The sequence below is a fragment of the Micromys minutus genome (genome assembly GCF_963924665.1).
Source record: "Micromys minutus genome assembly, chromosome: 25".
NCBI lineage: Eukaryota > Metazoa > Chordata > Mammalia > Rodentia > Muridae > Micromys > Micromys minutus.
This window is the reverse complement of record NC_137960.1, coordinates 7,737,758-8,024,075: the sequence shown is the minus strand read 5'-3', so window position 1 is coordinate 8,024,075 and position 286,318 is coordinate 7,737,758. Positions and strand designations below refer to the sequence as shown.

General features: G+C 48.2%; 6 protein-coding genes and 1 pseudogene across 9 annotated transcripts; 4 read left to right on the top strand and 3 right to left on the bottom strand.

Annotated features, from left to right (window-relative positions):
• Positions 1-34,798: 34,798 nt before the first annotated feature.
• Positions 34,799-43,826, bottom strand: RRP1 (ribosomal RNA processing 1). The gene is made up of 13 exons (XM_080938454.1): positions 43,651-43,826; positions 42,783-42,865; positions 42,454-42,511; positions 40,683-40,768; positions 39,889-39,950; positions 38,210-38,339; positions 38,061-38,125; positions 37,660-37,937; positions 37,036-37,115; positions 36,212-36,309; positions 35,985-36,004; positions 35,498-35,614; positions 34,799-35,280 (listed from the first exon to the last, which is right to left on the bottom strand). Exons 1-13 carry the CDS (start codon positions 43,781-43,783, stop codon positions 35,096-35,098), a joined length of 1,395 nt encoding a protein of 464 aa, XP_080794580.1. The 5' UTR covers positions 43,784-43,826; the 3' UTR covers positions 34,799-35,095.
• Positions 43,827-52,283: 8,457 nt separating this feature from the next.
• Positions 52,284-54,002, top strand: CSTB (cystatin B). The gene is made up of 3 exons (XM_080938380.1): positions 52,284-52,439; positions 53,292-53,393; positions 53,672-54,002. Exons 1-3 carry the CDS (start codon positions 52,374-52,376, stop codon positions 53,798-53,800), a joined length of 297 nt encoding a protein of 98 aa, XP_080794506.1. The 5' UTR covers positions 52,284-52,373; the 3' UTR covers positions 53,801-54,002.
• Positions 54,003-61,046: 7,044 nt separating this feature from the next.
• Positions 61,047-87,281, bottom strand: LOC308436556 (pyridoxal kinase). Its single transcript, XM_080937520.1, has 11 exons — positions 87,136-87,281; positions 77,106-77,160; positions 75,137-75,241; positions 73,644-73,727; positions 72,539-72,585; positions 71,147-71,232; positions 69,432-69,477; positions 68,936-69,047; positions 68,043-68,179; positions 66,278-66,344; positions 61,047-66,073 (listed from the first exon to the last, which is right to left on the bottom strand). The coding sequence occupies exons 1-11, from the start codon at positions 87,220-87,222 to the stop codon at positions 65,961-65,963; spliced, it is 939 nt and encodes a 312-aa protein (XP_080793646.1). The 5' UTR covers positions 87,223-87,281; the 3' UTR covers positions 61,047-65,960.
• Positions 87,282-103,243: 15,962 nt separating this feature from the next.
• LOC308437315 (pyridoxal kinase-like) lies at positions 103,244-123,655 on the top strand (the record flags this gene model as incomplete). The annotated part of the gene is made up of 11 exons (XM_080938423.1): positions 103,244-103,370; positions 110,937-110,991; positions 112,874-112,978; positions 114,855-114,938; positions 115,998-116,044; positions 117,338-117,423; positions 119,098-119,143; positions 119,528-119,639; positions 120,340-120,476; positions 123,272-123,338; positions 123,543-123,655. Exons 1-11 carry the CDS (start codon positions 103,284-103,286, stop codon positions 123,653-123,655), a joined length of 939 nt encoding a protein of 312 aa, XP_080794549.1. The 5' UTR covers positions 103,244-103,283.
• Positions 123,656-131,680: 8,025 nt separating this feature from the next.
• LOC308436632 (L-lactate dehydrogenase A chain-like) lies at positions 131,681-132,607 on the top strand (annotated as a pseudogene). The gene has a single exon. The product of its transcript is annotated as an L-lactate dehydrogenase A chain-like (transcript).
• A 2,921-nt stretch (positions 132,608-135,528) lies between these two features.
• Positions 135,529-161,511, bottom strand: RRP1B (ribosomal RNA processing 1B; the record flags this gene model as incomplete). Its single annotated transcript, XM_080937872.1, has 16 exons — positions 135,529-137,687; positions 138,815-138,878; positions 139,785-139,925; positions 141,138-141,829; positions 142,426-142,554; positions 143,400-143,419; positions 144,755-144,852; positions 145,816-145,904; positions 146,757-146,923; positions 147,377-147,441; positions 148,478-148,607; positions 149,058-149,119; positions 149,870-149,955; positions 150,952-151,009; positions 152,534-152,616; positions 161,382-161,511. 16 exons carry the CDS (start codon positions 161,509-161,511, stop codon positions 137,494-137,496), a joined length of 2,208 nt encoding a protein of 735 aa, XP_080793998.1. The 3' UTR covers positions 135,529-137,493.
• A 217-nt stretch (positions 161,512-161,728) lies between these two features.
• HSF2BP (heat shock transcription factor 2 binding protein) lies at positions 161,729-242,044 on the top strand. Of its 3 annotated transcripts, none has more exons than XM_080938172.1 (10): positions 161,729-162,161; positions 162,645-162,686; positions 163,239-163,499; positions 164,554-164,704; positions 175,113-175,216; positions 184,112-184,261; positions 186,520-186,652; positions 190,948-191,065; positions 207,307-207,410; positions 241,315-242,044. In XM_080938172.1, the coding sequence occupies exons 3-10, from the start codon at positions 163,452-163,454 to the stop codon at positions 241,521-241,523; spliced, it is 1,017 nt and encodes a 338-aa protein (XP_080794298.1). In that variant the 5' UTR covers positions 161,729-162,161; positions 162,645-162,686; positions 163,239-163,451; the 3' UTR covers positions 241,524-242,044. The 3 variants fall into 3 exon arrangements, with proteins under 3 accessions (XP_080794298.1, XP_080794299.1, XP_080794300.1); XM_080938173.1 differs by having other exon boundaries at positions 162,512-162,686; XM_080938174.1 differs by lacking the exon at positions 162,645-162,686.
• The last annotated feature ends 44,274 nt before the right edge of the window (positions 242,045-286,318 follow it).

The following is a 286,318-nucleotide window of genomic DNA, read 5'->3' as shown; positions in this document are numbered from 1 at the left end:
TTCTTAGTAATCTAAACTCACAGACAAAAGTTCCCACAGGCACCTGCAGGTGTGCTGGCTTAGAGCCCCACCTGTAAATGCAGAAACCAGACACCCTCAGAAGGCCCAGGGTCACCCAGTGAAACTGCAAAACACCCCTTTAAAATATTCCCAATTCAAAACGCTTTCCGGAGTTTTGATGTGCTGGTTCTGCATGCCAGCCACATTAAGGACAGCTTAAGGACGACTCATTTAAAATTAAAACTCAACAGTTGGTTACAGAGCAACAGCCAGGTAGCAGGGTTAAGCCTGACCAATTTTCTGAGCAACTGGCGCGTGGGGGAGGGGTGTTCCTTGTTTTTTGTGGCTCACTCCCTCACCCCACATCCATGTGGCTACTTACCAGTCAGCCTGGCCCTGAACCCAACATGGCCATACCACAGGGGCTGGCTTCTCTTGGCCTAGCTAATACATGTATTGTTTTCCTGTTAGAAAAACAAAACAAAACAAAACAAAAAAACAAAAAAAAAAAACAGGTACCTGCCTCCAATGTCAACTAGGAAAAGAATTCTGGCCAGAGGGGCATCCAGTGACCATGTAAAAGTCTTCAGATCAGTAACAAAGTAACTTCAGGGGTTACAAGTTGGCACTAGGGCTCCTGCAGACCAAGGAAGCTCTGTTCTCTCTCAGGTGGCTCTAATTCTCAGAAAGAACTTTCTGGCAACCTGTTCCTTAGATTCATAAACTGAATGTCAGTATAGAGCCTGAGACCAAGTGGCAGAGGGCTGCCCCCTCTAACCCCAGAAGGGCCTCTCTGTTCCAAGGAGGCTTCACCACAAAATGACGTGTGTCTCAGTCTCCCCAAGTCAGGGACAGGACAGGCATTGGCCATGCATGCTCCTGGAGCTGCTTGGCAGGGACATTAGCCCCTCTGGCTGCCAGGTGACTACAGGCCAAGGCTCAGTGTCCCGACAGGAACAGTACATCTCGGGGGCCCTAGTTTGTTTTGCTGCAAAATGTGGCAGTTTGTGCCCTAAGGTTATCAAGACAGTCCCAGTCCCGGGCCTTAGGCAAATGGGTTTCTTTAAAGGTTTGGTTTTATGTTTTAATTATGTGTGTGTTTGGTACGAACTTGGGGATGTGTTGGCCCTCAGAGGCCAGAGGTACCGCATCGCCTGCGGCTGGAGTCACAGACGGTCGTGAGTCACCCTGTCTGAGGACTGGCACTAAGCAGGAATCCTCTGCAAGAGCAATATGCACCCCTAGCTGCTGTGCCATCCTCCCAGCCCCCAGAGGAGGTCTGCGAACTGTACACAAATGTCAACATTTACCCAGACCGAGAGCAACTGCAGGAGACCCACGGACACTAACCAAAAACATGGAGGTGTTAGATGGTTAGATGCCCATAATAGGAAAACAGGGTGATGAAGGCAACTTTTTTCCCAGGGAAGCTAATTATTGTAAACAGTACCTTCTGCGGAGGTAAAAACTGAAAACAGGGTTCTTCTTGGTACAGAGTGGAGCCCCAGGATATGCTGAGACATGGCTCTTAGGGATACCAGAACGGCAGGTCAGGGGTCTCTAGAGGAGTAGAACCTATAGATTGAATCTCTATAAATATGTAAAACATGTACTATTTATATATGGTATCTATTATATATACATATATAAACACGTACACACATGCACATATGCACATGTAGATTTGGTGCCGCTTATAGAAGTTTTGGCAAGTACTTGTCACTGGACTCAGAGGAAGAAGTGGGATCAGATGAGAATATCCACAATTGGGCTGGAGGGATGGTACAGTGGTTAGAGCACGGACTGCTCTTCCAGAGGTCCTGAGTTCAAATCCCAGCAACCACATGGTGGCTCACAACCATCTGTGATGGGATCTGATGCCCTCTTCTGGTGTGTCTGAAGACAGCAACAGTGGACTCATATACATGAAATAAATCTTTTTTTTAAAAAAAAAAGAAGATTCATATTTGGGCTAATGTAAGAGTCAGGTCACAGCCAAGGAAGGTGTGACTTCCCCTTTGTTTTGATAATCCTGATAAGCCCCTAGACCCCGTGACTCTGGGGACTGTGTTTATTGCTTTGTTTGAGTACTACCTGGTGTGATCTCTTTGATCTCTACCTTCCTCACTTTGTCTTTGATCTGAGAACTGACCTTATTCTTTGGTTGTACCTTGATGGGAGAAAGCGAGACCACTGCAGCCTCAGAACCAGCTGGAGTCATGCCACAATGCTAATTGTCTTTTTTTCTTTTTAATCCTCACTCCCGCCATGGAGAACCTAGGACTGACTGAGCTGGCCTGGGTCATGGGCTAGAAGAGAGGTTGAATCCTTATTAAAAGTAGGTTGCAAAACATGTATGCCTACAAACCATTACAACTCCCTTGGCTGAGAAATGTAACTGAGAGAAGCCAGACGACACATGCCTTTAATCACAGAACTGGGGAGGCAGAGAGGCAAGTGGATCTCTGTGAGTCAAAGGCAGCCTGGTCTACATAGTAAGTTCCAAGTCAACCAGAAGATACATAGTGGACCCTTTTCAGAAGCCAGGTAATGTATGCCTTTAATCCCAACAATTATGAGGCAGAGGCGACTGGACCTCTGTTGAGTTCAAGACCAATCTGAACTACATAGAGAATTTCATAGTGAGACTCGGTCTTTTAAAACAATAAACAGGGGGCTGGAGAGATGGCTCAGTGGTTAAGAGCTCTTCCAGAGGTCCTGAGTTCAAATCCCAGCAACCACATAGTGGCTCACAACCATCTGTGATGAGATCTGATGCCCTCTTCTGGTGTGTCTGAAGACAGCTATGGTGTACTCATATTCATAAAATAAATAAATACATCTTTAAAAAATAAACATTTACTTTTAGGGCTGGGGATATAACTCACCAATAGAGAATTTGCCTGCCATTTTTGAAATTCTTCATGCCTTCTCAGGCACACCCCCAGCTAAGGGGGAATGCTAGGCCTTTCAAAACTTCGTCCATATCTGGTTACTTCCTCTTGCCATCCAAATCTCAACTCCAGTGCTGGAGAGTTGCAAAATTAATCTGTTTATTTTCCCCTTTTTTCCTGGCACACACACTGCTGAAGTAAGAACGGGAGGGAAGGTGGTTCTGAAATGAGGAAGCCCTGTCTCTTGATCACTCAGGAGCCTCTGCTGGGGACCGGGCTCGCACCATCAGCCAGCAGTGTGGACCAGCCTGCATCACAGTTTCCGGTCTGATCAAAGTGGGACAGTAACCACTGCCTTAGTATTGCAATGGCTTCTAGGGTGACCAATCAAATTTGCACTGACCAGGAGCTTCCTCTGAAACCTGTTCCCCATCTACCAACCACCTCTATGTGAAGACTCTGCCAATATTTTCCCTTCTCCTAAGGAGCTGCCTGCTCAGCCCTCCCATCCCTCTCTTCTCTGTAAAATGAGGGGTTTTGTAACCACCCCTTTATTGCTCTGAGCTCTGTTCTCCACTCAAGTCCTAGCTGGGAGCCCTCTCTACTGGAACTACAGTACACCACCCCTAGGCAGCCCCAGAAGAGTCCGTTCATTCTCTGCTGTCTGTATGAACGCAGACACAGTAAATTGCAATCAGGTACCTCATGGACATCTCTGGGCAGTGCAACCCTGGGGCCACATTTCTTTTCTCGCTCATGGGCTGTCCATGCTTGAAGAGCTGCTATAAACATGTGTAGGTGTGACTGAACAAGTCAGTCACAGGCCCCGAGGCTGGAGACCAAGGAGCACAAGGCTGGTACCCACCTTCCAGTCTCTCCTCAGCTTACTCATATCCCCAATGTCCCCAGGGCCATTTATTTTTTTCTTTCTATTCATTTACCATGAGACGTAAGTGGTTGATTTCAGGGGGGTGGTCACTGAAAAGCAGGGTCTTTTAAATAAAGGAATGTTAAAATTCTAGTTAGTAAGAGCATCGGGCCGGCTTGAGCTTGTGTCTATACTGTGAGTTTATCTCTTTCAGTGTGAAGAACTCCTCAGGGAGTTGGCCTTCTTCAGCAGGAGACCTAATAGTGTTAGGAAAATCAACTTACATAGGAAATGGACTGGCCAGGCAGCTACCATCACGGTGGGCAGAGCTGCTGCAGAACTGGCAAAGCCATTATCACCATTAGCTCAGCAGCAGCACTGTCACCATCAATGCGTTTGAGCCAGGAGTGTAGTCCAAATGAGGGACTAACCCGCTACCTGGTCAGCCAGTGTAGGATGCTTCATGGTGATCTCAATGGCTTTGCTGGGGACAGAGGCTGTTGTGTTTTAAAGGTTTATTTAGTTATATGAGTAAGTACACTGTCGCTTTCTTCAGACACACCAGAAGAGGGCATCAGATCCCGTCTCAGATCGTTGTGAGCCGCCATATGGTTGCTGGGAATTGAACTCAGGACCTCTGAGCGGTCAGGGCTCTTAACTGCTGAGCCATCTCTCCAGCCCCTGTTGCATTTTATTTAAAATAAAGAAAGAGAGAGAGAGAGAGGGAGAGAGAGACGGGGATACGTTTGGTGGAGGTGTGGTATGGTGTGGGGGGTGCCTCTGCCAGCCCATGCTGGCCCATGCTGAGGCCTTTCTTCCCCCGAGCTACCAGTCACATAATATAGAATAGTTTATTCAGGACATGGGGAGGGTAATTGGGAGGGGTAGTAGAGGCAGAGAAAGGCAGTGTGTGTAGGAGAATAGAGGCAGGCCATGAACACTTCGACAGGGGAGGGGAATGAGGAGAAAAGGGACAGAGGGAAGAGGATAAGAGAAGAAGATAAAGAGAGAGAAGAGGAGGCAAGCAGCCCCTTTTAGAGTGAGTCTGGCACACCTGGCTGGTAACTGTGGGGTGAAGCCTAGACAAAATGCTAACGAAGGTCTCCAGCTCCACACAGGACAGCATCAGCCTTCAGCCACCAGAACAGAAGGTAAGGCATTTTCCTGTTGGAGGAGGAACTGGGAAAACTGTCCTACCTTGGCAAGTCAGAGTGAAGGAAGTGAGAAATTCTCTACTCCCCACCTATGCGGAAACAATGACCTGGCAGCCCATCATGCCTTGGCCTAAGAGACTTTTTTGAGTAAATAATTCTCAGGAGAATCACAAAATGTGCTGATAGCCATCTGACCCTCTAGAAAGTCCCAGTTAGGGTCCTGACGCATATGCTCACTAACCAATAGGTTTAAAGGTCAATATGCTTAGCCAATGAATTTAAATTATAACCTTGCTGATGTAACCTGTACCCCTAGAAAGTATAAAAACTGCTTGTAACAGCCTTTCAAGGTCGCCTCTCCTCTGGATATAGACCACCCCCCAGTGCACTGGACGAATAAACCTCTTGCTTTTGCGTCGATCGCTGATCTCTTGTCTCATTCATGGGAGCCTCAAATAGATAAGACTCAATTTGGGTCTTACAAGAGTAGGGCAGTCAACCCAATGATGTCTACAGTTTGGGCAGGGCCCTGGTGGCAGCCAGGCATGGTCAGCATGACCACAGTTGAAGTAAGCTCCAGGCAGAGTTCATTCCTTCCTGTCTCTTTGGAGTCAGCCTCTGTTGAGATTTGGGCGGAAGCAACTCCCCTCAGAAACAGAAGCTTAAAATGAAGCTGGCACAGGGAGGCAACCAGTTTGGGATCTGAACCTCATCTTCGAAGGGAAATGGGACAAAGGATGGAAACACAGAACAAGGGAGAGCAGGGTGGACTCTTGCATTGACCAATCATATTTTCACACAAGGGCTTAAGCAAGGAAGCTAATGTAGGTGACTGGGACTTATCTGGGCCACTTGACTTCAGGATCCTTGATTCAGCTTCTGCAGCCAGGTCCCGTCCTGGACTCTGACCTGGTGTTGAGAGAGAGATAAAGAAGGGAAGGAGTGGGCAAGCTTACACAGTCAAGTGAACCAAGAGAACAGGAATTCAGAATGAGTAGACAAGATGCACATCGCCAATTAAGTCGTGACCTTACTAGTGTGCTTTAGTTTAGATCATGGGATACAAACGCCTTTCTTCCTAACGTCCCTCACTGGCTGACAGGCAAACAGGAAACGTCTGAAGAAGCAGGATAGAAGTTGGTTCGGGGCCTGGGAACATGAACTCAGTCTTGATCCTGCCAGCAAGGTGGAATTCCTTCCTGAGGTGGCTGATCTCTACCTTCCTTAGATGGAAACTACCTCTGAACACCGTGGCGGCTGCTACCAAGAGCTGGTATCTTGTCTGTATAAATCTATAAGCCTTTTCCATAAGACACTTTAAATGCCATATTCAACAGATCTCTCTGAGGGGCTTGAGGGCTCTAATCCATTAAATATGCCTGTCTTCGAGCAAACTTTACTTATTCTTTGTTTCCTGCTTCAGGCTTAATCTGCACCACACATACAGGAGGCTAAAGCTTGTCCTATAACTGAATGTTCTACTTGACTGCAAGCAGAGTTCTGAGCACACCAAATAATTTGATTATTTATAAGATAACTGGCGCTGGAGAGATGGCTTCGTGGTTAAGAGCACTGACTGTTCTTCCAGAGGTCCTGAGTTCAAATCCCAACAACCACATGGTGGCTCACAACCATCTGTAATGGGATCTGATGCCCTCTTCTGTGTCTGAAGACAGCTACAGTGTACTCATACTCATATAAATAATAAATAAATATATAAATCTATAACTGCATGTTTTAATTATCCTTAATAGTTTATAAGCTAATAGCATTTTAAGATTATAATTTTAAATATGTACATTTTCCAGTTTTATTCTTGTTAAGTTTGAGCCTTAAAATTCTGACTTGAAGATTCTTTAACAACATAACTAAACTTTAAACCATAAATACAGTCCCCAGGGAGACTGAAGACCTTTCCTGATCCTTTCATAGTAGACCTTTATAGGCCATCACAGTTCATATACGACTCAGTTTATCCAAATAGCTAAAACTTCAGATTAGCAAAGATAAAGGGGCCAGACATACTGCTTTAAATCCATTTCCACTAGCCTGACTAAAAGTTGGGAATTCATAAACCTTATTTATCAAACATGTGTTGCTCCTTATCTAAAATTTTCTAGAAGCCTACTGTTGAGCACAGTTAGTAAAGATGTAAGCAGTTAGACACACAAAGGTGTAAGCAGACACACATTTCCAAGATTCTCTTAATCTGAGTTACCCTTCATCGCTTTAGGAATGTTCAGAACTTATTCACCAAGCGTATGTTGTTGCAAAGTTTCCCGTAAGCCTGGTTCATGGTTTTGTCTGTTATTTTAATCATTACACAGAAATCCATCCGAATTGGAAGTATCTTGGAGGTGCTGCTGATTCCTTCTTCGTCTAAAAGAGGAGATCAAATGAAAACAGGGCCGATAATGATAATAATGATAATTAATAATAATAATAATGATGATAAGTAGGACCAAAAAGTTTTATGGATGCTTAGTTGCTCTATAGCACACGTTTCCCTTAACCAAGATGGCCGTGAAGTTACATGGCATGCCCTCTCTTTAACCTTAGTAAAGATGGCAGCAAGCCATGTAGTTACTAGTTACCCTAAAGTGAGCACACACACCCCATTTTTTCCTTAAAAACATGTTTTCCTAAAAAAGAGTTGAATCATCCAAGTTACCTATAAGCACACTGTAGATTTTTAAACTGCCAACACTCTGTTACACATTTTAAGCTACTTTTTTTGTTGTTACAGATCTTACTAATTTAAAAACACACACACCCAATGATTTACAAATCCTGAGATAAGGAAAGCTTATGCAATATTTGTACAAATGTTATGATAAAGTTTGTGTTAGATTTCAGACAGGAAACAAGAGACTGAGGTGCATACTTACATGCCAAAGCTGACCTGGCCTCCATGTTCTCCCAGCATCCCTCAGTCCCTACTGAGCATACCCTGCCCTCTAGCCCAGGGGCTGGGCTGCCCTTCCCCCAGTGGCAACTTGATATATAATCTAGACATTTTTGTCTCCTCCTCTTCCTCTTCCTCCCTTTCTGTCTGTCTCTCTGTCTCTCTTTTCCCTCTCTGCACACACATACTCTTTCTCTCTTTCTCTTTCCCCTCCCTTCTCCCCCTTCCCATGATGACTTCCCTGAGCGTAGGCCTTGGGCTTTGGAGGCCAGTAAACTTGCCTGGACTGGAGCTCAGCTTCCCAATAAATCTGCATTTATATATTCTAATCTGGCTTGAATTGGCTCATTTTACCTAATATATATATATATGTGTGTGTGTGTGTGTATGTATGTATGTATAACTTGTCAGTTTATACTTTTGGAAAAGTTTTAGAGATACAAGAGAAGGGAGCTTTAAAAGAGTTGGATAAAATCAAGAAAAGGAGTCAACCAGCCTCCTCTGTGTAAACGCTGGGGTGGGGTGGGTAGTCTGGAATGACTGGAATAAAGAAGGGGCTTTTCCAGGGGTGGAGAGCAGAGAAAGTTTAGAAATAGATTCTGGGCTCACTTGCTTATAGCATGGCAAAAGTAACTGCAATCCGTGAGAATCTGGAAATGTGGTATGACATCATTGCCCACTGAGCTGAACTAAGTAAGACCGAGCTGTTTGCAGAGTTAGGACAAGGCCTAATGGAATCAGTGAGTCCCACAGGGAAGAGGTTAGAGAAGATGCTGAAGAGTATTCTGAATGGGCAGAGGCTGTGGTTAGAGACAGGAGCAAGCTGAGAGATGAACTAGCAGGGAAGAAGACATCCTTTAGAGGATCTGGGAGGAGGCTTAGGGACTCAAACAGGAGCTCCACCAAAGGGAAGATCCCAGTGTCTTAGAGGCCCAAGGGACGTGCCTGGTACACCTGCAGGACTTAAGGAGCAGACTCCAGCAACTGAAACAGAGAAGGTAGCTCCTGGCAAGGAGAGACAAGCGGTTAGCCATGGTTAGAGACAGAACAAGGTCCAGAAGTTAGCAAAGTGGGAGCCAGAGCAAGCAAAGAGGCGGCCAAAGGGCAGAGAAGGGGATGGTAAGAGAGACTATGAAATGTGTAACAGGTTCTTGCGATACCAGCACCTTGTTCTGATATGCTGATAAGCGTTATAGGTGGCCATATGGGCCTTCTGCCAAGGATAGGAAAATAAAGAACTCTTGGGCAGGTAGAACCCCAGCTGCACAAGTTCCTGAGGAGTTCTGGACTTTATGTAACCGCCAGAAATCCTCTGACAGTCCAGACTGGGCTCATTCCTGGATATTTGGAATGTCCTTTGAAGTGTGGGAAATTGGGAGTTTCCTATGAACTTGGATCTGGGCCACCATGGTGACCTTGTTTTAACAGTTCTGTAAAGGCTTTTAGTGTTCGTCCATAACCAGTAAAGGATGTAGACAGGGAAGTCCCTGTTATCCATTATCTAAACTAAGGCGTGTTAAGTTGTAAGGCGTTGCTTAGTTGCTTATCTCAATTGACTTCTGCTGCTTGCACGCTTTTTCCTCTCCTTCATTCCGTTATCATTCTAAATTCTGGACCAGAGTCCAGAAGGGACCTGGCTGTAAAAGCTGACCCAAGGACTCTGAAACCAGGTGACCAGAATAAGGCCCAGTCACCTCCAATACCTTCCTTGTTTAACCCCCTGTGTCAAAACATGATTGGTCAATGCACCAGCCCACCCCCACTGTGCTTCCACGAGCTTTGTGTTCACATCCTATAAAAATGGACAATTTTCCTTCCGGGACGAGGCTCATATCCCGAACTGGCCACCTCCCTGCGCACATGCAGGTAATAAAGCTTTTGTTTTCCGGCTTCTGTCTCTGCTGCGAGTTTAAAGAACCCAAGGACACGAGTCCTTTACGAGAGTCTAACAGGTGTCTTGTGCATCATAAATACGTGTCACAGAAGACAAAGATGGGGGAGGGGCGGAAAGGGATGATAGAAGCCGGCTGGCAGTAAACCCACTCCGGAGCCTCGAACTGCCCCAAGCAATGGAATCCCTCAGGAGAGATCCTCTCTTCCTTCAGCCACCACTAACCCCGCCCCCTGGGGAGGCAGCAAAGGTAATTGGAGCCCCGGAAGCAAAGAGAAGAGGAGAATGCCAACAACTACGGCTAACAAAGGGTTACCCCACCCCACCCAGGGAAATCCCTGTCTAAGGGAGAGAGAGTCCGGCTGCTCCAACCCAAGGAGTCAGGATTGCGGCAGACACCGGTTTTTATATTAGAACAGCAGCCGCTGTTTACTAGGCAGCCCTGAGGGAAGATGCGAAGGTGCCCCAGAGAAAGGTATCGGGAGACTCTCCTATACAGCTTGTTTGCTTTAACCCTCAGTAAACATTAAGAGGAGGAAGGGCCGCCCCCCAACTAATTATCTTCTCTAGAGAGGCTACGAGTTGAATGGGGGAGGGGGAGTGTTTCTGGGGCAGAAGCAAACCAAGACTGACTGCTAGTGTGTGTGCAGGAGGCCAGGGTGGGCCACCGTGCCCTTTCTTGTCTCTTCCTTCCTAGGCTCTGTATGTATTCTCTCGGCTTTGTGTGCAAAAAGGGCAGATTTCCTACACAGCCTCCCTCCCTGGTCTCTGGCTCTTCCCCCTGGCCTGTTGTTCGGACTCTGCAGAAATGGGGCTCTGAATCCCTGCCCCGCGGCCCTTCAGAGTTGGAGGAGCAAATGAGGTAGGCCTCCAACTCTGCCCCTGCCAAGGAGCCTGAGCACGCGACTCCCTCCTCATACCAGGGTCTCCTAGCACAGTGTGGCAAGAAGGTGGCAGGCTGGCTGCGGCAGAGGAAGGCCCTCCCTGAGGCCCAGCGGGGTGAAGTGAGCCTGCTGGGCGCCCCACAAAGCCAGGACTCTATAATTGAGCTCTCATTAATAACGCAGCAGGTGCTCTGCAGAGAGCGGCGCTTGCTCCCAGCAAGCGTTCATTTTAGAACCCAAGAGGTCACGGTCCAAAAGAAATCCCTAGCCACTCGCTGTGATGGAGATGGGGTTTGGATTCAAAGGATTCCACGGACCAAAGCCTACACAGCCACCGCCATTCCTTCTGCCTCCAGACACCAGATATATCTGAGCTTGACTGAATGCCTGCCTAGTTTCAACGGCTGCAGTCAGTGGAGCTCAGGCAGATGCTGACTTGTGTCCACCCAAGTACCGAGGCTTGTTCCTCATCCCAGGCCTCCAATCAATGAGCACTAAGCTGGCCCTAGAGCCAGAACCCTCGAAGCAAGGCTCAACTATGTCTGGGGACCTTGCACCTCAGAGAGTCTGTACCCCCAGGCTGGTCTGACAAGCAGAGGGACAGATCAGGGCCTGCACATTCATTCCCATTGTCCTGGTGTTGGTAAATGTCACCTGACCCATGGGTTAGGTGGAGTCCTGGGGTGCTCTCCAAGCACCCAGCATCCTTCTGTGCAGGGTCACAGTCAGCGGTCGTTGAGACAGTCAATGTCTCCCTTCACCAATACTAGGCTTCCTTTCATGTACGGTTTCAACAACAACTTTTGGACGGGTGTTACAACTTACTGTTGGGATTCTGTAAACCCCACCCCTCAGTTACCTAGCAACAGCCAGGTATACCCCACCCCTCAGTTACCTGGCAATAGCCAGGTATGCTCCACCCCAGTGACCTGACACTATAAAAGGGGCTGCTTGCCCCTTCTCTCTCTCTTGTTCTCTTACTCTCTCTCTTGCTCCCTTGTTTCCTCCCCCTTACCCCTCCTCTTCCCCTCCCCCCCCCACGTGCTCATGTCCGGCCTCTACTCCTCAATTCTTCTCTTCTCTCTCTCTGCCTCTACTACCCTCTTAACTCTCCCATGACCTAAATAAACTCCATTTAATCCCTTAGGGGGAAGGGATTCCCAACATAGATCCCCCAGAGGCATCTCCCTTGCCTTCAGGCCTTGCCGCACCTCCAGGAGCCATATTCCCCCACTCTCTTTATCCTTTTCCTAACATTGGTGCCGAAACCCGGGACGTCATCTCTTAAGAACACTTACTACAAATTGATAGGAAATTAAACGTATCGGGGGATGTTCCAAACCCCTGAGGACTATTTTGAGGCAGTTTAAAAATAATCTCATGGCTCTGCAATGCTAATGAGGGAATCCACACTGTTCTATGGGTTTTTATATCTGTGGGTGCCCACAATTAGAAGATGTAATCTCCAGGCAGCTGATAAAAGGGTGCCAGGCAGCCTCAGTCTCCCCATTGGTTCCCAGAGTGATTAAAAACTTGGAACTTTTTTTTTTTTTTTTTTGTTAACTCAGCAGATTCCTTGCCTTCCCCTTTCCCCCAATTCTGGGTCCTCTATGTTGGACAGGAAGCAATGGGAGTGCTCCTTAGATCTGTAATCTGTTGACACCAACCTGGGCAAGAATTTACATCCTAACCTGACCAAGACCAGCTCACTCAACCAACAGGTTCCCCAGGGCAGGAGCGAGGGTTAACAGAAAAAAAAAAAAAAAAAAGACAATTAGAAAAAATATAACACGACTCCAGACAGTTCTGGAGCAGAAGCAAACTTTTTATTTTTCAGTCTGCTTTTAAACCACTTTAGTTGTTGGAATTCTGTAAACCCCACCCCTCAGTTACCTAGAAACAGCCAGGAATGCTGGTCCCAGTGACCTGACACTATAAAGGGGGCTGCTTGTCCCCTCCTTTCTCTCTTGCTCTCTTGTGCCCTTGCCTCACTGCACCTCTACGGAGCATACCCCTCCCACTCTCTCATCTTTTTTCTAACATTAATTACATGCAGAAAGAGATCAGTTCTGAGTCAAGGCACAAGCAAGGTAATAAGCAAAAATCCTGTAAACATCTTTCTGGGGGGCTAAGAGACAAAAGGGACATCCAAGAGATTAAGGGACTGCCACACCTACATCTGCAGAGCCTGCCCTGAGTTTCAAATGTAAATGTTCTTAATCCAGGCCAGTTTCCTGACACCAGGATTAGAATCAGATTCCTGCCTTAAATTTATTGTCCTGGTGTGATCCAAGCCAAAGAACTCTGCACACTGACCCCCAGCTTCCAACTAACTCTATCTTCTGGACAGGTTTCCTAACCTTTCTGATTCATAGTGTCTAATGAAAGACCCCCACAGAGGGGAGACCCTCAGTCAAGTCTTGGGACGACCCCCCAGGAACTCACAACAGACCGTCCTTGCTGCAATTACATGAGATTTATTTTATTAACCAGTGCACTGGGGTAGAGACTCATATCCCACGCAGGAGTGGTTGGGAGATGGGGGTTTTAAAGGAACGGGGGGGGGGGGGGGAGTACGTCACTGGAGAATACCAAAAATAACAGTGAAGAATTGTAAGGGAAATACCTGGTTTCTCAAGATTGCCTATAAGGTAAAAATTACCAGTGAAGAATCGCGAGGGGAACATCCGGTTTCTCAAAATTGTTTATGATGTGTTATTTAACTTTTATGTTTTTATGGTCATTCAGTTTCTGAAACAGTCACTGAACCTGCTATCCTACATTTTTGGCTCTACTCTCTACCTACTAGGGGTTTTCTACTTTACCTGTTAGGGGGTCAGGATTTATCCCGGTCTTTCACTACTTCTTAGCAGTGTAGCTAGGTAGGGAATTGAGCACATGAAAGGCATATGCTTAGCCCCTGGTGTGCCCAAAACTCTCAGGATAACCACTGATGGTAGCCAAGCCTGAGTGGGGGTTAGCCTAGACTCTATCCACCACCTGTGTGGTCATTCAACCAGAAGCAGTCACAGTAAAAGGCAGACCCCATGCCAGCCTGCACTGGCTGGCCTCAGGTCAGCTCCACACACAAACTAGTGTTATCTTAAAGGAGAGAACTTTAGCTGAGAAGATACCTCCATAAAATCTGGCTGCAAGGCATTTTCTTGAGAGCTTGCCTGGAGGTTCTAGCAGGGGAACACAGCTACGTATATACTCTTGACTGAAGACTGGTCCTCCTCTATTCAGGGAAGGTCATCTCTTTGAGCTTGCAGCTTCAGGAAGGATGCACATGGAGTTACGAGGGAGGAAGGGGACACCTCCGAGACAGCCAGATCAGCCGAACCAACCATGGTGACCAATGGGGTGACAGATTTTGCAGCCAGATCACCCTCACATCTTAATTAGGGATGGATGTGGGAAGGCCCAGCCCATTGTGGGTGGTCCCATCCCTGGGCAGGTGGTCCAAGGCTCTAAGAAAGCAGGCTAAGCAAGCAACAAGCCAGTGGTCTTTGTATCAGCTCCTGCCTCCAGGTTCCTGCCCTGTTTAAGTTCCTGTCCTGACTTCATTCTAAGGTGATCAGCAATGTGGAAGTGTAAGCTGAATAAACCCTTTCCTTCCCACCTTGCTTTCGGCCATGGTGTTTTTGTAGCAACAATGGAAACCCTGACTAAGATGCAGCCAGACCACAAGACCATAGAGAGGTCAGGTACTACTGGCAAGCATGCAGGCAGGTGTAGAGGTGGGGAGCAGGGGAAGGGGAGATCAGGGAGGAGAGTGGACGTGGGGAACATGGGGGAGCAGGGTTGGGAAGTGGGGGTGCAGGGGGAGGTGGAAGAACAGAACAGGGAGCAGGGGGGAGGGGCTGTATAGATCAGGTGTGAAAGCCACTATGGTAAAAGATTCACTTTCAGAAACAAATAATAAACCCAGCCCTCCCCCACCCTGCTTCAATGAAAGTAGCTCGATAAAAACTGTCTACACTACCTGTAGAGCCAGAGCCAAGTAGGAAAAGCTCCGGCCATGGCTTAGCTGTGGTTTGGGTTGAAAGTCAAGGGTTCATGTTCTAGAAGCTGAGCTTCCTGTGTAGACATCAGTAAAGGGGGTGGATTCTTTAAGAGAGGGAACCTGGGTCCTTTTAGAGGGGGAACCTGGAGAGAGGTCACAGGGTCCCAGAGGCATGTCCCAGAAAGCACCCACACAGTTGTCAGTGCTAGGAGAGCTCTGTGGTTCTAGGAGAGCAACCTGTCTACCATCCAACGATGCAGCCACTACTTTTGGGCAAATAAAACTGTTCTCTATGCCAGGCATCCCAATAACGGTTACACAAAATGAGTACAGCAGCCTGTCATGTTCCCATGCCTGCAGACACTGTAATTGTCAGCATCTGGGGACAGTCTGTGCCTCTTTGTCTGGGCAGCTTCCTCTCCACTCACGGGGTGGCAGCCCCAGTCCATTCATGAGCCGTAGGGTCCTTTTGTCTATTGACCCCAGCACACAGTCTTCAACCCCCACCCAGAAGACAGCCCCATCTCCGGGTCGTCCCTGCCCTTATCCCAGCATCTACACACCAGCCTCACACTCACCACCGAGGTCCCAGTCCTCTCAGAGAACAGGAGAGGTACAAGTGGAGATTGTGCTGAGTCCTAAGGGCTACCAACAGTGCAGGCCAAGTGACCACTGAGCCCAGCAGGAGGGGACAGACAGTTGGTTTTGCAGTAGGTACCAGGCAGACCTGGTCCAGGGACCATACCTCTCCTTAAATGTCCTCACCTTTAATGAGGAGCCACAGCCCTGTCTGCTGCGTCAAATAAAGTAGTTGTGTACTTTGAAAGTCCGCAGGAGCAGGGAGTGCAGTCGACCTCGGGGTGGGGGTGGGGTACCTAATGGACACCTGGTGTGGTGCTCTTACTGCTTCTCCGAAGACCACTGGCCACAACCATCCTTGGCAGAGATGCTCCAGGGCAAAGGAGCACCTGGACTGGCTGAGTCACTGGGCAAGTTCTGGGAGAGCGCCTGCAGTTTAGCAGGGATGGGGCTATAGCAACCATTGATTGGGTTAAGCTACAAAACCCCGGGACCTACAGCTGATGCCCTGTCATGAAGGAATCAGTCAATAAACAGGCATAAAAACAAAGTTAAAAAAGAGAGAGCTAAAGCCTAGGAAAAGGTGTGTGCTGAGATCAGGAGTGCCAGGTGCAAAAGAGGGCATGACGGGGCCTAATCACCATGGGTGACATCTGTTGTGGTTTGAGTAGGCATGGCCCAGGAAGTGGCACTACTAGGAGGTATGGCTTAGTTGGAGTGGGTGTGTCACTGTGGGCATGGGTTTGAAGATCTTCATCCTAGCTGCCTGGAAGTCATTCTTCTCCTAGCAGCCTTCAGATGAAGATGTAGAACTCTCAGCTCCTCCTGCACCATGCCTGTCTGGATGCTGCCATGCTTCTGCCTTGATGATAATGGACTGAACCTCTGATCCTGGAAGCCAGACGTGTAGCAGTAGGTGATTAAATACTCAATTCACCCTGGCAGTGGGCAGTATGAGTTCCTCAATAGTTCCTTGTGAGTTCCTTGCTACCCAACCCAATGTTCTGAATTCCTGAATGAAAGACACACACACACACACACACACACACACACACACATACACACACACTTATATTTAATATGCCTTAATCATCAGCTCAATGGTTGGGCCACTCTCAAACATCCATGTGGCTAGCACACTCTCCCCTCCCACATTCCTGAGTTATTACTTACTAAAACCTATATTTCATTATGACTGCTTAGGACCCAGTGGGTGGGAGGGTGTTGGGGATGGGGTGATCTTTCCCGGCTCTTACATGTTTTGTGTGCTCTCCCTTTCTGCTCTTCTCAGCCCCGATCTTTCTGCTTTCCCAGCATGGCAATTCTAAATCCTTCTCTCTCTAGTCCTCTTGCCCACAACTCCTAAAGTCCCTCCTCTGTCTCCCAGCCCAGCCATTGGCTGCTGTCAACTTAATTTACCAATCAAAAACAACTGGGGACACGGACCCTCAGCGTCTTACATACAGATTCCCATGCAATTTTGGGAACACAAACAACGTAATGCAAGCATTAGACCAAATCCACAACAAGCCCCATTTAAATGTTGTCCTTGTAAGACTTGCATTGGTCATGGTGACTGTTCACAGCAGTAAAACCCTACCTAAGATGCCAACACAGCTGGCTTTGGAATCCTGGGGAACTTGAAGCCGGAAGCATGAGAGAGAAGCCAGCCATGGGGCCAGCTCACAGAACTGTCTGTCCACCCAGGCCCAGTTACCGTTGGAAGGGAAAGATGAGGTATGACAGGGATGGCCAAGGGCACAGGGTTTCTGTCTGTGGTGATGACACTGTTCACAAAATTGCTTCTTTGTCCAGGACAGGTGACCTGGGACTCCCTAGGGATACATCACAAACATAGATGATGGGGTGGCGTGCGACTCATGTCCAATCATGTATTATCACCTTAACATCAACCCACAGAAAGCACAAAAGGACGTCAGTTAAAATTATCAGTTGTGTTCATTGTAGTGAGACTAATATACACTTCCTTATAGTATAGCTTTCCGAATTTTATTTCATTAAAACAAAACAAACACCCCCCCAAGGCTGGCATCTCAGTTGTCTTGTAAAGTCAGTGCCTGGCATGCGGCCTTCTTATTCGGCACAGCTATGCGTGTGCCACAGGCGCAGGATAACTCTGCTCTCCGGTTACAGGATGATAACCAGCGCCCACCCGTAAGGTAAAAAGTGGCCGTTACCAATCCCGGCCCCAGCGTTCCCTACCCCCACCTTGTGATCACGCAGAGTACCAAGCTTTCAATGTGAAGGTGTGGGAGGACTGGAGGCCACACAAGAAGCCAAGACTCACAGAGAACAGCCCAGCTCCAGAGAGCAGAGTTTAAGCCCGGTACACCAACATACATTCTTACACCAACATACATTTTTTTCCCCTCCTGTTCTTTATTCATGGCATGAATAATACATGCAGGAACCCGTCATGTTTCTCACAAGCCACAGTTCTAGGGCCCTGAGGGGGTATTGCATTTATTATTCATTCATTCGTTCATTCATTCATTCATTCATTTATTCATTCATTCATTTTAGAGAGTGTGTGTGAACTCCACCTCCTCCTGCCTCTCTCCCTCCCCAGCACTAGGATTGCAGGCCTGGGTCACTATGGTCAGCTTGGGTGGGCTTTCCAGTCAGCCCAAAGTTTGGGGAAGGGGCACCTGCCCCCTGTTCTCTGGTTCCAGATGTGATGAGCAGGTGGAGGGGCTTGCAAGGTGCTGGCGCCCCCTATTGGTGGCTGCCTCTTCTGTAGATGGAGCCTCTGTTCCAAGATGGCTTTTTCTAACAAAGACAGATCCATTCATCCTTTCCACAAGGGTGAGAAGTCGGGCCTTCACCACAAAAGCTCCAGCTTCCCAAGAACCATGTACAGGAAGTTCACTTGCACCTCAAAAGGCTCCACCAGCTCATTCCCTGTGTCTTGAAGGATATGTGTGTACCAGAGTTGGGGATGCAGAGGAAGAGAAGGGAATTCAGGTGTCACCTGGCCACCGCCACTGTGAGTGTCAGCAATGTTCTATCCACCTGGGCCCTTACCCAGAATCCCCCAGAACAGTCCGGCTCCTCTGGCACCCCATGGCGGAAGCCCCCAACAAGGTTGATCAGAAACAATTGACCAAGAGGAGAGCCAAGGGAAGGGAGAAGGTTCCGGCTGTTGGAAAGGGGGTGGGCTGATCTAGGACCCCCACAGGCTGCTGACAACAGCATTTCCCAGGATTCCAGTGAGTTTATCTGGAACCAGCGGATCTTTGCCTCCAGTACTGTCTTTTTGTCCCACTCAGGCTGGTTTTTGTTTCTTCCCTCTGCTTCCCCTTCCTCCCTCCCTCCCTCCCTTCCTTCCTTCCACCTCCATTTCTATTGTTCTATTGTGTCTACTACTATCAGGAAGGAATAACGTATAGTCCAGGTTACTCAACAGCTCCACAGCCTGTCCTGGAGAGCCCAGTCTGGGATTGTCCACCCACCAGTGCCCACAAGCACATTTATCTCAAGTTGGGTTAAAGCTCCAAGTCCCACACCAAGAAGGCTCCCAAGCAGCTCATCCTCCACCAGCCAAATTGTTTTGCCAAATTTTGTATTTTTTGGGGGGTGGAGGGAGATTGGTTTTATTGTTTTTGAGTCATTGTCTTACTGTTGCTTTGGCTGCCCTGGAACTCACCGAGGTCTGCCTGCCCTGACTCCCAAGTATTGTGGGATTAAAGGTGGGCATCACCATGCCCAACCTCAATGTCAGCACTTCCGTTCCTTTTCAAGATTTATTTATTTATTTAATGTGAACACACTGTAGCTGTCTTCAGACACACCAGAAGAGGGCATCAGATCTGGTTACAGATGGTTGTGAACCATCATGTGGTTGCTGGGATTTAAACTCAGGACCTCTGGAAGAGCAGCCAGTGCTCTTAACCACTGAGCCATCTCTCCAGCTCCCATAATCATATTCTTTAACCAGAGAAAGGAAAAGCCTTGGGAGAGGGAGGCCTGGGTTTAAAGGCCTCTCTCTCTGCAAGAGGCATAAGGAAGTAAGATTGAGGGAATGGGTCCTATTTGGTCTCTCCAGGAACCTGCTAAGAGGACTGAGTCTTGCAGGTCTCTGGGAGAAAGGGGGAACCTCAGAAGAGAGAAGTAGGTAGTCTTCAATCAGATCTCAGAATTGTCCCCAGAGAAGGAAGCTTATTATTTTATTATTACATTTATTTATTTATTATCTCTCCCATCCCTGTCTCTCTCTCTCTGTGTGTGTGTGTGCGCGTACGTGCACGTGTGTGTCTTTAGGTCAAAGGATAACCTGCTGGAGTTGGTTCTCTCCTTCCATGTGGGTCCCAGTACTGAACTCTGGTTCTCAGTCTTGGCAGCATCTTAATCCCATCACTAGGAAGAGAAGCAGTTTAACAATTTGTCAGGCATCTGAGTAAATAGGACTATTCTTGTGGCTTGTGTCTTATCTACTCAAGTACCAAACACACACAATACCAAACGTTTTAACAAGGGAGGTGTTGACAAAATAGTCAGTTTGTTAGTTTTCTCTACTGCCAGTCAGTGGGCCAAGTTCTTAGAGATGATGGGGCCCTGCTGGGAAGAATAAATCCAATGCTGAGTATCTGTAAACCCTCGGGGGAACACAGCAGCTGCAGATGGCAGCTGGGGCCGAAACCTCTCTTAACATTTTGAAGAAGAGACTGTTAGGCCTTTGATAGAAAAGACAGAAGCTAGGTGTGGTGGTGTGCGCCTTTAATCCCAGCATTTGGGAAGCAGAGGCAGGTGGATCTCTGAGTTCTAGACCAGCCTGGTCTACAGAGTGAGTTCCAGGACAGCCAGGCCTGTCTTGGAAAAAAAGAAAAGCAAAGAAAGAACAGCATGTCTTAGTTATGGTTCCCAGCAGGGGTGTAAATGGCAGCCACACATGATCCTTCCTTCTCCAGAAAGCTCAGACAGGGAAGAAAGAGCAGAGGGACTCACAGACAGTCCTCACAAAACCTATGCATGCACCCTGGACAAGCTTGCTGCCAGCTGTGGCCACACCAGAGTGAGGGGGTTCCCAGGAGGAAGGATGTGACACTTGCCCTTACAGAGTGCAGTAAGCTGTCTCTCTCCTGCTGCCTTCTAATCCCCTGAAAGCAGCCCTGTCCAGGGTCTATCAGTTTCAAACATGAAGCAAGGTTTTCTGAAAAGGGACCAGTCAGGGGCTGGAGAGAGGGCTCGGCGGTTAAGAGCACTGGCTGCTCTTCCAGAGGACCTAGGTTCGTTTCCTAACAATTCACAAGATGGCTCAATTCCCAACACCCACAAGGTGGCTCACAACCATCCACAACTCAAGTTCCATGGGATCCAACACCATTTTCTGGCCTCTGCGGGCACCAGGCACACACATGGTAGTGAGCACACATGCAGGCAAAACACCCTTACTTGTAATAATAAAATAAAAAACGAAATTTTGAAGAAGATAGGAGAGGAAGAGAGGGAAGGGAGGGAGGAAAGAAGGAAAGAAAGAAAGAAAGAAAGAAAGGAAGAAAGAAAGAAAGAAAGAAAGAAGAGGAATTGGTTATGGCTTTGAGACCTTTGTGTCTCAACAATAGCCCTACATAAGGACCTTTAGCTTTCATGGATTGATCAGTCAACCACCACAAGCACCAGGGATAAGAAAGGCCAGAAAGGCAAAGGGAAAGTCCCCTTGTGGGCCTCCAAAATGCCCCACAGGAAACAGTGTCAGGCAGAGGACTACTGTAGGAGGTAAAACACTTTCCCAAGACACGTGAAGGAACTGCAACAGGTTCCCAGAGAGGGGACTGTGCTGTGGCTGCTCATGGGGTGGGTGTTCTTTCACAGCAGCTGAGGAGGGAGGTGTTTGATCTTTTCTGGGACTCCTGTGTGGGTTCCTGTTTGAAGGCGCAGGCAGGCCTCTCACTATCTTGCTGAGTAGTGTACTTTACACTGTAAGTTGTTTTCTTAGAGATTGGCCATTTGTATAATGGACCATGAGTCATTAACAGTCAGACTGCAGGTGTCTAAGGCACCATGTGGCCCTGAGGGTCAGATCCTCAGTAGCCTGACTTAAAGTCTGGGATTCTGGCTTTGGGTCTTGGTTCCCTTAAGCAGAATCTCTGACATCGGCCAGTAGACCAACCTCTGTCTGTTCTAAGTGTGTGTCAAAGGTCCATGACACTCAGCAGCTACTGGGATATTCACATCTTTCCGAGACCAAGGGGCTCAGCAAAGCTGGTTTACACTGCTCAGTCAGACCTGGAGTCAAGGTTGAGCGGGGATGTACCTTTCTCGGATGTACCAATCCCAGTTTCCCAGTCTGTCAGGCTCCTGTCCACACTGTGACTCTTGACTGCCTTTCTGTGGGCCACATCTGGCTGCAGAGAGGATCTACCCCAAGCTGTTCAAACCACCTCTGGCATAAACATCACGTCATATAGAAGTAATCGCCTACCTTCATCATTTCTTTCTATACAGCTCCATGGCTGTGATGTTTGTCTATCCTTGGCCCAGGGAGTGGCACTATGAAAAGATGCGGCCCTGTTGGAGTGTATGTGACTTTGTTGAAGTAGGTATGACTTTGTTGGAGTAGATGTGCCCCAGTGTGTCCCTAAGATTCTTACTGGCCCTTGTCAGCTCATCTGCTCTGGGCACATGTTCCTAGAAGCAATGTCAGACCACCTACAGCTGACAGTCCCCATGAGCTGTCCATAAGCAGGGCTGGCTCCCAAGGACACAGGTACCTAAGAGAAAGGGACAGAAACTCTTTTGTACCACCATCTCTGGTGCCCTGGCTGTTTGTTGTACCAGACTAATACAAGGCCACATGGTTACCATACAGCTCCTATACTGGCTGGTTTTGTGTCAACTTAACACAAGCTGGGGTTATCACAGAGAAAGGAGCCTCCCTTGAGGAAATGCCTCCATGAGATCCAGCTATAAGGCATATTTTCAACTAGTGATCAAGGGGGGAGGGCCCAGCACATTGTGGGTGGTGCCATCCCTGGGCTGGTAGACCTGGGTTCTATAAGAAAGCAAGCTGAGCAAGGCTGGGGAACAAGCCAGTAAGTAATTAAGTAACATCCCTCCATGGCCTCTGCCTCAGCTCCTGCTTCCTGACCTGCTTGAGTTCCAGTCCTGACTTCCTTTGGTGATGAACAGCAGTGTGGAAGTGTAAGCTGAATAAACCCTTTCCTCCCCAACTTGCTTCTTGGTCATGATGTTTTGTGCAGGAATAGAGACCCTGACTAAGACAGCTCCTTAGGACCAGATAAGACAGGCATGCACCAGGGCAGACCTGTAATCCCCTGCACGGACCCAAGAGTGGGTGCCTGTGGCCCGGAGGTGGAGAGGTTTCTGGGGCACAGACACTGTGTGCCTGGCTGGCTGGGGTGCTGCAGGGCTGGAGAAGGCTCCTCCTCTGCCTCCTGCCTGCATCCACTCAGCACTAATGAACTGGCTTTCCAGGTACTTGCTATTCCCTGCGCCTTCCCCGCTTCTTGCAGCTCCCAGTTCTGATCGCCCCATTATTTATAGTCAACTATTTCAGAGACACAAATCACTATTGGAACACAGCCTTCAAACTCCAGAAGAACACTGAAGACAATTAGCTGACCAGTTTGCTAATGAACTTCTCTCTGGACTTAGCAGTAACTCTGTCTCTCCCCCCCCCCCTTTTCTTTTTGTCAAGCAATGACTGTACTTTCCTGTTCTGAGAGGACTGCTCCAAAAATATAGCCTCCTTTAAATAAACCGAACAATTGCACTTCCCTGAGGGAAGGCACATCCTTCCTCCCCCTGATCTGCCTGTCACCCAGGAAAGCAAGACTGCTGCTTCACCAGCCTTAGAAAGCAAGCTTGGGTTTCCGGGGTGGCTCTGCATTTGCTGATGCCACAATGCCCCTCCCAATGTCCTCTCCAGGCCCAAGGCTGCCTCATCTGAATGAGCAGACAGAGAAAAGGAAGCAGGGGCGCTTTGCTCCCAGGGGCCTCGCGCCAGGGAGCTCTGTCCACATCCTAAATCCAAGTCCTCGGATGACCCACTGAGGAGGCAGGCCTAAGCAGGAGAACTGAGGCTCAGCTCTGGGCTCCACACACTGCCTGTCTGAAGGTGTCCTGCAGAATCTCAGAGCTGCATATAGATGTCCTACGGTCCCCTAGGCGAGGGGACACAAGGACACATGAGCTCTGAGCCACCTTTCATTTTATTAACAGTGACAATGGCCATCATTCAAGAGTTGTCCCTTAGAGATTCTTGCTGACAGTCCCTCAGCCCAGCATGCCAAGCAAAACTAACACCTAAATTGTGAAGACGTCAAAGGTTAAAAAAAAAAAAAAGTCATAATCCGGGGCATGGACTTCTCTCAACAGGTGAGAGCACTTGGCACAAAAGCAGGCACTTGGGCTGCATTCCTGGAACCTACATGGTGGAAGGAGAGAACCAACTTCTGAAAGCTATCTTCTGACTTCCACATGTGCACCCCTCCACATACATCAATTAAATAAATAAGATGTAAATTTAAAACTTTTTGGAGGGTCAGGCATGGAGGTCCACTCCTTTGGAGCCAATACTCAGGTGGCAGAGACAGGGAGATCTCTGTGCATCTGAGGCCCACCTGACATACATAGAAAGTTCCAGACCAGCCAGGGCTACACAGTGAGTCCTTGCCTAAACAAACAAACGAAAGAACAGAATTGTAATCTCAGCCGAGGGGAAGTAGAGAGGTGGATCCTTGGGAACTCTAGCCAGGAAGTCTAGATAGACTAAGAGAGAACTTGGAGAGCCAAGTAGAATATCTAAATACATACTACAAACTACATACATACATACATACATATATACATATACACATACATACATATATACATACATACATGCATACATACATACATACATACAAGGCAGATCCTGGTCTGGTGGTACACACCTTTCATTCAGCACTCAATGTTAGATGGATCTCCAAATCAAAGCCACCTTGGCATACACAGTGAGTTCTGGGCCAGGCAGGAAGATTTGGATGTCTCCAAAAAGCAAAAAGAAAAATCCAAGGGCTGGAGAGATGGCTCAGCAGTTAAGAGTACTGACTCCTGAGTTCAATTCCCAGTCACCACATGGTGGCTCACAACCATCTGTAATGGGATCTGATGCCCTCTGCCGGTGTGTCTGAGGACAACTACAGTGTACTCATATGGATAAAATAAATAAATAAATCTTAACAAAGTAGAAAATCCAAAATAAACAGAGCAGCCATAAATCCCTTAACGATGCCCCCCTGACCGTTGTTAGAGCTAACAGTTATCCCTTTGCTTAGATGAACATTGTTTTCTTGCTGCAGATGTCCAGAGCTGCCCCTTATTGCTTTTGAAAACGAATTGGGGATCAGCTCCCCACAATCATGCCTGGGACATCCTTTCTAGTGGTGAATAAGGGACTCCATACGACTTCTCCAGGCAACTAAGAAGCATTTCCTCTTCCAGTACCCCACAGCAGTACAGCCCCCTGGAGAAGATTATTCAACCTTCAAAGAGGAATGGAGTTTGACACATGTTAACATGGGCGAAACATGAAGACCTTGGGTTCAAGTAAAGAAGCCACCCAGGAGGTCCCAGTTCTATGAAATGTCCGGAAGAGGACAATCCACAGAGAGGGGAAGTAAGTCTGGTCTCGGGGGCTGTGGGGAGGGGGAATGGGTGTAGTTTTCCTTAGTGAGAAGGTCATGGTTATGCAATCTTGTAAATATGCTAACTGTCCTGGATCTCTGCTGACTGTCCACAGGGAAGGCGTGGACCAGAGCAGGCCCTTAGCTTGCCTCCGGGCAGGCTCTACATCTACAGCCTCACCTGCTGCAGCTGCATCGCAGAGTATGTCACCAGCTCACTACTTCTGTCTTGCGAGCTCTCCCTCCTTGTCACTCTCTCCTGTCACGGCCATCCTGCAGGGCAGCTACTACTGGTGAGTTCTGCATTGTGTGTCACCACAAGAAAACTGTTTGAGCACAAGTAGGTGCTGTTGCTCTAGACCACGCCTTCCTAGCAAGAAACCACTCCACACACTCAAGAGATTAAGAAAGAGAATAGCAGGGCTGGAGAGGTGGCTCAGTGGTTAGGAGTACTGACTGCTCTTCCAGAGGTCCTGAGTTCAAATCCCAGCAACGACATGGTGGCTCACAGCCGTCTGTAATGGGATCCGATGCCCTCTTCTGGTGTGTCTGAAGACAGCGACAGTGTACTCATATATAAAATAAATAAATCATAAAAAAATTAAAAACTGGATTCAATTCCTAGTCCCCACTTGGCAGCTCACAGCTGTCTGTAACTCCAGTTCCAGGGGATTCAGCACCCACAGACAGATAGACATGTACGTAAAACACTATTGAAAATAAAATATATTTAAAATCTTTAATTTTGGCACACATTTTTAATCAAACAAGCAAAAGCAAGCAAAAAAAACCCTTTGTAGCAAAAAAAAAGCTTATACTAAAAAATCTGTACATAGGAGATAATAAATATACAATGTATGTTATATTAAATATAATACATTATTATGTTTATATGATACAATTATATATATACTATTATAATGAATTGTTAAAATTATATAGTACAGTATATATTATATCCTAGCATTATAGGGCACACATTTTATAATAATATATAATAGTAATGACATTATTATGAAAGAAAAGAAAGTTCTTTTATAAAATATGGCATGTCTGAGTCTAGCCAATGCCTGAAGAGAAGTTGGTCTCAGAGGCTTCACTAAGTTATATATACCCGAGGTCTGTGCGCTCCACATATCTTTAAATCTCTTTAGGTCCCAGCTCCAAGTTACACTGGAAACTATTGCAAAGGGCACAGGCTTCCACACGCCCAGACACTTGAGTGAGCAGATGGGAGGTTTACACCGCAAAGGTATTGTCAGAATTGTTCCTTAAATACACCAGGGTGGTTCTTTCCAGCATCTGTTACCCTGGGTGATCTTGGCCTGGCAGAAGGATGCTTTTCCTGAGAAGAGCACCGGGGGCCTAGGGAGGAACAGCGGGTTAAGGAAGGTTGTAACCCTGCAGTGATCCCTAGAGCAATTCCCTGCTCTTTGGAGCATCTTCTTTGCTATGCAGATGCCCTGACAGCTGGCTGCAATTCAGGATTGTCTCCTTTTGTTATGGGAATGGAGCCTAATTGGAGGTCAGACTTGTGCATAATCACTAACAGAAACATTCCTGGCGACTCTAAACTTCAATTGAGTAAAGACTTTCCTTTCTCAAAGTTTCTAACAAGTCTGATTAGCACACCACCTTCCAGACATACAGAAGGCAGCCTCCTTTAGCTAGTTCTCTCTCTGCTTCTCTGTCTGTCTGTGTCTCTGTGTCTGTCTGTCTGCCTGTCTCTATCTCTGCCTCTACCTCTCTCTGTCTCTCTTTCTCTCTCTCCTTTTTTCCTTTTGAGATGGGGTTTCTCTGTGCAGCCCTGGCTAGCCTCCAGCTCAGAGATCTTCCTGCCTCTATCTTTTGAGTACTGGATTAAAGGTGTGTGCCTCCACCGCTCAGCTCCACATTAAAAAAAAAAAAAGATTTATTTATGTGAGCACACTGTCGCTCTCTTCAGACACACCAGAAGAGGGCATCAGATCCCATTACATATGATTGTGAGCCACCATGTGCTTGCTGGGAATTGAACTCAGGACTTCTGGAAGAGCAGTCAGTGCTCTTAACTGCTAAGCCATCAGCCCACTAGTAGTTTTTTTTTTTTTTTTTTTTTTTTTTTTTTTTTTATGGCATCAATTTTACTATAGGTTTCTCTGTTAACTACTGTCACTTCAGTGGTGGCTGTTCCCCCCCCCCCCCCCAGGCTAGTCCCCAGCTTGGCTCGATTGAAAGGTAGTGGAACCTTCTAGAGGAGGAACCTAGTGAGAAATCTTCAGGTGGCTGTAGGGACAGCTCTGAAAGGCACCATAGGGCCTTAGCAATGACTTTCTTTTGGCTTGTTTGTTTTTACAACCAAGACACCAAGATGACCAGATGATCATCTCCTCTCTATCACATACTCCTGTCAGAACGAGACTCATCCTCATCAGAGACCCCAGAGTGATGGAGCTAATTCACCATAACCTGCTTCTTTCTAAACTGTGAGAAAAACAAACAAAAAAAATATGTTCTCTGTACTGTAAATTCATTATCTTCCACACACGTTAAAGCAATAGATCGTGGATTCAGCGGGGTTAAAGTGAGCTACAGCGGGGATAACCCTTCCCACACACATGCACACATATACACAACCCACATCCGGGTTTTGTTTGGGGGTCTAGACCTGGTTTCATGTGTCTGAAGCGGCCTGAATTGCCGCACTGAGTCCGTGTCTGTCCTTAGTGCATTGGAAACCTGCTCGCTGCTGGATCAACAAGCGCCCCCTTCTGGGCTCAGGTGTATTTTTCTACTGTGGCTGTTGTCTCCATCGGGTTTCCAGGAATCAGATCCCATTACAGATGATAGCGAGCCATCCCGCTCATCGCGCTGCTGGGAATTGAACTCAGGACCTCCGGAAGAGTCATCGGTGCTCTTAACCACTGAGCCATCTCTCCAGCCCTCAGCCTGCTTTCTTTTTCTTTTTTTAAGATTTATTTATTTATTATATGTAAGTACAGTATAGCTGTCTTCAGACACACCAGAAGACGGCGTAAGATCTCATTACAGATGGTTGTGAGCTACCATGTGGTTGCTGGGATTTGAACTCAGGACCCCTGGAAGAACAGCCAGTGCTCTTAACCTCTGAGCCATCTCTCTGAGCAGGCTTTCTTATATCATGCAAGTCCACCTGCCCAGGGGTGGCAGCACCTACGGTAGGTATTCTGGACCTTCCCACACCCGTCATTAACCAAGAAAAATCCCTGCAGACCTGCCTGTATCGTTATGGGAGCATTGTCTCAATTAAGATTCCTTCTCCCCAGCTATGCCTAGATGGGTCAAGTTGACAACAACCCAACCAGACCAGTTCCTTCCCCCTCCTCTTGTTCTTTTTGCTTCCAGGTCATCAAAAGCTTCCCCCACGTGGCTTTTCTGTATGGCTCTGCCTGCTGTGGGTCCCTTCTCAAGATCTGGGGGCAGCCATGTTACCAGGGATAGCTGTCTCTTTCCCTAGAACTCTCTCCTTAATGAGAAAGAAAACCCCTATTAAGACAAGCTGGGGAGCTTTCCGGGCAGCGCCACGGAGCGTAAGGAGGTCCTGCTCCTTGGCGGGCATCGGAGGCAGGGGACTGGCCGACCTCGTCATGTCCTCGGACTCTTATAGGAAGGACTACCTACCCCAAAGGTGTGGAGCAGGGCTCCTTGGTGGCGCGCGTCCCTAGCCCGGTGCAACAGAACCTGTCCTTTTTGAAGGTGTTTGAACAAATGTTTTCCAAAAACTTGTCATGGAAAGTGATTGAAACAAGCTACCAGGGCTACATCTGCCAATAACAAGCACGCAGGTAGCTGCAGTGAATGTCCGAATTTGGGAGCTGTAATGTTTTAAAACCCTTCACGTTTTGGGTGCAGCACACGTTTTGGAATGTAAATTGAAGACTTAGTCAAGAAACTGGACAGAAGCAATTGGTGAAAATTAGAATTTAATTTGATGTTAATAAATGTAGATTTATGTTAAGTCAGTACATGATCTGACAGGGAGAGGAGGTAGAGGGAGGGAGAGGAAACGGAAGGGGAGGAGTCAGGGAGCAAAACGGAAGAGGAGGAGTCAGAGGAGGAGAAGGAGAGAAAGGAATGGGAACAGGAGGACGGTTAATGGCAGGTGATAAGGGATCTCCCAGGAGGGGAATAGAGAGTGTAGTGGTAAATCTGCCCAAAAGAGACGCACAGCTTGTTTTCCTAATTACTGAGTTGAGTTGTGTTTTCATTGAATGGGTTTGTTTGGGTTGAAGAGGATATTGCAACAAATATATGTTATGTAGAAATAAACAGTTAATTTTTAAAAACAACAAGCTGGGGAAGGAGAGTGCCTAAGTACAAAGCAGGGCCACCTGCAATCCATCCCCAGATCCACGGTGGGCAAACCTGACTCTGGAGGAATCATCCTCTGACCCCCACGGGAGTGCTAAGGCATGCCCATGCTCCCTCAGACACACTAATAATTCAGAAAAAAAATTTTAAGATGATCCTTATCGGCTAAGATCAAGTATAAAGATGACCGTTTGTTGGCGGGCACACAGCTGAGGGACTTAATGTACCCCACTTGGGAGACAGTGTAAGCTTCTTAGCACTGATTTCCTGGAGACTGAAATAGGTAACCAGGTTATGACTGGTGTGACATTGCCAGTGGGAACAGAAGAAGGGAGAAAGGTAGGTCTCGTAAGCATTCTCAGTATCTTATATTTAGGAAGGATTCCCACTTCCTGATATGTAGCCCTGCCTTGGTCCTGGGTCCCTGCCTGCACCCCACCTCTGGCGTATGCTACATCAAGGGTGCACTGTGAGAGAACAAGGCACGGTGTAGAAGAGACCCAAAGGCCAGTGGACTGATGTTTTCATTAGCTGGAACAAGGCAAGTATGAGGACAGGTTTTGTTTTTGAGACAGGGTTTCTCTTGTGTCCTGGAACTCACTTTGTAGACCAGGCTGTTGCAGTCTGCAACACCAGGCTACCAGACTGGCCTCACAGTCACAGAGATCCACCTGCCTCTGCCTCAAGTGTTGGGATTAAAGGCGTGCACCAGCCACGCCCACCAGCTGTCTTAGCTTTCTACAGTAAAGCAAACAGCCATCTATCTACACTCCTCCCCTGCAAGTGCTAGGCTTTCTGAACACACGTCCAGAGACCCATAGGGCATCAAAAGTATAAAAACCAGGCAGGTGTGGGGAGTAGTGGACAGACAGAAACACATGGGCTGGAAGAGTCATGTGGGTGGCACTGGCCCTCTGGGCACTATGTGCCCCTACGTGGGCCAGCAGGCTGAAATGACACAGTGAAAACCTGGATTTCCTGTCTTGAGTGCATCTAGTAGACCCAGAGACTCCTCTCTGACCCGGTGGGCTCCCAGAGGCCCCCAGGCATCGCTGGGAGTGGGCGGGGCTATGGGGCGGGGCTATGGGCTAGGTGCCTTCCAGTACATCCCTTTGTTGGGTCTGATCTACAGAAACCAATCAGAGGTCTCAGCTTTAGTGTAGAAATCCCAGCTGGGGATTCCTTTTTCTGTTCAAGGCAATAAAGCCTGGCTCTGTCGGATCACAGAGACCCTAAGGCAGAGGAGCTGATGCCCATTTTTACCGTTTAGGCTACTATTTGGTTGGGGGAAGGGATGTCCTTCCTACTCCCCTGTAGCAGGCGCTAGAGGTTACTTAAGCTTAATTCACGAAACAGTCGTTTCTTAGATTGATCCTAGGGAGAAGGTGGGGGTGGGGCAGGTGTGCCTCCAGTTTCCATCAAGTCAGAACTTGGCAAGATTTGGGAAAATTGTGACACAAACAAACAAAACCAACAACCACAAAGCCACTTGTCCATAGTCTGGTGAGAAGCAGAGGTGGGTCGGACACTGCCAACAGGACTGCAGGTCACGGATGCTCACTTCAGCGGTGGAGACGCGCTGCGTGGAAGGTGCTTTCCTGCCTCCCTGAAGCTTGTTCCCTTGGAAACCACAGCCAGCACTTAAACTGGAGATGCCTCCAGAGCCTTAACGGAGACCAGGCGGCCCCTAGTGGCAGATGCTGGAACTCCACCTGGGGACTTGAGAGAAGGCCAGGTGCCCATTGGCTTCCTCTCTATGCTGTCCCTCCCCCGAGGTACAGACCAAACCTCCCTGCCAACAAGGAGCTCCGCGGTGATTTCAGTTCGGGGGTGATTGGCAGGGCAATTAAAATATGGGTAGAGGGGAACGGCAGGCGGGTAGACGATAGGAGATACACACCAGATGTTAGTTCGGTAGAGAAGCAGATGAAAGGTACAAAGATGCACGAGTGATTGATAGATGGGTGGAGATGTCAGAGTGTATATGTGTGCAAGCTCACGGGCACAGGCTGCAGAGATGTCTGTAGTGTAACCTTCCCAGGGACGTGTCTGAGGACCGGTTGAGGGAAAAGATGTGCAAAGGGAAAGGGCGGGGTCATCTCCAGCCAGAACCTGCTGGCAGCTACGTCTGTCGGTCAGGAAGAAATGGCGGTGCTCCCTTCAGCAGGGTCCTGTGGTCCCCCCGGGGCAAGACACAGGTCACTGTACCCTGCCGTTTAACTCTGTGAGGAACTGGTAAGTGCTCCTCGACCCGTGAGCCACAGTCTGTCCCCCGCCACACAAGACTGCTGAGCATACAGCCTGCCTAGATTTCCCCCAAGTCAGAGGAAGGGACACTGAGGAGGGGGCTCTTTCTCGGGGTGATGAAGGGTTCTAAAATAGACTGCAGCTAGCTCTGTACCTGTGACCTGCCACCAAACTCGACACTTGTGGTGCTTGAAGAGAACACAAAGCAGGATGAGAATCACACTTCGGTTTACTTATGTATCCATTCTGAGGCAGGGTCTCTCTACACGGCTATGGCTGCCCTGGAACTAGATCAGGCTGGCCTCAGACTCAGAGATCTGCCTGCCTCTGAGATGTGTACCACCACTGCCTGGCCAGACTAATCTTTTTTTTCTTTAAAAATTTGTTTATTTATTTTATGTATATGAATACAATGTCGCTGTCTTCAGACACACCAGAAGAGGGCATCAGATCCCATTACAGATGGTTGTGAGCCACCATGTGGTTGCTGGGAATTGAACTCAGGACCTCTGGAAGAGCAGTCAGTGCTCTTAACCACTGAGCCATCTCTCCAGTGCCCAGACTAAGGATGTTTTTTTAAAAAGTCTGAACTTCTATAGTATTTGAATCTCTAAGATCATGGGACTTCTTAAGTTGGTAAATGTTTTATATTGTGATGCTGATATTAATGTGTGGCTTAGTAGTGATTTTTCTGTCAAGTTGACAGAGGCAGTTTTGCTGGCTTGTTTCTTGTCAACTTGACATAAGCTATAGTCATCTGAAGGGAGGGTGCCTCAACTGAGAAATGCCCGACAGACCAGACTCTACTTCCTGGTCATGCTGGAAGGCCCAGCCCATTGTGGGCGGTGCTACTCTGGGGCCGGTGGTCCTGGCATTATAAAAACCAGGCTGAGCAAGCCAGTAGGCAGCACTCCTGCATGGCCTGTGTCAGCCCCTGTCTCCAGGTTCCTACCCTGATGTCCTTCCTTCTGATTGCTTTTGGTTATGGTGTTCATCACAGCAACAGAAACCCTGAGGAAGCAGGGCTGCTCCTGGGTGAACGGCTCTGCATGGTGCTGGGGAACCAGGAACAGAACTGGTCAGAGCTCAGTTTGGTTAGAGCCTGTGGAAAGGAGTCAAACAGAGAGAAGGGGATTGTGAACAGGCTTGAGGACCAGGTTCCTGAGGTCTGGCTTCAGCAGAAGCATTCTCTCTGGGCACAGACTCACATAAGGCCCACATCAAAGCCAGGGGGCAGTTAAGAAAGCGTAGAAATAGATGTGATTGATATTTAATTCAGTAGGCTCTTAATAAAGCAGGCAGTCCTCTCCTGTGTGATGTGTGGGGCTGTCTGTTCTTGTCTTCTTGTTTCATCAGCTGGCCACCTTAAGAGAAAACCTTAAGGGCCCTAGGACCGCCTTCAGATCGGATCCAAGCCATAACATCCCAGCCGGGCTTTTGCCTGCTCTGTAGCCTTTGGACATCATCCCTATTGCCATCAAAGGTGCGTGTGCATTGTTTTGTTCACTGGCCTCGAACTCCAGATTCTCCTGCCTCCTCCTCCAAGTGCTGGGATTAAAAGCATGCACCATCACCACCATGTCTGAGAAATACTAAAAATAAATTACATGCAGTCCACCCCTCCAGACCTACGACAGGCTTCTAACTTGGGGGTTCAAATGCCTGTAGATGCAGGCTACTTGAAACCACTAGTTTCAGATGGAGCATGGTCTGCACTGAACTTGCATGTGCCTTCCCTCCGTGTCTTTATTTGCTTAACAGCATGGCCGTCACTGGTGTAACTTCTGCATTGTGCCAGGTATGAACACGCAGTGAATAGGAAGGTACGCTCCCGGGGGACGGGGGGTTCTGTGAAGACAGCATTTGGAGAGGGACTTTAGTGCTGGTGATGCTCAGTGTTTGTGGGGGGGTCCTGGGAGCCACCTCCCCGCATCTGTACCAAGGAACTCCTGCTCTCTCCTGTGTATTCATGTGTGTACAGGCTTGGGGAGGAGCCTGTTTGCTGATTGAGGTCATACATTCAGAGGCAGAGCCTCTCCTGGTCCATCACCTCCTTAGATTAACTGGATTGTCTAGAGAAGAACAAGGTAGAGCAGGCAAGCATCCGAAGGAACAGCCACACCAAACAGGGCAGGGCAGGGCAGGTTCCCACACTGCACTGAGGGCTCTGCTGGGTCACCTGGGTCACTCCCACAGCCTGGGGCTTTATGGAGCTGGCCAAGCCACACAAAGACTGACAGTTGAGGATCACACAGGGAGCAGGGACTATCATATGGAAGCCTACAACAGGTCCAGCGGACTAGCTGCAGAAGAGCCTGGTTGTCCTTCCAACAGCTGCCCTCCTGGGTGCCTCCCTCCCCAGCCCCTGAGCAGTAAAGACGCATGTGCACAATGTATGGTGTACATGTATAAGATTCCCTTATAGCCCAGGGCACACCAGGTGTAAATAATGCGGAACTGCTGGCAGCCGCCCAGTTCTGAGAATATCCTAAGAGCTCATGAACGAGACAAGTGGGTGGACGGTGTGCCCTGTGCCTGCTCAGAGCTGTTCACACAGGATTAAAGATGACCTCTTTCACAGACGATGCTGTCCTCCGGTGTGCGTGACACTGCCTGATCTCCATCAGTTAGGACCCAGTCAGTGACAGGGGACTTGGTCTGAAGTGAAGTGACTGCTAAAGAGACTGCAGACACAGAAGGGCTTCACGTGATGGCACTGGCTGCAGGCCTTCCCCAGGACACAGGGGTGGAACCCAGGGCCTCATTCAATAGCAAGAACTCTACTGCTGAACCAGACTTAAGAACCAGAGTCACCACCCCTGGTGATTGTCCTAAAGTGGAGCAGCTCTCTCTCAGGATGGTGAGCCACACTGCCCAAAGCTGTCTCTGGTGCACTTTGAAATGTGTTTCAGCCACCCCAACCTCCAGGAGCACACAGATCATTTTGGCACTGCACTTCCTCCCATGATCCCTTACGTGGCCTCCTGCAGCCCTGGCTGCCCCAGTGGTGACCCCCAGGGAGGGACACGCCCGTAGCAGCAGGGCCTGAGTCTGTTCTACTCAGAATAAGAGCCCAGCCAGGTCAGGCCCAGGGCACCTGCTGGAGTCTCAATAAATGCTGTGTACAGTGTCCCAAAGAGGTGGTGACAACATCCAGACCCTTCCGGTCATGGCCCTGTCACCTCAGTAACAGGAATCTCCTGGAAATCCTTAATAGTGCAAGTCTGAGATAGGAACACAGAGCACGAACCCACGCCTGCCTGGCAAGCTCTTCTGAAAGGGTTCTCAGATGCAAATAAACACAAAAGTGGCTCAAAACACACATCACCCAGGAAATGGTACCTACTACCACCCCCCACCCCGTCCATATATCTAAGAAGGGAAGAAGCAGCTATGTGCTGTAAGGATCGGCAGTTTATTTTGTGTGCAGCTCAGGGCGGAGGGGGTAGTGGCCACACAGTTACTTGGTTTTGTTTTCCTCACTGTGGGGGAGAGAAGCTTGGACAGGGGTTTTACTCTACGACCCAGGCTAGACTCAAGTCTCTAGATCTTGGCCAGGGTCAGACACAGCCGTAACTATTTACAAGTGAGACTGGAGTGTTCGGAGGGGATTTCTGATATGCAGGCTGTGGCTCTGAGCCAGGGACATTTCTGAAGGTAGGGACTAAACCAAGGGCCTGGGCCATGCACCTCACTTGGCACTCGGTGATGACGGTTCCCTCTTCGGTTGCTGGACCCCAGCCCCCTTGGCTCTAGCCCCAGACTTCCTCCTCTTGCCAGGAGGCCCTCTTTGGCCAGCCTTCTCATCCGTCCTGCTCCTCTTCCTCCCTGGGCTTGGGTCTGCATTTGCAGTAGAGGCTTCTGTCTCGCTTCCCCCTGTGGTGGACAACGTGAGGCTTGTGAACAAATTGCTGGGACAATACAGCGTATTTCAGTCACCTGACTCTAACGGCAATGGCAGCCCTGGGGACAGCACCAGCCACGGTGGGGTCCCCAGACCAGGTGCACTGTGGGCTTCTGTGTATAAAGGCAGGACCAGCAGGGGACAAGGGAGGTGAGGCAGCCGGCGGGTTAACCATCAGCAGGGTCCTACCTTCCTTATCTTGAGGCTGCACTTTGGGCAAGCGCTTCTTTTTCTTCTTCCGTTCCCGCCTCCCTTCCAGCAGCTTCTTATAGGCCTTCTCAGGGACATCATCCTCAGGGAAAGTGCCTGAGAAGCAGATGACAGTCAGGGTGCTGGGGAATGGATCGCCCCCATTCTGCCAGGCCTGCTTCCACACCAGACTCAATGTGCTTAGCAATGACCAAGACGCTGAGATCCATGTCCCGGTCCACAGACCCAGCTCAGGACCAGGGAAATACAGAGGTAGGCTAAGGGACATGCGTGACGCCACTGTCTATTCCAGCTGGGAGCACATGAGGCCACACGTGCGGTGGTGACCTCTGCACTGCAGGAGGTGCCTGGACACTGGTAAAAACCATCCTATGCACAATACACACACTGCGCCGTGAACACACATGTGCGCGTGTGCACATGCATGTGAATTGGGGGACCATCTTAGTGACCACCAGGTCCTCACCTCCAGCCAGGTACCGCAGCCTGCAAGAGAAGACAGACAACATGAGCAGACTGGTCCTCAACGGGTCCAGCTCAATGAGCCGCCCTCCAAACTTCTGACTTCCCCCTGGCTCAGGCCGCCCCACAGGACAACACACAGGAAAGGCAGTGGGGGCGGGGCTGGGTAGTAAACAAACAAGCTGACTGCCAAGAAGGAGGCAGCAGGGGCCAGGAGGCCTCCTGACTCACTTTTGGATCACTTTGTAGAGGCGCTTCCTGTTCTGAGAAGGGGTGCTCTGTCTGCTGGCGAGCGTGAACAGTCTGTTAGCAACTGCCCCATAGTCGAACTGTTTCATAAAGATGTGAGAAATATAAGACTCGGTCAGTGTCCACATGAATACCGAACACACAATCCCCCAGGCTGAGACACGTGGCCATCACAGGCATTCTCTGCTTGGCCACAGGAACAGAGCCACCCCACTCAGCAAAGCCTGCAGACAGACACTACAGCCCTGCAGGCACCACCCCAGCCCAAAGGAAGCAGCAACCTTCAGAAGGCAGCCTGCTCGCAAACTGGATTTCCTTTCCTTTTGCAGCAGGGTCTTACTATGTGGCTGGCCCAGAGCTCACCTCTGGAGCGCAGGGGTTAAAGTACCTCTAACGTAACTCCTGAATAGCCACAGCAGACAGGTAGGAAGAAACCAAATGAAAACAGCCCGGCACATTCTATTTAACCCAAAATAGCCAAACCCATTCCTGTGATGGGTTAGTATCGAACCTGTACTGACATCTGACCCGTCCAATCCGCCTGATCCATTTCCAGTTATGACCAAATGCAGACCACTAAGTCTGTGCCACTCTAATCAAGGCCAGCACCCCATAATATGGTCAGACCTTGGGGTGCAGGCCACCTGCTCAAAGCAAAAGGACCAGGAGTTGCCCAGTGGCCTGTTACCCGTTCTTCCCCGAAAGCCAGCCTCCACCAAGGCGGTCTGCACAGCCCCACTGCTGTCCCTCCTGACAGTGGGGCCGGGGGTAAAGGCTAATTTTGTAGCCCAGACATGGATGCCTACCTGGAGGACGGGGCCAGTGTTTTCCTCGTCATCCCACGCCTGCTCCTTGTGTGCCTCAGGGTCAGCCCTAGGCACAGTGCCTAAAAACAAATATGGAGCCTGAAGTCAAAGGACCAGGCCTAGTGATGGAGACCCCCAATACCAGCGCCAAGCCACTGAGGACCCTCTTGGTCATGTACTGACACAGGCTGGGGAGGGCACAAGCAGCTGGGCTCATGAGTGTGAGGAAAGGTATCCCAGGAGACACCTTGGGCAGCAAAGGCAGGTTCAGGCATCCCAGCTGTGGGTTAGGCCAGAAACCACTGGAGCCACACTCGGCTCAGCGCGGGACAGAGCTGAACTGTGCACTCAGAGCTCTGACAGCAGGTCGTCTTGGCGTGGAGCAGAGGTGAGAGAGGGCCTTGTTATGTTAGTTCTAGTGGCCTGGTTCTCCCTTGATAGCCCAGGCTGGCCCTGAGCATGAGCAATCCTCCTACCCCAGTCTCCCGAGTGCTAAGGTTATCGGTGTGTGCCCCCACAGCCCACTCAGCATAGCCTTTAGGTGAAGGGCTTCTGGACAACAAGTGCCGTGGGACACTGGCAAGGACAGAAGCTGCAGGATGGGAACAGGCCGGGGCTCCTCACCTGCAGGCACCTTCTTGGGCGGTGTGTCTTGCAGATCCTGCTCACCCTCTGAGGACTCGTCACTGTCACCATCACCACCATCATCATCATCACCATCATCATCACCACCATCATCACCATCATCACCACCATCATTATCATCACCATCGCCATCATCCGACACTTCGCCCTCTTCGTTCTGTGCGTCCAGTTCATTCATGATGTCTTCTATGGCGAAGGGAGCCTGTTCCACAATAGTCTCAAAGATGCTCTGAGTGATCTTATGCAGAACTAGGGAGCTGAGGGTGAAGCAGGGGCCAGAGCGCCCATTAGTATGGGCTCTCAGACACACTGCTACTCTCATAGCATGGAGGGGCAATGGCCACTGCAGCGTGAGGGGAAGGGCGCTGCCCATTACTTACTCTTTAGTGCGGGCCGCTATCTGGCAGAAGGGGTCGATGAACTTCAAATTCTGGTCTGCGGTAAGCTGTGTGGAAACCAAGAGATGGAGGTATGTTCAGTGCTGGACACGTGCACCATATGCCTGAGCCCTCACCCGAACCTGCCTCACCTCTGCAGCGCCCACTTTGGTCAGCTCCTCCAGAAAGATCTCTAGGAAGTGGCTCTTGACCCCAGTGGGGGCCTGGCTGTCGGGGCCCAGTATCTCGGTGGTCAGTAGCTCTAGAAGCTGCTCCATCTGACTGGAGAGAGAAGGAAAGAACAGTGGTGGTCATACGGTCGCAGGCCTGCGGCCCTGCGCCCTCCACATGGGTTCTGGCAGGAACACACATGTGCAGGCAGGTGCCGTCATCCAGGAACACACCTGACCTTTCGCAACCATATGCAAAGACCCAGGTGGCACTAGGGAGTCCTGCTGGCCCAGGTTTATGTGACATGTGTCAGGAGTCTGGCTCTTGGCCATAACTCTATGGCTGAATATACCAGAATATTCATAGACCTGTTGTGTCTTCAAGACACAAGTGGAAATACAGTCACTGGGATGCTCTGCTGGCCGATTCTCACCACTTGGCAAAGGTGTCAGGTAGAACAGACCAGAGCAAAGAGGAAGGTACACCAACAAGGGCTGGGGCCACAGGTGCCCCGACTGGCTCCCCAGGCCCTGCCATATGCCCCTTAGTTGGCAGCACGAGGAAGCTGTGCAGCTGTCACTCCCGGGCACACAGGTTACACTGTCTCGGAGCCCTGGACCGAGTACCTCAGCGCTCGGTGCACATGAGACTCCTAACCAGCCAACAGCGTAGTCTCCCCACCACCTGGAACTGTGACACGTGCTGTCTCAGGACCTCCTAGATGGCTCCAGCAAATGGGTACCAACCACAGAAAGGAAAAGTGACACTTTACCAGGCTCAGGGGCAAAGAAGCCAATGGCAGGATGAGGCATAAGACCAAGCGAGAGACCAGAGGTAGGTAAGCTTCAGAGGGTACTTCTGAATGTGGCAAACACCAAAGACACCTGAGCCAGGCTGTGCCACGTCACACAAGCAGGGAGGGACCAGGGCCCTTCAGGGTGCGCTCCAAAAACAGCACTGTTACCATGAGGAAGTTGTAACAGTAAAACAAACAACACTAAATTAAAAATGCCACCAGAAATTCTGTTTAAGTCTCTAGTGACCCACAACTGAGCCCCGAAATGTCTAACAGACACAGGTCTCAAAGTCCCCAACAGTGATTAAAAAAGAAGTTACTCAAAACCAGAGGCAAGAGAGCCCTGGCGCAGGACAGCTCAGACCACCACAGCCCAGCATGCGCTCATTCGGAGAGGAGGTGGGGGGTGTGGATCTAGCTTTCACAGCACCTAGGGGCTAGCTCTCTACCAGGGTGTCCCTAAGGGCAGGAATAGAAGAAGAACCCCAGGGGAGAGGAAGCTGTGGCCACAGAAGTCAAGGTCAGATAGGAACACAGGCCACCTGAGCACTTCGGTCAAAAGCAATGGCTACTGGTAAGCTGCCCACACCACACGCCTGTTAAAACCGAGGCCTTTGGTGGGACACAATTCTGCCCCACTAGAGCAAGGACTGGCATGGCCCAGTCTGGAGAAGACAGCATCATTTAACTATTATACTTGATAAATTATCTTAATTCAGCACCACCTGTGGTACCAGGCTATGCAGAAGCCACCTGCCTATGACAGGGAATCTCAAGAGGCCCTCAGGATGTCTGGGAAGAGCCAGAAGACACAGGGCCAGGACCTTAAGCTGCCTGTGACTCTGACTCTCAGGGTGGACCCACCTCTCTTCCCATCCTCGGAACTTCACAGCCTTCAGGGACTCATTTAGAACCATCCTCATGAGCTAGGACACAAAAGGACACTCACATTAGTAAGAGAACAAGTCAACAAATCAAGCAAGCTTCCCTGTGTCCCAGAAGCCTCCTAAAGGTAAGGCCTCTGTCTGTCCCAAGGGGTATGACGGGCAGAGTGCTGCAGACAGGAGGGACACATGGCCCTGTGCCCTCAGGACCCTGGGCCTGGAGATCGAAGCTCTGCACTTGGCTTCATGAGCAACAGGAAGCCAGGCTCCCCCCCAGGGAATGGGAACTACAAACTAGAGCTGACAAGAACGGGCAGGGAATGCCTGGGCTCTTCCCACAGGAGGCAGAGTTACTACAAAGCCAAGGCTGAAGCTGGGCCTCACTTCCCCTATAAAAGGTACACTTTAAAAATCTTTAAAAAATTTTTTTTTTCTTTTAAAAAAGGAAACGGGCCTTGTAAAGCAACACATGACACAGGAGGAGAAAGAAATCGGGCCACACTGCAGTCCAAGGGCAGAGTCCTCCATCAGAAGAGGATCTTCACAGATGGGGGACTAAAGTCCCTTTCTGCCATGGGACACTGGCAGTCAGAATGGCTTTCCTCCTGTAGGAGAGCTGAAGCCAGGCTCCCGCTTTGAACTCTTACAGGCCCTTAAGATGGGGACACTTCAAGCTCCAGCAGCACTGCATCCAAGTACATCTCAAACCGGCCCTGCTGATTCCTTCACCCCGGGGGCTCGTGGGTCACCTGCTCTGGTGCCACGATGTCTCACCATGTAGAACTTATCCAGACGCAGTCTGTCGATGCCCACCCACTCCCGGATCATGGTCTGCCAGAAGGCCTGCAGGAACAGGTACTCTAGGAGAGATCGAGGGAACACACATCAACACCAGAGCCATGGAGAGGGCGAGGGAGGGACGGCACACTCACACAACTCCTTCATTCATTCACAGGGCTAACAAGGGAGGGTTTCCAGGCTCCACAGGGGGGAAAACACAAAACAAGCTCGAATCAAGCTGATTCTCTGTCGTCTGAACAAATGCACAAAGCAAGTCCTGGGGAAAGGAATGACTACTGGGGACATATCCTCCCTAAGCCTCTTTGTCCTTGCCGTGGCTTGGACTAAGGCCCTCCTGACACCTAAGTAAGACCTTTAGCAAGGGACCTGGATAAGCAATGGCTGCTGGTAAGGCCCACACCACACACCTGTAAGCACACAGAGCTGTAAGCAGATGCCTGGTGTTTGCCTAGATCCATTAACCCTGCAGGTAACAGATGAGTCAGATATAAGATGCAGAGTCTGAACTGTGCACCCCAAAATCTTATAGAGAAGCTTTAAGCCCTTGGTACTTCAAAACGTACCTGAAGTAAACAGAGGGGCTGTGCTCAGGGTACTAAAGCAGGGCTGGAGGGTGGACCCATCGACTCAGAGTCAACCAGAGAAGGCACCATCCGTAAGGCATGGGAACCAGCCCTGGGAGGCATTGGTACCAAGTCACAGGATGGCGGCTCCTCTTCTCTACAGAATTCTATGCCAGCAAAGGGCTGCTGTTTGGATAGCTCAGCCACAGTGGCCTGGTTGCTAGGTTACTAAATGGCCACTTTAGCTTTGACTCAGCAAAGCGACTCCCCTGCCAGTCCTTAGAGTGCAGGAGATGTGATCCACTCTCTCTTTTACACACAGTTAAAAGAGAGATCCTGATGTCACGAGACACATCCGAGATGCTAGTGCCCAGGCAAGTTGAAGGCGGAAGATCCCAAGTTCGAGGCCAGCCTCAGCAACACAGGAAGAACCTGTCTCCAAAGGAACTCTTCCAAACTGAGGTGTGCACATGTCCCTCAAACTGCCAACTTCAGTCTACTATAGCTAAAGCCCAGCTCTCTGAGGACAGGAGCAGGCATGAGCATCCGGCTGGCTTCCCTGTCAGGACTGCCCTCAGAGTAGCTAGTGCAAAGAGGCCTCAGACATGCTATGCCCCAGGGCTAGGCTGGCCTGAGGCAGGGTCTGGACCTCAGGATGTTTAAAGACAGCTAAAGTGATTCCATCAGGAGGGCAGGATGAGGGATAGGGATGGGAAACAGAGAAGCTAGAAAACACACAAAGATGGCGGTTCTCAGCCTGAAGAGTCTCCACCCCTTTTGGAAGTCAAATGACCCTTTCACGGGGGTCACCTAGGACCATTGGGAAACACAGATATTTATATTACATTTTCTAACAGCAGCAGAATTACAGTTACGAAGCAGCGATGAAAACAACTTCATGGTTGGTGACATGAGGAGCTGTATTAGAGGGTATTAGCATCAGGAGGGTTGAGAGCTACTGCACTTAAGAGAGTGGGTGTCACGGCCACCAGCTAAACAGCATGGCACCATGACACTGGCTGTCATATGCTGTACCACTCTTTAGCCTCGCCACAAGCATCCACACAGCCGCCACCCTGCAGCTTGCATGAGGTTGGAGAACACACTGCTGCATCGGTCCCTCTGAATCTCAGCGACTCTGGTGTCCTCAGGGACAGACCTAGCTTCCGTGTGGTACTCACGTGCCTCTGTGGTCTGAAAAGCATGGACAAGCTGGGCAATGGTCCTTCCTAGTTCTTCCTGTGAGGGAGACAGGACGCACACCCTCAGGCCCTGAAGCACTGTGCTCGGAAGGCAGACACTACCAATGCCCTCTACTCCAAAGGACCCGCTGCCAGTTGGCCCTTTGTCTCCTTGCTGCAAGAGGCCTACTCTGCAGGAGCCATCAGATTTTCTCTATAAAGAGCCCTAGTCAGTGCTGGCCATGTTAAGGGGGCGGGGACAAACACATGCCCATCAGTGCCCCGCCCACTCCCGTTAGGGTTTTCCAGCTACCTTCCCAGGCCCTCACCTGCTGCAGGGGCTTGTCCTGCATCCACATGCAGTAAAAGAGACCTTTCCAAACTTTTATCAGCTCATCTGGAGTAAAACCACCTGCATCACAAGAGCAATGGTGAGACTCGGAGAACCCTGGAACCTACCTTTCCCAGCCAGGAAGCACACATGGCTGCCCGAATTACTGTAGGAATAATATCATTGGGCAGCCAGCCCCTCCCTCAAAACATTCTCCAACGGAACTGTCATACCTGTGTCTGTAGGCGCTCCCCCCCCACCCCCCAGTAGCTTTATGTACCAGCAGACTGGTATCAGTCCCACAGGGTTAAAACTCAGAACCACAACACTTTCTGGACCGGATGGTGGTCCATAGTTAATGCAGTGATTTAATTAAGCCAGCGTTAGACCAAGGAGCTGCAGCTATTCTATTACATTTCAAATATTAAACGATGAAATTTATTTATTCGGGCTAGCAAAGGGCATCGACGTCATTTAGTGAGGCGCATTCACCAAGATGGGGGTTCTCTGACTAGAGTGGAAAACTACGCGGTGACGTCTCCTAAAGCGTACAGCCATGGCGTCGGCCAAACCACTGCTCAGGGAATCTAGAATTTGCATTTGTGGAGGGATATCCAAGAGACGCAAGAGAGGCCGGGTCGCTCACTGAGGACTAGAAGCATAGAAACCGCTTAGCAAAATGCACGTCTTGGGAAAGGAATGTCGAAGACATTCCGTTAAGAACACAGGACATCGATAAGGGCCGGCGGAAGAGCACCGGCGAGCTGCACAGGATGGAAAGTGCGCAATCCGACAGGATCAGTCCGCAGGCGAAGGCCGGGTCCTGCGGGGCCCACGCGGCGAAGCTCGCCCTCCCGCCCGCGTACCTGTCGCTCGCTGCGACCTGGCCACGATGTACTTCCGCAGCTTCCGCAACGCGCGGTCCCGCGTCACCTGCTCGTTGCCGGCCAGGCGCTGGGCCAGCTGGATCTCCGGCGGGAGCGGCACTCCGGGAACCATGGTGAGAACCCTGGCACCACGCACTCTGGCGCTTCCCCTAGGGTGCTCGAGTGACTACACGCGTCGCGTCACGCCAGCGCGACACCACTGCAACGTCACACCGAGGCGACACAACACTGCTAAACGTCAAACGTTCTGAGGTGTTCGCTACCACCTCTCAGTGGCCGGGAAGGTGCAACTGCATCCCGCAGAGAGGATGGCGGCCTGGCGCAAGGCTGGGGCATTTCTGATTCTTGGGAAGGCCAAAGCATTGTCTCCCTTTACTGCATCAGGAGTGGCTGCATTACAGGGAGATCTTGGTTTGGTCCAGCTTGTCCTCAGCTGCACCACTCAACTATGGAGGGCTGCGTGGAGCTGTCCTTTGCTGAGCATCGTCAGCCATGTTAAGGGAGGAGAGGGTGTGAGACAAACCCTACACCTCTGAGAACTGGAAGATTTACCCAAAACACCTTACCCGAACCCTAATACCCAGTCCCCAGGGAAATCCACCCCGTCAAGCCTCTCTTCCTGGACAGAGAAAAGCTAGAAGGCTGTCACGATCCAGATTATGGGACAAGATGCAGGCCACCTATCCCAAACAGATAAGCACATACACTAGAGAAAGACAGTGACACAATGGGGAATATTTTCCATATAGCCTAATGTTAGATTACTATACAAAACAATTACAGATCCTGTTAGTGTGACCATGGTGTTTTCCCAAGGCTACCCACAGGTCTGATGACTTGCTGGGAAAATTCCCAAGACCAGGGGACATTTGGACTTAGTGTTACCATAACTTTCCCAGTTCACTGCCAGACCATAGGCACAGCTAAGCCCAGGATCAAAGTATCAGGTAAGGAAGGAGGGTGTATTTGAAAAGCTAGACGCTGGAAAAGATGGCGGGCCAGTTGTTCAGAATCTGAATTTACTGACTAACAAAAAAAATTGATAAGCTACACCAGTGTTATGGCCGCAATTTTTCAGGGCATCCCAGTTTCTTTGACTTAGGCAAGCTGTCTGAAACTACTAATATTAAATGTCAGACTATACTTACACATCACATAGTAAATAGATCTAATTATATATATATGTGTGTATGCCAAGTCCTGCTTGCCTTCGGTGCTGAAACTCCAACTAGGGGAGGTGAGGGAATACAGGATAGACACACAGAAAAGAGGACTCAGATGAGATATGAGCTCTCAGCTTGCTTATTACGTACCAGCCAGGGAGAGGAGGTCCTGGTCCTAAATGTCCAGTCTCTGATGTTTTCTAAGTTTACAGATGTCAAGAACAAAGATGGTAATTAGTCATTGTCTTGCTGTTGGTTCTCCTTTTTTTTTTTAAAAAAAAATTTATTTATTATGTATAAGAACACTATAGCTGTCTTCAGACACACCAGAAGAGGGCATCAGATCCCATTAGAGATGGTTGTGAGCCACCAAGTGCTTGCTGGGGTTTGAACTCAGGACCTCTGGAAGAGCAGTCAGTGCTCTTAACCGCTGAGCCATATCTCCAGCCCCCACTGTGTTGTCTTTAGCCTTAGGTTTCTGATCTCTCCATGTGGCATAGGTGGGGAACTTTTGATTACATTGTGATTCACTTCTGTCATTTCCCCAGAAGTAACTTTATCTGGCCTTACTCAAGAATCTTCCTTGCCACAGAGATCGTGAAAAGCACAAAAAAGGTTGGATAGCCCCAAATTTCCCTTGGCACACCTGCCCCTAAGCAAACTCAGAAACAACGGGGTTGGCAACAGAACAGATTACTGGCTTCCTCCCACAGGACATTGCCCCTGGAAAATAAAAACTTAATAACAAATTTAGTTTGCCTGCAACAACCTTTGATAATATATAAAAATGATATAAAATTAACATAAAAGAAATAGAAGAATTTGCAAATCATAAACCGACGGGCTCACATTAAGTTATGATGAGGTCTTTTAACTAAAAGACATAGAGAGGACAAATGAATAGAAGAGGCTAGCCCGCAGCCTGGGGGAGCTTTCTAACTTTTAAGCCAGGCTAACTCCCGAGCTGCACCTCAATCACTGTGCAGTGTTCAAGGCCTGGGAACCTGCCTAGACTGACTCAGATGTTTTTCTCTCTGTTTAATGGTTCACTTTCCAGAATGTCACGTTGTAAATGCTCAGGTAGTCTAAACTGATTTGGGTGTGATAATGCCTGTACCTGTAACATTTGTCCGGGGACAAAAGTGATGTGATCTACATTTCTTTTGAAATCTTAAGTTTGCCTCTTTTTTTTTTTTTTTTTTTTTTTTTTTTTATGTAGAATCTGTGTAGGTAAAGAAACATCCTGGGGCTGGAGAGATAGCTCAGTGGTTAAGAGCACTGACTGCTCTTCCAGATGTCCTGAGTTCAAATCCCAGCAATCACATGGTGGCACAACCATCTGTAATGAAATAGATGCCCTCTTCTAGTGTGTCTGAAGACAGCAACAGTGTACTCATATACAATCAATCAATAAATATTAAAAAAAAAAAAGAAACATCCTGGTGGCTAGTCAGTCAGACATATATGATTCACCAGCCATGGTCTCTGACTCATTCATTCAGTACTCTTCTACCTGCCCTCATCTCCTCTGCTGGGACCAGTTTGACTGCTGGGACTGGACCCCTGGCACTGCCCAGTACCAAGGGGCAGAAACAACAGAAAATAGGGGATGAGTAGTTGCAGAATAGGGAGCATCTGGACCAATCAGCCTGCTGTCTCTCATGCTGGGGTTGCACTAGGCTGACTGGCAAGGGACACCACAGAAAGCAGACAGTGACTTTATTGGGACCCCTCTATATGAGCCTTCTCTGAGGGGGCAGAGGGTTCACAAGATTGGGTAAGTCAAGGGAAGGAATGTGTACATTTGATTTTGTTTTTAATTTTTTTTCTTTGTGTGTGTATGTATACACAAACATGCATGGGTGTACTGTAGGTATGTGTGTTCACGAACATGTGGGGAGGCCCAAGGTAGATGTCCGGTGCCTTCCTCGGCTTGCTCTCCATCTTGCTCAATGAGGCAGGTTCTCTTAGTTCCCTCGGAACTTACCAGTGTAGTGAGTCTAGACAGCCGGTTGGTTCCACAGCTTCTTTAAATAGCCCACCATGTCTCTGTACCTTGTGAGAACCATGATGCTTACCCAGCATTTATGGGCATTTTAGAGATCTACACTCTGGTCCCCACACTTGGTGCAGAAAGCACTTCACTCTCTGAACCTTCTCTCTAGTCCCTGTCTGTTTTTAATTTTGACACCTGACCTCCTAGTGTAGCCCACGCTGGTGTTGATCTCAAGCTGCTCCTGACTCAGCTTCCCGAGTCTGGAGACAGAGAATGTGGGCCAGCAAGAAAGTTTTGTTTGTTTGGTTTTTAATTTTTGGAGAGAGGGTTTCTCTTTGAACTCAGGACCTCCGGAAGAGCAGCCAGTGCTCTGAACCGCTAAACCATCTCTGTAGTCCAGGGTTTCTCTTTGTAACTCTCCTGGCTGCCCTGGAACTATATTTGTAAAACAGGCTGGCCACAAACTCACAGAGATCCACCTGCCTCTGCCTCAGGAACCATCACACCTGGCCCAGTAAGAAGTTTTATGTGGCTGTGGCTATGAACTAGAGATGAGCAGAAGTTCTTTTTTAATCTTAGAAACATGGACGAAACCAGGAGGCGTGGACCATGGAGGAGTAGTTTGTTTCTCGGCTACAGCTGCTGACTGTTCCTGACAGACGAGGATTGCAGTGTGGCCTGTGTCTTCTGGATTTCCCCAGCAGACAGAGAGTTCTCTGTTCTTGCTGCCTTGTGGGTGCCCACACTTTCCGGGTAGGAGGCAGACACCTGTGGAAACAAACAGGCCAGCCTCAGAGAAAACAAGTGAGACTGTTTATCCAGGGCTCACTGTGTGAGGGAGTCAGTGTGTCATCGTGGGGGTAGAGACAGAGGCAGGCAGGCAAAGGCCTCGGGACTAGAACTGGCCCCAGAAGGCTGGATTCCTTACCTATTTTACTAGACAAAACCTTTACCAGTGAGTGGTACCCCAGGCTCTTTCATTCAGTTTCCATTCTGACCCAGGGTGTAAATTGCCCAGGCTAGCCGTGAACTCATTAATCCCTGTGGACTGGGTGAAACCGAACTCAATTAGCCATGCCTTTAGATTCTCCCGCCTTTAGATTCTCCCGCCTCAGCTTTCGGGGTAGCTGGGATTACAGGCCTTTTATTGCTGGCTCTGCTGCCACCGAAACGTGAAGCCCCTTTAGGTAGGGACCTCCTCTTGCTCACAGAGAGTAGGCCATTCTGGCACATACCTTTCATCTTAGCCCTCTGGGGGCAGAGAGAGGCAAGTGGATCTCCAGGCCAGGGTACTGGAGGAGAGAGGGAAAGAGACAGCTTCGGTGGCCAGCATGAGGGGCTCTGAAGGAGAGAGAGAGCACTTTGGGATCCACAGGAGTGTTGTTTGCTCTGGGTGACAGAGGTAAAGGAGGACACTTACCTACAAGTCTCCGCTGCCTCCGTAGGTAGAGGGGGAGCCCCTGGGACAATAATTGCCAGGATCTAGGGATTCGCTTCTTAATGTCTCAGAATTGCTCCTGTCTCTCCCGAAGACCTGTGACCCCGACATTCAGCCCTGTCTTCTTCCGACCTAGGGATGAATGTCTAGCCGCATGGGACGTGAGAGGATATTGCCACATACAGAAAGGTGACTTGTGGCTACAGAACTGTCAGCTACAGTCCCACACAGCAGGAAGCCACACCTGTGTGTCCTAAGTCCAACAGGTGACACCAGTGACTGGGAGTTAGAATGCTCCAGGTCCAAGGCCAAAAACCCTCTTGGGACATTTTCGCCTGTGTGGCAGCCACCATGTCACCTACCTCTGTGTGTGACTTGGTGTTCTTGTCCGGGCTCCAGAACTGCTTCACAAAGTTAACTATCAGAGCATTTATACGAAGCCAACTCCATTTACCTTTTCTCTCTCTTATGCCTTCCTCACAACCTCCCTAAATATATATGTACTTATATATATGCATATACATCTTATATATACACCATATATATCTGAGATAGAGCTAGAGAGATGGCTTAGTGGTTAAGAACCCTGACCGCTCTCCCAGAGGTCCTGAGTTCAATTCCCAGCAACCACATGGTGGCTCACAACCATCTGTAAGGGATCCAATGCCTTCTTCGGGTGTCTGAAGACAGCAACAGTGTTCTCATATGCATAAAATGAATAAATCTTAAAAAAGAGAGACAGCACAGTAGCAAAGGCAGCATCTGGCTCAGCTCCGCTGGACTGTGAAACAGCTTCATGGCTCATGACGTTTTCCACTAGTCATGGCCGTGACAAAGCATCAACAAACCCTTAACTGGGTTATACTTACATATAATGTATAATATAAACACTTACTCCTTTCCTTCCAAACAGAGAGTTACTGAGGTTGGAATTTAAGCTGCAGTCAATTCAGTCAGTTCTTTATTATTATATGTATGAGGGCATGTGTGAATGTGCACAGATGCACACACGGATACAAGCACATGGAAGCCAGAATTCAGGAATTATAAGAGCCAGCCATCCCACCTGTCTTGATTTTTCTTTAATGTGCATGGGCGCTTTGCCTGTGTCTTAGAGTTTTGTTGTTGTTTTCTGTGATGAGGCACCATGACCAAGGCAACTCTTATAAAACCACTTAACCGGGGCTGGGTTACAGTTTCAGAGGTTTAGTCCATTATCATCATTCCAGAAGCATGGTGGCTTGCAAGTAGACATGGTGCTGCAGAAGTCCAACTTCAAAATCCCAATAGTCCGTAAACAGTCTCAAGCTTGTTTAAAAATATGAAGTTCAGAGTCACTTTTGAGACCCATGTAATCGCTCAACTGTAAGCCCCTGTAAAAGTCAAAAGCAGGAAGCAGATGACATACTTCCAATACATAATAGCACAGGACACACATTGCCTTTCCAAAAGGGAGAAAGTGGAGCATAGTCAGGAAATCCTGGACAAAAGCAAGACCGAAAACCAGGTGTGCAAAGTCCAAACTCTGTATCTCCACAGATCTCAAATTCTTTCAGCTGTGTTGGCTGCAGCAGTCTCTCTCTTGGGCTGGCTCCACTCCCTGTTAGCAGCTTTCCTCAGCAGATATTCCAGGACTCGGGTACCTCCAACATCTTGGGGTCTCCAAGGCAATCCAGGCTTCACAGCTTTATATACTGGCCTCGAGGCCTCCATGCATGGACAGCCATGACACATGCCTGGCCTCAGCAGCTTCCCTTAGCCTCAGAGGGAGAGTACATAAACCCTTTTCTTCTATCCTTGATTCTACAGCCAGAACCATGTGACCGAAGCTGCCAAGTTCTGCTTGCGGAGGCTGGAACATGGCCCCCTTGTTCAGTGACATCTTCACTAGCTTTCTGTTTTTGATGGTTTTCTCCACTGCCTAAACTTGGAGGTCCTAAAACTTGATCTGTAGACAAGCTGGCTTCACACCTACAGCTGGGGTTAAAGGGGTGTACCACCCCACCTGGCTGTAAGTTTTCTTTTAATTTCCACCACACCTGACTGTAAGTTTTCTTTTAATTTCTTTTCACAGCTTGAAATCTTAGTTGGGTGGAATCTTGCCTTGAAGTCACCACTCCCTTTATCTAACATCTGGCTTTCCTTTCAACTGTTTAACTTCTGAAGAAAAAAACAACAACAACAACAAAAAAAACCAAAAACCAAAACAAACAAACAAACAACAACAAAAAAACCCCACCAGGATTTAGTTTCGTTCTGCTTCTTGGAGCCCCCTTTTCTTCTTGAACTGTGTATTTTGTATCTTTCCTTCCTCATATCTCTCCTTCTCATTATAGATTTTCATAAGAGTGAACTCTGACAACCACACGAGAGAGTCAATACTAGGCTGTTTGGAAATTTCCTCTGCCAACTCAACTAATTCAAAAGTCTTCAATCTAGCCTCAGGAAAACCCTTTTAGACAAGGGCAAAAAGCAACCAGCCACATTCTTAGCCAAAACATCGCAAGAACAGTCTCTAGGCCACATACAAACAGTCTTGTCCTCTGAAACCTCTTGGGCTAGACACCCCCAAAGTTCAAATCACCCTCATCACCACTGTCTTCCATATCCCTGCTGCAGTGGCCCTATGAACTGTTAAGTATTCGATTGCTTTTCTAATCCTAAATCCACATTCCTCCAAACAAAAGCATGGTCAGGCCAACCCTAGCAACACTCCAGTGTCTGGAACCAACTTGTCTTAGTTTGGCACCACCACAAGCCATGTATGTCTGGCCTGTTGGCATTTCATCTAGGCTCCGCCCCACAGTTACCCAGCAACAGCCAGGTATGCCTGGCTCAGTATAAAGGGGGCTGCTTGCCCCTTCCTCTCTCTCTTGCTCTCTCCTCTTGTTCCTGATCCCCCTCTCTCTTCATTCCCTTCCTCCCTCTCTCTCCATGTGGTCATGGCCAGTCTCTCCTCTCCTCTCCCCTCCTCCCCTCCCCTCCCCTCCCTCCCTCCCTCCCTCTCTCCCTCCCTCCCTCCCTCTCTCTCTCTCTCTCTCTCTCTCTCTCTCTTATGACCCCCACTTGGCGCTTTTAACTGGGTTCACACTTCCGTGGCAAGCACTTTACCATGAGCTACCTCTGCAGTCCCAAATTATTTTTATTTTTATTTTTTAAAGCCATGGTCTCAATGCATAGTCAGGCTAGCTTGCTGAGCCTCTCAGGCGCCAGGAGAGCAGGTGTTCACCATCACATCCCGCTATCAAATTCTGACTTGCAAATGGAAACATAGGTTTGAAAGTCACTTAGGCTAGAGTACCGACTGAGGGCATATCAGGAGTTCTCGTTCCCAGCCTGTGCAGGGCCAGAGAGAATGGACTTTCTGCCTTTCTGCCAGCTTTGTGCCTGGTGGTGGGGCTACCTAAGCCCCGCCTACCGCCCAGCAAGGCTAGTCCTACACCCATTTCATTCAGAAAGAATGGGATTCCCAAATGAGCTTTTATTTCATGGGGCTATCAGTCCACGTGAGGGAGGAGAGGACACGACGGGACAGATATGTGTGTTGGGGGAGTGGGGAGGAGAAACAGGGACCTAAGACTTCTAGGTCCTCATTCATCCGTTTTTGTACCCACTCCATGGAAGGAGGGATAGGGGACTCACCCAGCCCCCCACTTCATGTCTACAGGGCAAGAGGAAATTGAGATTGGCCAAGGCTGGACTTCGTGTCCCTCATGGAAAGACTAGGACTCCCTCTCACATCTCTGCATCCTGTGAGGACCGGGAGGTCCCTAAGCCTACAATATTCCTACAATCAGTTCACGACCATTGAGGGAGCAATCAGGACTTCAGCCTCCCAAGCTCTCTTAGTGACATTCAGGGAAGGGATCGTGAAGCATCCACCAAGCCTCACCCTCCGCCCACGCCCAGCCTGGGTCTCCTGACTCTGCCTGAAACCGAGGGTGGAGACAGTAAAGAGAGGGTGCGGCGCCCCGCCCCGTCGCTGTCACGTGCCACCAGTCCCGGGGGCGGAGCCAAGCCGGGTTTTTCTAGGGTCCAGGCACTCAGGTCTTCTAGTTGGCTCTCTCCTTAGGTTCTCTGTGCTACTCCGACCACTGCTGCCAAGATGATGTGTGGCGGGCCATCCGCCACAATGCCGGCCACGGCCGAGACGCAGGAGATCGCCAACAAGGTGAGGCTGGGCCCAGGTCAGGCCAGCAGGACCATGGCCTGCGGGGACCTGGAGGCCTCAGGGACCCGCCTGTTCAGACCGGCCCGCGTCCTGCAGCCGGTTTCAGGCGCGGCCGCAAGTATGACTGGGAGCTGGGGCTCTGGGCTTGGTTGGAGGATTCAGGGCCGGGAATAGGGCGAGTCTTCTGCCGCTTGTATGCAAGAGGACCACTCACCTCTTAGGAAACTCGCCCTGGGATACGTAGAGGGATCCGGTGGTCCCAGAGAATTCTGGAAGGCAGTGACAGAACTTACCCCATACCACCACCACTATCCCCCCTCACCCCCAAGAAGGACAGCCCTCCCTGTGGCTGTTAGCAGAGCAGAGATTCTGGACAAGCTAGGGAGGTTCAGGGTATCATCAAGAGAAGAAAAGTTTAGCATGTCCTTGGGTTCAGCTCCCAAGCCCAGGACCTTGTCCACTAAGCTGGGCTGCCCCAGCTCTGCTCTGACAGAAGTGGCCAAGGAAGAGCGAGTCAGCTCTATGAGACCCTGAAAAGGAGGAATTGGTACAAATGCACGGACCAGGCAAGGGAACCCTGGCTAAGTGCCACGTCAACACTCTGGGGGCAGAGACGGGCAAATCTCTGAGTTTGAAGCCAGCCTGGTCTGCATGGTTCCGTGCCAACCACGGCTACACAGTGAGACCCTGTCTCAAAATAGAGGCCGTGAAGCCTTTATCAGTGGGGCCAACAGCTTACCATGTCCCCCGTAATGAGGAACGCCGCTGTGGAAGGTTGGCAGGGGGGCTCAGAGAGAGGCCGAAAGGCACCTATGGATAAATCTGAGTCCTTCCTTCTCTCCTACCGTCCAGGTGAAGTCTCAGCTTGAAGAGCAAGCAAACCAGAAGTTCGATGTCTTTAAAGCAGTATCCTTCAAGAGACAGTTAGTGGCGGGCACCAACTTCTTCATCAAGGTGAGTACTTTATAGTAGTTTGGGGAGGACTGGGGACATAGCCTCAGAGTAGAACACAGTGTCCTGAAACTTCCCTCAGAGCACCCCTTAGGAGGACACGTACAGGCTCTGAGAGGATGAATTTGGGGTGCTGGGGTTCCCGGCTTTAAAGGAGGAGACAAACATTATCACTGGCTAGGTTGCCGGTGCCCTGTTCTCCCTCAGCTTTCTAAAGCTGGGTTAAGCCTGGGGCTGGAACCTCACCTTCCCCTCACAGGCCATCTCTCTCTTCCCTCCAGGTTGATGTTGGTGAAGATAAATATGTGCACTTGAGGGTGTTTGAAGCCCTCCCTCATGAGAACAAGCCTTTGACCTTGGCTTCTTACCAGACCAACAAGGAAAAACATGATGAGCTAACCTACTTCTGAGTCTGTGGCCCCTTCACCAAATACTTCACCTTCTGAATCTGTTTGGGACCACGAAGGAAATCCCTCTCTGTGACGGGGAGGATGGAGTTGAGCAGCTTCTTTTGTGATTCCCAAACTGCATTGTATTTTGTTTCTTTCCAAATAATTATTTTCAGAAAACTCTATATGATCTCTCTAAATATATATTTTTAGAGGCTATATATACAAACTGTCTCCTTAGTTTTGAAATTTTTTTCCCTTTGTTTAAAAATCACAGTCACATTAGGCGGTGGTGGCACATGCCTTTTATCCCAGGACGCAGGAGGTTGAGGCCTGCCTGGTCTATAGAGTTCCAGGACATCCAGGCTACACAGAGAAACCCTGTCTCAAAAAAAATCGAAACAGACAAATCACAGTTACGGTGTAGATATGCCAAGAAAAGGCAAGCGATGTGTTTATCTAACGTCTACATTTATTTACTGGTGTATGTGTTCATGAGTATATGCACGCATGCACGGTGCACATATGGAGGTCAGGACAACCTGCTGGAGGTGATTCTCTCCTTCCACCACGTTGCTCCCTGGGGTTGAACGCAGGTCATCGGGAATGAGGGCAAGCATCTTTTAGCCATTGAACCGTTTATAAACTGCTCCAGACTCCCAGCATCGCAAAAACAGTTATTCGTTATTGTATGGGCTTTTGGGGATCCCGCTTGAGGTTTAATGATAAAGACGTGGAGGCATCTGTATAGCGTAAGGCTGTTAACCTTTTGCTAGGCAGTTGGCTAACCATGCGGCTTAACCTTAACCCGACTTCCCTGCCGCTGGGTCCCCACCTCGTGGCTCTCTCTGCTTTACTTTCCAGCCTGGCTCCTATTCTGATGGGTCCTCTTTTTGTTCGGTAGTTCTCCCCAAGTTTCTTATTCATCTGAGCCAATCAGCAGCTGGGCCACGTTCCACGCTGTTGCCCATTGGCCAGACGGAGGGCCACGTGACTTCCAGGGGCAGCTTCTTCTGGGGCAGTTTTCTTTTGAGGCAGGTGAGGAAGCCACACTTACATACCCTGGTGCTGCCAGCACAGCAATGAACACTTGAGAATGCAGGGACACACCTCCGCAGCCAACTGATTCGTGTAGGAGTGGGTCATCCCGAACAATTCATAGCTGAAGTGATCCAGCTGGTAGCCTGTGACAGACCTGACCTGAGCTAGCCTGGGAAAGTCTTTCTGATCTAGGGCACGGGAGTTACCACGTTCGCTGAGTCACAGCACCTAGGTGGGAGAGTCAGGCCTTACCTGGCATCCACCCTTCTGTGTTGCTCAGCCCGGCTTCGGGCAAACGTTCCCACGGCTCGGTCTCCTATGATCAAAGGTTTTGAGTGTCAGCACCAGGCTGCAGGAACGCGTTCACGTGTTGACACAGTGCTGAGGTCTGTTGAACCGCAGTCACCTTCAAGCCACCTCGAGACTCCTCAGACAGACTTTTGAACCCCGGTGATAAGGCCTGTGAGGGGCCTCCGGCGAGCTCACAGAGCTGGGGAGGAGGTGGTGAGATGAATAGTTAGTGGGCTCACCCTCCTGTGCCACACAGGACCTCGAGAACAAACCTGCAACTCAGCGGTGGAATGCCTGCCGAACATCCGCCATGATTGGAACCCCAGCACCAAAGATAGCAGTGAAAACATGGGAAATGTCCGGGCCATGGTGGCAAGCTCGAGAGGCAGGGGCAGGTGGATCTCTGTAAGTTCGAGTCCAGCCTGGTCTAAGGGAGTTCCAATCCTGTCTCACAAAACAAAACAAAACAAAAACCACAAAAGCAGAACAAACATGCAAAGTAAAACCTGCTTTGCACCAGAGACCTGACATGCTAGAAGGCTCAGTGTACAAGGCAGCAGGTAAGGCTGCCCCTGAGGGTGTAAGAAGGGGCCAATGTGTCATCCAGAAGGAAAGGCGATGAATCAGCAGAAGTGGCTGGAAATCCCCTTCTCACTACAATGAACAACCAGAGTAAGCAGACGCTGTGTTTAGGAGTAGAAGTTGTGCAAACAGGATACACATAGCAAGGTTACTGTAGGACAGACAGAAGCTGTGATTGACAGGGGGCCTGGTATGACCAAATGTCTTCCTTTGTAAGAGTTACCATGGACAGGCTGGAGAGATGGCTCAGTGGTTTAAGAGCATTGACTGCTCTTCCAGAGGTCCTAAGTTCAATTCCCAGCAGCCACATGGTGGCTTATGATCATCTGTAATGGGATCAGATGCCCTCTTCTGGTGTGTCTGAAGACAGCTAGTGTGTGTGTGTGTGTGTGTGTGTGTGTGTGTGTGTAAAATAAATCTTTAAAACAAACAAACAAACAAAAAAAAAAAGGTCATGAGTCTCTTCACAGCAAGTGATTTCTACTGGAGAGCTGCTTGACTCGAGAGGGAAATGTATAGCGGGCTGATATCACCTCAGTCCATCTTGGAGCTCACAGCATGCTGGCCTGAGAAAACAAGGGAAGGACAACTGAGTTCTACGTCCTCTGACCTTGTGTGTGCCATGTTAGGACATCATGACCCGGAGACAGAATGTGATTGGGCAGTGTGGCTCACCTCGTGATAACCAGAATGCAGATGGAGGCAGGAAGGGACCTAGGAGGTCCAGTTAAATACTTCAAAGACAGCCCCAGTAATCCTTCCTCCAGCTAGGCCCCATCTGTGAACTCGTCTCTGGATTATTAACCCATTGAGGCACCATCATGTGCCAGGCACCTCAGAACGATGCTGTCAGACCAAGCCTCCAGCGTGAGAGCCTTTGGGGTGTTTTACACCTAAACCACAGCAGATAAATCGGTGGGTATGAATGAGACGTGGGGGCCCTGATGGAGAGGTGAAAGGATCCAAGCTCCCCTTGAGATCTGGGAGGGAGGTCACAGGAGCTGGGGGGACTCTCTGCTAACAGAATGAAGGCCTGAGCTGGGAGAGAACACTGAAGGAGGGAGCGCAGACACGGCTGGAAGACTTCAAAGGTTCCTTTGGAGCCATGTGGAGACATTCTGCTTGCAGGATCTGTGTGCCCAGAATACCTCAGAGCTGAGGGTTTGGAGGCCTAGCAAGCCACTGGTCAAAAGGCCCGAGCTCATGTGCCAGTAAGAACACTGGGTCCCCAGCCTCACTAGATGCTCATTCCGGAACAGTGTGCAGGCAACAAAGTCATACCTCACTAAGGACACTTGCAATGGGCTGTGACCCTTATAGGGCTGTGACCCTATAGACCCTTATAGGAATGCAGATGTTCTTAGGATTTTGATGGGCGTGCCTTGCCCAGTCTGGGCGAAGTGAACAAATGACTCTAGAGACAAACAAAGCCATTCATTGCTTGTGGCACCCTACCATAGGTGGGGCCTCTCCTTGTGCCTAACTAAGGTCAAGCCCTGCCCCAGAAGCTGGCATCTGCTTGACATCTCAAAACCACTCTCCCCTCCCCCCCGCCAAGAGAAATAATTGGTATGCTCCAGTACTGCGGAGGCTGGCAGCGTCACCATGCACTGATGCTAACGGTTTCGAGTCCATGCACCACACTGAAGTCCAGACGGGAAAGACTGAGTGAAGGGTGGAGTGAAACCACAGCACAGACAAGAACAGGCTGCTCCGAGCCGGCGCCTGTGTTGCAATGCAAGTTTGAGTGCTCACACTGCCTCAACACCAAGAACCCAACCTCTGGACAGATGTTCTTCGTGCTGCCCTGGTGGGTAGGGGATTGAGAAGGTACTAATTAGAGGGTTCTCGGGATCTCAGAGTCAAGCAGATTGGCACCCAGCTCTCAGGCATCCTGAAGTCTCATCTCTGAAGGCTAAAGGCTCTGCATCCCGTATCTCCATTCTAGCTGGGCAGAGTCGCCATGTACTTGGCTGGATGAAGTCTGTGAGAGCCCTAGCGGGACAGCCAGGAATGCTAACCCCGTGTCCATACCAGCCGGGAGAAGAGCCAGCTGTTGTCACCACACCCTCCTGCACTTCAGCCCACACAGGAAAGAGATGCTGTTAGGTGCCTCTGATTGGATGGCACGAGACACCTTCAGGCCGCTGATAATGATGTGTGCAATCATAATTGGATGCGTGTAGTGCAAGGGAAAAATTGCAGACCTGAGGGAAGAAATCGCTCCACTACCAGCATGTGCAGGAGTCCTAATGGGCTGCTTGGAGGTGGCATAACTGTCTGCCTGGATGACATCAGAGTCACTGGAGAAGCAGGAAAAAAAAAATGGGTTCTGTGAGCATGAGGCTGGGAGCCACCACGTAGAATGCTCCATGTTGGTTCTGATGGGAGGCGTATGGGGAACTCCTGGAGGGCTAGGAACAGAGACGGCGGTCAGCCTGTTACAGAGACATGCTCAGCAGCCAAGGTGGGTGCTAAGATCGGAAGCCGGGGAGGCTGTAGGACACAGGTAAGGCCAAGCTTTAAGAATAGTTCAATTCTGGCCGGAGAGATGGCTCATTGGTTAAGAGCACTGACTGCTCTTCCAGAGGTCCTGAGTTCAAATCCCAGCAACCACATGGTGGCTCACAACCATCTGTAATGGGATCTGATGCCCTCTTCTGGTGTGTCTGAAGACAGCTACAATGTACTTATATACAATAAATAAATCTTTAAAAAAAAAAAAAGTTCAGACACCAGGCAGTGGTAGTGCACGCCTTTAATCCCAGCACTATGGAGACAGCACCAAGTGGATTTCTGTGAGTTCAAGGCCAGCCTGGTCTATACAAATAGTTCCAGGACAGCCAGGGCTACACAGAGAAATGCTTTTTTTTTTAAAGAAAGAACATAGCTGGTTCCATGCCTGGGCATTGGCACCAAGCATATTGTCTAGCCCCCCCCCCCATGCCGTGGCTTAAGCATCAAAAACTAATCCTCTCACACTTTTGCTGCCTTAGGTAAGAACTCCAGGAGTGGGCAGGGCTGGTGGAGGAAGCTCTTTCCCTACGGATCATGTCTCCTGCCCTTGTTACCCACACATGGTGCTCCTGCTCCTGCTGTGGCTCTGGGCTGTCCTCCTCCAGTCTCCTGCCTCCACATCCCAACTTCTGTGTCTCCGAATTTCCCTTCTGCAAGGACACCAGTCATCGGTTGAACACTGCAAACTAATCTGACACGACCACTAACTCCCTATCAACCAACTCATTCTAAATGAGGGCAGGTGCACAGGCCTGTGGTGTCAAGATGGATACATCCTTTCAGGAACACACTGAACCCTGGGTCACTGTCACAATGAATACCAGGGTCTGAGGTGCTTCTGTCTGATGCTCTGTCCTGAGGCCTCACCCACCAGGCTCTGCTTGTGCCCACCACCACAGAAAGGCCATCCTGGGGTGTGGGGGCAGCTTATCCTTCTGTTTGATGTGACCAGTGGTGGCCCAGGAACTCCATCAGCTGCAGGCTCATCTATAGGGACCAAGTACAGTCCTCTGCTGTTGGCCTCAGCTGTGCCCCGGATACAGCCCAGATGTGTGGTACCCTCCTCAGTGAGGAGGCTGGAGGGAGACCTATCCTGGCTCAGGGACTACTCTATCCCTGAGGGGACCTTGTTTTGAAAGGAACCCATTGATCGAGTTCTTCAGGGGTGGGTGTGGCCGAGAGTTCCATGGATCTGGACTCAAGTGCACTAACCACAGGTCAGGGTCTTGTTAGGACACCAGACATGAGGTAGGGTCCCAGTCCAGCCTGTCCTAATTCTAACTGTGATGTTTGGAAAGACCTCATTACAAAAACAAACAAGCTAAAACCAGAAACAACCCCGAGGTTCAGGAGCACCATGGGGGGCAGACATCTATCTAGAGGTCACTTTGCTCTCCACTTGCGTCTTACAGCCATATCCCGACTTCACATTCTGAAGGGATCAACCACTGTGACGAGCTCTATGACAAGGGATCAGAGAGGTGGTGTCAGGACCCTCTGTCCTCTCCTGCCTCCCTGACTGGGACATGGCAGGGAGACATTCCATGTGTGGGTAAAGCCATGCCACAGGGTTGGTCGGCTTCTGGAGTGGGGCACTGTCACCGACTAACTTAGCCTGCTCCTGATAACTCCCTGAGGTAGTGTAGGTGGGGTTGCAGACAGACAAGATCCTGGAAGATTTTTTTGGAAAGGCACTGGCTAGGCATCTAGGCTTCTTGCCCTCACACTGAGCTGAAGGGTGCACAAAACTGCACACTTGCAGGGGCACACTTGAAAGTCAGGATTGGGCTCAGCAAGAGACGGAAGACATGAGGTGCAGAGAGGGAGATACACCCAGAGGGTGTAATGGCCAGATCTTGCTGGCTATCTCATGAGGCCTAGCAACCCACAAGTCCATTAGCTATGACGGGGGACCTCTTGTCTTACCTCCCTTCCCTGTACTGTCCTTGCATGAAAAACATGTCCCTCAGTACTGGCTGGACACGTAGACATTGGCTTACTGGTCCAGGTGCCAACTTGGAACTCCTGAGGGTAATGAGCTAAAAGCCAGCCTTCCTCTCCTCACTGGGGAAGACTGAGTTGGGGGAGATTAACTGTAAGCCTCAGGGGGAGGTTTGACTCAGATCTCAGGAAGAGATTGATGACCAAGTCAAGACTGAATCCTACACCACAGATTGGTGATTTCTGGTGCCTGACACATTCAGGAGCTGGTGCTGACATCCTGTTTGAGCACACCTGGCCTCCTGATATCTAAATAAACAGATGTCTCCTTACATGATAGGCAAGGCAGTACTCACCAGGTACCTGATGTCAGTTTATATCTGTTTTGTCTCTGCCAGTCTATAAATGGCCCTGCATCCCCTCTTTGGCTGAATGACCAAATGGGAACTCAGGGATCTCTTCTCCAGGACCCTTCCCTTGCCATCAGACCTTCTGCTGAACTGCTCCAATGCTCTGCTTCTAAGTTCATGGAGGTGACAGTCACTGCATGCCCAAGCTCCACATTCAGGGTTACTGTCAAAGGTCAAGGAGTCAGGTGGCACCAGAACTCAGAAGCAATTGAACTGCTGAATTTGAAGGCAATGGCTAGTCTTTAGATCCTTGCATGGAGCAGGTGAACACCCTCCATCTCTAAGTGCTCACGGTTGGAAACCTTGGGGTTAGCCCTAAAGCACCACAGTCCCCTAAGGAAGGAAAGTAAAGGCTGAGTGGCAGGCCACCCCACTTGAAACCAAGCACAATTTTCCTTTTAAGGGTTGTTTATAAAAAAACAGGCACTCGTTTTGGAGGAGCTGGCTGGGGATAAATTGACGCTAAGAACACTGCAGTGAAAATATTTATTTTGGGAGTCATAGAAGTCAACAGACTAGCACAGAACAAACACGGCTACACAGTGCTCATGTCCACAAACACACTGACAGGGGACAGTACACAGGGCTGGGGGACATGGGCCTAAGACCCCCTGAGCCCAGAGCTCGCCCCTCCTGCGCAGCAGGAACTGTGGGGCCAACTGTGCTTTGCTCTAAAGGCCAGGGGCCTCCACAGAGTGTGGTCTCTGGGAAGGACTAGCAGGGTCGGGCCAGCCCCACCATGCAGCCAGTCCTCCAATTGGTCCAGGATCCCAACGCATGGGTGAAAGTCTGACACGCTCTGTAACAGAAATGGGCAGCTACAAAGCTAAGAGCATTCGAGATGGCACCCATGTCTCGTCCTTCAAGAGCTTTGTTCATGAAGAATTCACCTCCATCCACAAAACACTGACATCACACATGCCCCACCCCCAGCATCCAGAAGATGGTCTTGGGTTTTGTGGGAATCACTCAGGCCTGAGTTTTGACTGACTTCACTTTGCCTTTCCTGCTCTGTGGGACACGAGGGAGAAGGATGTGCTAAGCCTCTGTGACCTCTACTGTGTCCTGCACCCCCCAGTACACACCCTTGTCACATAAAGCACGAACAAGGTCTTCTGTGACAGTGCAGCTCAGAGGCTTCCGGAACACCAGCCCAGGTCACACTAAGGTTGAAGACACCTCCATCTGCCTGCATGAGGGACAGGCTAGCCCTGCAAGGCAGGTACTGAGGTGCAGACATGGTTTCACCCAACATCTCAGCCTGCCTTCATGGGGCCTGCTGGCTCTCTAGGATGGGCAGTGAGGTATGGCCAAGGCTATACCCAGGGCCTTCTGGAAACTTCCAATCATGGAAGTCTGAGTGGCAGGCTCTCCTGTTTCCAGCCATGGGTAGCTTCAGGGCAGTGGCAGCCCTGGCTGGCCATTCAAGAGCTGACCAGGGCAGGGTGGGGTTCCCTCAGCATCAGGGAGACCTTTTCCACCTGGAATGTGTGTCCTGTTGCACAAAGACCAGAAACAGCCTGACAGTGAGCCAGGGGAAGGAATAAGGAGATGCTGGCACGGGGGAGCTCAGCCACAGGGAAGGAAGGTAATACATGGGGGATGGGGACTCTGGCTCTGAGGACATTCTCTGCCAGGCCCTTTAGTGGGGAATCATTAAATTGTGTTTGTTCCTCCAAAGTTAAAAAAAGAAAAAGCAATTTAGGCATAACCTTGTATGTGCATAAAGATGGTGTCTTCCTACACAGCATAGTGTGATTTTTAAAGCCCTAACAGACAGTTCTACACAGTAAAAGGCAACCAACCAAATCTCCTTCACATTGAACCTGACTTCCCAGAATGGCCCCTTGGGGTTGGGGCTCCTGTGGTCAGCACTATTTGTTATGTGGACAGGCGTGGCTTTCCAGGGCCTCTCAGTGTAGGTAGCTGGGTGGACGTCTGGAAGAAAGACTTCAGTTGGTAGCCACAAAAGGGGGCACTGGGCTGTGTCACACTCTGGAGGGCACACCAAAGCCTCGGTCTGTGCCTGTCCACTCAAACTCCAGTGTCCTCTCTGGTCCCGGTGGATACCCAGCCTCAAAAGAAAGGTTCATGGAAGGGCCAGTGCAAGCAGGTAGGCCCAGCCTCTGGTCACTGGGCATGTGAGAACTACCTAGGTATGGCTTGATACCCCAAGTGAAGATACAGCAAGGAAGCAAAGAGCTTAAAGAACAAATACATTCACTTCTTCTTTCCTTCACTCTACAATGTCAGGTCTGAAGTAACGGGCTGGGTACTGTGTCCAGGAGCTGCCCATAAACACAGTGAAGCCCTCAGCACTGCTCTGGCCAACCTACCTGCTTCCAGGGCCCCTGCCTGTCTTTCTCAACAAGGACAGGAGACAGCCTGACCTCCAACAGCCTGTGCTGGTCTCTTATCTCAGATGGTGGTGAGATTCACATTGGGAATGCAGCCTGTGGGGCACAGAGCCCACTTTTCAAATTCCCACGTTGGCACAGCTAAGCCAAGACTGCTCCCACTGAAAAATCAAGCAGCTTTTAAAAAGTGGGCTCTTAGGAGCTGGAGAGATGGCTCAGCAGCTAAGAGCACTGGCTGCTTTTCCAGAGGTCCTGAGTTCAATTCCCAGCAACCACATGCTGGCTCACAACCATCTGTCATGGGACCTGATGCCCTCTTCTGGTGTGTCTGAAGACAGTGACAATGTAGGCATATGCATAGAGTGAATAAGTCATAAAAAAGTGGGCTCACAAGTTAAAGAAAAGGACAGTGTCATTGTCACAATCACTAACATACTGCAAAAGTAAGATAGAGGCCCAGGATCATCTAACAGGAGCCAGCAGGGATTTAAGATACATATGTGGAAAGTCCTTCTTGGTACCCAGGAGGTTGAAGGAGATACTCTGAGACAGAATCAAAGTCCCCAAAGGGAGCGGGCAACACTGGTCTAATGCAGCTTCATTTCCAAACACATATTTTGTTACTAAACGTGGTAAGTGGGAGTAAAAGCCAACTCTGACCTGGACACTAGGGAGCCAGACCCTGTGCTCGATGGCAAGCGCGGCAGCAGACAGGTCAGGAAAGCCAGACTTCTGCCCAGGGCCTGTGCCCAGTAATCGTTTCCTTAGTCACATGCCTTGGCCACCCACAGCTTCTTCTTTTCCTGTCCTGTCAGCCCCAAAGCAGAAAGGACAAGAAAGACTACAATGTTCAGAGATACAGAAGACGTTCTCGGGGTTGGGGGCTGAGAGGGGGTGCACAGAAGTCATCCAGTTATGTTAGCAAGAAAGGGTCTCCTCCACCCCCATCAGCTCTGGGCTACAGCAAAAGGGGCTAAGCTTTTCCTGGCGTAGTACATATAAAAGTGCCTGAGTTCCGCTGTGGCAGCGGGTACTTCCTCATCTCTTTCATCACAAAGTCTGTCCTCAGCCCCACTCCTGCCTTTAACCTGTTATTTTTAAGTCTCTTCACTTTGAGACTAGGTCTTTCCTCATCCACCCCGACATCACTAAAAGAATGCACTTGCTGGCAGGTGAGCCCCAGGAACACCCCGGTCTCAGCTCTCTGCTACCCCGCACTGTTTCCCTAGTGGCTGGCAAGGTGGGGCTCTCTGCGAGGCAGTGATGGGCTTTTTATGTTGCCAAATGGGGAATGAGGCTGGTCCTCACTCTTACAACACAGCCTTTGCGTTCCTTTCTCTTGGGGCTCAGAGGTGTAACATTGGGACCAGACATGGACACAAGTCAGCATGTCCACACCAGAGAGCCAAGTGATTTTATCCTGGGGTACTGAGGGTCAAGGTAATTTTTTAAATTACATTGTGTTTGTGTGTGTGTGTGTGTGTGTGTGTGTTTGTGTGTGTGTGTCAGAGAGGGAGAAAAAGAGAGCAATGTATAAAACACAGTTCACAGCTTCCTCCAAAGCTGTAAAGGCTTATTATCAACAGTCAGCTTTGTCTGCTGATCCATTTTACCGTCAGTGACTAGAAATGTAAGGAGCTCAGAGCTCAGACTAGGGGCTGGTTCAGGTCCACGTGGAACAGCATCTCCTCTATCTGAGTCATGTTAATGACAGAATGGACATAGCACTTTGAGATTCATTCCCTCTAAGGGTGAGGCATAGGGTACCCTCCACCTTTTTTAGCCTCTCAGTTCTCAGGCTGTAGCTTCTCAGAAGATGCTGATCTCACGGACTGGGGTGCAGAGATGGGTGGGGGTACACTGATCATAGAAGTCATGATGGAAAACCCAAAAGCACAGCCGTGACTAGAAGAAGAGCCAGTAAATTTACCTCTGAGCAGTAGATACTGGAACATGTCACAGTGTTCTGCTGGGGTCTAAGAGGTGCCCCTGTACACACAATGCCAATATCCTCCGTAGAAGAGAAGAACTTCCACAAAGACAAAGAGTTCATTGACTTCACAGAAGGCCCTCTTGCCCCTCAGCTGGGCACAGGATACAGAAATGGGGGTGGTGAGAGAAATCAGAACTTAAGTATGCCACCAGGGGGCAGGTACCATTTCTGCATCTACTTCCCTGTCTGTGCAAACCCCTGTGCAGTACTGCACTGTCCCCAACAGCATGTGGCAGGCACAGTGCCGGATGACAGTCCTGCAGGGCTGGGTGAGTGACCACAAGAGCCAGTGAGGCAAATGTCCTGAACTCCCAAGCTGCCCTGCACTAAGCAGCTCAACCCTATGTTGGTCAGTTTCCTAGAATTTGCTCCCAAGTTGCAGGCGACATTTGCAGACGCCCAGGTGGCTTGCAGATGCCCTGGAATGTTCTGCTTCCTTAAAAGGCCCCTGTCACAGTGACCACATGCTTGTGAGCCTATGTAGCCAAGCATGGGGATATGAAAGCTTCCCCACCCAGCCCAACAGCTGCAGAAGTCTGACATTCTGGTCACTCAAAGAGCAGCAGAGACACAGAAACTAAAGCAGGAACCAGGGAAAGACCAGATGGCAATGGAGACAACTGGCAGAATTCTTCGGATGCCAACGGTTGAGACCTGACCCGGTTTTAAAGACAGTGTCTACACAGGCAGACTATACACAACCAAGGATTGTGTATGCACAGGGGCAATGGCGGCCAGTGGCCCACAGGAGGTCCAAAGGCTCGTCTCCTCCACCCTCCTTCCACATACCTATGAGTCAGCATGAGGCAGTCAGAGCCTTTGGGGAAGGGGCCACGGTTCTGAATCACATTTCTACGGCGGCTTTGTCATTTTTAAGAAAACATAGAGAGATGGCACATTTTCCGGAAGGACACTGGCTGAGACCCGACTCTCAGGAGGAACACAATGTCAAGTTTCAGTCATGGCTCTAAGGCAGACGTTACAGCTTTTCACAGGGATGAAGACGGTCACCACAGCTCGGTGTGTGTCAGGGCGAGTGTGCTTGCTCCTCACAACACCGTGGCCTGCACCACGATCTCGGGGTCCTCGATGTCCTTTTTGCTCTGGACCATTCTCAGCTCCAGCTGAGCCGGGCTGGGCTTCTGTCCTTCTCCTGCTTCGGCTGAAGAACACAGGGAAGATCAGAGCAGGCAGGATGGAAACTGAGACACCCTTCCTCCTCCCACAGGGTCTCCTGCTTCCGGGACTCCACACTGCCCCCTGCTGCCTCACTTCTGACATGCAGGAGGCAGCAGAGTCTGCCCCACCCTCCTGCCCACCTCCAGACAGAGACCACCTCCCAGGAAGGCAGAGCACAGGCAGGTACCTTTTGCACACCGGATGGTTCTCTGCAGCACGTGCTGCATGGCAGACACTGTTTTCTCACAGGCCACCTGGGGAGAGGACAGACACTGAGCCGTGGCCTCCTCCTACCTGCTGAGCATGTCTGTACAGAGGGCATCCTCAAGTACCAGCTCCTCCAGTCACCAGGGAGCTGGCCTCACTGTCCCTCACACCCACAGTGGACACGGCTGGACCCCACTGATCTGACTGCAGGATAGCCCCCCACAGATATGCTTCTGCATCCGTCTGTATCTGGAGGGTCCCCCATAGCACATGCTAGAGGATAGGCCTTCTGCCTGGGGTGCTATTGGAGGGGTGACAGCTTCCACAGGTGGGGCCTGGTGCAAGATTTTTGCTTCCTGGATCCCACTATGATGAACACCTACAGGTCTCAAGCAACAAGGCCAGCTCACCACGGACAGATACCTCTGAAACCGTGAGTGGAAAGAAAACTTTCCTCTTTGTAAAGGATCTCAGGTATTTTGTTACAGTAGTGAAGAGAGAGCTAAGCAGATGCTGCTTGTTAATTAATTGCTTCCCTGTGGACTGAGATGCATCATTCGAATGGGTATCACTGACCTTGGGACTTTGTCAATATTGGGCACACCTGAAACACAGCAGTTGCTTAACTACAATTCCTGGGATTAATTCGTTTTGAAGACTCTAAGGAAACAGTTCTGGCCCACACTGAGTTCAAGGCCAAAGACCTGGGGAACTCTGCCAGAACCCACACACTCCCCAATTCCCGGACATAGATTGGAAGAACCAGGGCTTGTCTTGGGAGCCCCACAGTGAGGCTCCACAGGGTGAGAGCTGCCAAACCTCTGCTGCTCTGTACAAAGGAACCCCCACTGCTGCCAAGTAGACAGGGCAAGTCGGGCTTGGCCTACACCTGAAGGAGGCAAGAGGTGAAGGGCCATTACAGGGAAAATGGGGTGAGCATTCTAGACTTCAGTTCAGAGTTTTCAAAGGACTTGACACCTGAGGGTCTGTCTCCCTCCCCATCATAAAGCCAAGGGGTCAGAGATGAGGTCAGAGCTGGGAAGGAAGGATGGTGGGCCAGACCAGGGACTGACTTCCAGGTCCCCACATCTAACTGCCTCCTCCAGGTGACATCTGATCGTCTCCCCTTCCTCCAGTCTAAAGGAAGGCAGCTCTCACCCCGATTTGCAACCATGTTCCTCACAGTAAGGGACATCAAGGCTGTGGGTAGCCATCTGCTGGATGGGACAGTCTATACTAGGGGTAGGGGTTTTCCAAATTTGAGGTCCTTTTTCTTCTTGTATTTGCTGTTATGTAGGAACCCAGGCCTTGTGTGTCCTGGGTAAGTGCTCCATTGAGCCATTAACCCGTCCCTTGGGACTCTGCATTTATCATCACTGGAGGAGGACATGCTGGCTGCAAGCTGTTGTGGAGTAAGGGAAAGACCTGCTATTTAGACATTATGCAACTTTCTGCTCACAGACCGGAACATCCCACGTAGCACAGCCTTAAAAAAATTTCTCTGTCCCATCTAAAACAAATACAAATGCATTTGGCACTAGAACCCAGCCAACCATAATCCCCAGGAAACCACTCCGTCCCTCTTCCAGAGGCTTCTGAGCCAATGGTGAGCTGTGTCCTCCCACAGACCCCTGGCTCAGGTCCAGGACAATAACCCGATCCCCTCACAGTTAGAACCATAGTACACTATCTCCCCACCAGGAGCGCAGAGAGATTTGTGGGGAGGAGCAACAGGTACAACTGACCTTGAGATTATCTGGGTGCTTGTGTGTCCAGGCCAGAAGCATGGCAGCAAAGAGGTCCCCGGTGCCCACAAAGACAGCGTCCACCTTGCGCATCTCCATCCGGATGCGCTGGGTCACTGTGGAGCCGTCAGGCTTCCCTGGGGGCGGACATGAGCCAGGTCACTGGGTCTGAGACTTCTCAGTCAGGGGTCACTTCTATAGTAAGAACCTGTCATCCCAAGTTGTTCCCACTTCTCTGAAGTGACAGGAAGGTCAGCACTGCTTGTCCTTCAGATGTCACATACAGGTGGTGTGGCATCATTCTGTAGCTCTGGGACTCCTGTGGACTGTCATAACCAACCCCCACTGCCTCCACTGTCCCAAAGGAGAATGAAACACGGAACCCCTAGAGGATGAAGTCAGCATGGTACCACACACTCTGTGTCACAAACTGCCTGGACACACTGTTTGTGTGTGTCTACATGCATGTGTGTGGCACACGAGCATTCAGATACACATCCCTACACCCTTACCCATACAGAATGCTCACTGGAGCCAATGGGAGTAAACTCGAGGTTCCTGTCAGTCTGTGGCTCAGCTCCATGCACAATTAACTAAAGTCCTGTTTGTATGGGAAGTCACCACAGCCCAGCAGATGTGAGAACTTGCCAGTTCAAGCACTGCATGGATCTGAGCATCCAATGGATGGGGGTGGCTGACTCTGCTCGTGTCCCCAATACCTCACCTGGCTCCAGAGGCCTGTCCTGAGCCTGCCTTCTGTCTGACTCTCCCTTGCTGACCAAGCAGAATCTTCTCCCTATTGTGCCCCGAGCATCCCCTGACGTCTGAATGCCATGGGCTACATAAAGCAATGGGCCCGGGAGCCTGCGAGAGCAGGTGGGACAGACACTTACTCATCCTCTGGCTGCCCAGAGCGATCAGGTAGTCACTGCCCTGTGGGGAGGGCAGGTCGGAGCTGGTGATGACCACAGTGTCAGGACCCATACAGTGCAGCAAGTCCATCACCTGCCAGCAGCAAGAAGAGTGTTACCACATCCACACACTGTGGCTCTTCCTGACAGTCAAGCTTCCCAAGGGGACAGGGCCACAGGCCCTGGGAGGCCACTGCCAGCAGCCAGGCATGACCAGAAAACTTGATGGGCTTCTAGAAAACTTCAAACATTGACTGTTCCTGCATTTTGGACTTTCAGGCTCAGGAGCTGTGAGCGGACACTTTGCTATGGCAGCCGCAGGTCAGACAGGGACACGCGGTGGACTGGGTACTGCGCTGACAGAGGCATCACCTCTGACAAGGGCATGGTGCACTTGTATCCTCTGGTGCTCATCCCTTCCTGAAGACGTGTCTGTCTCCTTCCCTGTCAATAGGGATGTGTGAGAAGCTCTCCTTACCTCGAATGCTTCTTCCTGGCTGTGGATTTTTCTGCCACTCAGCAACCTGGAAGTCAGACGCAGGGAGTGAGCCAGACCCTACAGTTCAGACATCCTGACATCTGACCTACATCACCACAGAGAGCCATCAGAGCATCTACTGGCCATAAGGTCCAGGTGACGCAGGGACACTCTGGGAGAGGTTGGGAAGGTCAATTTTGTTATAAGCAGTGGTTCTCAACCTTCCTGATTATTTTTTTTAATATTTATTTATTTCATGTTCCTGAGTACACTGTCATGAGACACACCAGAAGATGGCATCAGATCTCATAGATGATTGTGAGCCATCATGTGGTTGCTGGGAATTGAACTCAGGACCTCTGGAAGAGCAGCCAGTGCTCTTAACCACTGAGCCATCTCTCCAACCCCAACCGCCCTAACTGTTACCACCTATGTTAGTACAATTCCTCATGTGATGATTCCTGTGTTAGTCAGGGTTTCTATTCCTGCACTAAACATCATGACATCCTGACCAAGAAGCAAGCTGGGGAGGAAAGGGTTTCTTCAGCTCACACTCCCACATTGTGGTTCATCACCATCAGGATTGGAGCCCAAGCAGGTCAGGAAGCAAGAGCTGATACAGAGGCCATGGAGGGTGCTGTTTACTGTCTTACTACCCCTGGCTTGCTCAGCTTGCTTTTTTTTTTATAGAACCCAGGACTACCAGCCCAGGTATTGGCACCACCCACAATAAACCCTTCCACTCTTGATCACTAGTTGAGAAAATGCCTTGCAGTTGGATCTCATGGAGGCATTTCCTCATGAGACTCTCCTTTCTCTGTGATAACTCCACTTTGTGTCAAGTTGACACAAAACCAGCCACTACAGAGGGAGAATCCTAATGTAAATATCTGATAGGAGCTCCCAAGGGGTCCTGACCCACAGGTTGAGAACCAATAATTACAAGAACAATCGTATACACGGTAAGATTCTAAACTGTATTCCTATAGATAACAACCCTGAGAAACAGCCACCTACAACACCCAGTGATCCCCCCACCACAGCATCAACCGGGCAAGCAATTTATTGACACTCTAAGGGGCTCCACTGACCAACACTCACAACCCATCTGCCTTGACCTGCAGACAGCACATGGCCCTCAAAGAGATGCCATCCCTTAGTTGGGAGGGCTAGGGCCCTCTGCTGTTCAGTCTAACAACACCCACCGGTGGGTGCACACAGGGCTTGCAGGACCCTGCTCACAGGGCAGAGAGGCCTGCACCCTGACAGTCTGGGTAACTGGCAGTTTTTGTGGGAGCTGGCTTTTTACCTAATCGGGGCCATGTGATCTAAGCTCTGAGAGATTCATGCCCTGCAGCTCCCCTTGAGTATCCCCAGCTACATCAGCCCTCAGCTAGACATGTATAACCTCCTCTTCCTCTCCTCAGAGCATCTCACCAGCAGGGAAACCCTGTGGGCCAATAGGATCATGGACCGAGAACCATGGGGAAAAGTGCTTGTCATTCCCAGGAGGCAATGGGAACCACTGCAGGGATACGGTCCAGGTTTACAGGCAAGGGTGACATGATCAGTCTAGTGCAGGTCAGGCTGTTTAAGGGCCACCTACAGGCCTGAGGGGACAGATATGGGGGCTGCCAGGGCACACGTGAAGACAGGCCCAGGACTCTGCAGGGCGCCCTGGGGCATCTGGTTTTTCTGGCCATGTGGTTACTTACTCAGCCTCAAACTGGTTGGGAGTGATGATGTCTGCCACGGGCACCACTTTCTCCCTGTACACGGGCAGGAGGTCCTGGGGGACATACTGCAGAGCACAGGAGACAAAGAAGGAGCCTCACTCACACGGAAGGAGCCCAGCGAAGGAACAATCCCCAAACAACACCTTGACGGGAGACCTGGCATTGTCACCATGAGGAAATACAACAGAGGACCCGCAGACCCTTGTCAGAGGTGACTGGGATGGAAAAGGGTGTCACCAAGGAAGAGAAGGATCTGGAGCAGGAGGGAAGGCCTCAGCTAACCAGAACAAAGAAGGAAGAAAGGGAGGTAGGGGGCTAAACACAGGACTCACAGGATGACTGAGCCAACACCAGGCCCTCTGGCCCTGTCAACTGAGTCCTGAGGTATCTCATCTCCACAGAAGACATGTCTGTGAGCCAATCCAGACATCACCTCACTGTTGATTTAAGTTATCCATGAAGAATTCCACAGAACAGTCCCTCTCTCTCCCAACCCCATATGGGTTCTGGCTCTGTAGCCCAGGCTGGCCTAGAACTCACAGCAGTCCTGTTTCCTTCCAAGTCCTGGGATGACAGGTGTGATTTACCAAGGCCAGAATAGAACTATCTTTATCTTATGTTTTTCTTGTTACTGCCATGCTGGGAATAGAACCAGGGCCTCATGCCTATCTGCAACCCTGGTCTATCACTCCAAGGTTGTTGTTAAAGATTAGGATTCGGGCTGGCCTCGAACTTGCACTCTTCCTGTATCAACCCCCAAGTAACTAGGAATACAGATGCCCATGCTCTGGTTACTGGCATCCAATTCCTACATGACACAGATGTAACTGTTTGCTCCCATGATGCTTTGCAGCACTAGTGTGTGCTCCAGTAATCCAATTCTGCCCTCCCATTTAACTTAGAGGCCCAAGGTCCTACCCAGATGGACACCCACTGACTGGCACACACTGCAAATGGGCTAAAGATAGAGGTGACCACCTGCACAGGGCACCCCTTGACTCGCAACGGACCATGGAATCAAGAGTTCTTACATAACTGTTTGGGTGCTGGCGCAGCTCAGTGACAGAGTGTGTGGCTAGTACACAGCAGCCATGGGCTTGACCCTGAAGATGTCTTTTCTGGACACAGGAGTGCTATACTGCAGCTTAGAGTCTCCATCAAGTTGGGAAAACCATCTATAACGGGAGAAACTCGTAGGACGTTCGCTTCAGTGTCCACACCAGGAGGTTTATTACACAGCTCCTCCGCTGCTGACATTTCTGTGGCTGCCACGGATCACACGGATCACACATGGAGGCATAGACAGTGCACACATCCCTGTGTGGGGGAGGGGACCCTCACTGGGTTCAAAGCAGATGACAGTCCACTCACCATGGAGCCTTCCCCGTTCCACTTGTCACCCATCACAGGGTCACACACTGCGGGGACAGAACAGAGGGTCAGTAGCCGCTGTGGCTTCCAAGGACAGGTATTCATACTGTCTGCTTTTTCTTTTCTGTTGTTGTTTGGGACAGGGTCTCAGTGTGTAGCCCAGGAGAGCTTTGGACCCACAACCTCCCTGCCCCAGCCTCCCGTGGAACTGAGAATGCAGCCATGAGCACACCATGCCAGCCCCACATCCAACTTCACTCCTAACAGAGAGACAGGTTTCCATAGTGACTGCCCTGTTTCACACTCACATCAGCAAGGCCGGGCTCAGGGCTCCCCACATCCTCACCAACACTTCTACCACCGAGCCACATCCCTAGTTCCTCCGTCTTTAGGCAAACATACAGTGCACATGTTTGCCCAAGAACAATGTGTTCTCTAGAACCTTGCCTGTCCTTTCTGCCAAGACAATTAGGCCCTTGGGATAATTTCACATTTAATTGTCCATTGTTCACCCTTTTGTCTCAGGAACATTTAAGCTCAGGTCACCTGGACTGGCATTGTCCCCTCCCCCTGGCCTGCCTGAGCCTCACTGTATTGTCCCAGGTTCAAGCACATCCCTTTGGGCCACAGTCCAACTGCAGGAACAGAGCAATGGGCAATCAGCCTTCAGGGGCAGGCCCGCTGTGCACACCGGGAGGCTGGTACTCAGGATCCAGCCTTGGACTGGGAGCCAGGTGACTGTCTCTGCTCCATGTGGCACAAGGGCCCAGAGTTGCCTGGTAGCCAGGGTAGTGCTTCCTAGACTATGCAGACAAACTAGATATATGTCCCCACCTTGTCACCACCTCTTAAACACTTTAACCTGCCTGGGGTATCAACCCAACCTACACCCCCTCAAACATCAGACTTCTCACAGCTTGGGCACCCCAGGCTTCCTCCATAATTAACCCCTCCCCTCTCATGTCTCCATGGGAAACCCTAGGCTCACCCTGACACGCCTCATGAGTCAATAACTAATAGGCAAGGGCTCAGCATGGAGAGGTGACCAGAAGACAGGAGGCAGTGTGTCCCTTCCCTAATAGGAGCAGCATAACCGGGCACTCACCGTACACAAGCTGTGAGTTCCGTTGCTTCAGTTCCTGCACCATGTCCACCACCATGGCCAGGAAGGACTTGTCCCTCGTGTAACCTTGGGAGGAAAAAATACAGGCTTATCCGCTCAAATAAGGGCACAAGGGCCATCTCCTGTCACAAGTGCCATCAAATCAAGCATGCATGTGTGTAGTGACAGGGCAGATGCTGTTACGAAGGACTACAGTGTGTTCCCAAAGATCTGTACTTATAGACAGGAAGGAAGATCCCATAGATACATAAGGTTTGATGAAAGAACAGATAACTGACAAGTAACTGAACTTTAAGACATGTTATTCCCGCCTGGAGAGATGGCTCAGTGGTTAAGAGCACTGACTGTTCTTCCAGAGGTCCTGAGTTCAATTCCCAGCAACCACATGGTGGCTTACAACCATCTGTAATAGGATCTGATGCCCCCTTCTGCTGTGTCTGAAGACAACTACAGTTTAACATATATAGTGTACTCATATAAATAAAATTTTTAAAAAAGGCACATCATTTCATATTTATTATATGTGTATGTGCCTGATTGTATGTCTGTGCATGTGTGGGCATAAACCCTCAGAAGTCAGCATGATGGTTTATGGTGTCAAAACTCCTGTATCTGAGGTTAAACATGGTTTCGAGCTTCCATGTGTGTGCTAGTAAATGACCTTGGGTCCTCTGCAACTGTGGTAAGTCTTCTTAACCCATGGAGTCATCTTTCTAGCTCCTGTTTTTATTGTGAGGCTGGAGATGACCCAGGGGTTAAGAGCTGTTTTGCTACAAGTTCTAAATTCAATTCCCAGCACCTCATACGACAGATCCCAAGTGCTTATTAACTCTAGACTTATCATACCCAATGTATCTTCTTGGGTGCACAATCACCTGTACATATAATATATACAAATATGTATACGAACATAAAGAGATGGAGGCAGGTCTCACTCCAAAGCTCTGGCTCATCTAGAACACTTCGTACACCAGGCTGCTGCCCTTAATCTCAGAGTACCACTTGCTAGAGTGTTGGCAATTTTAGGTGTGTTTCACTACATCCAGACGAGACTTGGCACTTGTAATGATTTACGGGAGGCTAAGTTTGCAGCTGCTGTGATGGCTTACAGAGTGGGGGTGGGGTGGAGGATACCAGCTGTCAAGTTTAACAAAAGACCTCCACACCCGTGATGTGGGTGCTGTGTGAATTTGTGTAAACTTGGATGCACACATGTGCACGAATATCAAATAGATAAAGTACGTAATAAATACAACAAGAAACCTAACAGATAACCTCTGGGTAGTAGTATTTTACCCTCAACCCAGGGTTAGGGGTGGTGACAGAACAAGTACCTTTGAAGGCTCTGGTGATTAGACACCCCAAGACCCTCTGGGAAAGATGCAAAAACCAGGAAAGAACCCAGCGACTGGAATTTAGGCCTGTCCCTGTCACCGCAGGTTGAGGACCCTTCCCCGGGATCTGGGGACACTCACCAGTGAGCACATAGTCATACTTGTTGACATTGTTCGCCTTGAGACCCTCATACAGCACATGCAGTTCCTGGGATGTCAGCACCTGGCCCTTCCAATGTGCATAGCCTGCAGGAAGAAAACACACTAAGTGGGGATGGGGGAGGCCAGCCTTCCCTGGTGACCATCTCAGCTGATGACAGCCACGCCCCCTCCTTGAAGAGACCCAGTGAGATGGTCTTCTGAGGGCTGGCCTTAAACCCAGACTGGATGCTCTGGGCTGAGTGTCTCAGTGATATGCCATCACCCAAAGCAACCCTGTCCCCAACTGGGGGCTGAGCACTGGTCTCCACCCTCCCAAGTCTGGTTCCTTTCAAATCAGTCCAGGGCAGGAGAGACTCAGTGCCCCATAAGATGAGCCATGGATAGGAACACATAGGCACATAGCTGTTTACTTCTCTATTCAACAGGGCATCTCAGGACGGCCCACCCAATCCCTACCCCTGATCCAGTCTGGGTCCCAGTCTCCTGTATGTGTTTCTTAGTCACCAAAACCAAGCTGCTAGGTCACTGTCATCTGACACCCTGGCAGATAAGGATTCACCCTGTCCTCTCCCACTCATTCTCTCTCCACAAATTAAATTCCTGCCAAAAAAGCCATGGGTCAAATCCTAGCAAGAGACAAGCATGAACAAGAAATGGGGCTGGCCCAGACATACGACCTGCCCTGCTGCCGGACATGGCCAGGACCCCGGGCCTCTGGGACCCTTTCTGAGATACAGGACACCTGGGCACCCACTATATAGAAAGAGATGCCAGGTGGAGCCAACCACTGACACCCTGAATCTCACCAATGTAACTGTCCATTCAGCATCTCAGGCCTCCCAGGTACACACACAGCCCCTCTAAGGGACCCAGGTGTTTCCAGTGCCTATGGAGCACCAGCTGGAGCACAGATCACTGTGATCCCCCACAGCATGGCAGTGATCCCACCCAGATGATGGTTATCCCACATGGCATGCTCCTCAGAAGTAAACTCAACCCTACTGTTCAACATCCACCCATCTCATGTGAACACATAAGAACTCGTGCTCAAAGCAGCAGTAGAGCCAATGGGGGCCATGCAGTTCACTGGAGGCCCTGGGCCATCTGGGACGTCAAATGCATGGGCACCGGTACCGAGCAGCCACCCACCATGGAGACCCACTGTCAGCTCCTATCTGAGGCTCCTATCTTCCCTCCCTGTTTAAAACCCATTACACACAGAAGTGTGTTAAGTCCTCTGAGCTTTTACATCCTGCTGGTGAAAAGCTGGACTGCTCTGGGACACACTGAGCTCCCAGAGTCCCCTTTGTGTTCAGAACATGTCGGGACAGGCACCATTAAACCCGAATGACTTTGTTCTCCTGCCAGCAGAGAACAAGGAGAGCTACACTCACCATGGACTCCAGAGGTCACAGGTCAGGGCTGTGGGAGGCACACACTTGCCCCCAACAATTCAAGCGGCTCCCAAGGACAGTTCCCTTTAGCAGTAAGCAGTGCTGTCCTTGGGTCCCCAGAATAAGACACACACACACACACACACACACTCTTCCCCTGGTGCTGGTGGTAAGTCTAGAGCCACATGGGACTCTCTTATGCACAAGGTTTTGCCATAGTAAAAAACCACACAAGCATGCAGGCACCAGCTCACTACAGGAGGACACAGGGACACTCAGTGGGACTTACCTGTTCAGCTCCCCTACCACGGCAGAAGCCATGGCTGCCAGCTTAGCAGAAGAGGAAACTGAGGCAGAGAGGTGTTTTTATTTTTGTCCCACCTGGCAGCTCCAGAATACTGGGCACACAAATCAGCATGGTGTGAGGGTACGCTCTGTACAGAGTGGCCCTTCTGGGATCCATGCCCCTCTCCTCAAGGAACAACAACTATTCCTCCAAGCCCAGGTTCGATGTCATGATCAGATCTGACAAGATGACCACCTTGAAATCCTACCTGTGTGGTTTGAAAACTGCACAGAGTTCACAGCATCAACCTCAAATCCCAAAACCTGCAGGACAAACAGAAGAGTGTGACAGTGCCTGTCTGTGACCCCTAGAACCCAGAGCAGGGGTCCCCTCCGTACCTTGAGTCCCAACTTGAGGAGGTAATAGAGGAGACCAGCCAGGCAGTAGAGACCCCTGGGCAGGAGAGCCTCAGGGTGGGAACAGAAGGCCCTGACTATGCCAGCCATGTTTGCATTTCAGGGCCACACAAGCCTGAATATGTGTCATTAGTTCAGTTACTCAGGAAAATTGCCCAAAAGGTCAGAGTGGAGAAATCTCTCCCCCTTGATTGCATGCACTGAAGAATTCATGGAGCATCCTCAGAGGGCTCACTGGTGATCTAAGAAATCGCCGGCAAACACCTGCCTGTCCTTGTCACTTTCCAAACCCACCCCTGAGTGTGTAAGACACAGACCCAGCTGGGTAGGACAACTTAACCATCCTCTACCACACCAGCCAGCATAGTCTTCTTCCTTCCTTGTCAACCAGAAGGACTGAGGTCCCCAAGTACAACCCCATTTATTGAGTAGCTTGCTGCTCTGAATGGCCTCATAGCTCTTATGGGAGTCATCCTGATGGGACAAATGGGTCTCCTGAGACAGACACTCTGGGCAGAGACTGAGGCTCCATGTGGTCAATTGCTCATCCTCAGAACACAAAGCAGCTCACTAAACCAAACTGATGTTGTGGACCTCAGAGTGTACCTAAAGCTATCAGTGAGTGTAAAAGTCTTTATTTTAAAGGAAGAGGTCAGGCTAGTGTGCTTTATACAGTCAATAAAATGCTCTCCATGTAAGCAAGAGGACCGGAATTCAATCTCTACGGCACACATTAAGAAGTTTAGTTTGTGGTCCATTGTGCCACAGGCTCTTCATCCGAACCTTTTGGAGCCCAGGGAAGGCAGATCTCTGAGTTCAAAGCCAGCCTGGTCTACCAGGAAAATTCCAGGATAGCCAGACATACCCTGTCTTGAAAAACAAAAACAAAACAAGCAAGCCTAATGTGGCAGTGCTGGTCCACAATTCCAGTTCTGTGACAGGTTCCTGGGCTCTGTACTCAGCCAGCCTAGCCTAATTTGTGAATCTCTGGCCAGTCAGACACTTTGTCTCAAACAAGGAGGGGACTTGGGAGAGATTTCCACAAGTTAGGGACACTTGCTGTACAATCACGAGGACCAGAGTTTTGGTGTGAGCACCCTGTCTAAGAAGCCAGATGCTCTATAACACACTTGTAACCAACCCCCGCTTCTGGGGAAGGGGGGGTTGATCCAGGGTTGCTGCTCCCCAGACTGGCTTAGAAGACATGTGCCCCAGGTTTAGGAAGACCCTGCCTCACAGGAACAAGTGGAGTGTGAGAGAGGAGACTGCGGGAGACTCCTCTGGATTCTGTGAGCTCACACAGCTGAGTGAGTGTGTGTACACACTCAGACCTGGCTACAAATTCAGACACCAGAAAGAAAACCAAACCTTTTAAGGGTAATCAGCTGGAGAATGGCACTCAGAGTTGGCTCTGAGGCCTCCCCATGCACACAGGCAACCACTCAAATAAGGACCCTTTCTCTGCAGATTAAAATGAAAGGGATAAAGGATTCTGTCTAGATGCCCAGACAAACCAGAAGCCACTCACAGACATGTCCTGTGTGACACAGTTCCAGAGAGTTTTCTCGTGTTACCTCTTCTACTCTGCCTCCTCAGACTTAGCAGCTTTTAGGGTGATCTCCTCTTCTTGCTCAAGCCCCCACCCCTACATACCATCCCCCACTCATCAGGTGGCCAAGAGAGTTCCATTACTCTAGGCCACCATCTGCCAAAACAAATCTCACCCAATATCCACTCAACCAATGCTAGGCCTGGGTAGAGGTAGACCCTGAAGACAACCTCAAGGGAACACACCACATAATATAGATGCCACCAATAAAAGAGCCAGAAAGAGGGGCTACTAGGGTGTGGAAACCAGGAGCCCAGGATGAGCAGGAATTTGTTCAGTGGCTGTGGCTGGTGAACAGAGACAGAACCTACCAGAGTCTACAGCGACAGAGGTGAAGAGTATGAAAGCCTTGTAAGACCTTTGCCAGAACTTCAATGTAAACAGAGAGCTGAGGACTCCCCCGACCAGGACTCCAGGACACCTGAACAAAGGGTCCTGTGAACCTGACCCACAGCCAGCAGAGGGGAAAGATGGCAGTGACCACGGATTGGCAGGAATCAGGACTCTTCACAGCACACCTTTAAAACCCCAGACCTGGCGTTGGTGAGACGGCTCAGTGGTTAAGAACACTGGCTACTCTTCTAGAGGTCCCGAGTTCAATTCCCATCATCCCCACAGTGGCTCATAACCATCTAATGGGGATCTAATGCCCTCCTCTGGCAAATAAGTATACATACAGACAGAGCACCCCTATATTGAAACAAGACCACAAGGAAACACCCCATAATGTAGATGCGAATAATAGAAGGGCTAGCAAGAGGGAGTAAATACATTAAAAATGCGAAAACAAAAAAAAAAAAAAAAATTAAACCTGGGGATGGAGATGGCTCAGTGTTTAAAAAAAAGAGAGTCCAGGAGAGAGAGAGCGACAGATATGAGAGACAAAGCCTGGGCGGCACCAGGGGAATGACTGCCCTGGAGGGGAAAAGGATGGTGGGGTGCTGAGTACCAGCAACATGCCACACGGTTGGCGGTGTTTTGCTTTGTGCTAAACCACCACCGAGCTCAAGAGCTTATGGTTTGCATCCAGAAACTCATCTGAGAGTATCCGCAAGAGCAATTCGACGAAAATCAGCAGTGGTTTTAATCCAGAAATGTAAAAATGGCACTTGGCAGAATCACTCGCCTATTCCAGGCTTCTGTGCACCGATGTAGGTTCCAGCATCTCAAACCCCTTAAAATTCTAGTCAGCCTGTGATGGGCCTTCGATGGAAACTTTGATGACACGTCCTAGAAACCCTGCCAAACGAACTCGGTCCCTCTGCTTCTTCTGCCAGTGTTGATAATTAATCCTTCGGGGTGGGCACACAAATCTGAGAAAGAACTCGCTATTTCCTGCTTCTGAACAATGGCTCTGAGCCACCATGGTAGCATTTCCATTTCAAATATGCCTGTCAAAAGTGGTGTATTCATCAGTATTTCAGATGGTCTCAACGTTTCTGGACTCGGCCTCCCGAAGTGCATATACAAAGATCAGCCAGGAACCTGGCTTTTCAGGTGGGAACTCTTCCTGTCAGCTCAGATTCATCCTCTGGGAGGCTATGGCTGTGACTTCAGAGCTCACTCTTCCTGCAAAGTAGTGTGGCTCTTGGCTGAGTACTTCCAACAGGAAAGCAGGACTGAAGGGCTGAAGGCAGGTGCTTCTCCGCATTGGTCCACTGGTCAACTCTTCCCTAGAACTGGTCAACTCTTCTCTAGAAGAACTTGTGTGTCTGTGTGTGTGTGTGTGTGTGTAGTTGTTCTGAGACAGGATTTCTCTTTGTAGCCCAAGCTGGCTGGGAACTCAGAGATCACCTGCTTCGGCCGCTGGAGTGCTGGCCTCTTCAGCAATGCTTTCAAAACATGATGGGATTTTAGGAGATCTGGCTTCCCCATATCCCCATGGATTCTGATCCCATTCACGAGTCCACTACAGAAGGCATGAATGCCTCAGCAAAGATGTATACTAGAAAAAGCACCTATTATTACAAAGCTCCGTGGAGACCCAGCTCCAGCAGATGTAGAAGGTCTGGCTGACCACGTGAGAAGTGACCAATGCTGGAGGCACACTAGCACTGACAGACAACTGTGCTGACAACCACAGCAGGCTGAGCTGCTGTTCTCAGGGGGTCTGGCGGAAGGCAGGGTTTCCAGACCAGCTGATGGATGAGGTTGGGAAAACTGAACATCATTCAGTGGAGAAGCCCAGGCTGTCCCCTGGGGTAAAGCACCCCACCACAGCCTGTTGTACTTCCTCCCACTGTCGGGGCCACCAATGCCCCCAGAGGAGTACAAGAGGTACCCAGGAAAGTCAAAGTCAAAACATAACATGAGAAGCTTGCCTTTCCTGCTTCCTGCTGCCCATGGCTGCCAGATCGGACTCCTCCCCCTATCCCTCTTGCAACCCTCAGACTCCACCCCCGGCCGCCCCGCTCCCAACCACCCCATCCAGTTTCCAGCAGTGACTGTGTGCTGTACTGGGGTGGCTGTCATGGGCAGGTGCTGCACATCCCGGGGCCTCCTTGCCCGCCCCCGCTGCTGCATCACAGAGCCTCCACCAAGGAAGCTCAGGCAGCCTGAAGCCAGGCAGCCAGATGTGGTGCATTTAGAGCAACTGCTCAGCTAATCTCTCCCAAGGGAGGCAGAGCTGCTCAGCACAGCAGGAGCGGGTAAGCTCAGGAATATTCCAGTGTGGATCTCCCACAGGCATCTAGGGACAGAGAGGAGGAGGGCAGGCTGACCCTCAGGTGTTTCCAGCCCCAGTCCCAGGCTGATGCTTAAGCTTCTTTCACAGATGGGAATCAGCAAGCAGGCTGGGCCAGCATCTTGTGACTCTTGTCACCCTGAGCCACCTAACAGTCAAAAAGTCACACACTCCTTCCTGTCTACTGGTCTCTGACCAGCCTTCTCACTCAGCCACACCACACCCTCTGGTCTCCATGGTGAATTGCTACTACACAGCTAGCATCTCATACAGCATCTCCCCTCCTACCTGCTCACTCCAGGTCCTGCATCCACCCCCAGCCTGGCTCACAGCACTGGCTGCCAGGATTACAGTGCTAGACAGACATAGGCGGGGACGGTGTGCAGCTGCTGGGCTCTGCTTGTATTGTTGGACTGCACAGGGAAGCCGCAAGGGCAGTGTGCTGTGCTGAGCTCACTGAGATGGCCTTTGCCAGCATGTGATGCTGCTAGGTCACTCTGAGACTTGGTAACCCAAATATATGTTCTGGATGACTACTGAGAAACAAGCAGGTCAGGAGATGTCCACCACCTCGTCTCCTGGCTGGCCAGTTGTCATATCTGGCTCAGACAGCTCAGAATGGCTGGGCTTCCAGGGGCTGCCAAAACAGCATTCCTGATCCCAAATGAGTTGCTCAGTGTGGCCTTAGCTCACCCCTAGAGGCCACTGCCTCAGAGCCACTCCTGCTCTAGTCTAGGGTCACTTGACCATAGGGTGTTCTGCAGATGGCCCCCAGAAGGAGCTCCCCCTTCATGTCCCAGAGTGAGTAGAGGTAGTAGACCCCCACCCATGGGACCTCACAGCCACTCATAGCAACTGCCCTCAGGGTGGGCCATGCCTTGTCTGCCTCGGTGCTGTCCTCAGTCCAGCCACGCAAGGGCTTGCTTTACTACGACAACTAAGGTACGACAGGGGATCTCCAGCTGACTCCTCTGGCTCCTCCATCTCAGCCGCATGGCTCAGAAGACCAGTTATGTGCAGAGCTTGGGAACCTCAGTCCCCACTGTTCCCTTTCCTTTACAAAGGGACATGATGACATCACCCGATCCACAGCTTTTCTCTAGACCCTAAACATGGCCATTTTCAGATTGCTCTGAAGGCAGAATATAGTTTTCTCTGAAGGCAGATAGAAGAGAGAAATGATCCCCGCACATTAAAAAATGAGTTAGGGAAAAAAACAAGGGAGGGGGTGCTGAAGAGTTGGCTCAGTGGTTAAGAGCATTTGTTATTCTTGCAAAGGACCAGGGTTCGATTCCTGGCACCCACATGGAGTCTCAACACTTCCTTAGGCACAATGAAGCATGTGAGGAACAGATGTACGTGCAGACAAGGCAGAAAGCACACACAAAAATAAAGTTTAAAAAAAGAAAACATAATGGCAAATCATTGTGCCAGGAAGGCTCCAAAGGCACACACAGGATTCAGGAAACCCAAAGCACATACATATGTGCATTCCTATGTGTGCTCACATATATACACACATGTATACATGTATGCACACCCTTGAGATATTGAAGCTTCCCTCTTGCTTCTTTCAGGAGGAGGTAGGTTGGAGGTATAGCTGGGGTATTCACTCATCTATGAGAAACCCCAGCAGCGTTTAACAAAAGTATTGGGAAGCCGGACATGGTAACACACATCGTGAATTCCCACATAGGAAGTACATGGTCTGTGACTTTGAGGTCAGCCAGGCCTTGTGGTGAGACATTGTTTTAAAAGGACGGGAACAGAGGACTAGGGTAGAGCTCAGTGTACAAGCTTGCTAAAACCCCCAAACTCCTGGGCTCAGTCCTCAGAACCACAGAAAACTAGGAAGCAAACCTTGAAGTATTCCACTGGTAGCCACTTCCTGTGGCTCTGGTCACATGAAGCCCTTGGCCACTATACCCTGGCCTGGGGCCAGAAGCAGAAATGAAAACAGGGGCAAGGTTCTGCTGCCTCCTAAGAGGGGTTGGTTTCCCAGCTGCCTAGGGGAGACTGGAAGGGTGAGCCAGGGAGACTCTGCAGGGATCATGGGGAGCCAGGGCTGATGGTCCAGGAGTGTGTCGGTGACACATGGCAGAAGCTAGGGGGTGACACATGGCAGAAGCTAGGGGGAGCTCCCGAGCCACAGGCACAAGTCAGGCCCAGCAGCTTGGTGCAGGTCTGCAGGGGAGGCCCAGAAACTTCCCCAGACATTCCTCTGGTATGAAAGGACAGCCACCTGATGGTGAAACCTGTGGACACCTGGGTCAGTCCTAGGAAGCCTCCTCAGCCAGGAAGCCTTCTAGGATTACAAATGTCATGGTCCCAGCCAAGGCTGCATCCTCTCTTTCTAGCTCTGCATCCCCATATTCAGTGATGTGAATGAGAGCTGCACTCCTGCTTGTGCAGTAAGAATGCCCGCACCCCGCCTCCGCTGAGCACAGCTCCGGACCTGGGGGTGTTCCTGTTGAAACAGCTGCTCAAAGACTGGACAGTGCTGGCCCCAGGTCACCAGAGACTCTGCCAGTGCCAGCCCCATTGTGCTCACTGAGGCTCCCCATGTTGGAGTGTCCCCCTTCTCCATCTTATTGTGTCTCCCTATCCAGGGCTGCAGAGGTGTGGTGAGCAGCAAAGAGTTCACATGGGTCAGGACGGAGTCCCCAGGTCCTTAAGCACCTCTTAAGATGGAAGAGCCCCTTCCCCTGACCCTCATCTGCTGCAGAACTCCGGGACAGGTCCTGCACCTCTCATAGGTAGCACAATAGCGCTAACCCTAAATGCTAGGCTGCAGGTGAGCCAACCCTGAGGGCATGAGCAGAGACCATGTCTGCTGGGCAGTGGAGTGGACGAGGGAGACCCTGTGGTGGTAGGAATACATTCGGCCCCCACAGACTCATGTATTTCCATGATTGGCCCACAGGAAGTGGCATTTTTAGGAGGTGTGGACTTTTTGGAATAAGTGTGGCCTTGTTGGAGCAAATGTGTCATTGAGTAGGTGGGCTTTAACACCTCCTAGTGTCCAAGCTCCACCCAGTCAGAAGAGTGCCTCTTGCTGGCTGCCTGAGTAATAGTAAATTAATAAATATATATTTTTTAAAAAGATATAGAACTTTCAGCTTCTCCTCCAGTTCCATGTCTGCCTGCACACTGCCATGCTTCCCATGATAATGGACTGAACCTGAAACTGCAAGCCAGCCCCAACTAAATGTCTTCTATGGTTTGCTTAGGTCACGTCCCTTTTATAGCAATTAAACAGATGCCCTCCTCCTTGTCTTTTGCCATCTACGGCAGGCTGGTCCTAGGCTCATTTAAAGAACTGGCCCTGTCTCTCACAGGCTGTAAGACTCAGGCCAGTGGGCCCTGTCCCTTGCCTGGGCAGCACGGTAGAGCCAGCCCTGAAGGCATGAGAGGCCTCCTCCTAGGTGGCTGCTCAGTTGGGTGGGCCAGACAGGGCAGGGCGGAATCACTCACCTCAGTGGTGTGGGTATAGTGGGCTGACCAGCTCAGATAACTCTTAGATCCAGAACCAGGGCTTTGAATTGGCCCACCCCAGCATCTACCCCATTAATGAACTGCTGGAGTGTGTGAAGGACCTGGTCCCACAGACCAATACAAGGGATCTCTATGACACAGGACCAAAATGAGGAAATCTGAGGGGAGTCCCAGTGAGGTTCCAGTATTGATGGTGTGGCAGAAGCCAGAGGCCTTGTGCAAGACTGACTCATTGCAATAAACATTTCCAAGCAAAGTGTGGATATAAAGGTGTAATGTGGGACACATTACAGCTTGCACAATGGGATTCCCCACCTTTTTTTTTCACTGTTGGAGGGGAGGCTGAAAGGGTGGAGGTCAGGTACAAGGGGAGGGAGAAATGAGAGATTGGGGTGTATGATATGAAATTCACAAAGAGCCAATAAAAGGGAAGGACAGGGGGCTATAAAGAAAAGAGGGTAGTCTCCTCCCTTGAGCAGTTAGAACCCCATATCTTCACTCTGAATAAGGACTCTGAACCCTTGGACTGAGGACCAGGGGACCTGGGGACACTGTGCTAGATGAAGGAAGAGTACAGGAAGTGGAAGAGGCAAGCAACACAGGACACAGGGCCTCAGAGGCCTGCACACCTCTGCCTAAGCTGAGGGGACTTCCTGAAGCTCAGAGAGCAATGGCTAAGGGCTTGAACCAGCACACCGGTGCATTCTGGGTAGAACAAGAATGTGTACACTAGACCGAGTGGGTGAAGCATTGCTTATCGACCAATAGGGGCTCAAACACTCAGCCACTGCCCTTGCCTATGGACTTTCATCTCCTCTGCGGTACAATGACAATCATTAGCTCTATCTTGTCCGGCAAGCAAGCCTGATTCAGGACAGCCGTCGGCTGTGCTTAGATGCAGTCTGCCCACCTGTCTTCCTTCCTGGTCCTTCCTGCAGGTCCATGGTAACCAGCTGCCCCGCCCTAATGTCCTTTGGGGGGTGTGGTCAATGCAGCACCTGGATGTGAGCTGGAGGGAATGGGGACCTGCTACCTTGCTCAGTGACCAGCCAAAAAGGTGTATTGGCTGGCCAGGTCATGTCAATTTTCCTGCTGAACCGGCTAGGCAAGGAAGTGCCACCAGTCAGCCTGACATAGCCTCTGGCCCCCAATTCTTTAAGATTCTTTAAGATTGATTAATTTATTAATATAAGTACACTGTAGCTATCTTCAGACACACCAGCAGAGGGCATCAGATCTCAGTAAAATGATTGTGAGCCACCTTGTGGTTGCTGGGATTTGAACTCAGGACCTCTGGAAGAGCAGTGAGTGCTCTTAACTGTTGAGCCACCTCTCCAGCCCTCTGGCCCCCCCTCATTCTAATGCCCACTGCACCCTGGTTCCCTCCAAGGGCAACCAGTCACAAGCAGGAACCACCACCTGCCAGAAATGATCAGAGACAGCCTCATTTGTCACACACCTCACAGGGGAGAGGCTCTGGGACGACAACGCAACAGCCCTTCTAACAGGTTGCTTCCAAAGCCAAACTCAACAAACTGTGTTGTCTTAGGCATAGAAGGAAGCGCGCGGGAGGTGTAGGCCGGCTCAAGATCCATCTCAGCGGATGACAGCCCACTCCAAGAGTGGTCAGACCCAGGCCTTCTCCTTGGTCCAAGCACACAGAATAGGTAGAGAGGCAGAACCTGGATTTCAGCAAAGTGAGCAATCACTAGTCAATGTGTCTACCTAGAGGCTGTCCGCGCTCCCGCAGGGAAGGATCCTCCCAGCTCAGCATTTCAAAGCTTCGGGAAGCCCCCGCCCACTGCTGTCCAGGCAGCCGGAAGCAACAGGGACCCTCAGGGACTACCATGTGCGCCACAGCCGGGCAGGGGGCTTCGTGCCACTTGCAACACCCGGCTGTAAGCTCCCCAGGGCACTCCACACCCCCGGCCTGCATGCACCAGGATCTGTCCGCCGCGCGCTCAATGCGCGATGGGGGAACCCAAGGATGGCCGCAGGGGGCCAAGGTCATTCATGAATCCGAAAGGCCACGCAGCGAACCCGCAGACCCGCAAGAGAACAGCCCGGGAGGTTACATAAGCAGTGGATCGCCTACCTGCAGAGGGAACATGGCCGCTCTGTTGCCCACGTAGCCGCGGACAACATGGCTCTGGATGGAGAGCACCCGACATTCGCCCTCCATGCTGGGAAGACTGTAGTGGCTCGAGGTCCAGGTGGTGTCACGGGCTAGGGCTGCTCAGGCTGCTCTCTGTCTCCGCTCCGGGTGATTTAAGCACGCGCAGGCGCTGGGTTTGGTCGCGCTACCCGCCCCCTCTGACCTCAACCGGCCGGCTGCTAACCAGCGAGTCCCGCGAGGCGAGGGGCGGGCTGAAGGCGGGGCCGCGCGCAGGCCCCGCCCCCCGGGAAAAAGGGACCTGTGGAATCCAGCACGTGATCAGCTCTGTGCAGCAGCACGTGGGCGCGCACAGCCCCTTTGCAGACCTGCCTCCCTCTTCACACTCCCCAGCGCGGTTCTTTCCTTACAAACTGTTCCCCCTCCTTGGCCCGCGGCGCTGATCAACCCTGAAGACCCCTCTGAGATGAGACACGAGTCACTTCTCAAAATACAAGAGATCATCTCTAGGCTCAAGTCGGCTCAGAGCCACTCATGGGAACAGATCTGAAGGGGCCCTGATCCTCCCGAACAGGTGAAAAGAGGAAACATTAAAAGGAACGCTTGACTGCAATGAATTAAATGGAAGTACATTGTAGGACTCATTAATTGCTTGCTGATAGTAACACTGGATCTTTGGTATGTGCTAAACGTTTCTTGTAACTGAATTTTGCTTGCCTGGAACAAAGTTGCCAGCACATTTATGATCCCAGAATTTGTGTGTTTATTTGTGTGTGTGTGTGTGTGTGTGTGTGTGTGTGTGTGTGTGTGTAAAGACCTCTGGTGCTACTACTTAGGGAAGAGCCAGCCACTCACATTGAGCTTTTCTTTAACTTGTTTGAGACAGGGTCTCATGATGTCTTTCACCCCGCCCCAGAACTCCCGTTGTAAGCTAAAATGGCCTTGAACTCAGAAATCTACCTAACTTGAGTGCAGGGATTCAAGGTGTGTGCTCCCACACTGGATCTGCCTTGGATTTATTGTACGAATTCATTCATTAGTCGTTTATTTAGATATCCTCCCAGGAGCCTGAAGCTGTTTCTTAGGCTATCTAGGCGCCTTGTCTGCGGATCCCTAGGGACCCACCTGGTTCTAATCCCTCTGTGATGGGATTACAAATTCTCTCCTTTTGTTTGTTTAGGCAAGGACTCCCTGGCTGGTCTGGAACTTGCTATGTAGTCCTGGTTATCCTTAGACTCACAAGAGATCTACCACTCTGCTCTCCTTGAGTACTGGGACTACAGGGATATTTCACCATGCCTAGCCAAAAAAAAAAAAAAAAATTCTAATTTATATTTTTATCATTTAATGAATGTGTGTGGAGGGGGGTTGCACACATGCTACAGCGCACATTCAGAAGACAACTTGCAGGAGTTGGTTCACAGTGTAGGTTCCAGGAATCCAGCCCAAGTGCCTGCTTTTGTGCCAAGGACTTTCACCTGTTGAGTCAACTCTGCCCCGGGATATGAGATTTTTTGATCTTTGATGTCTTCATGATTCGGGTGTGTTTTTTTTTTTTTTTTTTTTGGGTTTGGCATGCTGGGCTGAGGGAAGGTCAGCAAGAATCTCTAAGGGACAACTCTTGAATGATGGCCATTGTCACTGTTAATAAAATTAAAGGTAGCTCAGAGCTCGTGTCCTTGTGTCTCCTCGCCTAGGGGACCGTAGGACATCTATATGCAGCTCTGAGATCCTGCAGGACACCTTCAGACAGGCAGTGTGTGGAGCCCAGAGCTGAGCCTCAGTTCTCCTGCTTAGGCCTGCCTCCTCAGTGGGTCATCCGAGGACTTGGATTTAGGATGTGGACAGAGCTCCCTGGCGCGAGGCCCCTGGGAGCAAAGCACCCCTGCTTCCTTTTCTCTGTCTGCTCATTCAGATGGAGCAGCCTCAGGCTTTTTCCCCACTCGATGTTGAGCCTTCTCTGGGGTGACAGGGACTGGGATGGGTCCAGACTGCAGTGGGACTCCAGGAGACGACACACCAAATAACCAGCATTTCCCCCTCAGCCCCAAAGTGATTCTTTTCAGCCAGGAAGTAGTCCCTGCTTTGCCTTAGCACATTCCCTGGTGAATGGGGTTGATTTGTGGCAGAATTTCCCCATATAACCTAAGCCGACTTCAAACTCAAATCCCTGCCTTGGCTTCCAACATTTGGTGACAATAATCACTGACTATGAAACCTAGACAGGACTTTTCCATGAATCTAACTGACATTATAGTCCCCTGGGTGGACTCTGGCAGCCCTGGAGTGGTCCAGTTCTAGGGGGTGCATATGACCTTTCTGTGGCAAGTGTCTTGCTGATGGGCTGCTTACCATGACAGCTCCAGCCTTCTCCTGGCTCTCTCGGGAAGCTAGCCCAGAAAAGGCCTTTATTTCAGCTCAAGGTAAGGCCTTTATTTCAGCTCAAGGTAAGGGACAGTATCAGAATGTGAATCCCAAGAGCTGGAGAGGCAGTTCGGAGCAACTCAAGTAACATACGTGGGCCAGCGTGTTTTCGAAGAACACACCAAGGCACCAAGGAGCCTGTCCTCACCCTGTCAGGGTATGGAGCCCAGAACTACAGGGACACAGCGTTTTGCCAGGGAAATGCTAATGATCCCCCCAAACACAGACAGGAGCCAATCTGATGCAACTCACAGCAGAGAGGGCCTTTATTCTATTTGAGCTGGCTCAGCCCCCACAACGCACCACCACCACCACGAAGGACAGTTTGGGTGGTGGGAGAGCCCCAAATGTCCATCAAGGCAAGGCTTTATAGTAAGCAGCAAGCAGGGAGGACACGTGGAAAGCTACTGTGGCCTTTAACACAGTTGGCTGGTGCTGGGAGTCATATCATAAACTTAATTTCTGCTTCCCTCTGCGTTGGTGGTTGATAGGCAGGGGGTGGGCTTGTAATCTGGGGGTACAGGTTTGTTGGGAACAACCTGGAGACACTGGTCTTTTTGAAAGCGTAACGTGGAAACAATGGTCTTGTCCGGGATTAGCCTAGAGACTGGAGCTAGGCTTCGGTTTTGGGCGGGGTGGGGGGAGGGCAACTTGGAAACTAATGCTAGGTACCAGCCTGTTAGATTACTTGAGTTCAAACTTAGGTCAGGTTCTCTAAAATGAAGTCTGAGTTTAAAAGATTTGGCATCTCAACAGCACATCCCAACAAAGCACCATTCCCACAGATGTCCTGCAACTTATCAAGAAAAAAAAAAAAACTGTCACCTGACTTCTCTCTGAAGCTGTGGGTATAACCTAGGACCTAAGACGGCAGGACAGCCTGAGATTGCATCCAGACTGGGGGTGGGGTGGGGGCGTTGCACAGCAAGTAGACAGAGCAATGCAGGGAAATTTGCTATTATCCATTCCCAACTACATGCTGTGTCTCTGTAAATGAAACTTGAGCCAAGCCAAAGTTTACTTTAAAAGCACAGCGCAGCTGAGTCTCTGGTCCCAGCACTAGGGAGGCTAAGCCTGCAGGCTTTCAAGTTCAGGCCAGCCCCAGCTACATCAGAAGAACAGTTTCAAAAATAAGCAAGCAAGCAAGGAAACAAACAAACAAAAACTCTCAAAGCTGCAGGAATGTCTTCCTGGACTAATTGGATGCCCAAGTAACTGGATGTGTTCTCTGAGCCCTCAGAAGTTGCCGGAAGCTATGCTGTGGCTTCTGTATTCACCAGAGAGTCCATGGGCCGGTGCAGGACACCTCTCAGGCAGGAGAACACCAGCTGCCACCCGGCTTCTGTGACATTTGACAGCTACAGACCCTCTTTGTAGAAGGTGAGGACAGAGGGCCTCATTGGGCTATCCTGGGGCAAACACATCTGGCCCCTGCCAAGTGCCCAGTGACAAGGACCAAGAGACACAGGAAAGACACTGAGGGTCTAGGGGCAGAGGCACACCAGGATGAAGGAGAACTCCAGCAGTGCCATAGGAGTTACAGTCTCCAGCCATTGCCCCTGCTGGCCCCTCCACTTTCCTGGCAGGCACTTTACTGGCTCACTCACTTAGAGTTTTAGACAGACGCTGTCCCAGAACTCACTATGTAGACCAGACTGGCCCCAAACTCATGGAGATCTGCTACCTCTGCCTCTCCAGGGCTGGGTTTAAAGGTGTGCACCGGCACATTTTCCCCTCTTATTGACAGGATCTCTCTGTGAAGCTCTGTTTACCTTGGCACTCACTATCTAGACCAGGCTGATCTTGAACTTGTGGCAATCCTCTTGTCTAGGCTTCCCCAGTCCTGGTATGACAGGCATGACCCACTTACCTAGTGGACACAATTTATAACAAAGAAACAAACAAAAAACTGGGTGCAGGGACATAGAATGTATCTCCTGAACCTGAGGCAAGAGGATCCTTGAGCTACAAACTCAAGACTACCCTGGGTATCACTGTAAGATTATCTTGAGATACAGTGGGGGAGGGGAGAAGAAAAAAGGAAACTGGCAAACTACGATAATTGAAATTTAGTCTGAAATACCAGTTACCATTTCAACATGTAACCTGTATAAAAAGTGGAAGCAAGGTACAGCAATGCTGCCACAGTCTCAGAAACACACATGTACTTACATGTCAGGCGTGTGTCGCAGGGAACCAGTCCACTCGTGGCTCACAGCCCTGATAAAGGCCAAGGCTGCTCTCTACACAATGGTGACAGGATATTGTCCAACAACGAGCTAGGGCAGGGACAGAGGGAAAGCTAAAGCAAGATGCAGAGAGGTAACAGGCATAAAGCCCCGGGGCAGCAGAGGACAGAGGGCTGGCCAGGAACAGCCCAGGATGGATTCTGTGGTGTCCTTTGGTGAACTATAGGGTCAAGGAAGACATGGGACTGTGCCCCAGCTGGAGGAACAGCTTTACCTCAGGCTCCAGGAAAACAGGGGAAGGGCTGCTGTGGTTGGTGGAGGAGGTGACAGGGAGTAGACAGAGGAAAGGTCACCACTGAAGTGTCCACCAGGCCACCACCTCATATTTCTATCCTGACAATGCCTGGGGTCGCTTGGGTGCTGGACATGTGACCTATGCCTGTAATCTCAGCACTCAGGATCTGAGGCAGGAGGATTGCCAAAAATTCCAGACTAGTCTAGACTACTGAGTGAGACCTGTCTCAGAAGAGAGAAAGAAAAGAGGAAAGAGGAGGGAGGTGGGGAGAAAGGATAAAGGGAGGGAGGGACCAAAGAGAGGAAGGAGAGAAGAGGAAAAGGAGACTTGCGAATAGACAGCTTTGACCTCCCCTCCTAGATGTCCTGAACCCCTGCTGTGGTGGATAACTCTCAACAGGGACTGGAGAGTCTTCTGAAACATGGAGCTGTTTCCATAGTAACGCCTCCAGAGAATCTCCACCAGTAAGTCAGTCTTTCTGGGCCACACAGAAGCCACTAGCACATAGGCAGCAGATAGGGATGCAGGTAACTGTAGGAAGGAAGGCTAAGGTCCTGGAGCCAGGCTGAGAGAGGAAAGCTGGCCTCACTCTGTCTAGAGGCTGTGGTGAGGGTCTGTCCCAGCAGTCAGCTCTACCCACTTCTCCACAGTGACAGGTTTCACTGAGGAAGCAGATCATGCTGTGTTCCCAACTTCAGCAGGAGGGAGGACCAAGCAGGTGCTGGACCACCTGAGTTTTGATGGACACAGCACTGGCATCCCTCCCAGGCTCAGAACACGCCTTTTGTTCTTGGGGCTCCCTGCCTTTCTGAACCCAGGCTAAAAATTGCTTCAGTTCTTCCTGGAGTTACTCATCGCCCGCTGACTAATGCTTCTGGGTCTGCCAATCTTTAAATCCTGTCAGTATTTCTCACCGTTGGGTCTCAGGAACAAAAGTTGAAAAGGTATTCAACCGGAAGTGACCAGATAGAAGTCCTGCTTTAAGCTGAACCTTCCAGAGGGAGAGCAGTATTGACTGCACCGCAGCACAGTGGCCGTGAAAACTTTGATCATGACTTTGGGAAGGCAATTGCTGGGTGGTACTCATCTGACTTCCCAGAATGCAACCTGCTCCCTAAGGCAGTTGCACAAGATGACTTTGTCTTAGATTATTATGTGCTGAGATCTGCTGAGAAACAAGCTGAAAAACAGGGCCTGAGATGGAGCAGGATCCAGGTGTGTTTGTGTGGTGGCTTTCTGGAGACATGATTGGCCAAATTCAAATTCATTGTCTCAACCCCCTGCCCTCTTCATCCTTTCCACTCTCCACCCCCTGTTCAAAGTACAATTGCTCTCTCTGCTTCCCAGTCACCCGTAAGCCAATCTGCCATGTCCAGTTTCTCACCAGGCTTTCATTGGTGAAACAGACACATAGGTGACTGCTCCAGTGTCCACGACACCTCAATAAGTTCATGTATCATATCGTTAATCCCAGTAAGTAGGAGGCAAAGGCAAGCAGAACTTTGTGGGTTCAAGGCCAGCCTGGTCTACCTAGTGAGTTCTAAGCCTTCTAGGGATACACAGAGACCCTGTCTCAAAGGGAGGAGGGGGAGGAAAAGGAAGAAGAGGAAGGAGAATTTAAGAATTTTCTGGTCATGCAAGCACATACCTATAATCCCAGCACTTATGATATGAGGCAGGAAAATCATCAATTGTAGATCAGGACTGGCTAGATAGGGGAGATTCTGACTCACACAATAAGGCCAGGAGGATGTTTCAGTGGGTAAAAATGCTTGCAGCCAACACTGATGACCTGAGTCCCCATGACCTACTTGGTGAAAGGAGAGCATTAACTCCCACAAATTGCCCTCTGACCTCTACGGCATCCCCACTTTAGCATCGAATTGAAGGCCTCCTTGACTAAGAACTCCTTCATTCCACCCCTGGCATCCCTCCAGGGCACTGTGACATTCAGAGTGACATTCAGAGCTTTTGTCCTGTCTCATTCTCATCCCTGTCTATGAGGAATCCTGCCCAGAACATGTTTTTGCCTTTATCCTGCCAAGGTCCTGTGCCCAGCAGCCTGTGGAACAGACCTCATGAGGGAGATGTTTCAGGGGGTCCAACTCAAGTATCAGAGAAAGGAAGGACATGCTGAGCAGAGAAGGAGGGAGAAGGGAGGAAGCTTCAGAAGCTGTGCAGGGCACAGCGTTAGTGATAGGACTGAATTGTCCCCTCCCCAGGACCTTCCTTCTGCATCCCTGAGTGGTTAGGAGGTGCCTGTGACCCAAGATGGATTTCCAAGTTCAAGAGCCAACTGAGTTTGGCACAGATGGTGTCAGGCCACCCCAGCTGCTGGGGCTCACATCAGTCCCCTGCAGTCCCAGTGAAGGGCGGGGCCTCCAGCAGGACAGTTTGGGCTTCCTTTAGCCTTTGCATCTTCTGCAGCAGCTTCCTACACATGTACATCTAAGAGCCCTTGCTTGGGGCTAGAATGAACCTGGAGGATCACCATTTCTACAGCCTTGAAATTTCTCTAAGATAGCTCCCTCCTCGTGGGTATTTTGATTTAATCTGATATGCAAGGTCCTGGAGTATAGGGGATAGGATTTCACTACATATTTTTTAATTAAAAAAAAGATTTATTTATTTTATGGATGTTAATACACTGCTCCTGTCTTCAGACACACCAAAAGAAGACATCAGTCCCATGACAGATGGTTATGAGCCACCATGTGGTTGCTGGGAATTGAACTCAGGATCTCTAGAAGAGCAGTCAGTGCTCTTAACCGCTGAGCCATCTCTCCAGCCCTATTTCATTACATTTTTTCTTTTTGCTTATTTAAGACATTGTTTCTCTGGACAGGCAGGCAGGCATACCAGGCAAATCTCCAGCTTGATGTGATCCTCCTGCCTCTGCCTCTTTCTCATTAGTACTAGGATTAGTCTTGCCCCATAAGGCCCAGCCAAAAGTTTGTTCGTATGTGGTGGTTATAGGAATTGAATTTAGGGCTCACACTTGCCATACATCCTGTTCTGCTTTTATTTTTTAAAGATTTGTTTGTTTTATTTATATGTGAATACACTGTAGTTGTCTTCAGACATTTCAGAAAACGGCCCCACATCCCATTACTGATGGCTGTGAGTCACCATGTGGTTGCTGGGAATTGAACTCAGGACCTCTGGAAGACCGGTCAGAGCTCCTAACCACTGAGCCATCTCTCCAGCCCACCTCTAATTTTTTGACATAGGATTTTGCCATTAGACCAAGCTGGTCTAGAAATCCCAGTGGTCTTTCTGCCTTTGTTTTGTAAATGTCAAAGACGTGTACCACCATGAACGTGTTCACGTCTTGGCTGCCTTGGATCTCATAGTAATCTAGTCTGTCTCTGCTTCTCTAGTGCTTGGATTACAAGAAGCATCGCCATGCCCTTTCTTAAGGAGAGTGTCATTAAGGATAAGTGTCACATCTGGCTGTGTGGCCAGGAACAGCTGCTCAGCTCTGGGCTATATCTCTGAATGAGGGGCCAAGCGAACAGAGATCTCGGAGGACAGAGGTCTGCAGATGGACCAGAGCCATCTCAGGTGGAATGTGTCCCATTATGGCCTGAATATCTCTCACTAGGGCGCACCATTGACACACACACACACACACACACACACAAACACACACACACACACACACACACAAAGCAAGGTGGGCTTCAAGACGGCTATGTTTGTGACTTGAATTATCAACCTCCAAGCGGAAGATCTGGAAGCCAAGTCTAGCATCCAGGAAGGGCTAGTCCAAAGAGCATTTAAGCTCCATGTGGTAGGTGTGTGCTATAAAATGCTTGCTCTCACGAAGAGGCCACCAGAGGATTGGGAGTTCAAAGCAGCCACTTCCCAGCCAAAGGAAACAAAGTCCACTCCACAGGGAGGGAGCTAGTGGCCTTGTGCCAAGGACCAGCCTCAGCTGGGAGAGGAGTTCTGAGAGAACAAGCATTTGAGAGCTTTGAAACAAAGGACCTAAAGTCAAATCGTGGGTCCAAGCTGGTGACCTATTGAGACAGCTGTCCAGATTGTGCTCCCTCCCTCCCTCCCTCCCTCTCTCTCTCCCTCCCTCCCTCCCTCTCTCTCTCTCCCTCCCTCCCTCCCTCTCTCTCTCTCCCTCCATCTCTCCTCCCATCTCCCCTCCTCCCCCTCCCCTCCCCTCTCCTCCTTCTCTTCCCTTCTTCCTCCTCCCCTCCCCCTCTCCCTGTCTCTCCCACTCTCTCTGTTCCCCCTGACCCCAACTCTGCTCAAGACAGTTCTCCAAGCAATTCTTTCTTGCTATTCTAAAAAAAAAAAAATTCTCTGATAGCTCACCTCGTGCAGATCATAAGCCCAGTCTTTTATTTTACACATCAATCCGGTCATTTATTCCTGGATTCCTTTTGATTATCCTACGACTCAGCATTCCATGACTCCAGACCCTTAATTCTTAGGAGAAAGCAAGCACACATTTTCTTTTTAATATTGAAAAAAAAGATTCAGAGATCTGTCTGCCTTTGTTATGCCTAGACTATAAATTAGCTGGGTGGAAATACCAGGCCTGAGTCTGGACCTAAAGTCCCCCTGCCCCAGGCTGACCTTAAACTCAGGAATCTGTCTGCTCTTTGTAAACAAAAACAAAAAACATAGGTGGGTGGGATCTCCTTCGATCACCACTACTCACTAATTCTCTTCATCTTCCTCCTTTAGTATCTCTCTGGTAAGTTGTCTTTTCTTTCCCTTTAGGTTCAAAGCCCCTCATAGAATTTATACTGCATCCTTATATTTTGCATAGTGGAGAAATTATGTATCATTTGAACTCATGTTTTCAGAGACTCTGTTTCCAAAAAGGAGGGTCGTGTGGAGGAAGAGGAGAATAGCAGCAGAGATCCATAAAGCAAAAGGAGTGGGTTTTGTGTTATTTATCATATCGTTTATTCTGCAGTCTGGCCTTGAATTTCCAATCCTCCTGCTTGAACTCTGGGGCGCTGGAATTATATGTGTGGAGCCCCCGCCCCCCACCGCCCTGGCTGAGAAGCCATTCCGAGCTGGCTGAGCTTATAGGGTTTGATGCCAATGTCCTGCATCACTGTGTACCAGCTATTGATGCTTACCAGTTGGAACGCCAGAGTGGAATGAGAAGTCACACACACACACACACACACACACACACACACACACACACACATGCACGCACGCACGCACGCACGCACACACGCACACCAGCAGCCTGGCCTCCTCTATCACACTCACGATGCACCAGCTGACCAGGGACTAGCAATGCACGGCTTGCTGGGTGGCTTAATGTATAGGGATGTTCCCTTCACACTTCTGGAGAACAGGGGTCTAAAATAACATGTTGGTCAGATCACTTTCTTCCTAAAGAATCTCTTGCAGCCTCTGTCCCTTGACTTGGAGGTCGAGAGAGAGAGAGAGAGAGAGAGAGAGAGAGAGAGAGAGAGAGAGTCAGTAGACTAGCTTGGCCTTGAATTCACAGAGATCCCCCTGCCTCTGCCTCTTGAACACTGGGATTAAAGGCGTGTTCTATCTCAACCAGGCTAAAACCTGGAATTAAAGGTATATACTACCATGCCAGCTCCCTATTCCTCACTCCTTTCACCTTTTAATTCAAGACAGGGGCTCCCTCGTGTGGCTCAAGATAACTTTACTCACTGTGTAGCCTAGGCTAGCCTTAAACTCAAGATTGCTCTTACCTCGGCCTCCTTGGTGCTGTGGTTACAGCACAGGTGAGCATAAGTGAGGTGGGCTAGAATAGGAAGATCTAAAGGAACATGGGGTGGGAAAAGAAACTCCTCATCTTGGAGTCCGAGAAGCAAGAATCCCAGCACCAGTGGCATTCACTGTGAAAGTTGCCAACACCAAGATAATAATATTCCTTGGGTAGAGAGAGACTTCATGTTAAATAGCAAGGGACCAGACCTACGTCCTGGCTATATATGACCATGGATGGGTAGAGTCCCATCCTTCCCCTGGACACTTTCTAGAAATCTGTCAAGTGAGACTTTTGGTTGTTGTTCACATCAGAGATACCCAAGCTTCCTGTACTGCCGAGATCCGGAGCTTTAACTTATCAGCTGTGATCTTGTCAGGTGCACCTAGGAACCCCCTGCCATCTCCTTCAGGTCTCTATAGCAACCTTTTGAAGATGCTAGCTTCAAAACCTACCACTATGGTACATGGGGTTATTGTAAAGATGGGAAGGCTAGAGATGCCCACATATGCTCTTGTCCATACTTGCCCCCGAATGTCTTTCTTAACTCTTTTTTTTTTTTTTAAATAGTGCAGAATAGAGTTTATTCAGGTCACGGGAGAGGAGTTAAGGTAGTAGAGTCAGAGAGAAGGGGAGAGAAGTAGAGGCCAGCTATGAGCATGTGGGGGGGGGGATGGGGAGAGGAGGGGCAAGGGGGAAGAGCAATAGAGAGTAAGAGAGAACAAGAGCAAGAGCTCTCTTAACTCTTAAACTTAAAATCTCTCCCTCCCTCTCTCCCCCTCCCTCTCCCTCCCTCACTCCCTCTCACTCTGTAACCTAGGCTGGCCATGAAGTCAGAGATTCCTCCTGCCTCTGCCTTCCAAGCGCTGGGATTAAAGGCGTGTTCTATCTCCACCAGGTTAAAAACCTCTTTGTAATAAATCACAACTCTCATCTTGAAATTCCTTTCTGCACAGAAACCCAAAGATTTAGTTTCGTGAGTTCGAGAGCTCTAGGAGATGAAGGGAATCCTTCAGACCACTGTGGGCTACAAGGGTAAGCTGCGACTCCGTCGCTGCTGCTTTTGACACCAGTCATACTGCAGTAGGGTCACCCCAAAGACCTCACTGAGGTTGGGCGCTGCAGTCCTGGAGGCTAGAACCTCAACAAGCGAGTTTTCAGAGGCAGGGGGTATGACAGGACAGAGTTTAGCCTGTGAGAGTCAGCTATGTGCAAGGTGTCCCCTGGGAAGCACGTGGTCCTGATCGGAGGGTAGACTTGCGCTCTCCCAGGGCAGTCAGTCCACAGGGCTCTTCTCTAAATGTGAGATGGCTTGTTTGGCAAGTTAGCACTGTGGGGAAGCCTTGCCTAACTCTAAGTGTGATGGTGTGAGGAGTTGACCCTTTGGGAGAAAGAAGATCAAATCAGAACTGATCTCCAAGAGTAGAAGTCATGTGGTAATTAACACCTGTATGGAAAAAAAAAAAAAAAAAAAAAAAAAGAGGAAGAGAGAGTTGTTTTTTTTTTCTTCTTCTGCTTGTTTGGTTAGCAGGAGAAGCAGCTCATGACACTTCTTTGGGGCCAGAGTTGTTTTATTTTTTTATTTTATTTTTTTTTAAGATTTATTTATTTATTTAATGTATGTGAGTACACTGTTGCTTTCTTCAGACACACCAGAAGAGGGCATCAGATCCCATTACAGATAGTTGTGAGCCACCATGTGGTTGCTGGGATTTGAACTCAGGACCTCTGGAAGAGCAGTCAGCGCTCTCAACCACTGAGCTATCTCTCCAGCCCCAGAGTTCTTTTTAAAGACTCTACCCAGAACAAGCTGGATCCTGAGCTTTCCTGAAGGGAAGAATTTGAAGATGAGTCCATTTAAAACAGAGTTGCTTTGGGCATGATAATGCCTTTAATGTCTGTCTTTGGCAAGCTGTTGAGTCCTTGTCTTCAAGCCAATCAAACCAAAGCAAAACAGTTAGGTTTATTAAGAAAAGGTTGTAATACTGACTTAATACTAGTATTAAGCTGGTCTCTCTGGAGTTAGGTGTACTAATAGCCCATGCCTTTAATCCTAGCACCTGGGAGGCAGAGACAAGTAGATCTCTGTCAGATCAAGGCTAGCCTGGTCTACAGAACAAATTGTAAGATAGCCAACACTCTCACTCTCTCCCTCCCTTCCCCCACCCCCACCTCTCTCTCTGACAGTAGTACATATGCCAAGGGAGGAGTAGGCTTCTCAGAGGGAGCATGGAGAACGGCATCATGGGATCATGTCTTGTGGACAAACATTAATGATAGGAGGAGTATCCATGTTTAAGAGATGAGAAAGAGGGCTGGAGAGATGGCTCAGTGGTTAAGAGCACTGACTGTTTTTCCAGAGGTCCTGAGCTCAATTCCCAGCAACCACATGGTGGCTCACAGCCATCTGTAATGGGATCTGATGCCCTCTTCTGGTGTGTCTGAAGACAGCTACATATAATGAATACATATACCAAATAAATCTTAAAAAGAAAGAAAAAGAAACAAAAAAGAGAATTCTAGAAATAGGTTTGGCTTTTCCAGGAGCAGGGTTTACTCCCCTTTTCTGTCCCTCTGTAGGATTTTTCAGATATGTTATGGGAGAAGCAGGAAATTCTACCAAGTTAGCATTCATTTCCGGAGGCCGTCCCCTTTGGCCAGCTTGGGTTTACTAGAATGTTCTGCTATAACACAGCTCTTTGAATGCCTCAGTCCTAGGCACTTCGAAGGTCATGGGTATACTGGGCCCTCAGCAGGAATGGATCTGCCAGCCAGCACTTTGATCTTGAACTCATGAGCCTTCAGAACAGGGAAAGGATTTCTGGCGGTTAAGATGCTCCATCAAGCCGCATTCTGTGATCGCAACCCCAGCTAGACACTTGTTGGAACTGCTGGTCAAACACAAGGCCAGAGCATCATTCATCCTATTGAAGAAGAATTGTAATGGTCCTTATGCTGATTCGGGGAACCTCCCAGGGGTTGGAACATCCTCTGGATGCTGTATCCTGGTGAAGGCCTTTAAAAATGCCAGAGCACAGATGCTGTGTCCAAATCCAAATGCATCTCCCTCCCATCCCTCCCTAGACCAGCCATGTATGCCTCTCCTCCCTCACAGATCAAACTTCCTAAATGGTTTCTTCATTGGGCACAGTAAGGTAATGGCTAGATCTCCATGACAAGTCAGCCTAGACTGCATAATGAGTTCTAATCAAGACAAGTCTACATGATGATTACAACAAACAAAGCCAAGAGGAGTTCAGGCTTTTACTTAGGTTCCAAAAATCTGCTCTCTGTTCCTCATGTTTGTATCAAAAGTTCTTTATTCACTTGGTTTAGGCACTGTCCTATTGCTGTGAGGAGACGCTGCAACAAAGGCAGCTCTTGTAAAGTAAAACATTTAACTGGGGCCTTGTTTATAGGTTTGGTGCATGATCATCATGGCAGGAAGCAGACAGGCATAGCACTGGAGTAGTTGGGAGCTTTGCATCCTGATCCACAGGCAACAGGAAGAGAGAGAGAGAGGGAGAGATAGAGGGAGGGAGGGAGGGGGAGGGAAAGAGAGAGAGAAAGGGTGGGGGGACTGGGCCTGGCACTGGCTTCATAACCTCATAGCCTACTCTTAATGACACACCTCTTCTAACAAAGCCACACCTTCTGATCCTTCCCAAACAGTTCTACAAACTAGTGACTAGGTATTCAGATATAGGAGCCTCTGGGGGCTATTCTCATTCAAATTACTCTCCACACCCCTATCTCGACTTTATTTCAGGTGAATCAAAAGATCTTGAAAGAGTGGACAGGTAGGAACTGGCAATTAGTCATTCCCGACATATGCTTGTAAAAATACCTTACTGGGTCATCAAAAAGAGAAGGTTTCCTTAAACCATTACTGATCATGGGATCCATGGCTGCCATATCTAGTGTTTCAGTGACTATTCTATTGTTGTGAAGAGACACCATGACCGAGGAAGCAAGCAAGCAAACAAACAAACAGGAAGCACCAGGGACTTGCTTACAATTTCAGAGGGTAGGTTCATGACCAGATGGCATGGAGAAGGGCAGCAGATAGGAATGGGGTTAAAGCAATAGCTGAAATCTTAACATCCTCATCTAAGGGCAGAGGGTGGTGAAACACTTGAAAATCATATAGGCTTATTTTTTAAAAAAGATTTATTTTATGTATGTGAGTACACTGTTGCTCTCCTTAGACACACCAGAGGAGGGCATTGGATCCCATTATAGATAGTTAATGGGCCACCATGTGATTGCTGGGAATTGAACTCAGGACCTCTGGAAGAGCAGTCCAGTGCTCTTAACCACTGAGCTATCTCTCTAGCCATTCTTTTCCTTATTTTTTCCCCATTCTTTTCCTTGTTTTTAAAATGGTACTGGTCTTTGGTGGCTCCTGACACATGTTCATGAAATGACTTTACTGGGGTAGTGCCAAGCTCTGGTGCCCTCCCCCACCTTCCAGGTCTTAGGTTTCCTGTAGCCCAGATTGTCTTCTGGGTTGTTGAGTAGCTGAGCATGACCTTAACCTTCTAATCCTCCTGCCTCTACCTCCCAAATTCTGGGATTATAGGTGAGCACTTCTTGTCACCTTTCCGGGCACTGAGATTAAAGCTAGGGCCTTGGTACTAACCCCACCAATTGACCCTCAGCATCACTTCCTCTTTCTGATCTGTTCCCTAAGCAGTGGGGTCCTTCCTTCCTCTTCAGAGCAGATCTGGTCCCCAGTACTCTCACCAAGATACTGCAAACTTTACATGCTGGCCTGTGCCACTAATCTGTGAACCTGGTGAACTTTCTCCAGGACAGAAAGGATTGTGGTGTGTGTGTCGCGGGGCGGGGTGGTGGTTCGTGAAAAGCCAGAGCAGCAACTTCAAGTCTGTTATATCCATGAGTAGCTCTGAGAAGGCGAACATGGGCCTGGAGATCGCTGGGATACTGAGAGTGACAGGTGGTTCAACTCCGGGCTCAGAGTTCAGACAGCCGGACACAGGGCTGACTGGGTCTGGGATTCAACGCAGGCCATGAGGCTGGAGGAGTCCACAGGAACTCTGAAGGTCTTATAGCGTTAGAGCTGGGTGGGGGGTTTTAGACAGCAGCTTTTAGGAGTGCCACCTAATGGGATCATCAGCGCCATAGGCCAATGGGTTGGAACAGCGTGGAATGAATTTAACCACACTGAGGAGTGTATCCCAGATGGCTTGGTGCTAACCCGGGTGTGCAGAGGGGATGGGTGCCCATGTGCTGCATCAGCACAGAGGAGAGGATAGGGGACAGTACCACAGAGCTCTTTTTCCCGGAGGGGCGTGGTCCGAGTAGGGCCACGCCTCCAGCTCGCCCCTAGCCGAGTTGGACTTGAGAATTTGTTCGCTGAGGTCCAAGGACTGCGCCTGCGCGGAGGGACCGGCGAGCGGATCCGGAGCCAGTGGCCTGGACAGCTGGAGCCCTTAACACCAACTGTGTCCCCAGCAACCACGACCAGCCCGGCATGGAGGGCGAATGTCGGGTGCTCTCTATTCAGAGCCACGTAGTTCGTGGCTACGTGGGCAACCGGGTGGCCATGTTCCCTCTGCAGGTACATGCTCCGCCACTTATATAACCCAGCCGGGCTGCTAGTAGTGTGCAGGGCTGCGGGTTCGCGGCGTGGCCTCCGGGACCGAAGACCTTGGTCCCCCTGCGGCCACCCTGGGGTTCCCATCGGGAGCTGCGCGCACTGCGGACAGAGCCTGGCGCAGGCGGGCTGGGGGCGTGGAGTAGTCTGGAAGCCTACAGTAGGGTAGTGCGTGTAGCAAGAAGATGGCCCCTGCCCGGCTGTGGCACACACGGTAGTACCTAAAAGTACCTGCTGCTTCCGGCTGCCTGGCCAGCAGTGTGGGCTGGGACAACCCAAGCGGTGAAACGAAATGCTGAGCTGGGAGGATCCTTCCCTGCGGTGGCACGGACAGCCCCTTGTTAGACACATTAGCAAGTGATTGCTCGCTGCCAGCTGAAATTCAGGTCCTGCTTCTGCCCACCCTATGAGCCTGGTCAGGGGGAGGCTGAGTAAAGTCGCAGACTGGTTGGTGCACAGGAGGCTGAGTCACACTTCGGGTCTGATCACTCCTGGGGGGTGGCCTGTCATCGCTGGGATGGGGCTGGAGCCGCAGCTGCACACCTCTGGCAGGCTTGCTTCTATTCCTAAGAGAGAACAGTTTTCTGAGTTTGGCTTTGGAAGCAACCTGTTAGAAGGTTTGTTGCCTGGTCGTCGTCCCAGAGCCTCTCGACTGTGAGGTGTGTGACAAACGAGGCTGTCTCTGATCATTTCTGGCAGGTGGTGGTTCCTGCTTGTGACTGGGTAGCCCTTGGAAAGAACCAGGGTGCCGTGGGAATTAGTATGAGGACCAGAGGCTATGTCAGGCTGACTGGCACTTCCTTGCCTGGCTAGTCCAGCAGGAAGATTGGGCTGGCCGGACCAGCCAGGTGGTAGCCTTCTGTAATGTACCCTCTTGTCTGGTCACTGAGCAAGGTAGCAGGTCCCCATTCCCTCCAGCTCACGTCCAGCCGCCGTATTAACCAACCCTCCCAAAGGACATTATGGCGGGGCAGCTGGTTACCATGGACCTGCAGGAAGGACCAGGAAGGAAGACAGGTGGGCAGACTTCATCTAAGCACAGCCGACGGCTGTCCTGAATCAGGCTTGCTTGCCGGACAAGATAGAGCTAATGATTGCCATTGTACCGCAGAGGAGATGAAAGTCCATAGGCAAGGGCAGTGGCTGAGTGTTTGAGCCCCTATTGGTCGATAAGCAATGCTTCACCCACTCGGTCTAGTGTACACATTCTTGTTCTACCCAGAATGCACCGGTGTGCTGGTTCAAGCCCTTAGCCATTGCTCTCTGAGCTTCAGGAAGTCCCCTCAGCTTAGGCAGAGGTGTGCAGGCCTCTGAGGCCCTGTGTCCTGTGTTGCTTGCCTCTTCCACTTCCTGTACTCTTCCTTCATCTAGCACAGTGTCCCCAGGTCCCCTGGTCCTCAGTCCAAGGGTTCAGAGTCCTTATTCAGGGTGAAGATATGGGGTTCTAACTGCTCAAGGGAGGAGACTACCCTCTTTTCTTTATAGCCCCCTGTCCTTCCCTTTTATTGGCTCTTTGTGAATTTCATATCATACACCCCAATCTCTCATCTCTCCCTCCCCTTGTACCCGCCTCCACCCTTTCAGCCTCCCCTCCAACAGTGAAAAAAAAGGGGGGGGGAAATCCCATTGTGCAAGCTGTAGTGTGTCCCACATTACACCCTTATATCCACACTTTGCTTGGAAATGTTTATTGCAATGAGTCAGTCTTGCACAAGGCCTCTGGCTTCTTCCACACCATCAATACTGGAACCTCACTGGGACTCCCCCCAGATTTCCTCATTTTGGTCCTGTGTCATAGAGATCCCTTGTATTGGTCTGTGGGACCAGCTCCTTCACATACTCCAGCAGTTCATTAATGGGGTAGATGCTGGGGTGGGCCAATTCAAATCCCTGGTTCTGGATCTAAGAGTTATCTGAGCTGGTCAGCCCACTATACCCACACCACTGAGGTGAGTGATTCCGCACTGCCCTGTCTGGCCCACCCAACTGAGCAGCCACCTAGGAGGAGGCCTCTCATGCCTTCAGGGCTGGCTCTACCGTGCTGCCCAGGCAAGGGACAGGGCCCACTGGCCTGAGTCTTACAGCCTGTGAGAGACAGGGCCAGTTCTTTAAATGAGCCTAGGACCAGCCTGCCGTGGATGGCAAAAGACAAGGAGGAGGGCATCTGTTTAATTGCTATAAAAGGGACGTGACCTAAGCAAACCATAGAAGACATTTAGTTGGGGCTGGCTTGCAGTTTCAGGTTCAGTCCATTATCATGGGAAGCATGGCAGTGTGCAGGCAGACATGGAACTGGAGGAGAAGCTGAAAGTTCTATATCTTTTTTAAAAAATACATTTATTAATTTACTATTATTCAGGCAGCCAGCAAGAGGCACTCTTCTGACTGGGTGGAGCTTGGACACTAGGAGGTGTTAAAGCCTACCTACTCAATGACACATTTGCTCCAACAAGGCCACACTTATTCCAAAAAGTCCACACCTCCTAAAAATGCCACTTCCTGTGGGCCAATCATGGAAATACATGAGTCTGTGGGGGCCGAATGTATTCCTACCACCACAGGGTCTCCCTCGTCCACTCCACTGCCCAGCAGACATGGTCTCTGCTCATGCCCTCAGGGTTGGCTCACCTGCAGCCTAGCATTTATTTTAGGGTTAGCACTATTGTGCTACCTATGAGAGGTGCAGGACCTGTCCCGGAGTTCTGCAGCAGATGAGGGTCAGGGGAAGGGGCTCTTCCATCTTAAGAGGTGCTTAAGGACCTGGGGACTCTGTCCTGACCCATGTGAAGTCTTTGCTGCTCACCACACCTCTGCAGCCCTGGATAGGGAGACACAATAAGATGGAGAAGGGGGACACTCCAACATGGAGAGCCTCAGTGAGCACAGTGGGGCTGGCACTGGCAGAGTCTCTGGTGACCTGGGACCAGCACTGTCCAGTCTTTGAGCAGCTGTTTCAAGAGGAACACCCCCAGGTCCGGAGCTGTGCTCAGCGGAGGCGGGGTGCGGGCATTCTTACTGCACAAGCAGGAGTGCAGCTCTCATTCACATCACTGAATATGGGGATGCAGAGCTAGAAAGAGAGGATGCAGCCTTGGGCTGGGACCATGACATCTGTAATCCTAGAAGGCTTCCTGGCTGAGGAGGCCTCCTGGGACTGACCCAAGTGTCCACAGGTTGCACCATCAGGTGGCTGTCCTTTCATACCAGAGGAATGTCTGGGGAAATTTCTGGGCCTCCCCTGCAGACCTGCACCAAGCTGGTGCCAGGACTTCTAGAGTCCCTCCTGCTGGGTCTGACTTGTGCCTGTGGCTCGGGAGCTCCCCCTAGCTTCTGCCATGTGTCACCCCCTAGCTTCTGCCATGTGACACACCCCTGGACCATCAGCCCTAGCTCCCCATGATCCCTGCATAGTCTCCCTGGCTCACCCTTCCAGTCTCCCCCAGGCAGCTGGGAAACCAACCCCTCTGAGGAGGCAGCAGAACCTTGCCCCTGTTTTCATTTCTGCTTCTGGCCCCAGGCCAGGGTATAGTGGCCAAGGGTTTCATGTGACCAGAGCCATAGGAGGTGGCTACCAGGTCGAATACTTCAAGGTTTGCAGGACAGAAAGAGGGTAAAGGGACAGTGCGGACAGTCTCTTGGTCTCCTGTCCTAACTCTTTCTCACTCTGGGAAGGACTTGGAACAGGGGATTCCCTGCTGTTTTGCTCAAGCCTGGGGAGGGCAGGGCAGGGCAGGGTGAAATCATTGCATCTTGTCTTCTCTCATCTACTGGGCACTACCTTGTCTTGCTTCCTAGTTTTCTGTAGTTCTGAGGACTGAACTTGGACAGTGTGTGTGTGTGTGTGTGTGTGTTGTTTTTGTTTTCCCCAGAGATGGGTTTCTCTGTGTAGCTGTCCAGGAACTAGCTCTGTAGACCAGGCTGCCCTGGATCTCAGAAGTTTGCCTGACTCTGCCTCCCAAGAGCTGGGATCAAAGGCGTGCATCACGCCAGGCTCTGTGTATTTTTCTACTGCTCTTCCTTTGAGCTTTGTCCCAAGCCCCTATATTCCGTTCTTTAAAACAAGGACTCACTATGTAGGCCTGGCTGGCATCAAATTCAAGACCATTCGCCTCTGCCTCCATTGCTCTGTGGGGGTCAAAGGGGATAAAGGATTAAAGACACCACTATTCCTGGCTTCCTTATATTATATTATATGTAATACATTAAATTTTGTTTTTGTTTTGGAACAAGGTTTCTCTGTGTAGCCCTGGCTATCTTGGAACCCACTCAGTAGACCAGGTTAGACTGGAAACTCACAGAGATCCACCTGCCTCTGCCTATCAAGGGCTGGGATTAAAGGCCTGAGCCACCACACCTGGCCCCAACAACCTTTTAAAATGGTGCTGGGATAGAACCTAGGGCCTTTCTAACACATACAGAGTAAATACCACACATCAGTGGTTCTTAAAATTCCTTACCCTGCAGTCCTTGAGTACAGTAAGTGGTTCATGTTGCAACAGCCCTAAACCGTCAAATTATTTCGTCGCTATTTCACAACTGTAATTTTGCTGCTGTTACAAATTATAATGTAAATGGCTGGTCTGTAGGATCTCTGATGTGTGACCCCCAGTGGGGTCGCGACCCACAGGTTGAGAACCCCTGCTCCACAGCCAAGCTCCACCTTCAACCCACTTCCCCCTGCAAGAGGCAAGAGAGAAGCATGAGTATCTAAAGGTGTGTGTGAGTGTGTGTGTGTGTGTGTGTGTGTGTGTACATGTACATGAGTATGTACTGTGGGTTTCCCGAGCCTCGTGTATACGCCTCCAGAGCCTTCTTGGCACAACGATTCATCAGCCCGTGTTGTATGTAGATGGAGGGCCTGTTTCTATACAATCTGCCTTCAGAGCAATCTGAAGACAGCCAAGTTTAAGGTCTACTGAAAGGCTGCAAACTTGGTGATGTCCAGATGCCTCATTGTATAGGGAAGGAAGGAGTGGGAACTAAGGGCCCCAAGCTCTGCTTATATATAGTTGTGGCTTCCAGTGTGCAGGGTCGAGTGATAGCCGAGTCCTGTGTCATCTCCTGGTGAGCGTCTGGAGTAGCTAACCTTGCATAGCTTCTCCAGATATGTGTGACCCATGAACTAGAAAGTGATTGTGACTTCCAAGGGCCATCGGTGCAGCAATGGACATTAAGTATTAACTTACCATGGGGGCTGGAGAGATGGTTCAGTGGTTAAAAGCACTGGTTGCTTTTCCAGAGGTCCTGAGTTCAATTCCCAGCAAGCATATGGTGGCCTGCAACCATCTATCATGAAATCTGGTGCCCCCTTCTGGCTTGCAGGCGTACATGCAGACAGAATGCTGTATTTATAATAAATTAACCTTGAGCCAAATGTGTGTGGCTTTGGAAGGATGACCTGGACCTCTAACAAATCAGAGATGTGTGCTCTGAGACAGAAAAGCAAGACCATAAAACCCTCCAAAAGGCACTGTAAGGAGACAGCCCTGTTTGGGGCTTGCAGAAAGCAGGCTGAACCTAGAAATGCACTTGTGGTTTAGATCTCTCTGAGAATGACATCTCCTCTTCCTTCTGTGAGTCTGCTGAGGGGTTTCTGTTATTCCACCCCACTGGCCATGAACTCCTTGATCACTTTCCTTCCTGCGGTCGGCTGGGCCCGTGCCTGTGAGTGTGTGCCTGTACGGTTGCGGGCATGCACTGTGTATGTGTGTAAGACCCTGGATTCAGATAAACCTGCTGTGTCTGGAAAGGGAAGACATGTTCACAGGGACCTGAGCTTCAGTGACATACGACCTACTGGAAACACCTGAGGGTCAGCCTGCCCTCCTCCTCTCTGTCCCTAGATGCCTGTGGGAGATCCACACTGGAATATTCCAGAGCTTACCCGCTCCTGCTGTGCTGAGCAGCTCTGCCTCCCTTGGGAGAGATTAGCTGAGCAGTTGCTCTAAATGCACCACATCTGGCTGCCTGGCTTCAGGCTGCCTGAGCTTCCTTGGTGGAGGCTCTGATGCAGCAGCAGGGGCGGGCAAGGAGGCCCCGGGATGTGCAGCACCTGCCCATGACAGCCACCCCAGTACAGCACACAGTCACTGCTGGAAACCGGATGGGGTGGTTGGGGGCGGGGCGGCCGGGGGTGGAGTCTGAGGGTTGCAAGAGGGATAGGGGGAGGAGTCCGATCTGGCAGCCATGGGCAGCAGGAAGCAGGAAAGGCAAGCTTCTCATGTTATGTTTTGACTTTGACTTTCCTGGGTACCTCTTGTACTCCTCTGGGGGCTTTAGTGGCCCCGACAGTGGGAGGAAGTATAACAGGCTGTGGTGGGGTGCTTTACCCCAGGGGACAGCCTGAGGCTTTTTCACAGATAATGGTGTCCATATTACCCCACACTGAGTCTCACTGATAGGCAGGTAAGGAAGCCCAGCCTCCAGCTGCCACAGTCGTCTGACCGGCAAACCACAGACACAGAGGCTCTAACTGGACACAGTGTTACCAGTTAGGGTAGGCAGACCAAGGAAACCCCGGAGTTCAGCACTGGAATTGTGGGAAATCATCAGAACACCTTATTGACTTGAATAATCCTCCCAGCTTGGCCTCTTCCTTTAAAATAAAAAGCGTTTCCACTCCGTGATAGCTTTAGGTAGACTTTAAAAAAATTATTTATTTTACATACTTAAGTTCACTGTATCTGTCTTCAGACACACCAAAAGAGAGAGGACACCAGATCCCATTACACATGGTTGTGAGCCACCGTGTGCTTGCTGAAAATTGAACTCAGGACCTCTGAAAGAGCAGTCAGTGCTCTTAACTGCTGAGCCATCTCTCCAGCCCCTTTAGGTAGACTCTGAGGTCCACAACTTCAGTTTGGTTTAGTGAGCTGCTTTGTGTGCTGAGGATGAGCAATTGACCACATGGAGCCTCAGTCTCTGCCCAGAGTGTCTGTCTCAGGAGACCCATTTGTCCCATCAGGATGACTCCCATAAGAGCTATGAGGCCATTCAGAGCAGCAAGCTACTCAATAAATGGGGTTGTACTTGGGGACCTCAGTCCTTCTGGTTGACAAGGAAGGAAGAAGACTATGCTGGCTGGCGTGGTAGAGGATGGTTAAGTTGTCCTACCCAGCTGGGTCTGTGTCTTACACACTCAGGGGTGAGTTTGGAAAGTGACAAGGACAGGCAGGTGTTTGCCGGCGATTTCTTAGATCACCAGTGAGCCCTCTGAGGATGCTCCATGAATTCTTCAGTGCATGCAAGCAAGGGGGAGAGATTTCTCCACTCTGACCTTTTGGGCAATTTTCCTGAGTAACTGAACTAATGACACATATTCAGGCTTGTGTGGCCCTGAAATGCAAACGTGGCTGGCATAGTCAGGGCCTTCTGTCCCACCCTGAGGCTCTCCTGCCCAGGGGTCTCTACCGCCTGGCTGGTCTCCTCTGTTACCTCCTCAAGTTGGGACTCAAGGTACGGAGGGGACCCCTGCTCTGGGTTCTAGGGGTCACAGACAGGCACTGTCACACTCTTCTGTTTGTCCTGCAGGTTTTGGGATTTGAGGTTGATGCTGTGAACTCTGTGCAGTTTTCAAACCACGCAGGTAGGATTTCAAGGTGGTCGTCATGTCAGATCTGATCATGACATCGAACCTGGGCCTGGGGGAATAGTTGTTGTTCCTTGAGGAGAGGGGCATGGATCCCAGAAGGGCCACTCTGTACAGAGCGTACCCTCACACCATGCTGATTTGTGTGCCCAGTATTCTGGAGCTGCCAGGTGGGACAAAAATAAAAACACCTCTCTGCCTCAGTTTCCTCTTCTGTTAAGCTGGCAGTCATGGCTTCTGCCGTGGTAGGGGAGCTGAACAGGTAAGTCCCACTGAGTGTCCCTGTGTCCTCCTGTAGTGAGCTGGTGCCTGCATGCTTGTGTGCTTTTCCACTATGGCAAAACCTTGTGCATAAGAGAGTCCCATGTGGCTCTAGACTTACCACCAGCACCAGGGGAAGAGTGTGTGTGTGTGTGTGTGTGTGTGTGTGTTTGTGTGTGTGTCTTGTTCTGGGGACACAAGGACAGCACTGCTTACTGCTAAAGGGAACTGTCCTTGGGAGCTGCTTGAATTGTTGGGGGCAAGTGTGTGCCTCCCACAGCCCTGACCTGTGGCCTCTGGAGTCCATGGTGAGTGTAGCTCTTCCTGTTCTCTGCTGGCAGGAGAACAAAGTCATTCGGGTTTAATGGTGCCTGTCCCGACATGTTCTGAACACAAAGGGGACTCTGGGAGCTCAGTGTGTCCCAGAGCAGTCCAGCTTTTCACCAGCAGGATGTAAAAGCTCAGAGGACTTAACACACTTCTGTGTGTAATGGGTTTTAAACAGGGAGGGAAGATAGGAGCCTCAGATAGGAGCTGACAGTGGGTCTCCATGGTGGGTGGCTGCTCGGTACCGGTGCCCATGCATTTGACGTCCCAGATGGCCCAGGGCCTCCAGTGAACTGCACAGCCCCCATTGGCTCTACTGCTGCTTTGAGCACGAGTTCTTATGTGTTCACATGAGATGGGTGGATGTTGAACACTAGGGTTGAGTTTACTTCTGAGGAGCATGCCATGTGGGATAACCATCATCTGGGTGGGATCACTGCCATGCTGTGGGGGATCACAGTGATCTGTGCTCCAGCTGGTGCTCCATAGGCACTGGAAACACCTGGGTCCCTAAGAGGGTCTGTGTGTGTACCTGGGAGGCCTGAGATGCTGAATGGACAGTTACATTGGTGAGATTCAGGGTGTCAGTGGTTGGCTCCACCTGGCATCTCTTTCTGTATAGTGGGTGCCCAGGTGTCCTGCATCTCAGAAAGGGTCCCAGAGGCCCGGGGTCCAGGCCATGTCCGGCAGCAGGGCAGATCGTGTGTCTGGGCCAGCCCCATTTCTTGTTCTTGCTTGTCTCTTGCTAGGATTTGACCCATGACTTTTTTGGCAGGGATTTAATTTGTGGAGAGAGAATGAGTGGGAGAGGACAGGGTGAGTCCTTATCTGCCAGGGTGTCAGGTGACAGTGACCTAGCAGCTTGGTTTTGGTGACTAAGAAACTCATACAGGAGACTGGGACCCAGACTGGATCGGGGGTAGGGATTGGGTGGCTGTCCTGAGATGCCCTGTTGAATAGAGAAGTAAACAGCTATGTGCCCACGTGTTCCTATCCATGGCCAGTCTCATGGGGCACTGAGTCTCTCCTGCCCTGGACTGATTTGATAGGAACCAGACTTGGGAGGGTGGAGACCAGTGCTCAGCCCCCAGTTGGGGACAGGGTTGCTTTGGGTGATGGCATATCACTGAGACACTCAGCCCAGAGCATCCAGTCTGGGTTTAAGGCCAGCCCTCAGAAGACCATCTCACTGGGTCTCTTCAAGGAGGGGGGGGTGGCTGTCATCAGCTGAGATGGTCACCAGGGAAGGCTGGCCTCCCCCACCCCCACTCAGTGTGTTTTCTTCCTGCAGGCTATGCACATTGGAAGGGCCAGGTGCTGACATCCCAGGAACTGCATGTGCTGTATGAGGGTCTCAAGGCGAACAATGTCAACAAGTATGACTATGTGCTCACTGGTGAGTGTCCCCAGATCCCGGGGAAGGGTTCTCAACCTGCGGTGACAGGGATAGGCCCAATTCACCTTTCTGGGCTCTTACCTGGTTCCTACCTTCTCTCTGGAAGGTAGTAATGTGACCTAGGTACCAACACATCTTAGCACCATCCTGGGAGAGAAGGGAGGGTGTTGGAATATTGTCAGGTAGATTGAGGGTGAAGTGCTTCTTCCTAGAGCATCTTCCTCTGTCAGGTTTCTGGTTGTATTTTCTATGTATTGAGTCTGTGTGTGTATGTGTGTGTGTGTGAGTGTATGTTAGTTAAGGTTTTACTGCTGTGAGAAGACACTATGACCAAGGCAACTCTTAGAAAGGATGACATTTAACTGGGGCTGGCTTATAGATTCAGAGGTTCAGTCCGTCAAGGAATCAAGGCAGGTACATGGCAGCATCCAGGCAGGCATGGTGCAGGAAGAGCTGAGAGTTCAGCCTCTTCTTCTGAAGTCAGCTAGGAGAAGACTCACTTCCACATGGTTAGGAGGAGGCTTGCAAAGCCCATATCCACAGTGACACACCCACTCCAACAAGGCCACACCTCCTCATATTGCCACTTTCTGGGCCAAGCATATTCAAACCACCACAGTGTGTGACCACATCCACACAACTGCACACACTGTTCCACAGCATGGGTATGGATGTTTCGGTACAACTTGTTGGTGTTAGTTCTTTTAATCGTGTGTGTCCCAGGGACTGGAATTAGGTGTTCAGACTTAACAGCAAGTGTCCTTCCAAAAGCATCCTTCTTCTGCTGGTTGCTCTTTAGTTTCCTGTATCAGGTTAAGAGTGCTATGTTTTGGCTGGGTCTGGTTTTAAATTTCTAAGATTCCAACCCTTAGACAAGTGAGGCTCTCTGAGGGCTAGCCTAGTCTACATAGTGAGTTCTAGATGAGCCAGAACTTCATAATGAGACACTGTCTCCATTACAAAAATAATTAAATAGAAGTTTATTCGTGTATATACATGTTTTGTGTGAATATGCATCTGTGTCATAAGGAGGGCATTGTATCCCCTGAGAATACGGTATAAACAGTCATGAGCTGCCATGTAAGCATTGGGAATTGAACTCAAGACCTCTGGAAGAGCAGCCAGGGCTCTTAACCGCTGAGCCAACTCTCTAGCCCCTAAATATAAAAGTTTTAGAGACAGAGGGGCTGGAGAGATGGCTCAGTGGTTCAGTGAGTCTGAAGACAGTTACAGAATATATATATGTATTAATACATATATATGTATTAAAAATACACAGATATAAAAAAATACAGATATATATTTATATCTTTTTAAAAAAAGTACTTACCACTCTTGCTGAGGTTCTTGTCAGTTCTCAGCACACACAGTTAAAAGAACTAACACCCAAAGTTGTACAATGATATCCACACCTATGCTGTGGCATGGTGTGTGCTGTTGTGTGTTGTGGTCACACTCTGTGGAAGTTTGAACACACATAATAGCTCAAAACCATGTTTAACTCCACCTTCAGGAGTTCTGACACCATCTCTTGACTTGGGAGGGCTCATGCCCACATGTGGTGCACAGACATACTCTCAAGCGCGTACACAGACACACAAAATAAATATTTTTTTTTTGCAATGACATGTCTTGAAAATTTGGGTACTTGTCAACTATCTATCCTCCCATCAAAATGCCTCATGTACTTTGGGACCTTCCTGTCTTCCGGTCCATGAGTACAGACCTTTGGGAGATTTCTGTTTTCCCTGACCACAGCATCTATGCTGGCCCCATGCTGATGCATACTGGATTTGTTGGTGCTTCTGATGGCAGATGGCCTGGTGGCCCTTTTGCCCTGTTTTGAGTGGATAAGCCTGTATTTTTTCCTCCCAAGGTTACACGAGGGACAAGTCCTTCCTGGCCATGGTGGTGGACATGGTGCAGGAACTGAAGCAACGGAACTCACAGCTTGTGTACGGTGAGTGCCCGGTTATGCTGCTCCTATTAGGGAAGGGACACGCTGCCTCCTGTCTTCTGGTCACCTCTCCATGCTGAGCCCTTACCTATTAGTTATTGACTCATGAGGCATGTCAGGGTGAGCCTAGGGTTTCCCATGGAGACATGAGAGGGGAGGGGTTAATTATGGAGGAAGCCTGGGGTGCCCAAGCTGTGAGAGGTCTGATGTTAGAGGGGGTGTAGGTTGGGTTGATACCCCAGGCAGGTTAAAGTGTTTAAGAGGTGGTGACAAGGTGGGGACATCATATCTAGTTTGTCTGCATAGTCTAGGAAGCACTACCCTGGCTACCAGGCAACTCTGGGCCCTTGTGCCACATGGAGCAGAGACAGTCACCTGGCTCCCAGTCCAAGGCTGGATCCTGAGTACGAGCCTCCCGGTGTGCACAGCGGGCCTGCCCCTGAAGGCCGATTGCCCATTGCTCTGTTCCTGCAGTTGGACTGTGGCCCAAAGGGATGTGCTTGAACCTGGGACAATACAGTGAGGCTCAGGCAGGCCAGGGGGAGGGGACAATTCCAGTCCAGGTGACCTGAGCTTAAACGTTCCTGAGACAAAAGGGTGAACAATGGACAATTAAATGTGAAATTATCCCAAGGGCCTAATTGTCTTGGCAGAAAGGACAGGCAAGGTTCTAGGGAACACATTGTTCTTGGGCAACCATGTGCACTGTATGTTTGCCTACAGACTGAGGAACTAGGGATGTGGCTCGGTGGTAGAAGTGTTGGTGAGGATGTGGGGAGCCCGGAGCCCGGCCATGCTGATGTGAATGTGAAATAGGGCAGTCACTATGGAAACCTGTCTCTCTGTTAGGAGTGAAGTTGGATGTGTGGCTGGCATAGTGTGTTCATGGCTGCGTTCTCAGTTCCACGGGAGGCTGGGGCAGGGAGGTTGTGGGTCCAAAGCTCTCCTGGGCTACACACTGAGACCCTGTCCCAAACAACAACAGAAAAGAAGAAGCAGACAGTATGCATACCTGTCCTTGGAAGCCACAGTGGCTACTGACCCTCTGTTCTGTCCCCGCAGTGTGTGACCCTGTGATGGGTGACAAGTGGAACGGGGAAGGCTCCATGGTGAGTGGACTGTCATCTGCTTTGAGCCCAGTGAGGGTCCCCTCCCCCACACAGGGATGTGTGCACTGTCTATGCCTCCATGCGTGACAGCCACAGACATGTCAGCAGCGGGGAAGCTGTGTAATAAACCTCCTGGTGTGGGCACTGAAGCGAACGTCCTACGAGTTTCTCCCGTTATAGATGGTTTTCCCAACTTGATGGAGACTCTAAGCTGCAGTATAGCACTTCTGTGTCCAGAAAAGACATCTTCAGGGTCAAGCCCATGGCTGCTGTGTACTAGCCACACACTCTGTCACTGAGATGCGCCAGCACCCAAACAGTTATGTAAGAACTCTTGATTCCATGGTCCGTTCCGAGTCAAGGGGTGCCCTGTGCAGGTGGTCACCTCTATCTTTAGCTCTTTTTGCAGTGTGTGCCAGTCAGTGGGTGTCCATCTGGGTAGGACCTTGGGCCTCTAAGTTAAATGGGAGGGCAGAATTGGAATACTGGACCACACACCAGTGCTGCAAAGCATCATGGGAGCAAACAGTTACATCTGTGTCATGTAGGAATTGGATGCCAGTAACCAGAGCGTGGGCATCTGTATTCCTAGTTACTTGGGGGTTGAGAAGGAAGAGTGCAAGTTTGAGGCCAGCCTGAATCCAAATCTTTAACAACAACCTTGGAGTGATAGACCAGGGTTGCAGATAGGCATGAGGCCCTGGTTCTATTCCCAGCATGGCAGTAATGAGAAAAACATAAGATAAAGATAGTTCTAATCTGGCCTTGGTAAATCACACCTGTCATCCCAGGACTTGGAAGGAAACAGGACTGCTGTGAGTTCTAGGCCAGCCTGGGCTACAGAGGCAGAACCCATATGGGGTTGGGGGAGAGAGGAACTGTTCTGTGGAATTCTTCATGGATAACTTAAATCAACAGTGAGGTGATGTCTGGGTTGGCTCACAGACATGTCTTCCGTGGAGATGAGACACCCCAGGACTCAGGTGACAGGGCCGGAGGGCCTGGTGTTGGCTCAGTCATCCTGTGCAGTCCTGTGTCTTAGCCCCCTACCTCCCTTTCTTCCTTCTTTGTTCTGGTGAGCTGAGGCCTTCTCTCCTGCTCCAGATCCTTCTCTTCCTTGGTGACACCCTTCTCCATCTCAGTCACCTCTGACACGGGTCTGCTGGTCCTCTGTTGTATTTCCTCATGGTGACAATGCCAGGTCTCCCGTCAAGGTGTGGGCTTGGGGATTGTTCCTTCGCTGGGCTCCTTCTGTGTGAGTGAGGCTCCTTCTTTGTCTCCTGTGCTCTGCAGTATGTCCCCCAGGACCTCCTGCCCGTGTACAGGGAGAAAGTGGTTCCCGTGGCAGACATCATCACTCCCAACCAGTTTGAGGCTGAGTAAGTAACCACATGGCCAGAAAAACCAGATGCCCCAGGGCGCCCTGCAGAGTCCCAGGCCTGTCTTCGTGTGTGCCCTGGCAGCCCCCACATCTGTCCCCTCAGGCCTCTAGGTGGCCCTTAAACAGCCTGACCTGCACTAGACTGATCATGTCACCCTTGCCTGTAAACCTGGACCGTATCCCTGCAGTGGTTCCCATTGCCTCCTGGGAATGACAAGCACTTTTTCCCTCTGGTTCTCGGTCCATGATCCTGTTGGCCCACAGGGTCTCCCTGCTGGTGAGATGCTCTGAGGAGAGGAAGAGGAGGTTATACATGTCTAGCTGAGGGCTGATGTAGCTGGGGATACTCAGGGGGAGCCACAGGGCGTGAATCTCTCAGAGCTTAGAGCACATGGCCCCGAATAGCTAAAGAGCCAGCTCCCACAAAAACTGCCAGTTACCCAGACTGTCAGGGTGCAGGCCTCTCTGCCCTATGAGCAGGGTTTTGCAAGCCCTGTGTGCACCCACCGGTGGGTGTTGTTAGACTGAACAGCAGAGGGCCCTAGCCCTCCCAACTAAGGGATGGCATCTCTTTGAGGGCCATGTGCTGTCTGCAGGTCAAGGCAGATGGGTTGTGAGTGTTGGTCAGTGGAGCCCCTTAGAGTGTCAAGAAATTGGTTGCCCGGTTGATGCTGTGGTGGGGGGGATCACTGGGTTTTGTAGGTGGCTGTTTCTCAGGGTTGTTATCTATAGGAATACAGTTTAGAATCTCACCATGTATGCGATTGTTCTTGTAATTATTGGTTCTCAACCTGTGGGTCAGGACCCCTTGGGAGCTCCTATCAGATATTTACATTAGGATTCTCCCTCTGTACTGGCTGGTTTTGTGTCAACTTGACACAAAGTGGAGTTATCACAGAGAAAGGAGAGTCTCTTGAGGAAATGCCTCCATGAGATCCAACTGCAAGGCATTTTCTCAACTAGTGATCAAGAGTGGAAGGGTTTATTGTGAGTGGTGCCATCCCTGGGCTGGTAGTCCTGGGTTCTAAAAAAAAAGCAAGCTGAGCAAGCCAGGGGTAGTAAGACAGTAAACAGCACCCTCCATGGCCTCTGTATCAGCTCTTGCTTCCTGACCTGCTTGGGCTCCAATCCTGATGGTGATGAACCACAATGTGGGAGTGTGAGCTGAAGAAACCCTTTCCTCCCCAGCTTGCTTCTTGGTCATGATGTCATGATGTTTAGTGCAGGAATGGAAACCCTGACTAACACAGGAATCATTACATGAGGAATTTTACTAACATAGGTGGTAACAATTAGGGAGGTTGGGGCTGGAGAGACAGCTCAGTGGTTAAGAGCACTGGCTGCTCTTCCAGAGGTCCTGAGTTCAATTCCCAGCAACCACATGCTGGCTCACAATCATCTATGAGATCTGATGCCCTCTTCTGGTGTGTCTGATGACAGTGTACTCACAAACATGAAATAAATAAATAACTCTTTATTAAAAAAATAATCAGGAAGGTCGAGAACCACTGCTTATAACAAAATTGACCTTCCCAACCTCTCCCAGAGTGTCCCTGCGTCACCTGGACCTTATGGCCAGTAGATGCTCTGATGTATCCCTGTGGTGATGTAGGTCAGATGTTAGGATGTCTGAACTGTAGGGTCTGGCTCACTCCCTGCGTCTGACTTCCAGGTTGCTGAGTGGCAGAAAAATCCACAGCCAGGAAGAAGCATTCGAGGTAAGGAGAGCTTCTCACACATCCCTATTGACAGGGAAGGAGACAGACACATCTTCAGGAAGGGATGAGCACCAGAGGGTACAAGTGCACCATGCCCTTGTCAGAGGTGATGCCTCTGTCAGCGCATTACCCAGTCCACCGCGTGTCCCTGTCTTACCTGCGGCTGCCATAGCAAAGTGTCCTCTCACAGCTCCTGAGCCTGAAAGTCCAAAATGCAGGAGCGGTCAATGTTTGAAGTTTTCTAGAAGCCCATCAAGTTTTCTGGTCATGCCTGGCTGCTGGCAGTGGCCTCCCATGGCCTGTGGCCCTGTCCCCTTGGGAAGCTTGACTATCAGGAAGAGCCACAGTGTGTGGATGTGGTAACACTCTTCTTGCTGCTGGCAGGTGATGGACTTGCTGCACTGTATGGGTCCTGACACTGTGGTCATCACCAGCTCCGACCTGCTCTCCCCACAGGGCAGTGACTACCTGATTGCTCTGGGCAGCCAGAGGATGAGTAAGTGTCTGTCCCACCTGCTCTCGCAGGCTCCCGGGCCCATTGCTTTATGTAGCCCATGGCATTCAGACGTCAGGGGATGCTCGGGGCACAATAGGGAGAAGATTCTGCTTGGTCACCAAGGGAGAGTCAGACAGAAGGCAGGCTCAGGACAGGCCTCTGGAGACAGGTGGGGTATTGGGGACACGAGCAGAGTCAGCCACCCCCATCCATTGGATGCTCAGATCCATGCAGTGCTTGAACTGGCAAGTTCTCACATCTGCTGGGCTGTGGTGACTTCCCATACAAACAGGACTTTAGTTAATTGTGCATGGAGCTGAGCCACAGACTGACAGGAACCTCAAGTTTACACCCATTGGCTCCAGTGAGCATTATGTATGGGTAAGGGTGTAGGGATGTATATCTGAATGCTCGATACACAGTGTGTCCAGGCAGTTTGTGACACAGAGTGTGTGGTACCATGCTGACTTCATCCTCTAGGGGTCCCGTGTTTCACTCTCCTTTGGGACAGTGGAGGCAGTGGGGGTTGGTTATGACAGTCCACAGAAGTCCCAGAGCTACAGAATGATGCCACACCACCTCTGTGTGACATCTGAAGGACAGGCAGTGGGGGCAACTTGGGCTGACAAGTTCTTACTATAGAAGTGACCCTTGACTGAGAAGTCTCAGACCCAGTGACCTGGCTCATGTCTGCCCCCAGGGAAGCCTGACGGCTCCACAGTGACCCAGCGCATCCGGATGGAGATGCGCAAGATAGACGCTGTCTTCGTGGGCACCGGGGACCTCTTTGCTGCCATGCTTCTGGCGTGGACACACAAGCACCCAGATAATCTCAAGGTCAGTTGTACCTGTTGCTCCTCTCCACAAATCCCTCTGCGCTCCTGGTGGGGAGATAGTGTACTATGGTTCTAACTGTGAGAGAGGGGAGCAGGTTTTAAGTGTCCTGGGCCTGAGTCAAGGGTCTGTGGAAGCTCACTAATGACCATGGGTCCAAGAGCCACTCTGCCTGTCTGTTCCACTCCTCCCATGTTTGGGTAGTAGTGACATTAGAAATAAGGGGCTTGGCTTTCAGATTAGGACCCACAGGAGCTGGGAAAGTAGCTCTTCTCAGTTGCATGCATGAGAGGTAGGTTTGACCCTCCCCAACCTAAAACATGCATGCAAGCCAGCAAGCATGAACCAAAGAGCTAGCATTTACACTAGAGTCAGCTAGGAATTCTGGGTGTGTGTGCCTTTCAGGCACTTCTTTGGTGATCCAGGAGCCATTTGGAATTCTCAGCCTATTCCAGGTTGTTTCCTGTCTATAGCCATTGTCAGACGAGTTGGACCCAGCCCCTGGGGGAATCAAGGCAGTATGCTGAAGATACAAGCCAAGATAAGCCCTTCCCCGCCAGACTTCTTTCTGGAGACGGGTCTTTCTGTAGTTGTCCGCATGTCCATCCCGCCTGCTTCATGCACCTGTGAGGAGATAGGGTGCTTTTGCTCTGATCTCCCTGGCAACGTGGGTCAGCTGGGTGGGTGCTCCACCAACTGAGCTCAGGTGGGAGTCAGGCTATGTTATGGGAGTCATTCTGGGGCTTTTCTTGTGCAGTGTGCAGTTCAGAGGTCGGTCCACAGAGGCAGTTTTTTAAGGTTGTGTGTGCCCTTGCATCTGGGATCTCCTGCCTATGAGCACAAAAGTTACATGGTGACCAAGCAGCAGGTCCTTTCCCTTCCTCCACCACAGCTCGAAGCCAGCATGTCCTCTTCCAGTGATGTCGAAGGCTGAGTCGCTAGGACTGGGCTCATGGCTCAGTGGAGCACTTACCTAGCACACACAAGGCCTGGGTTCCATCCCAGCCTTGTGCCACCCAATGCTTCCTTCTCCCCTTTGGTATGGCCTGGCCTTTGTGCGCTGGGCTGGAGGAAGGAAAGGTTAGACAGGGTGGTTGGGTTCAGGGTAGGGCCCTGGGTAACAGTGGGTGCTCAGGTAAAGAGTGAACACACACACACACACACACACACACACACACACACAGGGACGGCTTTGAAGAACTAGTTCAATTTATTGGGATGGAAGGAAGTATTTATGCATTTAAAGAGGTGGGCAGGGCAAGGTTTGTGTGGCCATGGACAATTGGCCAAGGCAGGGGTGTTGGAAGATATTCATCTGCATACACAGGGGCTAGGGATTTTAGGAAGAAACATTTATAAGGTTAAACAAGGAATGAGGCCAGATAACTGTGTGGGCAATAAATTGTTACTAGAGCTGCCAGAAGGGTAGCCACATTTATAGTGCCAGGTAAGGAGCTGGGAGGGAGCCAAAACCCACCTTCCTCCTATGAGGTATTAGGGATCAACATTCTCCTTGACCCTTCCCCCATGTATCCTGAGACTTTAAGGTCTCATAGCTTAGAAAACACAGAAAAGAAAAAACCGCAAACTTGGAACAACCCCTACCCCCAGTATAGACTGTCCCAATCCAGCAGATGGCTACCCACAGCCTTGATGTCCCTCACTGTGAGGAACATAGTTGCAAATTGGGATGAGAGCTGCCTTCCTTTAGACTGGAGGAAGGGGGGAGGATCAGATGTCATCTAGAGGAGGCAGTTAGATGTGGGGACCTGGAAGTCACTCCCTGGTCTGGCCCACCATCCTTCCTTCCCAGCTCTGACCTCATCTCTGACCCCTTGGCTTTATGATGGGGAGGGAGACAGACCCTCAGGTGTCAAGTCCTTTGAAAACTCTGAACTGAAGTCTAGAATGCTCACCCCTTTTTCCCTGTACTGGCCCTCCACCTCTTGCCTCCCTCAGGTGTAGGCCAAGCCCCACTTGCCCTGTCTACTTGGCAGCAGTGGGGGTTCCTTTGTACAGAGCAGCAGAGGTTTGGCAGCTCTCACCCTGTGGAGCCTCACTGTGGGGCTCCCAAGACAAGCCCTGGTTCTTCCAATCTATGTCCGGGAATTGGGGAGTGTCTGGGTTCTGGCAGAGTCCCCCTGGCCTTTGGCCTTGAAGTCAGTGTAGGCCAGAACTGTTTCCTTAGAGTCTTCAAAACTAATTAATCCCAGGAATTGTAGTTAAGCAACTGCTGTGTTTCAGGTGTGCCCAATATTGACAAAGTCCCAAGGTCAGTGATACCCATTCGAATGATGCATCTCAGTCCACAGGGAAGCAATTAATTAACAAGCAGCATCTGCTTAGCTCTCTCTTCACTACTGTAACAAAATACCTGAGATCCTTTACAAAGAGGAAAGTTTTCTTTCCACTCACGGTTTCAGAGGTATCTGTCCGTGGTGAGCTGGCCTTGTTGCTTGAGACCTGTAGGTGTTCATCATGGTGGGATCCAGGAAGCAAAACTCTTGCACCAGGCCCCACCTGTGGAAGCTGTCACCCCTCCAATAGCACCCCAGGCAGAAGGCCTATCCTCTAGCATGTGCTATGGGGGACCCTCCAGATACAGACGGATGCAGAAGCATATCTGTGGGGGGCTATCCTGCAGTCAGATCAGTGGGGTCCAGCCGTGTCCACTGTGGGTGTGAGGGACGGTGAGGCCAGCTCCCTGGTGACTGGAGGAGCTGGTACTTGAGGATGCCTTCTGTACAGACATGCTCAGCAGGTAGGAGGCCCCGGCTCAGTGTCTGTCCTCTCCCCAGGTGGCCTGTGAGAAAACAGTGTCTGCCATGCAGCACGTGCTGCAGAGGACCATTCGGTGTGCAAAAGGTACCTGCCTGTGCTCTGCCTTCCTGGGAGGTGGTCTCTGTCTGGAGGTGGGCAGGAGGGTGGGGCAGACTCTGCCGCCTCCTGCGTGTCAGAAGTGAGGCAGCAGGGGGCAGTGTGGAGTCCCGGAAGCAGGAGACCCTGTGGGAGGAGGAAGGGTGTCTCAGCTTCCATCCTGCCTGCTCTGATCTTCCCTGTGTTCTGCAGCCGAAGCAGGAGAAGGACAGAAGCCCAGCCCGGCTCAGCTGGAGCTGAGAATGGTCCAGAGCAAAAAGGACATCGAGGACCCCGAGATCGTGGTGCAGGCCACGGTGTTGTGAGGAGCAAGCACACTGGCCCTGACACACACCGAGCTGTGGTGACCGTCTTCATCCCTGTGAAAAGCTGTAACGTCTGCCTTAGAGCCATGACTGAAACTTGACATTGTGTTCCTCCTGAGAGTCGGGTCTCAGCCAGTGTCCGTCCGGAAAATGTGCCATCTCTCTATGTTTTCTTAAAAATGACAAAGCCGCCGTAGAAATATGTGATTCAGAACCGTGGCCCCTTCCCCAAAGGCTCTGACTGCCTCATGCTGACTCATAGGTATGTGGAAGGAGGGTGGAGGAGACGAGCCTTTGGACCTCCTGTGGGCCACTGGCCGCCATTGCCCCTGTGCATACACAATCCTTGGTTGTGTATAGTCTGCCTGTGTAGACACTGTCTTTAAAACCGGGTCAGGTCTCAACCGTTGGCATCAGAAGAATTCTGCCAGTTGTCTCCATTGCCATCTGGTCTTTCCCTGGTTCCTGCTTTAGTTTCTGTGTCTCTGCTGCTCTTTGAGTGACCCAAATGTCAGACTTCTGCAGCTGTTGGGCTGGGTGGGGAAGCTTTCATATCCCCATGCTTGGCTACATAGGCTCACAAGCATGTGGTCACTGTGACAGGGGCCTTTTAAGGAAGCAGAACATTCCAGGGCATCTGCAAGCCGCCTGGGCGTCTGCAAGTGTCGCCTGCAATTTGGGAGCTAATTCTAGGAAACTGACCAACATAGGGTTGAGCTGCTTAGTTCAGGGCAGCTTGGGAGTTCAGGACATTTGCCTCACTGGCTCTTGTGGTCACTCACTCAGCCCTGCAGGACTGTCATCCGGCACTGTGCCTGCCACATGCTGTTGGGGACAGTGCAGTACTGCACAGGGGTTTGCACAGACAGGGAAGTAGATGCAGAAATGGTACCTGCCCCCTGGTGGCATACTTAAGTTCTGATTTCTCTTCCTCTCCACCACCCCCATTTCTGTATCCTGTGCCCAGCTGAGGGGCAAGAGGGCCTTCTGTGAAGTCAGTGAACTCTTTGTCTTTGTGGAAGTTCTCTTCTACGGAGGATATTGTCATTGTGTGTGCAGGGGCAGCTCTTAGACCTCAGCAGAACACTGTGACATGTTCCATTATCTACTGCTCTCGAGTGAATTTTCTGGCTCTACTTACCAGAGTTTGGGGTCTTTAGTCATGGCTGTGAGTGGGGCTCCGAATTCCTAACACACCTTGACATCTGTCAGCACCCACATTTTTTTTTTTTAATGCACCTTAGTTCTCTTTGGAGAAGCAGTGTAAGAAGGAATGGGAGGTTGCTTTGGAGCCCAGGGGATAAGGACCAGAGCATGTGACTAAGGAAACGATTACTGGGCACAGGCCCTGGGCAGAAGTCTGGCTTTCCTGACCTGTCTGCTGCCGCACTCGCCATCGAGCACAGGGTCTGGCTCCCTAGTGTCCAGGTCAGAGTTGGCTTTTACTCCCACTTACCACGTTTAGTAACAAAATATGTGTTTGGAAATGAAGCTGCATTAGACCAGTGTTGCCCGCTCCCTTTGGGGACTTTGATTCTGTCTCAGAGTGTCTCCTTCAACCTCCTGGGTACCAAGAAGGACTTCCCACATATGTATCTTAAATCCCTGCCGGCTCCTGTTAGATGATCCTGGGCCTCTATCTTACTTTTGCAGTATGTTAGTGATTGTGACAATGACACTGTCCTTTTCTTTAACTTGTGAGAGCCCACTTTTTTATGACTTATTCACTCTATGCATATGACTACACTGTCAGTGTCTTCAGACACACCAGAAGAGGGCATCAGATCCCATTACAGATGGTTGTGAGCCAGCATGTGGTTGCTGGGAATTGAACTCAGGACCTCTGGAAGAGCAGCCAGTGCTCTTAGCTGCTGAGCCATCTCTCCAGCTCCTAAGAGCCCACTTTTTAAAAGCTGCTTGATTTTTCAGTGGGAGCAGTCTTGGCTTAGCTGTGCCAACGTGGGAATTTGAAAAGTGGGCTCTGTGCCCCACAGGCTGCATTCCCAATGTGAATCTCACCACCATCTGAGATAAGAGACCAGCACAGGCTGTTGGAGGTCAGGCTGTCTCCTGTCCTTGTTGAGAAAGACAGGCAGGGGCCCTGGAAGCAGGTAGGTTGGCCAGAGCAGTGCTGAGGCCTTCACTGTGTTCATGGGCAGCTCCTGGACACAGTACCCAGCCCGTTACTTCAGACCTGACATTGTAGAGTGATGGAAAAAAGAAGTGAATGTATTTGGTCTCCAAGCTCTTTGCTTCCTTGCTTGCCCATTGGGGATCACTCATTTTGGGTAACAATCCATGCCGTAGTTCTCACATGCCCAGTGACCAGAGGCTGGGCCTGCCTGCTTGACCTGTCCCCTCCATGAGCCTTTCTTCTGGGGCAGGGTATTCACCTGGACCAGAGAGGACACTGGAGTTTGAGTGGTCAGACACAGACCCAGGCTTTGGTGTGCCCTTCAGAGTGTGCCACAGCCCAGTGCCCCCCTTTGTGGCTGCCAACTGGAATCTCTCTTCCAGACATCCACCCAGCTACCTGCACTAAGAGGCCCTGGAAAGCCACGCTGTCCATGGAACAGATGGTGCCGACCACAGGAGCCACCAGTGGATGTTAAGGAAGAGCATCCCCAACCCCAAGGGGCTGTTCTGGGAGGTTAGGTTCAGTGTGAGGTTAGAATAGAACTGTGGGCTCTGTAGGGGAAACAGCAAGCTAGGGAAAGCTTGAACCTGCTCCAGCTGGTCTGAATGTCACTCCAGACCCTCTGAATGACAAAGACGTGTCTTGGGGTGAAGGTGCAGTTGGACATGCATGTGCCAGTCTGTTGCTTTCCACACTTTGTGTGGCCGCTGTAGATGCCTGGCAGGTTCTAGTCTTGTGGAATCAGAGGTCTCTGCCTCCACCTCTGCACAGTCTCAGCATCCACCAGCAGGGGGTGCAGTGGAGCTGGAGCCATGTCAGAGGTTCAGGCAGATGCTGGTACCAGCAGATTAAACAGCAGTCATCCTGCTGGGAGATTTGGTTGGTTGGTTTTACTGTGTAAAACTGTCTGTTAGGACTCAGACTTGGCCTTGTGCAACACGTCACAGTAAGTGGGAGCTCAGTGTGTCCCCAGTTCTGCCTGACATCCCAGGAAGCCATTACTTGGTCAGGATGGCCAGAATTGAGAGTGTGTGACAATTGGTGCAGTTTGCCCTGTGTGTTTCCTTGTTGATTCTGGTTTATTCTTGTTGCAGACGTTTTCCATGCAATGATTAATTTCAAACGATGTGTTTGTTGTATGTCATTTTCCCATCCCTGAACCCTAGTGCATTTGAGCGGTATATAAAACTTTTATATTCATAAAAGTTTGTTTAGTTTGGGGGTTTTTTGCTTTTGTTTTTTGTTTTTCTCCTGATATGGAGATGCACACCTGCACTCTGGTACCATAAAGGCTGAGCCAGGAGGATAGAAACTCTAAAACTCACACTATGCTGTTTAGGAAGACTCCATCTTTATGCACATACAAGGTTATGCCTAAATTGCTTTTTCTTTTTTTAACTTTGGAGGAACAAACACAATTTAATGATTCCCCACTAATTGGCCTGGCAGAAAATGTCCTCAGAGCCAGAGTCCCCATCCCCCATGTATTACCTTCCTTCCCTGTGGCTGAGCTCCCCCATGCCAGCATCTCCTCATTCCTTCCCCTGGCTCACTGTCAGGCTGTTTCTGGTCTTTGTGCAACAGGACACACATTCCAGGTGGAAAAGGTCTCCCTGATGCTGAGGGAACCCCACCCTGCCCTGGTCAGCTCTTGAATGGCCAGCCAGGGCTGCCACTGCCCTGAAGCTACCCATGGCTGGAAACAGGAGAGCCTGCCACTCAGACTTCCATGATTGGAAGCTTCCAGAAGGCCCTGGGTATAGCCTTGGCCGTACCTCACTGCCCATCCTAGAGAGCCAGCAGGCCCCATGAAGGCAGGCTGAGATGTTGGGTGAAACCATGTCTGCACCTCAGTGCCTGCCTTGCAGGGCTAGCCTGTCCCTCATGCAGGCAGATGGAGGTGCCTTCAACCTTAGTGTGACCTGGGCTGGTGTTCTGGAAGCCTCTGAACTGCACTGTCACAGAAGACCTGGTTCGTGCTTTATGTGACAAGGGTGTGTACTGGGGGTGCAGGACACAGTAGAGGTCACAGAGGCTTAGCACATCCTTCTCCCTCGTGTCCCACGAGGAAAGGCAAAGTGAAGTCAGTCAAAACTCAGGCCTGAGTGATTCCCACAAAACCCAAGACCATCTTCTGGATGCTGGGGGTGGGGCATGTGTGATGTCAGTGTTTTGTGGATGGAGGTGAATTCTTCATGAACAAAGCTCTTGAAGGACGAGACATGGGTGCCATCTCGAATGCTCTTAGCTTTGTAGCTGCCCATTTCTGTTACAGAGCGTGTCAGACTTTCACCCATGCGTTGGGATCCTGGACCAATTGGAGGACGGGCTGCATGGTGGGGCTGGCCCGACCCTGCTAGTCCTTCCCAGAGACCACACTCTGTGGAGGCCCCTGGCCTTTAGAGCAAAGCACTGTTGGCCCCACAGTTCCTGCTGCACAGGAGGGGCGAGCTCTGGGCTCAGGGGGTCTCAGGCCCATGTCCCCCAGCCCTGTGTACTGTCCCCTGTCAGTGTGTTTGTGGACATGAGCACTGTGTAGCGTGTTTGTTCAGTGCTAGTCTGTTGACTTCTATGACTCCCACAAATAAATGTTTTCACTGCAGTCGTCTTAGTGTCAATTTCTCCCCAGTGTGCTCCGTGTGATTACTGCTCACAAAGGCTGTCAAGGAAAATGTGTGCTCTGTCCCCATTGTCATGGCCCAAGGGTCACCCTTCACTCTCTCAGTCTTCTCAGTCGGGGGATTGTCTGGTGCTTTAGGGCCAACCCTGAGGCTTCCAGGGGAATTCACTGGAGGTGGGCACTTAGAGACAGAGGATCTGCCTACCTGCTCCCTGCAAGGATCTGATGACCAGCCATTGGCTAAATATCCAACTAGTCAGTACCTAGTGGGTTCTGGTGCCACCTGGCTCCTTGACATTTGACAGTAACCTCGAGTGCTCAAGCTTGGGGGTACCATGACCCTAACTATTCCATGCCCTTAGATGTAAAACCTTAGAGTAGTTCATCAGTGTGTCTGAAGGCAAGGAGGGGTTCAGGCAGAAGAGATACCTGGATGCTCATTTGGTCATTCATCACCAGAGAGGATGTGGGGCTATGCTGGAGGCCGCCAGAGACAGAGCAGAGATATAACCTGTCCAGTGATGGCTGTACTGCTTTCTGTTAAAGGACACATCTGTTTATTAAAGCCAGGTGAATTCAAATGGGACATCAGGGTCACCTCCTTTTGAAGGTGCCAGGTACAAGAGATCACCACCTATTTTATATACAACACCGAAGCATGCTTGGCGTCTTCTTCCAGTTTCGCTGCTGTGAAGAGGCACCATGGCTGTGATGGTGTGAATATACTTGGCCCAGGAAGTGGTAGTATTTGGAGGTGTAGCTTTGTTGGAGGAAGTGTATCACTGTGGGAGTGGGCTTTAAGACCCTCATCCTTGTTGCCTGGAAGCCAGTCTTCTCCTGTTTACCTTTGGAACAAGATGTAGAACTCTCAGCTCCTCCTGCACCATGCCTGCCTGATGCTGCCATGCTCCTGCTTTGATGGTAATGGACTGAATCTCTAAGCCTGTAAGCCAGCCCCAATTAAATGTAGTCTTTATAAGAGTTTCCTTGGGGGCTGGGGAGATGTCTCTGCAGTTAAGAGCACTGACTGCTTGCCCTTCCAGAGGTCCTGAGTTCAATTCCCAGCTATGACACGATGGCTCACACCCATCTCTAATGGTATCTGATGCCCTCTTCTGGTGTGTCTGAAGCCAGCCACTGTGTACTCATATACATAAAATAAATCTTTTAAAAAAAGAAATCCTTGAAACTCTGTCATTGATTTAAATAGAAATTCCTGTCTTTGGAGCTCTGGGAGCCAGGAATCCCAAGGTGAACAGGCTCCTTGCTCAGTCTCTCTTTCTCCAAGATGGCATCTCTGTGGTCTTCACGTGGCTGTAGGACAAAGGTGGAAGCAGCTCTCTGGAACCTTTGATGCACCACTAGTTTCATTCACAAGTCGATAGTCCTCACTTCTTCATATGACTTCTGGACTTTAACTTTCAATGGGTGGATTTATTTATTTCGTGATTCCTGGGAGTCAATAAAACCAGCTCATCCCAGGAGACCAAATTCCTCAGAGGCTGGTCCAGCACTCACACTGTGTCAAATTGGTGGTCACCCCTGTGAACAGAAAACAGGGGAGCCATTTTAAGAGGTTATTTTATTCCATGCTGAAGGGATCGCTCAATCCACAAACTGTTTGAAAAGCACAAGAAGCTGAACATGGTGCTATGAAGTGGAAGCTTCTAGTTTCTTTGGTTGGAAAGTTAGGTCAAATGTTTTGCTGGGGCAAGCTGGTGAAAGGATGGGTGTCTTGCTAAAGCAGACACATGAAAGAATGTTTTCCTGAAGCAGACACAGAGGACATGTGAAAGGAAGGAGGAAGGAGTGTAAATGTGACCCCAAAGACAGTGGGAGACAAGCAGCGTGCATTGATTTGCTTTGCTCCACTCAACTATTCTTTGCTAACGACACACATGTATTGGTTCGCCTTACATAGCATTGTTGAGCTCAACCTGTGATAACTCTGACACTGAGAGAAGCTTGCTCAAGAGCTGCTCCTGAGGTTCCAGGGGAAGCTTGTCACTTCCATGGCTCTGCCTCAGGCCCGTTGGTGAGCCTTCCTGTTTCTTCAGGATTGAACTACAGCTGCTGGTTCATGTGTGGTGTCTGCCTGCCAAGAGGACTGTACTGTAGCTGCTAATTTGTATTTGGTGTTTGCTATTGGACTGAACTGCTGAAAAAGAAGATTGAGCTCACCTACAAAGAACGATTGCTGCACAGATCCACTTCCCACACATCCCAACAACTTTCCCCCATCTCTGCTGGGTGGTAGGCTAGAGGAGAGGTTGAACCTTTCATAAAAGGTAGGTTGCAAAAATTTTATGCCTGTAGTGGTACATACTTCTCATACTGATTGATTGATCAATATTGGTTTTTGAGATAGGGTATCTCTATGTGCCTCTGGTAGTCCTGGAAATCGCTCTGTAGATCAGGCTGGCCCCAAACTGAGAGACCCAACTGCCTCTCAAGTGCTGGGATTAAGTATGTGCATAGCACGTGCAGCCTATTTTTATTATTTTGAATTATGTGTCTGTGTAGATGTGTAGATGCCCAGGGAGATTAGAGTCTTGTTGTGCCCTGGAGCTGGCATTACAGGAGGTTGTAAGCAGCCCATCTGGTGGATGTTAGGAAACTAGAATCAGATCTTCTTCAGGCAAATGTGTGACTGAGCAGTTGCTCCTTGAGACAGGGTCTCATGTTGTAGTCCAGGCTGGTCTGGAAATCACTGTGTAGTCCAGGCTGGCTCCCAACTCTTCACAGTCCTCCTGTCTCTCCATCATTGCCCTGGCATGATAAGGTCTAAACAGGAATACATTGTGCTCTTGATGTGCTCTTGACAGTGCTCAATTTTCATTTTTTATAAAGATTTATATATTTATTATATATGACTACACTGTCACTGTCTTCAGACACACCAGAAGAGGGCATCAGATCTCATTACAGATGGTTGTGAGCCACCATGTGGTTGCTGGGAATTGAACTCAGGACCTCTGGAAGATCAGTCAGTGCTCTTAACCACTGAGCCATCTCTCCAGCCATCCCCACCCCCCCAACTTGCTTTTTTTTTCATGGTGTTTCATTGAAGCAGTAGAAGAAACCCTGACTAGGACAGTTGTATGTGTAGAAAGACTCTGTCTCAAAACCCAAAACCAACCAACCAAAGAAGTGAATAAACACAAGACACGGTGCTGGAGCCACTGTCACCGAGCCCAGGCCACACTGCTGCTGCTCGCCCATTACCCCCCATCGTGCACTAGTGGTCTCAAAAGATTCAAAGTCCAAGATGGCAGCCCTCAAGGACCAGATTGTGAATCTAGTTAAGGAAGAACAGGTCACCAGAACAAATCACAGTTGTTGTGGTTGGTGCTGTTGGCATGGCTTGTGCCATCAGTATCTTAATGAAAGGATTTGGCAGAAGAGCTTGCCCTTGTTGATGTCATGGAAGACAAGCTAAAGGGGGGATGATGGATCTCCAGCATGACAGCCTTTTCCTCAAAACACCAAAAATTGTCTCTAGTAAAGACTATAGTGTGACTGCAAACTCCAAGCTGGTCATTGTCGCAGCAGGGACCCATCAGCAAGAGGGAGAGAGCTGACTCAATTTGGTCCAGCAAAACATGAACATCTTCAAGTTCATCATTCCCTACATTGTGAAGTACAGTCCACAACGCAAGCTGCTTATTGACGAGTTATTGGAAGTGGTTGCAATCTGGATTCAGCTCGTTTCCATTACCTGATGGGAGAAAGACTAGGAATTTACCTGCTGAGCTGTCACGGGTGGGTCCTGGGAGAGCAGGGGGACTCCAGTGTGCCTGTGTGGAGTGGTGTGAACGCTGTCAGCATCTCCCTGAAGTCTCTGAACCCAGGACTGGACACTGATGTGGATAAGGAGCAGTGGAAGGAGGTTCACAGCAGGGGGTTGACAGTGCATAAGAGGTGATCACACTGAAAGGTTTCCCATGCTGGGCCATTGTCTCTCTATGGCAGACTTGGCCAAGAGCATAATGAAGAACCTTAGGCAGGTGCATCCCATTTCCACCATGATTAGGGTCTCTACAAAGTCAATGACATCTTCCTCCATGTCCCATGTATCCTTGGACAAAATGGAATCTCAGATGTTCTAAAGGTGACACTGATTTCTGAGGAAGAGGCCTGCCTGAAGAAGAGTACAGATACTCTCTGGGGAATCCAGAAGGAGCTGCAGTTCTAAAATCTTCCCAGTGTCCCAGCCCCTCACTGTCCAGGCTACAGCAGGGTTTTCATGGAGACCACACACTTCTCATCTGAGCTGTGGTTACTGCAGTGGTCTGGGGAAAATCTCAGTTCCCAAAGCTATACCCTGATGTTAAGTGGTACTTGTGTAGTGGTGATGATTTTCCTGCCTCATATCATGAATGCTGGGATTATCAGTGTGTGCTTACATGACCAGAAAATTCTTAAATTCTTCTCCCTTTTCTTCTTCTTCTTTTTTCTCCTCCTCCTCCGGGACAGGGTCTCACTGTGTATCCCTAGCAGGCTTAGAACTCACTAGGTAGACCAGGCTGGCCTTGAACCCACAAAGTTCTGCCTGCCTTTACCTTCTACTTATAGAGATATGACCAGCAATACATGAGCTTATTGAGGTGTCGTGGACACTGGAGCAGTCACCTATGTGTCTGTTTCACCAATGAAAGCCTGGTGAGAAACTGGACATGGCAGATTGGCTTACGGGTGACTGGGAAGCAGAGAGAGCAATTGTACTTTGAACAGGGGGTGGAGAGTGGAAAGGATGAAGAGGGCAGGGGGTTGAGACAATGAATTTGAATTTGGCCAATCATGTCTCCAGAAAGCCACCACACAAACACACCTGGATCCTGCTCCATCTCAGGCCCTGTTTTTCAGCTTGTTTCTCAGCAGATCTCAGCACATAATAATCTAAGACAAAGTCATCTTGAGCAACTGCCTTAGGGAGCAGGTTGCATTCTGGGAAGTCAGATGAGTACCACGCAGCAATTGCCTTCCCAAAGTCATGACCAAAGTTTTCACAGCCACTGTGCTGCGGTGCAGTCAATACTGCTCTCCCTCTGGAAGGTTCAGCTTAAAGCAGGACTTCTATCTGGTCACTTCCGGTTGAATACCTTTTCAACTTTTGTTCCTGAGACCCAACGGTGAGAAATACTGACAGGATTTAAAGATTGGCAGACCCAGAAGCATTAGTCAGCGGGCGATGAGTAACTCCAGGAAGAACTGAAGCAATTTTTAGCCTGGGTTCAGAAAGACAGGGAGCCCCAAGAACAAAAGGCGTGTTCTGAGCCTGGGAGGGATGCCAGTGCTGTGTCCATCAAAACTCAGGTGGTCCAGCACCTGCTCGGTCCTCCCTCCTGCTGGAGTTGGGAACACAGCATGATCTGCTTCCTCAGTGAAACCTGTCACTGTGGAGAAGTGGGTAGAGCTGACTGCTGGGACAGACCCTCACCACAGCCTCTAGACAGAGTGAGGCCAGCTTTCCTCTCTCAGCCTGGCTCCAGGACCTTAGGCTTCCTTCCTACAGTTACCTGCATCCCTATCTGCTGCCTATGTGCTAGTGGCTTCTGTGTGGCCCAGAAAGACTGACTTACTGGTGGAGATTCTCTGGAGGGGTTACTATGGAAACAGCTCCATGTTTCAGAAGACTCTCCAGTCCCTGTTGAGAGTTATCCACCACAGCAGGGGTTCAGGACATCTAGGAGGGGAGGTCAAAGCTGTCTATTCGCAAGTCTCCTTTTCCTCTTCTCTCCTTCCTCTCTTTGGTCCCTCCCTCCCTTTATCCTTTCTCCCCACCTCCCTCCTCTTTCCTCTTTTCTTTCTCTCTTCTGAGACAGGTCTCACTCAGTAGTCTAGACTAGTCTGGAATTTTTGGCAATCCTCCTGCCTCAGATCCTGAGTGCTGAGATTACAGGCATAGGTCACATGTCCAGCACCCAAGCGACCCCAGGCATTGTCAGGATAGAAATATGAGGTGGTGGCCTGGTGGACACTCCAGTGGTGACCTTTCCTCTGTCTACTCCCTGTCACCTCCTCCACCAACCACAGCAGCCCTTCCCGTTTTCCTGGAGCCTGAGGTAAAGCTGTTCCTCCAGCTGGGGCACAGTCCCATGTCTTCCTTGACCCTATAGTTCACCAAAGGACACCACAGAATCCATCCTGGGCTGTTCCTGGCCAGCCCTCTGTCCTCTGCTGCCCCGGGGCTTTATGCCTGTTACCTCTCTGCATCTTGCCTTAGCTTTCCCTCTGTCCCTGCCCTAGCTCGTTGTTGGACAATATCCTGTCACCATTGTGTAGAGAGCAGCCTTGGCCTTTATCAGGGCTGTGAGCCACGAGTGGACTGGTTCCCTGAGACACACGCCTGACATGTAAGTACATGTGTGTTTCTGAGACTGTGGCAGCATTGCTGTACCTTGCTTCCACTTTTTATACAGGTTACATGTTGAAATGCTAACTGTTTGGTATTTCAGACTAAATTTCAATTAATGTAGATTGCTAGTTTCCTTTTCCTTCTCCCCCACTGTACCTCAAGATAATCTTACAATGATGCCCAGATTAGTTTGAATTCCTAGGTTCAAATATCCTCCTCTGCCTTTGCTTCCTGAGGGTGAGAGATACAGGCGTACATCTCTGCAATTTGTTTTTTGTTTGGTTGTTATAAAATGTGTCCACTAGGCAAGTGGGTCGCTTCTGTCTTCCTAGGACTTGGGAATCTGACACAGCTGAGACTGGAGGGTTATTACAAGGTCAAGGTCAGCCTGGTCTACACAGTGCAAGGGTAATCAGAACTTCAGAGATTCTGTCCAAAGAGAAAATAATGTACCAATTTTGCATGAGTTTGGATCTTACATTTAGACCATGGCTTGATGCATGTTTTCTCCATGTGATGATGGGGGGCGGGGATTGTATTCCACTGCTTTAGACACAGTGGATGGCAGTATGCTGTCCCAGGACAGGATTAACCTCATGCCATGGCTGAGCAAGCCCTAGCTCTGAGGAAACAGGGACAGGTACCTGCTGTGTCCTGTTTCCAAAAAGGACGGATACCCGGATTTTGTAGACCCTGACATGACAGTAATTCCCAGAGAGGTCAATTTTTATACACAAAGACAACATCAAAGACCAATCCAAAGATAAAAACACATTTCTTTTAATTGGTCTTGGCTTTGATTTGTACCGACAAGCCCTGGAGACACCGATACAATTTGATTGTAAACAAACAGTACGGCAGCAGTTAGAGAAAACACAGACTGGATTCTCAGGCAGGCAACTTCTTCCCAATCCCCCACACGCTCCTTCCCGTGCTTTAGTTCAGAAAGGTGATACTGTGTCTCAGCACCAGCAAGGCTGAGAGGCAGGAGGACCACCACTGTGGCGCCAGTATGGGATAGGGTACATAATGAGATTTTTATTTTTTTAAAGGGAAAGAAAAAATTAAGTTTGAAACCAAATTGTGCATTACTGACCACATCTATACCAAGGATGGAGATAAGTCTTTTCCCAAACACTAACCCAGTCTCTGGCATTAAGATTTGCTTCTCTGGACTTGATAAAAATCTTTCCTGCTTGTCATGGTGGTACACACCCATGAACCCACTACTGAGGTCTCACCCTACGTCTGTCCCGGGAGCAATTTTGGTAGGTGTGCTTGAGGATACTCACGGTCTCTGGTGTGAGGTTGGTTCTGTCACTGCTATCTGGAACACTGTTCTACAGCACTGAGCAGTATGACCCACTTGGCTATATTAACCTATCTTTAAAACAGAGAAGACGGCTGGGCGCGTTGAAATTTTTTAAATAAGAAGCTAGGCATTTGCTGCCTTGACCCTAAACTTCCTACACTGGTCTTAGTTTTGAATGTAACTGTCAAACTCAGCACGCTGTAACCATGCAACAAGTTAAACTGCACATGACCTACTGAGACACTAGCAAAACATCATCTCCATTTCTATGGCCTAGTGATATACTTTATGACGGGGCAGGCAGAGGACAAAGTCACTTCATTCCTACCAGGAATGGCATTCAGGAGTCAGTTGGTTCAAGATTTGGAAGTGGACCCCTTGACTGTGTAGAGCGAAGCCAAAGCAGCTGCACGAACTCTGCAATCCCAGTGGTAGTGGGCTGCCGACCTCCACTGAGGAACAGCGGTGTGAAAAGTAGGGCTCCTGCACAGGGTGCAGAGTAACCTGGGGCATACCCTGAGCACAATAGGCAAACTGATAGGACTTAGCTGGAGATCCAGGGCCTTGGTCTTGCCCTGTCAAGCCTGCAGCTCCCGCTGTGTTCAATCCTGAGGCCTCTCCATTCCTCAGATCTAAGGGATCCTTAAACAAGAACAATTGATAGCCAGGCCTTGCTCTAAAAAAAAGGAGCCAGATCTGTTTCCATGAAGTCTGAGCGGCTCGCTGGGTTCTGCACTCAGAAGAGCTGTGTATCACATGTGGAGGCAGGTAAAAGGCATCCACTCCTTGGTGGCCAATGTCCTGGTCCAGTCACTGCTGGTGCAGTCAGGGAGGCCCTGTGCCTGAGGCCTGGGAAAACAATGTGCTAATGTGGGCAGCAGCCTGGGGGTGGGGGACTGGCCCTCCTGAAAAGACACTTTGGGCTTGCTATAGAGGTAGGAAGACAGGGACAGGAACATGCCAGGCAGAGGAGGAAAAGTGGCTTTTCCCCACCTCACACCTGTCCACCCTCCTGCTGGTCACCCGTAGAAAAGCTACACTATTGCTCAGTTTCAGGAGTCATTGCCAGGGGAAATAGCTAAACGCCCAGTCGGGCCTGAAGCTGACATGCTTTCACAGGGAGACAGACTGAGACTGCAGACACCCAGAAAGGCAATCTACTGTGGCAGGTGCAGCAATGGGCACCGAGGAGGGGCTCCATGTACCAACAGCACTTAGTCCTTCTGGCGAGGGTGTGCGTAGACTCAGACATAAACCATGGGCTGCAAACCTAGGAGAGGCCTGCAGTCCAGATTCAAAACATTTGTCCCATTCATAGATATTTGTAAAATAATTAAAAAGCCCACATTTAAAAGTTATAATTTATAGAATATCCAGTATAAAAGCAGTCTTCAAAAAGGGATTCTGGCTCTCAGAAGAAGTCCGCAGCCCTTGGCCTTCTTTTTGGTGCGGTTGCTGGTAGCTTCATGGTTGGTAGAGGAGTGCTGGCTGGGGAACTTGTGGGGGTCTTCAACACTCCGTGGAGGGGCCTCTGCTCAGGGTTAAAGGCCACTCTGGAGAGGCCTGTGGGGCTGACCAAGATACTCTTGTCTGTCTTCTTAAACTCTGTCCCAAAGGAAAGAAAAGGCTGTTTACTTTGTCTAGTTGGGTGTTATGTCGGTCCCTTCCAGGTATGCAGAGCTCATGGCTTACATTCCTCAGCCCCCAGAAATGCAGAAGACACCCAGATACAGTGAGGGGAGCAAGTTCTAGTTGGTGGGCCCTGGGGTTTGCTGTGGAATGTGTGTGAGCATGCGTGCATGCTCAGCAGTGACTGCAAGCTGCCTGAGACCCGTCTTCACCTCCAGCTCTATAGAGCGGGCCGTTTAGCTCAAGGTATTTGCTCTCCACTCCTTCCTGTACCCTCTGCTTTCTCTCCAAACCCACGTAAACAGAGATGCGTTTGCTCACACCCACTGTCCACACAAATAATGTCTTAAGTTTATGTTAAATTTAAAAACACTAGGGTGTGGTGGTACGTGCCATCAGCACTCAAGAAGGAGCAGGGGTGGTGAATCTCTGTGAGTTCCAGGCCAGGTACAGCCACACACTTACTCCTCAAAAACCAACCAACCAAAAAACAAAACTAATCACACCTTCTTGCAAGAGCCCTTCGGTTTCTTTGATCTAACAGTAACAGTGGCCCACTATTTAGTGGGTGGCGCAGCTACAGTAGAGGCAGCTAGAGGTAAGGAGCCAGGGTTTCTTAGCCTCTGAGACAGAACGAGAGAGCACCTGGACAAATGGCTTCTCACTACACTTTTTTCCTGGTGGCCTAAGAAGATCCCAAGAAGTCTCTCCCAACTTTTAATCTTAACGTTCAGGAGGCAGAGGCAGGTAGATCTCTGAGTTTGAGGCTAGCATGGTCTACATAGACAGCCCAGCCAGGGCTACATAGAAATTCCCTGTCTTCAAAAACAAACAACCCCTTCACAAACTCTGTATCCATCTATCCATCCATCCATCCATCCATCCACCCACCCACCCACCACCCATTCATCCATCCATCTTCTCTCCCTTCCTCATCAGATCTGTGAGGAAAGCAACCACAGCATTGCTTAACTGTCTGACAGGAAACAGACAGGAAAAGACAACGATGTCTGGCTGCTGGGGACCACTGAGCCAGCTCCAGCTCCAGCTCCAGCTCCAGCTGGCTGGTCCCAAGCAAGTTTTCTAGAAGGCCACCCACTCACCTGCAGTCATGTTTCTGTTCAAGCCAAAGGTGACTTTCTTGGAACTGGAGGGTGTTTTATTCAGCTGCAGAACAACAAAGGAGTAACCATGGTAACACAGGTACTCAGCCTCCTTGCCTGGGACTTCTCTGAAGAACTTACCCAGGGAAGGAAAGCCTTGCAGTATTTTTCCTGACCTGCACACACACGAAGGGCAGTGGGGCAGCATGCGGTAGCTGAAATGGACTGTATTGCCAGAACTCTGTGACCTTCACAAACTACTTTTATGCATGCACAGATTCCCCAAATTAGACACTCTGTATTCCCAGTGAAAAACAGTAAAGAAGGCTGAGATGTTCAGAACCCCAGATTTATCACCCCAAATTATAAAGATACATGTCAGTATCACCTTTTCGTCCCAGAATTCAAAGCATTATTTACTATTAGTGTAAATGGTGTGACACGGTGTGTGAGCTGCCAGAGGACAAATTTCTGAAGTCGTTTCTCTTCCTCTACCTTGCCGTCTGGGGATTAAACTCAGGTCCTCAGACCTGGGTGCTAAGTACTTTACCAGCCAAGCCATTTAGCAGGCCCAGAATTTCTAATCTGTTTGAAGCTGAACTTAGAGCTCACATACAATTGATTAAATTGGGCTTAAAATGGGATCTACTGCAATGGGCAATGGATATGAATTTGAAGTCTTTGTTGAAGATAGCACCCAAGGCTCGATATGCTAGGCAAATGCTCTACCGCTGGAACCCAGAGTACACCCCACAGTCTATCCTAGAAGCCAATTCATTTTGCACTGTAAGAGCTGGGGCTGAGCCCTCCCAGGACCTGAGCCTCTTTCCTGTGCTGTTATCTTACTCCGCCTGTGCACACAAGTGCAGGCTGTCAGAGGAGGAAGCTGGGCTCTGCCAGCCCCGAGCCCTGTCTTACCTGCACCCCAGATCTTAGCACACCTGTCTGCATGTCCCTGTGGAGGGCTCACCTGGAGAGCAGGACTTTGGGGACGAGTGGCAGAGCTGTTCTTGGCTTTCCTGAAGAACAGGGGCTTTGGTAAGAATCCGGTGTCAAACTTCACAAAGTCTTCCTCTATTTTCAGTGGCTTCTTTAGAGTCATGTTGCTTCCCTGTGAGAAGGATGAGAAGCTGAAGGGAGAATCCTATCACAGCATCTTGCCAGGCTCACACCAGGACAGCGTGGTGAGGAAGTGCTGAAGGCCGACCCACCCCACGCTCCTTAGCCCATGCCCACTGTTTCTTGTGTTAGCTTGTCAGGAACTCTGCTCAGTAGAGCACAGACCTCACTTCTGGCACCATGCCGGCAGAGATCACGGTCTTCTCAGCAGTAAAGCCCTTTTTTTCTTCTTCTAACTTTATGTTCTGAGACAGGGCCTGAAGTCTCAGTAATTCTTCCTTTCAAGGTCCATCTGCTACGTGAGAACTCATTTTTTCTATTTGTGATCAGACATTATGTGGGCTATAAGTCTGGTATGGAGGACAAGGCTGCTATGTGGCTCAGGCTCAGGGCTCCCCACATCTGTTGAAGCATGTCTTCTTCTGGCATGCCCCAAAGCGACCACAGCCCAGGAGCAGACAGCAGCAATCTCCCTAGACCCCAACTCATTAGCCATCATCCCACTTCCAAGGGCATGAGAGACAGATATGGAGGCTGAGCTGATGCCCAAGCCAGCCCAGTGCTCTGCTCTCCTTCAGCCTTCCTTACAGAGACTCACCTGGTCAGGGACAGACTTCAATGTCACAGGCACTGCCAAGCAGTGTGTGTTAGTAGAGCTGGTGTTGAACAAGGTCAGATGTCTCCCTGTAAAGCCAGAGAGTTGCTATCTCGGTGGCTTGGTGGGCCACAGCAATGAGCACCTGCTGTGGTGTGTTTGCTACCCGTGCAGCCTGGCAGAGGCAGTACACTTCCTAGACAGGCACAAGGCAAGAGCTTGGGTCCTTTACAGCTCTAAAAGTCCAGAGAAAGACAATCTTTCCATTAACCCAAATGTTATAACCCACAGGGGTTGGATGGGCAGTGGAGCAAGAGAGCAACTTTGGGGGCCCGACTGACATTTCTTAGCTCCATGTCTGTCCTTTCCTGTCCAAAGGGACATCAGGTGGGGAAGAGGTACTGACTTTAAACAGAGCAGCTGCACTTGGCCACTGAAATTGGAACCTGTCATTTGCTTACTGGTGAAAACGGTTATAAAGCAGTGCATTCTGACCATTGCTTCACTGAGGTGTGGCTATCCCTATGCCCTATCCCCAGTAAACAGCTGAGTCCTCTGAGCACAGCTATTCAAACCCAGAACCTGAGCTCTGGTGCCTTCCCATCTTACCAGAGCATGGATCTGCCCAGCGTTGGTCTCGAACACACCGTTTGACGTCTGCTTCATTTTTTTCTTCCTTTTTGAGACTGCTGTTTTTTGACTGGACAGATCATAGAGATCAAGGGTGCTGGATGCTATCTTCTTCTGTGACCTCTTGCACTGGGGCAGGGTGGTCTGGCCATCATTCCCCACCACTGAGCTTGTTGGGGTACCTTCCTTCTGTACACTTAGGTCACCACTGCTGACAGGGAGAGCTCCCAGTTTCCGTTTCTTTTTCCGGGCCTGGACACCTTCTGAGGAAGAAACGTGGGCAGCAGAGCTCTGAGGATGCCCACCGACAGGGTCATTCTTTGACATATCCTCCTGAGGTAAAGTGGTGGATTTCCAGATCTCTCTGTGGGCCTTTAGGTTCTTCTTTCTCTGCCGTTTCCTTTTATTGTGGATGGGCACGACGGGTGTGGGCTCGGAGCTGTTCTCCCCAATGCTGGACACAGCCTCTGCCGTAGGTGCAGTCACACATGCTTGTGATGCCTGCCTCTGGGCAGCGTCATGCTCACTGTCGGCACTCAGTACTACGGGCATGGCAACAGCATCCAGATCCTGAGTGTCAGACAGCAAGTGGCTCCTCTTCTTCTTTTTCCTTTTCCTCTTGTGAATGTGGCCTCCGCTGTCCTCTTCACCAGCAGGAGAGACTGTGCTTCCTACAGAAATGGAGATCAATGACCAGAGCCCTGCTGGTGACTACAGGCAGCCAGGGACTTGTTTTGTTTTAAGACAGGGTCTCATCTCAGCTCAGACTGGCCTAAAATCTGACATATAGCCAAGGCTGCTGTAGGTTCGAACCCTGACCCTGATGACCTCCTCTCACTGTTGATAGGAACACAGGTATCACAGCACACTCCTTCAGAGACAGGGCCTCACAGAGATGCTGAGGTCTGGACATCCCCACAGGTGGGCAGGGCAGATGGCTCCACAGGTAAAGTGCTTGTGGTCAGAGGACTTGAGTTTGGATCTACAGAACCCACACAAAAAGCTAAGTGTGGTGGCTGCACAGAAAGTACCAGAACCTAGAGAATCTGTGGGTGCAGTGCGGCTCAGAAGCAGATCACGAGGTTGAGGGAAACCTAGGCTACGTAAGACAGCTCTAACTCAAAGAACAAACCTCCCTTCTCTTAACCCAACCCAACCCAACCCAAACAAACTACAAAACACAAATGACCTTGAGGGCGCAAAGTTACCCGGATGTGAGCAAGAGGTGGCCTTCCTTCAGCCCTGAGACTTAGGCTTTGCAGCTTACCTTCCTCCCTTTCTAAAGCAGCTCTCTCTAAAAGCCTCTTTCTTTTCCTCTTGTGCCTTCTTTGACTGAGGGTCTGACCATTTTCTTCAGCAGAAATGTCCTCAGCAACACTGAGTTGAGCACCATTGCCTGTAGGTTCCAAAGGGACACCACACCAGTCAGCTTCTGAGACCTGCATCTGTGGTAGTGCAGCAGCCCAGTCCCTGGGCCCCCCACTGAGCCATCCAGCTACGACTCCTGAGCCTGACCTCAGCTCCATTCCTGCACTGCCGGCTACTCCTCCAACCTAACTCAAAGGCTCCTGACCAGAATATACACGGGGCAGTGACTGGTGGGATTCTCAGTCTAGTCAGCTTTATACTCCCTCTGGTTCTGTGCGACCATCCAGTCAGTGCACAACGAACAGGCGAGCTGGGTCACTGGCCCACTCAGGTTTAACCAAGCTCACATCGTGGGGACATGCATCCTAAGGGAAAATGAAAGGTCCTGAGATACCCAGATTTTAAAAGACTGTAGTCTTCCCAGCTAGCCCAGTCTTGCTGGCCTATACACTGTGTTTCATGCCTAGGGTCCACAGAGGCCAGATGAGGGCACTGACCGGATCTCCTGGATCTGGAGTTACACTCAGTTGTGAGCTACCATGTGGGTTCTGGAACTGACCCCAGGTCCTCTAGAAGATCAGTCAGTGCTCCCGACAATGGAGTCACCTCTTCTGCCTTCCCTTCCCCCATTAAAAACTTAACTGTAAGAAGCACCAATAAAAATTCAACACAAGTACTACCCACACACAGGTGGCACCGGATAGGTAGACAGAATGTGCATTTCCCAGGGTACTGGTTTAGGTGTGCCAAGTGAACCCAATGAGGGAGGTTACCCCACGGGTCACTTTCCTGAGACGGTTACGACCCCACGTCCCGGATCTGGCAGGGATGCCTTTGGTGGGGTACATACTAGGTAAAAACAACTCTTCTTACCTTCAGAGAGGTCCTGGAACCTGAAAAAGAAAAGAGCACACAGAAGTTCAGAGAGTTCACAGCTCAGGTTCTGAACATAAAGCAGGAATCTGGATACAGCGCTCACCCTTTCCTCATAGGGAGGCAAGGGAACAGCCCCACCCAGGGATACAGTGAGTCAGGAAGGAAGACCGCCTAGGACAGAGGCACCTTCCATTCCACCATCTCTGCAAGTGGCACACAATACCAAGAGTCCAATGTCTTTCTTGCTTGTTTCTGAAGGCAAACAGCTTAATACGCTGCTATGTTCTGGGAAGGTCTGTCCAGTAGGGTTCTCTTTATACAGCTTTATGCATCAGACTAAATAACCAAAGTTGAGGATATAAGGGATGTACATGGGGCTGGGGCAGGTTGTCAGGGCAGGCTAGTCAGCCCTAGCACCCACACAGGAGCCCCTGGCATGCCTTTAGCGGTCCAGCTATAAAACGAGAACTATGGATGCCATCTTCTAGGGTATTCTTTAAGAGCCATTTTTGGTGTGTCAGCATGTTTGCATGTGAGCGCATGTACATGTAGAGGTCAGAGGTTGATACCAAGTATCTTCCTTAGTCACTGGGTCTCCCATTTGAACTCAGAGCTTATCAATTTGGCTAGTCTAGCTAGCTTGCTCTGCCTCCCATCTGTCTCCCAACCTTGCTGCCTAGAATTGGGTGTTGGGATTAGATATGAGCCTCCACACTAACCCTCATGCTTTCTCACACTGTGGTAACCAGCTCCTTTCTAAAGGCATTCATAATATAAAGGATCAAGCTCAGACCAGTGCCTGCTAACCCAAACAGAGGATGTGACTAGACAGTTGTTATCCAAAGTCAGTCAGAACACACCAAGTGGCTTTCTGGCTAATCAATCACCCATATGTCACTGTGGTGTAAAGACACCAATGCTAACTACTGGACGATCTGACTCTCCTGCACAAGCCTGCTGGGAAGTGAGGGTGAGTATGACCAACTGAAGCTCCATCACCTCGGCATGTCAACGGTGACAGGAGAGGAGCACACTGGCACTATGGCTGTGCAGGACGAGCAGGGTTGCCTTTCCCCGGCTTCTGTTTGTGTGTTTGCTATGTGGCTATGAATAAAGTGATCAAGAAGGATCAAGAAGAAGAAGAAGGTGGGGGGCTGGAAAGATGGCTCAGATTCCAGAGGACAGGACTTTGGTTCCTGGTCCCTCACTGGCCACCTCCCAACTGCCTAGGACTCTAGTTCTGAAGCACTGCTAGAGCACCCGTACACAGACACACACACTCACACATTCAAGAGAAGATAAAGACACGTGGGAGAGCACCGTGTGGCCACAGGATCTTACTTGCTACTTACTTTCTGACTAGTCTGCAGAGTCGCTTCCTGTTGAAGGGAGGGGTACTCTTCAAGTTGGCTATTTCCAGGAGCCTATTGGCAACAGCCTTATAGTCAAACTACCAAGAAGAGACAGGAAACATGAGCAGTGGTGAGGCAGCCTGGCCTATCTAACACTCACCATCTAGGTGTTCTTGGGAGTAGTCTTCTCCAAACTGGGGTCTCATGCACAGAGCAAGCTGATGAGCTTTTTATGTTCACCCTGGGCATTCAATCTTAGACTCTGTAAGTATTTATTTTTGCAAAGCCCAATTGTGTATGCATGTGTATAGTGGCACGTGCCTTTAATGCCAGCAGTTAGGGAACAGAGGTAGGTGGATCTCTGTGAGTTCAATGCCAGCCTGGTTTTCATAGCAGTTCTAGAATAGCCAAGGCTACATAAAAGACCCAATAACCAACCAGCCAGCCAGCACTCAAACCTGGAAGCCTGGCATGGTGGTGCACAGCTGTATTTCTAGTATGTGGAGGGACAGGATTGTTAAGAGTCTCATTCCAGACTAGACTATATAGCAAGATCCTGCTTAAAACACCCCCCATCCCCCAAAAATCCCACCAGGACTGGTGCTGCATGAAGGAAAACAGACAGCACTGCTTAGAAAACGAGGCTCAGTGTTTTCTAAAACCCACCTCATTGTTTATTTTTGATAGGATCTTTCTGTATAGTCCAGGCTGGCCTGAACTCACGGAGACCTTCTACCTCTGTCTCCTGAGTGTTGGGAGTAAATGCGTGTGCCACCATGCCTGGCTTCTTTTTCTTCTTCAAAACAGGAGTTTACTAGATAGCCAGGCTATTCTTGAACTTGAGACCCTCCTATGTGCCGAGAGTCTATGTGTGCAACACCACGCCAGCCTAAAACCTTACTCCTTCAAATCTGCCTCCAGAATGGTGACATTCATCACAGAAGGGATTATAAAGGACTTTACATTTTAGGCCCTATGGCTTAATGAGCTCTGACCCTAATTCTCTAGCCAAGCCACCCCAGGTCAACCCACATTCTATAAAAAGCAAAAGCTGCCCCCACCTGGAGAGATAACCCTGAATCTTTCAAGGCTGCACAGACGACTCTTTCTCTGTTGCCCACGACTCCATCTCTGAGGCATTCCTTCAGCTCTGCCAAAACACACCCAAAGACAAACACACAGTCTTGACACTCAAGAATAGATGTGGCTCAGTTCCTCCGGGCTCTGGGTTCAATTCCTATTCCCAGGGAGAACTCTAGTGACTGTTGCCTGGGAGATTCTTGAAACTAGTCTCTCTAAAAATCCCCAGTCTTTATTTTATATGCAAAGCTTGAGGTTTTGTCCCCAGTACCAACCCCATCCTGAACAACCCCACCCCCACAACTCAAGACTGCTGGAAGGAAGCCACAGAAACAAGTGTATCCTGACTGCCCAGCAGCTCTCATAGGCACAGGCCAAACAAATGTCTAGGAGGGACAGAATCAATTACGCCCAGTGTGAGTGGTGTTGGGTTTCTCCCTGGGGACCAACAGTACACATGTGTCTCTTATATACCCTGCTTTATCTTTTGGAGGCTTATATTCAGTGAGATGCCAACAAAGTGCTTTATGAGGTCTTAGAAACCAGAAATAGAGGGGTTGACAGGCTTAATCAGGCGAGTACAAGGGGTCTGGGTTCAACCCTCAGAATCTACATAGAACATGCTGGGCATGGCAGTACAGGCTTCTAGGCTCAGCACTGGGAAGGCAGCGACAGGTGTGTCCCTGGGACTCACTGGCTACCAGTCTAGCCTAATTAGGCATCTTCCAGGGCAATGAGGAACCTCAACTCAAAATATGGGGTGGATGAAGGCAGAGGAATGACTCCCAGGACCTCCACATGAAAAGTACACATACATGAATGTGCGTACACACACAGACAAAACCGGTATACACAAACAAGCAAAACCCAGGCAGCCAACCAACCCGGCAGAAAGGAAAGAGTGTAAGAAGAAATCTCTCACCAGCCTTCTTCCCACCGACCACCTTTCTACAGGCCAACTCGTTTGCAAGGAGACCACTGCCATCCTCTTTGGTTTTCAGCTCTTCCACAGACTCTTCAGGTACAAAGGCAGACTGATCTACAATGACTTCAAAAACACCCCTTGCTACAGTCTGTACCAGCGTGTGGCTGAGGGCAGAAGCACATTGGAGAGAATGGGATTAAAACACTTGGCCTGGAGCCTGTGAAGACAGCAGCACAGTGGAGAGCAGCTCAGGTAAGTGTGTGCACGTGCATGTGCCTGCCTGAGGCTTGGTGTGTCCACCAACTGTTAGCAGGGACTCCGACACTCCTGAAACAGGTCTACTCAAGATTCAAGGAATCACCATGTACCACAGGACAGACAGAAAGCGGGAATCTGGTGTGAGAAGAGCATCCTGGATTGGCAGCCAAGCACCGTTGACAGGGGCCAGAACCTCTGCTTTCTTCCTTTTGTCTGAGCAGGATCTTGTGTAGCCTGGGCTGGGCTGGCTGTGAGCGGTGTTAGGAATGGGTGCTCCTAACCCTAGATTGCCAGGCACTATGAACCCCACCCTCGGGCACCAAGAAAACACTGAGAACACATGGGCCAGAGCCACTTACTCTTTAGTCTTGGCAGCAATTCTGCAGAATGGATCGATTAACTTGAGGTTCTGATCAGCTAAGAGCTGCAATTCAGACATAAAACAGAGGGAAAGTGAGGGAAGATAGCCCTTTCTCTTCTCTGACATGTTCTAGAAGTGGAAGCACCTGCCCCTCTCACAGGTCAGCCTCACACATGTCATCCAGGCAGTCCCAGACACACCGCAGAACTGCCCAAAGTTACTCTGGATTCCTGGGTGTCTTAGTGCAGTGACTTAAAGCAGGGCTATCTGCAGCACTCACACCTCTTCAGACAGCTGAGTGTGGCACCTGCCTAGAAGGCCCTAGCTCCAGAAGGCAAGGAAAATATAAATTCTATGTGGATTCCAACTCAGAGTATGAGACAAAGACATTCTTTAGGTTAAAACTTCATTCACTGATTCAGTGTAAGTGTACATGGTTGCCCAGTGTAAGTGTACATGGTTGCCCATCTCAAAAAAGATTTTCATTTGTAAGTTCTTTCACTTAATATATGTATAAAACGTTTACTACAGAATGTCACAGAATAGTAGAAATTGTTTCTATTCATAAACTGAGAAAAATCATCTGTATATAAAAGCGTGTCTTTTCTTTCCTGCCTTTTGTCTATATATCTGCACAGTGTTTTTCACTGCCTTTCCCACACAGCTTTAGGAGTACTCAATATATCCTGCTTTCCCCCCACAATGGACTCTGGAAATTGTTTTCAACTCTTTCTGCAGGGGGAGGAGGCAGGGTCTTGCTATGTGGTACAGGCTGCCCTGGAACATGAGATTTACCTGTTTTAGTGCTGAGATTATAAATGCATACCACCATGCCTGAACATGGGGCCTTGCATTCCTAACTCAAATGACTCTCCTTCATCAGCTACTCCAGCAGCTGTGTGTGGTTCAATCCTACCATATAGGTAAGACTTCTAGACATATATACAGTGTGCAATTCTGTCTACAAGTCCACTAGCTGTCTGGGACTGGTCCCAGGAGGGGAGAAGTCACAGAGATGCTGTTGTTTCTGACAGTACCCATAACAACCCTCAGGATGGTGGTCCCACCCCACTGCTGGCCAGGCGGCACTGCTCCTCACCTCTCTCCCTCCCACAGTGGAAAGCTCATCCAAGTACACATCAATCAAGTGGGACCTTACTCCATCGGGAGATTGACTCTCCGGACTCAGGATCTCTTTCGTCAGGATGTCCAAAAACAGTGTGATTTGGCTGAAGAACAGCAAAGAAACAAACTAACCACACAGTTGGTTTTTTAAAAGACATTATTGCCAATACCTCCCTCTTTTTGAAGGACAGACAAAAATATGTAGTTGACTGCTCATACTGTGTAACAGTCAACATGAGGTCCCAAGAGAACAAACAGTTCCTCTACCAGCTTCAAGTGACTGTTTCAGGTCCTCCACTGGATTTAAACCCCCTTGGGTCAGCATTCATTTGCTTCTCATAGCACTAAATATGCCAGGCATAGATGAGTCAATTCAAGTTTTTGATTACCTAAAATCCCAGAGGACCCTATTATTCTATAAAGATGTTGTGGGGAGCACTAAAGATCAGAATTAGGGTATCATGTCCATTAGGCAAGTGCTCTACCACTGAACCACCTAGCAACTCTGACATGCTTTTAATGTCCCTACATATCAACATAAACAGCTTACTAACCTTTCTTCCCAGGCATTCCGCTTGAGAACTTCAAAGGACTGCCTCAGGACCAGGCGGATCAGCTAAAGGTTGACATATTTTTATAATAAAAGTAAAAAAGTAGTGACCATATTAGCAGAACGAGGACCCCCAATTCTGGATCCCCAAAGTAAGACAACATCCTTAAATCTATGGATGGATTAACAACATTAAGCCAGACAGTGGTACGTGCCTGTACCCAAGATCCAGAAACCAGCCTGCAAAGCCCACAGACTCTCCTCCAGAAGACAAACAAAATCAATGTAAGGCATGTCAATGCTCCCCAGCCTCATTCCCAGCAGCTCAGGCAGGAACAGAGGCATCTTCAGGACATGCCTGTGATTCTTTCATCATTTTCTTGTTTGGATGGAAGCTAAGTCTGAAGATGGCCTTGCAGGGCAACTTTTGTCTGAGAACCTCATACCCATGTTCCTGGATGTGGACTACTTTCTTCCCAACAGCCTTTTTCTTAACTCTGTTTACAAATCTATAAAACCCCTTAGCAAGCTGGGCGGTGTGTGCTTGGGAGGCAGAGGCTTGGGATCTGAGTTTGAGGCCAACCTGATCTACAGAGTGAGTTCAGGACAGCCAGGCTACACAGAGAAACCCTGTCTTGAAACCCCACCCCCCAACTTCCAAGAAACCCTTTTATCAAACTAACTCGGTTTCAGAAAGGAAAGAAGAAATGCCCAGGTAAGTGCAGTAGAGCTGGGCTGCCCCCCAGCTTCCTGCTGGTCTCAGATAGAACATTCTGTGCGTAAACTCTTCGAGTTCGTGGAGAGGCACCACCTTACCATGTAGTACTTGTCCAGCCGCAGCTTGTCTATCCCCTGCCACTCTCGATTCATGGTCTGCCAGAAGGTCTGAATAAACAGGTGCTCTGCAGGGATAAGAGGTTCTCAGTGCCCCGCTGCTGCAGAAGCACACAGCAAGGAAGCATGGGAAACACAACTAGTTCTCTTTACATATCTTCCTCAAAAATTCTTGGACAGATAGAGTTTGGCCAATGGCTAAATATGCTCAACGATTTCCTTTACAGCTATATAAAGACATTACAACAGACGCCATCAGCATCTCAACTAGAACACTCCCAAAGCACTGTTCTTTATCCACTTCAAACCCACATTTCTATTAGAATTCCCTGAGGGCACCCAGCGGCCCTTTCTACCACACCTGCATCCAACCAACCCCAATCTGGCAATTCTGATGATGAGCATCCTCACGATTCACGTACAGATGCAGGTTCTTCTGATGCACGTGTTGTCTGGGTGAGACACAGCACACATCATTTAATCCACAGATCCCTTATTTACTGATTTTTGAACACTTCCTTTGAATGTAGGGTTTGGCTACTACCCAAGCTGGCCTCTCAAGCCTCCTGCTTCAGCCTTTTGAATGCTGGGATTACAGATATACACACCATGCCCAGCACAATTTATAAAGAAACACAAATCTTTACTATACAAAAAATTCAGTCTTACGCAGAATCTTAGGTGTTGTAAGTCAGCCAGAATTCAGAGAGTATCAAACAGACTGACTGCTCTCCAGCTTCAGAAATGTCCACCCTTTCTTTTAGGTAGAGAAGGGTTACCTTACACTTTACTACAGTTATTTACCACCAAGATAGCTCTAATCTTGGCCAGAGTGCACTGGCAAAGGCATCACAGCTTCTAAGTGTGAGAGCAACCTGAATTTAGAGACTTGAGGAGAGCTCATCAGTCTCTGAAATGTCATATGGTCTCTGCTCAACACTAGCAGAAGGCTCCCCTATCACTCATTCCCAGAAGACCTGAAGAAAAGCATTGACTAGGTTCCCCAGGTAAGCTATCAAACCTGCTACCAAGGAAGTCAGAGTCAGGAAAACAGCAGGACTTACGAGTCTCCGAGCTGTTTACAACGTGGATGAGTTGGGAAATAATGTTCGCTAGTTCCTCCTGCAAAGGTGGGTTGGGGAAAAACATTGGTTATTAGGTGGTCACACGGATGGGGGTGCTGTGGCCTGTATCCTTCTCCCTCTGTGATGGGAAAGCCTGAGCCTCTTGTATTTAGGTCTGTGGCTGACACTCCAGGTTTTATCAAATGTATAACTTTAAACTTCAATCGAGATAATACCCTATGTTTCTGGAAAAATGCTAAAACTGTGTTCAAGAAAGGGTGTCTGATAGGAGGTTCAATAATTCTGGGAAAATAATCTCACTGCCAACACCTCTTCTCCCCTTTTTTGGAGACAGGATTTTTCTACACAGCCGTAGTTGTCCTGGAACTCACTCTGAACACTAGGCTGGATTTGAACTCAGAGAAATCCGCCTGCCTTTGCCTTCCCAGCTCTGTGATTAAAGGTATGTGATACCGTGCCCCATTGCGTTTTTAAGATGTATACTAAACTGAATCTATCATGAGTACCAAATGCTGCGAAGCCAGAAGGCACAGAGCCACCTTGCTGGTGCTTGTGCAATGGGGTTTGCACTCCAGCCTCCTATTACACCTGGTCAGGGAGGACTGGAATGCCAATGGATTCCTCTAGGCTGTGCTTTGGGCAAATTGCCCCCAAGGAGCATGCCTGTGGCACAGCAGGCTCCATCCAGCAGAACTGAGCAGCAGAGCCTAGGAGGAGGCCTTCTGTTTTCCTGCTACCCGAAGACGGGTGCCCTTTCTGGCACTGATCCTGTCTCCTGTGCCCAGAGTTCCTTATTTGTCTTGAATGAACTCCAAGACTTGAAAACGATGTTCCTTTTTGTTGGTTCTCTTCCTCCACCAAAGCTGCTTGTTGCTACTTCTGAATATAATCTTACAATATTTTGCTCTGCTATCCCACTCAAAATATGTTCAGTAGAACCAACGCAGTGAACTGAGACAAGTCACTACACGTCTTGAGAAAAGTTGCAAGGCTTCATGAACAAGGTAAGTGCTACCCAGGAGGACCCTACACTGTGGTTTGTGCGTTGTGACCCTTACCCCCTTGCTACTGAGGTAGGTCTAGTTTCAGATATTAGAACAAAACTCTCTACAGTAGTACTGGTGGCAAGCTCAGTGGGCAGGGGACCTGTCTGTGAATTCTGGGAACCAGGGCATCTCATGGTGCTTTAGCCACAGGACCTGGCTGCTTGCTTTGTGTGAAAACTGAAACTCAGCAGGTCACTGACTGCTATGCTTCTGACCATGCATTACAGACAACAGAAAATAAAACAGAAGCGTTAAGACATCATGTAAAACCTACCATGGAAGCTATGAAATGGCGAGAGCAATGGGGGTCTATGACTTAGCGTGTCCGGTATGTCTGAAAGCACAGCCTAAGCGCCCGCCGCCCCTTCCTGAGGGAACAAGAGCTGAGACAATGGCTCCGTGAAGCATTTACTTCCATCTGTTTGGGGATGGCAGCAGATTGGCGGAACGGAAACGGTCAAGTCTCTTATCCATCGTGGCAAAGGTCCAGGACCATGGCGAGGGGACTGCGTTACCTGCAGAAGGGGCTCGTCCTGCACCCACATGCAGTAGAAGAGTCCTTTCCATATTTTTAGGAGTTCTTCCTGACTGAAACTTCCTGCAGGAGAAAACAGCACAAGCACCTTAGAGTCTACACTCTTCCCTTAATGTTTACAGTTGCTATACAAGTGGCAAACTGCATACATTCCCTTCCTCTACACACCTTTCCCTAAGCCTGAAGTACGTCTTATGCTAATGGCTAATGTTCCAAACAAGCCCGTGACGTACATGTGTTGTTTGTTATCAGCTGAGGGAAAGTGGCAATGGGGCAAGTCCTTATCTGTATGTGTGACACCAAAACTAACCCATGTCTGGTACACCAGTTGCCAAGTACACACAAGGCCTTAAACCAACAAGGGAAGACAGGAAGTTTCATCATCTTAATGAAGGAAAACTATAAATCTTATAAAAGATGTTAACAGCCTCCATTCAGAGTGTTCCTAGCAAACGGTAGAACCCCCCCTGGTCCACTCTCAAAGACAGACTGGGTCAGCCTGAGGATGGGTCTGCTGGAGTATCCAACCATGGGCAAAAGTCAACCATGCCCCATTTTTCTGATTGTACCAGACATCACTTCTTAGGCAGCTCTTAAGTTGGTTTCAGCCTGTTTTAAGTGCCATGTCCTGGAGGGGTCATTGCTCTGCCCAACCACTCGTTGCCAGGTTCATAGCTGGCAGCTCCTGGTGTCAGGAAGCAAAGATGACTGTGAATGATGAGGGTGGGGGACAAGGAACATTCTACACTCAGATATGCCACAGATCTCTATCTACATGACTGGGAAGCAACAGGAAGTCTTTTCAGTACCACACTGGGACAAACTAGATGAATATAAGTTTTTGGTTTTTTTTTTCCTGGTTTGTTTTCTTAACTTTGAGACAGGGTCTTGCTACTTACCTCAGACTGGCCTTGACACTTGAGATCCTCCTGTCTCTGTTCCACCTCACACGACTTAAGTACATATCTGAAACCAGTGAGCTATTAACTCTAAAAGATATTTTAAAAATGACAAGGAGCCCTTGCAATGGACTCATGCTTCTGTAGTGTACTCAGTGGAACCATTTTATTTTATGACTGATTTAAGAGCCACCTCCAGGCAGGGGAAACGGCACAGTAGGTGAGACCATCTGTTATGTGCAAGGACCTGACTGAATCTTCATCTCCACATAGAAGTGTGCCTGTGATTTCCTGTGGTCAACTTAGCCCTAGCACAAACACCAAACTTCAGGTTTAGTGAGAGAACTGCCTTAAGGGATTAGGGCAGAGGGATCACGGAAGCTACCCAACATCCTCTATGGCTTTTACAAGAGCATGCATATACACACACACCCTCCCAATATTCTCAAGAAGGTTTTTAAAGGAAGGTTTTTTTTTTTTCTTTCTCTTGTCAATATCTTTATAGTGTTGCAGTTTGATTCTTTTATGGGAGTTTTCTACTTAAATCAAAGTCAGTAAGTGTGGGAGCACATGCTTTTAATCCCAGTACAGATGCAGGCAGAGTTCCAGCAAAGGCTTCTTAGTTTTTTAGTCTCAAACAAACAATCCCAAACACCAGGGTAACAGAAGTCATAGTAGCGTTTGTAATCAAAGCACATTTTCTCAAGGAGCCATACACACAGCTGATGTGTGAGCCCACTTCTCCCTGATAATGTAAATATGGCACACACACCCTAGCACCTGTCCAAATGCAGTTACAACTTTTCTTGTCATGGTAACCTGCTCCTATTTAATCATGCTCCCATGATTGCACAGTCCCTGGAGAGCTGTGATTCTGGGAAAGAATTGGTGACCTCAGAAGTTACTTTAGATCACTTGGATCAGACCACACCAAACTATCAGTTGGAACTTATTACAAGAAAATCCATAACACAGACCAGTCTAAGTAATCGTGTAAAATCTGACCTGTACCTCTGAGTACTAGTTTATAGAAGACCTAAGGGGCAGAGAAACATATTAAATGAGACTAAGGGATGGCATTTTACAAGACAAATGACCCACATTCTGTAACAAATAAACAGAACCAGAACAGGGCGGGAGGGAGGGAGGGAGAGAGAGCGGAAGAGCTGGTAGAAATTAAGTCTGCACGTATAGCAGCCAAGGGAGTCCTCTCTGGATTGACATAAACACATAAAAGATGATGAGAAAACTCCAACAGATTGAATCATTTCATGACATCAAGACTTTGTGTGATTTTCCTGAGAGTCTTGCAATGTAGCCCAGGCTGGCCTCAAATTCTTTAATTTTTTTGCCTCCTCTTATGATGACAGGCACAGACCCCTGGGCCTGGCTGAGACCTTTTTTATGGTGTAAGGAGATGCTGTGGTTGTTAAGAGTCCTTACCTTTGGGGACTACATGCTGTGAGGTGAATGGAAGTGACACATCAGATGGCCAGTTAAGTGCTGGGAGCCACCAGACTTCATGCTCTTCATGGAAAGCTACGAGCATTTGTGAACCACAGCACAGAGGATTAAAGTTGTGGTTCCACATGAGGCCAGAGTTCCTGTCTTGTCTGCCAGCTGCACTGTTAATCCCTTCAGGGTAAGGCTGTAAGGGAGGTTGTGGGCTGAGGTTTGGAGAGGACTGTCAGCTTGAAGGCTCATGCTAAGTCAGAGGCAGGCAATTACCCTCCTCACACACCGTGCCATCCAGATTCTGCTGATGTCTGTGGCACACAAGCCTTTCCAGTCACACAGGGGGAGAGTAAAAGAATGGGGACTATGGAGTGGGGCAAAGAGAAACTGCAGTTCAAGTGTCACACAGGGGCATCTCCCTGCCTTTAAAATGTGTGGCACAGATGCTGGGTGGACTGTGACCGACTAAAGCCATCTTTGCTTCCTTCCAAGTATGTCTCGAACTCTCAACTCCACCCCAGGTCAAATACCTGCACAATGAATGCAGCTTGCGAAAAATCTGAAAAATTTCAAAGGTCATAGTCAATGTCTAATTTACTGACTTGTCCCCAGAGGGACACTGGGACCTACCTGTTATACTCCTGAAGACCATTACACACATCTCAGAACAGTATGACTACATGTGCTGGATGTGTTACCATAACGTATTCTCCAGTCCCCCTGCCATGTTGGAGATTGAAGCTATGGCCTCGCACATGCTCATTAACTGCTCCACCACTGAACTCTGTCCACAAACCTCCAGATGATTCTTGTAAGGGCATCAAATGGTTAGTGACAGTTCAGTGCATCCAGTATCTCTGGACTTCTCAGAGCTATCATAGGCTGTCCAGTGCATATTCCACAATGAAATATAGTCAGTCTCAACAGACTGACAGTGGGCCTGGGACAGCAGACAGACAAGGAAGCTCAGGACGGCACACCTTGTCTAATTTGTACTGAGGGTAACAGAGTCCTGTTGAAGCAAGCACCCAGCTCCATCACTGTATGCAGCACAGGGTTAACACCGAATCAAGAGCACACACAAGCATGAGACGCACTCTGTCAGAGCAAAGTGCTGTCTCACTGGCAAATGCCACTGCGATTCACTTACTTTCTTAACTACCCCCATTTATCCCAGTTTCTTTGGTGTGTGTATGTGTGTCTATATGTGCATATATATACACACACACACGAGGCACCAGCCACCTCCTTGTTTTTTTAAATTTTTATTTAGACATTCTTTTACAGGCTTCGAGAACATCAGGAAAGCTGGGCTGGTTGTCCGTGAGCCCCAGGGATCTTCGTGTCTTTGCCTCCCCGGTGCTGGGATTACAAGATTTCAAGTGTGTGCTACCACATTTGGCTTTTTCTTACTGTGGGTTCTGGGAACCAAGCTCAGGTCTGCGTGCTTGCAACTGGGTTATCTAGCCCTCATCTCAAAGCTTTTAAGCCATAAGTGGTAGTGACATATGATCTCTGTGAATTAGACACCAGGCTGGTCTACAAAGAGAATTTCAGGACAGCAACATCTCTCTCTATGTAGCTCTGGTAGTCCCTGAATTTGCTAGGTAGTCGAGACCAATCTTGAACTCAGAGATCCATCTGCTTCTGTCTCTGGAGAGCCACCAAGCTCAGCATAAGCAAGCACTTATTATTATGATTATGATGCAATCAGTGGCAAAAGCATATATGTGCCAGAAGTTTTAAAAGTAAAATTCTGATATAATTATTAGTAAATGTTTTGTTTATAAATCTAGTTTATAAATAAATAGATCTGTAGTTTCTCAGGTAAAAGGGGTGGTGACTAGAAAAAAATGTAAGAAGCCCCAGTTCGTTCAAGTTCCCCATTCTTAATAACTACTTCCAAAATATGTACAAAAACCCCGTTTTTACCTAAGAGTTTAGTTGGTAAAAATAGGAACTGATTTTTAAAGAACGTAAAGAGGTATGGAGAAACACTGAGTACCTGATCCCTTCTACTCACTGAGGTAAGCATCTGAAGCAGCTTTATTTGATAACTGCTTTCAAAGCTCTCTTTTCTTCTTGGTGATAACTTTCTGAGGCATTGGGAGTAAATACAGGGTCCTACGCATTTCAGGCAAACACTATCGCTAAGTTCCTCCTCTGCCCTTTATTCTGTGATGATCTTTCTGTGTAGCCCAGGCTGTCCCAGCCTCCCAAACTCTGGAATCACTGCTATGACTAACATACCTGTCCAGAAACAGCATTTTTTTTTTTTTTTTGAAAAGGTTTCAGCATGTATCTCTGTCTGGCCTGGAACTTACTATGTAGACCTGCCTCTGCTTCCTGAGTGCTGGGGTTGAAGGTGAGCGCCTGGTTGGGGATGAATTTTCCATCTTTATATAACCTAGTTTCTGACAGACAACAGTTTAGATTTAGCTATCCTGAAAAGAATGTCACAGACATAAAAGGTGTGACATACCACTGTGTTTTGAAATGACAACATCCAACAGCAACTCTCTCCATGAAATGAACACAGGAGCTGTTCTGGATGGGGACAGTGCATATTCCAGACAACTCCATAGTCAAAACACACACACCTCCCCCTTTATAACTGTCTGGTGGAGAACCCCCATGGCATCATCAGGAAAAGCACTTACTTCCACAACACCTACAGTGACTCAGCCACTACTAACCATAAATCCAGTCATCTTACGACATCAAAGGAGAGAACCGACTGACGTTTCCAGACGTGTGCTGTGGTATATATTCACACTCACACCCAAACTAATATTAATAAAAAAGAGGAAGCAATGACACAAACGAAATTGCCACAGGGTTGATTTTAAGATGCACTGAAGTGTTAAATGTCTAAGGCTGAGAACTGCTAAGACAGGCAGGGAGAGCCCGCTTGGTTCACTGCTGTACTTCCTATATCAAGAACAGTGCACACAATAGGACATGGTGCTTTGTGTTTGCTGCATTTATAAATGGCTGGACCAGGACTCATGAGACACCATGAATTAAAATGCAGTGACTGTTTCTTGTCAGCAAAGACCACAGAGGTATCTATTTATTCTGCTGACAGACATTAAGACAGTAAGTCAACAGTAAGTCTTCAGTGAGACTAAAATGTCAGATTTAGTCTTGTAAACCCAACAAGATGTAAGGTTGTGAATCAAACTGAGTTTGTCAAGGAGATGCAAGCATGTGATTCTATTATGACGGGGCCTAGCAGTGCCAGACACTTTGGTTTTCTTGTCCCATGGTTATTATTTTTAAATGCTCTCTTCTTTTTACGTTCTATGTGCATTGTGGGTTGCCTTCTTGGTATTTTGTCTGTATTAGTGTTGGGTTTCTTGAAACTGGCAGCTGAGAGCTGCCATGTGGTTGCTGGGAATTGAACCCTTGTCCTCTAGAAGAGCAGCTGGTGCTCCTAACTGCTGAGCCCCATTGTCCCATGATCATTTAAGATATTTACTCTGCAATTTTTATTTATCTGCATGGCACACATGTATAGGTTGGAAGTCAGTGTTATTTTCTTCACTAGCTCTCCAGCTAATTTTCTGGGATAGATTATCTTATCAATCTGGCTACATCAGGATTACACCTGGCCTTTATGGGCGAACACCTGAACTCAAGTCCTTACGGGCATGTGACAAGCATATTACTGATGGAGCCATTTTCCTAGTCTCTGCAGTTATTTTTCATTTATTTTATGCATACATCACTTGCATGTATGTACACCATGTGTGTCTGTGGTGACTGTAGAAGTTAGAAGAGGGTGTCAGATGTCCCAGTATGGATGGTTATGAGCCACTACACGGGTGCCAGAAATGGAATGCCGGTTCTCTGCACGAGCAAATGTTCCAACCTTCTGAGCAAACGCTCTAATCTCTCCAGTCCCTCTATAGCTTTTTTGTTTTGAAGACCTACGATATTCCACAAAGCAGCCATGAAGATGAACAGGGGAACAAGGTAAGTCATCAGGAAGGACCCTGGGGTACTGGTGTAAGCCAATGGCTTCAGGACCCAGTGTCTTGGGCCTGCTCTCCAAAGGGGTCTTAGAAGCATACTCTGGGGCTATCTCCGGTCCAAGTGTATTGTATCTGTTCGCTTTTGCCTCCTGAAGGCTCTCCCAAGGATCCATGCTTTCACCTATAGCTAAGAAGACAAACCTTACAGTGCTTGTGGGGTCCACAGCTGGGGACAAGGTCATTCATTTTCAGTATAGCTAGTAGAGACCAGTCCTGGCTCCAGAAAATCCTGCCTCAAAACAAATAGTGCTCCCTTCCCCCACGTGTCTAAGTACTACAAAAGGGAGTATTTTATAATGTTTCATAGTTGTAGAGGTAACAGGGAGGTGGGAGAGATGGTGAAGGAGGATTTCTCTCAGAAGTGACAGTGCCAGGGCAGCATAAGCCTGGATGCAAGGGGGGGGGGTGAGAAAAGTTATGTGGTGTGCTCAGCCTACAAGGGTTTAACTGACTCCTGAGGAATCAGAAGACCAGGTGAGGACACCATGTCTGACAGACTGTGGCCTTCAAGGGATTCAGTGCTAAGATGAGATTCGCTTTAGGAAAATGACCTGGGCTCTTTGTGGAGGTCAGATCAAAGAGGCACAATAGAAGCCTGAGACAAATGTCTTTAATCCCAGCACACAGGAGACAGAGGGAAGTGGATCTCTGAGAGTTTGAGGCTAGCCTGGTCTACAGTGTGAGTTCCAGGACAGCCAGGGCTGCACAGAGGAACATTGTCTCAAGAAAACAAAACAAAACAACAACAACAACAAGAAACAAACCACCACCACCACCAAGAAATAACCCAAGCAAACAGAAGGCACAACAGAGTCAAGGAAACAGATGGGACAGAAATCTAGGTAAAATAAAGGAGCCTCTGGTTAAGGCAGAGTAATTCAGGTTATTGATAAGGCAGGACAGAAGGACAAGGTTTGTGTGTGTGTGTGTGTGTGTGTGTGTGTAAGATGAAGAAAGAGTCCAGGGCAATGTGGTGAGAAAAATAGGGAAGAAAGAGGAGCTGAGGAGGAGCAGCAGGAAAGAACAGGTGTTTGGAGGGGGGAGTGGACATCATTGTTGGTACTAAGGCACTCAAAGGACAACCAGGTGGAGTACCAGGCTAGAAGCACTAATCTGAGCAGAAGATAGCAACGGTCCACCTGGGCCAGCAAGTTGGGTTTAGGGACTACCAGCACATGAATATAGGAAACTTGACAATATATAAACTGAATTTCTGGGGCAATCCTTAATGTTATTGGGGTGGGGGGTTGGGGATCAGGGTGGGAAGCACAGCTTCGAAGGTAGCTCAGTGGGTACTAAATAGCTTGGTAAGCCTTACTACCTGAGTCTGACCTCTGGATTCCATGGTGGAAACCGGTAACTTTTGGAACCTAACTTCCACACGAGTGCCCATAAGTACACAAATGCATACATCCACACACATCCACACTAATAATTAAGAAAAGAAAAATTTATTTTATGCCTTTATCAGACTTCTCAAAGTCTCTTCCTTTCTTGGAGACAAGGTCTTGCTTGTTCTGTAGCCCTGGCTGCCCTTAGCTTTCCAATGATGGAATTCATGGTATATGCTCTCACCTGGGGCAGGTTTCAATCAAAAACCATCTTAAAAAAGATTTAGTTTAGGTGCATGAGATTTGCCTGCTTCTATGTATGTGCACCGCGTGCATGCCCGGTGTTGGTAGAGATCAGAGGGGCGACTCCTTTCCAGGAAAGGAATGTGAGCTGCCATGTGGGTGGGTACTGGGGCTTGAATGGCTGAGCAATCTCTCCGGCCCCTCCAGACTTCAATTTTAAGCAGATTTAGCAACATGTAACTCAAACTTTAGCCAACTGGCTGCAACCTGAAACCTCCATAGTACGCTGCAGTCGAGACTTCACTTACTCAGGAGTTACGGAACATATTCTGGATCACTTAAAACTAATCCTTGCAATGCATTCCACGGCAGTTAAAAGCCAATCGGAAAAGCCAGCGATGTGGCCACACTGCCCCCAGGTTCAATTTTATCTCAACACGCCCTGCGCGCGCCAACTTACAGATTTCTCAGGGCACATTTAGCTCTTTCTTGCGTCTGCCTGGCTGGCTTCCTCCTGTCAAAAACCGCAACAGAGCACAGGAGGCTTCCTTTAGAGGACTTTCCCCTGCACTTTTCCACAGGACTGGTATACATTCCCGCATTCACACATGCTTCACTGCATTGCCTTGAGTTCTGCCACCAGAGTTCCTCTCCGGGCTCACTCTCTTAACGCACCCCAGCGCCTACAGACACTATTCAAGGAAGGAAACGAGAAATACAAACAAGCCTCAGCGAAATGGGCCAGTGGTGAGCTGGGACTCACTGCCAGGAGCTCCGCCGCGCAGCCCGTAGCAGCCGCACCCGCACCCGCGCCCACTGGTGCGACCCTCGCCGCCCACAGCGGCGCGGACCCAGGCCCGCACCTGTGTCGCTCTGCGTCCTCGCGCTGAGATACTGCCGCAGTTTCCTCACGGCACGGTCGCGGACGCCCTTTTCACTGGAGGCCAGCCGCTGTGCGAACTGGAGCTCGGTAGACTGCATGGCGGGAGCCATCGCACCCGCTTCAGCATCCCCGGGCCGCGCGCGTGCCGTTCGCCGCCGAGCGCTCTGGACTGCGCCTGCGCAGGGGCCGCGGCGCGCGGGTTGATGGCGTCACTTGAGCGCCGCTCGCCGCGAGCCCAAGGGGCCCGCGTGGCCTCTGTGCTAGTAGTTTCTGTAGCAGCGCTGCTTTTACTGCATCCTGTGGGTGGTCCAAATTCAGGGCGGTTAGTTGGGGTCAGATTTCCTCCTGCAGGACGCCTACGGCTAGTCCGATGTGGTTAGAGTCTAGCCACAGCTAACAAAGGTCTGTCAGGGAAGCGGCGGTCCTGCCATCTCCACCCGGTGTCTGTGGAACTCCTCGGCTTCCCTGGGCAGACTTGAGACCCAAAAGGAAGGCCGTCATCCAGGCAGCCCGAGGCTTACGACAGCGCTGGGACAGCACCCCACCCCCCGCGCGCCCCGTTTTCCCCAGGATAGTGCCTTGAGTCCTGATGCAGGCACTCAGCATTATAGGGGGAATGGCCCACCTCCCAATATCCTGTGACAAGTGCAGAGGTGGAGAGGAGACCCTTGCAGCATTGTAGGGCAGGTGCGGGATTTGGAGAGCAGAGAGAACAACCGACCCCTGCAGCATCACAAGCACTTAACAGAGGCGTGGTGTGGTGAGCAATCCGTTCTTGTAGAGTCCTATATAGAATAGATCTATGAGTGTGCAGTGGCAAGAGAGCAAGCCTCCCTGCTGCGTCTTGGGACAGGTGTAGGCTTGTTGAATGGGGAGTCAGCAAACCTGACCCAGACGTGTCTGCAGCAGGGATGTCCACTGTAGAAGGAAAAATTGAGGGTCTAACAGGGAGGGAACCTGGCTCTGTCTCTAAGTTCTGCATTCAAAACACACAGTTCTGAGCAGTGAATAGTGAGTATTGCTACAATGAAACTCCGTGACCAAAAAGCAAGCTGGGGAGGAAAGGGTTTTATTTGACTTGCATTTTCGTATTATTGTTCACCATGGAAGGAAGCCAGGACCAGACCTCAAACAGGGCCTTAAGCAAGACAGGAACCTGGAGGCAGGAGCTGATGCAGAGGCCTTGGAAGGGTGCTGCTTACCGCCTTGCTCTTTGCAGTTTGCTCAGCCTGCTTTCTTATAGGATCGAGGACCACCAGCCCAGGAATGGCCCTACCCACAACAGGTGGGGTCCTTCTCCATCAACCACTAGCTAAGAGAAGCCCTTACAGGCCTGCCTACAATCTGATTTTATGGAGACTTCTTAAAAATTGACGTTCCCTCCTTTAATGACTTTAGCTTGGGTCAAGTTGACATAAAACCAGAACAAGCAGGAACATATTAAACCAATAAAAGAGAAGTCTTTTAACAGCTGTGCTAACAAAACTCTAGGTCATCAAACATATGAGAATTATTAGATTAGTATATTCTTCTGAGCTTTAGTTAGTTAATTTTTCCCCCATGTAGCCCAAGCTAGATTTTCCCTTGCTATGTAGCAAGTTGGTCTTCAACTCCAGCTTCTACCACCCAAGTATTGGAATTACAGGCATGTACCACTACATCTAGGTTCAAACCTCAGTTACCTGGCCAAAATAACTCTTCTGTGTACGTGCAATAACACAGAACCACTTGGGGACAAGGGACAACGAGGTTTCTCAGTGAGTAGGTTTGGTTGTAGCATCTTCTCCCTAAACAGGAATAGACAGACTCTGTTTGACACTCAGCCCTTACTTTGCAGGTCACAAGTCTGAAACACACTGAGGTAGGAGAGCTGCAGTAGAATCCGGGTCTATCTCATCCCTGGATCCCGTGACCAGAGGCCAAGAGTAAAGCGCAAAGTTGCGATATTTGAACCTCGTGGCTTTCCGTACAGTGGGCATCTTCAGATTCCCGCGCTTTTTTGCGAGTGTTCGAGAGCTCTGCGCAGGCGCACGAAGCTGAGGCCACGGCTATGGCCACGACCGGGGGCGAGGGTTCCGGTAATGAGGAGGCCTGCCGGGTTAGTGGGTGCCCCACAAATGGGAACTGCTGATGTTTACTCCCCTCAGGGCGGGTCCAATGCCTGAGGAGATATCCCTGTAGCCCTGAGGGGGTCAGGCCGGGAGCTGTGCGAGGGTGGGCCAGGACCAGAACCACGAGGGGTGGTTTCAGATCATCTGCGGAGGCCTTCAAGTTAAAAAGTAGTAGCCTGGGTCATAGGCTGTTAGGCTTTGGGGAGTCAGAGCCTAGAACTCACTTATCTGTGTTCTGCCCCTTGTGTCTCTTCACAAGAGAGCCTGGTTGCCGCCTACTTCCGGTGGGACGCCATAGTATGGTAGCATGAATGTTAGGGGGTCGGCAGAGGTCAAATGCAGCCGCAGGGATTCCATCCTGGAGGGGTTCTGCTTGGGGTGCATTAACTTGTGGGCATTTTCTTTGGCTTTTAGGAATATTTGGTTTTTTCCCCTTAAGTATTTTCATTCTCTCCTCTGCTATATTCTTACTGAACCAGAACCTTGCTATGTTGCTCAAGTTGGCTTCCAACGCTTGGACACTAACTCATCCTCAGTCTCTTGAGAAGCTAGGACTATGGGTGTGGTTTGCCACCCTTGTCCCTGTCATCAAGGCTCTGTATATGAAGTCCATGTGTTCTCTCTCTCTCTCTCTCTCTCTCTCTCTCTCTCTCTCTCTCTCTCTCTCTCTCTCTCTCACACACACACACACACACACACACAAATACAAATTTATATTTATATATGGGTAACAGAAGGGACATTAGGTGCCACCGGTGGAGGAAGAGGCCCGTAACCCAGCACTAGGGAGGCAGAGGCAGGCACACTGCCTAGTCTACATAGTTCCAGAACATCCAGGGCTACACAGTGAGACCCTCCCTCTTAAAAAAGTGAACAAAAATCTCAACACACACACATACAAAGGTACATAATGGAAACACATTTGTGAGGCAATTATGAATGTAAGAGGCATGAAAGGAAAAGAAGCAAGCTGAAGTGGGATGCTAGTTCTAGTCATCTGAAGAGAAATACCACAATGCTAAGATCTACTTGTTCTTTTAGCACATGGAATCTAAAGAAGAATTTGTTAAAGTCAGAAAGAAGGACCTGGAACGGCTGACGACGGAAGTGATGCAAATACGGGACTTCTTGCCCAGAATACTAAATGGGGAGTTACTGGAAAGTTTCCAGAAATTAAAGATTGTAGAAAAAAGTGAGTCTCACCTCATGTATGCCACTTGTCTTTAGGTGGGCAGGGGAGTCAGCTTTCAATGTTGAGCTAACTCCAGGATTGCTAGGACTTGTCCATCCAGATGTTTGACATATGAGTAACACATCAAATACTAGTCCGGGACCTGTTAGATTTTTTTGGAAGGTGTTTGGAGCTTGCATCCGTACTTTCTCAATTGGGACTGGATTGTAATGAAATCAGCTTTTGGTGGGTAAGGCGAATTTCTCAAGTCACATTTGACTGCCATCCCTCGTAGTGTGACCCAAGTTATGTTTTGAGCTGTAAGTCCAAATAAGGAAGTATCTTATTTTTTCCCAGTAATTTATTTATTTATTGAATTTACATCCTGATCAAAACTCCTCTTCCACACCAGTGTGGTGTGTCCTGCCATCTTGAAGGTGTCGTCATCTACCCCTACCCCCTTCCCCACCAAGAAAGTATCTCGACTCAAGAATGTAGGTTTCTGAGGCAGACTTGATGGTGCATGCCTGTAATCTAGTGCTTAGGTGGTAGAGATATAAGGATCAGGAATTAAGGATCATTCTTACATACTGAGTTCAAGCCTAATCTGAGATTCTTGAAACAGGCAGTATAGTGATCTCCTTGGAAGTGGGGGACAACCAGGTTGCCTAAATAGTAATGGGATGAGAATATGGGTTTCTAGTTTGTGCATATGTACTTGGCCAGTTAGCCAGTCCTATTCAGTTAGAAGTTTGTGAAGCTTACAAGTGTCTGGAACTCCAGTTCCAGGGGATCCATTATCCTCATACAGACATGCCTACAGGCAAAATACCGATGCATGTGAACCTAAAAAACGAAGGGTGAGTGGTTATGGTTACATGGAAGCCTGTCCTATTCTGTCAGGAGTCTTCAGCTTTTAACTTACACCTTGTACTGGAAGGTGGACCCCCTACAGACTGGAATTGGCAGGGCATGGTCAAAGAAGGCCCTTTGAACAAAGAGAGAGGGTGGGAGGGGCATCGGCCTGCCCTCTGCCCTTGTTACTCTGGTGGTTGGGTTGCATTCTTTCACAAGTGTCTCGACCCCCCCACCCCCATGGTGGTCTTACTGGGCTTCAATAACATGCTCTCTAGAGAGGGCAGTCGCCATTTCCTGGCTATGTCACCATTCTTGGTGGGGGACTTACTCTTCCTGTTGCCAGTTATTGACTTCTTAACTGCTTCATTCTGATCTCATGCTCAGCTAGCAAGTTTTGAGAGCAATTAGTGCTTGTGCATTTATTTCCAGAAAAGGAAAATGCTGCCTGGTAACAGAGTGCATTACCCTGCTGGCTGATTGTTTCACTGTAAAGCCATGAACTGGTGGTCTGCAAAAGATGTCAGACTCTCATTCCTCAGGGATTAGATACCAGTCTCCTTCCCAAGGCAGTCTGGGGGGCCACACATGAATCTGGTAACTTGATAAAGTTAGACTAAGGAGCTGTTTACTTGAGGTTCGTGGCCTTCCCAGCCTGTGTGTCCCTTCCCCATTTATCTCTGTGATGTCCTCTTGGTCTCCTTTGCCTATTCACCTTTCTCAAGACCAGTGGCTCTCATCCTTCCTAACACTGCAACCCTTTAACACAGTTCCTCATGCTGTTGTGATCCCCAAACTTAAAATTATTTTGTTGCTACTAAATAACTATGATTTTGCTGATGTTATGAATCATAATGTAAATATCTTTGTTTTCCGAACATCTTAGGGGACCTCTGTGTAAGGGTCTTTTGACTTCCTAACCCTCAAGGGGTTGTGACCCACAGGTTGAAAACTGCTGTTCAAGAGCCTTTAGACAGTGCAGGTGCTTGAGGCCCAGCTTAGTCCTATTTCATTGTAGCCTCCCCAAGGCAGTCTCAGGCACACACGGAGTTTTAGTCATTTTCTTGATGCTAGTGCTGGATGCATCTGTATCTCCAGCATCTGCTTTACCCTGACTCTTACTTGGCATCTTTTCTCACTTGTTTCTTGATCATTCAGACTCTAAATGTCCATCCTAAGCTAATCAGGGAGAGATCTGTATCTGATTAGATCAGGTTTTTGTCGTATTGAAGTATGTATGCATGGCCATATATACCAGAGGAATGGGAGGTACCTCACTGGGCCTTGGAGTTGTGGGAATGAAACAGTGTTTTATGTTGTAAATGACTTGATTATATATCCTGGGATAACCTTGAATTCTCTGTGCAGCCCAGGCCTGCCTCAAACTGTAGATATTCAGTTAAGTCCTTATGCAATGTTTTGACAGCTCATAGCAAGGTGGAGCTTTGTGTAAAGAGGCAACTAGAGGCTGAGTGCAAAGTGGACCCAGGTCTTGTTTGCTTGTAAACAGTGAAGTTCAAATAAATGTAGAACAGTGTTTAGACACAACTTACCTGCACCTCTGAGGCTAATGGGAAGTCAGGCTGTGTCTGTGTGTCACCGTAACTCTTCAGGCCAGGTCAGGTTTTTCCTTCTGAATGTGGGAGCTTTCAAATAAGAAGTGAGCAGTCACTCCAAGAATGGGGCATTGTGACATGTTCCAGTTAATGAGAGACATAACATTTTCTGTTTACTTGGCAGCTGGCTCTATCTGTGCCTGCTGTTGTGGCCTGACAAATGGCAGGGCATATTTCTACTTAGTCAGCAAGATCATTTTTACTTTCTTCTGCTTGACTTGTACTGATTCCCTTGTGCTGCTTCTCACTGGCCTGCCTTGGTCTTCTCAGAGAACAGTCATAGAGCAGACACCTTGGAGCTATACGTCCAGCGAGCTTTGGAGATGCATTCTGACTTTATTAGCTGTCACCCTCTCTGCTGTTTTGGTGGGGTCCTTGTACTTACCTCCTCTAGGCAGTGTCTACTGTTCCCAGCCTGGTCATTTTTGTCTGTACTAGAGTTAAGCCATTACAATAGCTGCTCCTTGTCTGTAGGATAAAGACCAGCTAGCAAATGGCTGCTACACCAGGTCCTAACTAGACCTTACTGTGACAGAGAAGCCTTTGTACTGATGGGTAAGCCTTGCCCAGAGGAGCTCTGACTACCCAGACATGAGCTCTGTAGTAGGTATTAGGCATGCCTCTTGTCCTTTTCTTCCTGGGAGGTCTCTGTAAGCTTTCAACTTAGGCCTACCCTGACTACCTCCGCTTTTCTGGCCAAAGCAAGATTGAAGAGATGGCCTTCTACAGCACCCTTTATGTAGTTTTTGCTCTTGAATTCGTGTGTGTGTGTGTGTGTGTGTGTGTGTGTGTGTGTGTGTGTGTGTATGTATGTATGTCACAGGGTCTCACTTGGTAGCTCTGGCTGTCCTGGGAGTCTCTATGTAGATCAGGCTGGCCTTTCATTTACAGAGATCCACCTGCTTCTGCCTCTCAAGTGCCTGAGTGGATAAGTATCAGATAACATGCTGAACTTGATTCTGAGCTAGCATGAGACCTGCCTCTGTGAAGCTGGATAGGTAAGCAGTGTCATGTCTAAGCATCTTATTAAAGAATCAACACTGTTCTGTGGCCATACCATAGTACTTGGAGACCATCTGGGAATACTGGATACTGTAGGCTTTAAAATCAACACTGAGAAAAAGGCATACTTTTTAAAAAAAATATGATTTATATGTCTTGAGTATGTAGCCTGAATGCATGTATGTGTACCATGTTGTGTGCCATGCCTGAGGAAATTAGAAGAGGGTGTTGGATCGTCTGTTACTGGAGTCACCGACAGTTGTGAACTGGGAATTGAACCTAGGTCCTCTGAAAGAGCTACTCTCTATCCCCCGCAAAGCACCATTTATTTTAAGAAGGAAAAAGAAAGGCACGTGACCGTCACAAATGGAGTAAGGATCTTTTTTTTTTTTTTTTGGATTCATCGGATGGTTTTCCTGCCTGTGAAGGACTTGAGGACAGCAGAAGGGCAGTAAAGGTGGGATGCTCATGGAGGATGGGAGGGGTTTGGTTGCGATCAGAGGCGCTTGGAACCTCTAAATGTAATGACACTAAAATACTAGTCAAGTGGGATGTTTTGGGGGATGGTTTGAGTCTGAGTATTCAGATGAGTTAGAAGTGTTGGTGGGCTGGACAATATCCTCATGGCAAGTGCTAGGGCTCCACTGCACTCCCTCTGACTGGATGGGCAGGATCATGAGAAAACAGGATAGGTTCTGGTAGTAAAAGGAAGGAACAGCCTTGTAGGTCAGGATCAGACATGGAAATATGGAGGGCAGGACATTTGTGACATCTGTGTCCTGCATGCTAACCAGCATTTTATTGTGTTTTCTGGAACCATAAAACATTCATCTAAGAACATTAGAACACTTGCCTGGTTACACAGCAGGCCCCGAGTTAGATCCCTAAGACCTGTTACTTCTTCCCCAAGTCTCCAAGGATATGGCAAGTTTGAGATGACATAATCATTCTAAATGGTTTGTATGGTACCTGTATGGTAGGAATCTTGGAGGAAGTGTTTTCCAGCTGGGAAGCTTCTTGAGCTCCTAGTGTAATGGAGAGAGCATTCTGGCAGATTCACAGCCCAGCAGCTTCAGTTATGGCTCAGGCACTGTCACACAGTGAACTTGGGGTAGCCTTGACTTGAGGTTTACCAAGTCAGAAAGTGTATAAGTATAACATACTCTTCAGTGGTGAGCATGGGAGCAAGGGTTTGGTAAAGGAGGAGTCCTGCACTGTTGGGGATTGTGTTGAGGTCTCAGTTGAGACTGAGACAGGGAGAATGAGAGCACTGTGGGGCTTTCAGTTATCACCTAAGACCATCCATCTAAGAGGACAGACACGTCCACCAAACTCTCCTATAATTTTCTGTAATTTCAGTGAAGACTGTAAAGGATTAGCTGCTGGCAACAGAGCCAGCGTCGAAGGAGCAGAGCCTTAAGAAGTTAAGGAGCGTATTTGACAGTTCTAGCAGGGGGCACAGCTATTTATTATGTTCTTGACTGAAGAATGGTCTTCCTCAATCAGGGAAGGCTGTCCTCTTCAACTGGATATTTAGTTTGGAAGAGATGCACAAGGAATGGTGAGGAAGGAGATGCCTGTCTACCCATCCATAACTCTATGGAGGGTGGGGTGAAAAATCCAAATGCAAATTGTCCTCACATCCAAGAGACTTGTGGCTTGAAATGGGATAGAATGATGGGATTTTTAGATACTACTAGAACATCTTGGAGCTTGAGGATCTCAGTCCACAAGGGCCCTCTACTGGTTACTTGGAAGAATTTACAAGTACACCAGATGGTTGTAATCTTGGGGAACAATGGGGGGAGGGGTGGGAGAAAGTGCAGTGTAAGGGGAGGTGTGTCACTGATACCACCCAGCCATAAAAGGCCACCAGAATCCCAAGGGGTTTGGCTGGGGGAAGCCAAGACAGATTTATGAAGGAGTAGATTTAGGGGACAGTTAAAAGGCATCCTAGAATTAGTTTATTCAAGAGAGTAGGGACAGCATTTGGTATGGTAGGCAAATGGATTTCAGCTCAGCATATTGGAAAATGCAAGTTGTGCAGTGTACAGTATGCCTACTGTAGAGATGAACTGGCTAGACTAAAGCTGTGTTAAACGGGTAAATGTGTTGTATTCTGTGGGTCACTGGATTATTCTATGTACTGAGATACCGAACAGCTCCTCTGGAGTAGTGGCCCAGAGCTGGGCTTTTAGTTCTGGAGCCCTTGAGCTCCTGCAATGGTTTATTTCTGGGAAACTTGTAGGAGGCAGGATCATTCTGGAGGTGTCTGTTTGCTTTGGAAAACCATGTCAGTAGAAATGCCTTATGAAGGGCTGTCAGTCTGATGAAACCCTGGTAAGTTGCAGAAGGATCCGTCAAGTATTTCCCTGAAAAGATACCTTCAAGTATAGCCCCCAGGTCCTCTGAATAGGACTTTGGAAAAAGGTTTTCACAGGGATAAAATGAGGCCTGTTGGGCTCTAGTCCAGTATGACATTCTTGCCAGGAGACTTTTAACCACAGTGAGATCTGTGTGAAGATACAGGGAGGCCAGTAAGGGAAGAAAGTGTGCAGGTGATGGTAGGGTCTGCCAAGGCATTTCTTAATCCAGGGAATATTGTGCAGAAAGAGGCAAGGAACACGTCTACCTGTCAAGGTTTCACAGTGAGTCTGGCCCTGCTAACACCTGGACTTGGGTTTGGAAGTCTGCAGACCGTGAGACATGCATTCCCTGTGCTAGGAAGGGAATAGACCACCCATATCTCAGCTCAAAGTAAACATGGAGGGTGTTAGTGTTACACTCAGTTCTCTGAATCTTCCAGAGTGCTGGGAAGGAAAAGCTAATGGTTATTTAAAAGTATTTGTGTTTTCAAACAGTTGTGGTAAAATTTCACATTAATGGGAAACAACTGATGACATGTTATAGACTCGGGGGAAGAGAAACCACACCCCCAAGTGATCTGAACATTCTGATCTGCATTCCAGAAATCCTGCCTTTCACCCACAGCTCCTGTTCTCCTTTCCAAATAGGCTGAATGTGGAGATCTCATTCTTAGGATATTAACACCGTCAAAGCTACATCTGGTGTCATGCCATTGCCAGCTCCACAGGGAAGAGCTGTAGTAGGAGGGTGTTGTTGACTTTGAGCTCTGTCAGGACTACAGAGTAAATTTAAGTCCACCCTGGACAACCTTGCCTTAAAAATGAAGAAAGAGGGCTGTGGATACAGCTTAGTGATAGAGGGCTTGCCAAGCATTCTGGAGACCTTCGGTTCAATCCACAGTGCAATCAAAAAAAAAAAAAAAAACCAGTTACCACCATTACCAAAACCTATCAGATCTATCAGACTATGGGTGTAATACACCTATAATCTCAGCCCTGGGGTAGCTGGATTCTGGAAAATACAGTGAGACTGCTCTAACTTCCAAACAAAGCCAGAGCTATATAAAGATAGTTGTTTCAGAGCATTGCTGTTGACATTGTGCCATAAATGGCTTCTTTGCATTCCTAGTCTGTCTAGTGTGCTGCCCCCTATCCAGTTATGTTGCTAGAAATTTTCTTGTTTTGAGTGCCAAAAGCAGTGAAAGCAGCTAGGTTGGGTGACAGACACACTTTTCATGCAGAGTTTGTGTAAGATGTTTCCATTCTGTGTATCAGTCATTGCATTGTGTATATTATTTTTGCTTGTAGGTTTAAAACATTTGCAAAGGCAATATATTTCTGTTTTTAATGTATTGTTTTTATGACTGTTTAGAGATGCTGTGTAGATCAGGTTGGCCTGGAACTCAGAAATCTGCCTTCTGCCTCCTAAATGCTGGGATTAAAGACATGCACTACCACTCTTGGCCAAAGACAGTATATTCCCCCTGCCCCTCAACCTCCAGACAGTGTTTCTTTGTACAGTCCTGGCTGTCCTGGAACTTGATATGTAGACCCGGTTAGCCTTGGACTCAGAGATCAGCTTGCCTTTGCCTCTTGAGTGCTGGGATTAAAAGTATGCACCACCACCACCTGACTTAAAAACAGTATATTCTTAAGGGAGATCTGTTTTAACTAAAGCTGTATTTTTCTGTCCACTCAGGAAGGTGAAGAATGTATGAAGTGATACTCGTGTGAAAATATTTAGGTAGTGTCTACAACATTCCATACACTTTCCTAAGTACTTGGGTTGCTCAGAAATCAAAGCATGAGAATCTCCGTCCTGGTGGTGGTGGTAGGTTGCAAGCAATGGTCCCATCAGGCCACTAGGCGGTGGTCTGACACCACTGATGCAACTGGTGTAGGGATGGACATGGTCTCCGAGCAGTGTGGCCTGGAATTTTCTGAGGTTCCATACTGTGATAAGGGCCTTGCTGAGCCTGTTGCTGTGGCATGAAAACCCACAGTATGTTCGCATAAAGCTACACAGAGAGGAATTTACTATGATGAAAGCGTTGGGTGGTTAAAATTGGTTTCTATATATTTTTACATGACAAGATTTGTAGAGATTTAATTACCTCCTTCCTTTCTGCTGTGTTCAGGTAGCAAAGTTTAATAATAGAAGCAGACTTTAAGAGTTAATTGCCAAGAGAAAATACCAAAATTACTGATAGTTTTATTATTTAGTTTCTGTGTGGTTATGGGCTATGTATTTCATAGTTCACATATGCTTATAATGTACATATGTGTATGTGTAGGTGACATTCAACATGGTTACAAGTATTCAGCAGTGTTATTTTGAGGCATAAAGGTCCATTGCTCACTGGTTTCATGGGTGGTCAGGATTAGCGGGACAAAGGTATGACATACCTGAAAAGTCAGGGACGAGAGCTCTGACGTCGGGGACAATAAATAACCCAGCGTGGCTTGCATGCTTCTAGGAAATGTGAAGGGATCTTGCCAGGCAGTTTCATAATCTCCAACTTGTTGTTGACCTTTGGGTTCTAATCTTCCTTCTTGGACAGGGTCTCAAGGAAATGTAGACACTTTCCTTGTTCTTTCTCCAGAATGCTTGGGATGCCAAGTGGCTCTAGGCAGTCCCTGGGGTTTTTTTTGTGTATAAGTGTCCCTTTGCCTTTTCAGACCTTCAGAGCATAAAGCCTGCCCCTTCCCTTGCTGGAACTTAATTGATCATTAGCAGGAAAACCATTTCTCCTTGAAGTGGAGGGGTGTATGGTCTTCCATATGTTCTTAGAGGTACTCTTCCTTCCTTGGGTTCCATTACCCCTGTTTATACTCCTACATTGCTGTAGCTGAGCTCGCTCGTCCACCATGTGTTCCTTTTCTACTGCCAGTGATGAGAGCCAAGGCTGTTGACTTGAAGTATGATTCCCATTAAGCCTCATCTAGGAACCTTGTTAGAAATTTGATTTATTTGGGCTGGAGAGATGGCTCAGTGCTTAAAAGTACTTGCTGCCCTTGCAGAGGACTAGAATTCGGGTTCCAGCGCTGGTAACTCACAACTGTTTGTAACTCCAGACCCAGGGGGTCTGACACCCTTTCTTGGCTTCCATTGGCACTAGGTGTGAACATGGTTCAGATACAAAGATGCAGGCAAAACACTTATACAGTTAAAAGAAAGGATTTTTTTTCTTTTATCTGTGTGTATGAGTGCTTACATGTATGTTTGTGTACCATGTTCATGCTTGGTACGGAGGAGGCCGGAAGTGGGAGTCAGAGTTGCAGGCAGTTGTGAGCTGCCACATGGATTCTGGAAACAAAACTCTGCAAGAGCAGCCACTGTTCTTAACTACTGAGCCATCTTTCCAGACCACATATAAAAATCTTAAAAAAAGAAATGTACCTTCTCTTTACCCTCCCCAAGGAGCTATTGGCTGCTACTGGTTATAGGAGAAAGGGGAATGGCTCTCCTTAGTGGTGTAGTCACTGGTAAGTCACCCGTGCTCCATGTTCATGCAACAGGAAGTAAACTCAGAAGGTCATAAAAAATACCCAACTCCAACAGCAGCCACCAAGCCATGAGAGTAAGAGGAGGCTTCTTGGTAATAAGGAGATCATCAGGAGTGGGAGGGGCATGAGAGTGGGTAATGGCAGTGGAAATGAGCCAAATGTAGTAGATATGTCCACGAAAATGTTAATAGAAAAGAATTACCTTACAGAAGAGAATTAAGTTCTGAGGCCCACCTAAACCTGTGGAATCAAACTGTGCCAGGCCCAAATCCCCTGGGATCCTAGCATTTTAGGCTTTACTTAGCTACTGTCTCTTAGTACGTATTCTCAAATCTTGTATATATATATTGGCCAAAAAAAGTTTGATTTCTTAGCCTTGAGATCAGACTCTTAAAATGTTGAATTGAATATCCATTTTTTTTGAACACTGGTATTTCTGCAGTATGACCATTTTTAAAGTTGAATATGCTTCTTGTTGGTTTATTGATGTGGGTGTCTTTTGAGTTTTTTGTTGGCCATTTGACTCATAAGCTAAATGATGGTGGAGAGGAAGTGTTACGTCGTCACTACCCCCTCACTGTAGCGTGTTCTTGTCTTGATCTCTGTTGCTTCCCGCCCCCATTGACTACTACTGCGGTTGTTCCATTGAGTCAGTCTGCCAGTTGGTGGGACTGGCTCTGTGAGTCAGCTTCTGCTGGCACCAGCCACTCATGAGATGCCTTCTGCTTTTTATGGCACAGACACACGTTTGCGCCATGAGATAGTCAAGCTTCTCAGCTCTGCCTTCAGACTTTAAATAACTCACTTTCTTAAAGCCTTGAGTACCCGTCTGGCAGTAAATGAGGTCTTTAAATCACAAAGTAAGATACCAGGAGAATTTCTTTTAGGACTGGCGGCAGTTCAGTGCCACGTTGTATTTAGTGTGCATGGGATGGGGTTCACTCTCCAGCTTCTATTCCCACACCCTCCCCACAAAAAACAGCTTCTGGTAAAGCTTGAAAAATGGAAGGAACTTAAGACACAGGACTATAAGAACGTTGTATGTGGTCTGACATGTCTTAAGTATTTTTCTGTCTCTTCTAGACCTGGAAAGAAAAGAACAAGAATTAGAGCAGCTGCGATTGGACCGTGAACACTTCAAAGCCCGGCTAGAAACTGCACAGGCAGACAGTGGGAGGGAGAAGAAGGTAGGCTCTTGGGCAAGGCAACCCAACCAAGAATGGGTTAGGTCCAGATGCTGTTGCTTTGCTGCCTTTTGCTCCTGAGGAGCAACTTGCTCTATTAACCCTCAGGAGATTGTAGTTTCAAAGATGTGTATTTTGAGTAGGTTTGAAGGTAGGTGAACTGTTAATGGAGTTTATAACCATTTAATAGGTAGACCATTCGCTTCCTTTTAGTATACATATTTTTTGGTACGTTTAGAGTCTGTGGACACAAGAGAGTATCTGGTGTGAATATTTATGTATATTATACAGGCTAGGGTATGCTTCACTTTGTGTGGAGTTTAGAGGACAACTTGTGGGAGTTGTTTCTCCCCCCGCCCCCATGTGGGTTCTGGGTTTGTGGCAAGTAAGTACCTTTCCTTTATCCATTGAGCATCTCACCAGCCTCCTTTTAAATTTTGTATTTAAAAGGCTGCTTCCACTGAACATGATGATTCACACCTTTAATCCCAGGAGGCAGAGGCAGGTGGATCTATGTCTGTTTGAGTCCAGTCTGGTGTACGTAGTGAGTTTCATGGCATCCAGGGCCACATAGGGAGACCCTGTTTGAAACAAAACAAAACAAGCCTGCTTTATCATTCATGCTTATAACGTGGTAAGAATCTGGAAGCAAATAACTTACAATTGGTGATATATTAAGTTAGAAACATTTCTAATTAATTTGGTTATGACTTATTGATACTTGGGAAATAACAAATTATATTTTATTTTACTATTGAGAAACTATATTTTTCTTTATAAAATTATTTATATGTACAAGTATTTTGCTTGCATATATGTTTGTCCAGCATGTGTGGGACTGGTTTCCCCAGAGACCAGAAGAGGGTGTCCGATCCTCTGGAACTGAAGTTACAGATCACTGTGAGCTGCCATGTAGGTGCTGGAACTGAACCCAGGTCCTCTGAGAAAGCAGCAAGCCAATCTCTCCAGCCCCTATAATAATTTTTGAAAACATTTTTTATAATAGGATGGTATACATTAATTCATCTATAAAACTAGTTCTGTGCTTTCACTTGTAGAATTTTGGACTTGCAGATTTTTGTATTTTAAAATACTAAAGCAGTAATAGTGCTGAGCAATGACATTTATTTTATGTATGAGAATACACCATCACTCTTTCAGTCACACCAGAAGAGGGCATCAGATCCCATTACAGATGGTTGTGAGCCACCATGTGGTTGTTGGGAATTGAACTCAGGGCCTCTAGAAGAACAGTCAGTGCTCTAACCACTGAGCCATCTCTCCAGTCTCAGACTAAACATTTATGGCCTAGATTTTGATTAGTAGGCAAGAAGGAGTTGGTAGACATTTAAACAGAGCCTACTCTAACCCCAGCAGTTAGAAGGCAGGAGCAGACAGACCTCTGTGAGTTCAAGACCATCCTGGTCCATGTAGTGAGTTCCAGGACAGCCACAAACAGTGAGCCAGGTGACAATGAATTCTGTGAAATTGTGAGTCAAAATGAATTTCTCATTTTGATCTTTTTCTTCTGTGTATTTGTAACAGCAATAGAAATACTCTGCCTTACACAGAGTGTTAATGCTAGTATCAGAGCCATTGCTGTGACTCAACCTGGCCATGTGGTTTGCAAGCCTTTGGAGCTAGTTTGTAGGAGGAATTTGGAAAACTGGACATGTAAGCTAGAAAAATCTTAAAACACCATGAGTAGAGCTTAATAAGGGCTGTGGTGAGAGCTGGGAAAACTAGAAGCACGGAGCAGAGACCACTCAGGTTTCAGGTGGGACCAAGGATTCTATTGGGAAGTGTACTGTCTCATTCACTTCCATTATGACAGAGAATTTACCTATCTTGTGTCTGTGCTCTAAGACTTTGTAGGAGGCTGAGTTCAAAGGTAACTGAGTAATCTGAAAGAAGAATTTTATTTCTGAGTAAGTTTAAAATATTGCATAATTTCTCTCTCCCTTTTCTTATGCTTTTCATGACTCCAACCCCCGCTCCTCTCAAACTCATGACCTGCTCTTCTTTAATTATCATTGTTCTACAAACACACACACACACACACACACACACACAAGTATATAAATGAATAAATATATAAATGCAATTTTCTGAGTCTGTTTATTGTTGCTTGTATGTGTCTGGTTCTAGGACTGACCACTTGGCATAGATAGTCAGGGGCCTTGCCCCGGGGAGATTAACTCCCTCTCTCAGCAGCTGTAGGTTATCATAGTTCTTCATTTAGGAGTAGGCCCTATGAGCTGTCCTCATCCACATTAGCATGTCAGCTGATGTTGGAATTGCTCAGGTCTTTTTAAGGCAGCCATCTTGTAGACACTATGATGGTATAACTTTCCTGTTATATTTAGAAGGAACAATTTCACAGAGATTTTGTGGTTCTGTGGTCCTTACAATCTGACCAGTCCCTTGGACAAGGAGAATTAAAAAAAAAAAATCTGGTTTCTTGGTATGTTTAGATTTTTTAAAAATTATTTATTTATTTTATGTATGTGAGTACACTGTAGCCGTCTTCAGACACACCAGAAGAGGGCATCAGATTCCATTACATATTGTTGTGAGCCACCATGTGATTGCTGGGAATAGAACTCAGGGCGTCTGGAAGAGCAGTCAGTGCTTTTAACTGTTTAGCCATCTCTCCAGCCCCAGACAAGGAGAATTTAAGGTCATCTAGCATTCAGGCTCACACAGGGGCTTTGCTGCCCACATTTAGCCTGATTTACATTGAGCACAGAGTGAAAAAACAGGGTAGAAAAAATTTTTTTAAACTGGCTTTAAAAAAAAATCACACTTAAAATTGGGACCAATTAATGGATAATCATTAGAAATTAGCACCATTGTATGTACCAGGACAATAGAACTTGAGGGTGTCTTGAGGGTAGCTCAGTGATGGCAGAGAGCAGACTCACTCTGCAATCAAAAGTACAACCTGGTGTTAATCCCAGCACCCAGGAGGCAGAGACAGGAGGATTTCTGAGAGTTTGAGTGTATGCCTAAGATCAAACCTCGGTCCTTATGCATGTTAGGCAAGAACTGATCCACTCAGCTGTAGTACAGTCATACCCTACTTGGATCTTCCAACCTTCCTCAGTTACCCAGATTCTCATAGTCCAGCACAGGCTAAAACACTGAGCAGAAATTATGGATGGTCCTGGTGGAGGAAGTCAGAAGACCAGAATCACGATAGGCACACAGAGATGAAGACTATGCTCAGAAGTGTTGAGATGGGATCTGGACAAGAACATTCAATGAATTTGTCTTCCCTGGGATCTAGCTGTAGCTTAAGTTAGTGGCTGACCTTGCTGTTCTCTTGTCTGATGCTGTGTATGCAAGACAGATCATAGGCTTCTACCCAATTCCAAGGAGTGTTGTGTAGGCTGGATAATGTATGACAGAAGTAAGAATACTTGGAGGTAGCCCCTGGGAAAGCAGTAGGTATGAGATGGAGCAGAGACCCCAGGACGCTGAAAACACTACAAGTGTAGACTGCCTGCTAAGGAAAGCTCTGGACACTGAACACCTGGAAGAGCCATGTAGCTGCAGGGGTGTACTGTAGGGAATGGGCTCCCCCAGCCTTTTGGCACCCAGATAATATCACTGTACATCTTAGCCATGGAACTGTAGGCACTTACAGTTGCCCTGCTGATTCCCGGCTTGCTTTGGCCTCTGCGCTCCTTTCCTTGTGCCCTTTTGGAATGGAAGTCTTTATTCTGCTGTGTACTTGGGATATGCAAAACTTTCTTTTTGGCCTTCCATAGGCTCATAGGTGAGAGCTTGTCTTGAGTCTTAGAAAACTTTGTACTTGTCTTATTGAGCAGGGCTGGAACTATTGAGACATTGGGGGAATGAACTAAAGTACTTTAGGTATACATAGGGTGGTTCTGTTATGTGTTATTAATTATGGCCTTGTTGCTATCTTCAGGAATTAGATATGGTTTTAGGAGATGTGTTTGGGTGTCAGGTTGACAGTGTGCATTTGTGACATTTAATCTTGATTGTCAACTTGGACTGAGAAATGCCAAGGACATTTGTGGGATACATTTCTGCTGTGTTTGTGGAAGTATTTCTAGTGATGATTAAGTGGGGAACAGCTACCCTGAATCCTGTTTGTGTCATACAATGGTCTGAGAACCCAGAGAAAGCACGGAACTATTTTCTCTCTTTCTTTGCTTGTTGGTGTCTGTGAGTTGAGCAACTCTGCTCAGCTCTCCTGTCCTGACTATAGCTGTGGGACGGGTTGACTGTTGACTGAAGTTCTGAAACTGTGATGGAAAAGAAATATTTTGTCCATCTACATTGTTCTGTCAGGCATTTGTCAGAGATGAAAGACAGAAGCTCAATGCTGGAAGGCTTGTGGGCAGACACACTGTGAGCAGGCATATCCCACTGAAGTGGTGAATGAGGCCTTGGGTCTGATCTCTAGTACTGCATAGAATACACCTCACATTTGGAAGTTGGAGGCAGGAAGGTCAGAAATTTAAGATAATCCTCTGTTACATAGTGACTTTGAGATCTGCCTGTTTCAAAAACAAACAAAACAGAGCAGCAGTTGTGCCTGTGCCCCAGCACAGAGACCTTTTGCTATTGCCAGGACTCCCCCCTTGGCCAGCCTCTGCACTCCAAGAGCAGGTATTCAGTCCCAACTTTCTTCTTCCAGTGATCCAACTTAGTTGCTGCATTGAAGGAGAGAAAGCAACTTCATTACAGCTTCAGCAAAGCCCCTGCATTGAGTCTTCAGCCCCAGGGGCACAGGAATTGTCACTTGCACAGCACACTCACATTTTAGATTTTATACTTCTCTTACATACTAGATTCAGTCATTTCTATCTTTTCATAATGATTTTTTACCCATACTGAAGTACTTACTGGCAGGAATCTAATTCAGTCTCCTAGTTGCTGGATTCTTTCCTGGTTCCTCAGCTCTAAAATAAGCTTCCAGTCCTGCCTCATGATCCGTACAGGCCTGGGCAGGGACTGCAGACAGTGCTACAGAAAAGTCAGCTGCAGGAGACAAGCAACCTTATTATAGCCAGCTTGCCTATCCCTGTTCAACCAGTGAACTGTTCAACTGGAAATAGAAAAATAGTCAAAGCTAAAACATCCCTTTACTTCCAATAAGGTCAGCGTATCAGCATACTATGACAATAATAATACTTTCAGTGTTTGAGACCCTGGCTATTCCATCATTCAGCCTTGGTGCTTACTGAAAGGCAGCTGCAGTTCCTCCTCCTCTATTGTATTGTATTTTATTTTATTTTGAGATGGGGTCTTGCTATGGAGTTTGAGTTGCCTTCAACTCTATGTAGCTTAGGCTGGCATTGGACTTTTGGTCTTCCTATCTCAGCCAGCCTCCAGGTGCTGGAACGAAAGGCATTTACCAGCATGTTTGGCTCCATGCACTTTCGTCTCATGGCATGTACCTTTCCCATTAGCAAATCAGCCAGGATAGAGACTGTCAGTTTTGTGTTATTTTTACTTTCTATATTTTTAATTTATTAGGAAAGAGCTGCTATTTTTAGAATGCTAAAAAATAAGCTGTTGGAAACATTAATTCAGTGATTTAAGAAACTTTGAAAAATTTATTTTAAAATTTGTGTGTGTGTGTGTGTGTGTGTGTGTGTGTGTGTGTAGTATAGCTGTCCTGTTTAGAGATGAGCACTCTACAGTATTCTGTAGATTGACAGGTTGTAGGTGTCTGATTCAGTCGCTGTCTTTACAAAGAAGCTTCTTTGATGAGGGTTGAGAGATGGACTAATCTTTAGGTATAAAGATAAGAACTTAGGGGAAGGATGGTTACCCCCATTTCGTTTGAGCAATCATATACTAGTGGGTCTGTTTTGCCAGGCCAGTCATTACTGTAGCTTTAGGGGTCACGACTGAGTAAGACTAATGCTGTTTTTCTCCCACTGTAGCATCCACAGAACCCAACATTTCTTCCCTGTTTGATTATATTATTTGTCCTCTTTCATATATAGTTGTCCCTCAGTATCTGAGGGGAATCAGTTCCAGGACCTTTTGAGGATAATCCTAGGTGTTTAGACCCTTCTGTGAATAAGTTTAGTATTTGCATGCAACTTACACATATATGCCTTAATTTGGTTATTTGTGTTATCCAGTTCATTGTAAATGCTGTATAAATTGTTACTGTTTGGGCTGGGGAGCTGGCTTATTTGTTAATAATATGAGCACAAGGTACTGCATTCAGTTGGTGGCACCTACAAAAAAGTCTGGTGTTGTAGCTTCAGGCCTCTGTGGGCTGAATCAGTGGATCTGGAAACTGTAAGGTATATGTGACAGGCCTGATATATTTTGGATGCAGTTTTTCTCAGCCTGTGGACTTCCTCCTTTGCCCATTGACAGAATATTGCTATGTTCTGTTCTTTGACTCCCGAGTGCTAGGATTACGTGTATATTGCCATGCCTGGTTGGAGGGTGAAGTCTACCTTATTTTAAATAATGGATCAAGATCTTGTGATATATTTTAAAGTTCTGTACTTACAGTTTCATATAATGGGTTTATTGATTATGTAGCAACCAAACTGGAAAGAATAAATAGCAAGTAACAGATAACATCATCAAACATGACTGGGGTAGCCTGGTGGAGAGCAAACAAAGGTAATATCATCCAGTGGAGGCTTGCAGTGCTCAGGAGAAATGGACTGGGGCAGCAGCTGGAGCTACTGGCTGGGAGATTCACCATTTAGTTCCCTCTGCAGGCATATTAGACCGCGGATCAACAATAGTCATCTCTGTTGGAAAGGGTTCACCTTCTAGCTGTTCTCAAGGACATAATGTTTTTAATCCCACTAGCTACTTGCTGTTTTTCTTTGCCCCATTACAGAGCAGGGGAGAGAGGGCTGACCCAGGACAGGGCATTTCAGAGGACATTTAACATAAACATGTTGGAGTCTGAGACAAGTGGGGGGGGGGCTTTCCCAGTATGCCCTCAGTAAGCTTAAAAAGCCATGACACTTTACCGGTATGCTGCTGTGATGTGACACAGCCTAGAATTGCTGGGGAAGAGAGAGGCAGGCGTAGATCAGTTCATGTCTGTGGTCTTGATTGTCTTGATCTATGTGGGATGGAAGACCCACCCTGAATGTAAGTGCTACCATTTCATAGTCTGGATCCAGAACTGTGTAAGAGTGAAGAACTACCAGGCTCAGTGTATTTATTATCTCCGCCATTGACTGTGGGTGTGATGGAGGGAAGAAATGAGAACCAAGTGTGACAGTCTTTGTAAATATGCCGTGATAAGATCCATTACTCTGTCAGTGAAGTTACATATGTGTCCATGAATCCAGACTGCAGTATCATTAAGTCAGACATGGAAAACAGTTTTCGATTCTTAGGATTTTTATTATATATGTGTGGGTATTTTGCCTGTATGTATTTATGTGTACCACACGTGAGCCTAGTACTCATGGAGGCCAAAACAGGGTGTCAGAACCCCTGGAACTAGGGTTGTAGGCATAGTTAGTCACAATGTGGTTGCTGAGAATTGAACCTGTGACCTCTGGAAGAACAGTCAGTGCTTTTAACCACTGAGCCGTCTCTCCAGTCTCACCCTCAATTTTCTTGAAACTCTAGGTAAAAATCTCTTCTTATTATTTAAATTTTGACTTCTTTAAAATAAAAAAAAACCCTCAACCATTTTACTATCATTAAACTGTGGGTGAACTTATTCTAGTATAATTTAAATTGTGGTTGAACTAATTGCTTGATATAAATAAATTTACCTAGGTTTTTATAATTTTTGGTTTATTCCTCCCTCCATGGTGGTGCTGGGAGAACCCAGGGCTTCATGCATGATAGGCAGGTACTCTACAGCTGAGGATATGCCCATCCCTGTTCCTCTCTCAGGAAATGCTGTCTCCTTAAAGGGCATTTTAGTACCAGAGAAACACGATCCCTAGGAGGACGAGAACTCTTCAGGATGTACAGACATGAGGGTCACAAGGAGAATGGTTCTCTTTTTCCCTTGATGATCCTGTCAGAGTCTGGCCCAGCTGCAGGTGTTCTGAGGTGCTGCTGGAGGGAGGCCAGGAACCTTCCCTGGCCTCCATGATCTTGTTATCCATGTGCTATGCCTGAGCATGTGCGGGGCACCCACCTTCATAGCTCCCCTGCCTGGTCTTAAGTCTGGTGTTTGATTCTAATGTCATTTTACAGCCACACATACTTTTCATACTTCCCAGCACCTTTGATGACCCGCTTGTGAGGAGTTCCTCATGATGTTTGCCTAGAACAGTGTTCTCAAACTTCCTAATACTGCAACCCCTTAATAATAGTTTCTCAGTATTGTGGTGACCCACAGCCATAAATTTATTTTTGTTGTTATTTCATAACTATAACTTTGCTACTGTTATGACTCATAATGTAAATGTTCTGTTTTCTGATGGTCTTAGGTGACCCCTGTGAAAGAGTCAGTTGACCTCCACGGATTGTGACCTGCAGGTTGAGAACCATTGGCCTAGAAGGGGACTTCTTACAATTCTTTTTCTAAACTTGGTGTGGTGTCTGCCAGTTGAGTAATCTCTGGCTACAACAGGCCTCCTGATTAGAAATACTGTGCAGTGTGGGCTGTGTGTTAGGTCACTCCAGGGTCTGGCAGTGCTGCTGTGGGTGTGTTCTCACTTGGGACTCAGGCCACCTCTAGTTTTCTCTTTACTTGAATGGATGAAGTTATCCTCTGTAAGCTGCAAAACAGTCCTGTGTTCTTCTGTATGCTTGGAACTTAACTGTTGAGATGTGGATTATGACTCATAAGTTCTAGAATTCTGAATGCTCTCTAATAAATATCATTGGGAAAGAGAACATGTGATAGAGAGTTTTGAGATCGAATGCTAGTATCTGTTTTCTTGTTCTGTTTTGTGAATTTAGGAGAAGTTGGCTCTTCGACAGCAGCTGAATGAAGCAAAACAGCAGCTCCTCCAGCAGGCAGAGTACTGTACACAAATGGGAGCTGCTACCTGTACCCTCCTCTGGGGTGTTTCCAGCAGTGAGGAGGTTGTCAAAGCCATCCTAGGAGGAGTAAGTTGTCTAGCACTGTTGAATGTTCCTTGTGACTAGAAGAGGCAGCACGTCTGTCTTGACATTGACTGCCAAGTCCTGCCGTGCTGCAGATTTGTAAAGTTCATTCACCAGATGGTGGCCAGATGCCTGCTGTGTTCAATGTGTCACCTGGTGCTCTGGGGTTGTGTAAAATTAAGTACCATGTTCTGTGCCTGCACCCAAGAGGAGTTTTTGTATATTAACCATTTATTGTTAATGTTAAAGCATAAAAAGCTAACAGCATTCACAGTGCTCATATGTGTTTTACCTCCTGGGTAAGATAGAAATTAAACATGTATTAGTTGACGTATATATGTACATAGTATATAGTATTATATGTGTGTGTTAGGGCACTTCCAGTAAGGAGAGGAATTTGAAGTGGGCCTTTCTGACTAGATAGGAATCGAAGAAGTGGTAAGGACACTTTAAGAAGCAGTCAAAGCAAAGGTATAGAGTGGCCCACAGGGCACACACTTTAATCCCAGTGTCCAGGAAGCAGAGGTGGAGGATCTCTGAGTTTGAGACTAGCCTGGTCTATGTAGCAAGTCTAGGACAGCAGAGCTACATGGAGAAACTCTGTCTCAAAAATCCAAACAACAAAAAGAAAAAAGGTAGAAGTGAGAAGTATGTCTTCCTTTAGGATAGAGGGGAAGGACGTCACTTGAGCAAATAGAGGGCTCCTGTCCTGAAGCAGTAGGAAATAGGCTCACTGGGTATTGGAATGTCACTCAGTGAATAGAGGTAAGCAGATGCTGGCTTTGCCCTGAGAGTTCGAGGGCTACAGAGTCTTCAAGTGCTTTTGAACAAAGGAATGGTGAGACACGGTGCATATAGGAAACGAACATGAGGATGAGTGAGTGAGGGTTAGGGCTGAGGTGTGCAGCTCTCTGCAGGGCAGATGGGGAAGGAGGAGGCATGTGGGAGCTGTGAGAGAGACAGATGTGGTGTCAGGTACAGTGAGTGCTGAGGGAGGAAAGCACCTGCAGTAGGGCGAGTCTGACTCTGGGGGAAGAAATGGAAGTGGAGAGGAGGAAGCCAGAGATACATTAGTTACCACTTAGAGGACATGCACAGTGGTAGGTCTTAAGTGACCCCAAGGAAGGTCTTAAGTGTCCTTTGAAAGTTTGTTGAGTTGTATTAAAGTGTAATTTTCAGGGCTGCTTGAGACTTTGCCTTAAAAATAAAGATGTGGGCAGGAGAAATGGCTCAGTGATTAAGAGCACTGACTGCTCTTCCAGACATCCTGAGTTCAATTCCCAGCAACCACATGGTGGCTCACAACCATCTCTAATGGGATCTGATGCCCTCTTCTGGTGTGTCTGATGACAGCTATAGTGCACTCATATAAATAAATAAATATTTTTTAAAAAGATGATTTCCATGTTGTAATTTACTCACTAGACTTTAAACAGTTCTCTGGATTCTTAGAAAATTTCTAGAATTGGGAGACCATCCCCATCCTTAGAATATTCTGTCACTCAGGACACTCCTTTACACTATTCTCTAAGGTTTTATTTTCTGTTTTTACATTCTAAAATGTGCTCAGGTTCTAAGTAAATCTTGACAATTTTATACACTCATACACACATGTGTGCACAGTATGTCTCAGTCACATAACCCAGGTCCCTTCGATTTCCTATGTTCATTTTCTTTTTTATCTCTACCACACTAAGGCCATTAGTGTGGCCTGCATATGGCTGGGTGTAGGGCCATCCAGTAGAGCATGGGCCTGCCAGTGCCACAGTCCTGAAGAGCACTGGCTTCCCAGCAGCCCTCAGCTGTTAGTCCCTTCTCTGTGAAGCAGGGTGAGGCACGGCGCCTGTTAACCATCTTTCTGTGCTAGATTGTGGACTGGCTTACTTTGTGCTGGGAGTTCACAAGGGCAGTGTCCTGTCATATCCAGGGGACAGCATTTTGCACTCCTTCTATCCTCCAAGTCTGTCATTCTTTCCATTCAGTCTTCTGCCATGTTCCCCGAGCTTGGGTGTGTGGGGTTAATGCAGGTGTCTCCTTTAGGGCTGAACACCCAGAAGTCACTTATTCTGCTACTGTGGCCACGTATGAGTGTCAACATCGACTGCTTCCCTTCCTAGGAACGTTGAGTGATGGCACAGGCGTCTTTATGACTGCTTCTGTAGTTACCTCTGTCTCTCTGCTGTTGGCGTGCCTGTTCTGGTGTCACACAGGCTTCTGCGGAAAGATCTGACATTTCTATTTTTTTTTTTTTTAACTTTCAGGACAAAGCATTGACGTTTTTTAACATCACTGGTCAGACAATGGAGAGTTTTGTGAAGTCATTGGATGGGGACGTCAAGGAGGTTGATTCTGATGAAAATCAGTTTGTCTTTGCACTGGCTGGAATTGTAACAAGTAGGTAACCTTTCAGACACAGTGCTGTATGTCAGGTTTGGTAATTACAGGTGTGAGTGTGATTCTCTCTCTCTCTCTCTCTCTCTCTCTCTCTCTCTCTCTGTGTGTGTGTGTGTGTGTGTGTGTGTGTGTGTGTGTGTGTCTAAAGGATAGTGTTCACCCTGGAGTCTAACTCAGTTAGCTGGGAGAAGTGTCAGGTATATAATATGGGAAAGCACCCCAGGGCTTGTGGTCACTGTCACTTATTAACTGATCTAAAGGAAACACAGATTTGGTTGGTTGCTGTTTTTTGTTTTGCTGTCAAACTGATCTTTCAGTCTCATACACAGCATACACTCAGCCAGTTCCTTTTCATCTTTTTGAAGTTCTGAGAATTTTAATAAACCCATACTGCAGTGAACTTCCCAGCTAGTGAGAGGAACCTGTATCCTCCTTCCATAGTCAGCCTTACACAGCAGCTGTCCTGGCAGCTTGCTAAACATCTGATCTGCTTTGTTGGGATTGGCTTACATGGCCTTGAGCATGCTTGTCCCGTGTCTCTACCTGGAAATTCCAGTGTCTTTACTTAGGTGCTTCACAGCCAGCCTTAGCTCTCTGACGTATTCAAGAAAAGCTGTGATGTTTTATAATGTCCCTTTCCCTCCCTGGGGAAGAATGGAGCAGTTCCAGTTTCCCATATTCTAAGCAGAAACTGATATTAAATGTCTTCCGTGCACAGTCATTTTTCTAGTCTATGTCACTGTTCCATTGCTGTGAGGAGACACCATGACCAAAGCAACTCTTGTAAGAGAAAGCATGTAGCCGGGGCTGGCTGTGTATGTATATGTTTGGGTAAACTGATACTAGTAAAATTCTGTGACCTTTCAGATACCCTTACTGTTCACCCCACTTTCTTCTGTATTTATCTCCTCCTCTGTCCCTAATAACCCTGCCCCCCATTGTTCTGCAATAGCCTGGGTTCCTGCAGAGGAGGCTGCTCTGATAGGTGCTGATCTTTCAGAAGAGCCATGCATAGCATATTCCCACTTGGCATTGTCATGCTGTGCAGAGGGATGCCCATGTACTGTAGGATGTTTATGACGTTTCTACTACTATATTATGTGGGCATAGCAGACAAGCGCAACAAATGTCTGCAGATGTTGTGGAGTCCCTGGTGTATAGCTTGACTTTTCATACACACAGATAAAAAATGTTCTAGGGTTGGTTCCAAGAGGTAGCTGCTGAATGGTACTGTGAGATCACTGAAGGCTTGTTCGTTTCTGTATTCAATGGGTGGGACCATGATGTCTTTGCTATAACTCAGTCATGTGTCTTGCTTACTTGGAAAAATTGGCATTGGTCATGTGTAATGTTTATTTTCTTATATAGAACTCTCCTACTTGTCTAGCAGGGTTTTCTTGCTAACAGTCTTCAGTTAGTGGAGCTGACCTATACAATGAATTGGAGTATTTATTGGAAACTGTGTTTCTCTTTAGCTGGGTCAGTGAGAAAATCAGTCAGTATACAGTGAAGGATCAAATGTGAACTGTACACAGCAATGCTGCACAGGGCAGGGGCTGCATGCGTCTTAAATGGGTATGGGTATGTCAGTTTAAAACTTGGGAGAAATAACTTGGGATTTTGTTCGGTCCCGGTAGACATAACCTTCTGAGTGCAGATGAAGGCAGATCAGAATTTCATCTTTATGGATGAGACTCTGAAAATCTGAATGTGCTGTTCTCTGTTCTGTGAAGAGTTTGGCTTCAGGAAGGCTGCAGAAAGGGCTGTCTTGGGGTTAGTTTAGGTTTTTGTCTTAGTCACCATTCTATTGCTGTGAAGAGACAACATGACTAAGGCAAACTCTTAAAAAGGAAGTATTCAGAGGATTAGTTCACTGTCCTCTGACAGGGACCATGGCAACATGTATGGTGCAGGAGCCTAGCAGAGGCTACATTCAGATTCACAGGTAGGGGGTGGGAGATGGAAGAAAAGAGAGAAAGGGAGGGAGGGAGGAAGGAACAGAGGAAGGAAGGAAGGAGGAAAGGAAGGGAGGGTGGGGGAGGAAGAAAACGCAAAGAACTTGGGCCTGGTATGGGTTTTTGAAACCTCAAGGCCCATCCACCCTCAGTGATGCTTTCTCCAACAAGGCCACACCTTCTATCCTATTAATCCTTCTGAAATAGTGCCATTCCTCACGACTAAGCATTCAAATATATAAACCCAATGGGTTCATTCTTATTCACACCACCACAGTACTGCAATGAAATGCAGGATTATGATTTTGTTTTTGGGGACTCCATACCATCTACCATTAGGATTTTAAGTAAATAATGCTGGAAGAGCTGCAAGAGCAACAAGTACTCTTAAGTACCAAGCCATCTCTGCAGTACCCACTGTGTGTGTGTATAAATTCTTTATTATATGCATGTGTGCATTTATGTGCCACATAGTGTGTGAGGAGGTCAGAACAGCTGATGGAGTCAGTACTTAAGCAGATGAGATGCTCCACTGACCTGGATCCCTCCCTAGGATAGATTTGTTAGCCAAGGGAAGACCGGCTGCTGCTGCTCCGTCTCCTTCCATCTTGGCCCCCTTTGTTCACTTACCTTTATCATTTTGTACCATGCCTTCTTCTTAGTCCAGACTGAAGAAGACTTTACAGAGAGGTGCGTTGTGTACAGGGCTTACTGGCGAATCCTTGTAGCTATGTGCAGATACTGGTTGGCTGGCCAGTACTGGCTGTACCAGTCATTGGGGCCAGTGACTGGTCTGGTCTCCATGCTCTTTTGAAGAACCAGAGGTATGAAAAATGTGTTTACTGGTTACAGTCAGGCAGAACATTTAGGAGAGTGTTCAGATTCAGTTTTCATGCTCTCATATGATTTCCATTTCTTGCTATAGTTAAAAGTCATTAGTCAATTCTTAAAAGATTTCTCAATGCTTGATCTCCCAGTAAGACCAGGCATGAGCTCCATGCTCTTCCTGGAGCAGATAGTTATGGGCTGGTTTTCTGGGGCATGGTGCTGCAGACACCCAGGTCCCAGTGCTCCTTCCATGGTATTGGCATGACTTCTTGATGTGTAGTTGCTTTTAACCATGGTCAGGTTCTCACTCAGTACCACAGGAGCTCCACAAGCAGTCCCATGTTTCAGTGCTCACTGGGTACCTGTTCTCCTTGGATCTGTAATGATAGAGGCAGGGAGTATACTATCTGCTAAACAGAATTTTCCAGAATGTGAAGCACTGGTGATTTCTTAGGAAAAAAAAATTCTCAGTCACCTTCATCATTATCCCCATCCTCACCATCACCTTCATCATTATCACCTTCATCACTATCCCCATCCTCACCATCACCTTCATCACCATCCCCATCCCCATCCCCATCCTCACCATCACCTTCATCCCCATCCCCATCCTCACCATCACCTTCATCCCCATCCCCATCCTCACCATCACCTTCATCACTATCCCCATCCTCACCATCACCTTCATCACCATCCCCATCCTCACCATCACCTTCATCATTATCACCTTCATCACCATCCCCATCCCCATCCCCATCCTCACCATCACCTTCATCACCATCCCCATCCTCACCATCACCTTCATCACCATCCCCATCCTCACCATCACCTTCATCATTATCACCTTCATCACCATCCCCATCCTCACCATCACCTTCATCCCCATCCCCATCCTCACCATCACCTTCATCACCATCCCCATCCCCATCCTCACCATCACCTTCATCACCATCCCCATCCCCATCCTCACCATCACCTTCATCACCATCCCCATCCCCATCCTCACCATCACCTTCATCACCATCCCCATCCTCATCATCACCTTCATCATTATCATCTTCATCACTATTCCCATCTTCACCATCACCTTTATCACCATCCCCATCCTCACCATCACCTTCATCCCCATCCCCATCCCCATCCTCACCATCACCTTCATCACCATCCCCATCCTCACCATCACCTTCATCATTATCACCTTCATCACTATTCTCATCTTCACCATCACCTTCATCACCATCCTCACCATCACCTTCATCACCATCACCTTCATCACCATCCCCATCCTCACCATCACCTTCATCACCATCACCATCCTCACCATCACCTTCATCACCATCACCTTCATCACTATCAGCACCATGTGTGTGAGAGACGTGGGAGAAAGTGAAGGTTTGTTGTGTTGATGCCATGATGCCTGTGTGGAGGTTAGACGGGAGAGCTCCTCTCCATCTGCCGATGTGCGCTCTGGGCTGCACCTGCGATCTTGATGCTTCCCTTTGTCTTCTGCAGATGTTGCTGCTATTGCTTGTGGCCGTGAATTCTTGGTGAATTCCAGCCGGGTGCTCTTGGACACCATGTTGCAGCTGCTGGGGGACTTAAAGCCTGGCCAGTGCACCAAACTCAAAGTGTAAGTAGTTAACAGCTCAGTTTCTCATCACAGAGCTTAGAATATGCTGATGGAGCCTCTCTTTAAGTTGATCCAGCAATTCTAAAAAAACAGGAAGCAAGTTGATGAGGACTCAAGGAATGTGTTACATCTTTAGATGATATTTTACATAATTTTATTTCAGATAGAGCCAATGTGTAGGCTGGCCTTGAACTCATGTTCCTTCTGCTTTAGCCTGCTGGCTGTTGGGTTAAATAGTATGTAAAAAAAAAAACAAAAACAAAACAAAACAAAAAAACTACCCATAAATCAAGCAAAGGAACATTTACCCCTTAGAGTGATCAGTGGACCCTAAGTAGTTCAGGGCTGTGTTACTAGCAGCCTCTGAGCCTCAGAATGAGCTTCAGTCGGTGTTTGCCATGGCAGTTTCCTACCTAGGTACTAAACTTTGTAGCTACATTTTCTTAGTCACTGTAACAAATCAGGACAGACTTCCATTTAGTATGTCAGTGTTTAGGTCAGGATCTGAGTTGGCTTGAGCAGGTCTGCTGGGTTCTGGGTGTCTCATAAGGCCAAGATGAAGATGGTGCTCAGCTGGGTCCTTGGGGGAGACTCTGAAAGAATCTGCTTCCATTTTATTCTGTTGGCTGAGTAGCTGGCCAGTTGAATCTTGTCCAGGGCTGACTGCTCTTCCTCACGTGACCTCACTGTCTTGCCACATTGCTTCTTATAATCGGCATCTGTATTAGTTTCCTTTCTGGTTGCTGTGTGAGAAGTAGTTTAAAGAAGGAAGGCTTTGTTTATGCCCACACTTTAAGGTTGCAGTCAGCCCATTGTCCAGGGATGGCATTGTGGCAGGAGTGTGAGGCAGCTGGTCACATGGCTTCCATGGTCAGGAAACGGAGAATGATGACACTCGGCTGGACTTCTCCTTTTGAAAAGTATTTTTAACTCTTTATTTATGTGTGTGCACGTGTATGCTCCTCATGAGTTTGTATGCATGGTATAGCATGCAAGTGGACCTTAGAGAACAACTAACGGGTTTCAGTTCTCACTGCTATGTGGGCTCCAAGAGTTGAACACAGGCCAGTCAGCCTTGGTGGGAGATATTTACCTCTTATACTATCTCATCAGCCCATTATATTCTCTTCACTCACTCCAGGAACCCAGGCCATAGAATGGTACCACTTACATTCAGAGTGAGTCTTCTTTCCAAACCTTCTGGAAACATCTTCAGAGTTGTTTTTCCATGGTAATTCTTAATCCAGTTGTGCTGATAATGATCCATCACAGTGTGTATCACACTTTTTCGGTTGCTCCTAGCCAGAGAGGCAGCTCTGCTTTCTGTGGGCTCATGTGTTTAGATTAGGCATATTGGATAAACCCTTTTAATCAGCTCAGAGCCTGTTGATTAGTAGCTGTGATTGCATCTACTGAACTTCCTTTGCCATGTAATTTAACTTTATCAGAGTATGATGTATATATAGTTTTGGGGAGTAGGACAGGAATTTTTTTTTTTTTTTTTTTGGAGGGCAGTGCTAGGAATGGAACCTAGTGCTTTTCCTAGCAAACAGTTCCTGTGCTAACATATAGACCATGGCAGAAAACTTTGGGGGTTATTAGGATTCTTCTTGTGATACATTCTTCCAATTGTGTGCCTTATGCATTACAGGTTTCTCTTATTTAGTTCAGGAGCCCCTTAATGTCTGTGGCAAATACTTCCAGCATCTGTGCTATTTCGGCCTTGGTATCTCTTATGTTTTCCCATGAAGATGAGATTTTCTTTTTCTTTCTGTATGCTGAATAATTTTGGATGCATCCTGAGTATTTGGAATATTATGTCAGAAGCCTCATGTTTAGAATCTTTGAAAAATTCAATAGTTCATTTGGATTTGAGCCACAAGTCACAGTGTTGTTTCATTATCAGCTGCTCCATGTCTGTAATATTTCAGCCTGGTGTTTCCCAGGCCAGTGGAGCTGTCCCATGTGTCTTCTGGTACCACTCAAGGGCTGGTTAGAGGCCCAGAGATTTATGCTGTGTGTGGTGAGGTGAGACTGGGAAGTTAGAAGTATCTCTATGGGGTCACTTCCTGAACTGCTGACTCTCCATGATGCCTGTAGTGCTCTGGTGTTCCCCCAGAGCTCCACTCTATAGCCCCATCTAGCAAACTGAGGTTTGGTGTAGTCTAAAGTATTATTGTGGCTGCTGCTTAACTGCCTGTAGCTACCAAGGTCCTTCAAGGTGGGGAGACATTCTTTACTGCAGCATCTGAGTTGCCTGGGGCTCCTACTATTACTGTGGCTACCAGAGGAATCTCCCTTTCTTCTCCTTAAGACAGAAAGAGCCTTCTGTACCATCTGAGTGCAGGCCAATGGGAGCTGGTGATTTGGTACTTCATGCTCTGCTCCCATCTCCTCAGCTCATGTGCTGCTCACCCATCATGATCTCAGTAGCTGCTCTATGCATTGTATTCAGTGGAGGGAATATCCTCTGTAATACTCTGTGTGGACCACACTGCAGTCTGCACTTATGTGTTTATGTTGTCATGTCTGTGTGCATGAGCAATGCATGTTGTAATGTGACATGTAGTTTTCTTTGTAATAGTGTTAAAGCTTGACTGTGGATCTGATCTGTTTCTTTGGGACCTCAAAAACTGCAGAAGTCCTAATGTTGAGATCATCTTTCTCTGCTTGAGGGGACATCTAGGATATTTTTCATTTCTCTACATATACACTACTACAGTGAACACTTGGTAAATGTCTCCTTGTGGACCTGTATGTTAGTTCCTGTATGAGTTTCCTCAGAAGTAGGATTTTGAGAAGTTTCATCCATGCAGCTCTGTAAGATGCTGCCACTGTACTGTCTCCTGCACCCTTGTCAGCATTTTGTTATTCCTATAGAGAGTATATGTGTCATCAGTCAATTGGCCAGCCAGTCATCTACCTGAATCCCTCCCTTGACTTGGAATACCAGTGAGGTTGGTATGTTTTATGCATGTTCTTCCTATTAAGTCTTCTCTGTGAATCACCTGTCTGTATACTTCTCTGTTTCCTGCTATGCTCTTTCTACAGGTCTGTAGGTTCTAGGTGTTGATCTATTGCTTCCTTTTCTTCTGTGGTCTCTATAAGTGTTCATGGACCAGCCAATCTCTCCTTCATCTTCTCAGCAAGCTTTGTGTGAGTGCTGCTTCTTTGCCTCCATTCTTTGGTCTCTGTTCTTGTGGGTCTCAGTAAGCACATGTTGGTGGCGCAGTAATGGTGAAGGACTGGCTGTAGAGCCATCACATTGACTTCCATTCCCAGCAGTCTTCTAGGATTGTACACAGCCATCTATCTCCTCCACTAAGTCCCTTCACTGTTGACAGTAGCCTGTGTCCACTTAAATAGGGCTTTTGCTGTGCTGTGCTGAGTTTTTTTTTTTTTTTTTTTTTTTTTTTTTTTTTTTTTTTTTCCCAAATGCTTGTGATTTACTTCTCTCCTGGGACTTTTGTTCTTATCATTTTACCATCAAAGGATATTCAGAGTTGTGCCTCAGGCTGACAAATGGGTCCAGCCTTCTCCCAGCTGATTTTTAAGTGTAAAACTTTCTTTAAAAGCTGAGCATCCTAGGCTTGAAATATGGTTCAGTTGTATGGTGATTTGAATGAGAATGGCCCCTTGTGCTCGATTGTGTGACTTCAGTTAGTGGAACTTTTTGGGAAGGATTAGGAGGTGTGGCCTCATCTGATGAGATGTGTCACTAGGGGTGGGCTTTGAGATTTCAAAAGTCCACAACATTCTCTGGTAGCTTTCTCAGGTTTTTCTTTGCCTCAAGCTTATGGGTCAGATCACATTCTTCTATTCCATCCACTTGCAACTCACTTTAACTGTAGACCTGGATAAGAGCATTGGGCAGATATCATGTCACAACCTGAGTGCTATTCTGCTTTCACATTTCTTCCACCAAATAATTCCATTGCTTTTGAATCCAGCCTCTCTCAAGTTCTCAGGAGTGGCACAATGTGGCTAGAGTCTTTGACAAAATGTAACACGAGCAGCTTTGTTGTGTTATCTTTTTTTTGGGAGCTATGAACAAATGTCTGCTCACCCATACAGGGCACTGACAGCAGACCAAATTATCAACTATACCCAGGGTAGCTTAGTAAACCTAAATCTTTTGGGTTACTCACTGAAGCATTGATGAGTCAAAGGCAGCTGCATCTGACCCCAGTGTGGGTGATGACTCACAGGAACTGTGTGCCTTCAGTTCTCTGGACAACTTGGAGGCAGCTGGCTCATCCTCCAACAGTTGTCAGTGCTTATACAACCTTAGGGAGAGGCTTTCCTGGTTTCAGGAACTTCCCAAGAAATGTGTTTGTTACCTTCTGAGTTTTTCCTTCCCCTGCTGTCACGTGACGCTGGTATTTCCATTTGACCCATGATGCCTTGATGAAAGCAGGCAACCAAAACTCTTGCTTCATATTAGACATGTGAAATTCTTCAGCCTTTTAAAGGTGTTATCAGTTGACAAGCACGGGGGAGAAGAGCACACTGAACACACTAAGGCTGTGGCCTAGTTGGTAGAAGACCTACTAAGCACATAGGAGGCCTACCTTAACATTATACAAATTAGGCACAGAGGCCCTTGCCTGTACTTCACACTTGAGAAATAGAGGTGGGAAATCAGAACACAAGTTCAAAGTCACTGTCAGCTATATAGAGAGTTCAAGGCAGCATTGGCTACATGAGATTCTGTCTCAAAGCAAACAGATAACAAAAATAGCAGCCCTCACTATGACTATTCCAGACTTCCTGTCTTTTGCCAATAAGAGCTTCCATGAGAAGAATCTCATAGCAATCCACACATGCCTGAAAGACATGTCTTCCAGAGAGTGAGAAAGTGGTGCTGACTTGTTTGTTGGGCTCAGCTGGCTGAGGATGACTAGGGTCTAGAGTCTGCTTCTGTTTGTGGTACTGCTCCATCAGCAAGAACAACAGTGAACACCCTAGAGAAGATTGGCTGGTTTATTATCATGCTATAAAACAGAAGTTGGCAACTTACTGTAAAAGTGTTTGAGAGGTGTTTTGGGCTTGGTGTGTCACACCAGGGCTCTTGCTGTTACTCAGTCCTGCTCTTGTGACGACCTTCATAAAAGCAGCTGTGGGGCATAGTTTAAGTCAGAGGACTTGTGGTTGTATGTTTGTGATTTGAAGTAAAGGATTTTCTCTTCTGGAGACACTGGGTAGAGATTCCAGGAAAGTCTGTCTCAGGGCTGACTTCTCTAGGAGCACTACATTTGAGCAACCCTAAGGTTTACCACATAGTTTGTTAGAGTGCAATCCTTGTGAGACTGCTAATGAAACTCAGTTGACTTGCAGCCTGTTGGGAGGTTGGAGGACTGAGAATCCCTGCCCTCCTGATATTTTATGTCAACTTGACACAAGCTAGAATCATCTGGGAAGAGGGAACATCAATTGAAAAACTGGTTGAAAAACTCTTCACAAGTTGACTGTGGGCAAGCTTGTAGGGCGTTATTTTGATTGAGGATTGATGTGGGGAGGGCCCATCTCTGTGGGCAGTGCCACCCTTAGGCTGATGATCCTGAATACTATTGGAAGGCAGTCTAATCAAGCCAGAAAGAGCAAGCTAATAAAGCAGCACTCCTTAATAGCCTTGGCATCAACTGCTGTCTCCAGGTCCCTGCCTTCTTTGAGTTCCTGCCCTGACTTCCCTAACATAAGAGTTATAAATTAAAGCCATTTCCTCCTGAAGTTGCTTTTGGCTGTGATGTTTTATGGCAGCAATAGAAAATCTAACTAAGACACTGCTTTGGAAAGTGCTGCTGCCTTTTGTCTTTCTGAATCCTGGCATTGCTGTGGCTTTGAAATTTGTCATGGAAATATGGGGAAAAGGGTCACATGGTAAAGACAAACGCAAGAGCCTGCCTCTCTGGACTGGAGTCGTGGGGAAACCTAGCATCCAACAGAAAGCTGCAGTAGGTGTTGTCTGTGCATGTGCCATCATTTCCTTAATTAGTCCCTGTAAATAAACTGCATCACTGTTGCTGATTCTTTCTTGCTCCAGGCTGCTGTATATCCCAGCATGGTGGTGTTGCCTATTTCACCTTTACTTATAAACTTGTAGCCTTCACAGAATTTTTATATTAATTATTATATAAAAATTATGGCCATAGAGCATTTTGGAAGTTTTTCAAATTGTGCCCTAAGGAAGTACTTAGCTCTCCACACATTGACTGTCCCTGCTAGTTAAGTGGTTGATGGCTGGGCTGGAGAGATGGCTCAGTGGTTAAGAGCACTGCCTGCTCTTCCAGAGGTCCTGAGTTCAATTCCCAGCAACTACATGGTGGCTTACAACCATCTGTAATGGCATCTGATGCCCTCTTCTGGTCTGTCTGAAGACAGCTACAGTGTACAATACTTTTTTTTTAAAAAGTAGTTGATGATCTAATCTATTGGCCATTGCAGAATATGTGTTTTGGGCCTCTAAGCTCTGTTGCATTTTCCCGATGCTTGCCTTATCAGGGCCCTGGTTGTTCCTCATCCTCAGTTTACATCTCTCACACTGCTCGGTCCTCAGTGTCTGCCTCAGACACTCAGGCAGTTCTGACCAGCTGAGTACTCAGGAGCTCTGTCATGTGCACTATATGCTTCTACATTGGAGCCTCTTCCTCTGCTTCTTCCTCCTTTGCCTACAGTCTGGGAAATCTATGCTCTGTCTTCTATCTCATGCTGTGTGGGCTTGTGTGAAAGCTGTCCTTGTCTCAAGCAATACTCTCTCCTTGGAAGGGGGTGTTGCTTACAGATCCTCTTAAGGGGAAGAATTTCTAATTACTACAAGTGAGAGGGCTGTTGCCATGCAGTCTGGGCTGTCATCACTGCTGCTCAGTAAGTGTCAACTTCCCCTAAAACTGTGTGTGTTTCATTACTTTTACTTTAAAATCTTATGCTATCTATTCATTATTGTTCAGTTCTGTTATCTGATACTCCTGCAATGGCCCAAGTCGCAGGGACCCCCAAAGACCATGGAGAAGCCAATTCCAATGCAAACACATAAGGGTCTTTATTACAAGCTGGAGAACAAGGACTCTCACCGACACTGTCGCAGCAGGTCAGAAGTGAGAGCCTCGAGTCTAGGGGTGCAGAGTATTTATTGTGGTTACAACAAGCTTGGGGAATTTCCATACGGGTCAGCAAGTTAATATTTTAAAACCTGCATTTCTGGCATAATCTGCAGGAAGCAAACACAGGGGCAAAGCTACCTGACATGCAGGATGGCTAGGTTTTACATGTACCTTGACCCTGCCCTTATAGCCTGACTGACTGTTGTTAGGTGAGGGGGGTTGCCATAGAATGTTTGCTCAAGTGGACTTTGTGCTTTTCCTTTGGGAATTGGAGTGTAGCTCCTGGAGCTTCAAAAATGGAGTTGGTTGGGCTTTGCAACTCCTAGTTAGTTATTTGGCTTATTTTAATAGAGACATTCTTCATAGCTGGAAGGAGAAGGTTATTTTTTAAATTATGAGCATGTGAATATGTGCACTTAGTGTGGGTGGTGTCAGATCCCCTGGAGGACGTGTGGATGAGAATGGCCCCAAGTGGTGCTGGGAACTGAATTCCTCCTCTGGAGAGCAGCAAGTGCTCCTAATTGCTGTGTGATCTCTCCAGACTGCAGACATTGTTTTTTATTTTCTAAATATTGCTTGGAGTTTGAAAACTTACTTTAAAAAATAATTTTAAGTCAGTCTGAAGCAGGAGGATGAAAGTCCTGGGTATGGAGTCAGATCCTGTTTTAAAGCGATTAAAACCTGTTTTAAAATGAATTGCATGGTGAGTTAGAGAGTCTGTGTAATGCACTAGGCACTGCGAGAGCCTGATGCTGGGCACTGGCTGCTTTGCAGTTCTGTTGGTGAGCTTTTTAACACAGTATATATTTAAACATAGCATGCATGTGAAGGTCAGATACCAGAGGACAACTTTTTGTGCCTTTGTCTGTTGTGCCTTTATGCATCTTCCTGTGGTGTCTCTTTGAGGAGCAAGTCTAGATGCCTGCCACAGTAGAGTGATGGCTTCCTGAGGGTGTTTGGCACTAAGTAGTCCTCAGTGTTCCCTCTCTGTCAGTGTTTGCTTGATGTGTCTTCTGCTGTTCCTTTGCTTTAATCCTTTGTGTGAACTTTTGTTTTAGGTATGTTGTATGGTTGTGATGTAAACCCGTCTAGCAATCTGCCTTTTGGCAAGATAATCCTGTCTACTAACATTTCCAGCTATTGAAATCCTTGGCTTTATTCCTTTCGTTTTGTCTGGTTTTTATTTGGATTACTTGGTATTTTCCCCTCAATAGCTCTATCCCCCTTTCCTTTTTTTTTTTTTTTTTTTTTTTTTTGTTTCTTTACACTGGTCCTCAGATGCCTCTCTTCTCTGAGTTTACTTTCCTCCTTAGGATATTAAAAGTTGACCTCTACTCAGAACCAGCTTCTCTTTAGAGCATGCTTGGATATATTTGGTATTTACTTGAAAGTAATGACTACCTTTCTCTTCTGAACAGTAGAAGGACCTCAGGCTGATTTAGTTCTCGCCTCCCAGTCCACATGTGTTTGGAGACTGTCCCTGCTTTGTAGGACACGTATTAGTCACCATGTTAGACATCATTATTGCTGCCTTTCCCCACAGCGTTTCCTTCTCTGTTTGGATTTCTATACCGTGGTTCCCTTTCCCATTTCTTGCAGCTCAGAACTATCTTCTGAGGTCATTTTAGTTTTTCTTTTTTTTGAAGTTCTTCTTTCAGGTTTTTGTAGTTAAGGTTTGTTTTGACGACAATTCTCTTGAGATTTCTTTTGTATTATTTGCTGGAAATATTTTTGATAGGTTTTTAATTCTGAGGTTACACTGTTTTTTTTCAGTTCCCTTGAAAAGCACACATCACCTGCCCTCTGGCATCTATCTTAAAAAATAAAAAGAAACTTTGTGTGTAATGTGTGTGTACAGTGTATGTGCATGTTCATGTGTGTAGATATAGGCAAGCATTCTATAATACATATGTAGGGGCCTCAAGTGTTACTTTTGTTTTCTACCTTGTTTGAGACAGGTTATCTGTTTTTTCTTTCTGATGTGTGAAACTGACCCATACATTTAGAGGTTCTTTTGTGTCTGCTTCTCATCCCCCTGTAGGAATGACGACTACAGGTTTACTGTTGTATAGGGAGCCCAAAACAGACCAAAGTGCAGATACCATCAAAGTCCAGCTGGAAGAACCAGTGAATTTTATCAAGGGTGCTTACAGGAATATGGATTACTTATAGAGCAGAAATGACTCAAAGGCAATTGTATCACCAGAACCACTCCACCATGTGTGACAGGGCATTGCGCAGCCTGCATGCACTCAGCAGGAGGGAGAGCATTCTTTCCAGGTTGTTCGGTTGGGCTGAGCCTCTTCTAGGCAGTTCAGCCACTTTTTATTTCTTCTAGATAGTTTGGCAGTTCTTGTTCTTACAGGTTGTTGGGCTGGTTTCAGAGTTATCTTTGCAGCTTGGCTTGTCTGAGAGTGACTCTCAGCACTCTGAATGCTTATGTACTCTTGGGGAAGAAATGGGCCCAGTTTTGGGGACTTCCTGAAGCTCTTTTGAATTATTTGCTTCCTGTCTTAATAGGCTTCCCTGCAGGATAGTATTTTACCCAGTACTCCCCAAACATCTGTCTTTTCACCTCCTTGTAAACATCATGTTCTAGAATATCATATTGTCCCTTTCCCTTACATCATATGCCTTTTTAAAAGTTTATTTTATTTCAGAGAGATCTATTTGATTCTGCTCTGTTTCTTGATCTACATCCTATGTCTTAAGAAATTTCCCTCCAAGTTGGAAGGTAAACTTGGTAAAATGCTGCACAGAACTCATGTCCTACCATGTCCAGCTTTATGTGGAGTATAGAGGTTCAAACACACTTTGGCTTGTACAGAAAGTGGTTTGCCAACTGAGCCATCTCCTCAGCCCTAGCTTTTATCTTTGATGCTGAGAGTCCAGCTTTGGGATGTCTTTTGTAGATAGTGTCCTTTATTCTGACACATTGGAACTCTCTGGTTTTGGTATACTGTGCTTGGATTGTGATGCATATCTATATATGTTCCAATCTGAAGGCCATTTCCTCATTTCTTGAAAAGTCTTTTTGTTTTGTTTTGCTTTACTTTGTTTATGTTTTTCCTTTTCATGTGTCCAGGTTTTGGAATTAACTATTTGTTTATTATTAAGATGATTTTATTTTTTTACTTAAAAAGTTACGTGTCTGTGGTGGACACATACACGTGAGTACAGGTGTCTGTGGAGTTCAGAAGAGAGTATTAGATCCTTTGCAGCTATATGTGATGGTAAGCCATTTTATATGTGTTCTGGGAACTGAACCAGGTCCTCTGCAAGAGCAGCCACTGTACTTAACTGCTGAGCCTTCTCTCCAGTATTTATAGTTTAAAGTGTAAGTTTCTGGTTTCTTTGGAGACTCAGGTTATGATGATGTTTTGATAAGTAGATGTGTGAAAGGATGTTTGGCTATAGCAGACACAGGTGGAAGGATGGTTTGCTATAGTAAACATGTGAAAGGACACGTGATATTTAGAATAATACATAAATGTGATCCCACAAACAGTGGGAGCTCCAGCATTGGTTTGCTTTACTTGCTCTTTTTTGGTGAGGGTGCACATGTGTTGGTTTGCCTTTCATTGCATTGCTGAGCTTCATTCACTTGTGGTGACATCATAGAAACTCTCCAAGAACTTCTTGTGAGATTCCTGGGGCTTCTTGCCACTTTTGTGAACTCAGGCTGAGTCTTTGTGGTTTTTTCTGGATTGAACTGCCCCTGCTGATTTGTGTCTGGTGTCTGCCAAGTGGACTGGACTGCAGCTGCTAGTTTGTGTTTGGTGTTTGCTAGTGGACTGGACTTAGAACATCAAAGATTGGAATCACCCCAAAGAACTATTTCTAAACAGGTCCACTTCCCCTATATCCTAATAATCTTTCTTTTCTACTACCTCTGGTGGGTGATGGGCTAGAGGGAAGGTTGAACCCTTATTAAAGTAGGTTGTGAAAAATATATGCCTACAATAGTTTTTAGTTTTATAAGGTTTGCTAAGGAGATTTTTTTTCATTATATGTGTATGTACCTGTTTGTGTGTACTCATGTATGTGTAGGAAGCAGAAGTTGCTGTTGGCTATTTTCCTCAACTGCCCTTCATGGTTATATTTTTATATGAGGAGTTAGTATTGAGCTCAGGTTCTCATATTTGTATAGCAAGCACATAACTGACTGAGACATCCTGCTGATCTAGGTTTTACTTGTTTTGTTTTGCTTGGTGATTTATAATAGTACCCCTAGCTTCCTGGTCATGTTTTAGTTTCTCTTAGTTTATATGGATGTTAGTGGTGCACACATTTAATCGCAGCACTCAGGAAGCAGGGGCAGGCTGACCTCTTGTGAATTCAAAGTTAGCCTGGTCTGTTTCTAGTTCCAAGATACCGAGAACTACATAGTTAGATTCTGTCCTTTGCAAAACCAAGAAATAACAATTTTTTCCCTACCTAATCAAAATATCTGTTTTCTGTTCTGGGGTTAACTCTAATGCCTGAAAACTGTTTGGTTCTGGCTTTCCTACTGTTCTTATGTTGGCTGTGACTTGTTCAGTCTTGGTTTTTCATGCACTATTCAGTAGTCTGTGATACAAGCTAATATTTGTAAGGGCTGTATCTGTGCTTTTTGGAAGACCAGGTAGATCTTTAATATCTAGAAGACTGGGGAATTTCCCATTCTGGCTGACTGTATATTGTCATTGGTTTGTGAGCATTTAAGGCTTGCTGACAGTAGGAGTTCATGCCAGGCTTGAAAGTTTGTTCTTTTCTGCTTCTTAGCAGGATCTCTCACTCTGTCTATGTCTGTCTGGGGCTCTCTCTGTCTTTCCACATGAAGGCACTCTAATGGAAGCTCTCAGCTTCTGAAACCTGTCATGGTCTGTACTTGCTTCGCACTTTCTACTGGATCAAAGAGATGTCCCTTTAATTACTTGCAAGTTCACTGGCAAGTTTAAAATGAAGTCTTGTCATTAAAGAATTTGGGCAGAAAGAAATAGGGGTTGCAGCGTTCAAGTTCATATGGATGTAAATGTCCTGTGTCAAAATGTACATAAAGTTACAAAATAGGTCCCTTACCCAGGAAGGCCTTGGCATGCTAGGTAGTGCTCTGTTGCAGTAAATAAAAAAGTGGTAACCTTTTATCCCACTCTAGTGCCAGCACCGTTAGGGCCACATGGCACTGCAGGGTATCTTTATCTCTGCAGCTCCACACTGTCCCCAAGTACTCTCAGGCCCAGGCAGACTATGAGCAGTCCTCTCCTAGCTGTCTCCCTGCCAGCCAGGAATTTAGCTCATATTCTCCACAGCCCAGTAAAATCATGACTCAATAATCAATAATTTATCAATTTATATGTTAAATTCTCAATCCACACTATATCCACACAATAAGCTTACAATCATTTGACAAAGATGTAAACCACCCACCTAGATAAAACAAATTAACCCACAGAAAACCTTAGAAATAATAATGTCTACCTATCGCCAATTAAGACCACCAGGGTCTAGACCTCCTTTGTCTTCATTTTGATTCTCCCTCTGTACTGGCTGGTTTTGTGTGTCAACTTGACACAAGCTGGAGTTATTACAGAGAAAAAGGAGCCTCAGTTGAGGAAATGCCTCCATGAGATCCAGCTGTAAGGCATTTTCTCAACTAGTGATCAAGGGGGGAGGCCCAGCCCATTGTGAGTGGAGCCATCCCTGGCCCAGCCCATTATGGGTGGAGCCATCCCTGGCCCAGCCCATTGTGGGTGGTGCCATCCCTGGGCTGGTAGACCTGGGTTCTATAAGAAAGCAAGTGAGCAAGCCAGGGGAAGCAAGCCAGTAAGTGACATCCCTCCATGGCCTCTGCATCAGCTCCTGCTTCCTGACCTGCTTGAGTTCCAGTCCTCACTTCCTCTGGTGATGAACAGCAATGTGGAAGTGTAAGCTGAATAAACCCTTTCCTCCCCAGCTTGCTTCTTGGTCATGATGTTTGTGCAGGAATAGAAACCCTGACTAGGACACCCTCCTTCTCTCCCTTACCAAAACTTCGTCTGTGCCCTACTCTCTACTGTCCAATCCTATATTGCCTTTACCTAACTAGTCTCAGCCCACCTGCATATAGACATCAACCTACAGTACTCTACCACTGAATTACACTCCAGCTGTTATCTAGCTTTGTGTATGTTTGTATGGTATCTGTGTGGAATGTAAGCATGTACATGCCATAGTACACATGCCATGGGATAATCTCAGGTATCCAACCTCCCCTTCCATTTTTTGAGATGGGTCCCTGTTTACTACTGTGATTTCCTGGTTAGCTGGCTTACCTTCTGGGGATTCTTGTGCCTTCATTTCCCATCCTGCTGCAGGAGCACTGAGGTTATAGATATGCTCCACCACATTTACCTTTATGTAAGTTCTGGGGATTTGAACCAAGTTCCTGGTACTTGTATAAAAAGCACTTTTATCTAGGAAGCCATCTCAAACCTGTTGTCTGGCCTGTTTTATTGCTTAGCAATGTGAAGAATCTGGGAGTCTCCATATTATTTAGCACCCCCAGAAACTAAAGGGCCACAGTTTATAGCTTCTATGGACACTTGACTTGGCAGTTGTTCAGAACAGTGCGTGATATCCATTTTGCTAGGGCCATTGCCTTGTTGGTTGTTCAGAAGACGGGGTTGTGATATATTGGGATCTATGCCATCTGGCCTGGCCTGGCCTGGCCTGGTTGATGTCCCATGTCACATACTGTCTTAGTTACCTTTCTATTGTGTTAATAAAACACTATAACAAAGGCAACTTATAAAAGAAAGGGATTATTTGGGCCCATTGTTCCAGAGGGGTAAGGGTCCATCACTGCAGGGAACATGGAAACAGGCAAACAGGCAAGGTTATGGAGCCTCATCTGAGAGCTCACATCTTAATCCACAAACAGGAAGCAGAGAACACACCAGGTGTTCTTTGAAACCTTAAAGCCCACACCAGTAACATACTTTCTCCAGTAAGGCCATGATTCCTAATCTATCCCAAACAGTTTTATTCCATACTGGGGGCCATGTATTCAAACATGTGAGACTATGAGCTATTCTCATTCAAACAAGTACATTCCCCTCTCTGGCTCCCATAGGCCCATGGCCATATTATAATACAATAGGCATTTAGTCTAACTTCAAAAGTCCCTAAAAGTCTTAGTTGAACATTGTTTAAAAGTCCAAAGTTCAAAATCTCTACTGAGACTCAAGGCAGCCTCTTAACTGTAACCTTCTGTAAAATCAAAAAGCAAATTATATGCTCATAATAATTTACAGTGGCACAGAATATACATTACCATCCCAGAATGGAGGAATAGGGGCCTAGTTAGGAAATGCTGGACCAAAGGAAAACTGAAACCCGGCAGGGCATACTTCAAATCCTGTAGCGCTGTGTCAAATGTCAAAGAGCTTAGTTAGATGTTTCTTCCTGCCAGCTTTGCTGCCTATAACACACATCTTGTGCATGGGCTGGTTCCATTCTGTGTCTGCAGCTCTTCTTGGCAGATCCTCATGGCTCTGACATCTTCATATCTTGGGATCTCTGATGCAATCTAGACTTCACTTTTATAGTTTCACATGATAGCCTTTGAGGGCCTCCATGCAGGGAGTCTCCTGACACAGGCCTGACCTAAGCAGCAATCTGTAACCACAAAGGAAGATTTCATGATCCTTTACTGGTGTGTCCCTCATGACATCACATACATGACACTGCCAAGTTTGACTACCACCGTGGGGTGAACCTTGCTCCTCTAGAATCACCTTTGCAGTAGCTTTGATTTGTTATTGCTTTTTAGGAGGAGAAAATTCCTTAGGCCCTTTCCTTTCAGAAGTTAGAAGCTTATCTGAGTGGAGTTTTGCCCTAAGGACATCCCTCTCTTTATTCCAGTGTGATTCAGACTTCTTCATCTTCTCATCTCTTTCAACACAAGCTTTGGCTCCTACATTTTTCTCATTTTTCTTCAAACTATGCATTTTGTATTTTTCTTTGCCCTGCTTGGTTTTTTTTTTCATTGTAGATCTGCATAATTGATTACTAATAAGAAGACAGAGTCAGTAACAGGCTGCCTTGAAATCTCCTTTACTAAAGAAATTACCTTTTTAGTTGAGCTTCAGTCAGGTTCTTAGAATGAGAGCCACATTCTTGATCAAAGTAGCTAAGAATGGTCTCTAGCCTAGCTCCTGCTAGTGTTCCCCTCCAAAGCCTGGGCCTGACCTCCACGGTCTTTGTTGCACTCAGCATTGGCGTTCAGGTTCCTGCTAGGATGGCCCATTAAGCTCTGCTTACAATAGTCAACCATTTTTCTAGTCCAGAATTTCAAAGCCTTCCATATCCTCTGACCCACATGGTCAAGTCTGGCACGGCAGTCAGTCCACTCCAGTGTCACCCTCTGCCTTAGTTACTGTCTGTTGCTGTGATAAAACAGAATGACCAAGGCAGCTTATAAAAGGAGCTTGAGTTGTGGTCCCAGAGGGATGAGAGTCCATCACGATCAAGGTGGGGAACATGGCAGCAGGTAGGCAGCAGGTAGGCAGTGCATCCTCAGCTGAGAGCTACATCTCATCCCATAAACAGGAAGTAGATGGCACACTGGGAATGGCACAAGTCTTTTGAAACCACAAAGCCTACTCCCAGTGGGACACTTGCTCCAACAAAGCCATCCCTTTTAATTATTTCCAGATAGTTCTACCAACTGGGGACCAGATATTCAAACATGAACCTATGAACCATTCCCGTCCAGGTCACCATGTATTCTTTGGATAAAACCTGTGATTAGATTTTAGATGGTGTCATTGAACCTCAAGAACACAGTACACTTACTGAGGGCTGCCTGAATGCAAATGCTGGCTTGGCACTACAAGGGCTGAGACATTGGGTTGTGAGGTTTCCCATGAGACTCTGCCTGAGGTTCAATACACAGAGGGCGATGCCACAGTGCTACAGCTAAAGCTTCCCATTACAGCTTCCTGTAGATGAAAACCATTAATCATGTCTTCTTCCACTTTGTAAATGTTCTACCCAGATGTCATCATTGGACATATGAGATGTAAAAATGTCTAGGTCCTTTAGAGTAGGAGATAAATTCAAGGTGAAATACAATGTGGATAGCTCAGCATGTCAACACTGTATTCTTTTGCATTTCAGCCTAATGCTGATGTCCCTGTACAATGTGAGCATCAATTCAAAAGGCTTGAAATACATCAGTGAGAGTCCTGGATTTATCCCTTTGCTGTGGTGGCTTTTGAGTGGTAAGGAGTACTCTGATTTGTTCTGGTTTGGTCATATGCTCTGCCTCCATAGCTGGAGGAGCTATTGGTGTGTTAGAAAGCAGGAGTCATTGCCAGAATAACTTGGCAAGTTACAGTTTCTCTGTGTTGGGGTGGCTTCTAGGGATGGAAGAGGAATATTCTTTCAGAGTGGCAACATTCAGATCTGGGTTCTCTCAGACACTGGCTTATCAATGGCTGTCCCTGCTCCTCTCCCAAATCACTCCCCACTTTAGAAAGCCATTTGGTATGTCAGTACTTTATAGTGATTTTTCTTAAATATTGTTTTTAGTTCAGTTGTGATCTTTGACACAAAGATTATTTTATGAAACAGCACCAACATGCTCCTTGTCTGAAAGCAGAATAGTAGATAGTGGTAGACAGGGAAGGAGGAGCCCAGAAGTCTAGACAAAGTGAGACACAGACATTCGAAGTTCCATAGAGCTGTAAGTTCAGAGCTGTAAATAAATAAAACCTATCTTACTGCTTCCTTCTGGTTTCTCTTTACCTAAAGTATTGTTCCAATTTCACCATAATTGTAAAGCCTAAAAGTATACATATCATTCAAATATTCAAGTGACAAAAATGAATTTTTCATAACTCAAATTAATCTGCTTTTGAACTTTAGATACTCTTAATGTAAATATTTTCTTTTCTAATAGTTTTATTGAGATCCAATAACTGCATCTAAAGTGAGAAACTGATTATTTGCATATAAATATCTACCTATAAGACCATTACCATAGTCAAAGTCACAGGTATCACTGCACAAGACACTTTCCCCTCACTTCCACCTGCCTCTCACTTTCCAGAGAGCTGTTCACCTCTTTTCTACACTGTAGTTCAGTTTCTATGTTTTACAGTGATTGTATCTTACTAGTGCACTGCTTCCAGTTACACACTGCCCCATTATGCAGATGAACCTTTTTGGTTGTTTACAGCTTTGACATGGTTGCAAACACAGATGCTGGACGTCTCCTTGCATGAAGATGTGCTGGCATTTCTCTTGGGTATCTATCTGTCTCCTAGGCACAGAATGGCTGGGTCAGGTGGAAGATGCACATTCATGTTTTTTCACTGCCAACTGTTCTGCACGTCTCCAACAGAGAATACAGTATCAGCTGTTTGTCTTCATAGTTCTTGGTCTGCTTGTTCCATTTAGGTTTAGATATTCCAGTAGGGCTGCCTTGGTACCTCACTATATCATTATTACTAGTGGTGATTGGATGAAGAAATGGAATAAAAAAGCATATAACCACCCTTAGGTATGGTGGAGGAGAGGGTTTATTGTAGATATGAGGGAGAGCATAGTAGCTAGAGGCAGAGACATTGGAAGAGTCCAGAGTGAACAGGACCCTGAACCAGGCCATTGTGAGGAGAAGCAAGAGAGGAGAGTCAGGAGAGACCAAGAGGCCAACAGAAAGGAAAAAGGGTAAAAATAGGACCAATATAGCCAAAATGGCTGGATTATATAGTGAAGAGCAGCTTGGGGAAGGCAACTCAGCCCGGTCCTTGGGATGGAGAATATTAAAGTAGGGGATGCGTTATGCCAGCCAGATCCCTGTAACAGGAAGGGACTGAGGGATGCCGGGAAAACCTGGTGACCTGGGTCTGAGTTGATGTGTTGACTAAGGTATCTTAGCCATTTATCCTGGTTTGAGACCTAAGTGTTAGAAACCTTTGAATGTGCTTTGAATCAATCTTGATGGTGTCATCTTGAGTACATAAATCCTCCAGCTATCCTCTTTTCTCCAGGTTATTTTGGTTGTTTCCAAGTCCTCTGACATGGATTTGCCACTTAATAACTTGTTACTTAATACCAAAAAGAAACCTTTTTAGAAAGGATTGACTCAGTAGTTCATTTAGGGGAGAATCAAACGTTCGCGATAGTGAGGTCCAAGCCAAGGGCCCAGGTATGTGGGGGTGCTCTGTGTCTGTATGTCTAGGGACAGGGTGAATGGCTTCCTTGGCTTTTGGCTGCCTTTTGAGGCATATATAGAGTGAACACCCCCCCCTCCAGAACAGAAAGTGTTTTGAATGAAGGTATTTAACTCCACGGCACAGGTCAGGCACACTACTACCCATGTAAAGAGATGTGGCTTCTCTGAGTTTGGAGATCCCTGTGCTGAGATGCAGTTTATGTCATGTGCATAATCTGTGGCATTGGGTCTTGAACCAGCACAAATATGAATATTCTGGCTGTACTTACAAGGAAGAAGTTTTGTCTCAGGCAGGAGTATATCTTCTGTTAGCATCCTTTAAAATGTAGCGTGTAGCTTGACAACCTACTACTAGGGTGCATTCTAGGCCTTCCACACCTTGAGGGCTGGTTGAGTGGTGATAGTGGTGCTGGTGGTGGTGCTGGTGGTGGTGCTGGTGGTATTGTTGTTGTTGGTGGTGGTGGTGGTGGTACTGGTGCTAGTAGTGGTACTGGTGCTGGTACTGGTAGTAGTGGTGGTGGTGGTACTGGTGATGGTACTGGTAATGCACCTGGGGCTCCAGGCGTGCTCAGAAAGCTGCTTCCCCAGCACTGCCCTGAAGTGTAGAAAGCTGAGAACACATTTTATCATGAAGTGGGGGAAATAGGAGAGTGTTGGCTACCTGGAAAACTGATGCTGTGCTTGCTGCCTGTGTTCCTGCTTTCAGGACCTGACCTTCTGACCTCAGGCCAGGAAAGAATTTGAAGATTGGCTGCCTGTACTCTTCTGTCTGTAGGGAGATCCACTTTGTAAGATGTATTCAGTTTTGCTCAGAATCTCTAATATTTTTTTAAAGGTCTGAAGCCAGGATTTTGCTAACTCTCAGAAATCAGTTTCTGCTTCATCATATAACCCCTGTCATGGAGCTTGATGTTTTTAGAGAGAGAGCACAGCCTTAGACTCACTACATGGAGGTGGGAATCAAAGTTTACTTACTGATAAACTGATCTAATCTGTTGAATTCACTTCTCTGATCTGGACAGTGGGAATCCACCTCAGGGTCTTACATCTAATACAGTAACTGTTAGCTCTCCCTTTTACTTCTGATCTAAGGATCTTGTGCTTCAAGGGAAGCTCGCTTCCTTTTTCTTTGCTTGACCTAAGCCGTTGCTTCTGAGTTTTCAGACCCTGTGCTTCAGAGAACAGGACCAGTTGCTGCTGTGCCTATCTGGTAAGCCCATCTCATTCCTTCTAACCTTTGCTGGGTTTCATTTTCTTTCATTTGTTCATCTACATGGCTGCCTTTTTCCCAGGCTGGGTCCAGATTCTTCACATTCCTCTTAAGCCACAGAACTGGCACAGAGCTCTAGCACATAGCTGATGAGGACAATGTGTGTTGGGGTGGTGACCACATGTTATGCAACCGCTAATGCAGACTAGTGTTAGATCCCTCTGTGGCTGTGGTGCTGCATTCCCCGGATACACTGCTGATATGCGCATGTCATTCACGCCCCATCTTACATCTACTTGCTTCCTGAGTGATCTGAAGCATGGTGAGATCTACAGACCTATGTCTTCAGCTCAGATTTCCAGAGCTTTAGACTCGGAGCCAGCTCTGTTTGATGAATCCACAGGCACACCAAATAGACATTCGCATCCAATGTTTACACCAAACTTCCAGTCTTTTCCACACCAGCCCTTACCACATTCTACCCAGTCTCAGTGAGTCAAGTTTCCTTCTCAACGTATCAGCCTATTGATTTCTTTTTATCAGTCACACCAAGATCTACTCTGCTTGGGAGACTGATGACTGTGCTTTTGAAACATACCTAGGATTGGTGTAGCAGCTGCCACTTCCTCCCTGTTCTGAGCCACCAGCATCTCATGTGGCTAATACCTGCAGGTCTTGTGGTCCATCTTTCAGGCCTTGACTTGGGAGCCAGGAGTAGGAGGGAACAGATCACTGGCCAGCTTTTTTCCTTGAACCAAGAACTGAGAGAGAAAATTTTTGTTAAAAATGCTTCTTTGAACAATGAATTGTACTTAAATAATAAAGCTCAAGCAGGACAGAGATTAGCTGAGAACTGCTTGCTTTGCAGCCTAATTTTACTTCCAGCTTGTGTGTGCTGGGACTAGAGGTGTAAATGTCAGTATAACTGAACCTGTTTCTCACACTTGACCTTCAGATTTTGTGGCCCAGGGCTTAGAGGACACGAGATAAGCCCAAGTTTGAATCTTGGTAATGACCTAATAGAAAACTCCCAAAGGCACTTAGTGGAGATGTTCTCCTACCTCTGATCATTAGGAAAATGTGTTTCTGTGACCTGTGAGTGTAATGGAGGAAAGTCTCTTCAAGATTGAACAGCCAGGCTGATTTCTTGCTGAGTTGAAGGCTTACTTCCATCTGCCTGGCTGGATTCAGTGGTGTTAATTTGTACGTCGCTGTGACTGTGCCACTGTATCCACACAGTTGTTAGGTGTTCTCACACACTTGGGAAGATGTTTGGAGATGAGATTAGCTTTGCAGCTAGTAGACTGACCGGTGCAGTGAGCTCTGCCCAGTCAGTGGAGGCCTGATCAGGATGCAAAGGCTGTTTGAGCTGCGGTATGGTGCTCTCCTGCCTCCCTAGAAATGCTCGTGCTAGTCCTAAGTCTGACAGCTTCCGACCTGGAGCTGTGTGCTGTTTCTCCTGGGTCTCCATTTCCTGACTGATTTGGTACTCTGCAGTCTTTGTTGCTGTGTGCACCATTCTTTAGAGTTAATTTTGTTTACTCTCACTATTCTTTCACTAACCCAGCCACTCATCCATCCTCACATCTTTTTGGCTATATTTCTCTGGAGAATTATTGAGAAAACAAGTTTCCAGAATTTCTTACTTCAGTTAAGTCTTTAATGAATTCTTGAACTATCCTTTCAGGATTAAAATTTTTTTATTTTTTGAGATAATAATACAATTATGTAATTTCCTTCCTCTCTTTCTTTCATGTTACTCCCTCTCATTTGTCCCTTCTGCTCTCTTTCAAATTCAAGGCCTCTTTTTTAATAAATTAATTGTTGTTATACACATTTATATGTGCATATATATTCCTAAATACATAGTAAGTACAACCTGCTCAGTCCATACAAAGGTCCCTTGTTTTGGGGACTGACCATTTGGTTTTTGACCAGTTGGTCCACTCTTCCTGTAGGAGACTACTCCACTCTCATCGTTCCTCAGTGCTGGTAGGTCGTTCCTTCGTGGTGGTGAAGCCTCTTGGGCTTCCCCTGTCCACTTTGGCATGTCTACCATGTGTGTTGTTGTTCAGCTCATTTTTAAGCAATCTTGGTGAGACTTTATGGGTGTAGCTTCTGGCACTGCTATGAGACACACTCTCTAGTCCTCTGGCTCTTACAATCTCCAATATCCTCTTCTGACTTCTGCATACACTGCACACATGTGGTATACACACACACACACATGCGCACACGCACATGCACAAATATAAAAACAATTATTTTAAAAAGTAAATCACTTATTAATGCTTGAAGAAGGTGGATAAAAGGTAAAAGCCTTAAAAGAGATATGATGGACTGATAGTTGTCCCTTAGAACAATAGTGGGATTTCTTATTAGGAGAAAAACTAACTGCCAATTATGAGCTGTATGCTCTCTTTCTTGTGTTGGCTACCTTTCTGTTGTCCCAGAATGCCTGATGTCAATGACTTAAAGTGAAGGAGAGTTATCAAGTTCATAGTTTCAGAGTTTTTAGTTCTTCCTGACAGGGAGGGTTGGTAGAATAGCTCCCACAATGCAGACAGGAAGCAGGGAGAGGAAGGGACCAGGGTTTGGACATGTCTGTCAAAGACATGCTCACTGGGATCAGCTTGGTCCAGCTACACCCCAACTCTTAAAATTCTTGCTGTCCCTCCTCCTGCCCTACAAAAACCACCATTCTGGGAACACATAAGCCTGTGGAGATTCAGGTCATAACACCCACCAAATATCTTTCAAGAACATTTTAGACAAACAACCTTCAGCCTGTCTGCCATAGGCCATTAGGAGCAATGAGCAGTTCTAAGGGATGTGCTTTGGGATATGTATGGTCTTAGATGGAAGGTATGAGACACACGGGACAGGGGTCAGAGACAGTGTGGCAAGTGATATAGTACACAGTCTAAAGGAAAGTGTCAGAAATGACTCAGTGATGAGGGAGCTTTCAGCATTCCACAGGCAGTGACTGACAGATCAGTATTACCAAAACCAAGCAGGGATGTGAATAATTGGCCTGCTGAATACACAGAACACTGTGTCTAGATAGAGAATGTCTGTGTGTTTCCTGAGCACATGGTCATCCACCAGAATTGGTGAGTTTATTGACTGTACATCAGGGAAGTTCCACAGATGTTGGACAGCAGAGTCATATCTGGAGTGTCTTCTTAGTGTAAGTAGAATGAAGCTGGAAGTCAGTAAATGCCTCATGCAGACACAAAGTGAGAGGGGCAGTCATAATAGAATCCAGATGGTTTGGGATTAAATAAGAGTATTACATCAAAATGAATGAGCTAATTTAACACCGCCCCCCCCCCCGTGTGTGTGTACATGCATACAGTGACATGTCAGAGAAAAATCCTCAGGAATCAGTTTTTTCTTCCACGGGGGATGGAGCTTAGATTTTCAGGTCTATTCTGCAAGCACCTTTACCCTGACAGTTCAGTGAGCTGTATTAAAACTAGTACTTAGTAGAAGGCTTATGTGCATATATAAAAAAGAAGAAAGTACGAACTTATGGGGACGTGAGGAGGTGGTTCATTGGGCAAAGGTACTTGTCACCACACTGGAGGACCCACATGCTGACGATAGCCAACCTTGAGAGTTCTCTCATCTCCACACATGTGTTGTATTGTGTGCTCTTCCAATGAACAAATGAATACAGTAAGACTTTTGAAAAAGAACTTAAGAAACTGAAGCAAGTTGAAAGAAGCACAAAGAGAAAAGTAAAAGCAAAAGGGAACAGTCGGGCAGGCGGGCAGAATGCCACTGTAATGTGCATCTGTTGTGGGAAGAGGAGGGAATGGTTGAGCACCACAAGCAGAGGTGAAACTGGAGATGTGAGGGTGGAGAGGAACAGCCTGGTGGGAGTGGGCTGCCCTGCCTCCTGAGACTGCGGGGAAGTCCAGGCCTGTGCTGCCACTGAAACCACGTCATAGCTGGCCGCACTCCTTGCTGCTGCAGCACTGGGAAAGTGGACTCTGCAGCATGCCTGGGCAGCACAGTGGAGCTGGGCCTGGGGTCAGGGACACTGGTGAGCTGGCCTCAAGAGTGTGAGTTCAGGAGGCTGAGGTAGCATGGGTGAGGGAGAAATAACCTCTTCTTCCTCAACCCCTAGCCACCTTGTGGCTGTGAGCTGGCCTCAGGGTCATGAGAGCCAGAGAATTGTCCCTGTCCCTCACCTGCTGTAGCACTCAGGAGAGCAGGCACAACACCTCGCCTGGTCAGCAGTAGAGCTCTCCCTGGTGTTGTGGGACACAGGTAAACCCACCCTGAGGGCCTGACAGTTCGAGAGCTGGCCCTGCCCCTTGCCAACTGCAGCTTTGGGTGAGCTGCTTGGCAGTTTTGGAGAGCTTCCCCTGGTTGTGTAGGTAAGGGAGAGCTGGTACACTGATCAACTCAGCTTGTACCCAGGCCCAGATCCAAGGCTCTGACTTAACCCAACCCAGCATTTACTTCATTTATGAACTGCTCAGAGCTGCTCCTATGAATCCAGAGTCACAAGATCTCTGTGGCACAGGGCAACAACATCATTTCTGACAGGCATCCAGATGAGAATCCAGTATTGATGGTGCAGCAGAAGCCAGAGGCCTTGAAGCAGACAATGATTCATTACAATGAACATTTGCATGTAAAGCTGTGTGGACAGAGCACTGTGTGACACACTGTGACACACTACAGCTTCTATGTTGAGATTTTCTTATTTTAATTTTTAATTTTCTTTTGTGGGGGAGATTGCAAGGGTGGAGTGCAAATGAGAAGGTGTGGAGAGGTAAGTGGGATTGGGGTGCATGGTGTGAAATTCACAAAGAATAAGAAGATAAAACACAAGTAGGCCCAACACAGATCTGAGAGGAGTAGAAAGAATTAACACATTTAAACTTAATCAGTAGAGTATCCAGCCTAAAGAGTTGATCAAAATGAGACACAGAACATTATAATACATGTCCTCAAAGGAAAAAAAAAAAAAAAGGGAGTGGGGAACCCAGTCACAAAAGAACAGACATTATATGCAGTCTCTGATAATTGGATACTAGCCCCAGAAAGCTCTGAAGCTCACAGGCCATACAAAGCTCAAAACAAACAAACAAACAAACAGACAAACAAACAAAAAAAACCCAAACAAACAAAAAAAGCAAGAAACAAAAAGGGCCAAAAGTGAAAGCCTCAGTCCTTCTTAGAAAAATAAATAAATAAGTGTATAGCACCCTCTCAGAGTGTGGTGCACCTGGACCTTAAATCATTAATAAGTCAAGAGCTAAGACTATTGCTTTGTGGCAATTTTTGGTATTGAAAAATCATATGTTTAATCTATACACACCAAGAAAACTGACTGTTTCCATGTTACGTTCTGTTCTACATGTACTTTATGCTTATGGTAACTAGTAAGATTTCAATGCATACTATCAAACCTCTAAAAGAATTAAGTACTGACAAAAATATGTTCATATAGTTTTTTGCCAAAATGCTTTAAAAAATCTGTACATGTATTTCTCTTTTTAAAATAAAGTTGTAAGAAAAAAAAAAGATAACAGACACAGGGAACCCAGTGCCCAAAAATGTTAGCACAATAATGTCACAGTACTTTCCTAAAGAAGTAGGGGGAATGGATACATACAGAGGTGCCAGAAATACTGTATGTCCTTAGGGTGAAAGTTGAAAGCCATCTTAGTGGGAGGAAAAAAAAATTTTTTTAATTAAAAAATAAACAAGAAAGGGAGTGGGGTAGAAAAATTACTTGCTGGGCTGGAGAGTTGATTCAGAAGTTAGGAGCCCTGACTGCTCTTTCAGAGGACTCGCTTACAATTCCCAGCATTCATATGGTGGCTGATAACTATCAGTAAGTCCAGTTCCAGGGGATCTGATACCCAGTGATGATTAATACTATTAACTTGACAGGTTCTAGAATGGTCTAGAAGACAAAAACTGTGGGCATGACGCTGAGGGAGTTTTTAGACTGAGACTCAGAAGGAATTAGACTAAATGTACGCAGCATCCATCTTTCTTGTCTCCTAAGCTTGGAAATGCTGTGCCTGTTAGCCTCTTCTTCCCTGTAGTGAACTCTGTTCCCACAGACAGTGAGCCAGAGCAGTCCTGCCTCCCTCATGCCACTCATGACAGACAGTAGATCACAGTAAGAAAGTTAGTGAATTTGGAGCCAATAGCAGTCTTTCTTTTAAAGTGTGTGTGTATGATGTATGTGTGTGGTGGGGGCAGGGTAGGGTGAGTACCACAGTACATGTGGAAGTCAGAGGGCAATGGTAGGAATCAGTTCTCCTTTTGCCTTTCTCTGGGTTACAAGGATCAAACTCAGGTCTCCAGGCATGCCTGCTGAGCCATCCAGTTGCTTCTTCCCCTGTCTGTCTTAACAATCTCAGTATGAGACATTGCCTGGAGTCCTATTCACTGCCAGAAATGGTTTGTAGAGAAGGAGCTAAGTAGCAGCTTGGCCTTTGTGAGTTTCAAGGCTGCTAGCAACTAGACTACCACCTCCATCTGGAATATCTTTCTTGATCCTGAGGAAATCAGACCACCCATCATTCTCAGGGTTGCTCTGAAATGAAAGCATGTGGAATTAGAGGCAGATGAACTCAAAAAGTATGGCTGTCATCCTCAGCACACCCTACCACCCTCAGTCTTCCCTCACACAGTGCCTTCTCCCCACTCTGCCTTTCTGTGTTGCTACTTCTACTCAACTGTGTCCCCATGGCAGGGTTCCAGCATCATTATGGAGGTTACATCCAGACTACCGGGGCTCTATTTCTGTGTCTCTCTTACTCTCTAAGGCCTCTTCTAATGTACATTTTCTAGGCTCCATGATGAGGCAGCACCACTCATAGATTATTGCAGGAAGGCTTCTGCTCCTGTGGAACACTTCAGTACCCAGGAGCCACAGCTCCACCATGTACTCTACTATCAGCCAGGATCATGGAGGAGAGCACTCAAAGCATGTTTGGAGTGCAAGAAGCCTGTGGCCTGTGAGACTGTGGTTTTCTTAGGTCACCATTTGTATCTGGGCAGCCTTGGAGGGGCCCTGATGTGCAATCAAGCTGTGAATAATTTACTACACCTGACTAATCAGCATATATGAATGTGTTTAGCATAATTGCTATATTAGCATTCCATGGCAGATATTAGAAATAAGTATTTTTCTTAGCTTTAGTGGAATCAGGGCACCATTTATTTGTTTTTAGCTTTTTGGGCATATACTGTAATTTAAATTGGCATCTTTAATCTCCAAGTGGTTGGAGGTTTTCCAGCTAGCTTTCTCTTACTGATTTCTAATGTTGTGCCAGAGAACATTCTATGGATGATTCTAGTCCTTCTGAATTTGTCAAGACTTGTTTTATAGTTTAAAGCATGGCCCATTCTATAACTGTCCTGAGTATACTCAAATAGCGTATATACCCTCTGCTGCTGTTTGGTGGGAGTTTTGTAAATGTTAATGCTTCTTGTCAATTGATGATGGTTGTAGGGTTTTTGTATGTCCTGGCTGGTTTTCTCTCCACTTGCTCAGCTGATGATTGAGAGAGGAGTGTTGAAATCATTGGGCCATTATTTCTGTCTGCTCTGCCCTTTGCTTCTGATGTTCAGCAACAACTCCCTCCCTATTGTATCTCTTTGATAAGTTGACCCTGTTGCCATTTGTGAATGCCCTGATGGTAACTCTTGCTCTGAAGACTGCTTTGATGCTGGGCTTACTGTTGGACATCATTTCTGCTTTCCAACTCTACTTCCAGAGTGCCTTGCTTCTTAGCTACTTTTCTGTTGCTATGGCAAAACCCCATGACCATGACATCTTGTAAAAGAAGCAGTTAATTTTGGGGATCATAGTTCCAGAGTCTCAGAGTCCATGATCATCAGACAGGGAGCATGGAAGCGACAGGCAGGCAGGCACGGCACTGGAGGTTGGCTAAGAGCTCATCTCCTGATCTGTAAGTCAGAGGTGGGGAGAGTGAGAACAAGGGTGAAAGAGGGGGGCAGGGGGAGAGGGAAAAATGGTGTGGGCTTTTGAAACCTCAAAGCTGTAACATACCACTTTTAAAAGGTTATCTTAACACACTTACTTTAAAAAGGCCACATCTTCTAATCCTTCCCCAAAAGTTCTACCAACTGATGACTAAATATTTAAGTTAGTGAGCTTATTGGAGCCATTCTCATTTAACTCACCACACCGTATCTCTGTTTAAGGTGTCCCTCATTTTATAGTTGGGGCTTAAATATTTTTTTTTGGTCCTGGGGATTAACCCAGGGCCTATGTGTTAGGCAAGCACTGTTGCCGCTCACTGTATATCCTCACATCCTTAAATCATTTAAATATTTGAATCAGGGTCTCACTAAGTTGTCCAGGCTGCCCTTGAACTTGTGATCTCCCTGTCTCAGCCTTCTAAATACCTGGAATATAGACTGTATCAGTAGTCCTGGATTATATTCTGCCTTCCCCATCTTTTGTTCCTTACTTCACTAAATTCCTATTCTCTTCTGGATTAACTTAGTAGTAGTCAATAGCAGTGACTTAGTTAGGGTTCGTCTGCTGTGAACAGACTCCATGACCAAGGAAACTCTTATAAAAGGACATTTAGTTGGGGCTGGCTTACTGTCCTCTATCATGGTGGGGGCATGGCAGCATATAGACATGGTGCTGCAAAAGGAGCCAAGAGTTCTACATCTTGATCCCAAGGAAGTAGAAGGAGATTCTTTTCTGCAGGCAGCCAGGAGAGGGGCTCTCGTCCACACTGGGTGGAGCTTGAGCACTAGCAAATCCAAGTCCACCCCACAGAGGCACACTTCTAACAGTGCCACTTCCCATGGGCCAAACATTGAGACCATCACAAGTAGTAATTCTTTGTCTCTCCATTATTAGCTTATCAGCTTTAATTTTTTTCACTCTTGGGTGGCAGTTTAGGTAATAAAATCAGTCTGTTTAATGTATTCTAGCTACATTCTGATGCTGTTACACCCATATTACAGATGTGGACTTCTGTCCTTCTGCTGCTGTTATCAGCTGTCTTAGTTTCTTTCCCTGTTGCTGTGATACAGTACTCTTAAAAAAACAACTTAAAGGCAGAAGGTTCATGCTGTCTCAGTTGAAGGAGTTCATTATGGTAGAAAGTCGAAGCAGCAGGAGATTGCAGCAGCTCTTCCCAATTGCATCCACTGTCCAGAAGCAGGCAGCTATTGCTTGTCTGTTAGTGCTCAGACAGCTTCTCCACTTTACAAAGTCCAGGAACAGGAGCACAGTAGCCAGAAGTGTGCCAAAGACCTCTCCCCACAGAACCCATGCTGGTATTGACACCCTCTCCCCAGCATGACCCATCAAGCTGGGTGAAGCTGCAGGAGAACTTTCTTCTACTTATTTCCTACTAGGATGCTAATTTAGAGAACAGAAACACTGCCTCCCCTGCCTTGCCCACCCAGGAGGCTCCATTCTTGGTCCTTGTTCTTCTGCCCAAGCTTGTGTTTTACTGTGCCAGGCTGAATTCATTAGTAAAACCTACATCTAATGCAAAATGTGAAAATTACATGCTGCCTCCACTTTAATAGACGGCACACCATTCTGAGAGCTCTGTGCTCGTGGCTTCTGCCCACTTGAATGTGTCTTGCATGTACTGGAGTAGGGCTCAGGTTCTGCACTGCCTCAGAGTAGAGCCACCTGCCACAAGTGTCTGGAAGAACAGCCTTGTCCCTTTGCCTAGTTGGCTAAGCAGCGCCTCTTCTCCTGCCTTCCCTGTGATCTGCTAACTGCAGTATCACTTGGAAAGTGCAGATTTTGCAAGCAGGAAGTGAGGAATCTGTTGTTAGAGTGCAATTTAGGAGCAGACAGCACTGCTTGTGGAGTAAGTCAGGAGGCTACATTCCATCATAAGATGGTTTTAATTTATTCTAAAGTGTGAGGAATAGTGTTGTTTTGGGTTTGGGAAAGATAACACTAAAAATACGAAGTGGCTGGTGCTATGGTCCTACCAGCATGTCTCCTAAGCGTCTGAGTGCTGTGCTTTGTTATCTTCCCAAACCGTCACAGTCCGTGAAGCCTTTCCACATTCCCTGTTCTGAGTTTCTTGGGGAACGGCACTGTTGTGTTGCTGATCTGCTGTTTTCTGATACCTGTGCTGCTACCTTAGAAGTTGCTGGCTTTGTGAGAGAGCTTGTATTCTGAGTCACGTTTCCTTGGTCTCCCACATAATACACTGATAGAGCCTCCATTGCTTTACCAGTCTTGCTGTGGGCGGCTCTTGGCACGGTGGCACTTAGAGGGACCAGTTCCACCTATTACTGCAGTATTCTAAGTGAGCAAAACTGAGCTTTTCCCCTCTAGAGCTCATATTCAGGTAGGGAGATTTGACGGTAGACACACAGAAAACGTTTGTGGTACAGTGAGCAGATGAAGTGGAGTAGGCTAGAGATGACGTGTGAGGCTGCTCCTTTTGTGTCTGAGCAAAGAAAGAACCATGCAGAGAGCTAGGAGCTCATCAGTAGAATGCTAGGTGAGTAGTGGAGAGGACCTGAGTACGCGTGGGCATCTTAGGAGTAACTAGAGGCCAGTGTGGCTATAGGGTGTGTGTGTGTGTGTATGTGTGTGTGTGTGTGTGTGTGTGTGTGTGTGTGTGTGTGTGTGTGTGTGTGTGACTGGAGGGACTGATGGGGTCAAATTACCTGAGAAGACTCAGGCAATACTCTGAACAGAGAAGGCCTTAGTCATAGCTGGTTCTGACTACTGTATGGGAGCTAAGAGGAGTCACAGGGCCTAGTAGGGTGAGGGGGCCAGTGCAACCTACAGTAGGCAGTGGTTCTGGAGACAGAAAGGGGTTCAGTCAGGATGGTCTAGGGATTTCGTTTGCATGTCTGGGCCAGGGATAGTGCTGTTGTAAGGAGCAGGAATGAACCAAGGGTTCAGAAAAGTTCATTTAAGTCTAGGACATCTGCTAGCTATCTGAGAAGGCAGCACACATAGCTGGGTTTAGGGATGGAAGTCAGGAAGCAGCTGGTTTCAGAAGATGTACTGGGAAGGCTTGGGTGTCACTGTTACACAGAAAGAGCTCTGGCCAGGCTGCTCCATCCTCACTGTGGTTCTCTCATCAGCTCTCAACTGAGACAAGGCTTTTGTTACAGCTTGAATACAAGTTGTTCCCCACAAGCGTTTTCCTGAATTTTCAGTTTTCTTTAGGGATAAATAAAATTTCATTGTATATGTATATTTTACATTTTTATTTAAAAATGTTTATTGCATTTATTTATGAATGTACCTTTGTGCATGTACACATGCATTTGTGGAGCCTGAGGACAATTTATGTGAGTTGTTTCTTTCCTTTCATTCTGTGGGTCCCAGGTATTAAACTCGGGTCTTCAGGATTTGAGGGAAGTACTTTTACTCACTAAGTCCTCGTGCTGGCCTCATGTACACCACATTTTCATTATCCACTCATCAGTTGTTGGACACGGAGCTCATCCATTTGTTTTGCTATTGTGAGTAGAGTAGCAACAAAATGTATATAGAAGCATTGCTGTGGAAGAACACAGAGTCCTTTGTATATATGCCAGGAGTGGAGCCAGGTCAGATGGAAATTTTTTATTGGGGGGAGGGTGACTTCAACACTAGTTTCCATAATGGCTGTATCGGTTTATATTCCCAACAACAATAAATAAGGGCTCCTGTTTTTCACATTCTCCAGCATTTGCTGTCAATTTCTTGTTGATTAGTTTCGGTTGGATTGTGAGCATGGGTTTCCTTTGAATACAGTGTTCCCCTTCAGAGTGCAAGTTTCAGGTTGTTTGAACTGCCTGGTCTGATGCAAGAGCATCAAGTGCTCCTAACACTGAGCCATTCTCCCACCCCAGCAGCAGTCCTCTGTGTTCCTTCTCTCTAGACTAGCACATTCCTATTGGCATGTGAGGCCATCTGAGAGAAATGGAAGAAGACCTTGTGTGCTTAGGCAGAGCGTCTCTGTAGTGAGGGTGTGGCAGAGGAGGTTCTTCAACCGATATGCTGCTGGTGACAGTGGCGGCCAAGACAGTGCCATCCTTATCACATGGTTAAGCTTGTGTGTCTCAAAACATTAAGGTAGACACCAGTGTTTGGAGTCCTCATTGCTGTGGAGGCGTTTGTGTAAGAAGCTGGTAACATCTGGAGTCTCAGCACTGTGCCATAGTTGTCAGCGCCCTCCTGTCACTCCTGTTCTAGATCACTGGCTCATGTGCTCTGCCTCATGTTCTGCCCTCACACGCTCACATGCTTCAGACAGTGGAAATATCAACAGGGAGCCTGCCTATATGAGGAGGAAGCGCATTGAGACTCAGAGGTGTGCTTTCTCCAAGGACAATGGAGAAAATAGCCCTTAAATACAGGGGAAGGGATGACACACATTGAGGAACCAGAGGGAAAACACACAAGCACAAGTTACTTCATTCATTGATTGTTTGGGCTTTTGTAATAAAATTGCCTGTTTTGTTTTGTAATCCCTGAGTGTTACCATAGGAACATAAAGTATTTCCCCCTAAGGCTCATGTATTAAAGGCTTGGTTCCCAGCTGGTCTCACTATTTTGGGAACTTCTGGAAACTTTAGGAGGTAGGACATAAATGGAGGAGGTATCTCCTGGGCTGGGATCCTAGGGACTATATCTTGTTCTGTACACCCCCATTTCTCCTTAATTCAGGGACCTAAGAACCATGAGCTTACACTGCCTCACCACAGGCACAGAATCAACTATGAACTATGGGCTGAAATTGTGAACAAAAGTTCCTCCTTTAAGTAGTTTTTTCGAGCATTTTATTCACAGCTGCAGAAAAACGAAAGCTGGTTCTGGGGGTGGAACCTTTGCTGTGATAAGCATGACTTATGCTTCTTAGCCTTTGGAGCTATGTGCAAGAGGGAGGAGGGCTTTTAGAGACAAGGCTAGAGAGGCACCAGAAGGCTGCAAACAGAACTTAGAGCATTAGCATATCCACAGGGAGGCTGAGCTTCAGAGCTCTGTGCTCTGAGGCTTCCAAGGGGAATGAAAACTGCACCTGGGATTGGACCGGAGGCCATTTTTGCTCCTTGTGATATGAGACTTGTCTGAGTTTACAGATGCCAGGTTGTGGCAGGAGCTTCCCTTGCTGCTCTTTGCAAGATTGACAATGAGAATTAGGAGTAAAACAGCATTATGATTTATATATGCTCAGCCCAGGGAGTAAAACTATTAGGAAGTGTGGCCTTGTTGTAGGTGGTGTCACTGTGGGTGTGGCTTTAAGACCCTAATTCTAGCTGCCTGTAAGCCAGTCTTCTCCTAGCTGCCTTCAGATGAAGATGTAGAACTCTCAGCTCCTCCTGCACCATGCCTGTCTGGATGCTGCCATGTTCCTGCCTTGATGATAATGGACTAAATCTCTGAACGTGTAAGCCAGTCCCAATTATGTTGTCTTTTATAACACTTGCCTTGGTCATGGTGTCTCTTCACAGCAGTAAAACTCTAAGACAGAGAGACAGGAAAGATTTGAAAAGCATTTGGCCAGAGAAGCATATTTAAAGTTATAACCAAAGTAAGAGTGTTACAGAGATTATTGCCTTCAAAAAGTTCTGTTTCACAGGGACAGTAGGAATGATGACAGGGGCATCTCAGGAGTTGGCTTCATCCCAGTTGTGGCAGGCTCAAAGGCATTAAAGAGTGAATTCATTTGAGACTTTCTCCTTCCAGAAGACAGTGCCTCAGAGTCAGCCTTCTGGAGTCTCATCACCTAGGACAGTGTTTGCCGTCAGTGCTCCAGGCTCTGAGGCTGCTACAGCTGTAGATCACAGGGACATGGTCATTTACTGCTTAAGCCAGTGGCAGACCTTGATGTCATCCACCTGCTGCTGACCTTTCAGATACGCAGAATGCAAGAGCTATGGGCTCTAGGTATCCCTAGATTCACTGGAAACTGGGAGGCCAGGCAATATGTAGCGCAGGTGGAATCCTCACAGGAAGCTCATGAGAGGATAGGGTGAAGCCAAACATGAAATGGAGACTGGAGAAAGTTAGAGGTGCAGGGAGTGATACCGGTGTGAAGGAAAGCTGCTGGTCATGAAGTGAGCCGTCACTCAGCAGAGGCTATGTAGGCTATGAGTGATAGGGCCATAGGGATGTGGCTCCCCAAGATTTCTGAGGCTGACACCCATCATCACTTGCTCCAGTTGATAGACATGGAAGCTACAGGACTTAGCATTTTCTTCTCCTGATTTGAATCTTTGGTCAGTCCTTACTTTCTGTCCAGTCTTCCTCCTTATCTGGAATAGGAGTGTTCACTCAGTGCTATTACATTGTGGGAATGTGCTATGAGTTTGCTTTGAGTCCCAAAGGATGCTGAACTTCCTTCTGAACAGTATTAGAACTGTGAAGACCACAGTACTTCTTACAAATGGACTGAAGGTATTTTGTATTGTGATGAACATGAGGTTTTGGGTGCCAAGGGCAGAATCATAGCATGTGAAATGCCATTCTGAAGAGCTCAGACGTTAAAAGAACAGTACCTGGTTCAGTGGCAGCCTGTTTTGGGAGCTTCTGAACGCTTCAAGGGATGGGACCCAGCTGGAGGAAGTGGTCACTGAGAGTGTGTTCTCAGCAATGGTATTTTCTTCACTGCTTTTTTTTTTCTTTTTTTTTTAATCAACATTTATTTTTATGTATATGAGTACACTGTCACTGTCTTCAGACAGACCAGAAGAGGGCATCAGATCTCATTACAGATGGCTGTGAGCCACCATGTGGTTGCTGGGAATTGAACTCAGGACCTCTGGAAGCCAAGTCAGTGCTCTTAACCGCTGAGCCATCTCTCCAGCCCTCTTCACTGCTTTTTATCTACCGTGCACTGAGCAACTCCTGCCATGTGCTCTGGGAGCCGTGATGCTCTGCTTCACCAGCAGCCAGGGCTATGGACTGAACCCTCTGAGGCTGTGTGCAGTGAAATGCTTATTCTAAGTTATTTGCTCAGCAGTCTTTCCTAACTATGGAAACTAATTAACACAGAATAGTCTCACTTACAGTTTTCAAGAGCAGGTTAAAATGCCGCCACGGAGCAGATGAGAGCTTTAGTTACTTATAGGTTGGCCGACAGAAGGAAAGGGTGTGAGGGAACTTGGTAGGATGGAAGTGAGTGTCAGAACTTGGTCATCATCTCATTGTACACACCACTAATCTATGTTCAAGTGTGTTGACTCTCACCAGCTCCATCCAGTAAAGCTTTGCTCGCCTTTCCCTTCTCATTATAGCACACCTTTCTTTCTCTTGTTCAAGATTCCTTTTCTACCCAACACTTCATTCCTGTTTCATTGCTCAGATATATAGCAAACTTGCAAGACTAGTTTTATTAGTCAGGGCTCACTAGAGTGGCAGAGCTGGTTGCTTTGTGTGCGTGTGTGTTTTACTAAATTGGCTTACAAGCTGTGGTCTGGATAGTCTAACAATGCTTCATGATGGAGAGAAAGGCTAAGAATCTAGAAGTTTTCCCGTCCAAAAGACTGGATGTTGCTTTTCCAGTCCCAGGTGCTGCAGGAGCCATGGGTTACTGTACAGACATAACCAAGTCCAAGAACCACACCACACACAACCCGTCCCACAAATGGCACAGAAATGGCATCAAGAAACCCCGGTCACAAAGATACAAATCTCTTAAGGGGGTTGACTACAAGTTCCTGAGCATCATGCACTTTGCCAAGAAGCATAGAAAGAAAGGCATGAAGACAGGGGCCAACAGTGCAAAGGCAGTGAGTGCACACGCAAAGGCCATCAAGCCCAAGATGCCAAAGGGCTCCAGCTACAAACTCGTCCTTCTGGCTTTCATTGCCTACCCCAAGCTTGGGAAGAGGATTCGAAGTTACATGGCCAAGGGTCGTAGGCTCTACCAACCAAAGCCCAAGGTTCAAACCACAGGAGAGGCCAAAGATCTAGGTAAGGCCCAGGATCCTAAAGATGCCCAGGTCTCTGTGAAGGCTCCATAGAGAAGAGTCCACCAAAGTGAAGACAGACGGTCTGCTGTGACACACCCACCTACACACTATTTGTAGATGATCAATGTCCTATGCTGTTCTTACAAATAAACTTGAGAGAAGAAAAAAAAAAAGACTGGATGTCATTGCAGACCCAATCTGGTGCTGGAGTCTGGGAGGGTACCTGGACAGCTGCTGAGTCTACACTAGGCTCCTGAAGAAGTTGGATTTAATACCAGCTGCAACAACAGGGTAGATGAACTTGCCATCAAGAATGGGGGCAAGTAGACAAAAGCAATAGCTTCAATCTTCATGTCATTTTATATGGGCTCCCAGTAAAAGGTGTGGCCTGGATTTAGGGTGGTCTTCCCACTTCAAACAATCTGATCAAGAAAATCTCACAGGCATGTCTAGAAATTTGGGTTTTAGTTGATTTCAGATGTAGTCAAACTGACAACCAAGATTAGCTGTCACACTGGTGTCACACACTAGGGAGTTACAGTGGGCAGAGTCTGGAAGTTAGCCCTGGTGTAAGTTAGCCTGCTTGTTAACCCTTATTAGAGCATATTACCATTCCTCTATGTTCTTCCACTGGCATTTTCAAATTTATCCTTGTTATAACATGGGTCAGCACTTTATTCCTTTTTATGGCTCCATAATGTCTACAGTATGGGTGTCCAGCAAATATGCATTCGTCGTCTGATGGGTACTTGGGTCATTAGCTATGACCCATGCTGCTGGAGTGTGCCTACACAAGTCTGTGTTATCTAGTCATTTCCCTCACTTGAGCATGACTAGAGCTCCCCTTCATATTAAAAGACTGTTCCCGTGGAAACAGGTCTCTAGAACTGACAGTTCTCTTGTTCAGTGTGTGGGAAGTGCAGCATCACTTCCTCTGAGAAGCCCACTACTTAAGAGCCATTTTTCTCTTGTTCAGCATAGACTCCCAAGGTTTGGGTATATTCTTTAGCATACTTCATGTTTCAGTTGGGTTTCTGACATCCTGTCTTTGGCTTAATCAGGTACATGTTCTGTCAGCATTTCTCAGCTGTTTCCAGCCCTCCTAGTTTCCCTCACTTAGACTACAGTCATGTGAACATTTGTGTCTTACCAGTTCCCTTGGTGTCTTAACGCCATCTTTCTCTTGCTAGCTCACATTGCTTCATTCCATTTCCCTGTCCTTTCCTCCCTCATCTTTCATTTCTTTGTTTTCTGTACTTGTATGCACAGGTACACGTTGCCCTCATGCTGATGTGAACTAGCACAGGTAGCTTATGTGAGTTCTGGGGTCACACCGGAATGGCTGGGCCTGCCTGGCTAATACTCTACTCACTGTGCCCCATCCCTCTGGGCCTCATGGATTTTCTTCATCTCTCCCTTTAATTATCTCTCTCTCCCAACACCTTTGTCTCAGTTATTATATTTCCAGTTCTAGCCTTTTGTGTTACTCTCTATTTAGACCTTCTCTTTATTTGCTGAGATTATTTTTTTTTAAGACTTCACACCTTTGTTCATTGAGGAACTTGGATGGTGGCTGCTTTAAAACCATTATATTAGCTTGTCACTATATTGAAATATCTGAGACAGGCTAATTTGTAAAATTTAAAAATGCTTATTTGGTTTCTGGGTTTGAGGTTCAATGTCCTAGTAGCTCTATTCACATTCTGGTAAGGAACTCCTGAGCTGTATCATGTGGTAGAGAACTCAGGTCTGTGTGTGTCTTTATCTACTTTTATGAAGCTGTCAGGGCTCAGTCACTGATGATTGAATCAGTTCCCAAAGGCCTTACCTGAAAAAGCAATTAATACATTGTCTACACTTTAACACTGCTCACAACTCATGACTGGCATTTAGATTCCTACATGAGTTCTGGGAGGGAGCAAGGCCTCTAAAGGCAGAGGTCCTGTAGATCCTTGTGAGGCAGCCCTAGCATGTCCTCTCTGTTTGGTGACCCTTCATCATATTGCCTCACCTGCCTCTAAGTCCCAGATTTTTGTGACTGGGACTGAGTTCTGTCTACATGGTTTATGACAGTTTTCCTCCATGATCTTTCTCCCTCCAACTATTGTCACAGTGACTGGGCTCTTATGTTGTCATCATGAGGTTATTCCTGTTGGTTGTACCCTTGGCTGCATTTATCTCATGGCTTGTCTTATTTAGTCCTTTCTAGCATGCCTAGTGTAAGTGAGGGTCCAGTGGAACCACCAAAAAAAAAAAAAAAAAAAAAAAAGACTGACCACTTTACCTAGACCACTCCACAGGTAGAAGGAAAGGTTTACTGGGGAATCAAACTTTTAGGCTGTCTCAGAGTAGGGGGTAGAGCAGGAAAAAAAAAAAAAAAAAAAAAAAAAAGACTGGAAGAAGTCTTGCTAGTTTTAAGGAGACAGCTAGCAGTGGGGGAGGCATGTAAGCCAGAACAGCCTGGGCTTTAGAGAAAGGGGAGGTCTGATGTGGGTCAGAACAGCCTGGAAACTACCAAGGGACTTAATCTCTTACAGGTTTGTTTGAGTTAATCAGAGGCAGTTGGTTGCAGGGTGAGTAAGGGAAGTGATGGCTTTCCCAACAAACAGAAAGCAACTTTACAAGGGTTCTGAGGAATGTGGAGTTGAGGCTTTTGTTTGCCTACTAGCGATCCTTCTGTTGACCTGGTCAGAGTCCAGCCTGAGCTAAGGTCATTCAGGACAGTGTCAGCAGCACTGCCATTTTGTTTCTCCTGCAGTTTCTTGATATTTGTTTTGCAGTAGCTTTATCCACATAAAGGAGACTTTTTACTTACAGGGTAAATAACCTTAATGCTAAGTATTGCACATACAGTGGATGTTTTCAGTAACTTATAGATGCATTTACTTTACATCCCAATCATGGCCTCCCTCCCTCTTCTCCTCTAAGGTGTACCCTCACAATGCCCTCCCCCCATTACTCTCTTCCCTTCTTCTCAGAAGTACCATGGGCACTAGCCTGCCCTGGCACATCAAATCACAGCAGGACTAAGTGCATCCTCTCCTACTGAGGCCAGACAGGGTAACCCAGCTAGGGGAAAGGGATCCAAAGGCAGGCAACAGAGTCAGGGACAGGCCCCTTCTCCCACCCCATCTCCTCCATTTCCCCTCAGGGGACTCACATGAAGATCAAAATGCACATCTACAAATTTGGGGTAGGGGAGGTTAGGTGAGCCCATCCATGCTCCTTGGTTGGTGGTCTGTGAGCCCCCATGGGCCCAGGTCAGTTGACTCTGTAGGTCTTCCTGTGGTGTTCTTGACACTTGTGGCTCTCTCTGTCCTTCTGCTTCCTTCCCCCCACACTTTCACAAAACTCTCTGAGCTTGCCTGTGGGTCTCTCCATCAGTTGCTGAATGAAGCCTCTCAGAAGACAGTAAAAATGGCCATCTTACCAAAAGCAATCTACGGATTCAATGTAATTCCAGAACATCAGGTTTCCAACACAGTTCTTTACAGAGCTTGAAAGAGCAATTCTCAACTTCATATGGAAAAACAAAAACCCAGAATAACCAAAGCAATCCTATATTATAAAGAACTTCTAGAGGTATCACCATCCTTGATTTCAAGCTGCACTATAGAACAATAGTAATGAAAACCACATGGTATGGGGATAAAAACAAACAGGTTGATCAATGGAATCGAATTAAAGAGCCAGAAATAAGCTCAAGTATCTATAGATACTTAATTTTTGACAAACCAAAACATACAATGGAAAAAAAGAGCTTCTTCAACAAATGATGTCTGCATGTGGAAGAATGAAAATAGATTTATATTTATCACACTGCACAAATCTCAAATCCAAATGGATCAAAGGCCTCAACATAAAACTGAATATACTAAATCTAATGGAGAAAATGGAAAAGAGCCTTGAACACATTGGCACAGGAGACAACTTCCTGAACCAAACACCAATAACTCAGCCACTAAGATCAACAATTAAATGGGACCTCATAGAACTAAAAACGATTCAGTAAGACAAAGGACACCATCAATAGGACAAAATAGCAGCCTACAGAATGGGGAAAAGATCTTCACCAACCCTCCATCTGATAGAGGACTAATATCCAAAATATATAAAGAACTGAAGAAATTTAACACTAACAGAACAACTCAATTTAAAAACGGGGTACAGAGCTAAAGAGAATTCTCAACAGAGGAATCTCTAATGACCAAGAAGCACTTACAGTGGATATTTTAAGTATTGGAAAGACAGCTGAAGCCCTGCTGTCATGAAGCTTTCAGTCTGGTGGGAAAAGAAAAGGTCATTTTGTAGAAGTGGTGTCCATGTATACTTAATATGAACATCCCATGGTCCCTGACTTCTAGTGTTATTTAAAGAGGGTTTGGGAATTTTGCTGGAGAGGCCTAGCTAGCAGAAGTATGTCTGAAAGGCAATTCCTTGGGAGTGTCTTGTCCCTGGCCCTTTTCTCCTTTCTCTCCTTCCAATTCACGATGAGATTAAAAAGCCCTTTGATCACAATCTCCCATCAACATGATGCTCTGCCCAAACATAGAAAGCCATGCAACTGTGGCTGGGCTTTCCTAAACCACAAGTAAAAATGACTCTTTCTTCAATTGTTTCTGTTAGATACTTTGTCATAGAGAGGAGAAAAGCCCTATAATAAGTTTAGGGAATGGAAACAGATTGGCTGGTGAGTAAGTAGGTGATGTGAGATTTGATGCCTTTGTTTGTGTGTGTGTGTGTGTGTGTGTGTGTGTGTGTGTGTGTGTGTGTGTGTGTGTGTTTCCATCTCTGATTAAATCCATGTACTTTGAACCTTCTCTGTTAGAATATGCCATGCCCTACAGTCTGAAGGCCTGATCTGGGAAGGTCACTGTACTTGGAGACAGGGTCTTTCAGAGGTAATTAAGTTAATGAGTTCACTGTGGTAGTCCTCTATCCAAACTGACTATTGTCTTTATGAGAATAGCCATCAACACACAGAGAGGTGACCCTATGAGGACAGGGGAAGATGCTGGCTGCACGTTAAGGAAAGGCCTGAGGAGCAGCCAGCTGCTGGCACCTGACTCTCTGACTTCAGCCTCCAGGACTGTAATGAATAACTTTCTTTTGTTTACACCCCTTCTCTGTGGTGTTGCTGTGGCAGCCAGCGCTGCCCTGAGCATATTACTCAGCTGTGTAGATTCCCTGTGTGTCTGCATCTGTTTCCGATGCTTTGTCGCCATACCTCCGCCTCTTCTTTTTAAAGATGATTTTATTTTATCTCATAATTGATTTGTTTTATGTATATCTGTGTACCTCTGACACACAGTGTCTGCTCTAGAGGCCAGAAGAGGGCATCTGACTCTCTGGAACTGGAGCTGCACGTGGTTGTGAGCTGCCATGAGTGCCCTGAACTGAACTCAGGCCCTCTGCAAGGGCAGCAAGTGCTCTTAATGGCTGAGCCTCATCTCCAGCCACTTCTTTTTCTTCTTATGCCATGTAAAGTTTTAGTTAAACTGGGTTAACCAAGGTAACAGAACAATGCTCTTGACTGATGACCTTTATTTGAGACTAACAGAGGATTGCACTGGAAGCAGGTGTGTCCTCGTAAACTCCATCATATTAAAGAGCTTGAAGTAAGGAGACATTTTCGAAAGTAAAGTGAAGATTACGCAAGATCTTGTGAAACAATACTCCTTGGCTACAAGGATCAATAAAGTGACGACAATCCAAGGTTCTGCATGCTGCTGGCAGGCTCTCCTTGTAGAAGTACTTTCTGGATAAGGGTACAGTGACCTCAGTGCAAAACTAGTCCCTGAAGTCTATCATGAACCACCATGAGAACCCCCTCCTTCATACTACCCAACATTCTTTGATTAATTTGGTTTGGAATTGACAGCTCGGCACAGTCCTATATTTTGATTCTGACAGCTTTTGTAGGGGCCATGCTTGACTGGACTGTGGGAGTAGGTCTTCACACTGAGCTTCTCTGTCAATCCAGGTAGGATTTGAGCTGTGCCTAAAGTCAGGCTCTTGTTTTCTCTCCCCTGTCCTGGACTTCTTCCCGAGATGAGGTTTATGTCAGTTTTCTCAGCTGTAGACCCCTGTGTTACTGGTATTAGATTAGTGTGAAATAGAGTGTGGGAGAGGAGTAAAAATGTTATATCAAAAGGCAAAAACTTCATCTTAGTGGCATGTTTCTGTAACTGTCACCAATATTTCTCCTCTAGCTGAGTCAGGGCCACCCTTTCTTCAAGTGTGACCAGGCCCTGAAATATTTTTCTGAGGACCAGCTTTGCTGTGTAGGGCACCCAGGGCACACTATATGATAGGAGTCTACCTTCTGACCATGAGAACCTGGTGAGATGCCTAAGACAAACCCAGCCCTAAGACCATGACCCTCAGGAGGTTCCCAGGGCCCCAGTAGATTTCACTGACTTCAGATTTTACAGTGATGGTGCCTTTGTATTCCAGGCCTCTGACAGATCAAAACTTCATCCCTTTTGTTGTGAGGATGCAGAGAGAGTTCCCAGGTGCTATGTATGTCACTGATGAAGCAGTCAGCTGAACTTTGGAGGAAGAGCATTTGAGATAGAGGAAAGGTGTACCAGGTGAAAGGACAAGTGCTTAATGGGGAAATCCAGGGCAAGGCAGTGCTCCTGGTGTTTAGAAAGAATGGCACACAACCTGAGGGGAGCCGTGGGGAAGCAGTAGAGCTGGTGGGGTGAGACTTCTGCCATCCGCAGGCTGTGCTTTTGTCAAAAGTGTGACACAAAGAGGGGTGCATTTGATTTCCATTTAGAAAGTATCATTCTTGCCACAGGAAGATTCAGAGGTAGACGGGGACATGGTAAATGGAACCTCCGTAGCTCATTGGACAAGAGAGCTCTGCATGGGGTGTAGTCACTGTAGACTTGGGCTGTGCTGGAAGGACAATCAGGCAAGACTGATGGGTGAGAGTGTCAGTGCCCACCTAATGAGAGCTGGGCTTTGATGTACAAGCAGATGTGGCATCAGACACCCAAGGTGAGCCTTCGGGCTGCTCAATAGGAAATCCAGGTTTGAGAGAGGGGAGCATTAGGGGAACAGATGAGCAGCATTGGTGACCTAAGGAGACAAGTGGGGAGAAGGACACTGGGACAGAGGGAAGTGCATGAGAGGAGCAGTGAGGAAGACATGCTGTGGATCGATGGGATGGGAGGGAGGGCTAGTGTGCCAGAGCACTAAAGAAGTGAGCAGTACCAATGTGGAGATAAGCAGTGACCTAGAGAGGTGCCACCGCAGGCACTGAGGAGTGGCAGTGTGACTGCAAAGCAAGGGAGCACTGTGAGTCAGAGCAGGAATGGTAGCAACAGCAGCCAGCTCTAGGGTCTCCTGAAAGGAAGCAAAGGGCCCATGGGGTCTGCAAGTGAAGTGTGAAGTGGGGCTGTTCACACACACACACACACACACACACACACACACACACACACACACTGTCCTCTGAAGTTTGGAGGCACAAGGCTGAGGCTGCTGCTGGAACAAACTATGTTCTTGGGTGTCTATGGTGCCTTGGAAGTGGCCAGGGGTCTCAGAGGGAGTTGACAGTACAGGTGTGCCCCAAGAGCTTGGCCATTGCCTAGAAATCCTGGTGGGAACTAATATTGTTGCCACTGAAGCAGATGCTCTTGCCTCAGATGAGAGGGAAGGCCTGCTGGATTCCTTCAGGATAGTTTTAATCATTAAACACATTGGATGGTTGAAAAGAATTGTAAACTATTACTAATATGTGGACAGAGATGATTTATTTTTGGTGATTGTCAAGAATTTTTATTACACATCATTGCACATTCTCAATTAAGTTAATTTGCATGTGATTTTTGGAATATGAAATCTAATATACAGAATATGTGCATAGAAATAGGATTCTCACTAAATTCATATTTTATTTAAAATCTTTGTGCAAATTCACTTATTATTTCCATATTAGAGCCCTGCTGATCCCTCTCAAATGCCCTGTGAATATTGCTGCTTGCTTCCTATGGGTACTGGGGCTAGTCTGCTCAGGTTTCCCCCATGACAGCCTTCCTAAGAAACTTATTTCTCAGAGCTGTTCATTGGCCCCTGATAACAGACAGAGAGCTCCCATCATCCTATCATTCCAGAACAGTCATAGATTGAGTCAGACTAACATTCACTTTTGCATTATTGTGGTTGCTATTATTCATACCTAAGTCTCAAATTATTTCCCCTTCTTACAGTTTTTTATTTTGTCAATAATTTTCTCATTTTGCATGTTTCTTTATTATTATTATTATTATTATTATTATTATGTTTGTGTTTGTATGTATGTATGTATATATGTATGTATGTATTCTTACAGGTACACACATCTATATTTGTAGAGGACAGGAATTAACCTTAAGTTGAGAGACAGGGTTTCTCACTGGGACTTGTAGTTCACTGTCTGCCAGCAAGCCTGAGATCCTCCTGTCTCTCTGCCGCTCTAGTGCTGGGATTACAGGTGTATGCTATCAGGACTGATCCATTTAGCCTGGTTCCTACACGTTAATTATCTGTCTAACCTTCATTTCTCCCCTTTTACTCCAGTCTTTCTCTGAAGATGTTTCTCTATCCCAAGTGTGCCCACAGTTTCCTGTTCCTGAGAGTCTCATCTTGCTTCTGCTGTGCTCTCGGAATCCTCCTCGATGCCTCCTCCTCCTTGCTTTGTTGGCTTGTTTAGGTTGGACCACGCAGTCTGGTGTTCTTGGAGAAGAGTGTGTGAGAAAGCTGAGGAGATCCTTTGTGTCTGAGATACACCTTGGGCCTAGATTCTAGATTAAGGAAGATTCTCTTCCTTCTGTTCTGATGGCCAGTGCTGCAGAGTTTTGTTGTTGGTATTTTGTTTGTTTGTTTGTTTGTTTGTTTGTTTGTTTCTGAGACAGGATTCACTATGGTGTCTTTGTACCTGATTTGTCTTTAGAAACGTGTAACTTCTCTGTTTTGTTATTTAAAGTTCTTGCTTTACGATGACATCTCCATCCTCTGTGCTCCTGCACTTTTTCTAGTTTATCTCATCCCCTCCATTCTCTGAACTCTCATATTTTATGCATTTTAATCAATTTGTCTAGAAACTAAAAGTACTCTTTCAGTTTGCACATGCATGCTCCTCACTTCTGAGAGTCTGCTTGGAGTCACCAAGTCACTGCACAGTGGTGGCTATCCCTGTCACAGCCTTTGTTCATCTGTCTAGTAGCACTCCTTATGAGAGTTCCTCAATTCCATTTTCCAGACTTGTTGAAGGTTTTAATTCTGTGATCATGTTTTAATTTCTAAAATTTCTGGTTTGGGAGCATCTGATTCTTTCTCAGTGAGTGGTAGGGCATCTTTATGTCCTTCAGGAAGGGGTTGGAATCCTTTAGAACAGCCTTTCCTTCCAGCATCCCTCTCCTTCACCCTCCAGTCATCTGGGAAGGGCAGGCATGGGGAGCTGCTGTTTTGTTTTATAAAGTCAGGCAGATTGTTGTGATCCACATGAAGTAGCATCCTTGGAATTTAGCTGTGATTTACATGAAGTGGCATCCTTAGATTTTAGCTGTGATCTACATGAAGTGGCATCCTTAGATTTTAGCTATGATCTACATGAAGTGGCATCCTTAGATTTTAGCTGTGATCTACATGAAGTGGCATCCTTGGATTTTAGCTGTGATCTACATGAAGTGGCATCCTTAGATTTTAGCTGTGATCTACATGAAGTGGCATCCTTAGATTTTAGCTGTGATCTACATGAAGTGGCATCCTTGGATTGTCTGCTTCTGGATCCTTCAACCCTCTTCACTTCTTTCCAGGTCAGTCCCTTAGTTGTCTTAAGAACTACGGGTCTGGGCTCTCTCAGTGGAGCCACAGGGTCTTGACTTCCTTTTTAAATTGTCTCGACTCTTGCAGTCTTTTACCTTTCCTGTAAGACTAAGAATGGGTTGTTGATTTTTAAAACTATATGTATGCATGTGTGTGTGTGTGTGTGTGTCTGTTTCATTCATTTATTCATTCTACATGCATGGATATTTGCTTATCTATGTACCATGTGTATGCCTGGTGCCTGCAGAAGCTAGCAGTGAGTGTATTGGAGTCCCTGCATCTGGAGTTACAGATATTGTTAGCCACTGTGGGTGCTGGGAATTGAACCCAGGTCCTTTGGAAGAGCAACCAGTGTTAACTGCCAGGCTATCTCCCTAGTTCTGTTTTGTTGATTTTTATAAAAATGTTTACTGGGATTTTGGTTGGAATTATATTGCATATGTAGATAGAGTTGAAGAGATTTGACATTGTAAGCCTCTTGAGACATCTTGTTCACAAATGTTATTATGGCTTCAATCTTAATTGTGCTGGAGGCTTGGTTCTCAGTGGATGGGACTACCTGGAATTGAAGGAAACTTAAGAGATGAAGCCTAGTTGAAAGAGATGGGTCACTTCAGGGAGCTTGCTTTTGAAGGGGACTGTGGAACTTCAGCCTTTTTCTCTTCTTCCCTTCATTTTCTGTCCAGTGTGAGGTGAGCTGCTTTTCCTACCATGTACTTTAACTATGAAGTTCTATCGTATCATAGGCTCTGAAGCAATTAGACCAAGCAGCTACAAGCCTCCTGTAAGTGTCTGTTGAGAAGAGAGAGCTAGTCTCAGTGTAGGACACCTCTTGGTTTCGTTGCCCCCACTTCATACTAAGTTGTCACTTGGGTTATACCTTTTGAAGATTCTAGACATTCTATACAACTGTTTGATTAGAGTTCATAATTTTTGTCATCTTATTCATTGGTATTTTGTCATTGGTATTCTTTAAAACATTTGATTTGCCTTTTTTTGTCAATGTATGAATAAAACTAATCTTTATATGCTGACCCTGTAATCCTAAAACCTTGTTAAACTCAGTTCCAGTGGCTTTATTCATAGTCTTTGAAATGTTCTGTGCAGGCAGTCCCATCATGTGGAGTACAGATGGTTTTAGTTTTTCCTTTTCAGTCTGTATGTCTCTGTATTGCAGAGGCTAAAATATCAACTATGATTTGGATGGAGGTTTTAAGGATGTATCCTTGCAGCTTAGAGGTGTTGGCCCACTATTATGTGTGCTCTTGGCCGCCTGTGTTTGTAGATGCCCCCAGTATGGTTCAGAATATTTCATTCTGTTCTCATTTGCCGAGAGTTTTTATCATATGAACAAATACTGAATTTACCAAAAGTCTTGTCAGCATCTGGTTGAAAAGATAAATATTCCTTAGTCTGTGTTATAAGAAATATTTGCATAATTTACAAGTGTTGAACCCATTTAGCACTACCAGAATGCAAAAGCATATTTATTTTGAAGTATTGTCTCTATATATTCCTGGATCTGATTTGTTAATATTTTGTCCAGGACATTCACAAAAGATGTGACTCCATTATTTTCTCATAAAATATGGGGTTTGGGCATCAGGATAATTCTGGCCTCATTTAGAAAATTGAGATTTGTTCTTCTTTCTATTTTATGGAAGTCTTTCAAAAAATTGTGTGTGTGTGTGTGTGCGTGAGCACGTATTCACTTGATTTGTGTATGTGATTGCAGTGTCTTCAAAGGCCAGAGGGTATTGGATCCTCTGGAATTGAAGTTACAGGTGATGGAGAGCCACATAATGTGGGTGCTGGGAATGGAACTTGAGTCCTCTGGAAAAGCATCAAACACTGTTACGGGCTGAGCCATCTGTCTAGCTCCATCTACTCTAGAAGTCTTATGTAGAATTACTATGTCTTCTTTAAATGAAGCCATCTGGGTCTGGGTTCTTACTCATTGTTAAACATTTCTTATCAACTTCAAATTAAGTTTCCTTAGTAGATGCAGGACTAATTTAGGTTATTCAACCTAAAGAAAAAGTGCAGGGAACTTTGAAAGTGCGTTCATCCAAGTTTTAAAATTAAGAACACAAAATTGTTTATATCCCTTATTATAAACGTTCTGTAGGATTTGTAGTTAAAGCCGCTATCTTATTCTTGATATTTCTCACTTCTAAATTCCCCTCTCCACTAGTCTTAACTAATTTTAGGAATTATTTTTTAAATGGCCAACTTTGGCTTTTTTATACTCCTCCTGAATTAATTTTACTTATTTATCTTTCTGTTGTTCATTTGGGGGTCTTTGAGACAAGAAACTCACTGTGTGTGTTTGGGTATCCTAGAATTCAAGGTCCTGTTTTAACTTGAACTTGCAGTTCTGGAGTTTAAGACATCAGCTACCCGACCCATTGTTTTTACTCTCAACTGTATTGATTTCTGCATATATCTTTATAATTTTTATGCATGTTTTGGTTTAGCCCTTTTCCCTCAGTTTTAAAAATTAAGGTAAAGATAGTTAGAAATGATTTTATTTTTGATGACTGTTTTAGTGTTTAGCAATTTTTAAGGATGTCTTTATGATCTTGGTCATAGAACTCATTTTTTTTCCAGCTTAATGCGTGTGATCACAAACATACTTTGGAGTCATTAATTTTTTTTTTTTTTTGGTTTGTTTGTTTTGTTTTCTGAGATTTTTTTTACAGCCCTGAACAGAGTTTCTATTGGTACTTGCTGTCCCATAGGTACTAGGGAGGAATCTCTTATGCAAATTTTAGGTGTAGTGTCATCTAAATGACCAGGATGGTAGCATCATTTAGAAATTCTGTCTCGGGCTGGAGAGATGGCTCAGCTGTTGCCCTTCCCTGCCTTTGGGGTTCTTCTCATTCTGTCCTTGGCCTAGAGGTAGTTACCAGGTATTTGTGGGGCTCTGGGGAAGCATGGTGTGGGAGTACTCCTTTGTTTCTTCTTGGTGTTGTCTACCTGTGCCTGCATGTCAGACTTCTCTGTTTTATTTCTTAGCAGCCACTGTACCCTTCAGGCCTCTCCCCTCTCCTCTAGAAGATTTTTAACAGTCTGGGTTTAGGAAAACTCCGTGTCCCTCCTTCATTGAAGAATAGGTTTATTTTAGCCTTCCCCAGTACAATCCCCACTTGCGTTTTATAAGAGTAGTAAGTCTATGTTTCAGGCTGAGGAAGTCAGTGTTCAGTCTCACTGACATTTTGAAAGGTCCTTTTGATGAGTGTAGTGCTAAGAAAGGGGTGCTGGTTGTGTACATGGCTCTCATTACAGTCAGCCCATAGTGTGTCCACCAGAGAGGAATGGTTAGAGTTCCCAGGCTCTGTAACTCCTGAGGGGTATTCAGATGATAAGTGATGATCTTTTGTGGATCTTGTAGCCTGTGTATGGTGGTTTGAATGGGAATCGGGAGGTGTGACCTTGTTGAAGAAGGCCTTTTCTTTTTTTTTTTTTTTTTTTTTTTTTAAGGTTTCTAAAAGCCCATACTAGGCCCAGTTTCTTTCTTTTCTTTTAAAGATTTATTTATTTTTATGTATGTGAGTACACTGTAGCTTAGCTGTCTTCAGTCACACCAGAAGAGGGTGTCAGATCTCATCTCATTACAGACGGTCGTGAGCCACCATGTGGCTGCTGGGAATTGAACTCAGGACCTCTGGAAGGGCAGTCAGTGCTCTTAACTGCTGAGCCATGTCTCCAGTCCATAGGCCTAGTTTCTTGATCTTTGCCTTCATCTTGTGAATAAGATATGTGCTCTCAGTTATTGCTCCAGCACCATGCTTCCCACCATGATGATCATGCACTAACATCTGAAGCTGTAAACAAGCTCCACATTAAAGGCTCTCTTTTATAAGTAGCCTTGTCCATGATGTCTCATCTCAGCAATAGAACAGTAGCAGTGACACTGACATTATCCATCTCAAAGGCCTCGAGTAGGTACTATCTATGTTGTTGCTGAGGAGTTTGTCACAGTTGGCATGAATATAAAAGGTACTGCCTTCTTAAGCAATTATAGAAGTAGACAGTCCAGCAAAACATGGGAAACCCCATGTCAGCGAGTCCTGCATACTGTGACCATTGTAGCAAAAGGAAGATTAATAAAAGAGGCTTATTTTGGCTTGTGGCCTGAGATGCTTCAGTCTTTGGTCATTTGGCCTTGTTTCTTTGGCCTATGACATCAGGATATATTTATTTACCTCATAACAGCTGAGAAGCAACGAGAGAAGTGAAGGGACTAGGGGTACCAGTATCCCCTTGAAGAGCATGTCCCTCATGACCTAGCTTCTTCCCATTGAGTGCAGCTCTGTAAAATCTTCACCCTCTCCTGAGAGCACCCAGGTAACAGCCAAGTCTTTCACATGAGAGGCATAAGGAAACATCAAACCCCTTAGAAACCTTGATAGTTCTAGCTTAGTAGGTTTTCTTTTAAGATTTATTTTATTTTTGCCAGCAGTATTAGTACACATTTTTAATGCTAGCACTTGGGAGGCAGAGGCAGGTGGATCTTTGTGCATTTGAGGTCAGCCTGGTCTATAGAACAAGTTTCAAGACAGCCAAAGCCACAGAGAGAGACCCTGTCATATTGTTTTATTTTATATGTATGAGTGTTTTGCCTGTGTGTATGCATGTACACCACATATGTGTGCCTGGTGCCCATGGATATCAGAGAAAGGTGTTGGACTCCTTGGAACTGGAGTTGTGGATGGTTGTGAACCACCATGTGGGTTCTGGGAATCAAACCTGGGTCTTCTGAAAAATCGAATGCTTTTTAACTGTTTTAAATTATATAATGACAGCATTTGAAAATGTGTGTTTATTAAAGGTGGTGGTGATTGTATTCAGTCACAAACATAACAAGCTAGGCTTCTGTTTCTGTATTAGACCACAGCTTTTTCAACTGTCAGACCTGTCATTCAGAAAGACCTTTCTAGCGATGGCTTCCCCTGAAGAGGCTTTGATTTTAACCAGCAGCATCTCCTCTCCCCAGATCCAGATGCAGAAGTGTGCCTTCATGCCTTGCGACTCATCCAGTCTGTGGTTCTAGAACCAGACGTCTTCTCCAAGATGGCCACTGAGCTCCAGAGCTCCTTACCCCTGCAGCGCATCCTGGCCATGTCCAAGAGCCGCAACTCCCACCTGAAGTCTGCTGCCCAAGAGCTCCTGGAAGACCTCCGTGCCCTGGACTGTAGTGTTTAGATGTGGCCAACCACCAGGAGCTTAGTGAAAATGCCAGTGGCCCTTCCCCTCACAGGCCTCTACCTTCATGTTCAAAACTAGTATGTCACTGTATGCCATGTGTTAGAGATTGCAGGTCTTGAGGGACTCGAGATGGGCATGATGGCTAAGCGTCTCCCTCATTGAGTGGCAGCTGGCTAACTTTGCCAGAGCAGTGGCCCAAAAATGGTTGTATTCTCCAGAAAGGTCACCTCTGAACAGTTGGATACTTTCAGAGTTTTCTCTGAGCAGCTTCTTGCTGCCCTGAAGGCTGCCTACACCATGGGAGTTTAGATCACCGTTTACCATGTGGTCAGTGTTTCCCAGAAGCATTTCTGTCATGACCCGTCCTCTTTCTCTGGTAACTAGAACCCCACAACACAGGCTTACCTTTGTAACCTTTTGTAACCTATTATTTCACATGGCCCCGGACAGTTGGTCTCTGTCTTGGTGCTTCTTTTATTTTTGAATAAAGTCAGTTCAGTATCACATTCTGAATATAATCTTGGGGTTAGGAAGTTAGTGTCCTTTGTACATTTAACAATGTTATTTGTTTAGAAAAACACACCTTCCTTATTTTGTTCTGGCCTCTTGACTATGAACTTAAAGCAAGTATGGGAAAGTAGCTTCAAGATGAGCAAAGAGATTAAATTCTATGAAGTGGTCAGCCATCTGCCTCTGCGCTCGTGTGCATGTGCATGTGCGGTGCGTGTGTAGGCTGCTCTGTCTATGAGCCCTCACACTGCCTAGCTGAAGTTCTAAGATACTAACATGCTGCCTGTCACAGATAGCGAGATGTGCAAGAGATTTCCACGTAAGCCAGCACACACCATCCTTTCTCTGGCAGGGCACGTTACTGCAGGACATTGAGCTTGGGCATCCTGGAAGGGAGGAAGTGTCCCCTTGCAGTGGCAGCCTCAGCACACATGTTGAGCTGTCTTTCTATGTGTGGTGTTGTAAAGTGAATTCATTTTCCTTTAAGAGAATTCGTACTTTATGTTGAATGAAGAACTCAAAAGAAAAGCATGACTGTTTGGATCTGTGGAGCACTAGCTCAGTAAAGCACTCAGGATTCATGGAGGGGAGGCAGACGTGAGTCCATCTGGGCCTCGTGGCTCTGTGGGTCCCAGTGAAGGGTGAGTGAGTGTACACTCTATCATGGCACCCCTTCCTTCTGCTTGTTTAATATCACAGCCAGGGGAGCTGTTGTGATCCACTTGTGCTTCTCTCAGGATTGCTGAGCTTTCTCTACCAAAAATGGTCTGGCCTGGTGTTCTAGTGTAGATAAGAAGAAACCGCCAGCCAAGCAGTGGTGGTACACACCTTTAATCTCAGCATTCAGGAGGTAGAGGCAAGCAGGTCTTTGTGAGTTCCAGGACAGCAAGGGGCTGCACAGAGAAACACTGTCTCGAAAAAACCATGAAGAAAGAGGAGGAGGAAGAAGGAGATGAAGAAGAAAAGAAAAGCAGCAGAGGCAGCAGTAGCAGCTGCTGCTACCCATCCTAAGAATACCAGGTAGTTTGGCAGTTAAGAGATGGTCATGAGGGTAAAGACTTCATGTCCTTTCTGTTCAGTGGTACATTCTAGAGAAGTATTTCCAGGCAGATTCTCCTAAAATTACTATGCACAGGTTTCCTTTGTGAGCATCATAGGAAGTACCAAAGGACCCAGGCCAGTGACCTTGCTCTTTACTGCCCACAGGAAATCATGGCCTCCTTAATTTCTTCTGTATCTAGTAGCTTAAAGAAAGTCTATTCAGATAAAGAAATAAAAATATACATTAAGGTGTATGCCTTGCAGGGACTGAATCCTCGTGAATTTAAAAGCCAGAGATAAACTAGTAAAGCAATATAATACATACAGGAACTTTTAGTCTAACTTTTTAAAGTATTCTTCATGTATTTGTAGGGCTAAGGAGCCTTTCCTTTAGCACTGTCAGCTTCTAGGAGAAGGTGGGAAACCAGGCAGAAGAGCCACTTCTCCCCACTGAGTCTTTGTGGCTGTGCTATTAGCACTAGCCATGGAATCTGCTCTGTCAAGTCTGAGAGCTGATCCTGGGTAACGCCCAGAGCCATGTGAAGGCTGGGGATGGATTTGGAGCCCCATCTCTTCTCTTCATGGGATATGACTGGAACAGGCCTGTTGTGCAACTGTTCTAGGCACAGAGCTGTGCAGCCCATAGACCAGCAGTTAAAGCACAGAATCACAAGTCGGTGGTCAGAAGAAATTCACACGGCCAAGGAGGAATATGAAGAAGGTTGTAGGCTGCCTACCACACCTGTCCTTCCAGACCTGCTGTTAGTTGTGTGCTGCTGTGACACTACACTAAACAGAGAAGGCTGGCAAGTATCTTTGCAGACTTACTGATTTCCCAAGAAGTCATGATGTTAACATTTACTTTATAACTTCCCATGGCATAGCTGCTTAGAGTGTCCCAATAGGATTTCTTTGCCCAATCGATGATCCTGAGTGAAGGTTCTGGGGTAGCATAGGATGAGGTGTCAGACTCAGTATCCCCCAGAATAGTATGTGAGCTCCACTGAAAGGTCCCAAAATATGTCCCCAGTCTGAGCTGGGGTGGGAAAGCCAGGAAAGAATTACTATGGGCTCTGCAAACGCTGTGACTGCCATATCATTGAAGCGCGGCTGTGTCACATGCTCATGTTTAGGTTTGTGTGCAGATTTATGAGAAGTTTTTAAAAAGTCACAAAGGTAAGTTTAACATAAGATTTCATCATTTTAAATGTTGAATTTAGCAGCATAGCCATCACTGCTTGCTGTTTCTAAGACTTCATCTTCATCTCAGATAGAAAGAGCCAGTAAATACCGTTCGCTTACCAAGCCTCTCTCTCCTAGGTCTTGGTATCCCCATACTGTTTTTGTGTCAGTGGGTCTAGTTGAGATGTTTGTCCCACTTGGTCTGGCTTATTTCGTCTGTATAATGTCTGGGTTTGTGTGTGTTGAGTGCATGTCAGGGCTTCATTGTTTTAGTGGCCATACAGCCATGTTTATGTGACCACAGTGTATTTCTCCATTTGTTGAACATTTGGGTTCATCTCACCTTTTAGCTACTAGTGAATAAGTCTGCCAAGAACACAAGTGTACAAAGGTCTGTTTAAGTCCCTTTGGGTGTATTCTTAGTAGTGAAATTCTAGATCATGTGGTAATGCCATTTAACTTTTTTTGCTTGCACAAGGGCATGTGATTGCACATGAATGTGCATGTATGTTCAGGTGTATATGTGTAAGCGTGAGTGTAGATGCCTAAAGTTGATGGCTTCCATCCACTTTGAGGTTGTTTTGTTTTGTTTTTGTTTTGGGATGGTCTCACTCTGTTTCCCAATGTAACTTGGAGCTCCTGTACTTAAGCAGTTCTCCTGTCTCAACGCCTTGAGTAACTGAGGGACCTGCCACCACTCCCAGCTCAAACATTTTCACATGTGGTATAAGCAAAGGCCTGGGCCTGTGGGTACCCAGGTTTCCAGATACCACTTATTCAACTTTGTAGTTGTCATTTTAACACGTCACCAAAAATGTGACTTTTAGAGTTCAGAAAGTGGTATATTATCTTGCCTTCTGTTTTTAACACTTTGGTTTCATGAGTTGCTCGTTATAAGAATTGTACATTGTGTCCAGAGGGGCTCCCTGACTTGCCTCTCGTTCCTCTCAAAGGTGAGTCTAAAGTCCCTGTCATGGTGACTGTCGGTTGGAAAAGTGAAACCTCACATAGTCAAGCGTGGCTTTTCACTGAAGGCATTTCTATAGCTCCAGCTTTATGCAGAATACTTCTGTGACTGTCCATGAAGAACGGTCCAGGCAGCAAGAGGAGGCAGAAGGCCGGAGAGTGCTCGTCCAGGGCCTGCAGAGGTAGAGTGAGCTGGAGTGCAGCTGTGGGAGATGTGGTGTATGCTGTACGGTAGCTGGCTGTTGGAAGGTGGGGCAGGGGAAACCTGATTTACATTTAAATATAGAAGAGGAACATGGTTTTGGGCATTAAATAGGCACAAACTCTCTGTTTTTTTGCCAAGATGCCCTTACCTACCCTTATACATGGTATGTATGGTCCGAGACTATGATGCTGAGACTAGCAGTGAGCTGATGTCCACAAACACCTCTCCAGGATAAAGGCCTCTTCCTCCTTGGTACCCAGGGATCCAGGGCACTGATGAATGAAGCTGGACTAGGCTAGAATCACAGCCATGTGACAGGATTCTCCAAGGAGCAGGCATCACAAGTAAAGGCCATGTGCTTCTGAGCAGCCAAAGCTGTGGGTTCTGGTACACTATAGAGTTTTCCTCTCTTCTCCCTCATGTATTCTCCTTGCATCTGATGGGCCTGTGGAGCACTGTGGCTGCAAGAGTCTGTGGGGCCAGGAGATGGGTTTACAGCCCTATGTATTCTGAGACCAGGCCTGTATTACTAGTGTGATTATGTTTCTACTGTAGACCAAGTGTGCATGCTCAAATGCTTGGTCAGTTCTGCAGAAGTGACAAGTCACCATTGTCCTGCAGGACCAACCTAAAGTCCATACCTCAAAGATCCACTTACATTACCAGTGACTCACTGAGCTTGCCTAAAGTAGAGCACCATATCCTGCTGCTATCTCTGTTTCTGGCTTCCTTGCCTCCTAAAGCCTCCCTTTTTTATCTGGTGTTCTAGAAAGAATCCCATTTCTGGAGTTGCCAGGAAAAAGACTATTTTATAGACTCTCCATGAAAACAAATAAACCCTGGGCCTAGGCCTAGGGTTCAGGCTTTGGGGTAGGAGTGGTGTCTGAGGTCCATGCACCTGCCAGCTGGCTAGCTCCAGGGGCCCTGTCTGTCCTGTTTACGTCATTAGCACGGGAGACTCCCAACAAGGAACAAAGCTGCCTGTACTCTTGGGCTCTTGATCCTATCTTCTTGTCTCAGGAAACCCTTGAGCAAGGTCCAGGCAGGTGAAAAGCCTTCCTGTTTGTCACAGTAAACTCCAGGCCAAGCAGTCCCCTTTGGCACTAATCCCTGTCCAAGACGGCATACTGCATTCAGGGTGGCTTGCATAAGCCATGCTGCAGATTGCAAAGTGGCTTCTCTTTCCTAAAATCTGTAACCTTAACCTTCCTTAGCACACAGTTCGTTATTTCCCTAGTCCTTCCAGAACATTCTGACCTGGACCATGCCACAGGCTGTAGAGAGGAAAGACAAGAGCTTTTGTGAGAGCTCATCGTCCTTCCCAGGGACTGCTGTGCAGACTTGGAGACTCCATCTCCTCTCTGAGTGTTTGTGGCTGGGAGTGAACTCCAGCCTTATCCAGAATAGGCAGTGCCGGGCCATATATGCCTAGCTCCTGCCACATGAAGTGGCCTCACCACCAATGAAAACAAGAAAGGTAGGCAGCATTTATGCCTTGGGGTGACCAGGGTTAAGGAATGTGGGTACCAGGAACAACCAGCAAACGTTGAGGTTACCTCGGCTCCTTATAAATCTGCATGCAATAACTTTAGGATGTCAGTGAGTGTACCCATCATAGCAGCCTTCCAGCAGTCTGCCTTTTGGAAAAGCAGAAATTTCCTGAGACTCTCAGACCTCTCTTGTTCAGAGCCACTGGCTCCTGCACCGCAGCTGGCTGAGTGCCCCCAAAAGAAAACAGCTTAGAAGAATCAGTGTCCTAATACATCATCCTCCAAGAGGCATCCCCAGTGCTGAGGATATGGCATGCCCCGTGGAGCATTCATCTGGGCCTGAGGTCTGCCCTCATTACCTGAGTCCCGAGTGGCACTTGGGAAGCGTGGCCTTCTGGGGGCGGGGCAACCCGCAGCAACCTGAGGCCATGCCGGTGGTGTCTGGAAGACATATCTGGGCTAGACTTGTGAAAATGGAGGGTAGGTGTATGCTTGTCTCCCACCAACCAGTGCCTCCAGTTCCCCCAGGCCTCTCACTGTCCAAGCGTGAGAGGTTTCTTATACTAAGAGCAGCTCTCAGAGCAAAACTGAAAAGGCAGTATCATGTGCATACCGGCTCTCTCTCAGCACTTTGGAAAACCATGGTTTTCTCCCATTAGCCTTTCCCAACTGGCACTGTTTAGGTTATCTGTTTTAAAATATATATATATATATATCTGCATGTTGTTGGCATCACAAACACAAGAAAGGTGGGAACAGGCCTCCAGCCAGGGACAACACAGTGAAGGAATGTGGTCCATCTCGCTGCCCCGTACCTGAAAGTTCACTTGGCACCCTGTAGTATTGCAACATCTCCCAGGGTATTTCCAGGGGTATCTCCGCCATCTACCCACAGTCCCCAGAGAGTACAGCTGGGGGAGTTCTGCAGACTTTGGCTAAGCAGTTTAAAGACTGTACTACAGGACTGCTGTGTCTGCTCACCTCTCCAGCTATTTCTGTGCCCACGTGGGCTTGAAGCTCTCTGGACCCTCTCCTAGTTGTCTCCAATGAGGCGGGTAGAGGGAGTATACCCCAATCCCAGTCAGTAGCTTCCAAAAGGAGGCCCATATTTGGTGCTGGCTCTGGAAGTTCCCTGAAGCCGGAGCCTCTGCAGACCATGGACATGGACGGCTGGAGACCTGATCTTTGAGACTGGCCTCCCTTTCTCTCAGGTTTCCTGGCCCACTCCTTTCCTGGGATTTCCTAAGTGCCGCAGAGCTGCCTGTACGGGAGTCCTGCCTCTGGCTTTGCTCTGGGGGAAGCCAGGTTGTCTGAGAGAAAGTTGAATTACATTCCTCCCTATTGCAGATCAGGGTGTGTGCATTCCTGGCTAGCCAGCCCTTGCTATGTAATTTCTACCCGAGGCAGGATAAAGCATCCATGAGTCAGTGAGTGAGAGTAAGAGGAATGCACACGGTCCAGTGAGCAGGTGTGTCGGTGACCCAGTACTCCAGCAGGCTAGACCAAAGACACAATGACTCAAAGCCGCAGGTTAGACCCAGTGCGGTTACAGTGCTTCCCAAGAGGCCAGCATGTGGGCAGGCCAAGCTTGCTGGAGCACTGGGATGGTCTCAGGCACGCCTCCCCACCAAGCTGGGAAATATATAGAGTGATTGTAGTCTGGGAGGAAGCTGGAGGTTCAAGACTAGAAAATTCTAGAAAGACTGGGCTGGGGTTTGTATCACAGCCACATGATTCTTGTCATCAGATGATACTTTAAGGATTTGCCACGTACAGAGACGGAGGTCACAGGGAAAGGGCCTCCTAGGTCATGCTATGTGATGTCTTGATTTGTATTCTGAGAAACAAAGTCTCTTAGTGATTCAGAGAATGGGGTTGGTGGAGAAAGGGCCTCCTGAGAAGAAATGGGATGTGTTCCCTCATGGTGTCACAGGGTTAGCCTGGTGATTTCTATCTCTCCTGACCAGATTGACTTTGCCATCCAGGGTCTGAAGGAACTAAGTACCAAACCTATCAGGTGTTGCTGAACTGAACTCGTGCGGGTAGGGATCAGAAGACAGCCTTGGGTATTGGTTCTCTCTTTCCAGTTTGTTTGAGACTGGGTCTCTTAGATTTTTGCTCCTGTGCTATGTGTACCAGATTTCATAGCCACAGGTGTCCGGGGATGCTTCTGTCTCTGCCTCCCATCCCTCCATGAGAGTACTGGGAGTATTAGGAGTGGGCTACTATGCCCAACTTTTGGTTGGTCTAGGGACTCAGGCTCAGACCCTCATACTTGGTGTTAAGTATTTTACCCACAGAGCCTTCTCCCCAGCCCATCTCTCCCTTTTATAATGTCAGATTTTGTGTTCTGGGAAGACAGAAGGCTTGTGGAGATTGCATTTTTTGGACTCCATCATACATGGAATCCATCCCTACATCCAATGTAGAGGACTTAACCTGTGAAAGGATTGTGGATCTTGGCTCATCAGATCAGAATGGGAAGGGGAGCAAGGTTATAGAACTCCCTTACTACAAGTTCAAGGTTAACTGGAACAACTTCCCAGTTCCTTTCTCTGGGAAACTGGTACCTAGGAAACTTGGGCTGGTCCACTTTGACAGGGCTTGTATGGTAAAGAGAATAGAAATGAGCCACAGTTGCCTCCTCTTTTACAAAACTTACTTTAGTGTAAGTACCTTTTCTATCAAAAAGGCCAAGTGTATTTGGCCCTGGCCCTGTGTGAGCACTGGCCAGCTGACTGGTGTTTAAGGGCCTTTGTTTCAGAAAAGTGGGCAGAGGTAGCTAGCTTAATGTCACCAGTTCTGTCAGCATCCACGTACGAGGGGCAGCATCTTGTTGCAGGCGGCATCAGACATCAGGATCCTCTAACATTGCACCACAGGTCTTTCTTGCTGTCTTTGGACAGGACTCTTCCCAGAGATTGGCTCTCCGTTTCCAGTGTCCAGTGCCCGCCCTTCCTAGGAAACTTGCCATTGGCTGGAAGTTGGATTCCTCTCTGTGGAAGCCGGAGGGCTGAGGCCTCTGTTCTCCAGCTCCAGTATCACAGGCGGATCCAGGTTGGTGATATCTTTAAGACTCTTTTTTCTCATTCTCTGCTTCCCGACCCTCCTCTTTTTCCCTCTCACTCCAACGTGCCCTGGGTTGATGGAAGCTGGGAGAGTCTGATGGACCACTCCCTGAGGGACCACGCTAGCATCACACCCAGACATCCTGGGGAGAGGTTAGACAGACACCCCCAGGAGCCTCTGAAACGTGTGCATGTATGTGTTGTCACACAAGGCCCTTGTTTAGGCACATATGGAAACGTGTGCATGTAGGCACATGCAGATGAGCGTGTGCACGTGTACGTTGGCATGTGTAGGTTGGAATTCACAAGGAGACAGTCTTTCACTGGAAAGAGTGCCTTCTCCAGGAGCCTGTTCTTCATGCACACTGAGGTGTGTTCTGAAGTGAGGGCTGTGTAGGCACACACTGGAGGCAAAGTGACCCTTAGTCACTCACCCTGTGCCTTGGCCAGTGGAAGTGGCTCAGAGAAGAAACACCCACCGCCCTTCCAGATCTGTATCACCGTGGCTTCAGCTGTTTGGCAGCAGTGTTGGGAGCCCTACACTATGGGTGACCTTTCCTGTTTAGCCTGCTCCTTGGTAGCATACGTCTGCCCTTAGGTCCTGATGTAACACAGCCCTGTCCCTCTGGGCTGCTCCAAGAAGCTAGACTGCAGCTGGGGGCTGCCACTATTGGGACACATACAGTGGCCAGCCCCAGCACATACACACTGTCACGCTCATGTCTTTCACACAATAGCAGCTCTCTGCCTCCCTTGTAGCCCTCCTCCAGGTCTTGACATAAGCATGCGCTTAATGAAGGTCCTCACCTGAGCCCTGGGCCTGCCTTTCTTGTGCCCACCCCCAATCTCCAAGTGTTCTTTTTCTCACACTAACCTGCCATCTCTCTGTGCTTTGGGGACCCTCTTCCATCTCTGGGTGTCCCAGTACAGACACTGTTTCCCCAAGCTCATGTCTATGTAAAAAGCCTCCTCAGGCTGAGTCTTTTTTCCAGCACCCTGGGATGCTAAGTGGGGCTGGTTCCTATACCCTAGGCACTGGCCTCTGGATTGGTTGGGATTTCAGTCCACATAGGACAGCTGGGGTCTGGGGAGCAATGCAGAGGCAGAAAGCCTGGTGTGAGGGGCGGCCTCCTTCCTCAGGGAAGCCTGGGGGTGCTCAGGGCCTCTGCAGATTTCTGAGGACCTTCATTTGAAGCTTGGTGATTGCCCACACGAACCACTTGCCGGGTGCCTTCTAGAGGCACGCCTCCCAGGTATCCCTGGTTAGTTGCTCTTTTTGTTTTATATACCAAGGATCAAGCCTTACTTGTGCTAGGCAAGTGCTCTACCATTGCACTGTATCTTTGGCCCATTGTATCCTTTGCATTAAGACAGGGTCTTGCTGTGTTTCCTAGCCTGGCTTTGAATTAGCTGTATAGTTGAGCTTTACCTTGAACGCCTGCTTCAGCTTCTCAGGTCCAGTTCTTTTTCTTGTGGGACCAGTGCACTGGGCAGGATGGAGGGGAGGAGAAACCTCCAACTCAGAGCATGTTTTTAAGGGGTAAGAAGGAGCAGAGGGAGGCCATGGCGAGGCCTCTGTTCTTCCTCCTCCCTTACTTGCATGCTATGCCGGAGCCATGATGTTTTTATGAGATGGGCAAGCCATTTTAACAATAAGTGCTTTGATGCTGGCCAAGTGGGCCAGGCCATAGAGCACTCAGCCTCTCAGGCTGTGAAGGGGGAAGTGAGTCAGTCTGAGTGATTGCCACAATAGTCACTCAGCAAGATGGAAAAGAACGTGTCCTCCTTCCTGCTCCTAGCCTGCATAGGCTCCCTCCCCAGCACTGGGATGCTGTTGGAGGCTCTGAGCTGTTGGCTGGATTCCCAGGGTGGCTCGGAACAGAAGGCAGTGCACAGGTGCAGTGTATTCTGAAAGTCCCTTCTGATTCCCAGGACCACCTGGACCAGGGCTTCTCTACCAGAGGTTTTGGGTACAGCCCAAAGTCCTGCCCAGGGACTTCCTCAAAAGATGGCATTTACTCCTCATTAAAGAAACTGCATGGCTCAGCTGGTGTGAGGAGGTAGTTCAGACAGCAAGCCCAGGTGCTTGGGATGATGCAGAGGTGTGGAAGGATGGCAGGGAGTACCCAACTCTGCAGTTAGCGAGACTGGAGCCCCAGATATGGAAGGAGACCATGGAATGTCTGCTAGAGGAGAGAACAAGTAGTAGATCACAGCACTACACAGTGCTCTAACTCAGCACACAGGGTGCAGCCAACATGGGGCAAGGCTGCCTGGTCCGGCCGCACCAGCACACAGTTCACTGATCGTCCCTTGATGTGTAATCTGTGCAGAGAGGCCCTACTGTCCTTTACCCCAGCACAGCGTGATGAGCACAGTCTTCCAGGCCACAGGTGAGGCAGGGCTGCTGTGATTCACGCTGCTCCTCTGGGGTTGTCTGTGTGCCCCTCGGTTGGGCTGGGCTTTTGTAGGGAACCTGAACCTGGGCTCTTGGCTGCTGCTTTATGGTGGCTCCCTGTGGCTGGCACTCTCTCTTCCTGCAGTGCTGCAGCACAGAGTGGCTCTGAAGGGTAAGTGGGAGCCTGGCCAGGCCACAGCTGCCACAGTGTCTGTCAGTTACCCAGGGTGCTGATGCAACTGCTGCCCACATCCCTAAGGATAGGCTGGCCCTTTACCTCTAGGCAGCTCTAGCCTCCCAGGGCTCTCTCAGGCCTATCCTTAGGGCCATACATCTGGCTGACTCAGCCAGCCAGTCCTGCCCCAGCATTTCTCTGCCCCTCCCGCTATACTGTGGCCTCGGAGTATTCCCAGCAATGAGGCCCAGTGCAGATATTGTTCATTTAAGGGGAGCATCTTGAGACCCCTCTATCCTTCAAAGAGGTCAGGTCCTGGATCCCAGGTGTCATGGGGCAAGAGGGTCCCTCAGAGTTCTAGTTGAAGCTTCTCATGTTAGAAATTGTGGGAAGCCACCGCATTTGCCATTACAAGATGGCGCCCAGCCTGAAGGGAGGTTGGCCAGTTTTGAGATAAACAACCTAAGTGCGTATGTACATATGCCTGTTTTGCTGACTCCGGGTATGCTAATTAGGGCGCACAGAATGCACCAATCAGGTAGTGACACATTCCTCCTAAGCATATATAAGGAGGGTTGATCTCTGGGCTCGGGGTCTTTTGCCACTGCAATCAAACCCGCAATAAACTCCTGTAGAAGGATCCTGTTGTGGCATGTCTTTCTTGCCGGTGAGATAGGCGATCACTACAGAAATATTCCAAGTACTCTCTGCTAGTAAAGGGGGCATGGGTGGCCTATGTGGTCAGTGAGGAGGGGGTTACCCACCTACAATGCCACTCAGGACATAGAGAGCTGAAAGGGAAAGTGTCACTAGAACCCAGAGTTTGTTGGTGGAGACAGCAGGTTTAGCAAATATCACAAGGTATCACAGGGCTGACATAGGAGGATCACCATGAATCAGCCTGCACTTCATGGTGATTTCCGGTCAGTCTAAACCATAGAACGAGGTCTGTCTCGGAAAGGTGCCACCGCCCGCACCTAAGTTTTGGGGATTGTTGCAGAGTGGGCAGGAAGATTTTAAGAGCAAGAGAAACATAGTTGGCGTGAGATCCTGTCTCCTAGGAGTGTAGAAGCTACCTGCATGAAGTCTCACCAAGGTGGCTGCTTAAACATGAGCCTGACAAAGACAGCAGTAGACATGCTAACATGGGTGGGTGAAAGCCGGGGAGACCCTGACCCTACATAAAGAACTACAGGCTTCAAAAGGATGCCAAGAGTGGGAGAAAGTCTTCCCCAAGAAAGAGCACACCAGTTAGTTATCCAATACCAAGTGGTCGGCCCTGAAAACATGCATACGTGTAAAATTATTAAGATTGAGCAGGTCCTTCTTATGTATTTAGGAGCACACGGTATATAGGAGGGCTTAGAGGGAGGAAAGGGAAGCGGGAAATGATATACTTATATAGCATAAGTTCATAAGGTAAGAGAAATGAATTTTAAAATTCACACAAAGTGATGAAGAGGCTCAGTTGAAAGCAGTTTGCCACTTTCCCAGAGTCTGGTTCCCAGCATCCTGTGGGGTGCTCACAAGCACCTGTCCCCTTAGCTCCAGAGGATCCGATACCCCTTTCTGGCCTCCAGGAACACCCGTACTGACATGTGCACATGCTCTTCCACAAGCAGCCCTTGTGTCCACTCGCAGCCAGGCACTTTTGTCACTGAAGGGAAGAGAGAAGAGCTCAGTGGGTGTCAACTTACCATGGCTTTGATCATGAATGTCCACATGTGTTGATCATGAATGTCCACATGTGTGCAGATGCTGCTTAATCATTGGAGACTGAGCAGTAGAACAAGTCCCAGAAGGTGTCCACTGTGGCCCATGTCCTATGACACAGAAGCAAGCAGGGTGCACTGTGTGCGTGCTATGAAGCATGGGAAAAGGAAGAGCTTGCTGAAGCCCAGTCTGGCAGGTAGGTGGCTGGGTAAGGAGGGTTGGGGAAAAGTGAGGATCTTGGATGGGTTAGATTTGTCCAACAACAAGTCTTCAGCATGAAAAGTGGGCTGACACAATAAAGGCAGGCAAGGTTTGCCCCCTGACTTAGCCAAGGCTGTCCCTTCTGTACTTTGGGATCTGTGGTGAGGGAGAAAAGCTGAAAAGGAGTATGTTTCTCACACTCTGATGCTTCCATTCGAAACACACTGTGGGTCTGAGCAAGGGGCTGCCTGCCCAGTGCCCTGCATGAGGTCACCTGCACACACCAAGGGCATTCTGGGCATTGGAAAGCCTAGCACCTGCCCTCTGCCCCTTCCAGAATGAACAGTGAGCTCTGGCTGGAGCCTGTCCACTGGGCGGGCCTCTGACCTTGACACCCAGGCCCACCTCTGTGGGAGTGGCTCTGCCTCAACACAGTGGGAAGCTTGGAGACCCATAGTTCTCTGTCCTCCAAGCAGCCCAGCCAAGGCTGCTGTGACTGTACCACCTGGGCTGCTGCTGAATGGTGGCATGGCCACTAACTCGAGGGGAGGGGAGGTACCTTATCCCCCTCGCTTACTCTGCCCCCACCAGGACTGTGAGTCTGCCTTCCTGGATTCTCTGCAGCCCAGGTCGTGCAGAAGTAACAAGGCCATCTCAGATGTTCTGGCTGTCACCCTTACTCCGGTTGTGTTTTCATCTTGATAAAATGTATATGAAACATACACTCAGTCATTTCCAAGGGCACAATTTAAGATGTCAAGCACATTCATGCTATTGGGCAAATGTCAACCCATATGTCTCCAGATGCTCTTTGCATTATAAAATTGAAACTCTGGCTCCGTTGAGCCATAGCTCCCCTGTCCTCTCGGTTGCTCTGGAAGCAGGTGGATTTTGGTTGAGGCTTACCTGCTAATTAGCAAGGCCACAGATGAAAGCACATAGCATCTGTCACAGTCAGGGTTTCTATTGCTGTGATAGAACACCGTGCTCAGATGACACTCCATCACTGAAGGAAGTGACAAGAGCTGAAGCAGAGACCTTGGAGAGATGCTGCTTACTGGGCTGCTCCTCATGGCTTGCTCAGGCAGATTTCTTATAAGCACCCAGGACCAGGGATGGCCCCACCCACAATGGGCTGGGCCCTCCCCCTTCAGTCATTACTCAGGATCTATCCCACAGCCTGCAAGCTGATGCTATGGAGGCATTTTTCTTTTTTCCCAGGTGTACTAAGTTTGTATCATGTTGACAAAAATCCAACCGGAACAGTGTTAAAGCCTGAAGGCTAGGCACACGAGAACCTTCACTCCTGAGTAAATTGATCAGGCGGCCTGGGCCAGCCCATAGAGATAGCTTTGGCTTCCCAGAATGCTTCTAGTTCTCCTTCCTAGGTCTTAGATGGGCACCACAGGAGCCTTTATAATTCTCCACGGAAACATAAAACTGAGCTTATAGCCAGGACCAGAAGACATCAAACAAAGTGTGCTGGGGCCAGCATAGCTGAGGCCAGACCTCAAGATGACTCTTTCTCCAATAGGTGCTGAGTAAGCCCAGGTTTAGGGAAATTGCCCATAGGCAGGGCCTATGGGGACACGATATTCACTCTGGCTTGTTGCTGGCAGCTGGGGATTCCTAAGGAAGAGTTTCTGATGGCCACCTTAGAGGCACTTCCAAGACACAGCCCTCCTTTTGGGGATGGGGGGAATTAGCACCTTCCTGCAGCCATCTACCCCTACTACAAAGACTTAACAGTAGTCTGGACTTAAAGGTCTTGATGGGGGAGGGCTGTGAGGGGTTGGGGGGTTGGTGAGGGCAGCCTTGCTCCTCAGCTCCTGTCCGTCATCTGCCTAACCAAATCAACATGCTGTTCCGGAGGCTGAAGCATATACTTCGGAGGGGCAGCGAGGGTGAGTCTCCAAGGGCCAGGTAACCTCTAAAGCAGGAAGAGCTCACAGGACCACCCACTCTCATCAGTAAGGCTTAGACAGGCAAATGAAGGGCCAGAAGAACTTCATAGGACACCCTCACCCCACACCGACATGGCTGCTCAGTGGACAGCGCTGCAAGCTACGTGAATCCCAGCCCCATGAACTTGGTAGGAAAGCACACTCTGTGACACTTTCTGTGCCTGGGGGCTGGACTGAGCTGATCCAGACAGGGCCTTCCTTGAGGGCCAGTTGCCCACACAACACCTGGTGTGCTTGGTCCCCGGGAATGTACCCACCCAGGCACAATAAACTTCAAGCAAGGGAGGTACCCCTTACTTTTGGCTTGGTTCCTTCTGAACTGGCATCGTGGAACCTGGGAACAGAAGAATCTGCCCCTGGGGTGGGGTGAGGCCCAGTGAGCTTTCACCTGTCAGAATTGAATTAGAAACTTGAGGCAAACACTTGCAAGTGCTCAAACGTGGCCCACAAGGGATAACCAGGTCTCTGGTGCAGCTGGAAGGCAGTCCCAGCCACCTTTTCCATAAGTTCTTTGCTTTGCCTCTCTAGTAGTTTTGGGCTCAAAGGCAGGATGCTGGGAACCTGGTTTTCTAATCTGGCAGAGAGCAAGAACCAGGAAGACAAGACTTGTCCCTTCCTATTGGTTGTGCAAATCAGTGTGTAGCAGGGTAAGCTTGCGCTCTGCCCTGAGGCTTAGGCCACTTTCAAGATCCTTTTCCTCATCTCTAGCCTGTGTTCCTGTGGCTCGGGAACAATGCCGGGAGGCCCTTGGTTCTCTAGGGAGGTTTTGCCAGGAATCCTGTGTTCAGGAAACACAGATCCATGCCAGAAGTGAAGCAGGGAGCAGCCCGGGCTGACAGCACCAGGAGCAGATTGGCCAGCTAAGTCTTGTGCCTCCCTTACCCCAGGGAGCCCCTGCCTGGAGCCGCTTCCCTCAGCCCTCAGGACAATGAGCAGGTTTCCTGGAACTAGCCCAGGGAGACCATCCATCCAGGGCCCGGGACTAGGCTGAGGCTGTGGGTGGAAGGTTCTGTGATCCCCAGGAGAGATACCGAGCCTTCCGGAAAATCCCAGCCTCCAAGGTTTGGTGAAACCCTGACCTCAAAAGGAAAGATCGAATTCAGGCTCTGGCAGGATGGAGGAAGGGTTCCGTGTGGGCTTGCCAGTAAGAATCAACTATACAGATCAATCCACTCACAGGAAAAGCATGTGTGTAGGGCCATCTGGGGTGTGCAGATAGATAGATTCCTGTCTCCATTCAGGCCTTGATCCCAATCTGTGAGGTAAGTGAGTCTCTGAGTCTCTGGGTCTTTCCCCATGAAGGTCCTATATGGAAGAGATAGGAGGCTGGGCCCCTGCCTAAAAGTGTCCCATCTGGGTCCTAGCATCCACATGGGCTGACTGTTAGGTCAGGAGAGCCTCTCAGTGGGTAACCAGGAGCTTTGTCCTCAGGATGCTACTGGTTCCTCTGTCCCCTGGTGGCTGCTGCTCTGTGGTCAGTGTTAGAGAGGTTGGACAGGTAAGGCCTGGCTAAGGGACATCTGTCAGCTACAGGTTCTGAGACTGAGGCAGAAAAAGAACTGGACCTGGAGGAAGGGCCAGGCAGAAATATTCATGCAAAACATGAGTCACCTATGAAGGAGAGGTAGGCTGAGGGGTCCCAGAAACAGGGGCCACCCAGCCAGACATGTGGAGACCAAAGAAGCCAGCCCTCAAGTGCCTGTACTTCAAGGACAACCTCAACATGGGCAGCTATGACAAGTCTCTGCCTTCCCTAACTGTCTTTCAAGCTTAAATAGTACCAGGTACCCATGTGGACATATGGGACAGAGGGAGACAGGTGAAGTCTGAATGGATGGAGATGTCAACTGAATGAGTCGCTTAGTAATACACTACTGTCAGGTGAGAGGTAAGGCAGGAGCAGGGACAGGTTAGGGATGCTACCTGCAAAGTCTCCAAGGCCCTGGAAAGCCAGGGGCCTTGGTAGACTGTGTCATACTGGAGGGGTAGGAAGGTTCAGGCTCCCTTGTGGGGTTTGGAGCTCCCTGCTATCCCCACTGGTTAGTTGTCAGCTGGTCCACAGCAGGCAGGGTCAGTGACCTCCCACGCTAGTCTGGTGTGGCCTGATTCCCTCGCCAAGGCATGTGGTTGGCAAATGACTGATGATGGCCTTAGCCAGTGACCAATGGTAGGCAGAGATGGTCTCTCTAGTTCTCCAACTAGGAAACTGTTTCAGGAACAGAGACACCGCCCCTCTGTAGTGGGAAGGGATTGGGCAGGGCCATCTGCTTGCTGTCCAGGGTCTCAGAGATCTGGGAGTTATAAGTGGACCAGAGCAGCTGCTGCCACAGCGTCCAGAGCAACAAATCCAAAAGCCCCATGGCCCCACCTGCCCTCCTGGGAGCTGGGAAGTGGCTGGGCCTTGTCCTTTTAAGGACATCTCTGGCCAGCCCCTCCATGGCTGTGGCTCCAGCTACAATGAGATTCTGGAGGGAGGTGAGGCTCTCTTGTGGAAGGAAGTTTTTTTCTGGCTGCATTGCACATGCCCGATACTCAGCAAGGACTCTGATTTGGGAGTGGGTGACCCAAAGCTCAGGGGACACTGCCCCAGATCTGCAGAAGTGGCAGACACTGTGTGTGCCACACTAGAGCTGGTTCCAGAGGGTCTGAGCCTCTGGAGAGGGTAGTTGTCTGCAACCCTAGGTTGGGGTCCAACACATGCCCCATGACTCTCTGTTCACTTCTTGCCAGATTCAAGACACCCTGATACCTGGGAATCCATGCGTGCTTATCCTTGCAGGAATCCCCGAGGCTGAAGGAAGGCGTGGGGAGGCCTGGTAAGAGGCTATAGCAAAGGGCGCCTTGTCAGAACACTAGTGCCTCGTGGCATTGCACCAGGTTAGTGTTGACAGAGAAAGGAGTTGGTGGGAAGAGATAAAGCTTTAAGAGGCTCTGGAAGAGCCCAACCCGTCCATCCCCAACCCCCACACCCCAATGCCAGCCAAATTCCACTGGCTGCCAGACCCTACAAGAGCTAGGATAAGGAGGGCTTGTGGCTATGGAGACTCCGTGTGTCTGGGGTCCATGTCTCAGTTGTCTCACACCGGAGTCACACTGCGTGCTGCCAGAAGAGCTGGCTTCGGATCAGAGCGCGAGGCTGTCCTGGTGTCTGCCCCAGCTGAGGTGGAGGTGGACTGCACTGTAGTCTAGGACCCCCTCCTTACATCCCTCTGCCAAGGAGACATGGCGGAGTAAGCAAACTGCCCAAGACAAGGAGGGCAGGGGTGGCTGCTCCAGTGTTAAGCCAGGGCAGGGGAATGGTGGTGCCTAGCGGTGCAAATGTGGTGGCTAAGTTCATCTGGCCAGGGTCTGGGGCACTAAGTGGTATGGGGCACCTTTTGTCCTATTGTTTGCAAGTGTAGGGAGACCCAGAGACACCCACAGCTGATACCCCATGCTGTGTTGGTGAATCTTCCCAGTAAACTTGGGATCTAAGGACATCAGTGGGACACACGTTGGGTGTGTGTGTGAGCATGCTTCTGGGCAGGATTAGCTGAGCTCTGGATGTGGGTTGCACCATCCCAGGAGCTGGGGCGTTTGAGAAGCTAAGGGACAGAAGAAAGCAAGCTAAGAGCTGCTTCCTTCCATCACTCTTCCTGACCAGGGCCTTATTCCACCCATCACCATGCCTTCCCTTCCACAGTGGCTGCATCTGTGACTCTGAGCCAAGAGTCCCTTCCTCTCTTGTTGCTTGTCAGGGATTTGTTAGTGACAAACTGAAGGGTGGCTTCTCTTCCCTCTCTTCTTTTGCTAGGGATGCCAGACAGTGATAGACTGGATGCTTTCAACCACGGGAAGTTCTCACAGTCTGGAGCTGTCTGAAACTGAGGCAGGCTGGCGGTCTCAGTTTGTGGGAGACTGCTGCTGGCAGGCTTTGGCAGGCTTTGGCAGGCTTTGGCTTGCAAAAGCCCTGCACCGACTTCTGCCTCTGTTTTCACACGATCTCCATGTGTGTCTGTCTCCAGACATCTTCTTTCTATAAAGATGCCACGTGTATCAGACTGGGGCCTGATTTCCTCAATATGGCTCCATCTGTGCTAAATGCATCTGCAATAGCTTCCTCTCCAAATGGGGTCCCTCTCACATATGCTGGGATTAGGTCTACGATAGAAAATTATAGGGGCCACAAGTCCGTCGATACTACCCGCCAAGAGGAAGACCCACACAAAGATGGCTGGTCTTTCACTGTGACCTCCACTCTATATCCTGCTCTGAGTCACAGGGCAAGAAAGTGGTCCAGCTGGCAGGGCGGAAGCCAGCCGAAATGCCCAGATGATGTCACTGGCTGCAGAGAAAGTCTTGCGCAAATGTACAGCAAACTCCTTCCTTGGCTCAGTAAACTGTTTCAGTTAGGCTAATACAAGATTAACATATGAAAATTAATACATCTGCTCACTAGCAGCAAATAAGTCAGAACGAATGCAAGGCCACTACCTTCTACGTGCAGTATCTAGGGATGAATCGCACAGAAACCATGCAGAGTGACTGGAAAACAAAGCGTGACTGCAGGAAGGCAAAGAACAAAATGGAGATGCTGGCCGGCCACGCAGCTCAGCAGGGAAAGGCCCTGGATGCCAAGCCTGTTGCCCTGAGCTCAACCCCCAACCTACAAGGTGGAAAGAGAGAGCTGAGTCCTGCAGGTTGTCCTCTGACCACCACATGTGTAGCACGACATGCCCAGCCATTCCAGGTAGGTGAGAGATAGATAGATAGATAGATAGATAGATAGATGGATGGATGGATGGATGGATGGATGGATGGATGGATGGATGGATGGATGGTTGGATGGATGGATGGATGGATGGATGGATGGATGGAAGGATTCTCAACTCTGTAAGGAAATATGAAGGGATTAGAACGACCACATGAAACCTGCTAAGTGCAAAATAGCCAGGCCTGGTGGTGCAGGGCTTCGACCTTAGCTGCTCTGAAGGCTGACGTCCAAAGATTGAAAGTACAAGGCCTGTGCAACTGAGTGAATCATATCTCAAAAAAGTCAAAGTGTGTGTGTGTGTGTGTGTGTGTGTGTGTGTGTGTGTGTGTGGAGGTAGGAAGTGCCTAGCTAGCAAGTTCCAGGTCCTAGGCTCGATCCCATCTACTGTAAGGGGGAAAGCTGAAACAGTTCAATTTTGGAGGACACACAAGATCTGACTTTAAAACTTAGTTTATAACACTAAGTCAGTACGGCATGGTATTGCTATGAGGTTAGCTCGTCCACCAGTGGGATGGAAAAGACACACAAATACATGGACCGTGGCTGACAACGGTGCAAAGGCCGTTCAGTACAGAAGGGCTTTAAAACTGATATCAAGCCATGTACACCGGTACACACTTTTAATCCTAGCACAGGCTTGTCTCTGTGAGTTCGAGACCAGCCAAGGTCGATGGTTGTCTTAAAAAATAAACAAAAAACGAAAACAAAAGAAGAGGAGGACAAGAAAAGACAACCCCAGATAGGGAAAGTTTTTTGGTTTTTTGCTTGTTTGTTTGTTTGTTTTGTTTTTGGTAAAGAAAAAAATAAGACTCATACCTGGAATATTGTGTAAATCCCTCAGTTCCACAACACCAAAACTCTCCAGCATCAAAATGGGGTACTTTACCAAAGACAACATGTGGGTGCCAATGATTTGGCAAGTTCAGAGCCATCAATCATCAGGAAGTGCAGAGGAGAGCCACACCCAGAAGCATGGTTCACTGGCGTGTTTGGAGCTCTGTGCCAGGCATTGAGCTGAGGAGGGAGGAGCTGGCAAATGGCTCAGTCAGCAAACCATTTGCAACACAAACGTGGGCCTGGGTTTTTGTTCCTAGCACCCACATGAAAAGCCATGTGTAGTGACGTGTGCCTGTAACCCAGCACTGGGGACAGGAGGACCTCTGGGGCTTGCCAGCTGCGCGGCCTGGTTGAATCAGTAAGCTCTGGGTTCAGTGAGAGACCCTGTTTGAAAGTAAGGTGTTAAGTGATTGAGGAAGACACCAGACATTGATGACATCAAGCATGAACACACACACACACACACACACACACACACACACACACACACACACACACGGTCTGGAATTCTCTTTGAAAGCTAAGTATGCACAGTTAGTTGGATACAAAGAGGCTTCCAGAAGGCTCCTGTTGCCTCAGCTCCCACAGTACACTGCTGTCACCTTGGTCCTAATACATAGGTATCCGGAGATGGAACTCTGGACGGATCCAGAGGGCTCATCTGGAAGCAGAGGCCCCCACTCTGTCAGCACTTCCTGAGCCACCTTCCTTTTCTCTATGCAATGGACACAAGAAGCTTCCTGGTCTCATGGCCCTTGGAACGCCTTTCCCATTCCACGGTGCACTGGACTTTAAAGGAAAAAGTGCAACAGAGGCTGTGACTCAGCCCCTAGAGTGTCCGCCTAGGATGCGTGAAGCCCTGGGCTCAGTCCCCAGCGTGACATGAACTGGGTTTGGTGGTGCACAACTGTAACCTCACCATGTGAGAGGAGGCGAGAGCTCAAGACAGCTTTCAACTACATAGTGAGTTTGAGACCAGCTTAGTCTGCAGGTGGACTCTCTGACTCACTGTCTGTCTGTCTGTCTCTCTGTTTCTCTTCTCCCCCCCTCCCCCATCACATACAAAGGAGGCAGCCATATTTCCTAGAGAAGGTTTCATGCCAGCAGTTGCTAGAAATGGGTCCGAGAAGAAGCTGGAACACAGAAGGACAACCAGTGCCCTAGCCCCTGACAGGAATCAGGGCTCTCCCTCAGCTCAGGGCCCTGCAGGCTTGGGGGCAGACCTGTGATCTGGGGACATCTAGACATGAGGGAAGTGGGCAGAGCGCCCCCTCCTTCTGTGTACCACAAACCTCAAACTTCTGAGTGCTCTGAGCCACAGACGAAAGGCACTGACAGACAAAAACGCACTGGACTCACCCAAGTGGCATGTGGCCAGCTTAGGCCAGAGGTACTGTGACCAGGAAAAGGCAACTTTGGTCATCTGTGCTGTTTTCTGTGTCTGAATGACCCAGCCTGGCTGCCAGAGTGAATAGCAAGCCTCGGCTGGGCCCACTGAGTCACCCCAGGCAGGTGGAGGGAGGCGGCTGCATTGAGGACAAGTGGATGCTGGGAAGCTGGGGCCCCTGCCATCTGCTTGTTAGGACTACACTCCCTAGCAATCCATGCGAGACCCAGAAGCAGGACAGATGGCCCCTGCAGCTATGCATAGGCCACAAGGAATTAAATGGCATGTCCCAACAAGAGATGCCAAGGGACAGAAGCCAGTCTGGGTGGGGCAGAAGCCAGTCTTCTGGAAATAGCACACGCCTAATATTTGCAATGCCATTAGGTTACTGTGCTGAACCCCCAGGCTTTCTTTACAGCATCTGCTACAATATGAAGTTATAGCTTTACTTGGGAATTTGTCATGGGTTGGATCATATCCCCTCCTCAAAGATGCTAATTCCCCTAGGACTTCAGAAGGACTGTATTCAGAACGAAGCTGATGTGGTCAAGACAAGATGAAGTCCAACATGCTCAATGTCCTTTAAGGGGGGGGTCTTAAGGGGCTGGGGGAATGACTGATGGGGTGAAGTACTTGTTCCTTGCATAGTTTGGTTCCCCAGAACCCGTGTAAGCTGAGACTTGGTATCACAGCATCTGCAATCCCAGTGTATCTGTCAGGAGTGGGAGGTAGAGACAGGAGACTCTTTAGAAGTTTGGGACCAGCTAGCCTGGTAACTCAGCACAGAGAGACCCTGTTCCAAATAAGATGGATGCTGAGAACCAATACCCAAAGGTCTCCTCTAACTTCTACACATGCTGTGGCACACACGTACCCTTGCTTGCATGTGTGAGCAACACACACAGAGAAAGGGGGGAGGGGGGAGAGGAGAGAAGAGACAAGCAAGGATTTGAGATTCAGGCTAGGCTTACATGCATGGAGACCAGGTTGAGGACTGGGAAACTGCTCTAAGAGCCACCAACTGCCCGAGGTTGCAATCAAATCCCCAGACTCCCCGAAACCTCAGGAAGAGCCAGCCAGCCCGCACCTGGCTCAGACACCGGCCTCCAGCTCTGTCATACAGTTTGCCTGTATTTAGTTATGCAGCTGGCCCTGATGACAGATGAGGACTCCATTCAGACAGCGAGCAGCATGTCACTTTGTCATCTGGGCCCCCTTACTCCATGCCGAGGTGGAGTTCAGACTGAGTGCGCCTAGTCTCTCGGCGCCGACCATCATCAATCACCCATGGGCTTGGCAAGGTTGACTTTGGTGAAGAGTGGTTGGGATCCGCCCATGCCTGGGATCTCCATTGCTGCATCTGCTGAGCTGGATCCATTGCTAGTGTTGTTGAACTGAATACAGGATCTCCTCAAGCAGATGTCAAGGGTGGAGAACCCCCTCCCATCTGCTCCTACCTTCAGGTCAGGGCTATGCGCCAGCTCAAGTGGCATCTCCAAGGCCGTCTGAGATCTTGTGTGCACACAAATAGTTGTGTGCTTGAGTTCAGGAGTGGTGGCTATTTTCAGAGGGGTGGTTCCCTTCTGGAATCTCTGGCAGGTCTCAGGAGAGCATATACACTTGACTCTAGTCCACACTGGAGGACAGAGCAACCTAAGGCCCCTTCAGGTAAGGACCTAGGGAGGTCTTCTGCTCCTGAGGGCTTCATCGAAAAGAACAGAGCCTCCTCCTGCCAGTATGCAGAGGCCCTGGCTCATTGAGTCTGGAGATATGGCATACACATGAGAACCTGCTCCATGTAAACAAGGCCCAACATTTCATAAAGACGGGTGGACGGTCACTCTCCACAGGTTCCCCTTCCCTCCTCCTCTCCTCCCCCTCCCCTCCTCTTTTAGGCCAAGAGGTCTTAAGGGAGTGAGGCTACCCAGCCTGTTGAGAGAGTTGCATGACAGGGCAGAGGGCTCTTCATCCAGGAAGACATGAGAGGGGACCAGGATTGGATGCCACTCAGCTATGGTGTGTCTAAGGACGTTTTCTCCTTTCTGAGGTTCTTCCCTTCAGGGAGAAGGCCTGCCATGAGGTGGCAAGGACATCTTTGAGGGCACCTTCTGGGTGGCACAGAGATCCAGGGGCTTTGCCCAGTGGAAATGTCAGCCAGATGGCCTGCCATCTGCTAAAAGCAGGTGTGAAGTCTCCAGGCTAACATGGCAGACAGATCAACTGGTACCCATCCTGGAGGCTACATACGGGTAGATGGTCCTGGGGCCGGATGCCACCTGAAAGCCTTTACAGATCCCAGCCCAGCATCCTCTGAACCATCATCCTGTGTAGCCGAAATTATTGACATCTAAGGGCCCCCCAGGTCAGGAGCAGCCATCTGGCCTCTTCAGCAGAATGCTCGCTGCTGTCTGGCTGTGTGCGGACCACAGGAGTGAGCCGGATGTGCCTTCCTCGGTGATCCAAGTGTCAAGCCGGGGGCCATCAGGCCTTGGAAACAGCAGGGAAGCCCCACCTTAGGCTAAGAATTTCCTGCTCTTTGAAGGGATCTGGGTCCCATGTCCCATGCCTGGAAGTGGAAGATCGGGGGACACTAAGGGAAGGGTGAAGAATGTGAGCTAATGATCCAGATTGTGTGATCCAGCTTGCCCTTGAAAGCTGTGATCTAGTGCCAGGGACAGCCACACTGATCCCCAGTATGTCACCAAGTAAAGAGGAAGCACAGGAGGGCTCTCCCCACAACGGATGGCAGATAGCATAGTTGACTGAGACTAACATGAGACTCCCTGGGAACTTAGTGGGGAAATGGGCAACTGCGTGTCAGCTTAGATTTATCTCCTCGAGGTGTCCTGGCCCAGATAGAACCTTCTTTGTGCTGGGCCCAGTGCATGTGCGCTCAGACATCTGTAAGCCCCATTGGCATCCCAGAATTCTGTTGTTCCCTTCGGAGAGCCCTGTGTGTCTTCCGATCCTCACACACCTGGAGGTGCTAATGTACCCTCGAAGGTTCAGAGTAAAGTTGAAATAAGTCCATGCTCTGCTGGACTCTTCAAGACAGCTCCACCCTATCACCACACGGAACATTTATCAAAGCTTATCTTCCTGGGCTTCTGGAAGCGCACTTACTCCTTGTCTCTGACTTGCCTTCCTCTTTGTTTTTATTTTATCTTGAGAAGTTTGAAAGCTCTTGCTGAGGGGCTCAAACCCCACCTTGATCTCTGATACATACAGACACCTTTCCTTTCCAGTCCCTCTCAGCTTCCCCAGGTGGCTCACTGCCCATTTGGGAAAGAACTCATTTTGCTTGAGTCTGAAGGCTGCATTGCTGATTCTAGCATCCTTAGAAAGCCAGAAGGGCAGGGAGGCAGCATGAGACACACCCTCCTGCTTTTGGAAAGATCCTGGGGCTGCTGAAGACCTGTACCAGGCTAGGTCCTGCAGGGGGCCCTGCTGAAGGTCAAGGGAGGGGGGTAATTCTGCTAGTGCCCCCGGTCACCAGAACTTTCCTGTGGTTCAGTAGTTAAGGAGGAGGTCCACACAGTCATCTCACAGGCTGGCCCTGCGTCAGCAGGTCTGTGGCTGGCTGTCAGCAGGTCCTGAGTACACACCTCACCTCCTCTGCCCCACCTGGCCACGTCCACTGCTGTTCTCAGATCAGCCGGAGCAAACGGCTGCCAAGAACAGACTTTAGAGCTCACATCACCCTGCCAGGCCCTCAATAGTCTTAAACACTTGTCCCAAGTGTTTTCCTGGCTCTCAGGAAGGGCTTTAGTTTTTCCTCTCAGCGGCAGGATTGAACACTACTAGGCTTATTCCCTGACACCCACCCTGACCCAGAAGAAGGCTTTGTCTTCTAGTCCAGAGGCCTTCTGGTCACGTCCCTTTTAGTAGTAAGTGTTTGCATTCCCAGAAGGCTATGCGTATGTCAAACAGAGGCTTCAGGAAGGCCGGGTTTGTTCTAGACTCCTGCCTAGGGGCATTGGCAGACCAGGCTAAAACCTGAAAAATGGAACCACACACTCAAGTTCTACCTCTGCAAGCTGAAGCTTGGCTGCTGTCATACCCTGGTAATCAGGGAAAAGGAGATGACACCCGCATCTCCCCTGCAAGTCAGCATCACCCGCTTGGTAGAGACGTTTCCTCCGAGTCCTGAGCAGGTAAAGCAGCCTAAGGTGACCAGTATCCCGAACCCCACCTTCTCCCAGCCTTTCCTCCAGCCCTGTGAAGACTGTAGAGGATCCCTTTGTCACCCTCATGGATAGCCTTAAACTGCATCGATTTTAAGACATGTGTCTTCATATTTATGGTCATTTTGCTCCCTGACATTCATTTGTATCTGCCAAGGTATCATCATCCAAACCTCAGTGCACAGTGCACCTAAAGGCAGGGGGCTTGTGGCGACAGACAGCGTGTGCACAGATAGCGTCGGACCCACTACCCCATGGTGACGTCCCAGAAGTGGTATCTCAGACCCTAGAGCTCCAATGGTGGGGATCCCAGGCTCCGGGAAGGTCCACTAAAGTCCTCACCCGGGGAGTTTTGAGGTGAGCTTCCACTAGCCCCTTCTCTGGTGCCTGGGAATTGGTGGTGTGTGGAGGGGCAGGCTGAGCTAGAGCCGTCCACACCATATTCTAGAAGGTTCCGCTGTTCCTGGCAGCCCCCGCTTGGGTGACTTTTCACACTTCCTTGATGCCAGAGGTGGAGGCCTCAGAAGTACCCATGAGTCAGGAACTCAAGAAGTATCTGCAGTGCTGGAGAAGCCCGGCTGAGGACATGCTTTTCACGCTGCCACCAGCCCCTTAGGTGCTGGTGCTCTGAAGGTGGGCATCCCAGACAAGGGCCGTCCCCTGTGCTCACACTCACTGGTGCCCACACCCCGCCACTACATACACCACAGCCCTGCACTGCACACTGGGCTGAGCCTCACCTCTTCCAACAACCAGACTTCTTCAGCTTGTACTCTGTGTGACGTGCCATTAAAATGCACCATCTTTATGAACAGCTTGGTTATGCTGTGCACACTGCGCAGTCTCCATCACCATCCACAGCCACAACGTCTTCATGTTCCCAAGCTGAGACTTTGTCCCCATTGACCAGCTGCTCCTCAGGCCCCAACCCCCGCTTCCCGCTTCCCATCCCAGTTCCACGGCTCCTCCCCACTCATAAGTAGGTCTGTGCAGCCCCGACCGCTTAGCACAGAGCCTTCTCGTCCATCTTCAGTGCCTTGTGAGGCAGCACTTTGTTCCTGATTTAAGGCGGATGAGTACTCCGTTCTGTGGATCTATCATGCCATGAGTGAGTTTTCAGTCACCCCTTGGGTTGCTTTTGCCATTGGCTGTTGTTGTAAACACTGCGTTATGAGCCTGGATGTGATTAGGGTTCAGACCTAGACGTGGAGTGTGATCTGTGTTTCCTACAGTAGATGTGCTACTCTACGTTTGCACCAGTGCACACTGACTGCAGCTTCCGCTCACCCTCAGTTCCCACCACTGTTCCTTCCACGCATGCTCACCAGCCCCTCTAACCTTCAGAGTCTTTGTAACCATCCTGTGGTGCGAGGTGGTTTCTCCTGATCGTGATTTTCACCTCTTTGACCATTAATGTTGCCAGACATATTTTCCTGTAGTATTGATCACTTATCTGTTTTTTAAAGAAAATATTTATTCAAGTCTATAGCCCATTTTCTAAAATTCCATATGAATTTTTTTTTTTAATTTTAAAAAGGCTGGGTCTTCTCTTTCTTTAAACAACTGTTGGACTTTCTGTATATAATTGCATTGAGCCTGTATATTGCTTTGGGTGGCATTAATGCCTGTTCAGTGTTAAGTCTCCTAATTAGTATTATAATCCAGTGTTTGGAGGCTGAGGCAGGGGGATTACAACTTCGAGGCTAGCCTGGGCTACATAACAAGATACTCTTTTGAAAATCTTCCAAGGCATGAATGTGGACTGTCTTTCCACATCTTAACTCCTTTAATAAACATTTGGTTGGGTATAAATCACCCACCTCCTCTTCCTAAGGATTTTATCCATTTTAATACCCTCTCATATGTAATTACTTCTTAGCTTCCCTTTCAGAGCACTCATGTGGATTTATAGGAATGCGGCTGGTGTTTGTCGTCCATTCATCTGCTGCTTCCGATGGGGGTGGCTTTGGTCCTGGGGTCTCCAGTGTGTAACTGAGCTGCTCAGCTCCACAACTGATGCGTTTGATGTGTTTGCACAGAGCTTATGTCAGGAACAGGGCGTGTGACACGGTGCACACACAATGACATGCTGGAAGCACATGCATGAATACACGTGACCCGTGACTTCGAGAGACACATGCACATGTGTGATCCACTGTGTAGCTGTTGTACATTCAAGTGCACACACATGTCTGATGGCTGCCGTGGGCTTCCTGTGGGGTGGGGCGGAGTCCCAGCTGACTACCGGGCAGTGCAGCCAAAGATGAAGGAACCAGTTGTACCTCGAGCCCCACTAGCCTCATGGCAAGAGGGTGTTTGTTTGTAGATGTGTTTTGTGTTCAGCAGCCAGCAAGACCGGGGACACAGCAAAGCTTCTGGGTAATGTCACTGCTCCTCAGCTTTCCACACCTAGTGTGTGGGGGGCGGGGACCAGCCTCAGCTGACCCTCCTCCCTGGGGAGATGCTGCCCAGCAGGGCTCTGACCCAGCTGCTGGTACAGACACAACTTCCAGCACAGCATGGTCCCTTCCTATCTGGTGGGAACCTGAAGCCCACGGAGACAAGATGGCCTGGAGAGCCAGCAGCTGTGCCCTGACTCAGCTGAGAACTCAGGCTGCCGACCCAGTTCCCGGCCTTCTCCGTCATCGGCCCTTTGGCTGGAAGAAGTGTTTTGTACGCCACAGAGGGCTGTCCTGGGCAGGGAGCATTTGCAAATGGCCTACAGGCAAACGGACTGTGCTTCTGCTCCCCGTGATGGCCCTGTACACCCAGCGGGCAGGTTGAGGGCCCTTGTTGGGGGGGGAGGGCTGAGGGTGGAGATGGGAGGGACTGCTCAAGTGTCTGGATACCAAGTGTGGCCATAACGTGCTCACTTCACAGAACTGTGTCAAGAATGCCAATTATTTGGTGCCTAAGGACTCTCAGACCTGGTGAGGCCACGTATAACCAGTGCACCCCACCTCCTGGTGCTCATTTTGAGTCTGGAATGTGTTAAATGATGCCAGAGGCAAGTCCTCTCCCAGACTCTGCAGCTTCCCCTGTCCTTCCTGCCCCTCCCGATGGACCCCAGAGGCCTGTGCCTTTCACCCCTCCCCCGTTTTCTAAGAAGGCTGAGCTCTGAGAAACACCCTCATGTTTCCACTACAGGCACCTGTCAGGGCAACTCAGGGCGAAGTGTAGACATCTGGGTGGAGTCGCCCACGCCGGACATCCCTCAAATAGCTGGTCAGCAATCCCTTTATCCTCTGCGCCAGCCTCACCGAGCAGCTTAGCACAAACCTAACCAGCCATCCAGTGGCCGAGGCAGCTGAGTCACTGAGGTGAACACACCTGTCCCAACGAGTGCTCAGAGACTGGGAAACAAACCACTTTCTCACAGTTTTGCAGAGAGAGACATACATACGTGACTCCCTGTAGCCATGACACAGCAAACCAGCAAGTGCCAGGGCCAGTCCACAGGCCAGACCTCCTACACAGGCGCGCGTGCGTGCGCACACACACACACACACACACACACACACACACACAGAGGTGGATACTCACAGAAAGGGATCAGAGACAAGAGACCACCCCCTCCCCCCAGCACAAGTTCCAATAATTTTCTTCCTCCAGCTAGCTTACCTCCTGACGTTTGTAGAATCTATCATCTTGGGGTCCAAGCATTCAGCACACAGGTCTGGGGGCACATTCACATTCAAATGACACACGTTTTATATTCCCATCATCTTAATTAGGTTTTGTAAATGTAGTTCATTAACTCTTTGTCTTCAGAGATAGCGAACAAACCCACTATTCTGTAAGCTAATAAAGAGGCGGATTTGAGGATTTATCTTTCATGCTGGTCAACAATGATGGAGGAAAAGTCTGCATAGAAAGTCAGCTAAGGGTCTGGGCAAGGCGGTGCATGCCTTCCGTTCCAGCACTTGGGAGGCAGAGGGAGGTGGATCTCTGAGTTCATGGCCAATCTGGTCCACATGACCCCCCCCAAAGGGACACTGTACACTAGCCACAGGTTTTCAGAAGACTGTGCTGGCTAGTTTTATGTCAGCTTGACACAAACTAGAATCATCTGAAAGAAGGGAACCTCAGATTCCAGCTGTAAGTCATTTTCTTAATTAATGGTTGATGGGGAAAGGCCCAGCCTCTTGTGGGTGGTGCCATCCCAGGGCTGGTGCTCCTGGATTCCATAAGAAAGGAGGCTGAGCAGGTCTTGGGGAAAAAGCAAGCAAGCAGCACTATATCAGCTCCTGCCTGCAGGGTCCTTCCCTGTGTGAGTTCCTGTCCTGACTTCCTTCTGTGATGAACAGCAAAGTGGAACCGTAAGCCAAATAAACCCTTTCCTCCCCAACCTACCTTTTGGTCATGGTGTTTTGTCATAGCAATAGAAACCCTACCTCAGACAAGGACCATGCTGAACAGTACTTACAGGCCATGGGTAGATCTGGGCACTAGAACATTACAGCTTCCTCAACCTCAACAAACACATGGGAAAACAAAAGCCAAAGCAAAAGCAGATGTAGGAGACCTGGTGGCCATGTGCAGCCCTAGACACAGCCTGGACCCCAAACTTTTAGTGAAGCCAGACTGCCAAGAGGTAAAATGCACAGCTGTGACAGGCCTGGGGTGCAGGTGTCAAACTCTAGTGTTGTAGAGGATTATCAGCCCCTTTTCTGGAGTTGATCATGGTGTTGGGATTATTCTAGAAGGAATTGCCAACCTGAGATGCCTCTGCCCAGTGACCATTGAAAAGAGGACACCTGAGTGTGTGTGTGTGTCGGGGGTGGGAGTAGGTTTTCGATGGCTTATATAAGAGAGGCCGCTGGTCCTTGGCCAGGTGGCAGGGAAGTTGGGTACAGGGTAGTTGCTATATGTTTGTCTACGGTCGTGTAAGAGAATGTCCTAATAAAAGTTAAAATTTACAGATGGAGAAAGCCTCAGCCAGTCAAGTACTTCCCTGTGCAAGCAAGAGGTCCCGAGTTGGGACCCCGCACCCCATGCTAAAAGCCATGCACGCCTGTTACTCAGTGCGGGGTGGAGCAGACATGGAGATTGCTGGGTTTTTCTGGCCCAGTTCCAGGTTCTGTAAGAGAGCCTGTCTCAAAGGAACAAGGCAGAGAGGGACAGAGAAGAATGCCCGAGGGGTTCTTCTGTTTCTTCAAGCACATAGGTTTGAACACATACATGTGTGCACACATCACACACATGTACCCCTTCCCCTGGGGAAAAGAAAGAAAGAAAGAAAGTTAGAAGCCAATTCCTGAAGACAAAATGAGAGCAGATGGGTTTGGCTCCTCGGCTCCTCTGTTTGACTCTTGGCACAGGCATCCCTCGGAACGGAAAGGTTCCCGGTTCTGGCAGGCAGCAGGCCCTGGAAATTCAGCAGGATGGGGGCAGAATGATGAGGCAGTACAGATCTCCTCATGCGCAAGATCTAAGGCTGGCTGGGGTCCAGCCTTTGCCTGTGATTGATTGGGCCAGCAGCCACCAGGTCTGCTTTTGTTATAGAACCACTGGGCTGCAAAGTCTGACCCAGGCACCCCTATGGAGGCCTCCTTAGGTCAAATTTAATTTGAAGCAATAGTGTTTCCATAGGCAGATCACCACCATCTATCTGTCTGGGGAGATTTTATTTTAAATTTGGGCCATTAAGGACTTCTGTAACTTCAAGAGAATGTCAGCCCACAGCATTGGAGCCCCAGGGATACCTCAAGACAGGCAGCCAGGCAGGAAGGCCTAAAACTAAGCGTGGGAATGAGCAAGGAGCAGCAAACACTGGAGCTTCAGAACCATGTGAGGGTGACGCAGCTCGGCTTCCTGGGCTAATTACATTTGTGGGTGTTTCTGCCGGTCCAGGCTGTTCCAGACGTTGGAAGGGTTCAGAAGAGCCGCTCACCCCACAGTGATCACGGTTGAGAGGATTTAGTGATAATCAAGGCAATCACCAGCCCAGGCAGCTGTGTGTCCACGCTTCCTTAGTCCTGCCTGAGGCATCACCCAAGCACCAGAAAGATGTTTCTTCCCGACTCTGCCCAACTTGTCTCCCCTGGGCCCTGTGGCGTGATTTAGGGACTTTGTCTCTCTCTATTGAAGGGAGAGCAGGCTACAGTCAAGATGAGGAACCTTCGGCATACTTGTGGACAGGATGCTGTCCGGGCTTCTCTGTGGGGTGGGGGACAATGACATCTCCATGAAGGTGAAGGGTACAGCCAAGCCGGGTACTGACCCTATGTCAGCTTACCAGTACAATGCCCGCAGAGGTAGTCCTGAAAAACCCAGCCCACAGAGAGAGGGTTGGGCCGTGGCGCTGAGGCTCCAGGGCAGAGATGCCGCCAGCTGCGGGCAATGGCGTCAGACAGCTCTGCCTGCACAAACAGAGACCCACCAGGGCTCCGAGACAGAATGTTCCCGCCGCAGCCAGGACGCTGGGTGCGGCTGCCCTGCGTGGCTGCTTTTTTTTTTTTTTTTCTGTTTGTTTATTTATTTGTTTAAGTTTTTCTTCTTTGAGTACAGAAATGATACGGAGGAAAGGGTGTTCTCAGGCTGCCAGCCACAGCCTGGGTAAATGCCTATCTGCCCTCTCGGCCCTAAAGTCTCTGTGCGTGCGCGCATGCGCACGAGTGCTCAACCTGTGTGGGTGCGAGTGGCCCCCAGAGCCTGACATCAAGGGTGTCCTCATCCTTGATGGCTTTTCCACATTGTTTTGTACAGAATCTGCAACTAAACCTTCAGCTAGACCCTCTGGAGCTATGCCCGTTTCTGTAGGTGTTGGGGGAATCTGAACTCGGGGCCGCATGCTCCTGTGGCAAGCGCTTCGCCCACCGAGCCTCAGCCCTCGGTTTTGTTAAGTGACTTTACTGAGGTAGAATTTCTCTACCATAAAATTCACCTGTCTCAGGTGTATTGCCTGGTGATTTCTGTAAACAGACTGAGTCACGGAACCTGCCTAACCTACTTTAGAACAGTCATCCTCTAGAAAAGTCCTCTGTGCTTTCTGCGGCTAATCCCTGTTCCTGCCCTGCCCCTGGCAACCACCATTGTTGTTTCCTTAGATTTGCCTGCTCTGAATATTCAGGGAGCAGTGGCCTTCACACACGGTTCCTCCCTTGGAGTGGTACATCCCGGGGACTTGTCGATCCTGTGCAGGAGTTGCTGCTTCATGCCTGTGACCAGAATCACCGTTATCACCGTTGTTCGGATGAGCCAATGGTCTTTCTCCGTTAGCAGTTAGTGGTCTCTTGGATGCTCCTGCTTTCTGGATATTGTGAATGAAGCTCCTGCATCTTTCTATTCTTTCTTTCATTCGTTTCTTTCTTTTTTTTAAAAAAAATGGCTTTTTTTATTAATTATTTTTTATTTACATTTCAAATGTTATTCCCTTTCCCAGTTTCCCCCCAAGAAACTACCTATCCCATCCTCCCCTCCCCCTGCTTCTAAGAGGGTGTTCCCCCACCCACCCACCTACCCTCTCTGCCTCCCCGCCCTGACATTCCCCTACACTGGGGCATCCAGCCTTGGCAGGACCAAGGGCTTCTCCTCCCACAAGGCCATTTTCTGCTATGTATGCAGCAGGAGCCATGGGTCCTTCCGTGTGTACTCTGGATGGTGGTTTAGTCTCTGGGAGCTCAGGGGGTCTGGACAGGGTCTCTGTGTAACAGTCCTGGCTGCCCTGAAGTTTCTAAATAGACCAGGCTGACCTCAAACACACAGAGATCTGCCTGCCTCTGTCTTTCGAGTGCTGGGACTAAAGGCGTGAGCCACCACACCCAGCTCTGGGACCTTCTTGAGCTAGTCTTTAAGCAGACATGCTTTCCTTTCTCTTAGGTAGATATTGGGAACTGATGACTTTCATTGAAATTGAAAGTATATTTTGGAGGTACATTAGGTGTGCCCAGGATACAAAATTTAAGAGAGTCAGGCATGGTGGTAGCACACGCTTTTAATCCGAGCACTCAGGAGGCATAGGCAGGAGGATCTCTGTGAGTTTCAGACCAGGCTGGTCTACAGAGTGAGTGTCAGACCTGGGAAGTGAGACAATATCTAAAATAATAAATAAATAAATAAATCCAATGACAGCAATAATAAGTCACCACCACCACCACAACCACACACACAACCACCACAACCACACACACAACCACCACAACCACACACACAACCACCACAACCACACACACAACCACCACAACCACACACACCACCACCACAACCACACACACAACCACCACAACCACACACACAACCACCACAACCACACACACAACCACCACAACCACACACACAACCACCACAACCACACACACAACCACCACAACCACACACACAACCACCACAACCACACACACAACCACCACAACCACACAATCAGCAAAAGGGCACTGAGGTTGATATGAGTGTTATCTTGAATTTGGGTTTTAGAAAGCAAAGTTAGAACCCAATCACAAAAACACACCCATGTTATGCACTCGCTGATAAGTGGATAGTAGCCCAAAAGCTCGGAATACCCAGAATACAATCCATAGACCACATGGAGTTCGAGAAGAAGGATGACCAAAGTGTAGATGCCTCAGTCCTTAGAAGGGGGAACAAAACACTCACAGGAGGAAATACAGGGACAAATAGAGGAGCAGGGATTGAAGAAAAGATTATTCAGAGACTGCCTCACCTGGGGATCTACCCCATATACAGCCACCAAACCCAAGCACTATTGCTGATGCCAAGAAGTGCTTACTGGCAGGAGCCAGATATGGATGCCTCCTCAGAGGCTTTGCCAGAGTCATGCAGATAGAGTTGAGGATGCTTGCAGCTAACCATCGGACTGAACACACAGGGTTCCCAATGAAAGAGCAAGAGAAAGGAGCTGAGAGGGTTTGCAAACCCATGGGAAGAACAACATTATCAACCAACCAAACCCTCCAGAATTCCCAGGAACTAAAACACCAACCAATGAGCACACATGGAGAGACCCATGGCTCCAGTCGCATATGAAGCAGAGGATAGCATTGTCTGGCATCAATGGGCAAAGAGGCCTTTGGTCCAGTGAAAGTACATTTTCACAGTGTAGGGGACGCCAAGGCACTGAGGTGGAGAGGGTGGTTGAGAGAGGAAGGACCTTCATGGAAGCAAGTGGAGGGGGAGGGAGAATGGGAGTAGGGCAAAGGGGAAAACATTTGAAATGTAAACACAGAATATCCAATAAAAAATGAAAAAAAGTGGGGAACAAAAATATTCTCAGGAGGAAATACGGACACAAAGCTTGGAGCAGAGACTGAAGGAAAGATCATCCAGAGACTGCCCCACCTGGGGTCCATCCCATATTCAGCCACCAAACCCAAACAATATTGCTGATGCCAAGAAGTGTATGCTGACAGGAGCCTGGTATAGCTGTCTCCCGAGAGGCTCCGCCACAACATAACAAATACAGAGGCAGATGCTTGCAGCCAACCATAGAACTGAGAACAGAGTCCTTAATGGAGGAGTTAGAGAAAGGATTGAAGGAGTTGAAGGGGTTTGCAACCCCATAAGAACAACAATACCAACCAACCAGAGCTTCCAGGGACTAAACCACTATCTAAAGAGTACACATGGATGGACCCATGGCTCCAGCTGCACATGTAGCAGAAGACGGCCTTGTTGAGCATCAGTGGGAGGAGAAGCCCTTGGTCCTACCAAAGCTTGATGCTGCAGTGTAGGGAAATGTCAGGGCAGGGAAGTGGGAGGGGTGGGGGTGGAACACCCTCACAGAAGCAGGAGGAGGGGGGATGGGATAGGGGATATGGAGGGGAAACTGGGAAAGGGGATAACATTTGAAATATAAATAAAATATACCCAATAAAAAACGAAAAAGAAATTTAAAAAGAGAGAAAGAAAATAGAGTTAGGCCAGAATTCAGAGTTCAAGTGGGTCTTTGGAATTGGCCCTGTGAAGCTCATGGAAACTGAAAAGGAGAGTCCAGGCAGAGTGAGTCAGGCTGGGACCTGCTCATCCCCAGAGGAATGGGAGGCAGGGTCGGTCACTGAGGCCCCGACCTCTACTGGCTTTAGCCTGACCCTGGGTTGTCTGTTCTGTCTCAGAGTCTCGCTTGCTTAGTGATGGTGCCAGTGTCTGAGAGCATTATCCAGTGTTGTGGTGGTGTGAGCATCCTCACAGCATGCACTCTGCAGGCCACATGGGGACACAGACTCATTGTAGACACAGCTTGTTATCAACACAGTATGAATGTTGCCAAGTGGCTCAAGCATTAACTCACAGCAATGGCAGCGTCATCTCGTCATGGACAAATCTCACCCTGTTATATCCCCTTGAGTCTCGGGAATTTGTCTTGGGAATGCTCCCCTTCCCCCACCACACACACACACACACACACACACACACACACACTGAGACAAGTGCTTGCTGTGTAGCCCAGGCTGGCCTTGGACTTGTCATCTTCCTGCCTCAACCTCCTGAGTGCTGGGATTATAGAGGTTCACTATCGTGACTGGCTGTACCTCACTCTTAAATGGCACATGATGTCCCATGCAAGAGCATGCTGTAGTTTCCCCTCTCTCCTATTAGTGGACATGATTGTTCTCATCTCTTAGTGAGTGGCGTTGCAGTCGTTTTCTTTGGAAGGCACCAAAAGTCAGGTGGTTGAAAGAGTAGAGGGATGGATGGATGGATGAATGGGTGGATGGATGGATGAATGAATGAATGAATGAGTGAATGGACCAGTAGAGGGTCAGATGGATGGGTGGATGAATAGGGAGATGGATGGATGGATGGATGGATGGAGAGATGAATGGATGGACAGAGGGAGGGATGCTAGATGAATAGAGGGGTGGGTGGATGGATGGATGAAGGATGCACAGATGAATGTGTGGAGGATAGGTGGGTGGAAGAATGAATGGATGGGGTTACAATACACAGTGATAAATGAACCGAGTGGAGGGATTTCAGGCGTGGTACACACCGAGTAAGTGTTTAATCACTGCGGCATACGTAAAGAATTTTGAAAGTTAAATGTGGGTTGAAGGCTACATCAGTGATGCTGTCATGGGGACCATGCCGGGCTTGTACTGGGTGTCCTATGGAAAGAGTGCTGAACCCAGTCACCTGCCACCAGCAGCAGGGAGCACAAGGGAATGTCTCAATGTAATTAGAAAGTTGTAGGTCTGCACACAGTGCGGTATGCTTTACCAGCTCCACCATGGACCGGTGCGAGTGGGGACCTGAGACTCTAAGTCCCTCTTAGAGGTCTACCTGACAAGAATTCAGTGGAAAAGGTCCCACAGAGGAGATGGTCCGGATTTGGGATTGTCTGTGCTTGAGGCGCCTGGAGAACATTTCCTGAGGAAGAAGAGCCCCTGAGCCAATGGCTGCCTCAGGGTCCCTGAGCCTGTGTGACATCTAGTTCTAAAGTCTGAACCCTGGTCCCTCATCTGCACTTCTGCTAGGGTTAGGCTCCTGAATTTAGTGTATGTCAAGGTGTCTTCAGTGAAGAAACTCCTCAGACCTCCTGACAATATGTGTTCCATGAACCCACTGCAGTGAACATCCCTGTATACAGGGAAAGGCCTGAAGCCTATAGACTGGGAAGACAGGCAGAGGTCTGCCATGTCCCATCCTGTGGCTGTAGTGTGCAGTTCTGGTAAGGCTTGCCTGGGCTGGGTGCAGAGAGTTTCAAGGGCCAGTCAGTTAGGTGCAGATAGAAGAGAACAGGAGAGAAGAAAAGAAAAGACAAAAGAAAGGATGCCCCTGGTGTGGTTGGTGTTGGTGTTATCTGTGGAATGTTGGCTTCAGTGGCCCAGGGGTGCAAGGGTCCATCCGGCAGAAGCTGCAGGAGCCAGAGCCAGCCTGGCAATGACTCTCTTGGTCTGCTGGGCATGTCCAGGAAGAGACAGCCTGTGGGTAGAATTGGAGTAGCCACTCCAGAAGATAGGGGCCAGATGGGGCTCTCCATATGCCAGTGGCAGGTGCAGAGATGGATTAGCAGTGGGCACCGAGTTATGTCAGGATTCGGGTTCACCGGGGATACCCATTGCTGTTGACTGTTTTAGTGAACAACACCTGCTCCCAACTGGACCACAGGATTTGAAGAGCTAAGCTGGGCCTGTGAGCTGAGCTCCCTTCCAGGTTCTAGAAGCCTCTCTGCCTGGAGTAATCAGGCTGGAACACGAGGTTTTCTGTGGGAATTGGTAGGCACAGAGATACAGGTCTGAACAACCATGTGCTCACCCCAAGTTCATGCATCGAAATAAACCCTCACCCCAAGTTAAAGGTGGTTGGAGCCAGGCATGAGATGTGTCAAGATCATGAGGATGGAGCCCACACCTGTGGGGTTAGAGCTCTTGTAGAAGAGACATCAGGGCACCCGTAGCCCCGCAACATGTGAGGACATGGAAGACACCATCCTCCGCTCAGGGCAGGTTCTCCTGTGGGACAAAGACTGTGTGGGCAGGGAGAGGTCATTGGACAGCTGTCACATTGAGTCCTATGGCCCTGGTCTCCTTTCTACTCCTTTTATCCCTCAGTTTACCATCCCCGAACAGCTCTTCTGTGAAGCCTTGAAGGTCAGTCAAGACGATTTGGAGAACCAGCTTGCCTCACCTGCTACTGTACCTGTCAGCACAAGTGTCACATCTGTCCTCACCATGCTGGTCTGTCTGCACCCTCCTGTGGGTCCTCATAACATCTCTGGCCTGAGTGATACCAACCTTTTGACTCCTCCTCTTGTTCCTATGGCATCCTTCCTGAGGTCAAAGCTCTACTCTAAAAGTAAAGGCTATGGGACATTGTCCATAGGGTTAATGGAAGTGGCCACCAGGGCTGATTCAAAGCTTGTGGTACTATGGACTACCTTCCTTCAGGCTTGCTAGGGGACCTTCAACAGGGATCTTCACTTCGTCATAGATGCTCTGGGGCTAGAGCCAAGCTGGCTCCCTTGGGTCCCAAGAAAAGTCCTTGTCTACACAGGGGAGGGACAGGGCTTTGAGCATCTCTGGAGCATTTGGTAACACTTCCAAAGAGAGCCAGTTCTCCATCACCGCGAATAAAGAAACCTGAGCCACAGGCTCGCCCATCTTGGCTGCCCACTGTGTGCCGCTCATTGGAAGTCACTGGACTCTGTGTGACAGTCCCCTCTCTTCTGTCCATCTGCATCCAGAGAGGGCGGCTGAGGCCCTCTCCGCTCTGCTCATTCCTGAGCGACACCACACCTCCTTGGAAGGGCTCTCACCTCCAGTCTGTGCTGTGCTGTGCTGGTTACAGGGTCCCTTACTTGGCTGCTCCAGCCATGTTCTCCTTGACACAGGTATGGTGAATCAGAACCTTGAGCCTGGTGCTCAGACAGAGGGGAAAGTCTCCTTGCCAGAGGCTTCCAGTTGATAAAATGGTGTTGAGGGGCCAAGGGGAAAACCCCCCACGAGCCATATCCACCGCCCAGTAGTTGGAGATGCCTTTATGTCTCCCACACCCCCATGCATCCTTGTTTATTTCTAGAGTGGCTTCTGGCTTCAAAGTTCATGTCTCTTGACTCCGAGGGCAGAATGACATCACAGGTGCTGAGAGAGAGAAAGCCTGTAATGAGGACACCGACCTAGGGCTCCTCGGTGTACAGACGCCAACTTCCGGAGGACAAGACTAGAAGGCAGGAGCTGCGGCGAAGATGGTTTTCAACGGCAGGCCCATGTTCTTGACTCCATGAGGTTAAGCTTGCCTAGCCATCCCTGGGCATGAGGGCACTAGACCCTGGCAGGGACACTCTAGACAATTCCTGAGCAGAGGACAGCCCCATCACAGGGGGCTGCTTTACCTCTCTCTAGTGCAGGGTTAGACATCTAGAATCCATCCAGACACAGGTGGCAAATTAATGTCCCCTTCAATGCCACCACAGTGCCGTGAGGCCACTGAAGGCAGCCCTTTTGGGTAAACCATGAGATTTTCACCTAAGATCTTTGAGGGAACTTGAGTTTCATTGCACATACGTTCAAGCACGTGGGCACAGGTGTGGGAGATGGAGCCTGAAGCTTTCATCAGCTGGTGTCTTCCTCTTAACCACTGAGCCATCTCTCCAGCCCCTAAGCCTGTGTCTTCCTCAATCACTCCAGTTTATTGAGACAGGAACCCTCCCAGAGTTCGCCAGTCAGCTGGCCTAGTCAGCTGTCTTGCTCTAGGTCACCCCCCTCTCTGCCTCCCGAGTGCTAGGACATTCAGGTGGCCATCACACACGTCCATCTTTTACACAATGTGATGAGAACTTTGGTCCTCATGTGGCCACAGCACGTGCTATGTCCCCCAAGCCAGTCCCCCCCCCCCACACACACACTTCTTTTTAGAGCAGTCCCTGCTCTGGACACGGTGATGAGCTGTTTGGAGTTCACTGTTTTCCAGAAGGAAAATAGGAGCAGTGTACGTGGGCTCAGTCCCTGTAAGGACGCCTGTGCTGTTCCTCCACCTCCCTTATGTCTAGATGATGTCATTGTAGCCTCAGTGGCTGCTGTCCTGAGTTCAGTGACACCGCACAGAACGTCTGTCCCCAGGATGCCAGTGACCTTCCCAGTTAGTGTTCTGGCCTCTGAGTCCCTTCCTTCTGCTCCTGCTGCTGGTGGTGAGCTCCTGTCTACCATCTCCCAGTGTCTGTGGCACCAGTATTATTATTGTTAGGACTCCATCCAATCTGGGACCAAAGACTGTGGGGGCTCTGGGGATCCCAGAGACTGTGTAAGTATGTGCTGGGGGAGGGGGTGCACCAGTTCTGATCCTCAGGGACCTCTGACCCTTGTGAACTCACAAGTGTGCTCAGGAGCTTGAGGAGCCCAGACAGGGGACTTCTAAGAGGCTGGGGGCTGGGCAGATGCCAAGTCAGGTGGGATGTGGCTGTGCTGGAGGAGGTGACGTGGCTGTGCTTCCTGTGGGGCCTGTGGGGCCTGTGGAGGCTTCCTTCGGGGCTTCTTAGGTAAGACAACTTCCTGTGCATTTGTCTCAGGCCATGAAGTCAGCGCTCAGCATATCTGGCTGGAGGACAGAGAAGGTTTCCTCTTTGGGGAGTGAAAAGGAATGTGGCCTCCCAAGCTTCAGGAAGGAAAGCCCTCGCTTCCTGGTGAGAGGGAACAAACAGAAGCCTTGACTCCAAACCCAGAGCAGCACGTCAGAGCCTGGCTGCCCGGGACAGGGACAATTGGCTGGCCTAGTCCTGTGGCTGTACTCGCTGATGTCCTGACCTTACGAGGCAGGCCAGTGAACCCATGGGGATAGGAAAAGAGGAGGCTTTTCCTGGGGGGGGGGTCACTTGGAAGCCTAGGTCTCGATGTCTAGGCTGCAGAGCTGGGCTCCTGAGATCCGTGTCCAAGGACCAGTGAGCCGCAGGCACTCTCTCAGTGCCCTCCCTGGGTGGCTCTGCAACCGCCCAGGCCCATCCAGTAATGGCCATCACCGGGAGGAGCCCAGAAAAGCCACAGGCTTCTCACTCTGCCTCAGCCACGTTCCCCCAGCTCCCGAAGCCAGGTCCTGGCCTTGGGTATGAGCAGCCGGCCCCAGCTTTTGTCCCCTAGCTAGGAACAGGCACTACAGGTCCCTTGTTTTTCACTATTGGGAACATACGTGTAGACTCTGCTCTCTAAGGACCTCTTGCTAATCTCCTTGGAGTTTCTGACAGACAACTGGAGAAGTGGCCCAGCTTCCCTCCCTGTCCCCCATGTGGTGACAGACCTGAAGTGTGTCTACTTAGTGTCTTCAAGGCTCTGATAGGTTGACCGAGTTCTGTTCTATCCTGTCCTGTCCCTCCCTCCCTCTTTCTCTCCTTTCCTCCCTCCATCCCTCCTTTTCTTCCTTCCTTCAATCTTTTCTTGGGGCCAGGGATAGGGATCTTCTCTACTTAATCTTGAACCCTCACCCAAGTCTATGTTCAAGCTGTCTGTCAGCTGTCCCTTTACCCATGAGTCTTTTGGGTACCTGAGGCCACCGCCTCCCCTCCCTCCCCGTCCCGGTCCCCCGGCTCAGCTGGTCCGGTTGTTACATAAAGCTCCTTATATAACCAGGGCAAAGGCGGAAAGCCCCACGCAAGTCAAAACAACGCCGCACGGGGCAGGAAGCCTAGATGGACAAACACATTCCAGAAAGTGCTGACCCACTGCTAAGGGCCACATGGTCATTGCCAAGAAAGGGACAGACGGGGCAGGCACTGGGTGAGAAAGCAGTTGGACAGGTACACAAATGGATAGGTGAATGGCAGAGGCTGGCAGTCAGTATAGCCTGAGGAAGGACATAGCGGACATAGGCTGAGGGTCTGAGCTTTGAGGAGTTGCTGTGTCCTACTGCTGTGGCCTCTGCTTCCACACTGCTGCCCTGCCTCATACCAGCCCCATAGCCCTGGTGACAGGGAAGGTTGCCCCCTGTCCTTTCTGACCCCTCCGACTGACTTGGTGGCCTCAGAGTGACATTGGGCTGCACGAGGCTGCACAGTAACTCAGCTCCAGGTTCTGGACCCTTTGTCACAGTCTTCCTCCCAGTCTTTGTCTCTCTCTACCTTTTCCTCTAAAAACTCATCCTTAGATTTTTGAGTCCAGGGTGTTCCAGTACGGGAAGCCAAGACAGGCTCTCACCCATCGTAAAGGCCCCCTTTCCAGACGTCTAAGTTAGGGTTTTACTGCTGTGAACAGACACCATGACCAAGGCAACTCTTATAAGGACAACATTTATTTGGGGCTGGCTTACAGGTTCAGAGGTTCAGTCCTTTATCAAGGTGGGATCATGGCAGCATCCAGGCAGGCATGGTGCAGGAGGAGCTGAGAGTTCTACATCTTCATCTGAAGGCTGCTAGGAGAAGACTGGTTTCCAGGCAGCTAGGATCAGGGTCTTAAAGCCCACACCCACAGTGACACACCTACTCCAACAGGACCACACCTTCCAATAGTGCCACTCCCTTGGCCAAGCATATACAAACCATCACCAGTATAAGCTCACATTTATGGGTCTTGCAAGATATCTTTGGCATGATAAGATCCCCCTACTTGGGATGTCCTGGCTGTTCCTGCAAACAAACCTAGAACTGCATAAGTGCTCCTCAGAACAGCTATCCCAGGACATGGCCTCCAAGCAATGTACCAGCTCCCCCCAGCCAATCCCCTGTGGGTGCTCACACCACCACCTCCAGGCTCCAGCCATAGCTGCCTGTTTCAGGAGCCATGTCCCCCTTCCCCTCCCCCATGGGTAAACAGCTGTATGAGGATTCCCCTCCCCCCTTATAGCTCTGTTGGTTCTGAGCAGAGGCAGAGGCTGCCACCCCTGCATGGTGGGTACTAGAGCTTGGGAACGTGTAAGCCCCAGACAATAATGATGGGAGTGAGGGGGGGGGGAGAAGAGGATGTGGAGGAAGAGGAAGGAGAAGGAGAAGAAGAAGGAGGAGGAGGAGAAGAAGAAGAGGAAGAAGAAGGGGGCTCATAATCTCTGTGAAAACCTATAGTCTTAGTTCCTACCCTTTTGGTACCTTTAGGGTATCATTCTCTGCCACAAGGCTCAATCCTCATGGGTCTCCTTGGCTAGCTTAGAGGGCCCCAGACACCAACTGTTCAGTCACTATTCTGAACAGGAAAGAAACTGGGATTCTGAGGATTCTGTGTTGTTGCCTCTGTGTTCTGGTAGGCACTGCCTGTCCTCAGCCTTAGCAAGAGCCTAAAAGCAACTCTTTCTCTCTAAGCCCGTCCTCTAGACATGGGCTTGTCCAGCCCTGCCTGGCTATCTATACTGGTCCTATCCTGTCATCAGATGCTGCGAGTCCTACCCCTTCTCTGGGCCTCTTGAAGGTGAGGCACATGCCAGGTGCCTCTGGTTCCTTTCTTAGGTAGAGTTTTGGCTGGAGTGGTGGCCAAGGATGATGCTAACACTTTCAGCTCACACAGCCTGGTCAGCAGGAGACCTTGGAGTAGAGGAGAGGGGCTCTGGCACCCGGAGGCGGGGCCCCAGCACGAGCCTCCCACACTCTCCCTTCCAGGCCTGGATGGGAGCCGGGGAAACAGTTATCTCCCACAGGTGGCTATCTAAGGAATGCTCTCAGAAGTCCCGAAAATAACTCAAAAAGCAAGAGTACTTATGGGGACTCTGGAACCAGTTGAGCAGACTCCAAAAAGGCACCCCTTATCTTGGCCACCATGGAGGGGTGTGGGACTGTAAGAACCAGCCCCAACCAAGGAAATGAGAGGGATCCTTTGTGTTACAAATGTCCCTGTTTTGTGACCAGATGACCTGTTTGTCCTCAAGTAGCACCTTCCTAGTTTCCTGGGTGCTGAAGTCCAGCTCTGAGACCTAATTCTGGGACAGTCTCAGGCGCCATCTGTGACCACCAATTTGATGCCAGAACCAGATAATCCAGCCCCCTCTAGCAGACTCAGCTTGGGATCTTGGTGTTTTCTTCTCTAGGGATTGATACAGGACCATTGGTCAGTCCTTGAGATTCCTGGCAATAGCCTCGGCCAACATTCTGAACTGGCTGGGTTTAGCTCTCACCCCTTATGTAATCACTGCCCAGCGGACTTGGGTCCACTGCTCCACCATTTGCTTCAGTTTTGCCCCGCTACCTTGTTTAAATATTTCCTAGTGTTTCCTATTGGCCCAAGTCTCCTTTTTCTGTCATCTTTTTAGTGGTTTCTCAGAGACCAGCCTTGACCTTTGTGGTCATCTCAGTATCTCTGTAAATAAGTCTTAAAGAACTTAACACACGCAGACCTGTCAGGGGTGGATATGTGTG

Bases quoted from the DNA above. Each gene is read 5' to 3' on its own strand.
- HSF2BP (XM_080938174.1), top strand. From the start codon at position 163,452: ATGGCCACGACCGGGGGCGAGGGTTCCGGTAATGAGGAGGCCTGCCGG. The intron at 175,217-184,111 runs GTAGGCTCTTGG...TTGTGAATTTAG, and splicing joins ACAGTGGGAGGGAGAAGAAG to GAGAAGTTGGCTCTTCGACA. The intron at 186,653-190,947 runs GTAGGTAACCTT...TGTCTTCTGCAG, and splicing joins ACTGGCTGGAATTGTAACAA to ATGTTGCTGCTATTGCTTGT.
- RRP1 (XM_080938454.1), bottom strand. From the start codon at position 43,783: ATGGTTCCCGGAGTGCCGCTCCCGCCGGAGATCCAGCTGGCCCAGCGC. The intron at 42,866-43,650 runs GTACGCGGGCGG...CTTGTGATGCAG, and splicing joins CAGGTCGCAGCGAGCGACAG to GTGGTTTTACTCCAGATGAG. The intron at 38,340-39,888 runs GTGGGTCCACCC...TTCTCTCTCCAG, and splicing joins TTCCGAGGATGGGAAGAGAG to TCAGATGGAGCAGCTTCTAG.
- LOC308436556 (XM_080937520.1), bottom strand. From the start codon at position 87,222: ATGGAGGGCGAATGTCGGGTGCTCTCCATCCAGAGCCATGTTGTCCGC. The intron at 69,478-71,146 runs GTAAGTAACCAC...TCTGACTTCCAG, and splicing joins CCCAACCAGTTTGAGGCTGA to GTTGCTGAGTGGCAGAAAAA. The intron at 66,074-66,277 runs GTACCTGCCTGT...TGTGTTCTTCAG, and splicing joins AACCATCCGGTGTGCAAAAG to CCGAAGCAGGAGAAGGACAG.
- CSTB (XM_080938380.1), top strand. From the start codon at position 52,374: ATGATGTGTGGCGGGCCATCCGCCACAATGCCGGCCACGGCCGAGACG. The intron at 52,440-53,291 runs GTGAGGCTGGGC...CCTACCGTCCAG, and splicing joins CGCAGGAGATCGCCAACAAG to GTGAAGTCTCAGCTTGAAGA. The intron at 53,394-53,671 runs GTGAGTACTTTA...TCTTCCCTCCAG, and splicing joins GCACCAACTTCTTCATCAAG to GTTGATGTTGGTGAAGATAA.